The 258,449-nt window shown below is 40.0% G+C and overlaps 1 protein-coding gene across 2 annotated transcripts; it reads left to right on the plus strand.

The window, feature by feature from the left end:
• The first annotated feature begins 32,623 nt into the window (after positions 1 to 32,623).
• GLRA2 (glycine receptor alpha 2) lies at positions 32,624 to 202,441 on the plus strand. Of its 2 annotated transcripts, none has more exons than XM_054581183.1 (9): positions 32,624 to 32,691; positions 34,903 to 35,036; positions 74,372 to 74,439; positions 82,155 to 82,378; positions 102,418 to 102,500; positions 105,146 to 105,283; positions 106,955 to 107,169; positions 167,297 to 167,446; positions 202,163 to 202,441. In XM_054581183.1, exons 1-9 carry the CDS (start codon positions 32,624 to 32,626, stop codon positions 202,439 to 202,441), a joined length of 1,359 nt encoding a protein of 452 aa, XP_054437158.1. The 2 variants fall into 2 exon arrangements, with proteins under 2 accessions (XP_054437158.1, XP_054437159.1); XM_054581184.1 differs by lacking the exon at positions 74,372 to 74,439 and adding an exon at positions 74,535 to 74,602.
• Positions 202,442 to 258,449: the final 56,008 nt, after the last annotated feature.

Below are 258,449 nucleotides of genomic sequence, written 5' to 3' on the forward strand. Positions count from 1 at the left end.
AAAGATTTAAAGGCACACAAAAAAAACTGAAACTAAAAGAAATATGGGAAAACAGTGCCACAACCTCTTGGTGGGGGGGTTGCTTAAAAAAATGACAAATGCACAAACAAAGGAAATATATTCTAAATTGAAGTACATTAAAATTAACAATTCCTGTTCAATAAATAGACCATCAAAAGTAAAAGACAAGCCACAACTGGGGAGAAGATATTTGCAGTACATATGACTGGCAAAGGATTAATATCCAGAATATTTTTTAAAATCCCACAAATCAATTAAAAGAAAACACAAGCAGCCATTTCAAAAGAAAAGATATATGAATAAAAATATCCCTGATCCCATTAATGATCTGGGGATGCTAATTATGGGTACAGGGAGATGGCATTTTATGCCTTCCAGATAAACAAAAATTAAAAGATCTGACAAAGGTGATTACTGCCAGAGTGTGGAGAACCAAACATTTCTTGAACTATTTGTGGGTGTATAAATAGGTGCAACTACTTGGAAAACAACTTGGCATTACCTTGCTAAAGTAAAAATACGGATACTCTTTTTTTAGATTACATTTTGTACAAGATGGGTACATTGCATTGCCTATTTATTTAATTCAAACAAATGCCTAGTGGACATTTTGTATTTAAAAATAATTTCCCAGTGGAGAGTTGTAGAATAGGAGCTGCCGGCTCCACAGTGGGCAGCACTCCCGTAGGTTGCTCAGTTATCTGGCTGTGCACACACAGATTTAGGCACAGATCATTTTTAATCAACACTTTTGTTCCAAGTATTTCTTGAGTATTTACTTTGTTCAAATGCTGTTCTAGTGCCTGAAAATATATGGCAAATGAAGTCAAGCACTGTTCCTTTCTCATGAAGTTTGCAGATATCAGATAATCATAGGAACCCAGGGAAAAAACTCAGTTGTGACAAGCGCTCCAAACAAGAGGTGAACTTGCTAGAAGAGCCTGTGACGGAGGCATTTGATCTATACACAGAAGTCGGAGGTGGCTCCTCTCAGAAAGTGATTATGCTGAGAAAGGAAGAACAAATGGAAATTAGGAAAAAGAGGAGGGAAAAACATTCCAGGCCAAAGAAACAGGGGTGCCAATGTGTGTCAAGAAGGAGTATGGCGAGTAAGGGTGATCAAAGGAAGGCCAGTATGCCTGTAGGAATGCAACAGAGGAGAGTGATGGTAATAAAAGAAGCCTCTGAAAAAGAAATAAAGAACAAGCCTTTCTCTTCATTGTAAAAACAAAGCAAGCCTTTCACTGAAGGGTTGCTGAAGTATGGAGAGTGGATTGGGTGGGAGGAAGTACAATAGGAGTTAATAATTAGTTGTGAGGCTACTGTTATCATCTAGATGAGAGAGAATTGAATTTTCAAAGAGCCTGGTGGTAGTAGAGAAGGTGAGAAGAATGGATTAGAAATTAATTGAAGAAGTCAAGTGGCCGGGATAATGGTTTCGATAGGGTGGGGACTACAAGATTTTGGGCTTGGGTAACTAGAGAAATGATGTTTTATTTACTGAGATATCAAATGCTCAAAACTGTGATTAGTGAACCTGGGATGATGATTAGGAATTCCAAACCTCAGATACCGCAGGAGGCCTGCATTTTAGTAAGATATCCAGGTGATCTGAATGTATACTAAAGTTTGAGAAGTGCTACTCTGTAACGCTCTGCTATGGAGTAAGGAATTTATGGTTAACTCATTTCACTTCCTACAAGAACCTGAGCTAGTTAAAATGAGACTGACTTTAAACTTGGTATTCCTGGAGTTAAGTACAGTGCCTGATGTATATCAAACTCTGAATAATTGTGTAATGAATTAATCAACAAAAAAGTGGGAGAAAATGAAAAGTGATTAGGAGCATCTTTTTCTATCCACTTTTTTTTCCTGTACTCCTCTCCCGAAATTCTAATTGATTTTCCTTTTATTTTTTTAATTTATTTATTTTTCGAGAGGAGAAGAGAGGGGGAAAGAGAGGGAGAGAAACACCCACGTGTGGTTGCCTCTCATGTGTCCCCCTTACTGGGGACCTGACCCCGCAACCCAGGCCTGTGCCCCGACTGGGAGTCAAACTGGTGACCCTTTGGTTTGCAGGCCATCATTCAATCCACTGAACCACAGCAGCCAGGGCTACATCTTCATTTTTAAAAAATTCATTGAATTTATTGGGGTGACGCTGGTTAACAAAATTATACAGGTTTCAGGTGCTCAATTCCAGAACACATCATCTGTACACTGTATTGTGTGTTCACCACCCCAAGAAAATATGTGCACTCCTAATACCTAGCAGTTTGACTCCCAGGCATGCGCCCTAGAGAGCATCTTTCTTATCTGACCCTAGAAACATGTGAAAAACATTCTGAGTGTGTGTAATAGCAAGGAAAGAGAAACAACACTATTACCATTGACTGGAGAATGGATTAAAAAACTATAGTATATTAATACACTGGAGCAGAGCACAAAAGAATGCCAAATCTGTCATTCCATTTAAATAAGGTACGTCAGCATATTAATAAGATCAGTGAAAATGAAATGCAGCCCTATCCATCAATAATGGGTGACCGTTAAACATAATATGGAGTAAAAATCAAGGTGCAAAAGAATACACACAGTACAATTCTGGTTTTCAAATGTCCAAAAACATGAAGTAAAATAAAATTTTGTTTAGGGATGAATAAAATTTTTGAGAAAAACATACAACAAAAGAGAGAATAATAAACACAAAATTCAGGATAGTGTTTTCCTCTGAGGGAGGGGAAGGAATACAAAGGGACCAGGCAGGAACACTTGCGACACTTCAGAGATTTGGGTACTATTCTCTTTTAAGAAGAGTTAAAAGTCTATGTGGATTATTTTATGATTATTTAAGGAGTATATATTATATACTCTTTTGTGCCTATGGTATATTTAATAAAAATATAGCACCCATGAGTGGAACAGTTCTTAAAGAACTGTGCTTTCCAATGATACTTCCTAGACATGTGCACCTAATTAAAATCAAATTATTTAAAATGAAACAAGATTAAACATTCAGTTCCTCAGTCATACTGTCACACTACAAATGCTCAATAACCATATGTGGCTTCTGGCTACCCTACAGGACAGTGCAGACTATTGAGTAGCACTGTTCTAGAACATTCTTAGCTAAGAGTTTTTATCTACTTTTTATAAATTCAAGCAATTCATTGGCTTTCTGCAAAAAAAAAAAAAAGTCTCCAAAATGCTATCAATAACAGTAGGAGGTGAAGCAAAAATTTGCTTCCTATGGATTTGTTGATCCTCTTGGTTAAAGGGAATTCCATTAACAAATTTCAGGCTTCGCATTTCGGCTCACTTAACTCATCAGATGCCAGCATGAGCCTGATTACTCTGCTGCTTCAGGAAGTCAAAGATTGTTCCCATGCAGCTCCTTGTGCCAACAAGGTTGTGAACAGAGTTTCATCTGCCAAAAAATTTCATCGTGTAAAGATCGGCAAAGTTATATACGTTCCAAGGTAGAATTCATAAGTGGACTTCCTGAACGAGGCACTACAGAGAAGGGAATGGATCTCACCTCTTCCCTGCCTACCTTATCTCCAAAGCAGACACTGCTCATCAGAGCGGTTCAGATTCTAGTACTCAACTGTTTGTTTGACCCTGTGTGTTAGAGGGTCAAATACATGGGTGGATTTCTCTTTTTTCCCTGCCCCCATGGACCCGAATCCAATCTTGGGCTCTGACTGCCTTCCCTTCTTTTCTATCCCATATACATTTGGATGTTCTAAACCCTGACTTCATATTTCTAATACAGCTTCCATTAAGTTGGTAAAATTTTAAAGGTGGGGTTTGGGATGAAGGGAGGGATGGACTCTCCCTCCCCACTTGGGTTTAAGCCATGGATTCTTGTCCAGTTGCCTAGAAAGTCCCGCATGGGAGTTTCAGGCATAGACTCATTGAAGAGAGATGATGCCTCTCTTCCCTGCCACTGTATACTGCGGGCACAGTGACTCTGGGGACTTCAAGGAGAAGAGAGGGGCTGAACCAACATAAGATCCAGTTGCCACCTTGTCCTTTGCTCAAACTTCCACTTAATTGCACTTGAAGCCCCATCATCACCACCAGAGGTCATAGACGGGATTTCAAGGCTCAGAGTAGGATGGGAAGTTAGAGAAATAGCAGTCATGGGCCAGCTCTTAGCTGTAGCATGGCTCTGCTAGGAGCCGACATACCTCTTTCGGCAAGTGTTTCCCTCACCTATGGGTTGTCATCACTTCATCAATAGTAGAGGTGGCATGGCAGGGGGCATCCAGTGAGCTCCCATCCTTCTCAGGGCACTTAGGCCATGCCTGTCCATCTGACAATGTTACATCTCAAAGCCACGAATCTTCACATGGTCTGTAGTCCTGGATCCCTGAAGAGGAAAAAAAAAATTACAGCTAAAAATTACCTATGAGAAGGCTTACCATAGTTTGCCGTGTATAATGCGCACCTATGTTTTTGTGCGCATTATACATGGAATTATTATACCCATGGTATGTAATCCTCATACCCATGTATAATGCACATCCTTATATTTCTCTCAAAAATTTGGACAAAAGAGTACACATTATACATGGCAAAATACAGTATTTCATCTGATTGCTCTACTGACACAGTTTCTCAATCCAAAAGCAACAAATGGCCCTAAATTCATCACAGATGTTCATAACAGTAGCATCAATTATCACAAAATAATTTCCCATTTACCAACTGAAGTTATTGTAATTTCAGACTGAGCAAGGAGGTCTACTTTCTTCTCTTTTACTAATAAGTCCAGGTTTGGTTTTTTCCCATTTATTTATTTTGCATTCATTCATTTATTCATTCATTTATTTGATAGCATTCATTGTCTACGTCACTGGCTTTAAATCTGTGCATTGTGGACCCTCAGGAACTCTAAGCACTATACAAAAGGACCCTCCTGTGTTCACCAAGAATTGGCTGCATAATGAATAAAAACAGGTCTTCCTATATGTGGACTGCTATTTCCAAATGTCAGCAGGTGTTATGATCAATCACATATAAAACCATTTAAAATTGTTTTTGAAACCTAGTCACTTTTTGTTCTAGTATAAATATTTTCTCAATCAACTACTACTAGAAACAAGGAAAATTATATGGTGATTTGGAGATTTTTCTTTCTTACTGAATTTATTGGGGTGACAATGGTTACTAAAATTACATAAGTTTCGGGTATACAATTCTATGATACATCATCTATATATTGTACTGTGTGATCAGCACCAGAAGATTTTTCTGATGGTATAAAGGGGTCCTCAAACTCAAGGGCAAGAAAATTCTCGTCTAAGTCATGGCAAGTCAGGTCCTCTCCCACTGTGGATTAATGCCTGCCTACGGACCTTCCAAATTCTCAAGCAACAGGAGCCACTGCCGATCAGTGACTACATTAGACTATTCCTGGAGCAGAATCAGAGACAGATACTTGGGATGCTAACAAAGGAAAACGAGCAAAGCTCTCTCACAACCAAAGGAAAAACCCTTTTGCTTATCGAAGGTGATCTTTCCTCCTCCTTTCTGGAAAATCCAATAACACCAAAATGTCTTTCCAAACATAAGGAAATAATCAGAAGAAGAATAATGAGGAGCCAAGGGATCCCCGGCGTCTGGCCACCCAGTCCTTCACCCGAGCATTCCCTTGTTTTGCTTTTGCCTTTCCTAGGTGATCCCAGATGGAGGCAGTGCCCAGTTAATGCATTAGTCAGTACCCTCACTTTCGGTCATCCGCCTCTCCTAATGCTACTAATCTGCCTGAGCTGCAAGCTGTAGGAAGATGGGTAGTCAGCTATGAACCCTCCAGGGGCTGCAGGCGCAATGTGTCCAATATCCCTGCAGCTCTGCTTCCAGGGCCAACGTTATCTGTTCTTCTTCAGTAAGCGGCGATTGAAGTCTGGGAGAGGGGCGGTGCACAGAGTGGGGTCTAAAGCTGGTGATGCTCCTGGGCTCCCGGCCCAAGATCAATATAAGATATGATGACTAATTCACTTCTGATGAATTTTTCATAGAGAAATTAATTGGAAAAACAGTTAAAATATGATATGCATCTTTTGCTTAAAGTTTGAACAGCAGGGACAGACAATTCTCCAGAAAATAAATTCCTTCTGTAGAATAATCCTCTTTAGCTCAGTTTCGTGTCCACACTTTGCACCTCAGATTTCAGGTCATCAGCTTGTAAGGTGCATGTTCCTGGTAACAACTGGGAGTGACGAAGGTGAAGCAGAGAATCCCCATGGCTGGATGAAACAAAGAAGCAATGGAAATTCGGAGTCCCTGATGCTACATCAGCAGTATTAGCTTCCTGTGGAAGAGAACGCACCTTGATGAGGGTTGGGGAGATTGTGGCGATGAGGGTGGGGCAGGGGAAGGAGAGAGCCGAGGGAAGGAATGAAGCTTCATCGCCTTCTGTTGCCTACATGGGTTTTGGCGGACATTTTACAAGGCTAGCTGATCATACTTCCAGATTGGTATAACGATGGCCAGCTTCAGCACGACGCAAACACTCTGCACATAATAAGTACCGCATAAATATTTATTAACAGCATCTGACCAATTTGAGACCAATTTAGAAGACTGCTTCTGTCTTTTTGGCCAGTTTTCCAGTTTACTTGATTTCAGCAATTAGAATTCCTTTAACTAGGCTCAAGACTGATGATACTCAGAATTACTATTAAAATCTCCGCACTTTAGCCTGGTATTATGCTCAGAAAACAATATCTTTACTGAGGGAAATGCACCACAAATAGCTCTGCTCATTTTTTTCCTCATGTTTTCTGAATATTATTTTTTAAAACATTAATTATAACAAAAATAAGAAACTGTCATCATTTAAAAATGACTTTATTGTACGCATTCCTTCAATAGTTCAAAACAGAGCTTGCATTTTTACCTATACTTCACAAAAACATTGTAGTACCTATGATTGTAAAAGGAGAACCGCACGCCGCCCTGAAAGCTGGCAGTCTTGTCCACCACTATTATTGAAGCCATTGTAGCTCTTTCGGTTTTAGGTTTAGGGTTAGGATTAGAGGAAGAGGGTCATAAAAAGAGTAAGAGATCAATACTCAGTAGAAATTTTAAAATATTGAGAAAGTCATCTCCTTTCCTTTTCCTAACTTTTAAGTTTAGCTTCAGGATAAGTGTAAGTTATTAGTTGGTGATTCTTTTTTTCTTATCCAAAACTTATAAAGAGCTCAGACAATTCAATGCCAGGAAAAACAAACAACCCAATTAAAAAGTGGGCAGAGGACCTGGATAAACACTTCTGCAAAGAGGACATACAGATGGCCCATAGACATTTGAAAAGATGCTCAGTGTCACATTATCAGAGAGATGCAAAGTAAAACCACACTGAAATATCACCTCACACCTGTCAGAATGGCCATCATTAAGAAATCAACAAACAACAAGTGCTGGCGAGAATGTGGGGGAAAGGGAACTGTCGGGCATTGTTGGTGGGAATGCAGACTGGTGCAGCCACTGTGGAAAACAGCGTGAAGATTCCTCAAAAAATTAAAAATGGAACTGCCTTAGGACCCAGTCATACCACTTCTGGGGATATATCTGAAGAAACTTGAAACACTAATTAGAAAGAAGACGGGCACCCCTATGCTCACTGCACCACTATTTACGATAGCCAAGATTTGGAAGTAGCCTAAGGGCCCCTCAATAGTCGAGTGGATAAAAAACCTGTGGTACATTTATAAAATGGAATACTACTCAGCCATAAAAAAGAATGAAATTTTTCCTTTTGCAACAGCATGGACGGAACTGGAGAGTACTATGTTAAATGAAATAAGCCAGTCAGTAAAAGACAAATACCATCTGATCTCACTTATATGTGGAATCAAATGAAGAAAATAAACTAACAAAATAGAAACAGACTCACGGATGCACAGAACAGACTGACAGTCTACAGAGGGAAGAGGGTTGGAGGATTGGGCAAAAAGGTGAAGGAATTGAGGAGTACCCTACAGATTGGTGGCTACAGAAAAGTCACAGAGATGTAAATTACAGCATAGGGAACACAGACAGTGGTCCTTGAACTTCACAACACACGAGAATGCCCTGGGAAGCTTGGCGAGATACAGGTTCCTGGGTCCACCACTAGAGGTCTGATTCAGAGCGCTGCCTGAGCACTGGGGTTTCTAACAAGCACCCCAGTGATGCTGATGCTGCTGGTCTGCAGGCCGTACTTTAAGTAGCACTGTTTAAATGCCCTGGATCAGTTAATGGAGCCATTCAAAATACTGGACATCCTCTGAGAGGATTATGTGTGGGTTCAAGTAATCCTGCCTAATGAGTGAGGATGGATGTCAATACTTACGCATCTTAAGACTTAAGCTCTTGCTACACCAGAGATGGTATGTTTTGATACCAGCTCCAGTTTGACAAATGTATTGTCATAGCCAGTCATCATGGCCCATGCCTCCCAACTCCGTTGTTAAGGCAGCCTAACTGAGGAGCGTGTGGGCTTCCGGGGAAAGCCTGCTTCCTTACCCTGAGAACTACTAAGCCGGATCACTTCAGTAGGACTGTGCCAAAGGGAGAACGCACCATAGCAGATCCAGTTACTTTCTATGGTAGCAGATTAAAACGCCATAACCTAAGGGGAATGGGTGAACTTATGTCCTTAGAAAGCGAAATGGGTTGACAGTCAGAAAAAAAGCGTGGGGTGCATTTTCAGTGAACTCACACAAGTTCTTATGCCCACCTGACTTGTGTAGGAGCCTGTGATACAGAACAGCATGCTCTCAACAAACTGGGAGACATGATTTGAAGCAGAACGGGTGTCTCTGAGTGTCACTGGGATGCATCCATGTCATCTTCATGCCTGGTGAGACCTTGGGGGCTTTGTGATCACCGTGCACCTGAGAGATAAAGCAGTCCTTTTTACAAAGAAGGACTTGAGCAGAGAGTTTTCAGTATAATTTTGTTTCACATCATGCAAGAGAGCTATGTAAAAAAAAATTTTAAGGCAGAAGTTTGAGAGCCTTCATGTTTGCAGGTGTGAAGAGGTTCATGTGTTTGGGAAAGAAGAAATGAACCAGCACGAGGGCAATGCATTGGATGCACAGGGTGGGGGGGCGGGTGGTCAGGGGCCAAAAGCAAGCTCACATTGCAGGGCTGAGACAGGGGCTTGTGCCTTGGGCCAGGCATGCTGGCTTGAGTGCTCCAAATTTCCACCCCAGCATCAGCAGAAGCGACAGAAACACAAATGAAGCCATTTTTATGTTATTTATGGCACGTGCACCTTGCATCTGTAGTCTCTACTCCTTGAAGTGATAAACTTCTCTAAGAAAGATTTGCCAAATGAGTGCTGAGTGAATTCCACATATGCTGGAGTGGCCTCAGACGCAGCTTGGATTGTTTTGAATGTCTCAATATGTTTTTGTTTAGTTTTCTTTGCAGAACTACTTTATCATTACTTTATGTCCCTGAGATCACTGTATAAACACAGTCATCTCATCTATAAGACAAATGGAGAGGCTGCTTTCACTGCATTTGCCTTACCATCTTGGAAACAGGAGGTTTAGCTGATCCCACTTTCCAACGTTTTTTCTTCGTGCTAGCACTAAATTTTTATAAATCTATTTCCCAAGTGCATTTATTCTGAAAGATTCACGCTTTTCTCTGTATTCTTTATTAATTCTCACAATACGTGCCAGAGGGACCCATCGTCAAATAAATGGCAGGCCCATTTTACAGATGGAGGATTTCAGCAGCTTAACAAGACACGTGTCAGTCCCATTCTCAAAAGAGTAAAGATCCAGCCCAACCATGACCCCAGATCTGCTGGTCCCAGGCGGCCGCTCTGTTTATTAAGGAACATGGCTTCTCTAGGTTCCCCTCTGGTGCTGGTCTTTGGCTGGTTACTAGGCAACTTAAGCTATCACAGCCAGGCTAGTTCAAAGTACCAGAGCATCAAAGTCCTAAACGTGAGACAAAAATCTTCTCTTTATACACACATTAAACTGAGTGTAGTACCATGCCATTCCAGCCAGGATCCGCCAGGAAAAAACAAAAAGCTTTCAAGGGTGACCTAACACTGTGCATCTGATGGATTGGGTTAATTTTAGGCTGATAATTATTACAGGTGCCTTAGAGCCCAGAAGAAGAAAAAATAAAGTACAGCTGCTTGCTCTACAAGCTCAGAGCCCAAGGCACTCAGACAAACACTTGTACCACATGGGAAGATGATGCAAAGGAGATAATGTGGGGTCAGGGTAGAAGAGAGAACACGTCTGATAATCAGGATGACTTGAGCTTAGCATCACAAGCTCACATGGTCATTGCAAAACAGGAGAGCAAGAAGGTAAAGGCAGAGGGAGCAAATTACCCCAGCTACTTATTGCTAAAGTATAAAAAGGAAGCCGTCATAAGAGTCAGAGCAGGAAAATAAGTTCTGTGCTGTCATTTATAGTCCTCAGAGTGTGAAGCCATGTGGTCCTGGTTATGTGGCGTAGGTTGTCACTGAGGACAGAGAAGGGTGTGAGATGTGGTTCAGGGCTTTACAAACAACAGTAGAGCCACCAATCTAAAGCACAGTCCCTAGGCACAGGAAGGGAGGGACAGATTGAGCCTCCGGCCTCCCATGGAGCACAGGAAATATTGTGGGGGACGTTTCACTCCATTTTGATTAATGAGTGGGGGGGGGGCATTTTGACCAGACCTAAAAACTAAGGAATTTTAAAATTTAAAATTTTAAAATTCCTTAGTTTTTAAAAATGTCCCTACAATTACTAAAAATTTGTGTCAGGCAATTGACAGAGAAGCATGTCACACTCTGCTGAACCAACCTCACAGCAAGGCTGAACAACTCCGTCAAACTGTGTCCCTTAAAAACTCTCTCATTGTTCGTTTTTTCTTGTTTGGTAACTTGTTTTCGGTTTTATATCCCACATATGAGTGAAATCATGTGGTTCTTAACTTTCTTATCTGACTTATTTCACTTGGCATAGTCTCAAGATCCTATATATTTTTATGAACGACCGTCAATACAATAAATTAAATTTGGGAAAAAAAGGAGAGAAAAAAACCTGATTACACATGGTCCTGCTCAGTGAAGTGCTCTGCCCCAGCAATATCATCCTGAATAAGACAAACGGAACGAGAGATCTCATGCAAAGCAACTGCCTGCCGACCCAACTACAGCTCTGATGTAAACGCTAGGCAACAGCTTAAACTCTCTCAAGGAAGAGGTGCTACTACTTTCATTCTTCAGAGTTCTAGCCAATGCAATAATCCTAAAAAACAAAGATGAATGTGAATATTGGAACACAGTCATATTATCCTGATTTGCAAATGATATGATGATTTCCTAGAGAACCTAACAGGCAAAATTAGATTACTGGATTATAAGGGAAATAATTTAGTAAGGTACTGGTTCCAAGAAAAAATATTTTTAAAAATCTATTCATTTACTAGTATAAACCACATAGAAATGAATATGGGGGGGATCACACATGCACATCCTACTAACAATAAAGACAAAAATTACAAACCATGTAAGAAAAATTTTGAACAAAGAAAGCTTAAGATTTATTTGAGAGAGTTATAAATTTTGAGGGACAGAAAACCAGACCATAATAAATGTAGAGACATAACGTGCTCCTGGATTGAAACTCTTAATATAATAAAAATGTTCATCAATTTCAATCAGACATACAACAGCCTTTCTTTTTAAATTGATTTAAAAAGAAAATAATGATTTAAGAATATGTATATGAGTCCTGGCTGGTGTGGCTCAGTGGACTGAGTGCCAGCCTGTGAACCAAAGGGTCACTGGTTTGATTCCCAGTCAGGGCACATGCTTGGGTTGTGGGCCAGGTCCCCAGAAGAGGGGCACATGACAGGCAACAACACACTGATGTTTCTCTCCCTCTGTTTCTCCCTCCCTCCCCCTCTCTCTAAAAATAAATAAATAAATCTTTATAACAATAATATATATATGGAAACAAAGTATGTAAAATGGCCAAGAATGCTTTTGAAAACATAGAAAATAAGGAGAGATTTATCCTCTCTGATATTAAAATTAAAAATGACTATATTCCAAAATCTTCCTCTCAGTACCTGCTCCTGGGGGACTCCACATGACACAGTTGTGATCAGTTTGTCACTCAGCCATATTTCAGTGGGGTTGTCAATTTCAACGCTGTGGTTTTTATCCAGCTAAATTAGAATATGAAAAGAAAAGTGGGTTTAAGATTTTTAAAACTCAGCCTTACTGCCACTTGGGTCTCAGGTGGGCTGTGGACCCAGAAAGCATTCTTCTTGATGCCTTTCCCAATGCCTTATGCCTTTGGGCTTTACTTTTTAAACCTTGGTTTCTGTGACCTGGCCCTGCTTCTTGACTGGGTCATTTGGCTCATATCTCATTCAGCACAACTCCTCCCTGTTTCGCTTGTAGCTCTGTGACTTGGCACCCCTCCTGGTGCTTTGTTCTGGCTTGGCCACCTTTATGCTCCACTTGGCTTTGGCCCAACATCCAGCACATTTTCTCCTTGCTCCATCCGTGCAGGCGGTTCCAGAATTCCAGATTTAGTCATAGCCTCATTCACAATTGTACTGCTCTCTCCCTGAAGAAAGTTGCCTCCAGAGGATTATGACAAGTGGCTAGACCTTGGGTGACTTGGAGTCTTGGACCATGTCTTACTTATCAGCCAGGCAGTAAGATTATAGTTGTATCCACTTGCTAGGGCTTCCATAACAAAGCACCGCAGTCTAAGTGGCTGACATAACAGAGTTTATTTCCTCACAGTTCTAAAAACTTGAGGTCTAAGATCAAGGTGTTGGCTGGTTGCTTTCTTCTCCTTGGCTTGTAAATGGTCATCTTCTCCCTGTGTCTTCACGTCATCTCTCCTCTGTGCATGTCAGTGTCCTAATCTCTTATAAGGACACGTCATATTAGACTGGAGCCAACCCCAGTGACCTTATTTAACCCAATTACCTCTTTTTAAGACCTATCTCTAATCACATTTTGAGGAACTGAGGAGTAGAACTTCAACATATGAACTTGGGGGAACATGATTCAGCCCATAACTGTGGTCAAACTACCTGGATTCAAATATATATTCATCTGTTTCTAGTGGAGGGACTTTCAGCAAGTTTTTTTCATTTGGGGGGGCCTCAGTCATCCTCTCTGTGGAATGAAGAAGATAAGAGTTTGCCTCCTAGCACTGTCATAAGGATTAAATTATATCTATCTATCTATCTATCTACCTACCTACCTACCTACCTACCTATCCAGATTCATAGTGAGCACTCAGTAAGGGTTAGCGATTTTTGGTACCTTTGAGGCACCAGCACCAATGCCGAATCCAATACGAATACAGATAAAAATATTTATACACATTAAAATATGCAATGTGAGATTTTTATTTAGTTTCTCATTTGCCTAACAAGTATCTATTAAGCACATCTCATATACAGTCAATTTTCATTATATTTGCAGTGGTCATGTTTTATGAGTCACCATGAACATTGAATTAGTGAATACCAACACACTTCTCCTAGGGAATATACAGTGTTAGGTTCCTCACAGTCTCTGGTCACCAAGTTTTCATCAACTGATCAATACATAACCTCATTTTATGTAGCTTCTATAGGAAATATGTTAACAGATTTTTTTCCCATAATATGTTCACAACATAATTTATGTCTGTCTTCTTATTTATAAAATTGGAAGGAAGCAAAGTAATTTCGTCCCTCCAAAAAACCAAAACACAAAAGGAGCAAAAATCTAACTCAACATTCCCTGAGTGGGAAGACAAGCACCATGACCTTTCACATGCTGGCTGAACTTGAACTATTTCTTGTCCCTAATGGCATCCATTTCTTGAGCACTGGGGTCTGAGGGCCATCGCCACAGCTGGAGGGAGCAGGAGAGACCCAGAGCTGAGCCAAATCAGTTTTTTGTTTTTGCAAAAGATCATGTCTGGGACTCAGAAAAACAGCTCCGAGCAGAATCTACGAAGTAAACCTAGAATTGATGGGAGTGGGCCAATGAACTGAGCAGAGGCCACGGGGCTCTCCCCATGGGCCAAATGCTGAGGGAAGTAATGGCAGCACTTGGGCAGAGTTCTCATGAGCAGAGACACTAAAACTCTATGCTTGAGTTATTTAACAAAGCCCTCCTTGGATATGTAGCAAGTCTTCTTAAAGCAGAACCAAGTGGTGAGAATAATTTAGATATACTGATCAGCAGCGGTCCAAAGACACTCTTTCTAGCTGTTAGATACATGGACCTTAAAAAATTATCCCCTACTAATCTGGTAGGTCCATGCACTTCGTTCAGGGACTGCGTAGGGGAATGAAATATATAGTTGGCCTCCACTAGCCAAGATACAATGTTTTTCAAAACTGTCAGCAGTGAAGTAAAAAGGTGATGGAAAGAAGCTGTGTAAAAGTCTGAATTAGGGTCTAGGAGTTTCCAGAATGTCCCAGAAGTTTGGCAGTTACTGCAATTCACATGGACAGCAAGCGACACTCAGTGCTATCTCCTTCAATGACTACATACAGTCAATTCCTAGAGGGGGAAAGCATCAAGGCTGGCTAGAGAGTGTGGTCCATGACAGAGAGAAAGTGAGCAGAAAACGGCTGTTACCTACACAGGTACGGATCAGAAAACAGAACTGAGGAAGCCAGGCTCAAAGGCTGGCCTCTGAAGGTTCCGTGACTGGGAACCTAAAGTGAGATGGACACTTACTTAGACTTTCAACAACAAAACCAGGGTAGTTAGCAAGGGAAGATCTTGGAATGAGGGGCTTCCTGATGGGATGACCAGCCATCCTGGTTTGTATGGTACTTTCTCTGTCTCTGCACTCCAAGTCCTGTACCCAGTCTTGCTGACCTGGGAAAGCAGGGACAGCAGCTTATCCCGTTGCTGTGGAATCCAGAACCAATACCATACGTTTTCTGAGCAAGAGAAGGCCAACTGAAAAGAAGACTATAAATGGGGACAGCTGATTGGAGGGGAGTTGTCAGAGAAGGGCTAGGGAATCAAGAATGCTCCTTATAATAGTATTCTAATTGGTTAAGTAGCTTAATGATTACACAAAGTAGTTGAAAAGATTAGGGGCTGCTACGCTGCATAGATGATACATGTATAAGCATACATGTATGCACACACAGATGCGGGGTACAGCACACACATGTGGGGTGCACTAAACACAAAGCCCAAAGGAACAGGAATGTTTTCTGGCTAGCAGAAAAGAAACTGTTGTTTCTCGTGCTTGCTTTATTTGAGACTATACAGTAAAAGGGACTTTTTCAAATTATTTTTATATTATTTTAGCTTTAATTGTGCTCTCAGTCATGAAAGAGCTGCTCTGCTTTGCTGTCAGCGATGACAAAGGCTTTTTCAGCATCTCATTTATGTGTGGAGTTTAAAGAGCAAAGTTTCCCTCCCCTCTGCGTGAAAAAGTGTTCCTTATAGCCACCATATAAGGCCACTTGCCATATATGAAGTCCTTGCACCTCTTGGCACTTCAATTTCCTTAATTGGTATTAGAACAATGGCTTCTAATCATTTTTATTTTCCTCTTTTAAAAGCAGCAGAATCCTTTCTTCAAATAAATCTTACGCAGAAGGGAATATATCCGTGAGATAAAGCAGAGCCGCTGTGTTGAAGGCAGGTTGGGAGACCTATAACCTTGACCGCTTTGCTATAAACTCCACCATCCCCTATCTTGCCCCCAGACAGCCCCCCGAGGTATCTGTGCCAAACCTACACAGCTCTAAAGAAGAGATTTTTAAAATCACCAACTGGACGATCTTCAAGTTCTCTCAGGGTCAGAAATCTCACAATGCTTTGGCCATCTGCAACATTATCGCTCTTTTTCAGAACTGGATTAGCTGACCCTATTTTCAGAGCCCTGGCCTCAATATCTCTCCCTCTCTCCAACACACACATACACAGCTCAGATTACAGTCAGGGAATCGGCTTGGCTGGGTTTTGCTTACTCTCAAAGTCAAACAATGTAAAGAAAACATACTGAATGATCATGTCTGGGTTGTGGAAATATGGGCGACTGATTTCTCGCAGTGTGTGTGTGTGTGTCTGTTAGCGCTTTTCTGTATTTTCTACAACTTAGATGAAATACTTATTTGCTCCTGTGCCAAACCCTGGGGCTTAGACATGGCTTTGTCTGCTACGTTCGACCTACTACCTGCTCTGCTCAGGCTCTTTTTTCTTGGCTCCTCCCTCTCACCTTGCACCCCTGCTTTGACAATGTACTCTTTTTCCGTTTCTCCTATATCACTTTCCACCTTGTGTTTCTTCCTCCTACTGTAGCTTTCGACATGAGTTTCTAATGTTAGCTTTAATGTCCCCTGCTCCCAAGAGATTGATCTGGCCCTAAGACACCACACTGTGTTTCCAATGGGCCTCCCTGGGAGCTAATTCCCTGGTAAAGTCCGCTTCTCTCCCTGCAAACAGCTTTAACTGCCCTCTGCCCACCTCCCAGCCTTAGAGGGTGAGCTACTCTCCCAGCTCTGCTGGCCTCGTAGAATATGCTGCCTTGTGAAGAAGATGTTCTGTTAAAGGGGAGACAAGTCCTTGAGTTTGAAGACACTGGATGGTTTACCGCTTGGTCTCAGACAGGGCCAAAGGGTGTGCCCCTCCCTTTGCCACACACAGTAAAGCTTTACAGATCAATACTGATGAACCTTTCACCTTAAAGGGATCAGGACCACTGAGTTAAAATGACTGGCAGACGGTAGGTTGGAAAGTGATGGAAGAATCAGGTGCTTGCTTGCTTTGGGGGAAAGGCTGATTAAGAGAAGCAAAATCCTTTATTCTATTTTTTTTCATTGGAGTAGTTGCTTGCAAGGCACACTCAACAATCTGGCGCAGACCCTCCTTATCCTCAGTTACCTAGTAGCCGACTGAAGCCAGGCCGGGTTCCCCTGGCCTTTTGCTTCCAGCATTAATTGACGGCTGTGGGCTATCACATCTGATTCTGCCTGATGCCATTCTTCTGTCAACAACCATGCATATTACAAGCTATCCAACCTTGCCACTTGTCGATTCTTAAAAAAAGATGGTGGTGGATAGGTATGAATGAGGAAGAAGAACATTTTCCACCACTGATTGATTTTTGTGGCTTTCAGTATATTAGCTGAACTCTCTAAATCTCATTTTTCCATCTGTAAAACAGAAAACAAAAGTTGCCTCACAGGATTGTTGTGAAGACTCAAGTATGACATTTACAGAATACTTGGCATAATATCTGTGCCTGAAAAGGTGATGACTTCATTTATATAAGCTGGGGCTACTCAAAGGGCAGTACATGGACCAGCGCTGGTTGTCCATTACTGGTCTAAGATGAAAAAAAGTACAGAAATTGAAAGTTTGCACTTAGAAACTTTTATACTGGGAATTTTCTTCAAAAAGCTAGTCCTTTCCCACAGATATGTAGAGAAGCACGGATATAAATGAGACCTCAGTTGAGGACGCGTCTGAGGGACAGCTTAGCATATATCACCTGGAAAAGCTTTCTTAAGAATATTCCATGTGGTTACCAGAGGGGAAGGGGGTGGACGGAGGACAAAGAGGGAAAAGGAAGTCAAATACATGGTGACAGAAAGAGGCTATACTTCGGCTGGGGAGCACAAAATAGAGCATACAGATGTTCTATATTTGTATTACACATAGTTCTGGTGTATTACAAAGTTGTACACCAGAAATTTACATATGTTATTAACCAGTGACCCCAGTCATTATAAAAGGGAAACAAATACTGCAGGACCTCTCCCTTCTCTGGTGGCCAATGACGGCCGTGGCATCGTCCACCCTTGAAAGCCCCCCCGCCACAGCAGCACAGTCACAAGGGGCCTCTTTCCCTTTTCTGCTGATCTGTTGGTGTCTGCTAAGGAGACACAAATTAACATTACCATTTGTTCAAAACATAACTCAGAAAATCTGTTTCGAAAGCACGCAGGACGCATTCCAAAGCCAACTGGCATTTTTGATTTGTGTTACCCGTGCCATTTCCCAAAGCTGTCAGGGGATAATTAAAAGTCAGAGGGGAAAATTTAATTCTCCTCATGTTAAGGTGTAGTGGCTGTAGTAGAAAGAAAGCATTAACATTTTCAGGGGACGAGGGAGGCGTGCTTGATTAAATCTAAAGGAAACAATCAATTGTAGCCATACACTGGTCACTGTATCCATTCGCTTCAGGACGCAAGTGGCATTTGGAGCACAGTCTTTTCAAGGCCTTGGCACGGGGCCATTCCTGAAGCACGTAGTCATTATGGAGACATTTAATTAGTGCATTTTGCTTGATTGACTGTGGACACAGGAGGGGCAATATGCCATTTAGCCTTTTTAGGGTCCAGTGATGGTTAGAGGGAAGGCTAGCGTGATGTCATGCTAACTTCTAAGAGGTTAGAGACTACATACTACTTCCATTTTTAATGTCCTCCATACTCGGAATGGAACATAGTAGGTGCTCAATAAAATATCTGTTGGCTGAATAAATGATTCCAAGGTCACCAAAGCCGGACTCCCTCCAGAAACCTGGCTCCATCACTGTTTCAGTCCAGTGTGCTCTGGTCCTAGTAAACGACAGAACCGGGATTCAAACACAGACCTGTGCAACTTCAGAGGTCAGTGCTCAGTCAACAACGGCAGGCTTCAGAGACGACGCCAGAAATAGACACCATGCCCTGCACAGTTGCGGTGGCCCCACAATGCCTGATCTGGGCCGCCCTTCCCCACACCCCATGGGGCTGAGTTACCGCTCGCTTGTCTCACTCCTCTCTCAAAAGGGACAGGGATATATAGTGCCACTTTATTATCAGGACAATAAAATTGAAATCTTCTGTGGGCAAAGAAGTCCTCCCTTTCTCTATTATCATCTGTGGAATGTGTTCTGACCATGTCTTGAAGAACCCAAGCTGGCCCTTGGGTGTACAAAAGGAGACTGTAATAGATCAAAGTATAAAGGCAAAATGAAGTCTGGTTCTCAAAATCCATTCTGGTCTCATCTTTATTTATCCTCCCTCCTCCAACAGACTCATGACAAAAGACTATGTTGAATTTCACTTGAGTTTTTTAACACACTAAAAGAGTTTACAACAGTGTTCAGTTTAAGTAAACATGATAGCACTTTGCAAGTAAATTGACCTCCTTTCTTTGATGGGCCAAAAAAAAATTTAAGATGAACTCTGTATTGTGCCCTGAAGGGTAGAAAATTCAGACTTTGTTATACTGAGAGTGCCAAGGACTTTCAGACTCACAAACTCAGAGTCCTTTGATTTGTCACGAATATTCTAAATTAGTGGCTTTATAAAAGGGGAGCTTAGAAATCATAGGGTTAAAATAATTGGGTCCAGGAAAAAAATAGGGATGAAGGCATGGGCTAAGATTAAAAGACAATAAAGAAGGCTAGAAAGGAAGAGGAAGCAAACAATAATAAATGAAAATTTCATACCCAACTCCCAACTGCTGCCTCTGTCCAGACTGAAAGCTATGAGAGGTATGAAGAGTGGATTTCTGTGTCATCTTCAGGTAAAAAAAAGTCTTACACTTAACTAAATAATCATACGTGAATTTAAAACAAAGTACAAAGTCAAAATAGTTAGAGCACTGACAACATGCACTAGAGGTGATTCAGAAGAAGAGAAAATATTCTGAATCACAGCTTGCAAAACAGGGAGCTGGAGAAGAGTAAAAAAGAAAGTTAAAGGTCAGAGAGAAGGGTTTGGGCAGGATCTCATGGGCAGTAGTGGCTTTTATGGGAAAGGGTCCTGGCTGAGGACAGATGCATTCAGGTGGGTTAACTGAAGAGGGTTTACTAAAAGGATTATTTACAAAGGTCTGTGGTCAGGATTAAAGGAAGCCAACTAGGGATGGTGAAAGAGCCAGGAGCCAACAACAGCAGGGAGCTGTTACCTCCCTGGGCTTGAAGGCACAAGAGTGGAGCTATTCCTGGAGACTGGAAAGAGCTGTAGATTTAAGAGAGAGCCACTTTCTAGGAACTGTGGCACTTTCTTCCTACCACCTTCCCTCCCTCCCTCTTTCCATTCCTTCCTTGCTTGTTTATTTACTTTAATTAATATAAATGACACATTTTTCATGGCTTGTATTTTTATGAGATGATTTCACTTTGTTTCTTTTTTATTTATCTATATTTTCTTTGGTTTGTGCTACAAAGGTTTGGTTTGAAACTTTTCTTCCCATGTTTGTATCGAGGCATAACTGATATATACCATTAGATTAGTTTTGGGTATACAACATAATGATTTCATACCTTTATATACTGCAAAATGATCATCACAACAAGTCTAGTTAACATCCACCACCACATAGAGCTACAATTTTTTCCTGTGATGACAATTTCAAAGATTAACTGTTAGCAACTTTCAAATATACATTACTATTGACTATAGTCACCATGCTGTACATTGTATCTCCAGAACTTGCTTTATATCTGGAAGTTTGTACCTTTTGACTCCTTTCATCCATCTCCCCCATAGAACATAGGATGAATTATGTTCTATGGGGGAACATAATTCCTTGTTCCTCCTCTGGCAACCAGTAATTTGTTCTATCTCTGAGCTTGGGTTTTTTCTTTAATTCTACATGGAAGTGAAATCATAAGGTATTTGTCCTTCTCTGTCTGACTTATTTAACTTACCATAATGCCCTCAAAGTCCAATCATGTTGTTGCAACAAGAGTTCATTCTTTTTTATGGTTGAATGATATTCTATTGTATATTTCCTATTTTTAATTGAGATATTATTCACACATCATATAGTTCACCTATTTAATATGCACAAATAAATGGTCTTAGTGCATTTGCAAAGTTTTGCAACTCCTGCCACTATCTAACTCAAGAACATTCTTATCATCCGCCAAAACCCCATGTCCATTAACAATCACTCCCTATTTTTCTCTCCCCCCAAGTCGCTGGAAACCACCAATCTCTTTTCTGTCTTTGAATTTGGCTTTCAACAGAAGAGCAAAGCCTCTACCAGATGTCTGTTTAGCTAGGAGAGAGCTCTGGAATAAATATTCCAACTTCTCTTCCCTTCCCAGCCTCTGATCTCCTGCTGATGCCTCCTATTGGCTGAAGTCACCTTGAGGCCAGAGGTCAACACAGCCTGGTTTGTGCAGTCCATTGCTGTCAGCCTCCAGAGGCACCGAGCAGGAGGCAGGGTGGGAGAGATCTGCAGGGACAGGGAAATGTGGGTGCCCAAGGGCCCTACACTTCTCAATAGAAGATGCTAGGAAGAGAATGCATTGCCAGACAGAACTGGAAAGTAGAAAGGGTATGCAGTGCTGGTGCAAGGAGCTGGGACTCCATGATGAAAGGACGTGCCCCTTGGGTAATGGGTCTGCTCAACGCAGCGGCATCAGGGGACTGATGACCGCGGTAAGATTGTTTTCAGTGTCCTATGTAACAAAAGATTAATCCTGGCATCCTTTCATTTTAATTTTTAAGTAGATTCTGGAGACCCAAGGAAATGATTCATTATCCATTATTCATATTTCGTTTCCATTCTTATCTGTATCAGTGTGATTTTGTATACATGACAGAAAATCACATTTATCATTTCTTTATGGTACCCTAAAACTAAATAGAAAAGCTTATTTTTCTAATTATGTGATGGGAGCCTGTACAACTAGACTTGTCTAGTATGTTTACTTAGAAACTGATTTCATTTTGCAATGTAAGTGGGCCTTATCGTCAAAGCACTGCAAGCCATAAGAAAAATAGTTGTCCTTAAAAGGAGAAAAATGAATGATTACTCAATGATTTCAGTCTCTTTAGCTGATTATATTTCTTGGTATCCTGATCAGAAAGCAAACGCAACTCAATATTTTCCACAGAGTTGGTCTTATGGTTACATTAAATTACCTCCAGCTCCATTAAATTTTTTTCTCGGAGAAGAAGACCTTTCTTTTGTGTCAATTGAATTCTCCCCCTATTCATATTTAGCAATTTATCCAAGTAATTTGGCATGACTATTATACACGCTTTTTATTATTAAAGCTAGTGACTTAAAAGTTGAATTAGGTTTTCTTTCCAGAAGCTCATATAACTATTGCCCATCTGAAAAATAATATGATCTTGTTTTTTCCATCCACATATATTGTGCATTTACAATTCATCATCATTGAAAAATACATCTTTTTTCTATTTTCCTAAATTAATGTGAAATGTTGACTATAAATTTTAACCCTCTCCTTAGAACTGAGGAAATGATTAAGAAGGGTACTATATAAATAGCCTCATATGACTGTGATAATGAAAGCATTTATTCAAGAATAATGACAACTTACATTTATTGGCATCCTTGAAAGTTATATAGGTCTGCAACCCATGTCATTGGAGCCTTGTTACAACCAGGGATGACAGACAAGGAAGGTGACATTATCTCCCGTTTTACTGAAGGGGAAACTAGAGTGTGGAGAGATAGTAATTTGTCTGAGTTTGTAGAGCTAGTAAGCAAGGAAGCTAGAACTTGGGTATACATTTTCTAACATCTCAATTAATATCATGTGCCATAGAGGCATAAGCCTGGAGTGGCGGAAGTGGGTTGATAACAGATGCACATATTTTTTAAAGCTCTATTGGTGGATATTCTACCCATTTCTTCCTCGCCTGATCCAAGGGTCAACCAAGAGGCAAGAATTCCCATCATTTATGTATTCTACATGCATGGCTCCTATGTAGCTATCCTGGCAGAGGATGGAGATATGCCTGTTTGGTGTATTTTAGAAAACAGACTTAAAAAAGGACTTGGTATTATTGAAGGCAGACATTACATTGTCCTTTAACATTCTAATATAAAGTGAACTAATTCCAGCATCTTGGTCTCTGAGAAGGGGCAGGGGTGCCGGGGGGAGGGTGTGCACATCTGCTCTAGCCTTTGATTCTCCAGTTGGAAATGTTAATCGTATCTAACTTTTTTTTTAGCATTTAAAAACTTATCAGTTACAGGTTTTTTTCCTCGTGACAAGAACTTTTTTTTAAAAGATTTTATTTATTTTTAGACAGGGGAAGGGAGGGAGAGAAACATCAATGCATGGTTGCCTCTCACATGCTCTGTACTGGGGGGGACCTGGCCCGCAACCCAGGCATGTGCCCTGACTGGGAATCGAACGGGCGACCCTGAGGTTCGCAGGCCGGTGATCAATCCACTGAGCCACACCAGCCAGGGCATGAGAAGAAATTTTAAGATTTATCTTTCTTAACAACTTTCTCTCTATTTGTTTTTCAGTTACAGTTCACATTCAATATTGATCATTTTGCAATATATACATATGCTAAATCATTATAGTGTTCACCTTTGCTATTATTTTTTAAAATTACAGTTGACATACAGTAAAACACTTATCAGGATGCCCCTCTGGCCTTCTACTTCTTCTATTATTCTCTCTGCTCATCTTCATCCCTCTTCCCTGAATTTTCCTTTTGTTCTATTCCACTGTGGTAGCACAGTAAACCTTTAATTAGATTGATCTGGGTACTATTCCTAGCTTTACCTAGCATAAATTTTTTTTTGTCTTAAAACGTGCTTTTGTCTGAAATTAATATATACTGTTATTATTTATTTATATCTACCCATTTGTGGAGCAATTTCTATGTTCAGTGCTTTTTCTTGCATCTTCTCCCTTCCTTCAGGAGTCTTTTTCCCTTTTTCTGAAAATAGTCTTTCACTCTGAGTCGTATTTTTCTTTTCTTTCTTTCCTGGTGTTCTATCATTAGTAAACACTTCCAGTTTTGTTTGCCTGAGAATATCTTTATCTTACTCTTGTTTTCTTTTAAAGAACTTTGCAGATATATTATCCTAGGTTGAGTTATAGTCCCTCAGTACATTGAATAGTAATCCGTGTCACTGTTTTGTCCCTTTATTATTACTGAGAATTCAGCTGTCCATCTAACAGTTGTCACTCATAATTTTTTAAAAAATTGATTTCTGACTGATCTCAAGGTCTTTTCCTTGTCTTTAGTTTTTTTAGCTTCACTTTCAGTACAATATATTTAGGTATGGTGATTATTATTTATTCTGTTTTTCATTGTAATTTCTTTGAATTTCATTGGAATTTCTGATTCTGATGATTCAAATTTTTTATCAATTCTAAAAAATTTTAGCCATTGCTTCTTCAAGAATTTCTGCTCCTAAAATGTTTTATTTCTTTGAAACTTGTACTTGACACGTGTTAGATCTTCTCTATCCTCCATGTTTCCTGACTTCTCTTTCATGTTTTCAAAATGTTTGTCTCTGTGTGATGTTTTCTTGATAATACTTTTATTCTTTCTTCCAGTTCGATACGTATAAGTTATATCTAGTATAAAATTTAAATAGCTTTGCATTTACAGGAAAATAAATATAGAAGTGGGGCTCTAAGTCAGGCTATCATCTGGGAAGATCAGCTTACTGACACCCAAGAGCTTCAAAAGGTGGCATTCACCTATGTACTCTATGTATTCACAGTCTAAGCTTGGGTTCTTAGCTTGGCAGGTTCACAAAATTAATGTCATCAGTGCCCTAAATATGTTATGACTCAGTGATGTGACATACTAACTCTATAATACCTAAGAGAAACATTGATTCATTGCTCCACTCATTCATGCACTCATTGGTTGATTCCTGTATGTGCCCTCACCAGGGATTGAACCTGTCACCTTGACACATCAGGACGATGCTCAAACCAACCAACTGAGCTATATCTATCTTAATACATAGATCATAAGCCCTAAAGGGAAGAAATAATATTTTGCCTCATGTTATTTTGCCTCATCTTCAGAGAAATACATAGTACTTTGTATATAGTAAATGTTCAATTAATATTCGTTGACTGGCTGATTGGCCAGACTGTTGATTAAATATACACTATCTTGTCAGCATCTATACTATGCTTTAGAACAATAATAGAAATGTTGTCATTGAATATAATGACTGGAACTCCATTCCAACTACCAAGTGCTAGGCTACTTGCAAATGTAAAACTGTTGCTATTGTTCAAGTTAAAATAATTCTACTTTTTTTCCAAAATCAGTCTCTTTTCAGACTTCTGTGAACCAAGGAAAGGCATTTTAGGGGGAGGGAGAATGCACATTATTTAGGTCAATAATAAAACTTTAAAATCTGAGAACTCTCCAAGGGAAATTTTCGGCAAGAGTTATCAGGATAATGAAGGTGATGTCAAGGCAATTTTCACGTCAGTTGCAGAACCAAACCTAGGAGACTCTGAGACAAATCATACACAATGATCAATCTTTTTGTTATTTGTTATTTTCATCTTTAGAATTGTAGCAGAGGAAGCTTTCTAATACATTCAAGTGGTATTACACTTGCTTTACCCCCTCCAAAGTGATGTTTACTACCTGATGTTTATGAAAAGAAATGCTTCATTTCTTCCATTAGCCAAAAAGAGAAGCAATCACTTCTATGAATCATCTCTGGAAATAGAAACTTTTTCAAATACTGGACACATGCATGCTCTGTGAACATTGAACACTCCTAGGCAGAAGGGTTCCAATCCTAAAATGAGTTTTCTGACTTGTAAGTAATTTATTCCAGGAATGCTTTGGACAGACCTTCAATTGGCTGCATGAAACCTGGAAGAGCAGTGATTTCACAGTTTAGACTTCATGGCCTTGAAGCTTTCCTCTCTGCATGCTGAGCCTCTTTATTCATTCCATGAGATAAAGAAGAGAGAGGCAAACTGGATTTCAAACAATGGCAGGGAATAAATGCAGGGTGACATCAGCTCTTTAGGCTTCCTTGCTCTGTAGACAATGCTGGCCATTGAAACAGCTTTAAACTCATTAGTACTAGCACTTGTAGCTGTCTGCTACAAGTCATCACACAGGAGCTATGCTTCATTTTCATTCTTTCATTTTGAATTCCTGTCCTCCTGGCAACTTGTTTAATCCAGCAGAGTGGGCTCCATAGTGTGCCTTTCATTTCCAGAACAATCATTGCGAGGAGATAAAGGACATATGGATCAGTAGGTGGCCAAGGAAGTTGAGAGCCATTTGTTGACTCTGCAGTGGTAGCTTAGAGATCGTGGATTTAAGAAATAGACTCTCTACCTGATCCCTAAGCTATGATATATAGTCAAAAATGGCAATCACTAACTATTATTAATCGCACAAGACACATGTTTTAACAAATGTCATAATGACAGCATATGTTCATGTCAGAGGGTTTTGTCAACCAGAAATCGATTCTAAGCATGAGCCCTACAGCAAGAGGAGTATCTGTTTGAGGCAGGAGACTCCTAAAATTCAGATGGTGCATTTCATCACGGTGAAATTGCCTTTATTGTTCTCTGTGAGGAAGCATCTTCAAGCAACCAAAGAGTTGGTAAAACAACTTCTGGCCCTCTCTGATTTCCCTCAAAACTCTCTTCTTGGTTTATGTCAATTGTACATTAATAATTCCCTTCTTAACCTCTATATCATCTTTTCAAGTGGGGCAAGAATGTGTGTATTCCAGGACGACCTTCTCTGCAGGAAGACCCATAAGAGTTCACAAGGAGACCTGCTACAGGATGTTGATGTATCAGACATCTTTCAATTCGTTCCGTAAGGAAATTGACTTTGATACTCTTAGTAATGGTCTTTTCCATTTGTGGTGTGAGTATGTAAAACTCAATATAAATGCCATGAAGAAAGGGGCACTTACTGCAAAGTAACACATAAACACAGCTATTCTAAAAATAGTTGTAGGGTTTTTTTGGTTTGTTTTGCTTAATCCCTTCACTTTTTTCACCCAGCCCTGGAATCCCCCTCCCCCCGACAGCTACCAGTCTGTTTCTATTTTGTTTGTTAGTTTATATTGTTATCAGAACCCCCCCCCCCGAAAAACCCAACAACAACATGGTGATTACCAGAGCGGAGGGGGTGGGGGAGATGGTAGAGGGTAAAGGGGGGAATAAATGGTGATGGAAGGAGACTTGACTTTGGGTAGTGAACACACAGTACAATATGTAGATGATGTATTATAGAATTGTATACCTGAAACCTGTATAATTTTATTAACCAATGTCACCCTTATAAATTCAATTAAAAATAAAAATAAATAGTTGTGGGTATATAGTAGGTTTTCAGTGACTTGAAAAATAACATCAATCATACATAGGATGAGAAATAAGTCTATTTACTGGTAATAAATATAAAAAGTATGACTCTGTCAGTTGATAAACATGTGCACTTGGGATAATTGATCAACTTACACTAACTTGAGATTCCTCATTGGAAAAAATACGGCAATCAATCATTGTTCTGCCTACCACATAGTGTGGGTATTTTGAAAACTGTAAAGTATTATGTATATGTTTATCAGTGTCAGTAAATAATACTGATTTCAAATGATACTTAGGAACATGAGAAATGTCTGTATTTGTTTCTGTTTATTTAGATTTTTTTAAACATTAGCATCATAGAGACCAAATATTATGTATTGATCCTTATGACATTATAGGATGGGTCAGAATATTCTCACTTCTCTCATAAGAATACAGAACAAGGGCACCATATGCCTAAATCAGTTGTAATTTGGTGAATTAGAAGCATAGGTGGGTTTGACTTCAAGATTCTATTGCATTGCAAATAAGACCTTTCTAAGTTTCAAGACATACTGTACTTGCAAGTATAATTGTCCGAAGGACAAAATCCAAAACATACATTTTAGCAAGTCAATAGATGCTAAGAAGTGAGATTAAGAACTTAAAACACATCCTCAGCTATGATTTAATAGGACTTTCAAGAGTATTCCACATGGAAGTGTTTTATGAAGCACCATTACCATCTCTATTTTACATATTACAAAAGTGAGGCTTAGTGGGAGTAAATGCCTTGCCAAAGATCACATATGTGGTCGGCATTAGAGGTGGGATCTGAATGAAGGACATCGGATGCAGAGTATCCTACCTGTATTGCCATCTCATGCTACAGATGCCTGAGCCACCGAGCCTGCTTTTCCTTTCAAATAATCATAGTTCTTAAATTGTGAATGTCCCTAAAAAATAATTTTTGACAGAACTACACATATTTAAGTACATTGTTTTGTTTAAGCAGCACTGCTGGGTACATTTTAAATATCATATCCTAATCAGCATCAGTACCATTATGATTATTGTCATTATCACTGAATGTATGGGGATACAGTGGTGGACCAAAACAGATGCTGTTCCTGTCTGCTACAAAGCTCACTGTCTAAGCAATTAATCATACACATGTATACATGCAGTGATGACAAGCTCTTTGAATCAGAGCTGCTGAGTACTAAGGGAGCAGTTAGGGAGAGTTACTAGAGTCATGCAGGTCATGAAAGGCCTTCTTGAGGAAGTAACCCTTGAGCAGAGAATTGAAAAATAAGCTAATGTTAAGATAAAATCTGAGGCATGAACATGCCATGGGATTAAGTGACATGGCAAGCACCAAGATGACGAGAGGGGAAGGAATGAGACGAGTGGGGGATGAGATGAAGGACAATGGAGGCATACGCCAGACCTCAAGGAGCTTTAAGGTCACGTTGAGTAGTTTTATTTTCTACGCAAAGGTCACTGGAGCATCACATTGTTCATCAGGGGGTGTGACATACTCAGGTTTGCATTTTTTAAACAATCATTCTGGTTGCAGTGTAGAGAATAAGGTGGAGGACGATCAGCTGTTGGTCCTGGTAGATCAGTAAGGTAACTATTGCTGTGATACAAGTAAGAAATACAGATAGCTCAGCGGGGGTCATGGAGGTTGAGATGGAGAGAGTGGTTAGGTTTGGGAAATATTTGAGATCAAATCAATAGGGTGTGGTGAAGTACTGAATATGGTGGTTGGTGGAGAGGGAGTCTTAGAGAGGATGCCTTGGCTTTTGGTTGACGGCAATGAACAGGGACAGTAGAATAGAAACAGGATTTGGAGGAGGTATTAAAGGTTTGGCTTTGACATGTGGAGTTTGAGGAGCCTTCAAGACATCCAACAGGAATTGTTAAGGAAGCAGCTGGATGTACAGGCCTGGGTAGAAACACATATGTGTGTTTCATCTGCATAAAAGGGTATTGATAGTTATGGATGTGCATAATATTGTATTAAGTGAGTGCAGCATAAGAAGAGAGGGCCTAGAGAGGGCCTTTAGGAAATCAACTGTCATAGACCAGGTAGAAGAGAGTATGTCTGTCAATGAGACAGAGTAGGAGGCAAGCCAGAGTGCACTGTGTGCAGGGTCGAAGAAGGAAAGTGCTTCAAGAGCAAAATGGTGATTGCTAGGGACAGAGGAGAGAGGGAAATGTGGAGCTTCAGTCAATGGGTATAAAGTTTCTCATTGGATAAGCTTTAGAGACCCACTGCATGATGCTGTGCCCACAGTTAACAAGACTGAACATGTAAAAATCTGTTGAGAAACTAGATCTCAGGTTAAGTGTCCTTAGCCACAATAAATAAAAATAAAACTTTAAAAAGGGGAAAAGAGCCCTGGCTGGTGTGGCTCAGTGGACTGAGTGCTGGCCTGCGAACCAAAGGGTCGCTGGTTCGATCTGTAGTCAGGGCATGTGCCTGGGTTGCAGGCCAGGTCCCCAGTAGGGGGCGCGTGAGAGGCAACCACACATGGCTGTTTCTCTCCCTCTCTTTCTCCCTCCTTTCCTCTCTGTCTAAAAATAAATAAATAAAACCTGTGAAAAAAATTAAAAAGGGGAAAGAAACCGATGGTGTTCAGTGTCATGGAACTGTCAGGCAAGATAACAACAAAAAAATATCCTTTAGTCTTAGTTACATGGAGTTCACTGGCAGACTTAGTGAGAGCTATTTCTGTGGACTGACAGAGCTGGGATCCAAATTGAGGAGAGCTGAGAAGTAAAATGAGGAGGCTAGACTAGATCCTCTAAAAGTCCCTTCAAACTCTAAAATAATAAATTTCATGCTGTTAGCCAGAGCGTCCCTTTTTTGCAGGTATCCGTGCTCATCCTACTCCTGGTTAATAACGTCTGCTGTTGAAAGAAATTGTTTCCCAATACTATATTATTTTGAGCAGCATTACAACCTCAAACAAATTCAGGACAAATCATTTTCATATGTATTATTCTTAGAAAAGAATCTTGAGCACAAAAAAATCTTGTATGATTTTTCTACAGTACCAATTGAAGAAATATATTTCCAGGAATTGATTTTTATTTTTGGGGGGTCAGGGCTGCAGGGATGAAACCAGGTCTAGAATTTCCACATGGATGAATTTGGAAGAGAACAGATTTGAAGCTGCAGTGTAAGCATGTCTCACACTACACTACGCTGTCTTCCTTTTAAACTGAATCACTTTTTCTGGGTTTTGAGAGTTAAGAGAACACATCCGAAAAATTGATTTTGTATGTAAGCAGAATGCTTGGGCACTGCTGCTTTTCATGAAGGACAAATTCCTATATTCTCACTGTCTTGGTGGGATAGAAATCCAATAAAAGGGTGTATAAACCGTTGCCACTCAAAGTGTGATCAGCGAACCAGCGGCATGAACCTCAGCTAGAGCTTGTTAGAAAGGGAGAACTTCACTAACCATCCCAGACCTACTAGGCCAGAAAGTGCATTTCAACAAGATTCTTGGGTGATTCATATTACCATTAAAAGATGACAAGAACTCACAATTTTTTCTCAGAATTTTTTCTACTTTTTAAAAACATAAATTCTTTGTTATTCTGCTATGATATGTAAACTGATCCAGGGGCACATTTGTCGTTTATGGACCACAAATTAATCACATTTTATTTTAACATTAAGACCCGTGGTGGAGCGCCAAGGTGACTAACAAGGTGTATTTTATAGACAGAAAGTAGCTTCCTCACCCAGCTAGTGGTTAACACGTAATTTTCATTTCTCTTTACGGGGTACTAATTACTTGCGTTGCACTATTTACTCTTCCTCTTTTACTATTAATAATATTTATAAATTAATACTATTTATAAATTTAATTTGAAATAGAAAGGTTACCTTCATGTTTTTGTACAGGGTTTATAAACTTTAGCTCTTGTCTGTCTCTTTAGCTAATTTAGAAGAGTTTCACTTTATTGCATGACCCTTCCCAGTGATTAACACTTGGAAAGGGCAGATAATGGTGGAAAGAAAGGGAAGGGACTAGTCGAAGAACATGTGTGAATGACCCATGGGCATGGGCAACAGAGTGGGAATTGACCGTGGGAGTCGGGGTGGGATGTGCGGCGGAGGGCAAAGGGGCAAAAATGGGACAACTGTAGTAGAACAACAATAAAATATTTAAACTTCCCGCGGGGCGGGGGGGAACCTCAACCCAGAGTCTCACCCTACCTTGCTCCCTTTCTTATGTGGAGCCCTACTCTAACCTTTAACCAGGGCAGGAAAAGATTGCTACTGCCCCCTTCTGGCCCATTGTATTTTTCCTCCTTTACAAGTCGGTGACTTCAAGAGGATGCCCATGGATTTTGAGCCGCTGAAGAAAACTCAACAGAAGGGGTTTTCCCTAGTGAAGAGGTAAAGAGATCCTTTGGGAAGAGGCGACTAAAGTCAAACAAAACACTCAAGGGGTGAGGTATGCACAAAGGATTTCTAAATGGATTTCTGTAGCCCCATGAACCTTTTCCCGCACGCAGGCTTCTCCATCCCAGGAAATAACCCCTCCTCTTCAGCACAGGACTCCCCTCTGCCTCCAGGTTCCACCGGCAAGGAGTGGGCTACCCAGTCCCCTATTATAATTTCAGCACTCCACGTCCTGTGCTCTGCTTTCCCCAATTGCCTTTCCGCACGCCTAGACCTTATTCCCTTCTCTGTTCTGCTTCAAACTCCTGTCCCGCCCACCCACCGACAGACTTCGCATTTCCAGGAGCTCAGACCCTAGCCTCCTTCACCCTCTCCGTCTGCCCTGACCTCTGCTCTTCCCCGGGTGCCATCACACCCCCTTCAGCGCCCCTAAGCCGAACGGCCAGTCACTCTTTGCCTTTGAACGGCAGGCATGTCCCCTCTTGCACGCCTCTCCCCGACCCCCGCCCCAAGCGACTGAAAAAGGAAACATGCGCACTTCAGAGCTAGAAGCTGTCCTAGTGCTGAAATTTATAGGCTGGGTAAGATCACGTCTCCGTCTCTTTCCGTAGCCCTCATTCCAGCACAGGATCACAGCATTTTTGCCCTCTTCTCCCTACCCACTCCGGCTCGCGGAGTCCTTTTTTCTCCCTCCTTTACAACTTCTTTTAGAAAGAGAACATTTTCTAGAGAAAGGGGATTTGCTAAACAGAGAGGACTTAAAAGCCACAGCCGCCCGACCTCCAGCATGGCATTGTCACCAGCCCCCTTTGCATGGTGATGTGCTTTCGGTAGCAGCGTTTTTTTGTTCTTTAGGAAGAGCAGCTAGGGGACCCGTCAGCTCCAAGGCTTTGTCTCTCCTGGGTTCGCTGATGGTCCTGAGCCCTGGTTTGACCTGACCATGATGCCTGGAACTGGCACTTTTTGTTTTTTCTCAGCAAACTGTACGGACCCAAATCTCTTTTTGATTTTCAAGGAAACTAGATTCCTGCCAGATTTTGAATCTGGACAATAGACAGATACTTTATCCTAGCTTCTTTCTGGAATCATTTCGGGGATATTTTCCACAAGCATCACAGAAACAGGAATGAACCGGCAGCTAGTGAACATTTTGACAGCCTTGTTTGCATTTTCCTTAGAGACAGGCCACTTCAGGTAGGTGCAAAGACTTTGCATGCTGATATTTTCCACCTGAAAACTGTTTGAAAGATAACATGTCATGCAATTTGTATCAATTTCCTATGCCCTGGACCATGTTATTTTAATTTTATGGAGGACACTTGGATTTCTTTTGTTCTTTTAAAAAGCTTAATTATGGTGGGAGAGTGGTGAATTTTCACAAAGGCAAGTTTTATGATGCATAAACCCACTCTGCATTTCAACACATTTTCACAGCCAATGCGATATTCAAGTAGTCTCACGAGTTGCATGCTCTTTACATTTCTATATAATGATGAATTTATTTATTTATTTATTTATTTATTGCTTTCGAATTCTTTTGGAAGTCATTTAAAGGGATTATTGGATGCAATACTTTTGATATGGTCAAAGCGACTGGATTAATTTGCCAAGATCATGCTCATTTTACATACGATATTAAAAACCCCTAATTCTTAGCCAACTTGGGACTTCTATTGTATTTCAGCAACTACATGCATACTATGAGGACTAAAACTCAAGAAATTTCTTGAAACATCAGAAACACTTCAGATCTCATTTTGCCACTATAGCCTACTGTTCAGTATATATGAAATCGATTGCCTACCAAAATGTAATTACAATGACATCTTTGTATTGATGTATGCATGAGAAGTAGATTATGAATAATTAAAATAAGTGAGAAATCATTATTTGTATGCTTGCATTTTCTAACTAATTTACAAACTGTCAAATCAATTGATACTTCAAAATATCAGATTAGTAGCAGTGAAATAGCCACCCTAATGAAAGAGGTTCTAAGACAGGATAAATGGGAGATGCTCATACAACAAAGTGTAGAACTCTTCATTTAATTTTCACCATATTTTATGGTATTTTTTCACAGAACCAAGAGAAATGAAGCATATAGCAGCAACGCTATGAGTACTAAGAAAACCCACTATGTTCCTTTCAGGTTTCTCACCTCCTGCTATGATTAAGAAAACTTGCAGGCTGGGTTTTATTAGAATCATCATCATCATCATCATCATCATCATCATCACCACCATCACCATCATCATCAACCTTCATCTTCACTACCACCACCATCAGCATAAACAAATAGTTCTTGATCAATGTGATCAATCAGATGATTCTGCATATAGGAATGTGAGTATTTCTAGATTACTGTATCATTTTTTAACTCTTACAAAATGTTTATATCATCTTTGTATTTATGTTTAATACTACTTCTTTGAAAAACTGGAAAGAAGGTGGCATTTTCATAGTTATAGAATTAACAAGATTATTTATTAAACTATTGAAAACAAAGCTTGTAAAATACATACTTCAGAGTAGAAATCAACATTTGGTCACCACTATATATTGTGATAGAATTAATTTTCACGATAAACTAAAGATGCTCTTCCTATAAACCCTTTCAGGAAAATAAAATTCCAAAAGTGTTTCCAATCCAAAACATTCAGTATTTTTGATCACTCAAAAGGTAAAATAATTTAGAAGTTCTTTTCTATGAATACTTTATTAGAGTCAACTATTTAAATGGTATTACATAAATAACAACTGATAAAATAATAGTACAGACATGCTCATTGTTGACCTATTTTAGAATGAAGTTAAATTTCCAAGTGAAGATTTTCTTTCAGACATCACAGAAAAGTATTAATAGTTGATAGCTAGAATAAAGTCTAGCAGGTGAGAAAATGAGTAATAGGATAATTAGTTCATGGTTACTTTGTTCTGCCCATCTCATTACATATTTCTTAGAAACACTAGAGGACTTACAATAAGGACTAAAATGCTAGAAGTATTTTTTTTTTGAAATTTATGGGCAAATAATTTTAACACAATCACCTAGATTTTGGAAATTATCATCTTCATTTCTCTGATGACTCTAGAAATAGCTTTAACTATACAGCCATGAAGTCTACAATGTAAAACTATGCACATTGTTTCATTTTAAACATCTTGTGCATGGCTAAAGTTTGAAAACTTAAGAGATATGACTCAGGATTTATACCTCGCATCATTTAAAGTTAACTCTGGGTCATGTATAATTTCAGAAGTTGACCAAAAGAGTTTGTAATTTTCTTTTACTTCTTAGCAACATATCTAATATATTTACGAAACACGTCAAACATTCTGTGAGCATTGATTCTCAGGCAAGGAGAATGGAATTACTGCTAAAAGATTTAATGATGTGTTTAGGACGGCTTTCGGCAAAGACCATGACTCCAGGTCTGGAAAACAACCTTCGCAGACCCTATCTCCTTCAGATTTCTTGGACAAATTAATGGGAAGGACATCGGGATATGATGCAAGAATCAGACCAAACTTTAAAGGTAGGTTTTACTTAAACTTAGGTTATGCCTGTGGGAAATCTTCGAGACATTTAAATAATCTGAAAAAAAGTTTTCAGTGCTTTTTATTATAAAATGAAGACAAGTATAGTATTCATTTCATTTTGGCATTCTTTTGAACTAGTCGATTTAATAGCTTACATTTTACATGTTGCTTGCCACTTTTAAGAACTTTCCTTATTTGTGTTCTATTCCACAAAGAAAACTACTGTCAGAGGTTATTGCCACATTCCCTATTTTATCTTAAGTGAGAGTGTGACTGCAAGTAAATACGAGAGCAAATGATAGGCTTAGCTTGTACGAATGCCTATCAGGGCTCATACAAGATCCAATGGTTACACCAAAATCCTCGGTTTGGGTTTTAAATACTTACTCCCAAAGTGAAAATTAAATCTCAATATAAAACACGCCATTTTACACATTTTCAGGCCTCTTTCATCTTTAAATAGTGTTGTGAAGAGGCTCTAATAAGACATCAGAAAATTTTGGTTTCCTCTTATTTAAACATTGTAATTGTTTATTTGATATTACTTATCTGAAAGTCACAAAAAATATAATAGAAATGTAATGTGCATGTGTCAAAGATAGTAGATGCTTTCTTTGTTCAATTAGAAACAAACCAAAATATTTAGTGTTTTCGTTGAACATTACAAAAATGGAATTGATAGTCTATAGGAATTACTTTTTAACTATTTGGTTTATTTTTATTCTGAATCAGAAAAATACTGTAATAAGAACTAATTATTAATTATTGAATTATTAATGCTTTAATTTTTAAATATGTATTTTAAATGACAATTGCATTTTATCTTATAACTTATTTTACTATAATGCATTGTGAAGTGTTTATAATATTTTATAAGAGGAGAAACCTTTAATATTCTAGATGTTATGTCATAATTCATGCATTGCTTTGGTTTTGCTTATTAGCAATTTAGTTGGATTGGTTTCCTTGAGTATTGATTAGTTTTTATTATTGGCAAATATAAGCCTGAAAACTAAATTCTAAATTCATTTCTTCTTAAATGCTACGCCTCTGAATATACCCAGCTAAGGACACATTTCATAAAGAAATACATAAGAACTTTGATAAAAATAAATGTTTTTGATTTATAGAGTATTTCCAAAAGAGACAACAGAACTAAGTTTGAAGCTTGATTTTCCTGAAAACAATTTTCATGTTCATCCCATTTCATATTAATTTTGTGATCACTGCTTTGGAAGTCAATATTTGAAACAAAATCCTATGAGTACCCAATCGAGAATCAGCTTTCAATGGGACTGCTCAATTATACACTTTTTCATTTAGGACATTCAAAAACTTTGGAGTCTGAACTATATGCCAAATAGTAACTGCTATATGCTTTGACAAGTTGAAAGATGAAACAGGTTTCAGTGCTACATCAGAAATTTCAGTGAGGAGAGTAGATATTGCATGAATAGTTATAAAATATAATAATATGAAATATATATTATATAGAAACGAAGTCATTAGTAGTTAAGTAACATTAGGGAGTACAGATAGAATACTACAGGATTCCAACAAATGAAGAGATGATTCCCTATTAAGCTAGCCATGGAAAGCTGCAGAGATAAGGTCCAGAGATGAGAAACTGTTTGAAGTTCATGGACATCCTGTTTAATAGCAGTAATTATCCATTATTTTCTAGGAAAAGCTATTCAATAGGATGCAAAAGTACAAAGAGTAATAAAACATCCATGTTGCCATTGCTACTTTAAGTGACCATTTAAAATGGGCCATCAGTGCCACACACAGCTTTTTTCCTGGTTATTTTGGGGATAGCACCCTTTGGGGATAACATTTCTCATGAGTTCAAACAATAAATAAATGAAAAGAATAAAGTATAGCAAACCAGGGCCATGTTATAAGATTTGTCAATTACTTGAACACCTGAGCCTAGCATGTTTCAAAGACATATAAAAGGGAAATTGGGTGGATATCATTTAAGATTCTAATATTAATGGACTTCACTGAGTTCTGTCTCCTTCCCATATATATATATATATATATGCATATATAATATTATTTATATATTTTATATAGTATAGGGAAAGGAAGACATCTTTTTCTCCAGAATGAGGAAATAAGAACCGAAACAGGAAAATTCAGATCAATTATGAAGATTAGCATGCCCAATTAGCTGTAGTAATTGGGTGGGAACTTTTGAGGGACCACCAGTAGTCACAGTGGATAGCGAACATGATCTTGTTGAGCTGAGGAGAAAGAGATAATAAGGAACTTGTAACAGTCAGGAAGCTAGAAAGAACACTACAGTACTTACTACAGTTGACTAGCAATGTAGCGGGGAGAGATTTTATATAGCAGGTAGAAATGAAAGGTGATTAGGAAATGTGATTGTATCTGGAATAGTGACAGGTTCCTTGTAAATGCCAAAAAAATAAACTATGATAACAATAAACATGATGATGATGATGATGATGATGATGATGATGATGATGCTTAAAATGGCAATGATAATGATTAATAAGAAGGCAGAAGGGCAAGATTTGGCCACAAGAATAAAAGCAAGAGCCAGATATTGGCTGCTGAAGCAAAGGGAATGACTTTTCTAGAAGTTTTACTAAATAATAGCACATTTCTCTGTTTTCTTGCTGCCATGCATTGGCAAGGGAGAAAGAAATGCCTATGCATTATTCTCCTTATTTGAAGGCATTTTTCCTGCATGCTTTCAAGTCAGGAAAATATTTCATGTCTGTTTCATGTCCCTGATAGGCTCTGAAAGATGTCGTAATGGGGATATACACAAGAAGGAAGATGGATGTAAGCTCGAAAAGGGAACCAGAAATGATTCAGACTTGGGTCTGTAATTGAGAGCCATTCTGAGAAACTATAGGAAAAAAATAGCTTTTCTGATGTGCAGCACAAGTGTATAAACAAAGTCATGAGTCAGAGTTGCCAATTGCATTACATCTATAAGATCCATAGAGACCTGGGTTAGATCTTGTCAAAACATAAATTTTCAAAATCCTCAGTTCAGATAAAAACACAAGCTATGTCCATTCATGATTACCTGGTTTTGAAACTATGGTCAATGTTGACTTTATGTCAACAGGGGAGTCTCACTCCCCGCTTGGGTGTTTTGTCTCATTGTCAGTTAATTTGTCACATTGTTATTCCATCATTTTATTAGATACTACTTTGTCAGTACAATTGTATCTTGAAAATGCCACTTTAAACATTAAGCTTTTAAAGAAGCCAAATGAAATGCTCAAACCTGGGCAAAATGAATTAGTTCTAATTCTCTGTCTTTGAAACAAAGCCTTTATCTAGTGTAATGAAATTTTCTTTGAAAATGAAATTAACTTAGAGTTATATCCTAAGTTTCATTCCAATGTGAATAAATACATTTCACCATAACACTCATTTTGGGTTAGGATCTAGAAGAGATAATGCCAGGAGATAATTATTCACTCCACTTCTTTGTGCATGCCATGCACACTAATTTTTTTCCATGTCTGGAGACCTAAATTTGAAAGTGTGATGTGTGACATTAAAACCTAAATTTGCATGCAATATGGCTTCCTTCATTTCCCAGGGAGCTATCAGCTCAAGAGGTGTTTGAGATATAAGTAGAAATAGATCCCCTTCCTAAAAACTAGAGGTCTTCAGGTTTTTCCCCTTAGAAATTCTCTTGTCTGTAGCCTCATAAAGCTCAAGCTCAAATGTTGTCCTTACCAGTCCCTGCAGAGGGTGGCTTGGGCACAAAGGTCCATCAGCAGGGACACTTGGAAAGGGTGATTTTCTCAGTGATGACGCAGTCCCGGTGTGATCGCTCCTTTGATCACCCCGGTGGATGTGGGCATCACAGATCACTAGGGAGAGCAGAATGCTCTCAAGTATCAGAAGTATTTGATCTGAGTACAGAAAGTAGCAGAAGCCTTCAGGCACCTGAAAGGTAAAGCCATTTTAGAACAAGACAATCAGAGATAAAGGGGCGGGGGGAAAGAGTATTGAAAGGAAAGGCTTCGGGCAACAAAGGGAAACTTATATATGACAGTTTTATTCAGGGATGATATTAATGGAGATTTTTGAACATCTGAAATCCACTGTATCACAGTTTATTTTAGCTTTTGTGTGTTGTATGGACACTGACTAACACATTTGTATATACTAGGCTACTACTCTGGGCCTTCTAACACTCTAGTAAAGAATATCCCAGGAAGTTCACCTTACTGGAATATTTCACCCATTCCCTGGTGACAGAGTAGTAGAGTGGAAACAGCCCTGGACTGAGATTCAGGAAACCCAGGTTCATGTCCTCATTCAGTCTTTTTTCAAAAAAGTGTCCTCACCTCTCCACGTCTCAGGTTTTCTTCTGCCTTTGTTACCTCATTTCAGTTATCCTGAGCATCAAAGATCATGTATCTGAATGATCTGTTTTGAACTAGAAAGATTATTACAAATAATTTGAATTATCATTACTAGTCCTCCATTTCTCTTTTATAACCAACACTAACTATATGTTATCAAAGCTTACGCTTCGTGGTGATTGGGTATTTATAAATGATTATTTTAATGGAAAAAAAACACATGTTGAAGAAGTTCTAGCATTTTAGAGTTCAACTGCAGTACAAGAACAGAGCTGATATGTGTCTCAGCTGGTTCTCCTTTTATTGGTTCAGTAAGAAAATTTCCAACCTGAAAGGGCTATTTCTATTCCTAATCATGAAACAGACAGGGAGGCATTTGTAAGAAGGAATTATCTTTATCTATTCAAATCCCATCCCTGATTATTTTCTTGGACTCTTTAAATGAACAAAGTAAAAGACCTGGAACTAATTTCACTTGGTCCTAGAAAGACTCTTGAACTTAACTGGAGACATACGATCGTCACTTCTGATGTATTTTCTTGTCCGGTTACTGCAGTTGCAAGGGTCACCGCACAGACGTGCTGCATTTATTTCCTATTTTAGAATAAGTATTTTTAAAAGGACATTTGGTCTTTACAGCATGGCAGGTTAAGAGCACTGGAAATGGAAGTCCATAATTTAGTTTTTGAGAATGCATTGCTTTGCTCCTTAGTTGATTCTGGGAGGCTTCATATTTTCAGCTGTCATTATTGAAAGAGCTTAAACATTTTATCCTGAATTCTGTAGTGCTTGCTGTTCCTCCCCACCCTGAAAGACAATTCAGCCCATTTTGCTAATAATCTGAGACTTCATTTTTTTTTTAAAAAAAGGTAATCTCATAGATATCAGGGTGTCTTGGCACTTAATAACTGAATATTATAATGTGTCCAGTTGGGACAATCCGGTTTTAGAGTGACAAAAACTAGTCATTAGCTTTTTTCTTGGTGGTGTTGGATGTTTTTCTTGGTGCGTTAAATAAGACACATTTGGAATAGGGTCTTAAAAATGAAATACAGTTGATTGAGCCTCGTAACAACAGGATCTTAAGAAGCATTGTGGGTGCTTCTTGGAGTTACACCCAAGAGGCCATCCTGGCTGTGGCATGCAGCATTTACTCATTGACTTCTTTTATGAGAGGGCTACTCTGGGCACTTGTGACTGATTGCAGACACTTTGAGCCACATAAAACCCACTAAAGGAAGGACATGAGTGAAAGGGATAGGTCTCTAAGTGCTATTCTTAAGTATGTAAGACGTTTAAGAATAAAGTCATTAGGTCGCCCTCTTAAAGTCTAGCCTGGCTAGGCAACATAGTGTGGTCATGGGGCCAATACAAGAGGGAAGCGTGACACTCTCTCTGACTCATGCCCTGGCTTATGCAGTCACCATTCCCTTATGAACATGAATATGCCAAGTGGTGATTCTGTTTTATTAACACATTCATCCAAGAGGGTGAGAGAGAATCTTGAATTGAGTCAAAATATGGAAACTCAATAGGCAATTATTATGAATGTGACTGGGTAAGTCTTGTTTTCTATTTCTTCTTTTTCTATGATGGGAGGGGCGTTCATATTTTCTTGAGGAAAAATAAACTACATTTGCCATTGCATTGTCAAAGAAATCGAATGAATTTGCTTCAAGGAACACACATGTGGGTACAAAAATTATATGCAAAGGTTGACATCTTTATATTTGAGTCTAAAGACACAAATCATTTTTTATTCCTTTAATAATTAGTGAACAATTACTATGTGCCAGGTGCCATGTTACTTGCTAATTATGTGGTAATAAACAGAAATTTAAGCTTTTTTTTTAAACTTGGCAAAATCAAAAACTCACTTTATTATTTAGTGTGTCCATAAAACAAGCACTTTACAGTGATCTGCTTTATTACTCATGTAACCAGAACAAAATTTACTATAGAGACACCGAACCTAAGACTTGTCATCATGTGATTTGACAGTTATTGTGGATTTAAAATTTCAAGAACCTGAGTATTCATGAGCTTTGTTTTATTTTGTTTTTAAGTTTATTTTCAGCTACAGTTTACATTCAATATTATTTTGTATTAATTTCAGGTGTAAGATGTACAGTACAGTGGTTAGACAATCATATACTTTACAAAGTGATCCCCCTGCCCCCAATGTTTCAGTACCCACCTGGCACCCTTCATATCTATTATAATATTATTGACTGTATTCCCTGTGCTGTACTTCACATCCCATGACTATTTTGTAACTACCAGTTGGTACTTCTTAATCCTTTCATGTTTTCATCCAGTCCCCCAAACCCCTTCCCCTCTGGCAATAATCAATCTCTTCTTTGTATCTATGAGTCTGTTTCTATTTTGTTTGTTCATGTACTTTTTCCTTTTGATTCTACATATAAGTATAATTAGATGGTATTTGTTTTCTTTTACTTATTTCACTTAGCATAATACCCTCTAAGTCCATCCATGTGGTTGCAAATGGTAAGGTTTCATTCTTTTTATGTCCAAGTAATATTCTATTGTGTAAATGCACCACAGCTTTTTTATCCTCTAAGCTACTGATGAGCACTGGGGTTGCTTCCATATCTTGGCCATTGTAAATAACACTGCAATGAACACAGGGGTGCATATATTCTTTCAAACTAGTGTTTTGGGTTTCTTTGGATATATACTCAGAAGTGGAATCACTGGGTCATAAGGCAGGTCCATTTAGAATCTTTTTAAGAAACCCTATACTGTTTTCCACAGTGACTGCGCCAGTCTGCATTCCTACAAACAGTGCATGAGAGTTTCCTTTTCTCCACATCCTCACCAACACTTGTTTGTTGATTTATTGATGATAGCCATTCTGACAGGTATGAGGTGATATCTCACTGTGGCTTTCATTTGCATTTCTCTGTTGATTAGTGACTTTGAGCATCTTTTCATGTGTATATTGACCATCTTTCTGTCCTCTTAGGAGACTTGTCTATTCAAGTCCTCTGCCCATTTTCTAATTGGATTATTTGGGGGAGGGATGGTATTGAGTTGTATGAGTTCTTTTCAAATTTTTTTTTTATTTTTTATTTTATACAGAGAGAGAGGAAAAGGGAGAGAGGGAGAGAAAGGGGGAGAAAGGGAGAGGGAGAGGGGAAAAGAGGGAAGAAGAGAGAGAGGGAGGGAGTCAGGGGGAGAGAGAAAGGATCCTCAATTTGTTGTTGACTTGTTTATGCATTCATTGATTCTTGTATGTGCCCCAACTTGGGATCAAACATGCAACCATGGAATATCAGGAGAACACTATTATGAACTAAGCTGCCCAGCCAGGGCATGCGTGAGTTCTTTATAAATTTTATATACTAACACTTATTGGATGTGTCATTGGCAAATACATTCTCCCATTCAGTAGGCTGTCTTTTCATTTTGTTGATGGCTTCCTTCACTGTGCAAAAACTTTTCAGTTTGATGTGGTCCCATTTGTTTTCTTTTGTCTCCCTTGCCCAAGTACATATATCAGAAAAAAAATATTGCTAAGAGAAATGTCAGAAATTTTACTGCCTATGTTTTCTTCTAGGAGTTTCATGGTTTCAAGTCTTACATTTAAGTCTTTAATCTATTTTGAGTCTATTCTTATATATGGTGTAAAAGGGTGGTCTAGTTTCATTTTTTTTGCATGTATCTGTCAAATTTTTTCAATACCATTTATTGAATAGACTGTCTTTATCCCATTGTTTGTTTTTGCCTCCTTTGTCAAATATTAATTGGTTATAAAGGTGCGGGTTTGTTTCTGAGCTCTCTATTTTGTTCCATTAATCTATGTGTCTGTTTTTTTGCCAATGCCATTCTGATTTGATTACCATATCCTTATAGTATAGTTTGATATCAGGTAGTGTGATACTTCCAACTTTGTTCTATCAAGATTGCTGTGGCTATTCGGAGTTTTTGTGGTTCCATATAAGTTTTTGGATTATTTGTTCTAATTCTATGAAAAACACCTTTGATATTTTGATAGGAATTGTGTTGAATCTATAGATTGCTTTGGGTAGTATAGGCATTTTAATGATGTTAATTCTTCCTATCAATGAGCACGATATATGCTTCCATTTATTTATATCTTCCTCAAAGAAATCTAAGCTTTTAAATGTTAGTTCTCACTTTACTATAAAGCAGAAAATAATTTCTAAGTTGAATGCTATATCATCTAAGATCTTTGCAAAAGGGAAATGGCATACTCCAGTGGGGTATAGCAGGGTTTGGAAAACCAATCCCTAGAGGGAGAGTATAGTATTTTGGCACTATCAACAGTATACCTGAAGAGGCAAGGGAGAGAATGGCTACCAGAGCCCAGAGAAGGTGGCTATATAGAAAGGCCACCTAATGAGATCCGAGGAGCAATGTAGTTAATCTGTACTGTCCTAGCAGGGAAGAAGCTAGGGAATCGTCTGACCTCACTCTCCTCCTGCTTTCCATTTTCTTGTGGGAGACTCTTGTTGGCCAAATATGCTAGAAGTCAGGGGGCAAGCTCAATGATGCAAATGCAGAATGTTAGCCTCCCAGGGTACAGCAAAGGACAGGACAGAAATCAGAGTGTCTCTGGGAGGAATGGGAGATAATCAGCACAAAGGCAATTTATGAGCAAAGCCACCCCTCAGCCTTCAGGTGGTCAGGCAGACAGCTCCAAAACTCATGGACAGTTCAGCAAGCCTTCTGTTATCATTCTTGAAAAAGAATGGCAGTGAGAAAAGGGTATCAGGTGGATATATTACCCCAACAGATATATGATACCTCCAAAAGCAGAGAGAGGAAGATAATAGAACATGATGGTCCTGTCTCCTGAACAGACCACTGGAAGAGGCACAACCAATGGACTGGTGCAGGGACGGGAGGTCTTCCTGTGGAATATATGAACATTTTTAGTAGAGCTCCCTTTCTCTCTGATTTAACATGTTTATATCATTGTGTGTGCCCCAGTCATCCCCTCCAGGATCCACATACTGAGATGACTTGTGGGCTTGGATTTGAGCGCCAGATGTAATGCCAAGTCTCCTTAGGGCAGGACAGCTGAGGCACACTCTCTCCCTCTGTGCTCTGCTGTTCTACGCAGAACTGAAGAGTACGTTAGAGGGAAAGATTGCGGGGGCGGGGCGGTGGGGGTTAGAAGAGCAAGAAGACATGTGCAGAGTGGTGTGTGTGTTTCCAGGACAGGGCGCATCTGAGGAGCAGGGGCTTGTTTTCCATTCTTTGGCTGGTTTGATGGCTGCACCTGGAATACAGCTCCTTAAGGCAATTCTGCTATTTTAGGAAAACCTGAGAACCAAGTGACCACATAATTTTATTTCATTTTTAAAGCCCAAGTGTTCATAGAAGATGGTATAGTTTATCTTCTGATTACTTTCCATTTAAAGATTGGGTTGGCCAAAAAGTTTGTTTATTTTTTTTCTGTACTGTGGCCCTAGTAGTGCTTAGTTGTCTTAGTTAACTTCATTCAAAAGAATCTTGTTAGATTGTATTGTGACAGCTGTCATATCACTGTGCATTTAAAAAAACATCAAAATTGGTGAATTTTTGTGCAGCCACTTTAATATTGATGATGAAAGAAGATATACAACATTTTCAGTGTGTTATGCTTTATGATTTCAAGAAAGGTAAAAACACCACTGAAACACACAATAAAAGGATTTATGCAGTGTATGGAGAAGGTGCTGTGACTGATCGAACATGTCAAAAGTGGCTTGTGAAGTTTCTTGGTAATACTGACATTTTGTCCAAATAATTATTTGCTGTGGGGCTGTCTTTGGCATTGGAAGATGTTTAGCAGCGCCCCTGGCCTCTACCCACTAGAAGCCAATAGTGGGAGAGAGCTGACATACTCAAAATATCCAAATCAATAAAGTTATTTGTAAAAATGAAAAATGTGCCTTTTATTTTATGGAAAAAAACTAAACAGACTTTTTAGCCAACCCAATACTTCAAGATGTTGATTCCTAAAAACCACTTCATGTCCAACAAGGTAGTTTAGATTCCTTTTATTAGGCTTTCTCTTAGGAAAAGCATTCTTTGTCCGCAAGAAGAAAGTTTTCAGAAAACAAAGGGTCTGTTTATTTAGCTTTGAACCTTGAAGTCTCTCAATAGTGAATAATACATTTGGCAAAACACACTGTAACAAATCAAGTTAAATGATGTGATTCAGAATAACTTATGAATATACTGCGCAATGTTCACAATGGATTTCTTATATTCTAATTTTTCCTTTTAATTAACTGATTTTAGTACTTGAGCACTATACAGAGCATGCCAAATCAAAGGAGTTAGGATTTAATACTAAACCAAATTAGCAACCAACCAGATGTATTTCTCAAACCACTTTCTTCAGAACACCTGCATCAGAGCCCTCTGAGAGTTCTGTTAAAAGGCATATACCTAGGTCCTACGCTTCTCCAGAATCGCTGCATGATGGGACCTTGAAATAATCACTAACAAATTCATGACTCCCTGCAGTTTGAGAACAACAGGACTAGAATGAGAAATTCTGTCCCCTGTACCTGAAGGATAGTACCTTCCTTATAGCATTTTCCTGATGATACCATGTGCTGGTATTGCCTTACATAAAAAAAAGAGGGAAAAATGCTAAATAATATAAATAAATCTAAACTGAGGCTCATGAAACCTGGTTCCAACTGCAGTTCTGCCAGCAGTTTCGCCAGCTGTGACCTGGAGCACGCCCTGCGCCTCTCTGGGATTCATTCTTGTCCTTTCCAAAATGAAGGACTTGTACCTAGATGTCTCTCTCTTTTGCCTCCAACTTTGATAGTCCCTATCTTTATAGTCAATATCTTTGGATATTTTTTGGTAAGTTATCAATTCACCCACAGAAGAACTTGAGTGCATCCAATATTCCTAGAGAATTGGTCTCTCAGAGAAATGCAGAATTCTGTCCAGAAGTTTTGTTGTGGTTGCTCATAATTTACTTCAACTCCCAATATTTCAAGGATGATCACCCTACTCTGGGAAGATTCTGGAAACTTATGAGGGGATTACGAAAGAAAGTAGCCATTTAAAATGTTTGCCTTGCATGTACAGATGCTGCCTGGGGAAAGCAGCTGCCACGCTTTCGTAGCTTAGCATCTGGCCGAAGCTGTTTCTCAAAACACCAGTCCCATGAAAAGTTCTCAGATATAAGGTTAAAATGTAAAATACGAATGGAAAATTTGACACAACATCCTCTGAGGGAGTCCCATATTCATTAGCATATTAAAAGGTTTTCAGAAAATCTGCAGTGAAAATACACTGGAATCTAATGAACAAAATGAATTGATGAACAACATAGAAACAGAGTCATGGATACATGGGACAGACTGACAGCTGTCAGAGAGGAGGGAGAGGGAGGGGAACAGATGAGAGAAGGTGAAGGGATGAGCCAAAGAACATAAACACATAACCCACAGGCACAGACAACAGTGTGGTGAAGGCCTGAGGGAATGGAGCGGGGTGGGGGGGGCGGCTGGGGAGATTGGGGGATAGGCGGGGAGGGCTGGGTGGAGGTGGGCAAAGTAGGGGGCAATGGGGACATCTGTAAGCATCTCAATGATAAAAATAAAGTTTTACAAATATTTTAAAAACTTTCTTTACACAGGGGTTTATCCTGTACTTATTTGATCATAGATTATTAAATGAGTAACATTTTGGAGAACTGGTATTTTATGGAATACACTTTAGAAAATGTGGTGTTCGTAAAACCCATAAATCTAAAAAGTTTTCCCATGAAAAAAATGATAATGATGGGAAACCTAACTATACATAAAATATGATGATCTAGAAAGATAATAATCGTAAGAGACAGAAGGCCCATGCATTCAGTAGATGTGGCTTTCTTATTGATACATGATCAACATTACCATTCCAATGCCACAGGAGAATTACTCTACAAGTTATTTTTGCAGGCAATTTATCTCATGCTTCATTTACATGAATACATAACCAAACAGTGGCATTTTGAAAAAACAAATATTGGAGACAAAAGAAAAAGCATTAGTCAATACAGCAAAATACTTTGATCTGATAATCACCTTCTGTTTTAGTCTTTCTGATTTTTGAAGGCTGAATGACAAATACACACTTAAACAAGTAACCTTTGACAAACTAAAGACATTTATTCAGCAGAATATGACAAAGTTTCATGCCTGTATGAAGAATTTCCTTTTAGATGGCAATCTTCTCTTTCATAGATAAATCTCATGGTTGTACAATTTCTACTCAACTGTTTGTTATTTTTTTACCATCACTTCCTTGAAATGAAATTTTAAAACTCTGAATCCATACTATAAAAAACCTCATTTAAAATTGAAATTATGCGATATTTATCTTAAGTAACTTGTGTAGATTTAAGATTACGTCTTTATTTATGAGTATTAAAATATATTCTAACTTAGTCTGCTCAAAATTGATTATGTTTCATATACTTAGATATATCAATTCCCAGGAAAAACTACTGAAATTGTTTTCAATGGATGGATACAGAACGAGAAATATCTTTGAAATAACATTAATATCTTGGGAAATGGTACACACACACACACACACACACACACACACACAAACTCCTACATATGTGTGTGTCTGTATATACCTATACTCATGTGTGTGTGTGTATGAGTGTGTGTGTACGTGTGTGTGTGTGTGTATAAATTGCTTTATTACTAGTTCTTTCCTCATGCTGTCTCTGAGAGAGTTTGTCAAATGAGCAAGTACAATTTTTTTCTTCCTGTTTCTTACTCCAGGGTCTTAGGAAAATAGGACAAAGTAGGGGGTGAGGAAATAAGAAAGCTACCTTAGACTTAATCAATGGCTCATGAGCCATGTCATTTATTTCATACAATTATTGAAGACACGTGGAAGATGAAGCAACTACACATTATCTATGAAACTAGTCCTTCATTTGCACCATTGCTTCATGCTATCCACAGAGATGGCATAAACGTGCTGATATTTCACTGTACAAAACAGATAATGGAATACCAATTTGTAAGCTTTTGTGGTGATTGAAGGTTGGCAATCTCAGATACAGTGGACCTTGAAAGAGATCTGGGTGAAGATTAACTATAAAGAAGTTACCAGTACTTAGCATGCACATAGTTTGCTTGGTTTATCTTCACTTTCTCTTTTATATAGTCTGGGAGTCTGACTCAGGTTCCTTGTTACATTTCCTTCCTTTTCAAATTAATTGTTTTTATTTTTCAGTTATAGTTCATGTCACTTCTGTTTCCCCATGTCTGGAGGCAGACAGCAACATTAGGGATTGGGGGATAGGGAAATGGTTCTGCTGAATCCTTCATTATAAAAATCATGGAATACGACAAAATGATAACATTTTCTCCAGGATTCCAAGATTTACTTTCAAAATGAAGTAAATAGTATCTTCCAAAAATATCTACATTTAAGAAGAGGTCATCCCTGTTTGAAAGGGAGCACCACATAGGCTCAATGCCATGCCTTGTGAATAGGAAGGCTTGGCACCAAAACTTGCATTTTTAGGAGGATTATTTTATAGATAAAATGCCATTCCACTTGTTCGAAAACTTGAGGTTAGCCACAAAGTTGCTATACTCTTCACTATCTATGTTCCCTGGAATACCCCTATTTCATTTTCAGGAGTCAGTGACCACTCTGTGACCAGTGGCATACTTGACATGATCCTTTCCAAACTAATCCCATGTTATCAGACATATTCTCTCTAGCTGTCCAAAAATAGGAGGAATTACCTAGCGTCTTGGCTATGTGTTCCTTTTATTTCCCCCAAGCACCTACATTTCCAATATTCACACTTGTTTATCGTGCACATAGGCCTCGTTTAAGCTCATCCTTTATTCAAATATGAGCGAATATTCCCCCTTAAAACCCAGCAGGAGGTTTCCTGTTCTATGGATCTCTTGGTACCAACCAACTTTATAACAAGCAGGGCTTTCTGCAAAGTGTATAAATTTGTGACTTGGGGTAAATATCCCAAAGCCCATTTAAAAAAAACACACAAAAAAACAGGATTTCCTCAGCAAGAGAATACACTTATGTCAAAGAAAAAAATCCCACACTTCCACCTGTCAACCAGACTTTGCAAATAGCACGCTCTCACCCACACACTTCATTTCCTGCCTCTTTTTGAAACTGGGTTTGCATAGGACCCCTCGGTAACGAACCTTTCATAGTACCCACTCTCCCCGATTGCATTTATTTGAAAGATGTCATCATATAGCCAGCAAAAATCTATAACTTGGGTGAAGGAATTTTTGTGGAGCTCAGTGGAAGTGCACTGACACGTGGAGCTTCCATGATTGAGTTATGAGTCCTTGACCATGGGAACTTTCTCATCCCTCCATATAGCAAAAGAACAAATTCTATAAGAATCTGGAACAAGGTACTAACAATATGTGCCATAATAAATTGCGTATACGTAAAGCCCCAAGTGAAGAGGTATCCCCTCGGTGTCTAACTTTTCATGTAAATGTCAGAATAAATTACGTGCTTCAGAGGTAGGGCAAAGCAGTGGAGGGTGTTAACAAAAAGTGTCTATCAGAGACGTCATGCAATATGCCATATACATCACAGAATGACACCGTTGAAAAAAGTTATTGACTTCTCAGAGGTGACGTGGCGGGTACAAAGAAGGCAAAGAAATATAGAATGGATAATAAATAGATCCCAAAGGAAAGCTAAGATCAGAAATAAACTCCCATACTTTTTTTAGAAAATCCATACTGCAGCTGCTCTGGGGTGCCTGATTGGTTTCATCTTTATTGAGTGCACAGGAAGAGCAAGCTGAGCTGTCCCCCAAGGGAATGCAGTGCTCAAAATACTAGTATCCTTGCTGTTCTAGGCCTCTCATGACTCTTGAAACTCTCTTGGGACTTCTCATCACTTTCCGATAAAGTTCATACACCTGCAAATAGCTCACAAGGGTCTTGGTGAATAGGTTTTTTTCACTATATCTGTCTGAGTTTGGGTTTCTGAGAAGCAGATCCTGTGTGCAAGTGATTGATTAAAGATGAGTGAGCAGACGAGGCATGAGAGAGCGATAGACAAGGACGGGAAAGCCCAGGAAGGGTGTGATCTCAGGCAAAATCCAACAGAGGGTGGGTTCGACCAAAGCCCTCAGGGGAACTCTGGAGTGTAAGCCATCCCAGAACTGTCCTGACTAGAAGCAAGAAAGCTGGCTTTTCATATTGTCTGTCAGTTAATAGGAAAGACTACCCTCAGGGTGCGTTTGGGAAGGTGGATAGATGCTCTCTCGCTCTGTGTAGTCAAAGTGAGCTCCAATAGCCCCAGAACAGTCCTCTGTGAAAGGCCACAGGTGATGGCTACTGGAAGCAAAAGCACCCTGAGGTGAGAGGCACAACCTGGTAAATGGATCCCAAGAATCTGGGTGGAGCTTCAATATAGTCCACATGAATATCACCATTCCAGTTCTGTAGACATGCTCTCCCACTCTGTTCCAGCCTCAATGCCCTGTTTCCTGTTTCTCAAACCATTTAATTCCTGTGCTTTGAATTCTCCTTTCCCTTCCCCATATCTGCCTTTTTTACCAACTTAATGTGTATTCATCCTACAGACCTCAGCATCAATACTGTTTTGTCTAGAAAGCCTCCCTTAAACTACTAAGTCCATCCTCTCCTATATGCTCAGTCGACAATCTCTTTTGTGATTGGCTGCTTCCCTGTCTCTTTCTCTTCTAGACCAGTTCAAGGAGGCCAGAGACCGGGTTTATCTCATTATCCATTGTATCTCCAACATCTGACAGTAGGTAGCCAATAAACACTTACCAAGTGAATAGGAAAATGTGTAATACTAAGCCTTTTTCACTTTCATTGAGAAATAATTTATATATATCACTGTATACATTGAGGTGTACAGCATGATGGTTTGAATTATATATATCATGCAATGCTTACCACAGTAACTTTAGCTAACATCCATCTTCTCATAAAATATAGAAAGAAAAAAAAGGAACATTTCCTTGTGATGAGAATTCTTACCTTACTCCCTTAACAACTTTTCCATATAGCATACAGCAGTGTTAGCTATAGTCATCATATTATATATTACATCCCCAGTACTTACTTATTTTATAACTGGAAGTTTATACCTTTTGACCCTTCATCCAATGCCTCTCCCCCCCATTCCTCCACCTCTGGTAACCACAAGTCTAATCTCTTTTCACATGAGTTTGAGGGTTTTTAAAAAATATTCCACATATAAGTAAGATCATACAGTATTTTTCTTTTTCTGTCTATTTCAGTTAGCATAACTCCTTCAAAGTTCATCCATGATATCACAATTTTTATGGCTGAATAATAATAAATATAACTTTATGCCTATGTTTTCTGTTAGAAGTTTTGTTTTCAGTTCTTATATTTAAATCTATAATCCCTTCTGAGTTAAGTTTTGTGAATGGTGAGATATTGGTCCAGTGTCATTCTTTTACATGTGGATATCCAATTATCCCAGCACCATTTATTGAAAAAACTGCCTTTCTCCATTAAGTATTCTTAGCTCCCTTGTCAAATATTTGTTGACTGTACATGCATGGGTTTATTTCTGGCCTCTTGACCCTGTTCCATTGGTCTATTTGTCTGTTTTTATGCTGGTAACATTGTTTTTGATGACTGTGGCTTTATAGCATAGGTAAAATCAGGAAGCGCGATGCCTCCAGCTCCGTCCTCCTTTCTCAGGATTTCTTTGACTATTTGTGGCCTTTTGTGGCTCCATTTAAAATCGGGAGTGTCCAACATTTTGGCATCTCTGGGCCACACTGGAAGAAGAGTTGTCTTGGGCCACACATTGAATACACAAACACTAATGGAAACTGATGAGCAAAAAAAGGTTTTAAGTAAATTTACAGTTTTGTGTTGGGCCGCATTCATAGCCATCCTGAGCCACACGCGACCCTTAGGCTGCAGGTTGGACACCACTGATAAATTTTAGAAGTGTTTTTTCCACTTCTGAAAAAAATGCCATTGGAATCTTGTTAGGGATTGCATTGAATCCATAGGTGAAATTTCATAGTATTGATATTTTAACAATATTAATTCTTCCAATCCATAAAATGGGATAACTTTCCATTTATCTGTGTCCTCTTTGATTTCTTTCATCAATGTCATAGTTTTCAGAGTTTAGCTCCTTCGTTAAAATTTGTTCCTAAGTGTTTTGTTGTTTTTGATGCTATTTTAAATGGGATCAATTTCTTTATTTCTCACTAAAGAAGTTCATTGTTAGTGTGTAAAAGAAATGCTACTGATTCTTGTATGTTAATTTTGCACAACACTAACATTTAAATCCCAGAATCTGTACTAACACAAAGTTGGATGTGAGCAACCGAATTAAAATATATTATTTGCTAATACTTGCTACTCTTTTAAAATGCCTAAAGTCTTTTCCTATGTGCTATGGCATTTGACTCCTTATGCATTTCTGAGGATGGAAAACAGCTGCAATTTTCTTTATCATTCTTGTCATTTAGAGGAAAGAAAAAGTTATTTTTCTGCCTGACAAGGCTTAGACCAACACTACCTTTCTGTTTAGAGACTGATGACAAGGACACTCATTCCCAATCTCCAATACTTCAGTGATGCATTAAAAAAATGTAGCCATCCCCCCTTTCTATGACAGGGTGATTCTAGATGATCTTTGGAGTCCCAGGTTTTTGTGCACTCCTTCTCTTTGTAGGAGCTTAATAAATACTTAGCACTAACTGAGTGGATTCATTCACCTATAGACATATAGCAACCATTTAATAAGCACGTGGCACTGTAACAGGCACAAAGTAAGGAGACTTTTTTTAAAACTGTTAACATACCATCATTCTAACCTCCAACCTCTCTATCCCTCTCCTTCTGCTTTACTGCTATTCTAGGGCCACCACCTCATATATAAAACGCTTTATTTTCCAAGCCCAATACCAAGCAGGGATGTGTGGTGGTGGCAAGTTTACCCCAATAGAATCCACTGGTAAATGGTGCTGGGATCATTGGATAGTCACATGTAAAAGAATAAAACTGGACCGGTATCTCACACCACTCAACAAAGCTTAACTCAAAATGGATTATAGATTTAAATGTAAGACCTGAAAACATAAATCTCCTTGCAGAAACCATAGGCATGAAGTTATGTTTATTTGGTTATTATTCAGCCATAAAATTGAGGAAATCATACCATTTGCAACAGTATGGATGAATTTGTTGAAGCAACTCCCCTACTCAGTACCTGCAGGGTTTAGTCAATAAAAACAGTGCACACAAATGATACTTATTGTTAATATTGAATATAACTGAGTTACCAGTAAGTTCCAACTGCTAAAGTAACATCAGATTTACTTCAGGGTTATTGCCCTTAAAGCCTTCTAACCAATGAGTCTGAGGCTGATTCTCTCCTAAAATTCTCCTTTTAAGCCTCAGCTTCCAGGTTCACCAAGAAGTAAAGAGTGACTCTCAAGATGCAGGATTCTCCCAGATTATAAGGCAGGGGACCACAAATATTTTCAAAGCCTTGGAGGCCCAACTAAGGAACCTACTAATAATCATCTTTATATTTCTCTCGAGAGCCCTTTATATGTGAAAACTCAATCTACAGAGGAGAAAAAAAAGTAACGCTAATTTTCTAAAAGAGGTAGTGTTTGAATTGGGCCTTGAGAGATGAGTAGATGTCCAATGAATGGAAAAGGGAATTTCTGGTAGAGAACTCTCCATGTCTGGAAAGAACATACCTAGTTTGGGGGATAACATGAGTTGAGTATACCTAGAGGAAGGAAATGGACGGAGGGCATAGACGATGAGGCTAGCAAATAAAGTTAGTTGGGGCCAGAGTGTTAAGGAAATTATTGAGGCATTAATATTTAACCATAGGTATCAGGAAAGCAATCAAGGATTTTAATCAGAGAAGAGGCATGTTTACATATGGTTTCTAAGAAGATTACTCAAGATTTCTTTCAAAGTATATACTAGAAAAGTGGGGGATTATGGTACCATGACAATTACCTACATGACAGAAATGATGAAATTTTAGGTTTAGGCAGTGGCAATGGGATTAGAAAGCAGGGGCTAGACCAAGCTATGGAAGAGGCAATAGAAAGGGCAATGTTTGACTCAAGGTTCCAGTTTAGGCAATGAAACAGATGGTGATTTTGTTTACTCAAAGAGGAGCTATAAGAGGAAGATGATGCTGAGAAAGCAAGATAATGAGTTCAGCTTTGGACGTATTTTTTAAGTGACTGCCACAAATCCGCATAGAAATGTCTAATCTGCAGCTGAAAATGTTAATATGGAACCAAGAAGAGATGTTGGCGTTAGAAATGTAGAAATGGGAGTCATCAGATTATGACAATATTAACTAAGATCACTGAGTGCAAATGTGTAGAATGAATACAGAAGAGAAATGAGGATGAGACTTCCATGAATATGAACATGGATGGAAGGAGGCTGGGAAGAGAAGGATTCAACAGGAATATGGAGAAGGAGTGGGCAAAAAACCTGGAAGAGAAACCAAAAAAGATGTAGTCATTGATGTTAAGGGCAGAGAGTTTTGCAGAAGAGGAAGTCAACCATGCCAAGTGCAGCAGGGATGTTGAGTAGAAAGAGACAAAGAAATAGTCCATTGGATTTGGTCATTGGGACATTTTTGACCTTATCAAGGGCAATTTCTCTAGAGTTGTGAGCCAAAAACCCAGGTTGTAGCTGGTTGTAGAGTGAATGAGATTTGAGACAGCACATACCTGGGTTGCGGGCCAGGTCCCCAGTTGGGGGGCATGTGAGAGGCAACCACACATTGATGTTTCTCTCTCTCCTCCCTTCTCCTCTCTCTAAAAATAAATAAAGTCTTTGAAGGGAAAAAAAAAACTTGTTTATGTTACTGCAGTCCTTGCCATGGCTCACGCATTCTTCTAAGCACTTTACATATGAGTTCATTTAATCCTAGCAACCTTATAATAAAGTACATGCATGCTATCATTATCCCTATTCTACAGATAAGGAAACGGGGCGGTGGTGGGGGGGGGAGCTAATCTGATTGCTCGTGTCCACATGGCTAGTAAGGGTGCAGAGCTAGCTTTCATCCCAGGCTGATTTGAGTCTACCCTGTCAGCATTAGTAGGACAGTAAAGGCCTAGAAGGTTTGTATTGTTCTATACTGAGTTTGTAAGGTAGACTTGCATCCATTTCTTAATTACAGAGCCAGGTTAGGGGCTGTGAGTCTGGAGGCCAGCAGAGCCTTTGTGGCTTTTTGCCTCAGAATCTGTTTATTATTCAACTTTTCATCCATAGATTAGAGCAAATTAATCTTCCATAAATATTTGGTGAATAATTAAATGAATGAGCCTAGCTGATTTCTCTCCAATCACCCAATGGCTTTCTTCTTGGAATGTACTGGAACAAGCCTGTAGATCTTGGGGGCAAGCAGTTAGTAGCTGAGGATACAGTGTCTGCTGCCTTTGTGGGTTACACCGTCTGTGATTATGTCTCTGACTAGTGGTGTTTTGTAGTCTTTTATTTTTTTTACATCTTCTTGAAGTACAAAGTTGTGATGTGTTTAAATATATTCCAGGAAAATGCTGATTATGACATACCAAAAGCATGCCCTTCCATCTGGCACTTTCTCTAATCCTACAGTCTACTTGCTAGTGCAGTTTACTCTCTGGGCTCTGGAATGTTTTCATCCAACAATTTCAGTTATTTGGCCATAGTGGGAGAAAATGCCAAGTCTGAGGCCTGAAGTCTGCGGTTTCATTCTCTTTCTGATTACTTTACAACATATATGAAAAAGCCCAAGCTTGAAAAGTGAACAGGGGAGGGAGGGCTTTGAGTGCTGCTTGCTGGGGTAGGGTTCTCTAAGAACCAGGGAGACTGCTCTCTCAAATACTGTATGTGGTCTCTTCATTAGCAAAGGAAGCACTTGCTGCCTATGTACAAAGTCAAGTTTACTTTCTAGCAAGGTACAAATTAATCACAAAATATTTGGTAGAAACACTTATGATGTGCCTAACTCATAGGGACTTAGGGAGCTTCCTGAAAGCAGTGACAGACAACCCTGCTTTCTACCAAAGCGTCCTCTTTCTGAGCATATGAAATAACAGACATAAAACAAGTCTGAGCAACACAAGCTGATTCTTGTCTATAAAACATGCAGTTGTGTGTGAAATTATGTCACAGAGGCTAAAAGTGCTCTGTGTAAGAGCTGAGCAAGAGAAATTGATAATGGCTGAAGTAGAAGCAAGTGGTAGAAAATGAGCGAGGACCCGAAATATAAGTGGGTTTTACAGAGATGATGCATGCCTCATGTCGTGCCAGGCAACATGTTAAATGTTACATGCATGACCTCACTTATTCCCTATAATATTGATAAGTACTATTGTTACTGATTCCCCTTTTCAGATCCAGAAACTAATGCTCAGAATCCTTGCAGCTGGCACAGCTGTGAGGGGCAGAGCAGCTGATCAATCCAGGGTACCTGGTGCCTGAGCCCACACGCCCACTGCACTGGTCCTTGTCGAGGCCTAGGCGGATGATGGGAGCCCGTGCTTGCAAATGCCCAGCACATCTGACTGGAAGGGGCTTTTTGGAGAGTTAGTTGTCAGCCCAGGTTAATCCCCAGAAAGAAGATTCTCTTAGGAAGATTCTTGTCTTATTTTAGCTTGGGGGACAGGAGATAATCAACTTGCTAAAGCAACTTTTCTTGGTTTCCTTCCTGCCCCATCTCCTTCCCCCTCTTTCCAACTTGTGTATTGTTCACTTCCCTAATGTACTACTTCTACTTGAATCTGTGACCCAAACGTTTCTGCCTCCAGTACCCGAGAGTTTGGGAATGGGGCCATTTCTCATCAAAGGACTTTCTTTTCTATGATAAACTCTATCATGACTGTTACAACACACAAAATTAGAGGCTTCTTACTCTACCAGGGGTGTCCAACCTTTTGGCGTCTCGGGGCCACCATGGAAGGAGGGCTGTCTTGGGCCACGCATTAAATACATTGTGACATGTAGTCACACACACAAAAAACCTCATAATGTTGTAAGTAAATTTATGATTTTGCGTCAGGACACATTCACAGCCATCCTGGGCCGTGCATTGGACACCTGCTAAGAGGAACAGCCCTGCTCAGCTCAGCATCAAAAATTGTCACAGAGAGATGGAGGTGGAGATACATATTAAAATCCAGACAGTTCTTCCTCCACTTCAAAAAATCTCAAACAATGCGCAATTGAGGGGCCTTTGAATTTCAGGGAGGATATGGAATAAAAAGAGCAATCATGCAGGTTCAACCTTCAGTTGCTGATTACCCTTTGGCTAGTGCTGCGCACTTTTTATAAAACACAGCCCTATCTCCCCCCTGCTCTGAATATAAAGAAATACGTCAACCTCTTCACACAGAATCCCTCTTCTCCTTTCCTCCTTTTCCTGAGCATGATCTGTTGCCATCTCTGCTCTATTCCCTTAAAGCGTTAGGCCTCCCATCACATTACATTACAGTTAGTCTAATGTATGTCTGTCTACCATGACAGATTTTGAATGTGCTGAATGCAAGGACCGTATCCACTTTGGTATTCCCAGCATCTGAAAGGCACCACCGTCAGTGCCCACCCCACACGCCCAGCCCTTCATCACGTTGGTACATCACCTGACTTTCAAATGCCAGCAGTTGCATTTCTCTGCTTGAAGGCTTTCTCTGACCCAAGCCACCTTACCCACCCTTGTGGCAGCCCAGAAGTGAAGATGAACTAGTGTCCCCCTAAGAAGACTCTCGTCTAGCGACTGATGGGAGTTGATGTAAAATGTCCCAGCTCCTTCTGCCCTTAGGCAGAATAGCTCAGAAGAGGGTGTCTCCCAAAGTCACTCAAAATAGAGCTTCATTTGCCCCCAGGAGATAATGAACTTGCTAAAGCACCTTTTCTTGGTTTCCTTCCTGCCCTGTCTCCTTCCCCCTCTTTCCAACTTGCGCATTGTTCACTTCCCTAATGTACTACTTCTACTTCAATCTGTGACCCAAACGAAGTAAGCAGCCAATATACAGAAGTCCAATAAATGTCCTTTTAATTAAACTGAATTACAAAGATGCATAATATAGCATGAGATAAAATACATGAAAACGCTATGCCACACAAGAGCTAGAGGCCCATCAGACAAATGTGAGTACATGTAAACACAAGCATCATGATTTCAGGACTTCCCTCTGCAGTAGGGACGCGGCTGTCCTAGTTGTTGGTAGAGAAGAGTGCATGTCAGGAACTCTAGCTTCTATTTTTAGATCTCTTGCTGACATAGAAAACCTCTGTTTGCTAACAGTACAGTAGTGACCTTCCTACCCTCAGAGAAATGGTGCAGAATGGCTAATGAGGAAACAAGTCCCCTTTTGTGGAAGCCACAGAGGAACAGAAGAGGGAAGTGAGAGCCTAGGTACTATTCATTGGAAGACATGGTGCTCTAAGGTCTCTTTTGTCAGCAAAACAGCAAGTGCTGAGTTGCCCAGCAGTTCAATGGCCTTCAACAGGATTTAGGTCTCTGAGCTTCCAAAGTCTGGCTCTAAGTCTAACACTTCCAAAGGGTAAGAATTTCTTTTTTTTTAATTCACATTAAAAGAATTTTTCAAAAAGGGGGTAAAATCATGACTCTCATGCAGATATAAAATAAGTACGTGTTAAAGATTTTTATTTACCTCATTAGTTAATGAGGGAACCAGGCAGATGGCATAACAAGTTCAAAAGAAAGGCTGAAAAAAAAGGCACATTTATAGATCAAGAATATTGAAATGAATGCGCAAATGGAGGCAAAACAAGTCTCTTCCACAGTGTGGGAGGGGAGGTCACTTGAACCTCGACAGGAGACGACAGAATTTGCAATAGGTATTTTACAGTTCTATCAGTTATACAATATATAGAGTTGTAAAATAGCTCTGATAGAACCAGTGTCAGATAACATGGAAAAGTGTACTATAGACAATGCATAGCTTTCCACTGAAATAAGTTATTCTCTACACTCATGATTGTTAGATTTAATAACACAATCCTTTGCCAATAAGAAGATAATTTTTTTTTCTTGAGCCTATTTATACTTTTAAAATCCAGGTCTTTCTCTTAACACTGTGAGCAGAGGTGAGCCTAATAAAATGTAGGGCAGAGATGTGGTGCTTGAGAAAAGTACATCTGATTGTTAAATAAAGGGGGAATATCTCCAGGTTTAGGAGGAAGATCCTTCCTTGAAAGGGGAAGGAGATGGGAAGAGAAAAGAAGTAGATGGCATTTCACACGCACTATCAAATCCAGTCCTCCCAATGAACCTGAGAGTTAGGTAAAGATATTTCTTCTTTTATAGATGAAAAAACTGGAGCCTAGAGTGATTCAATAACCTACAAAGGGTCACACAAAGAGTACACAGTGGATCCAGGATTTAAATCCAGTTCATCTAGCTCTGAAGTTTCAGGCTTTTGTCCATTATCCCATGCTTCACTGGTCAGGGATGATGTCGGGAGGGAGGGTAACAGGTGAGATGTTGTCCAACCCCCTCCTCAAAGAGAACAATTCAGTAGTAGTTTCAAGCAGCCATGTTGCAATGCTGCTCATTGGTGACTATCATGTTTTTGTTATAATTTTATCATTCTTTTGAGTGCTCTGGAAAGGTAAACAGAACTCATTTCTGATTTTGCAGGCTCAGATGAGACAATTGAGTTATATGAACGACCCTTTGAAAGAACTATCCCTTGAACCTGAAGGGTGGAAACTACCTGATGGGGTTAGAACTCCTGGTATTGCAAGTTGCTGTGGAATAAAATGGAAATGCACAGATTTCTGTAGATACCACTGGCACTTCCTTACCCAAGGAGGCTTATATTCTGATCAATAGGATTCATTGAACCTTTATTGAATGTAATGTCTACTATGTGCTCATTAGTATGCTGAAATGCCTTGGGAAATATTACAGTGAATAAGACCTGAACCATACCCTACCTCTAGAGCACACTTGAAAATATTAAACACATTTGAAAAATTTAGTGTAATACAACATGATAGGGGTTAAGGGATAATGAAAGTGCCAAGAAAGATGATATTCAAATGGGAGAATCATGGAAAAATTCACTGAGTAGGTATCACTTGAACTGGACTTGGAAGGATGAGAATATTTGAACATGGACACATGTATTGATTTGTGGGTTACACTCAATTTCATTATTCTAACCCCAAATATAGCATAGTTCCTCCTTTCAAAATTATTACTGCAAAAAATATGTTTTTCAATTTGTCAAAATCTAACAAGGTGATGAACTTGCTATTCATTTTGCAATGTAGTAGAGGACTCAGTTAACATGAGAAAAAGTTGTCTTCGATTCTATTTTTTGTTACTTCCTAAAATGAAAGAAAATATCATTTGGGTTCATGAGATACTCTTGGATCTCTTCATTTCAAAACTAGTTCCAAATGTAATATAAAACTGTCTTCTTCAAAAGTTAAAGGGGCCTGTATTTATTATCCATCCCAAACCCAAGATAGCAAAAATCTCATGTTTTCCAGCATTTCTCCCTCTGATGACATTTTATTTTAGCATAAATAGAAATATATGTATATTACAATTACAAATTACAACACGAAGGTTTCCATTTGGTCTGAGATCTCTAAAATGGGAAATGAACCTTGTCACCACAAGCCAAGTGCCCTAAATCTCCCAGAACATACACTGCACATTTTAAGGTTACTATGATCCTACAATGAATAAAAAAAGGACCAGTTCACTTCTATTAGAAAGAAGCTTAACAAAAATACTCTCTGTGATGCTTGGTTGGGTCCACACTTTCTGTCTCATTTGACAATTCCTGCAGAATGACTCAAGGGCTCTTAAGCAAATTGTCCTTAATGCTTGATTTTCTTATACTGTATTTAGTCCCTCAATTCACTCTCATTATAAGTAATAATTAGAAGACCAAGAATGTACCAGACACATCCTGGATACTCCATAATCATTTGTTGATATAATGCTGACTAAAGATTTATAAATGATAGAAATGCACAGAATTTAGCAAATACCTGCAAAGAGGAAGCAAATTAAATTTTCTAATGAGCAAACCCACAAAGGAATATGAGTTCAATAATATTGCCATGTTTTCTCTCAAAGTATGTTTAAATATTTTTAAAATCTACATTCTTTATTAAACTATATGAGAGATGTGACTTTCTTCTGAGAAAGTCATATGACCCAAAATATTTTTATATAATATTTAATATGATATTAATGATTTGTTTGGCTGAGCATAAGAATAATCTAAGGCTTGTTTAATTATTACATAACATGTAATCCATGTTAAATATGTTTCCACTCATCCTGCTATTTCTACCTTCTTTTTATAAATTAGTGTTCTCAACCAGGGTGATATTGTGTCCCCCAGGGAACATTTGGTAATGTCTGGATGCATTTTTCGTTGTCACAATAGAAGCCATGGGAGGTGGGGAGCTACTGGCATCTAGTGAGAAGAGACCAAGGAAGCTGCTCAACATTCTACAATGCACAGGGCAAGCTTCCACAACAAAGAATGATCTAGACCAAAATGCCAATAGTTCCAAGGTTGAGAAGTGCTATTTTAAATAAAGAATCTAGCAGCAATTGTCTCAAACCCATGACACTACATGGTTGTTCTGACACAAAGGATGTTTATGCATCATTCGTGGAAGCAAGAAAGTTATACAAGGTAGTTCGATCCTTCTAAAACATTCTATAGAGCTGAGAACAAAAGAGATTACAGAGAGAAGAGAAAGGAAATGGGATGAGATGGGCATTATTTCAGAAAAGATCAGCGTAGAAAATGCTAGGAGATCTAATTTATAATCTCACCATTTCAGTTTACTCCATATTAAAATATGTTTAATGACATACCTCCTGCATAGGCATATTTTGATAATCCAACGAACTTGTAATAATGATTGAAATACTACCACTATTTCTATAAATAAACCACAATTTATTGAGCAACAATTTGGGTTTGCCATACAGTAATACTGATTCTCACAATTAGCATCAAAGTATGTATCACTATTGTCATTCTACAGAAGAATTAAGAGACTCAGAGAGTGTAAAGTTCACATGTGGTAACAGGCAGAACTAGTGGCAAAACCAAGACAGACTGGTAGCTTCCCTAGGTCAAATGCATCTTTGAATAGTGTGACCCATGTCCAGGTTTTCTCAGGACAGTCCTGGTTTATGCCTGGTGTTCCTGTGTAATTATTAATAGCACCCACTTGCTCTCATAAAAGTGATTCTCCCATGTGAGATAAAGGCCCCTGCATTATTCCTTCTCTTTAAATCATGAAGAAATCTATAGCATGCAAAGACAGAAACCTGCCAGCATTCCCAAAGCCCTCTGATATGGGTCTGAGCTGTGTACACCTGTCCATTCACTCATCATCGTGCGAGAGCAGCTGACAACTAGTAGCCATTAGTAGGAAGGACTCACAGAGCTGGCTAGTGGGTTCTCTGTGTTTAAGGTACCTTTCGTGCTAATTAATCTCCTTCCCTGGCAACTTCATCATTTTATCAACATGGCTGGTCCAAAGCATATGGTTTGCTGGAGAATCTCACCAGGCTGCGGTAATCAGTAAATGTCCAATTTCATTATTTTTCTGAATATTTTGGTCCTTGTGTAAACCTGGAAGTCAACAACCAAACTGAATGTTGTAGGGCTGGTAACACCATTTTGACCTTGCTCTGGGGAGGAAGAATCAATGATATATAACTCATTTGTGGTGAATTTTCAAGATTATAATAATGCAATGGGGTAGTTTGTGTGACTGTTCCTAGTATTACAATCATGACATATTTAAACAGTTCCTTCATTCTTTCAGATTAGTTGCCTCAAATCACCCCTCACAAAGGGAGTATCACCATGAAAAACCATTCCTTCCCCTTACAATCCTGCCATCCTCCAAGGCTCTCTCTTTCATGAGCATCAAAACCATCTTAAGAAACAGTGCTTCCCTGTGTTCAAATAGTAGGGCTCTGACCCTTAAGTATGTTATCTTCTCGCTTACTGTATATGTTTTATTTCCCCCCTGTATCTCTTCAGTTAATGACAAGAATCTTTCTGCTAGACAAAAATCTTACTATGCCAAAGGAATTTAATTTCTGTATAAATGAAGCACATATATTTAATATTCCATTCCCATGCAAGGGCCCCATATGAAAGCAATTCTACTAGTTGAGGACACATTAAATTATTTACAAGGAATAAAATGCAAAATGAAAATGCCATTCTTGTCTATTTGTGACACAGGAGGGAAAAATAACATTTTCATCTTGGAACTGAAAGAATGCCCTCTGCTCTCATCTTTTACCTTAAAATGATGTGGGAAAATAACATTAACTGAGACAAAACTAATGAATAGTGACTAGTTGTTTTCATATTATACAAGATCCTCTATTTTCCCCTAATGTTTATTTTTTAATCTTTTCTGCAGCCCTAATTTAAATTGTTTTCCAGCTATTGAGATATAATAGACACATAACAAAGTGTAAGTTTAAGGTGTACAATGTGTTGATTAATACACTTATATATTACAAAATAATTACCACCATAGTGTTAATATTGCAAAATGATTACCACTGTAACACCTCCATCATGTCCCATAGTTACAGTTTCTTTTTGTGGTGGGAACATTTAAGATCTACTCACTTAGCAACTTTCCAGTACACAGTATAGTATTGTTAACTACAGTCACCATAACTTACTCTTCTTAGAACTGGAACTTTGTACCCTTTGGCCAACATCTCCCCATTTCCCTCACCCCTCACCACTCTCTGTTTCTACCAGTTTGGCTATTTTAGATTCCACAAATAAGTGTTATCATGCAATATTTGTCTCTGATGCTTACATTTAAATTGAATCCATCATGAAGCTTTTAAAAATAATATTTATTGTAAACTTAGAAGCTTTGGTATATACATGTGTATATCAATATATGCTTATTTTAAGATAGACACTACGAATAATCGATAAAATTTTCATTATCATGGTAGAAGCTATAAAAATTGGTGGTTTTAAATATGCGAGATACTGAATGCTCTGCCCTGACCCATGTGGCTCAGTTGGTTGAGCATTGTCCCATAAAGCAAAGGGTCACTGGTTCAATTCACGGTCAGGGCACATGCCTGGGTTGCAGGCCAGGTCCCCAGTTGGGGTGTATGCAAGGGGAAACCAATTGATATTTCCCTCTCACATTGATGTTTCTCTCCTTCTCTTTCTCCCTCCCTTCCCCTCTCTCTAAAAGCAAATAAATAAAATCTTTTTTAAAAAAGACACTGAATGCTCTTACCATTCATTCATTTTATGAGCAATGACTGAATCATATTAATTATAATGACTGAGTCAAATACATTAAGTATTTATTGTGCACATTATTTGGCCTGGTCCCATTTCACTTACATACTGCCTCCTTGCTCTTGTGATAACACAGTTGTCAGATTCAAACTTGATGATTTTCACCTGGGCCCACTATGGTGCAGCTGGCCCAAAGGACATCATTTAACACCCAAACTTTGTACTAAAGTGTATTTTGTTTATTCCATAAAGCACAATGTCAAACTCATTTTAGATAATCCATCCTCCTCCTCCATGTCCATGGCTGGTCCTCACTTCCAGGTTTAGAGAAATCATGGAATTCCAAAATGATTCTGTTGCTCTCCGACCTCCTATTCTGAGAGTCAATAGCAGGGCTCAGCAAACGTGTTCCATGGGCCAAATCTAGTCCACCAGCTGTTCTGTGAATGATTTTTTTTTTTTTTTTACTGGGATGCACTCATTTGTTTGCATACTTTCTATGGCTCCTTTCACTACAAAGACAGAATTGCATAGTTGTGACAGAGACCTTGTGGCCCTTTACAAAAAAAGTTGCTGACCCATCATTTAGGGCACTAGCTTTTTAAGAGAACACATCCAGGAATTAATACATTTGTCAAATCTGATTACTAGCAGAGCTTTTCATTTGCATCCCAGAGCGATATCTTTATACTATGAGATCATTACATAAATTTAGTCTTAGACAAATACATCAGAAAGGTTAAACTGACTTTTACTGATTCGTTGTTCCTCTTCCATTACTTCTCACCTACCCTGAAGCCTCCAATAAAACATGCCTTCCTTGACAGGAGCACAGGGTTTTATAATAACCCTCTGATTGCCTTCAGTCCTATTCATAGTTCTATTATTTTCATCTAACAAATTTATTGTCCAAAAACAATCTGTTAATTGATTAATGTGGATCAGCATTTTCAAAACCATGTTTTGCAGAATGCCTACCATCTTTGTAATGTGCTCCATAGAAAGGATGGTCCATGAAAAAGTCTCTCATAGCCCAATGAGTTAGGGAAAGAACAACATATACTATGTTCTCTTCTTCAGGAGTACCATAGTTCACATAAGTGTATTAAAGTTTTGGGGAGGAGAAGGTTGACATCAACAAAACAGCAGAGTAGACAGCTCCAAGCTCTTGTTTCCCCCCACAGAAACATCAAAAATTAAGTACAAGTAGTCAGAACTAACTTGGTTAGAACTCTGGAAAATAGTCAAAAGCTTATAGCAACCAAGAGACTACTGAATCAAGAAAAAGCCAACTTCCAAATGGTAGGAAAGTTTTGTGGTGTTTTTACTTGCCCTTGTCCCTCCCACCTCCTCTCAGCAGTGGTTTTAGTTTTGAATCAGTGACAGCCTACATTCTCAGTGTGAAACCCTGGTCCTTGGTTCTGAAGAGGGCAAAAAACAATTATTCACAAATTATTTTGCTTGTCTATTCTAACATCTGTGTGCTACCAGAAGGACTGATGCAAGGCACTTGTATTACTTTGCTCAGCTGCCATAAGAATATACCACAGACTGGGTGGCTTAAATAACAGGAATGTACTTTCTCACAGTTCTGGAGACTAGGAGTCCAAGATCCAGGTGCCAGATCCAGTCCTCCTGAGAACTATCTCCCTGGCCTGCAGATTGCCACCTTTTCTTTTCTTATTTTTTTTAGAGATTTTTAAATTGATTTTAGAGAGAAGGAGAGAGAGAGAGAGAGAGAGAGAGAGAGAGAGAGAGAGAGAGAGAAACATCGATTTAAGAGAGAATTGATTAGCTGCCTTCCACATGCGCCCAACTGGAGATAAAACACGCAACCTAGGTATGTGCCTTGACCAGGAATCGAACCATCGAACCTACATCCCTTTGGTGCATGGGACAATGCTCCAACCAACTAAGCCACCTGGCCAGGGCAGACTGCCATCTTTTCACTGTGTCCTCACATGGTCTTCCCCCTGGGCACACATATCCCCGGTGATTAGGACATCATTTGTATCAGATTAGAGCCTACCCCCCCATGACATCATTTAATTTTAGTTAGCTCTTTAAAAACCTCCTCTCCAAATATGGTTACATTTTGAGTTGGTGGGGGTTGGGACATCAGTATATGAATTTGGGGGACACAATTCAGCCCATAACAGTGCTCCTCTCTAACTTAAAACTCAGTATGGGAAAACAGCAGGTATTAATCAGAAATACTGCAAAAACATACTAAAAACCTTCACGTGCTGGAGGCAAAAGACTAGTTGAAATATACAACAGACCATCTAAGTCCTGAGAGAAAAAGCTGAGGAGAGTTTCTTAGGGAAATTAGGTAAATCAAAATCAGCCATGTATGCAGGGGAATTTAGAAAGCCATATTCATTCTCAAGGCAAGAGGCATGCTCAGAAAATATCTGAGCAGATCCTAGGATTTCATCTTAGGTTGATCCCTAGGTAAGTTCAAGACTGGCTAAGTATTGAAGAAATGCTCCAGCATAGAAACAATCTGAAAACACTGGGAAAAGTGTGCTTTGTTTGTGTGTTTGTTTGGTTTGTTGGTTGATATTTTAGCTCTTGGTGTTCAAGAAAATCTCTGTGTAAACCCTAGGCCAACATAAGCTGAGAAATGCAGGCTACAATCGCCACACATAAGAAGGAATATAGCCTTTGCAAAAATTGTTTGGGAGAGTCACTAAACCAATGACCTAGTATAGCCTACAACAATCAAAACCCATCCAGAAAACTCTGGGGAAGGGGGAGAATCTGATTTCCAGAGCTAGCACATTATAATATTCAAATATCCAATTACTAACAGAATTCGCCAACATACAAAGAAACAGGAAAGTATGTCCATTCTAAGGAAGCAAATAAATTGGCAGAAATCGTCCTTGAGGAAGCCCAGATATTAGATTTACTAGGCAAAGACTTGGAAACAACTGTCTTAAATACACTTAAAGATATAAAGGGAAACAAGGACAAAGAATAAGAGGAAATCAGTAATGTATGAATAAAGTGAGAATATCAACAAAGAGATAGAAATTATCTAAAAGAACCCAAAAGAAATTCTGGAGCTGGAAATTACAGTAACAGAAATGGAAAATTCCCTAGAAGAGTTCAACAATGGATTTGAAGTAGGCAGAAGAAATCAGTGAACTTGAAGATGGGACAATTGAGTTACTGAGTCTGGGGAATGTAATCTAAAAATAAAGAAAGCTAAACAGAGCCTAAATGACCAATGCTACACCATCAAATGGACCATGATACACATTCTGGGAATCCTGGAAAGAGAAGAGAGAAAGAGGCGGAAAGAATATTTGAATAGGATATTTGCAGACATAACTGCTTCCCAAATTTGATTAAACCCATACAACCACAAGTCTAATAACATCAATGAACTCCAGTTAGGCAAACCCATGGAGATTCACATTGAGAAACTTTATAATCACAGTGTTGAAAGCCAATGACAATGAGAGAATTTTTAAAACAATAAAAGAATGGTGACCCGTTATTTACAGGGGATCGTCAGGAAGATCATTAGCTGATTTCTCAGTAGAAACCTTGGAGGCCAGATGGCAGTAGGTTATCTTTAAAGTGCTGAAAAATATTTTTTAAAAACCTGTAACTGAGAGCTTATATCCAACAAAACTGTCTTTCACAAATGAAGGAGAAATTAATACATTCCCAGGTGAAAAAAGCTGAGAGAGTTCACTACAACTAGATCTGCCCTACAAGAAATGATAAAAGGAGTCCTTGAGGTTGAACTAAAAGTGTGCTAGACAGTAACTCAAAGCCTAATGAAGAAAAAAAGATCTCTGGTCAAAGTAAATACATTGGCAAATATAAAAATAATATCATTGTATTTTTGGTTTATAACTCAATTTTTTATCTCCTACAGAATATAAAAGAATATTAAAAAATTAATCTATGCTATCGAGCACACAATGAAAAAAATATATAATTTGTAAAACCAACATAACAAAAGAAGACTGTAGCTATTGAGGAGTGGAGTTTCTGTATGTAGTTGGTATCAATTCAAAGTAGACGGTTACTAATTTAAGGTGTTAAATGTAATCCCCATTGTAACTACAAAGAAAACAAATCATACAATAAAGGAAATTACCAAGAATCAAAATGGTTTACGGCAAAAAAGTCAACTAAACACAAAAGAAGATAGTGATAGAAAAAATGAGAGGCAAAAAAAGCTGTAAGATATACAGAGATCAAATACCAAATGGCAGAAGTAAGTCATTCTGTATCAGCAATTACTTTAAATGTAAATGGACTGAGTTCCCTGATCAAAAGACGTAGATTAGAAGAATGGATAAAACAAACTATGATTTAACTATACACTATCTAAGAGAGACTCCATTTAGATCCAAAGACACAAGTAGAGTGACAGTGAAAAGATAGAAACACATATTCTATATATGTAAATAGTAACCAAAAGAGAGCTGAGATGGCTATACTAACATCAGACAAAACAGACTTTAAGTCAGAATCTTTTAAAAGATCCGTTAGGTGTCTCTATCTAAGTACAACTACAGACTTTCCAGAGAGATGTGGTTGGACACTTATTCTGATAGATTTTGCTTTCTGTAATCCTTTGCTATGTCTGTGCCTATGTCTTTGTATCTGTCTTCAACACAAGCGAGGGCAGATGGATGTATACTATGGGTCAATCACCCACATTAACTGAAAAAGCAAACCAGATAGTATGTGTCCACTTTTCAATAAAGGAAAATATCTAAAAGGCAGAAATCTCTTAAAAGAGACAAAGAATGATATATATTGATAAAATGGTCAAATCACCAAGATGATATAACCATTCTAAAAGTATATACACCAAACAACAAAGGCCCAAGATACATGAAGCAAACCTTGACAGAATTGATGGGAGAAATAACACTTCAACAATAATAGCTGAAAACTTTAATACACCATTTTCAATAATGAATAATAGAACATCTATAGAGATCATTAAGAAAACAGAGGGCATGAACAATAATATAAATCACCAGACCTAACAAACCATATATAGAATCTTCTGCCCAACAACAGCAGAATACACATTCTTCTCAAGTGCACATGGAACAGACTAGACCATCTATTGGGCTACAAGCCAAATATTAATAAATTTTAAAAGATTAAAATCATAAAAAGTATCTTTTCCAAGCACAGTAGAAAGAAGGTAAAAATCAACAATAAAAGGAAAACCAGAAAATTCAAATATTTGGAAATTAACACACTCTTAAATAACCAATTGGTCAAAGAAGAAATTACAAGGGAATTAGAGATGAATAAAAACAAAAATACAACATACTTATGGGATGCAGTAAATGCAGTGTTCAGAGCAAAATTTAAACTGTAAATGTCTGCATTAAAAAAAAAGAAAGATCTCAAATCAATAAACTACTATTACAATTTGAGGCACTAGTAAAATAAGAGAAAACTAAATCCAAAGTTCTCAGAGAAAGTAAATAATAAAGGTTAAAGTGGAGAAAAATAAAAATAGAAAGGTAATTAGAGAATCAACAAAACCAAAAGTTGATTCTTTTAGAGGATGAAAGAATTACAAACCTTTAGCTAGACTAACAGAGAAAAAAAGACTCAACTGAAATCAGGAATGAAAGTGGAGGCATTACTACTGATCTTACAGAAAATAAAAAGAATTATAAAATAAGACTATAAACAAATTAGATAACCTAGATGAAATTAACAAATACCTAGACACACACAAATTACCTAAATTGACAAAACAAGAAATAGGAAATTTCAACAGACCTGGAGCAAGAGATGGAATGAGTAATCAAAAACCCTGGAACAAAGAAAAGTTCAGGACCCGATGGCTTCACTGGTGAATTTTTCCAAACACTGAAATGAAAATTACCACAAATCCTTCTCAAACTTTTCCAAGAAATAAAAGAGGAAAGAATAGTTCCTAACTCATTCAATGAGGCCAACATTATTCTGATATCAAAGCCAGACAAAAACATCACAGGAAAAATCACAGGCCAATATCCTTTATAAATATAGATGCAAAAGTCCTCAACAAAATGTTAGCAAAACAAATCCAGCAGCACAATAAAAGAATTACACACTGTGACCAAATGGAATTTATCCCAGGAATGCAAAGGCAGTTCAATATAATAAAATCAAAGTAACACCCAACAGTAATAGAATGAAGGAAAGATAGCACATGATCATCTCAACAGATGCAGGAAAGCAGTTGATAAAATCCAATACCCTTTCACAATAGAAAAAATAAAACTAGAAATAGTAGAAAACTTCTTTAACATGATAAAGAGCATTTATGAAAAATTCAAAGCTAATAACATGATCCAACTATATGCCATCTACAGAGAGCATACTCAATGACAAAAGACTAAAGCTTTCTTCCTAAGAACAGAAACAAGATAAGGATGCCTGCTTTCACTACTGCTACTCAACATTGTTATCGGAAGTTTTATCCAGAGCAATTATACAAGAAAAAGAAAAAGCATCCAAATTTGAAAGGAAGAAGTAAAACTATATTTACAGATGACATGGTCCTCTGTATTTTACACCCCAAATAATCCAAAAGAAAAATACTACAGCTAATAAGTGAATTTAGCAAAATAGCAGCATACATCAACACACAAAAATCAGTTGTGTTTCTACACAACTGCAATGAACAATCTGAAAAAGAGATTAAGAAAAATTCCATTTACAATAGCATCTAAAAGTATAAAATACCTAAGAATAAACTAAAGAGGTGAAAGATTTGTAGCTTCCATCTTTGGGATACCATATTTCGCCATGTATAATGTGCACTTTTTTGCCCAAATTTTTGAGGGAAAATAAGGATGTGCATTATACATGGGTAGTACCTGAAATTACCTTGTATCTGTTCTTGTGTTTTGTAATTATTTGTTACATAAAATTTCTTGTACAATAATAAACTCAAAAGTGAATGCGAAAATTCCTTTATAATACAAAAAAAACAACTATGTAAATATAAATAAGCAAATAATTGAATTAAAAAATTTAAACAAAAGATTTTTTCCTGAAAGTTTGGGCCCAAAACGAGGCTGCATATTATACACAGGAGCACATTGTACACAGCAAAATATGGTCATTTTATTGGCTTCAGATGTTTCATCCCTGTAGTTAAAAAAAAAAGTGTCCCTAACATTAGGCAATTTCTGCCTCTTTCAAACTCTGTGACCTCCTTTGTGCCTCATTTTCCTTATCTATTAGGTGGGAGGCATGGTAGCATCAAAATACTGAAGAATGAAATAAGGCACTTACTGGCACACAGTGAGGTTTTCATACGTCAGCTCTTATTACATGCATGTGCTAATACCTCATCAAAAAAACTTAATTTTTTCTCTTGGTTTTATATCTAAATGCAAATTAACCTTAAAACAATGCCCAAGATTGAAGAGGTAAGATGTTAAGAATAATATTATCCCAGGAATGTACAGACCAATGGGAAAATACCATGGTTGGTGGTTCAGAGGGGAGAGAAGATACTGTGTAATGAATGCAGTGCAGCAAAGCAGTTGAAAGTTTAAGTCTAGGGGATCAGAATGATGAGACACTGAGTTTCTGCTTTTCTAATTACTGTGGCATCAGTTTAAACAAGTTACTTAACCCCTCTAACCCACTGTTCCCTCATTTGAAAACATTCACTGGAGCAGTAAAACAATTCCTCTTTTATAAGTATTAAACTAGATAATTTTTTAATATGCTTAGTACAGTGCATCAATACATGGTAGCTTTAAAAATATTTTGAGTTCCAGCAATATACTCACACTGCCATTTACTGGGAAGGATAAAAATGAATGTATGATGGTATGACCCAACATTCTAGATGCTTCGAAGTCATTTGGGGAGGTCAGATAAACAGATACTGTATGGTACAAGACGACCCTCTTGTTATTTCTCTTTTCCCTGTTCCTTTTCTCCATCATTCATTTTCTGTATATCTGCATATAAAAATTCACGAAAGTTTTCCATCCTGAATTGGACTATCTAAAAGAAAGTATTTTATTGTAAAAAGAACAAAAAAACCCATAAACAATTTCTCATAATTTGATTCCACCTTGTATAATTTTTTTCTTACTAGCAGAGAAAATAATGGTTATAGAATAGAATTTTATGGCAAAGAAAGAGACTCATTTTTTTGTTTTGAGTAACCAAAAAAACCCAAATGAAATCAGGCAGAGTAGGAAGTGACCATGGAGAAGTCAGATGCGGAAATGAGAGGCATTACAGGACTTGGAGGCTGAAACATCTTTCAGTAACATGGTCATGCCGTGATGCCATGTCTGCACACATTTTTTTTCTAAATAAACACATTTATCATAAAAGTTAATGATACTAAAAAGAAAAACAGCATAACACATCTCTTTTACCGAAACTCTTTACTCCTTCTTTCACCAAAAGTCATTGCCTGGAGATTTAAATGAGCTGTTTAGGCCCAGTCTCCTTTCCTCATCTTGAGAACCCAATGCGGACTTGTAGAGTTGAAAGACACGGTGCTCAAGTGCTGCTATAGCTGTGTTTTCCTGCTGACTTCCGAGGGAAGCCTCGAGCCAAACTCCTCCTCATTCAGATCCTACCAGCTTGCCAGGCACAGAGACTCAACTGGGTGTAGCTTATACCAAGTTGCTGAGCCTTTTTTGGGTGAAGGTAGACAAACTTCCACTGGGTAAAGCAAAGATCATTCATAGTATATTCTTATCTCAGAAAACATCCAGGGGAAACTACATGAGGGTGATGAACATATTCCCCAGCACAACATGAAACTGAAAATCATCAGAGAGTGATTTATCTACCATCAAAGAGCAAAGAATCTGCAGCCACACGCCCCTGAACACACCTCATCTCATCTGATCCCTGAAGCTAAGCAGAATCTGGCCTGGTTAGTGCTTGAATGGAAGCCAAAGGGCAAGGAGAAAAACAGCTAGTCCCTGGTGTCTGGAGAAAAAAATAGGCTTTCTGTTCAAAGCAAATCTACGTTAATAGCTCTTGCTTTACATTATATTTACTGAGGCAACACTCTGGACATTAATTAAACATCTGTGTTTTCTTCTTAAAATGAGCTAATTTTTTGTTTTTGTATTTCTGTACATCATTTTTCATTGTCAAAAAATTATAGGGTAAATTCAGAGGTATGAAGAGAATCAAACTAGACTATTGATTTAAAGGGTGTTATGAGATAGGAGGTGAATGTCCCTGACTCACCCACAGCTCAAACTTCAGCTCCATTTAAATTCATGACCTAGGCTATTTTATCACCATGGGTGCACACTGTTGGCATCTACAGTGTTGTTGAGCCTACAGTCAAAGAAATCCACCCACTCAAAGGACTATTTTGATAGCAACTATTGACAATGAATTCAGTTGACTAGTCTTCAGCTTATATTTTCCAAGTTCAAAACTCGTCAGGGTAAGTTATCATTGCTTAACTGTTATTATTTGAAATACCAGTGGGCATATCATCACTATAAGCCTCTGGGTAAAAAGTATTTTTTGCAATCTCACCATCATTTTAATTTTACTTACATCTCTCATCATTTGCACAGATGTTGATGAAGCTGTATTTTTGCTTCAATGTCTATTGCAATATTCTTATTGCATTCTGCAGGTCCTCCAGTAAACGTTACTTGCAATATTTTTATCAACAGTTTTGGATCAGTCACAGAAACCACCATGGTAAGTGCTACTATGCCACTGGCAAGAGAAAAACTTGACTTGATTATGCCATGAACACAACCTGTCAAATTTTCTATTTATTGTTCAACTTGCAGGGCCTCCTGTAAATGTTACCTGCAACATATTTATCAACAGCTTTGGGTCAATAGCAGAAACTACAATGGTGAGTGGGACTGAGCATTGAAGCCATGGTGTGAAGGACTGGGATATGGGATTCAAGAGCACTGTTGTATATTTGTGGGACATTTACTGAGTGCCAATTTCCAAGTTCACTCACCTCTAGAAGGCAATTATTGTAACTTTATCACTTTAGAAAGCCATTAGTCAAGTGTGCATGGCTTAAAATTCAATAATCTTTTATCTATCATGCCAGAGAAATTTTGGACTCGCTTGATGTTTGGTTAGATTTAGGTAAAATTATCAATAATAAGCACAGTGTATAGTTAAATATATTTAAATATTTGCATCACCAATGTTTCAGAAATATTCGAAGTTCAGGAAATATTTTTTATAGCCAGTCTTTTTCATATAATGTAGGTTTTTAACATAGTCAAGCCTCATATATGTATCCTTTAAGATATATGCCAAGGGGCTGACTTTACAATAAACATGCACATGTGCACACACACAATTTTGTTGGCAATAGAAAGTAGTCCTGAGTCCATAGCAATTACATCACACTCATCACTTTAAAAAACATAAAACTATTAAAAGTGCATAACAATGTACATGTAAACATGTTTCATGTACATGAAAAAGATTTTAGACACTATAAAATTCACCAGATTCCTTACAGATTTCATGGTTATAACGTTGCCTTAACACAGCCTATTGGATTAGTAGCCTTGTAGTGCTAGAGTGTCGAAATTCATTTGGTTGAAATATTTTCTTTGTCCCCATACAACTTATTTTATGTCCTAAGTCAATTGGTTGGTTTTAATTTTCATGACTATTAAACTACACACCCATATTATTAGATGAGGTCAAAATAAAATATTGTTGAGCTTGACCAAGTACTATGATGGCTGATGGCCTAAAAATACTCAAGAAGTGAAATAATGAGCATAATGCCACCGAGATGTAAAAAATAGTGTTGCCTTGTCTTTATGAATCTTCTTTTTCAGGATGCTAGAATCATGTCTAACAAATTACTGTGCTTTTTGGTATCCTTGATGCCAGAAAGAAATGATTTATCTTTCACCACTCCTTTCCACTGGCAAAATCGGGTATCATGCAACCCCACTACCCATTGTAATATTACCCTGGCACAGCACTGTCCAGAAATGAGACCCTCCTGGGGCCTGGACAGAATGCAGTATATTAATAATTTTACCCAAATAAAATAGTTTTGATAGGGTTATTAAATGACTCATAAGAAAAGCTAAACATGCAAAGAATAATGAAACTCTGAGGTTGGCATTCAGTTTCTGTCTCTTCTCTCTTGGTTTTATCCTGATAAATCTTCCAACTGCCCAAATCACTGTCACCAGCTTTACACGATGGCATTCAATGACAATATTTGCACGACCTAATGCTGATTGCATTAATTAGTCTCCTAAGTTGTTTTGATTAAATGTCCTCATTGCATTTTACCCTCAATCAGAAATGCAAATGTGCACCTTTGTGATGCTCATTAATGCAAGAAAAAGCTTAATATGTAAGGAGATGAAAATGGAAACTGGGGATATCCTTCTTTTCCAGTGTCTTTAACAGCTACTGAAGGTGCTTAATAAATGGGCTGCTTTGGTGGTTCCCGGTCACTTACTAAGGTGTTCTTTGGTGTGTTTCCTAGGAGAAAATTTGGTAATCATTGCTCAAGTGTAATATCAATGGCGTGTCTATGCTGCTGTATGAGATATATTGAATTGCATGGTCAAAAGAGTGATGTGTCTCATGGTTCTATTTCTTAGCCCTTGATGTAATGACAAACTTCACTTGGTGTTTTAAAAGTTCCTTTATTTTCTTCAATATGGATTTTGTGTGAAGCTAGAATATAGTTTTTGAAAGTCTGTCATGCTTAAATCAAAGACTAAATCCTCATATCACGTAGGGTAGGGACCGGCAAAATTTTGTCTATAAAAGGCCATTCTGTAAATAGTTAAGACTTTGAGGGCCAGGCAGTCTCTGCCACAACTCAATTCAGCCCTTTTGGCAAGAAAATGATTGTTTAGTCCTAAAAAATACTAAGCAAATGGGTGTGACTGTACTCCAAAAATTTTTTTTAGTTACAAAAACAGGCTGTGGCCACATTTGGCCTACAGGTTATAGGATGCCAACCCGGGATCTAAGAGCATCAATATTTAAATATTCAGATGCTCATAAGAACATAAGAACTGCTACACCTTGAAAGAGTATTATCTTCCCACATCCCTAAGGCCCTGCCGGGTACCTGCAGGTACCTGATATCCCTGCAGAGTGTCATGGCAGCCCAAGCTTCCTTTGGCAAGAGCCTGAATTCTATCACCTCTTTCATAAAACTCGACTCAAAAAAAAATGGTTAAAAATGTGAGACAGAGCTAGAATTTTTCCTGAACTGTCTTCAGTTGGAGTGAGAACATCAATCCCTTATCCTTCAAAGTAAGAACATCGGTCCCTTATCTTTTGAGCCCTGTAATGTATGCCATCACTGAGGACACTGACTAGTGCTCTCGGGGGGATCATAGTTTTGCTTTCTCTAAATTGTCTGTAATAAATTTTTTCCAAGAATATCTCAGAATTTTGAATTTCTAAACATGATTTCCTCTCTTCCCATGTGCCACTCTCACCTTACAACTCCAATAACACTATTGACAGATTTAGTTCAGGTATTTGTTTCTAAATAAGAGGCAATGATTATCTAAGAATTCAACATGACTTTCTTTTTGTGCTCTCCAGTCTGTCCGTCTTATGTTTGATGAAATCCCATGCAATAAGTGTTGGTACTACCTCCACACAAAGTATAGGCTTGCTTACAGACGCAATATGGCCTCTAGTTCACACCTCTGATATGTTAGTGTTGGAGATGTGTGCTCACAGGACAATATATTTGTGCTACTCTCAGGAATATTTTTAGGGGTCATTATGATGACATACATTATTCCAAATACAGATCTTTGTTCACTAAAGCCACAGGGATCTGTGGATGGCCATTGCTAATTGACCCCCCATTCAGAGTATTCAAGGGAACAATTTTTTCTTTGTGAGGTTCCAAAAGACTAGTAAGGGATGTATAATGAGACAGGTTAAATGTTGTTTTTGTAACATCAGTTTACCACTTCCTTTTCTTTCTTCCTCCCTTTTCTTTAGCTGCTGATAGCAAGTGAATTTACATGATGGGCATATTTAAAGGCATAGTTTGGGAATAGTAATACTGTCAGTAAAGGTCCAAAGTATCTGCATGATACCTGCATGCAACTCTCTCCAGGGATAGGCCATCAGAAAATGGAGAAGAGTCTCCTCAAAGCTTCCTGATGACTGCCCAGAAGGCTGTGGGCAGATAGAGTGTAATTTGGGTCTGTGGGTGTTGGAATGCCACACATGCCACAGCATCAGATCCTCACACCCTCCTCATTTAACAGATTGGGGGGAAGGGGGAGCAAGATCTAAAAATGTGCAAAATGCGTCCATTCAGCAAGCATCTTCAGGACAAAACCTTGGCCCCTCAAAACTCTGCCCCAGAGGATAAATTCCCCATGCTCTGCTGATTACGGCTGCAGAGTAAAGAGTTGTTTTATCTCTGATCTGAAATCACACTCCTGAAGAACAGGATACAGGTAGACAGCTCCTTAGAAGGACACATACTGTGCTGTAACTGCTGAAGTGACACTATGGACTCCCTTTCATTCTCCAGCTGCATAAGCAGTTCATACGGAGATGCTAACTTATCAGGAACAGCAGGTAGTTACATTTCTTATTTCCGATTTTTAAAAGAAGAACTAACAATCTACCACAAGCATGGCATTTTGTTGAACTGAGATATAAGGTGACCTTAGCCTCTAAATTAACAACGAGATGTTAAAGCCTGAATTCATCATAAAGTAACTGCTGTATCATAATTTCAAATTCAAGGCTAACTTCCTATAGCGAAGCTAGCGAAGACTCAAGATGATGGAAACTGTACTGCTGTACAGTCAGAGGTCAAAACCAAAGTGACACATAGGCACTGAGGGGAATCAACAGAGCATTCTCTTGCCTTTGATAACATTATAATATAATTGGATTAAAATGTATGCACATAAAAATAATAAGAGTAACAGTATGTATGCGTGGCAGAGTGGCACTCTCTACATACAAATGCCAGACTAAATATAATAGTACAATCCAATTTAAGGAAAAAAATCTTTCTGACATGCGCATAGTATTAGAAGTTACCAGAAAAAGTGAAACTGTTGAAATTCTCGATTTTATAGGAAATAGTAGTATGGAATGAAGGTAGCTGTATTGCCTATGTTAATAACATAGGTAATAAAGATTATATGACTTACACACAGCTTTTGAAAAATAAGATATGTGTGTTTGTCTTTATAAATACACACATATATACATATATATTTTTTAATATGAATGTTTCCATTACCTAACCCAATACACAGATAATCAATCATAAGAAAACAAATTTTAATATAAGGAAGTATTTGAAGTAGAATCTGTCTCCGGGGAGAGATGACAGAGCAAAAGAAAATTAAGCATGTCTCTCAATATTTACTTCCCCCTTAGTATCTCATTAAACCTAGAAGCAAAAATAAAAACAAAGAAAGGCTACAGAACAATAGAACTACCTCCTGTGGTTTGGGACATCATGAGAGAATAAGCCTATCTGTAAATAAACAGAGATGATGGACGGATAAATCACACATGTCATTTTCTCCCCTACACTGAAAATGAGAGCGAACTGCAAACATTGCAGAGGCACAGCCTCAGGAAGTCTTGACTTGGGCTGTCTACTTCTCCAGACCCTTCAGTGTCCTCTTCTATTCCCATAGGTTTTAAGGGTCGTTTTTATTTGAGAATAATGTATGTCATAATAAACAAAATTATGGACAATTCAATTCTGATATATTACAAATACTTCCAAAAGATCGAATAAAGACCTTGCTTAATATCATTCCTGTAATTGTGGCATAAAATATATTTTCTCCTCTTAGTTTCCCACTTATCTTTACTTACAAATAGGAGGATTAATTTATTTCAAATGAACTCTTGGACATTTAATGGTTCTACTGTGATATGATAGAGTCGATGATCTTTTTAAAGTTCTAATACTGAGAAAATATATTTTATTGTTTTCTCTCTATATAAAATTATAAAATAAGAAAACCAGGAAAGACTTCAAAAACATGTCATTAGCTGGGAAAATGTATATTGAGATATTTTTAAAAGGTCAAATGGTTTCATATCATATGTCACTAATGTTATATTGTCCAGAGCCTCTCAATATGCATCTTTAAATAGTTCTCAGGTTCAGGGGAGGATTGCAATGACTTCTCTTAGTGGTTTTGCCACCCAGTACTCTCCAGATGGCTTGTTATGGCCTCCCTCAACCTATGATTACTTCCTGGGGGCACCTTGCTGGCCTCCTGACAGCCTAAAATATCTAACCCATTCACTTCTGTTATCTCCAGCTGTCGCTATGTTCCTGTACGCAGAGTTCCTCTACCTCCAGGATTGGTTAAGGGATGAGGTCCCCTTCTCTCCTACTTCCTACTGAAACAAGCTCATATACCCCGCATCGCCAAAAAATTGTTACAGAAAACTGGTTCTCACTCTAGGGGAAATAAAAGGAGTGGATGCCAAACAGTGGAGAAACTGCATTCCCCCACCCCCAAGGAAACCTTAAAAAATCTCACAGCTGATGTATCTAGTGCATACTTATATTGAATTATTATGTTTTCAATAGCCCTGTTCTTGATTTTCCACAAATCATACCTTCCACTCTTTACTTACACAAAACTCCAAAGCTTCCAGTAACTCTTGTTGCCAAGGAAACATAGACCTGGTAATCTCTTTCTAGTTACAACCTTCTAGTCCCTTTGGACAATTCCGAAGTACATGATGGGGAAAACATTGAAGTTTTGCCTGTCCTTTGGCTCATCTGCTGTGGGCGGTGTGCGCACAGGATGGGATGGAAGAAGGGCTGGGCCCACAATAGTGCCCTCTTCCATCTGAGAATTTGCTGTGCAAGTCCTGGTATAATCTCAAATAAAAGTCAGCTAATAACATTTTCCAAGTCAGAAAGTTCTTAGGTTGTACAATTGAGAACCTTAAGTATATTTTTAAAAATATTTCAGCCTTTCTTAATGAGCTGGGTTTGAGGACTGATTTTCAGAAGTTAGTAACTATTTGATTATTATCATTCTTTAGGCCAACTTCATAGGACACTCTCTGCAAAAACTACCACCTTCAAAATACTCTATCAGCCTAATCATCAGGATGGCTGTATTTGAAAAGAAGTCATGGGAATTTAGATAGTTTAGTGATATATAGAAGGAACTGGATTGAAACTCTTCCATATACCCTGATCTTTATAACTTAGTCATTTTTTTTCCTTTTGTCCTTAACAGTAATTAGCCAAAATTGACCATCTTGAGGTGGTTTCCATTATACCTGGTAGAGTAACTAGACATCCCAATTTTGTCTGGGACTGAGTGGGTTCCCTGAATGTGGAAATTTGGGGGCTGAAACTGGGAAGTTCTCAGGCAAAGTAGGGCAAACTGCTCACCATTAGAGGAATGTAAACAATTACAAAAAATCCAGGTGCCAAAGATATGGAAAAAGAGCAAATAAGAGTAAAAAAAGTAAAGGAAAAAGTGGAAGAAGGAATGAGTATGTGTTACACTAAATGGCCACAAGTGGCAGGAATGGACAACCATTAGCTCTAAACTATAGTCCCACTTGACTAGGAAATGCTGTTGAAACCCCTGCTGGGATCCACTCTGTCAAGTGAAGCAACAGTTTTCATGAACCTAAAGACCTTTGCATAGAAATCCCCAGGAGACCAGCCACTTCCCCAAGCTGATTCATTAGCACAGAAGGAAATTACCAGACCAAGTGGGAATACAGTGTACCTGAGGCTCCCACAGGGAGGACCACCTCTGTCAGAAGGTGCTCAGATTAGCAGATCATGAAAAAGATCTCTATTTTGATGAAGCATCAAGTTGACTACTGTAGATACAACCCCTTCAGAGAAATGATAAAATATTTAAGAATTTCAAAAATAAGTAGCTGTGAGGGAATTATCTTGTCAACACGAAGCAGTTTAATATTTACATCGATGAATTTAATAATATTACCCCATTATGTAAGAGTCTTACAATAAGATTTTCACTACCAAAAGTACAAAATGGGTTTGCTTCTGCGCAGAGAATCTGAGCACAATGAGGAAAGAGATCATGTCATTTTTGATTTGGAAAATGAATCACCTTTATTTGACAATCTGTCATCACAGACTGACTTCTGTACTCATCATTAAAATCAGCTTGAGTTGGTATTACTTCCTCCCAGAATGAATAATTTAAACATAAAAATTCAACCAAGTCAACCTGGTTTGGTCGAGCCTTCTTTTTTTCTCCCCTCTGTTCACACTCTGAACAGAGCTGAGTGGTTTGTTTTTGACCAAGGTGTACATGGCCTGGTTTACTCAGACATCACCGAATCAGGGAAGAATGAGGGAGAAATGTAAGTGGACCTCGTAGGCCAGAATGGGTGATAAGTAACTCTTGTGCATGGCATTTCTGTAGGATTACCGAGTGAACATTTTTCTGAGACAACAGTGGAATGACTCTCGGTTGGCATATAGCGAGTACCCCGATGATTCCCTGGACTTAGACCCATCGATGCTGGACTCCATTTGGAAACCAGATTTGTTCTTTGCCAATGAGAAGGGTGCCAACTTCCATGATGTCACCACCGACAACAAATTGCTTCGGATTTCAAAAAATGGCAAAGTGCTTTACAGTATCAGGTAAGCTTCCTTTGGCTGCACCTGTTCGCTTCTCCATTTTTCTCCTGGCCTATAAATGCCTAATCCCACATGGCAAGATGTATCTGAATATTTGACTTTTGGGGTCTTTTGTTTAGCACTTGAATCTCAAAGCTGGTGAGAGTGTCAGAGGTTGCCATGGTCTCAGAAGTATGATTCTCTACAACAAAAATGTATTTGGTAGGATGGTGGATGGGTTATGGTATTGTGTAAATACCTGCACAAATGTGTTTTTGATTGAGTCAGTAAAGGAAGTAGAGGCCCTTAATTCAATGATCATTGAACATAATGTACAAAGTCTCATTTCAAATGATTCTGCCATTCCATAACATTTAACACCCACACACAGAAATTCAACTGATCAGCATGGTCACTGACAGCATATTTTCAGCTGGGTGAGTGGAAAACTGGTTCTAATCCCAGCTCTCTTTCTAACTAAACATGTGAACTTGATCTCTGAACTTTCCTTGGGCTCGAGCTTGTGATACACAACTCCTAAGATTAATTTTTGCTTTTATATTCGAATATGACCTCCAGAATCTTTATCACTCCAGGCTAAAAATAATCTCTCTTTCCTGAATTCTAGTAACAGTTCCTCTGTGAAGCTATAAAGCTCTTATTTCTTCCTATCTCAGAGTTTGGCTATTTCTGTACATAAAAACACAGATTTCTGGAATAAAACAAATCTAAAACCAAATCCAAACTTCACTGCTTACTAAGTAACATAACTTATAACCCTCAGCTACCTTAACTGTAAAATGGGGAACACCATATTTATCTCTGACTATCCATGTGAGAATGGATGCTATAGAGCAAATACTTTTTTGTGTAAAGGACTAGATACTAAGTGTTTTAGCTTTGAAGGCCAGACAGTCCCAACTCTCACAACCACTCAACTGTGCCACTGTAGCACAAAAGCAGCCAGGGACAAGAGTGAAACAACTGGGTGTGGCTGCATCTCAGTAAGACTTTATGTACAAGAACAGGCAGTGGACTGCATATGACCCTTTAGCCATGGTTTGCTGACCCCCGAAATAGAGTACCTAAAAATGCTTCACAGTATATCGCACAAGGGATGTTATCAATAAATAAAATAATGGCTGTCTGTATTTTTAAATTAACATTCTTTCTAATTAGTGAGTTCTTTAAAGCCAAAATATCTGGACTTTGCATCTTTTGTAACCCCTCCCAAATGCCCTAGGCAATGTATTGTATATTAGAGATATCTAATACATTGAATAAATATTGACATTTTTTAACATCTTATTTACCTTTATTTTTCTTATTTTATTTTAATTTTTTTCAAATACATTTGTCTCTGCCTCCCCCCACCACTTTCCCTTGCCCCCTCCCTCCTTCCCTCCCTAATACTGACATTTTTAAGATCATTTATACAATTCTTCCTTGCTCTCCAATATTATTACCACAAAAAGTGGACAGCTAGTATCTTCGCAAATAATTTTCACAAGTTTAGAGAGTCACCACCGTTAGAACCTCATTTCACAACCCTATATACCATTTAGGTCTGTGCTGTACACTCCATTCTTAACCTAGTCACTTCACAGCTTGCTGATGGCTAACGGCACTGAGGTTTTGTGGAACAAAAGAGGCTGCCTATCTGTAAAAAGTAGCAAAGTCACTGCTTGCACAAAGAATCAGGAAATTCCTCTATTTTGTTTTTTAAAAATTTCACTTTTATTTTTATAAAAGTTTTTAAGGAAACAAAATATTTCACACAGTGATGTGTTTGGTGTGAGATGCAGTAGTGGGCACAGCCTAAACTGACGTGACCTGATGAAATGGGACATATGTAGAGCGTGGTACAGGGAAGTAGAGTTATAAAAAGCAGCTCAGGGCATCAGCTGCTCCAGCTAACCCTCTGGGCTTTGAGTGGCATTTACCATAGTATATACCTGGCATTTCTCACTGATGAAATAAAACCAGTTTTTTCTCTTGTTCCATGAAGGCCTTTCTGTTCTACAACCATGAAGAATATAATGTTCCCCATGCCTACATCCAGAGGCAATTCCTCTATCTCTGGTTCCAACTGTAGCATATTACAGGCTCTGAAATTCTCTTAACAATTTTTTGGATTGAGTGGAGTTTGTCCTATGGCAGGCTGGGTTAGCTTTTCCTTTACTGTTGGTATTCTATGAGATTAGAGGGAAAGATCCTTGCGGTAGGAGAAACGGGCATGTCATCTTAGGGAAATGCAGCTCTTGGAAGATTTGAACTCCAGGAATCTGATTTGCTTGGAACTGTTTTCAATAAGCCAGACACTATGTTGGGCCTAGAGATCCAGAATTGCGTGAGATGTGGTACCTGTCCTGGAAGAGCTGCAGTCTAATACGGCAGGCAGACATCAGAGAAATTAACTAACAGGAATAAATAGAAAACAAGGAAAAGTGACTCTAACTTTGCACATGAACTGCGTTACTCAAATATTGTTAGAATTTGGGTGTTGGCACCCACACTCCCATTTACTTGAGTCACCGGACTCAATTTAAACTAGAGGGTATGGAGCACTGAATGCTAATATATGCCAAGGTGAATATGCCCAGGTCCAACCCAAGTTTAAGGCCAAGTGGGCTATAGTTTCTGATGTGTGAAATGTACTGGAAAGTCCCTGTTGACTTTCCATTAGGAAGGATTTTCCCTCTACTTGCAGGTTTACAGTGCATATACCCCTGGGATAGGAAATCCACTGGACTAAATTCACACTAAGCTGTAAAGAGCTGATATGAAATTTTCTTTTTGACAGTAGGTTTGATGCCCATGAAGAACAGTGAGAACTAGCATGCTGGATGCCTAAGAGGAGAAATCCAAAAGGACAAAGAGAGTTAAGAAAAATACAAGGAAGGGATATGACAGAAGTACCAAACATAAACTCATGAATTGCCTCCATCCTACACATTTAAATAATTTCTTAAACATTGGTCCACATTAAAAAAATATTCTGTAGTGGTTTTATATTTGCACATTCCTGAAACCTAAAGCAAATGGATAACGACATTTCATCCAGGAATGATTCCATGCTTTTTTAGCTTTGTAAGAGCAGAGGTAGAATGAACTCTGCATGGAAATCAAAGCCCAAGGGCTTGATGGCCAAACAAAAGTCCATTGACTTCATAATAAGCGAGAACACATTTCATAAGATTTTATATATCTTTTTCCCAAAAGGCAGGAGTTTAAAAAAAAACGAGGGGAGAGGAGAACAGAACGCTGTAACTGTTCAGTGGGTTCAGTCCACTTCTCCTCTGGTTTCTCCTTTAATATTCACTTCCTTATTATCTTTGATCTTACACTCTGTTTTTTTAAAAGTCTTGGTTGACCCATCTCATTAAGCATTGATCATCCCTGACCAAAGTGTAAACAGGGTCACACATCTTGCTTTGTACACCCTCCTCAGAGATAAATTCTAAATTCACGTTAGTTAACAAGGCCTGAATCCATAGTGGAATAATGAGGTGAGCCTCAAATCTTGTACATATCATTGCTCAAACAATATTTGTTGAATTGAGCATAACAAATTGCAGAAGAAGTCAGTGCATTGTGGGGTATGGTATGCAATACGAAAGAAAAAAGAGAAGATGAGTATTTTTGGAAAGAAACAGCTCATCTCACATGTCCACAATGTCTTTGCTAATACTTGTTTTTCCTTTACTTCCCAATGCTTCTGAAATTTTCTGCCAGACTCCTGACTTTTATAGATGCATCAGATTTTTTTAATGTGAAGGTATTACCTTGCAAAATATCTAATCTGACACCCTTGTTTTATTGATGAGGAAGTGACTCCTCTTGGAAATTAGGAGAGCTAAAGTAAAGGGAGCCCATAAATAGGAAAGCTAGGGCAAGAAGCAATGTTCTAGACTTCTATTTCAGTACTGTCATCTCCTACCCACATCAGTCTTTTATTGACTTCAACTCAAGTCTTCAGCTCAAGTCTGAAGACACAAAGACACAAACTGTTACAATTCCAAAGACGTGTCATTTTGGAACCAACCTTTTGGAAATTATTTTTTTAAAGGGTTATTGGAGGAAGAAGGTAAGATTTAGGATGAGAACACAGAGTATCTTCAAATTTTGCAAATGTCTGAAAAGACGTTAACTTCAAGATGCAACAATTGATTTTCAATAGGAAAATCTGTTGATAGTTTTATATAGCATATGTAGCTTATATAGCATATCTGCTTTCTGAAAAATTTCATTATCCCAGGGATCAAAGGGCTGATGAGCCTCATTAAGCCAACTCCTTACCTTTGGGCAACCTGTTGAAAACATCCTATTTTTACAGACCTTCAGCGAAGGAGATTTTATTTTCTTTCTTTGGACCCTACAATAATAATGTTACTCTAACACTGTAAAGAAATTCTTCCTTATCTTAAGTCACACTTGCTATAACTTAAATTAGTTACTTTTTATAGCATTTGTTTAACAAATGGCTATCATTTTTGGAAGAATGGAGGGATTATGTCATTGTTTTGCTTTCACACATTTTTGTCCCACAAGAGTTAGTGGATGTTTGGTCACCAACATTATGTTGCTGATCTAATTTGACTGTGTGTGCCACTTCAGCACCAAAATGTTCTTCATCTCACAATTGTCAGTTTGTACTATATTTGGGGCCTACATTTGAGGCCCCTACTCTGAACCGTATGATGTTGAATGTTATCCTGGTTACTTCTGATACTATAGTAGACATAATATAGGGTTTTAGACTCAAATATATTTGGGCTTGAGTCACTGGCCCCAGAACTAGCTGTGTGACCTAGGAAAATTTAACATCACTCTGAACCTCTATTTCCTCAGTTTTGAAAAAGAGATGGTTTTGTTAAGAGCATTAGTAAAATAAAATATATGTTATATGAATAGACAGTCAAAAGTGGCTTTGTAGTATCCTCTAGGGCCCTTTGGGATTTTTACATCATTTTTTTATTTTTCAGTTACAGTTGATGTACAATATTATATTAGTTTCAGGTATACACCCCAGTGGATAGATATTATATAACTTACTAAATGATCCTCCCAATAAATCTAGTACCCATCTGACACCATACATAGTTATTAGAATATTATTAACTATATTCCCTATCCTGTACTTTACATCTCCATAACTATTCTGTAACAATCAATTTATACTTCTTAATCCTTCAACCTTTTTTACCCGTCCCTTCCACCAGCCTCATATTTGGCAACTGTCAAAATGTTCCCTGTAATTATGAGTCTGTTTCTGTTCTGCTTCTTTGTTTATTTTGTTTTATTTTAGATTCAATTGTTGATAGATATGTATTTATTGCAATTTTATTGTTCACATTTTTATTATTTTCTTCTTCTTCTTAAAGAAGACCCTTTAACATTTCATGCAATACTGGTTTGGTAGTGATGAACCCCTTTACCTTTTTCTTTTCTGGGAAGCTCTTTATCTGTCCTTCTATTATAAATGATAGCTTTGCTGGGTAGAGTAATCTTGGTTGTAGGTCCTTGCTTTTGGCACTTTGAATGTTTATTGCCATTCCCTCTGGCCTGGAAAATTTCTGTTGCGAAACCAGCTGACACTCTTATGGGAGCTCCCTTGTAATTAACTACTTTTCTCTTGCTGTTTTTAAGGTTCTTTGTCGTTAACCTTTTGCATTTTAATTATGACATGTCTTAGTGTGGGCCTCTTTGGGTTCATTTTGTTTGGGACTGTAAGCACTTCCTGGACTTATATGTCTATTTCATTCACCAGATTAGGGAAGTTTTCTGTAATTATTTTTTTCAAATAGGTTTTCAATTTCTGGCTCGCTCTCATCTTCTTCTGGCACCCCCATGAAGCAAATGTTGGTATGTTTGAAGTTGTCGCAGAGGTTCCTTACACTATCTTCATTTTTTTTATTGTTTTTTCTTTTTGCTATTCTGATTGGGTGCTTTTTGCTTCCTTATAGTCCAAATTTGTGATCCGATTCTCAGATTCATCTACTTTACTATTGATTCCCTATAAATCAGCCTTCATTTCAGTTAGTATATCCTTCATATCTGACAGGTTCTTTTTTATGTTTTCTGTGTCCTTTTTTATGCTGTTGAAGTTCTAAGTTCAATACTCTTCCCCTAAATTCGTTGAGTATCCTTATAATCAGTGTTTTGAATTCTGCATAGTAGCTTGCTTGTCTTCATTTTGTTTAGTTCTTTTGCTGGAGTTTTATTCTATTCTTTCATTTGGGCCCTGTTCCTTTGTCTCCTCATTTTGGCTGCCTCCCTGTGTTTGTTTCTGTGAATTAGGTACAGCTTCTATATCTCCCAGGCTTGATAGATCAGCCTTGTGTAGTAGGTGTCCTAAGGGGCCCAGTGGCACAGCCTCCTCTATCACCCAAGTTGGGGACTCTAGCTGTGCGCTCCTCCCCCAAGGTTCTGAGACAATGAGTAAACTGACCAAGATAGATCCCTACAAACTCCTGACATTAAGAATGGGACTGACTCACTCCTTAAGGAGTATTTAATCCAAGGGCTACATGAAAACTGCAAGGGTCCTTAAATCCCCCTAAAACTGTATGCATATTTTGTATATTAGGTTATTTAAACTCATTTTGTTTGTTTAAAGGAAAAGGTCCTTATCTTTCTTAAGGGAGCTATAGCCTTCCAACTGATAACAACTGATTCAAGGTTTACTGCATGCTTCCAGTATGAATATGACCATAGCAATGTTGTTAAGGAAATACTATATACCTTCAGTATCTTCTTATTTGACTGACAAGGTACCTGGGGGCTTTTACTACCCTCCAACTGCAGAAAGCCCTCCAAATCATAAAGAATTATAGGATTGTCCCTCTACAACAGCACCTCAGGTCACCAAGGTGTCTGCCACCCTCATTATAATACCTTATCTGAACTGAAACTTATTCCTTTTTGGTGCCGGAGATGGTTTGCTTGTTAATCCCTTTTGATTCCATTCATAGTTCCAGGTATTGATGATTTAGTGCTCCACCTTCCCAGTAGTACTTGAGTTGTATAAAGAACTCTTGGGGATTGACAGATATTACAGGCACCACTGAGAGTACGTGGAGTGTAGATTTCTAGACAGATATGGAATGGTACTATCCCAACAATCCTATCTAATGACCGACTCTACCTACACACATGAAAGGGCAACTTTTCTCACATAGCCTCCCTTTCCTGACTCATCCTAAGGTCTGAGGCAAGAACTTCAAAAGATTCTAACTTTAGTTATAGAATGATTTCCATGGCATAGGAAAAAAGAACATTCTCTATTTAGATGTCAGAGCCAAAAATAAAATGTACAGTGAACTAAACCCTGTTTGAATGTTACCAATGGTGATACTTTGATTATCTTACTCTCAGTTTTGATGAGACACGTAAGCCCATATTTTCTGTTCGAAAGCAGCTATAAAAAGCTGTGATTTCTTCTCTCCGTGCTTATTTGGACCATGTTTATCTTTATATCCTATAATCCAGGCAAAATTACACTCTCATTTTCCAACTCTATGTCCAAATCCTCATTAGTTTTGTGACTTGATTTAATGCAGTAATTAATGAGTGTAACATAAGCACCCACATCAGAATTAAGCAGTGAGGCTTCAGAGAAGTGCTGGGCAATGCCATGGAAAGAACAATGATTCCATTCTTCCTAGAGGCAAGCAAGGCTGGGAGGGTGGGAGGTGCTGGCATGCATGTACACTGGTGGATTCGGCAAAGCCGAGTTAAGTCATGTGGAGGGGGTATTTTTGGACAGTGGTTTTCAAAAAGGTATGGCTAAGAGTAGAAGTATTGAAGGCTAGGAAGTGTGTTCTGTGCATGACAGACTCTCATAAAGTGCTATAAAGCTCTACTGAGCTCCTGATCTGGTCCAGAAATACACATACACTTAAGGACATAATATTGGTTCAAACACAACAGAGAAAGGGAAAAGAGGAAATTATACAAAGAAATACATGGCAGCTGGCATGACCACTTGTTCTTGACTGTTTACCTGGTTGACCTAGTAATAGCAACGAGTAGGCTTTCCTCCTTTTGAAGGTAACTTCCCGTTACATTAACATTCATCATAGTTTGCTTTGAAACCAATGGTGCAAAGAACAGAATATCGAGAGGGTAGCTCAGGGCATCAGGAGCTCCACACTTACATCATTTACTGTATCCTCCATACTTCCAGAACAGCCTCTCTAACCACATAAGTTCATCATTCTACATCTTAGTTTCCTTATCTATAAAATGAGTTTGAACCAGGAGACTAGATGAAGTCTGAGGCTCCTTCTAGCTCTATCATACTGATCTCCTCCTTCCCAAACCACAAAATTCCTTCTGGATGAGGAAATAACAGTGGGACCTTTATGTCCCTTGGATCTTGGTAGTCAGCAATAGGAGCTTTTAAATTTAAGGTGCCTGGACATTATTATCCTAGGTAAAAGAAGCCAGTCAATGAAAGACAAATACCATATGACCTCACTTATATGTGGAATCTAATGAACAGGATAAATTGATTAACAAAATAGAAACAGAGGCATGGACACATGGAACAGACTGACAGCTCTCAGAGGGAAGGTGGGAGGGGACTGGATGAAAGAAGATTGAAGGGGTTAGACAAAGAACATATATACATATGACCCATATACACAGACAACAGTGTGGTGATGGCCTGAGGGAGGGAGGATCAAGGGCTGGGTAGAGGTGGGCAAAGGGGAAAAACAGGAACAGGTATAATAGTGTCAATGATAAATTTAAGGTGCCTATCTCATACTCTTTTGGGGTATTTGAACCTTGCTCTTCCAAACTGAGTATCTAACTCCTGAGAAGAGGAACCTGATTTTGGAGTGGATAAGATTGGACTACCTGTAGTTGAAGAGGCAGCCTAACATTCAACATATAGTTTACACAATGACAAGTACTTAATACTGAACTCCCTATGGAGAAATTTCCCGATCACTTATTAGGTTATTCATACCCTGTGATTCAATCAGCAGCAGTATCCATGAGATATTATTTTAGAATGTTGTCATGAATTATAGCTTTATATACTTTTAGACAGTTATACAAAAATGGTTTGCTGGGACAATTATTACTTGGATATGTAGACTAATGGAAATCACATGGCAGATTTGAGTCAGCAGAGTTGAAGGGCTAATCTGTTATTAATCATTACCTGAGATTTCTTGTGGCAGGAAGCCAAAGAAAATTCAGAGGTCCTGGTGAGCCTGCTCAACTTATGTTGACATAGGCTTCTCCCTGGTCCATAGTGCTGCTTTTGAAAGTCTCCCTAGATGGCATTAATCTCAAAATAAACATGCATAGCATCCATGGTTCTTATGAGACCCATGAATTACCTTAGCACATTCTCATAGCACATAACCCAAAGAAAAGGTGCTCCACTTTAAAATGGAAAAAAAAAACCCTGTCCATCCTTTAAAGCCCAGCTATCCTTGCTTGTGGTATTTAAAATTATGAACCAACATCTGTTCTGAAGAGGATACATTTATCATTGGACAGTCACTTAAGACAATTAAGGACACATATAATTGTGTGAGGTTCCACACGCACCACGCACTCAGAGTCAGCCCATCCTGTATCTGATTGATCATTCCTTTCAAAGGACAAAAGAACAAATGATTTGATGTTTCATTTTAGTAGGGATATTTTTTAAAACATAAGCTGTTAGATGAAGGATATAAAACACCAAGTGAGCTGGGAGATTAAAGACAGAATTTTATGAGACTGTGGTGGGTGTCAGTTCTGAGGTTTAGGGAGAGTTGGATTCCAATCTAGTCTCACTAAGTGACCGGGAGAAGTCACTTAACCTTGCTTTGATCTGCAGTTATTCTCAGTTTCAGATGTACACTAAATGTTCAGTGAATGTGGTCCTTACCCGGGCGTGGCTGTAGGATAAAGGGGCAGGAAGAAGGAGCGACAGATCTCCCTAGCCTCCCTAACCCATGCATTTGGACGCTTCCTTATTTGGTGCCTGGTACACTCAGGATCCACTCCCCGTCGATGCTTAGTCCCAGGCAGATGGGTTCCTTGCCTTGGGTTTCCTCCCTTTGGGAGGCGTGTAGCTCATAGCAGAAGTGATCGTTTCATCTTCTTTCAGACAATGTCTTGGCCTCCCCCTTTAGCTGCTTGTTAAGAGTAGATGGAGGCATTGTGCCTAGTTTCAATGTGTTATCTAATCAAGGATGGATCATCCTACCATCTGACCAGCACTCTGTTCTCTCTCCAGCCTTTGCTACCAGGAGCATGGCCACCAACCCTCTGCCAGTTACCACAATGAAAGTCTTCATGTAGCAAAACACCAGCAAAGTAACACAATCTTCCTCTCCCCCTGTCAGCAGACACAAAGTTTAGTTTCCTTAAACCCAAATTTCCAGTGTACAAGTGCTTGTTCTCTCTCTGTTTTGCCAAAAGTAAATCAGTCCCAAACAAAATGTTAAGAAAATTGCTATAAGGTGCTTTTCTCTTTTCTTCACCTCAATGCTGCCATGAAATATCTGTGGACTTAGACATATAGCGACCATGGGACGCACAAGTCAGTCCTCATTATTTTAATGCACAGGCTAATAACATTTTAGCTTCATGAATGGGTATATAAATAATACTAGAAGTAAAATGACTTTGAAATTTAAAATGTAACTAAAATGTGGGCAGTATCAGTTATTTGAATCTTGGGTAATTTGAGCCCTTCGTTCTGGTGGTGCTCCACGTAGCCCTCTCCAATTCAACACCTTCAAAACATTTTCATTCAGGAGCTATCAAAGCATTTGGAAAAGTCATAGCTGCAGATTTATCAGTTGTGCTCCAAGTTGAATCCTATCCATATTTGGACTTAATTAACATGGGCCAACCATATGGGTGCACGTTTTCTGAAGAAACCAGGCACAGATGGGAGGAGATATTGTATTTTTGTCCTTCTCAGCTAGTATCGCTCCATGCACATGGGTATTTTCTGGAGTGCCTTTATAATGTTTGGTAAACATGGACCTTCCTAGTCACTCCCTGGCATTTTAGTCCGGGGAGAGGAGTAGGACAGCTGATGAATCAGCAGTGTCGCCATTCATTTCCTTCAAACTCCAAGGTCAACAGAGCAAAACGGGTCTTACATTTTCTTATTTGGAATTCACTAAGAGGATAGAGTCTAATCATACAGCTTAGGACCAACCTGCGGTTTAGGTTCAGCCCTGGACAGCACGAAAAAAAAGTCATTTATCTCTGGTGTCATTGCCACACTCTCCTGAAGCCTGTTTTCCATCCAGTATCACCCTTCTGTTTGCTACTCTCAGTATCAAAGTCTGCCCTTGGGGATATCAGTGGGGAATCTGGAAATCTATCAACTCATATATGCAAAGGAGGAAATGACTAACAGTACTTGAAACACAATTCTCTCCCTAGATTTGCATCTTAATAGTCATGGGAGCTTTTAGTTAATCATACATATATGCAGCTAACAGTTGACAGGTGTTTGATGCATTGGGCTCTTTCTGGAACTCCTAATAATTTACATGGCATGAATTTTCAAGCTTTACTTATGTGGAAAGCCTCCCCAGGGGCAGCCCCATATGCGCCTGCCGATGGGCCAGGTGAACAGCTCAGGGCTGCAATGAGCAGGACCTGCTCTATGCTTTATGCGATGAGTGATTCCAAAGCAGTCGTTTAATTACAGAGCTTTCAGATGAGTTTAAAATTTTCATATCTTGCCTGGGCTTTTGCTCACCATGGATCAAGATCATTTTGTGGGTGCCTTGGGTTTTGATTTGAGGACATCAAACGATTATTGAAAGTCATACTTCCCTGATAAACCCAAAGGGCTCCCTCAGGATCTAGGTCTGCAAGGGTCGATTATCTACTTACCCAATCAGTGCAAGCACTTATATAGACACCAAGGGATTAATTAAATGTCCTTTTCTTGATTCACTTCATGTGTGTCTGATTTACATAATCTGGAAGGATTCTTTAAAGGAGTATTTAGAAACAACTTTTAGAAGTTGAAAAACAAATGTACAAGTATTGAGATACAGTCCATTAAAATAACATATAAACATATAATATATATTAATAATATACTAATGATATCAAACTATGGTGTCCTTCAAGAGAGAAACCGTTCTTTCAAGTCTCTGATATGCATGGCACCCAATAAATGCTTGCTGGAAACTGCTGAGTGGTTTGTCTAGATTAGAACCCAGGCGGAGTTCTGTTTCACACTAATCCCTCCTCACTAAGAACCTGGCACTGGTCCTCCTGTGTGTTCCGCCCTCCTCCCTGACCAGCACCATGAGCTTCTGTACATTTTTACTTGAGGTCAATCCAATGCACGTCGCAGCCACCTCCCCAGCGTCCTCTGGAATTTCTCCACAGCTGACTTCTAGTCAGAGACCAGAGACAGTGCGCTGATACACTGCTGCCACCCTGAGCACTTCCATTGCCTACCTTTGCACATTCATGTGTGTTAATAAGCATGCTGGTTGGGTCCTTTCTGTGGCACCTGGAAAGTGTCCTCCCACCTCTCTTTGTAGCTGTCCCAGTTTTCTAGCCCCACCCACCATATTCTTGGTTGCCAGTGGACTAACCCCGTGCTCATGGGCCTGACTACCGGCATGCCTCTCCAGTGCGAACAAGGCTCTTGATTAGCCAAGCCCTCGTACCACCGGCCCTGCTCCAGCCCCTTAGAAGCCTCCTTGAGCCTAATGGTCTTGCCCCGGTTTCGAATAGAAAGTAATTATTTCCCAAAGAAAATGCTAGAGCTACTGAAAAATTGCAGGGCCCTTTCTCAATCCTCCTTCCTATTTCCCTGTCCAGATTTTCTTCTTTCAGTCTATATGTAGACCAATGATCTTCAGTCAATGTGCCACAAGAATTTTTAAAACATACAATGCCTGACTATTTAGTCAGGGGCACTGACCATTCTTCCCTTAGTGTGTGAAATTTAGAAAAATGACAATGGCCAACACAACAATAGCCATCCCATGTGAAAGGATCAAAATTATATCTACATTTTGTCAGATTCGCAAAAAGTGTATTTTTTGGTGTGCTGCAGAATTTTAGTAATTAGTCTGTGTGCACCATGAGATGATAAAGGTTGAATGCCGCTGATGTAAACAGTAATTAAAGTCATCCCTTAGAACATGCTGAAACAGTGCTTCTTAAAATGAGCTCCAGGACACCAGCGTCAGTATTGCCTGGGCTGCTTGCCAAGAGGGCCTGGGAATCTGCATTCCTACCCCACCTCCTCGGGTGGCACTTATGTCCACCAGAGTTTAAAACCTACTCTGCTAAAGGACATCTTGATCAGACAGATAGCCTGGCAGTATCTTTTAATCCAGGGGTTCCCAATCCCTGGGCTGCCGACAGGTACCAGTCCATGGCCAGTTAGGAACGGAGCCACACAGCACGAGGTGAGCAGACGGCGAGGGAGTGAAGCTTCACTCGCATTACTTCCTGAGCTCTGCCCCCTGCTCCCCCTGCCCCTGTGGAAAAACTGTCTTCCACAAAACTGGTCCCTGGTGCCAAAAAAGGTGGCAGCTGACTCCCTAACTCCTCCACCCCTCTTCCCATATGTGGGTTATATTAATGATGCACTTTTTAACTTGACTCCTAACTTGCCCCCAGTCTAATTTCACTTAAAGTCTAGATGGATTAAGATGACGCTCTTGTTTGATATTTGATGCATCCTATTAAATCTCTCTGACATTAGCATGTCATGTGGCTCAGAAATTTCAAGGTACAACTAGGAGGATTCAACAACCTTACTTTGTAAAGAAAGGCTGTCCTTATGTTCTTGGGGAAGAGTGGGTTGTGTCCTAGGATGTTGGATGACAAACCCATATGGGGACAAAAAATATCTCTCCTATATACTCAGATTGCCAGAAGGTTCCTACCTTAGGGGGGCTGGGTAGGAAAGGTGAAGGGATTAAGGGAAAAAAAAGCCCTCATAGACAGGCAACAGTATGGGGCTGACCAGAGGGAAAGGGGGTGGGGAGGTGAGAGAGGGCAGAGGGGGAATAAATGGTGATGGAAAGAGATTTGACTTGAGGCGGTGACCACAAAATACAATATACAGATGATGTATTTCAGAATTGTGCCCCTGAAACCCATATAATTTTATTAACCATTGTCACTCCAATCAATTCAATTTTTTTTAAAAAAAAAAAGCATTATAACTTGCACCTAAGGCTTTATCATATTCAGGAGTGCAAATTCACCTATAAGAGGAAATCCTTTAAGCTGTTCACCTTCACTCACAGTTTAGAATCAGAGAGATTTTGATCAGCATAGGGATTTGGGTGGAGAATGAGGCCCAGAGATGTAGCCAAGGTCAAATAGCTCTTTATAGGTGAGCCAGGTCAACCAGCCAGTTCCCTGGGTCCACAGTCAATGATGCTTCCACTGTGTGAGGCTGCTGGGGAAGGCTGGAGGGGGTTTGAAACAGGACAGGTCAGGAGAAGTCTGGAGGCCCAAAGAAAAATAAAAGGGACACAGGGCATCTAAGGTGTCTGCAACCTGCTCTGCTGGCTTCACAGACAAAAGAGACTAAGTTAGTAACCGATTCTTTTTCTCAGGAGGAAATGTGGTAGAGTAGAAAATAATAAATGAACTTTGACTGTTGAAGTTGGGCTCAAATCTAATTCCGGTTACTCACTGGTTTTGTGACTTAGGGACAATGGCTTAATCTCTTCAATTTGCTTATCTCAAACACAGTGAGAATGCTGTCTGACTCCTGCGATGGTACTCCAAGACTATAAAATAATGAGAGTGCTTGTCCTTCAGCAGGTGCTCAGAGAATTGTGACTCTTAATACTATTGTCGCCATCACTTTCTAATTTTTTCCTTATTATTTTAATCCTAAAAGAACACCGTAGGTTCCACCCCCTTTGACACATCCACAAAGTGCTGAGGGTTTGGAACATTCTGTATAGTGTCCAAAATGTGGTCCCCAAACAAAGAAATAGCAAGATCCTTGAGAGTCTTTTGCTTCTCCCGAAAAACACAGAAGCATCCTCTTATGCTTAGTTTTTAAACAAGACAGACCACTGTATCTATTAGAATTCACTCTCTGAGAGTTACCTACAAAGAAGTTACCATAAGACTATCAGCTGATTTCTCCAAAGAAACCTTGCAGGCACGAAAGGGCTGGAGAGAAGTATTCAAAGTCATGAAAGGCAAGGACCTCCATCCACGATGACTCTATCCAGCAAAGCTATCATTTAGAATGGAAGGGCAGAGAAAGCACTTCCCAGATAAGGTCAAGGTCAAGGAGTTCATCATCATTCACCAAGCCCTTATTACATGAAATGTTAAAGGGACTTATCTAAGAAAAAGAACAAGATCAAAACTATGAACAGTAAAATGACAACAAACTCACAGCTATTAACAACTGCACCTAAAAACAAGAACAAAAACAAGCTAAGCAAACAACTAGAACAGGAACAGAATCACAGAAATGGAGATCACATGGAGGGTTATCAGCAGGGAGCGGGGAGATTGGGTGAAAAGGTATAGCGAATAAGAAGCATAAATGGTAGGTACAAAATAGACAGGGGAAGGTTAAAAATAGTATAGGAAATGGAGAAGCCAAAGAACTTATATGTATAACCCACGGGCATGAACTAAGGAGGTGGGAAATACTGGTGGGAGGGATGAAGGGTGGAGGGGGATATTGGGGAGAAGAAAATGGGACAACTATAATGGCATCATCAATAAAATGTATTTTTTTTTAAAAAAGAATTCACTCTCCCAAAATAGTACATTGGCAATCTTTGCCTTAGGCAAGCAGGTCACTCATTAAAATTTGTATTTCTATCTGAAAATTTGTTTTCTCCTCAAATGGTTTTCTTTTACCTGAGAATCTTTCACTGGAAATAAACTCCCAGTCCTAATACTACCGAGTTCCTTATGAACCAGTATGAATCAAGGTGCTTCTGTCCGCCACAATGTTGAAAAGTTAAATAATGAATTTGAATCTTCTAGCAATGTGAAAACAGTCCTAAACCATGGACCCAGCTACCTGTCCAAGGTTCAAAGGCACGTGGAGGAGCTTCCTGGCTTTCCTTCATCATGGTTCACTTTATTCCTGGTGAGAACCTGCTAGCAACTTACACAAGGGGCCAGGCAAGTTTTGCTGGCTTACTTAGCCTGTCTTGTAGTTTGGCAACACCATACAGGCTCTGATGAGCAGGCTCTTCTCTTCTAAATCCTTTATGTTTTCCCATTTCTGCAGAATAACAGCTTGACACTCTCCCACAGAACTTTAGGACATTCATTCATTTGTTCAACAAATATTTGCAGACTACTTGCTCTGCGCCAGGCACTGTTTTAGACGGCAAAGAACAGAGTCCCAGCCTACGCGGTTCTTGCATTGCAACAGGGGACGAATAAAGAAGTAAAAATATAACATTTGATTAAAAAACTAAAAGGAACTGAGACAAGTTACAAGGTCTGCATCTATTAGTCACTGAAATTTTAAGTAAGGTATAAACCCAAGAGCTGGTTGGATGAGCAAGGTGAGCTAAATAGGAGAGTAGTAAGGAAGGGAGGTGAGATTTTTGGGAGCCTGACTTCCTATGCTTTGTTTTCTTCTCTTGCCTTTAAAATTGAAATGTTTGCTCAGCCTCCTACTCTCAGTAAAGAAGCAGGGCCTCTGTGTAAGGAAACTCTATTCCTTCCCTTGTGCAAACAGGAGCTTGAATGCCGGCCACAGTGACAGCGGGGGAATGTGCGACAATGCTCCAGGAAATGAATTCTTTAACAAAAATCAAACGGAAGACGGGCAGCCACAGCTCGCTGCCTTCAGGTGCAGGGGCCTTCATATTTTAGATTACGGAAAAAAGGAGAGAGCAAATCTGACGTGCTGTAGACAGTGTCTGCCGGCAAACAGTCTGAGTTCCAGTGAAAAGACTTTCTGTGAGACCCACCCAAAACAGATGGCGTTCCAGAGAAAAGGAGCCTGGATGTGTCAGTCTTATTCCATACAATTTCTGCATCTGTACAAAAGATTAAGCTCATTTTTCCCCAAAATAGTTTTAAATTAAAAAATAGCTTTTCAAAAAATAAAAGCAGTGGGGGTTACTTTTGAAGGTCCTTGACTGGGAAGAGAACACAGGGGAACATCCTGGGATGATGGGAATATTCTCAACCTGGATCTGGGTGCTTGTTAAATGGGTGGATATATTAAAAAAGTGTAAACTCAATAAAACTTCACCTGCACCCTGAAAAAAAAGTCATCACAATACAACAATATTTGTCATTTTACTGTGTTTTATAGTAACTTCAATGAAAAAGGAAAAAAATAAGTAAAGGGCAAGTCCACATTTTAGGCTGCGGATGTGTAGTAAACTGAACACCATAAACTATGTGCTCTGCAGCTTACGAAGGGACCGATTCAGACCTTTACAGCTGCTTCCCATCTGCTCAGCATGAGTGAGCAAACCAAAGAGTTAACTTTCTCCTAGCCACTGGCATGCATCGCATTTCAATGCTAAACCTATCTAGAAAGGAAATTAGAAAACAAATAAGGAAGAAGGGAAATACCCACTGAGTTCTCAGCTCAGACAGAATTCAGAGACCTTTGCATGCTGGTTGCGAACTTCTCTTAGTGGAGTTTTCCATGCTGGTAATAGTTTGATCCCAAGAATTCCTGGTCCCCTTAGGAATGGTAGATCTGCCACAAAGGCAGAAATAATTGTGTAAGGCCTCTGCTCCCTAAATAAATGTAAAAAGGTCACTTCACAGAAGAGTTGTATTTAGAAAACCTATGATTAAGACTATTAAAATTGGGTTGTTTCCAACAACAAACAAAATACAGCTGAATTCCACGTTGCATGCTTTTTAAACTGTATTTGTCCACTACTATTACTTTCTAATTTCTCCTAAGTAAGAAGCTTCCAGATTTTCTGGTTTTGATTCGCTTAAATTCTGTACATGCCCACTGATTATTTTTGTATGATGAACATATTTTTGTTTGATGAAAATATTTTCTCTTTAAAAACAGAAAAGAACAGACTCGCCTTGTGTTAATGACAATTTTAAACCCATAGATTCTTTTGAGGTTTTTATCCCTTAATAAAGTGTCAGATTTTTAAAAATTGATTACTAAAGATTTTCCTTTTGCTCCTTTTACTCTGCTTTTATTTTAAAGCGTTCATGTCATTAATCTCAATAAAACTGTGTTTTCGAAAATATAAAGTCTAGTATGCTGGGAAAAAATCTAAATATCTATATCATATCTGTATCTCTAAATGAACTCCATGATTGACAAAAATTATTTTTTCTAAAATGTTATTAAGTCAGCTGTTGAGAACTCAAAAATCTATTTTTTCCCTCTAGAAACATGGTATTTGTGTTCTCAGAATAGCCCACAAAAACTAGGTAACTTATTTAGCAATGAAAGTAAAATATTGTATGTCTATGGGAAAATTTAAATAACAATAAAAATATTATAATAATAGCAGTAGCAGAAGATTACTGAATAAAACAGAATTTTATAATTTTACCTTTTAGCTATTGTTTGAAGACGTGCTTAATTACATGAAAGACATCTTCAAATAAACTATGTTTGTCAATACAGATAATGCAGAATAAATAGTAAAAGCAGAATATGAATCATCCTACCAACCAAAACTGTCTACTCTTATAGTGTTATGCTTATCTCCAAGAATGGAAATACATTTTTTTACATAATTGAGATTACACTGCACTGTTTTGTATCTTGCTTTTCCCAATCGCTGTTTAGTTTAACTAGTTTGAAGAGCATCAGCATAGACTTTTTTGTCTAATCACACTTCAAACCTCAAATCTCTTCCTTCTTTCAAGTAAATGCCACTAGTTTTTGTTTCATCTTGGCTGCGATAGGATGTGTACAATGAGGCGAAGGAAGAAAAGAGAAGAACAAGCATGCCAGCAAGGCAGAGTTTTGGTCACAGTGCCCGAGTCAGAGGGGTCTATGGATACAAAGGACTTTTCAGAGGAAAGAAACAGAAACTGGAGCAGTGAACTTGAGAATAACAGGAATTCTAGTATGGAAGCTCAATGGGAATAAGCATCATTTTATCCTACCCCATCATCTGGAAAAGAGATGAATGTTGACCAAGTTTAAGGTGTTGCTTTGGGGACAGAGTTAGTTTGAGGCAATAATGGGAAGGGAACCCAGGTATGCTAATTCTCAACCTTAATCTATATCTTGACTCTCAGAAGTATAGAAACATTGAAGAGCAATAGGTATGCACCATCTCCTTGAGGTCTAACAAAAGGAAATGGTGGAAAAGAGATCGCAGCTCAAACAGTAGCCCAGTGACATGAGGCTTGATCAGAGCTGGCTGAAGCTCAGGAAAAGTCAAGGATAAAAGAAAAAGAGAGCAGAGGAGCCCTCTTAGGTGCCGAGAAGTGAAGACTATGTACAAGCCACTATCCTTAAATGCTTTTCTTTCAGCTCAAGGATTACATGCTCCAGATTTGTCAAAATTCTAGAATGAATGCTGCAATATATTGTTAACTCACCCACACAGATTAGCAAATGGAATGACACTGGAGTTAGTTAACATTCACTCATTTAAGGAAAATAGAACCGATGCTCAATCACAACCAAATACCTGTATCACAACCTTTCCGGTCATTGAAGCAAAGGCCACCTGCCCAAAGCATAAATCTTAAACACTATAAACTTTCTGTCTTTTGGACAGCAGCATGGGTAAGAGTCCACTGTCCTTGTTACACTATTTCTCAGTGCCCTTGTTGATTTCAGCATAAACTTATGACCGGTGACTACTGGGAAGGTAGAAAGGAGTCAGAGGTTGGAAGATGGGAGATAGAGAATAAGGGGTTATAGTGAAATTCTACCAATGATGGTGAATTTTAAAAATAAAAAGCCTTGAAAAATACAAAGCATCTCCCTGAGTGAGGGCTTGGATTCCATTATATGAGTCAGTGTTACTTAGCTTTAATACCAAATGTATTTTTGGTTTGCTTCTTAAGAATCACATCTTACAGATGAAGAACTTGCTTGCTCATTCATTCATTCATTCATTCATTCATTTCTTTATTTTGCTAAGGCTCACTTTGACCTTATCCTGTCCCATGGACTTGAAGAACTTCCCCATGGACGTCCAGACTTGCACAATGCAGCTGGAGAGTTGTAAGTCACCATTGCTGAAATGATTGCCTGCTTGTTTGAATCAATAACCTGCTTCTTCTAGTGTGTAATTAAGGAGAAAAGGCCCAGCAGTCTTATTCTCTACCTACTTACCAATTTCCAGGGTCCTAATAAAAGGGCAAGCAAAAGTGTGTGTGCATGTCTCATGCCTAATAGACTATTTTTCCAAGTAAAATGTCAAATAACTCATCTTTCTCAAAAAAACAATCCTGATTGAATAAGCTTTTCTTTGAAATGAAAATATCTCTTGGGAAAATTAAGTTTATTAGTCATTCAAGCTCTATAATGAATTGCCCTCTAATCAGAAAAGTGTATTTCTTTCTCACTCATGGTCATATAGACCATCAGCCCAAAGGGATTTTGGCAGGAAAGGATAACTGATTTGAGGCCAAGGTACAGGAGCTTTAGTGAGGAGAGGATGCAAACCTGAGGGGCAGGAGATGATATGCGATGAAAGGCATCTCCTTTAGATGGGCAGTGGGTACATTAAGGCCTGGTGAAGACAGTAGAGAAATGCTGTCTACTTTGTCCCCTTTATTCCTTAGCCCTGATACCACTAAAATCTTTGACACATGCCATACGCTGCTAATGCCTTCAAGGTAATGGGATTTTCAGTCAAGAGACATGAAATTTTTTTGGCTTACTCTGTCAGTTTCTCTATTTGTGAAATGTAGAGACTAGTACGTCCTACTGACCTACAGGTATGTTAAGAGATTTATTGAGGAAATACTTGTAACTTCTTGATTTAGAAAAATAATAAATAATATATATTAAAAGACATATCGACTATTATTTAAAAAGGGGCAGTGACAGGGATTCCTATCAATCATTTAAAATCACCATAGAATTCCGCTGAACCTTCCTACAGAAACAAAGAACATAATGAAATGTCTTTGTTTTAAGAAGTTGTCAGGGACAAAAAGAGAATTTCTGATTAACGATAAACTTTATGTATTCTTTTTGTCCCCTATCTCCCCTTCTCTTGAGCAAAAAAACTAAGAAACACATTTTCTTACACAACGATTCCTTCTCTGTCTTCTCTACTGCTCCAAACTCACCCCTGCCTCAACCCAACACGGATGTTCTCTGTAAAACAACAATCATAGCTGTCATCTGAGGCTCCTTCAAGGCTTAAAGAACTCCAAATAGTAAATATGGTTGGTACTTGCAGGACCTACAAGTAGGAAAATCAAAGAAGCAGTGATGTGTTTACCACTTTGAATGTGAAGGGTAAAAATTACTCTTCACTTTTCTACCCTCATATTACCTCCTCCTTCCCCACCTCCTCACCTCTTCTGCCAGGTTGGACCTTCAGGCTGGCTGACAAGGACTATTACTGTGGTGGCCAGCAAGAAGTTTACCAGACAAGCATATGGGGTATTGGATGAGCTTCTAGTATTTGCTGTAGTTACCCGAGTACTCATACAGCATGGCAATAGGTTTGGCCATTCTCTCTGTAGACCATCAATGCTTGTACAGCATCCTCTTTGTAGTTCCTTTTTTTCCAGATTAATTTTTGGCTTTGAATGGAAAAGGTGGTCCAAACAAAGAAGAAAGTAGATTCCAATTGACTTTGCCATTAAATCCTGGGTAGCTTTAGAGAGTCACTAAGTTGCAGTAAACAATTATAACAACCTATAAACTTAAGAAACATGTACTGGCCAATCAAAACCTCACATAATATTCATTGCCCTCCTTACTCTGATTTTAGTGTTCAAATATCACAAACAAAGGGAGAGGATAGATAAATGGAGTCTGAAGGAAGAGTAGCCTTCTTTTCTGGGGTGTAGAAAGATCCAGAAGCACTTTATAGATAATGACATAGTTAACAGGAACTTGGAGACTAAGAGCTAACTTTGGTTTAGTAAACTGATAGCAATCTTACTTTGGATGGTTCAAAAGTCATGTAACAATATGACCTTATATATAAAGAATGTTTTATTTCATATTAATCGTTGTGATGAGTGGACCCATTTAGCAAGACACTAGCACAAATAAAGATGTTTGAATTGCATATTCTGCAACTTCCTCTTAGGCTAACTGCCTCTAGTCTTCCCACTTACTAAAGGCAACTAAAGATTAACCATGAGGACCGTAATGTAAGTTTTCTGAAAACAAAGCTAATAGACCCTAGAAGAGGGGCCAAGTTGCAATGGGAATGTTTTAGGCCTGTGATGAATTCATTCTCATTAAACATAAAAAAAAAAAGAATGTCTTTCATTTGAAATACTAAGGCTAGCATCATGAATTGTATTGTCTTATTGGATTACCACAGACAAGAGCTCTTTCAAATAAAGACAATCTCCAAGGGGTTATGTTTGTTTACTTGTTTGTTCTTCAGAAAGATTTAGTGAAGAAAGCAGAAGAAAATGGACTTGAGAGATTCCATTTTCTCATTAAACAGGAAAAAAAAGCCATTCAGAAATAGCTTGCTGTCTTCAATTTCTTTGGCTCCAATAACATGTAGTTGCCATGATGATTGCAGCTATTTTATTGAAAAGTCTCTTGAACTGATTGAGCATGTGTCTACTTTAGATGATTTTCTTACTAGTTTCTTTATACGGCTAGTCTTCCAAGGTTTCATGGACAGACGCATTCACTTGTTCACTGTGCTTTGTTTACCCCAGTTGGGTACACGATGAATGACCTGATATTTGAATGGTTAAGCGATGGTCCAGTTCAAGTTGCCGAAGGATTGACTCTGCCTCAGTTTATTTTGAAAGAAGAGAAGGAACTTGGCTACTGCACAAAACACTACAATACCGGTAAGTGTTCTTTCAGCTGCTAAACCCAAGTGGGCTCCAGCTGCAGCTTGGGTTGTATAGCCCGTTGCTTTACTTGCTGGATATTTACCAAGAAAATAGAGCTACACGGCAAGGACCTGGGCTGGGCCCCAACCCCCCTCCGCAGATAAGATGTCTATACCCTCTGGAATAGGTCAGTGAGCACAATAGAGACTTTTTGCAAACCTGAGAGAAAAGGAAAAAGATTTGGGAATCTTCTGCTGTTCTCTTGCTGACCATCTGCGGTCGATGAAGTCTGAGAAAAGGTATATGAGACCTTGTAAGTGGTGCAGGAAGTGTATACATTCTGGCCAGCTTCCCCGGCATCCCCTTTTGACATGGAATCCTCAGGGCAATTTGCACTCTCTGTCCTAGTGGAAGAGAGGGATAATAACATAGATCATTGCAAACCCAGGAACACAGCTGTTGTGCTCTCCAGGACTGGACAATAATAGGAGTTCGGTTGAATTTCAGCTGGCGGGGATTCAGCGGGCCCTGAAGACAAGCATTGTCAGTGGTGCTGAGGGATACATGGGGCGGCGGGACAATAGGAGTTGGTAGCAACGGCGGGCGTCTGTTGTTACCTGGAAGATTATGCCCACTCAGGAAAATTGATGGCTTTTCATACGAATGTCCCAGTTTTGATAGCACAGAAGCTGATCATAGATGGGCAATTGTGACAGGATGGTTTGTGCAGTGACTGCTCCAGGTCCCTTGCTGAGGAGAATGGCCTGTGCACACGTGTTTCAGCAGTCAGCGGTGCCTCCTGTGAAGTAACTGAAACCCGATTCCCAGTGCGCCGCCCGACCAAGAAGAATGCAACCCTATCTCTTATCATTTGTGTGTGCTAAGCCCAATTACCTTCTGGGGCTCTAGCTCCCAGCCAGTTAAAGACAGAAGAAGTGGCAAGGAGCAGGGTCATCTCTCTCACAGCGGTGTGTTAACAGTTTTCACATCTTTATGTGCACCCTGTTTTACAGGCAGTGTAACATTGTAAACAGAGTCTAGAAATATTCTAAATGTCCTCAAGAATATCTGTCTTGGGTACAAATACTCTAAATGTACCCAAAAGGCTAGGATATTTTTATAATAACTAGATTATATGCATCGATGACACAAATATATATTTTTCTCTTGCTATTGATAACACAATAATAGATATACTATTATTCAAATACTTTGGGAGACCCATATGAGCTTTACCACTTTGGAGGGAATGGTTTCAAATATTACTTATTGCATGTTATATATTTTATGCTGTATATTCTGCTATACATATATGTGATGGATTATATATTATATGCTATATTTTATAACCCCACAAAATATGAGTATTTTCTTTCCCTAGGTCAGTTTACGACAGTCTTGCAAATTTTACAGTTCTGTCTAAATAGTCAAGCTGCAAAAATCACAGATTTTTGAAAATTAAACATCCCACATTGTTTTGGTCCAGTGGCTCCTTAGCTCGCTCATTCTCACACTGTCATTTCTATTACTGGTTAAGTTACAAAAGAGTTCCATTGCTTATGCAGGGTGAGCTTTTTGTAAAATCTTCCAAATCCATCATAATGCTCTTATTTTTTTAAAGTGGCAGTCTATAATAGAAAAGATAACTTCACATTGGATTTTAAATCAACATTTCTTGCCTTCCAGGAAAGTTCACCTGTATCGAGGTTAAGTTTCACCTGGAACGCCAGATGGGATATTACTTGATTCAGATGTACATCCCCAGTCTCTTGATAGTCATTTTGTCCTGGGTCTCCTTTTGGATAAACATGGATGCAGCCCCTGCCAGGGTCGCACTGGGCATCACCACGGTTTTGACGATGACCACTCAGAGCTCAGGCTCCAGGGCATCTCTGCCAAAGGTAAGCGATCTCCTCACTTGACAATGTGTGACCTGAGAAGTTTGTCAATGGTTTTGTCGGCTGGAGGATTCTGGGAAGACAGAAATATTTATCACCCTGTGACCCTGTTCGAGATGCAAATGCAGTAAGAGAACGTAGAGTTGAGTTTGAGATCATGTGAGCTCTGAGGACGTGGGGTAACTGTGTAATCGCATCCATTGGGAGAAATGGGAGTCAGGGCTAAGAGAGGGGAAGAATGAGCGGAGGCACAAACATGGTTTAGGAATTCTGTCTAAGGAGCCCTGTGAGTGCTTTTGACCTCATGTTGTTTATGAGCCATTCAGCTTGCAGGAATTGGCATAAGATTGATATGACTCAGGCGGTACTGTCAACTTTTTATTGGTGAAACTATTGTGATTCATATGCTCAGTAAAGTCACTTACAGTAATAAATGTTTGAATTAAAGCTCCTGGATGTTTGCACAGAAAAGTCATCTCAATGAGTGTGTGTGTACATAACATATAATATTAGGGTGCAGCAAATCACATACATGAATCTTTGTTATGCCTTAATTTACCATAATGGCAGATACACTACTATTTTTGAGCAACCTAGTTGCCTAGAGAAAGATCAGTGGCATTGTCTAAGGTGGTGGATATTCTGGTAACTGTGAGAGGTTGACAGAGAAGTGTGGGATGGATATCAGAGACACATAGACATTTTGTGGCAAGTCAAGGAACAATCCATACGGGCTGCATAATCTATTTTTATGTAAGGCAAGTCCTCTGCATTTGTAAATATTCCTTAAGCAAGCAATATACCCCACTTGTGAAATGCCCCAACTCCCCACAAGTGTGTCTGTGTGTGTTTCCTCCTTTTGCTGAGTACCTTGAGGCATTGGCTTCAAATCTACAGGAATCTGGGTTCAACTTAGTATTCAGTATATACTGTCTCATACTGGTTCAGCCGTCTCTCCAAAACCCAGTTCCAGAGAGTAATTGAGATGTAATCCCGTATCTTTGCTGGCTTGAGCTTAGGTTCAGTTGTGCTGCATTTCACATGATGAGAAATGTTAGACCGTGCCCCGCGTTACTTCCTATGTTGGAAGATAAGGTGACATATGAAAGAGGCCTGCAGCTTTAATGGAGATGGACTGGATACTGGGAAAACAGTTATCCAAACTTTTCAAGTGCCTGGCCTCCGAAGATAAATATTAGACACTGCATGCTAAAAGAGAAAGGAAGAGATCTGTCTCTGATACTTTTATTTTCTAGAACAAATAGTACAAAATACCTGTGTCATATTTCTACAGGAATACAGATGTCAAAAATACTAACAGCCTTTTTTTTCAGCTACATAATCACAAATAAATTTTACCTAATAGAAATCTTAATCCACACTGTGCCCCATCTTAAACAGGTCCACTTGCTTATTTCTCTGTAGTTATTAGTTACTGCCATCACTGCATGCCATGTTGTTAAACCCAAGGATGCACAAGCCTGTATTTTACAGTTTAATAGGTAGCTGAAGTATTGGTGACAAATCGTATGCAGATAATGTCAAAAAATAAGACATTTAGCCTCCAACCACTTATTGCTATAAAAATAGTAGTCATTTATTTTCAAAATGGGAGCTTGGGTTTTTATAAATCTGTTACTCATTCTTATTAGCTATTATTATTCTACAACAATGGTCAAAACTATTGCTAAATAAATGGTCACTGCTCAGTGATCTTTGTCTGCAGAGACAATCAGGAACCAAACGAGGGGATAATCGAAAATCCTTTTATTCTGGGCTCTGAACTCATAGTGGTTATCCGTTTGCCATCAGCAGGTTTATCTTCCTACGTGTATTTTTCTTGGGCTATTATTAAACATGGTTGGCTCTCAGCTCACGGTGGAGAGATGTGACTCATATGGATGACAGTGAGAAAGAAAAATGGGATGAAAAGTGAGTCATGGAAAATAAAGACTTGACCATGCACTCGCGCGCATGCACACGCACACACACATCCACATCCACATACTCATTTTAACGTATAAATATTGCAGCCCCCAAGCAGATACTCCGCTCTGCCGACTGGAAAGATGTTCCAGGGCCTATGGCAACTCACTTTACAAGCAGGCATGCACACTGCATTTTAAAAGTAAGAATGCTCGTTATAGAAAAGATAGAAAACAAAGAAAATATCATTAATGTTAGCCATCCAGTTAATAACTGTTGTTAAGATTTTGGTGTATTTCCTTCCAGCCTTTTTTTTTTTCCTATTCATACTTGTAAGTAAATCCACACAGCTGCACACACATAAAATTGAGATCTAATTTTTATACAGTTGTACACTATTTCCCATGGCATTAAAAATCTATCATAAACATAATTTTCACTGGCTTAATAGTCTATCCGATGTGTTAATCATCATTTATTTTACCATCTTGGGTATTTAGGATTTCTTTTTTGCTTTTATAAGTATGATCATTGTAACATATTTGTACATGAGTGTTTGTGTCTCACTGTGTTGTAGAAGACATATGCATATATTTTTTAAATCTTATTTTGTAATGTGAAAAAGAAGGCACTGAAGATGCTTAGAGTAAGGTTTGCTGTGCAGGGGTGTCCAACCTTTTGGCATCTCTGTGCCACACTGGAAGAAGAAGAGTTGTCTTGGGCCACACATTAAACACATTGTGACATGTAATCACAAAAAAATCTCATAATGTTTTAAGCAAATTTACGATTTTGTGTTGGGCCACATTCATAGTCCTCCTGGGCCACATGTGGCCCACGAGCCGCAGGTTGGAGACCCCCTGATGGTAAGATGCCCGATGAGATGTAGGTTCCACTCAGGCAAAAACTTGGTTTTGTTCATCATGTAAACTTCAGTACCTGAAACAGTGTGTGACTTAGACTACATGATTGATATATCTTCATTGAATGGATAAAGAAATAAATTAATGAACAGCCATCTTCTCCCATGTGAGACCATGTAGCAAATAGAGTAGACTTGAAGTAGAATCCACGAGTAAAAGTGTTACAGAAAAATATTAGAGTTTTAATACATGGAAGAATCTCATAATTTTATAACAGATACGGTCGAGGGATGGAATTTCTCTAAAGAAGTATGACTATGTCTTTCTTTCCCGAAGTTCTCAAGTTGACTTTGGAAAGTTAAGACTATAGCTACAAAGGTCTATTTTGAAATATGGGGAGGCCTGGATCAAAAACTCAGAACCTTCACTTCACTCATCTTCTCTAAGCCCATTCACTTATTTCTAAAATGAGAATAATATTATCTGTCTATTTCAAAAATTAAATGAGGATGAGATGCAGCATTACCAGTATAAAGTGTTTAGCCCACTCAATTCATTCTGGTTATTTTTGTTGTTATTGTTCCAGGTCCATAGCATAATAGAAAAGACTGTACCATGTGATGGGAGGTTATATTAGAAGACTCATAAAGGGCCTTAGGAATAGAAGACAGCATGTTCTTTGGATGGCTCATTATTTGGTTATAGTCATCCTGCCAATGAGAGGAGCCCAAGTTTATCACATGATTGTGTGTATATGCATGTGAGCACCTTTCATAGGCAGGCAGTTTACTGAACGAGTTAAGTTCCAGAGGGCCTGAATAAATAACGGCTTTGTTTTTTCCCCAATCACTGCCATTAAACATCCTCCATTTGTTCTGTTTTCCCTGCCCCTGGAGGACACTTCAGTAAGGTTCCATAGATTCTCAGTTATTACATGGCAGGCCATTAGACTCAGAATGAACAACCGTGTATTTTACCATTTAATAGACAGCTCAAATATTGGGGGTACTATAGGACAGTCCATTATCAGATCTTTATCTATCCTGAAACAAACTTCAGACTCACACCCAATTCAGTGGCCTTCCCCTCCCTTGCCCCCAGCTCAGACCTGACCTTTGCCTTGAACATGTGCAGGGAGGCGGGCACACTGCCTGTTCCTCCCCCTTGCTTTCCCAATTCTCTGCGCAATCCTGTTACTGACTTCACTACTGTTGACAGCTGAGGGTGAAAGGGTGGATGGAAAAAAAGTTGTATGTGACTGACACTGTTGTATTTTAAGTCTTGCTTTCTCTAATGGCAAGCCTCCAAATTCCCACCTTCTTGTGCGTGGAACTTGCATTCTTTAAAGATTTCTAGGGGTCCCACACACTATACCATTCATAGATGAACAATGCACTCTCCGGCCGATGTCTTAGAATCACATCGAAGCTATCACCTCCTAGGATCATATCCCATGCAACTTCTTACTCCTGGATTCTCCTTACCCAAGTAGACAGCCCTCCCTGTTGATATGCTTCCAAGATGATTTACATCTGGCTACCTTCCACAGCATCTAGAACATGCATTCTTGCCTTACTAACAAGTGGAAATGCAACTTAAATAACTGGTAACCCTTCTACCTTCACCTCCCCACCTTGGACCTTCCAGCCAGCCTACATCCTTCACAATTTATCCAGGTAAGAAACAAGTTCCTGTGTTCATGTTTTCATACAGAACCTAAACCACTGAGGACACATTGCAGGTTCTCCTAAGACCTCTTTTACTCTCTGATACAGGGCAACTTGTTGGAATTTGAGCAGCTCAGCAGATAGATGACACATGGAAAAAATGCCAATTTCTTCTCTTACAGGGGTGGGGGTAAATAAATCACCTTCTCCCCATCTTCAGGAGAGTAGGGAAAATGCCACAGCACTGTCAACATCCACAAATTCCATTACTTCCATTAATTCTTTTTGAATGTCTAGTCTTCAGCAACAGGCTATACAACATAGCCTAGGTGTGTAGTAAGCTGTACCATCTAGGTTCATATAAGTGTGCTCTGATGTTTGCTCAATGACAACATCACCTAATGACACAAGTAACAGAATGTATCCCTGTCATTAAGTAACAACTGTGTAAGTACAACAAGAAAGATGCCTAACCTATTAAAAGGAGGAAGGTGAAATGGAGGGGGAGAGAGAGAGGGAGGAAGCAAAGAGGAAAGGCGTCCGAGGAGGGAGGGATGGAGCAATGTTAGGGAAAAGCCTGAAGGAGGGAGTTTGAGCTGCATTTATCAAGCAGACTAAACAGGTGAAGAAGGAGGAAGTACAGGTCGTTCCAGGCAATGATGACTTCCTACTCCTATTTGGGCTACACTTATAAAACAAGCTTTTCTAGAAGACAACCTGGGCAGGTTTCCAACATGCTTCACAAAATTTAAACACATTTAAAGCAAGAAACTTGTGTTTATTGATTCCAAGTTAATTTCCTGCCTTCCTGCCAACCAAAGCCTTTTGTGGCTTTTGCTTTGTTTGGTCTGGTTTTGTTTGGTTTGGTTTTCAAAAAGTTCAATCTCTTCTCTAAATACAGAACAATGAAATACCAGCAAAATATCTGTTCCACAGATACCATACCATTTGAAGCTGTAAAACTAGTTTTAAAATGTATATCTCTGCCAACCTCCAAGAAACTGTTCAGCTGATAATGTTCTAACCATTTGGAGCATAAAACCCCTAGTGGCAAACTAAAGGCTGGGTGTATTGTTGTCTTTCTGACATGCAGGAAAATGTCAGGATGAATTGAACAGAAGACTCTGAGGCATCAGGCCAGCTTTGAGTGTCACCAAACAGAGTTAAACAATTATTTTCCTTTAATTTATGTTTGTTTCTAGAGCTGAACATGTTGTGGACACTCCTAAGTATGTCTTTGAGTCCTTATTTGTGTCTGCAGCCCAGAGACTCTAGAGGTGTGAGCAAGCATTGGTAGGGGACAGTTGGGATGGCGTAAGTGCACAGGTGACTCTGACAGGTCCATAATTATCTCCTTGGAAAAAGGATCCAGAGGCATCTATAGGCATTATTAACTGAGATGCTCTATTTCCTATAGAAGGAAAGTGCCCCTTACTTTTCAGCCATCTGGTCAACTAAGACCAGCTGGCCCATTTCAAGCAACTGTCAAATCCAGGACAGCTTGGAGTTTAAAACAAAAGAGGCCGTAGTTCTGCTACATTTGGTTTTGTTTTATTCCTCACGAGAATGTTTCTGTCCAGAGACTGCAGTAAGAGAAAATATGAAGGCAGGAAGACTGGTAGCTATAGACATTCTAAAATAAAGATCTGATTGGATGTTTGTTTTAAATCTAAAAGATAAAGATAATTGCTTCTTGGATCAGGTACATCTTGGGCTAATTGGAGTGAATTTCCTAGGTATTTCTGAAGGATGTGGGGAAATTTTTTTGTTTTGTAAAATCAGGATCCAATAAGTTCTTTGATAAAAGATTAAAAAGTCAGAAAGCCCAAGCTTTGGCAAGTTGATCTGCAGGCCGGCTTGCCAGATGTCTGAATATGTGGGAGACTTCATCATAAACTTTCCCTCTGATACTTCCCAAGCCACAACGAAGTGAAGAGTCATTGATGTAGCAAGCATGTGATAGAAATATGCAAAGAGATAACTGGATGAATTCTCTCCGGACCGAGCCAGTGCACCACTAGCTCTTTGGTTCAAACATGTTATTGGCAGCCTATACAGGGAAGCTGACAGTCAGAGAAGCTACCCAGGCTATGCTTCTGCTCAAGGCCTGGTGAGGCTCCTAAGTTTTGGGGAAAATAGCATTTTGTGGTCCAGGATAATTTTGAACTCTCTTCCCATTTCATTAAAATGGATATAACTCTATCTGGGTCACACAGCTTAAGTGTCTTCAGTTCTTATAACTGCCACATGACACGTAGACATGAAGAAACAAAACTTCTGACCTTAAGAAGTCTTGCGTATACATAAAATAGGAGATTTTAATTTAGTAAAGTAAGGACAATGTAGTAGGTTTGGTTTGGTTTGTTTGTTTTACCAAAATGGCTGTAAAAATTCTCCTCTCTGTACCCATACCCTTTGGGTAATAGCCCCCTCCCACATTGACTGTCAACTTGATCATAAGACTTGCCTTGCTTGGCCAATGAGACAATGACAAATATCACATCAACAGAGACTTGCAAAATGCTTTCTGTATTGTACTTAGCTTTGTCTTGCTGTTCTTGGGGCTCCTATGAACACCACCATGTGAATTAATGTCACACTAGCCTGTTAAATGATGAGAGACCCATAGTCCAGTTATTTCAATTACCAAGATGACAGCCAGTCAACCACCAGTCCCTTGCTCACTGGTCTCCTTGCTGTTTCCCAAATATGCCAGGCATAGGGTGTCATTTCTGGGCCTTTGCAACGACTGCTCTCTGTATCTGGAAAGCTCTGCCCCCAGATAGTCACATGACTAACTTCTCCACCATTTCCAAGTCTTTGTTCAAATCTTACTTATCACCTCATCATGCCTCATCAACACTTTGACCAGACTCAACTTTTCAATTTTTTTTTGTTTCCTTGCTGAATTTACCTCCTTAGAGCAATACCACATTTATATAAAACTCTATTATGGATTATGTTTATTGTATATTGTCTGTTTCCCTTAATTTGGCTATGAGCTTCATAAAGGCAAAGATCTTTATCTGGCATGAGCCCTATAACAGCACCTAGCCTATAGTATGTTCTCAATAAATGTTTGTTGATTGAGTGAATGAATGAATATATACATCTCTAAAACCTAGTCACTGAGAAAAACCCTTCTAACCTTTCTCTAGGATACCTTAACTGGCTATTCTGTGCCACAGAGAACCCTGGTTGCCTACATTATGTTACTCTAACATAATAACACTTTTATAAAGTCTCACTTCTCTGACTGATTATATCAAGTAGTGTTACATTCATTTTTCTTTGAAAGCTATTTCTTATAGGCAATCTAACCAAAGACATAATAATAAAACAGCAATGGTTCAGATGAGAGGGCATCTGCACATGCTATTTCTATCTCCGTTTTGCTTCCTCATCACTGTTGCAACTTATTCGGGGGTTTCTCACTGTCCCAGGGCAAGTGTCTATCTCCCCTCCTTGTGCCCGTAGTGTGCTTGAAGGCAAGTGTGTTTTAAAATTCTGCCCTGGCTGGTGTGGCTCAGTGAACTGAGCACCGGCCTGCAAAGCAAAGAGTCACAGGTTCCATTCCCAGAAGGGGCTCATGCCTGGGTTGTGGGCCAGGTCCCCAGTAGGAGGTGCATGAGGGGCAACCACACCTTGATGTTTCTCTCCCTCTTTCTTCCTCCCTTCCCCACTCTCTAAAAATAAATAAAATCTTTTAAAAAATAAAAAATAATGAAATTCTGATAAAGGCGTCCAGGGGTCCCCTCATCTGAGCTCTCCACAGCCACTCTTGGCCAGGGGTGCAGCCCCATCCTCCTTCATGGGGGCCCAAACATCAGAAAATATTCCATTTTCTTTACCTAACGAAAACCAAGAGTTTTTTTGTGTTTCTCTGATTTTAATGTGTCATCCAAGACTATCTGTACATTTGAACCTTAGAATTCCTTTGGACCTGAGAAGCCACAAGCTCCAAACTGAAGTAAACTCATGATATGCCTGAAGCAAACCTTTTCCCATCCCTCGCAAAAAAAGGAAGGTGCTCCAGTTTGCTTTCCAAAATGGACCATGCTTTAACGAAACTAGAACATCAAAATATTTTCCAAACTACACATGAGCTGATCTTTTAAAATCTTAAATTTTGTGTTATGAGCAGAAGAGGGGGCCTCAGTAAATCCTGTTAGGGATGGAAAAGTTGATGATCCTGAAGGTGAGTTTACTTCCTGTTTTTGAAGATCTGTTTGAAGTGGATACCACTTCTTATAGGAAGCCCTCATGACTCTCCATGAAATGTAAATGGCCTCTCTCCCTTCCTTGCCCCCACGGCATTCCTTTTCTCATATCCATCACTGCATTCTGACACGTGGCTTACTGATCAAGGCCTTCGTGTAGCTGCCCTAATGTATGGTAAACTCCTTGCAGAGGGGACCAAGCATTGCTTAACTCTGCATGTGACTTGCATAGAAGAAATTGTTGAAGTTGTATAAGGGGACCACATTCAACAGTTCCCGATGTTCTAGGATCAGAGCAAGTATTAGTGCTGGAGCTCACTTGGGCTCACAAGGAAGTGTCACTAAAGCAGGACTCTCATCCTTTGCTGTGCATTACAATCAGCTGAGAAATTTTATCACTTTCCTAGACTCTACCACACACAAATCAAGTCAACTATCTGGCAGCAGGGGCCCGGCATGAGAATATTTTCAAAAAGTGGCCCAGGTTATTTTAATGGGTAGCGAGGGCTGAGAACTGTGGCTCTAATCTTGTTGTTGTCTAGATACTATTATTATCCTCAGTTTGTAGATGAGGATACTAAGGCCCAGAGGTGTTCAACAATGCACTCAAGTTCCCACAGAGCTAGGCCTTGATGCAGTCTACTCTGAGTTGGTGTGATTCATCACTCTGCCACACCAGCTTTGGTAGTTAACAGTTCCTGATTCCTGAGTTCCTTCTCCATGTCTGGCACTGTGTTTAACCCTTTACATAGGTTGTCTCACAGCACACAGATGAGGTAAATACTATTTTGCATCACCAGTTTACAGGTAGGAAAACTGAAACCTAAAGAGGTTAAAAAATTTGCCCACAGTGATCAAGTGGAGAATAAAGATTCAAACCACTGGTCAATTCAAATCCTCCCAAAGGAGGAACAAAGAAATTTCAGTTCCTGCACATTGTCCACTGTGCTTATAGGTAGAAGCTTTTGACTGTGAGAGACGCTATTTTCCAGCCTCTGAGATCCCTGTCTTTTGTCTACGCATATTGCATTCACTGTGGGTCATATGTGATTGGCATCTCTGTTCATCGTTTTGATGAAAAGACAATGCTTGCCTGATTGCCCGTTCTTCTTTCCTATTAAGAATAAGTTATAATGGTTCCTGAGGCTTCCATTACACGTTCCCCCTCAGCAGACTTTCTAACTTAACTCAGTTGCTGTTTATTGCCTCCATCAGCTGTAGCCTTTCTAACCATCATTTTCATCAACTCACAGTATGATTATGTTAAAAGCTCAATCAGATATAAGCCATTATGAATCATTTAATGGCTAAAAGGTTCTAACAAAAGCAGATTGGGTGGCCATCAACAACAAAATGGTTAAACTGTGGGTGTGCGTACAATGAAATATTAGATGGATACCAAAATGTAAGAACTACAGTAACACATAACAGAGATGAATCTCTAAATCAAATGTTGAGGAAAAGTTAACAAGCACAAAACATTCACAAAGTGAATCTATGGTGTTAAACTAGGATGATGGCTGAATTTGACAAGGATAGAGGCACTAGCAACTGGGAGCAACTTTGAGGTATGGAACTTTGGGGGAAAGAAATGTCTTGCTGTGGTTATACAGGTAGGTTCATTTTGTGGTGGCTCATGAAACTGTGCACTTGTGAGCCTGGGACCTTTTTATTGCAATATGAATGGGGTATTTTGTTTATAAAAGCATGGATAAGGTTGGCTTGGTAAAGCAAAGAAATACAGGTTTCCCAATTAAGGGTACAGGAACATTTTGGTCCTGGTACTTTTAAATATTTTAATAAAGAAGTTTTAAAAAATCTAGATTGCACTGATAACGAATAAACAATAGAGACGACTCGTACACTTTAGGCAGTTTCCTCTTCTTCCTTTTTCGGAACAAATGTAACAAAAACTAGTATTTATTGACTGCAGATTCCAGACCTATACTAAGTGCTCGTCATTCACACTCATATATTATTTAATCTTCTCCACAACCAAATGAGCTAGGTATTGTTGGTCCCATTTTCTAAACAAATAAATCAAAGCTCAAGCTTATACAACTAATAACTGTCAAAGCTGGAGTTCAAACTTAATTGGACGCAAAACTCTACTCCTCTCTTACTATGCTACTCTCCTTCACATTTTATAGTCATTAATGTCCCTTCAGCCTTTAAAATGGATGTCTTTTTATGCCTGTCAGGAGTGTCCAACCTTTTGGCGTCTCTGGGCCACACTGGAAGAAAAGTTGTCTCAGGCCACACATTAGATACATTGCAACACGTAATCACAAAAACATCTCATAATGTTTTAAGTAAATTTATGATTTTGTGTTGGGCTGCATTCACAGCCATCGTGGGCTGCATGTGGCCCGCGGGCCACAGGTTGGACACCCCTGGATAAGCTTGACGATTGATTGATGGCACTCAAAGGATTCTGTAACGTAAAGAATCTTTCCACATTCTTAAGTTACAGTTCACACTTTTGAGTACTAATGACTCTCCATCCAGTTCCGGCTTCTCCTGGAATAGCCCCACCCTTTATCTTGCTCCCCATTGCTGTTTCTAGCTGACTTCCTAAACAATCCTTTTTTTTATGGAACTGGAAATTAACAGCTCTCTTGTCGTTAGTAAGAATCTGAAAGTATAAGATAAGAAACAGAACTTGGTACTTAATAATAGTTCTTGCTCTATATAACCCTAATTAAAAGACCCCCTTTCAAAAGGAATTGACATTTTGTAACTGGCTCAAATAGAAGACCATTCTCCATTACTCTAAATTGTGTTATTGGTTCCAAACCACAGTCATGGATTTCTCTTTTGGTAGGACTCCACAGAAAGTATGCTCTGCAAATCTGGAAATAGATGTTATAGGATTAGTCCTTTTTAATTCATTCAGTTTAATTAATATTCACAGTATATCCTATATTCTAAAACATACTCTTTCCTATTTTCACAGGCTCTGAGTTTGGGTTGCAGCTTAAAACTGAAGACAAATCAGGGTTTAATTGAAGGTGCTTGTTGTACTTAGTGGTGTGTAAAATCATGGTGCATCTCACAATCACTGACATCTTAGATTTAATGAACTACTATACTGAACTTCTTTTAGAACCAGCCATTATGCTCGATGCTGGTCATACAGAGTGAGTCAAATAGACATGCTCCCAGACCTCAGAGAGCTCACATCCCACTGGAGTGACAAATATTAAGCATGTCATTGGCTGATAATACTTATTAAGAAGTACTCTGGGTGTCAAGGAAGCATGTAACAAGCATCAAAGAAGGCTCTTCCCAAGGAACTGAAGTCTGAGTGAGACTTGAAATATAAGACGTGCCTAGGCAAAGGTGGCAGAGGATGATCCCAGAGGAGGAAGATGCTAGTATGTAGGATTCGAGGTTGGAAATAGCCCAACAACAAGGGAGAGATGCCTTGGGTAGGGTATTGAGTACGGGAATGAAAAGAAATTGATACATTTGAGATAAATTTTGAAGATAAAAATGAAGCCAAAGTCAAATACTGGGGGAGCACTCATCTTAAGGGAATTGAAAATGACAATTCACAAGCTTAAGCAAAGGACAACATCATGATTGGGAGACTTAGGTGTTTTAAGTATAATCTAGGACTTGAGTACTAGGAGAGGAAAGCTGTGAGGAGCAGTGGAAAAGCATCCTCCACAAAGCACTGGGAACACAAGAAGCAGTGATCTGTAGCCTACATATCAAAGAATAGCATCACTGGATGCTAAAGTATCCTTCCCTATTTGGGGTTACTATCAGAGCACAAAGGATCAGGTAGTGCTCATCTGAACCAGAGAAGTAGTGGGAGAGTCCACTGACCTCAACAGGAAACAGTAATGGCAGCCCCACTGTTGTAACCCCTGAACCTGTAGGTTCATGACCATTGTCCCTTAGCAGAAAACCCCACCTACAGGTTTCTTAATTAGATGTTGAGACCATTGACATTTAATATGACTACTGATGTGGTTAGGTTTAAATTTACCATTTTACTATTTTATTTGTCCCATCTGTTCTTTAAGCTTTCCCCTCTTTTCAACCTTCTCCTTAATTCCCTGAAGTTTACTGGCTCTTTCCAGCCTCAGCTCCTACCCTGTGAACTCTGGCTTCTGTGGTCTCTCCAGACCCTCAGTTCTTTCTCTTCAATGTTGGGAGTTCGTTGAGCTCTGCTTAGGTTCCTCCTGAGGAAATCACGATCTGAAGACTCTCTAAAGACAGCAAGCTGGAGCAAGAGCAGGACTGACCTCATTTGTTTTCCATGTTTCAGGGAAGCATTGTCTTTTGCCTAATGTGTGATGTCTTGAAAAACACTTGTTCAAGTTTTGTCCAGATTTTTGTAGTTAATTCAAGATGGAGGGTAAATCTGGTCCCTATTACCTCATCTTGGCCTTAAGTGGAAGTTAATGCCATGGTTTTGAATCTGTGATTTTTTAAAAACATTTGACATGGGATGTAAATAAATTGAATGTGACAATTTAGATAATTGAAATAATTATCAGAACTAGTATTAGGTTGTAAATGCTAAGAGCACAGTTGTTCTAATCAATGAAGACCACATTTATTAAATAAATGGTGTATGAACTCTAAGACTGAGAACAAATGTTTTGTAAAAAAAATTAATACTTGGTCTGTATGGGCACAAATAATATCTTAGTGGGAACATCAGTTTTGCTCTACAAAATGTATTATCAAAAGATTTGCTTCCAAGTGTTATATTCCAACATATTTAGGCTTATAATTGACTAATTATTCTTAATTCTTTTTCTATAACACACTTGGGACTGCTTTTGGGAGAGGGGACCTTATCTCCTGTTCAACAACTCCTCTTCACATGTTAATTTCTCTCAATAGTTCCTGCTTGCCCCCCTGGATGCACTCACTTAAATCACAGTTATTTATGTAGTTTAAACAGGTTTGACTCAATGCAATAAATACTCAAGGTGCACCTATTATATTAGATATTAAGTAGGTGGAAAAGATAGTAAAATAGCCCCTGTCCTTGAGTAATTTATGACCTAGAACAACAGAAATACTGTCCACAGAGGGCCAGAGAGAGAACCGTGTTAGGTGCTGTGGGTCACACGGTCTCCATCACAGCTGCTCAATGCTGCGGTTGTGGTGTAAAGGCAGCCACAAACAAATACATACACACACGAGTGTGGCTGTGTTCCAATCAAGCCCCTGATGTAATAGGAAGAAGCAGAGAAGTACATAGAACAATAGAGGGTGGGGTGAAAGTAGTTTTATAGAGGTGAGTACATGAAGTAGTTTATTCTTGTATTATTATTTATTAATTATTATATTATCATCCATATGAACAACTGTAGACCTACTTTTTCTTCCCCTGTATATGTATGTCAAAGATGACCAGAAGCAAATGCTATGAGATGTCAGTGAAGGGAGATTTCATATCTTAATACCTGGTTTATAGAAACAATGAATGGTTTAATGGAAGCAGAGATATTTGAGTTAGTGTATTAAAACTTGGTAGAATTAAAATAAGCAGAAATGACAAGGGAAGACCTGAAATAAATACCAGAGATGAGTAAGCACTGAAGATGTGGGGATAAAAGAGTCCTACTTAGCTGGAACGTTGATTATACACAAGTGAGATGGGAAGTGAGAAAATGGAAGCCCTTTGGATTGTCCCAGACAGAAATATCTTCCTTTTCTAGAGTGGCTAAGCTGCTTTCTTCCATCCTTTATCTCATTCTATCTTATATTATGGTTATTTCTACACTTCCCTTTGTTCCTCTACTAGACAATCTTGACATTTAGGGCAATGATTATATATTGTTCACTTTTGAATCTCTACTGTTTCTAGCACAGATATGAAACTCAGCAGTAGAGCAAAATTATTTGTGGAATTAATAAATGAAACCATCCACTTTGGCCCAAACCATCTGGGCTTGCTAACTAGACCCTGAGGCCCTGCAGAAAAACTTTAAAGACTAGCTGACAGACAAGGAGTGGAAATGTTCACTCGTTACAACAGTAGCACCTTTATTTTCAACAAGAGTTTTGGTAAGAGATTTTGCAATGGATTAATTCCTTTGATTCCTTCATCATGTAGATTTGACCACAATTAGTAGCCACCTGAAATACAGCTTCTAAGTTGTAATTCTCCACAGTGTATTTCAAGGGGAAAATCCATACAGATAAGTACTGGGGTTTTATTTTTTAATCAAAAGGTTAATTAAGTGAATTAATCTTTATGTTTGAATACATTTTTGCATGGGATTTCAAATAAATAATTTAAATGGGTTAAAATTAAGTCAGTATAGTATTAAAATGAATAATAAAGCTTAGGAAATCAGTAAAAATCTTATGTGTCCTATTAATTATGTAACAGCAGACAAAATTGCCTATGGCAAGTTTAACCTGACAAGACAGGAAAGCTGAAAAAGATGCTCAAATCCTCCTGCAATTGTGAGTATCTCCATAGAAATCATTTTGTAAAATGTATAGTGTTCCGCAAAGACATAGCGTTAAGTAGTTTTTTCAAGAAAAGAATTAAGCAGTTAACATTTAAATGAACCTTCTGAATTGCAATGAGAGTAAATAACTGTAGGACCATAAATCAACTTTGCTGTGTCCACTGAGGAAATGAAGATAGACAGCAAAAATGGAGTCTGAGTACACATGTGTGGCTGAGGGAAGAGGCCCAGATCATTTAATGAAGATTTCTAGGTGCAAATAGTGACACCATCCATCAGCAGTATCTGTTTATATAACACCTGTGTGTCTGTGAGACTATGTAGGTGGTGGCTTGTGAGTAGGAACCTTTCTTTTGTTAGTAAATGTCACAATAAACACATAAGAGAAATATGAGGGCCAGAGTCTATGTTACTATTCAGAAGAAAATGGACTGTAAAAGGCCACTTCAGAATACAAGAATGCAAGACAAGTTCCATCATGGTCTTTGACAGTCTCCAGGGAAGTGTTAGTTTCTTCTTTATGTGAAATTAATCAGGTCATGTGAAATGTGTGTCTCACATTATCTCTATTGGAAACAATTCCTAGGGAGGAGTTTTGAATATGCCTTCCATCTAGAAATCATGGGGATCAAACATTGCAGTTTGATGTGAAAGCAAAGACATACCTTCCTTAGTGCCCGTATAGAATCACTACTCCTGGTCTTTCCTGGCCATACTGAGACTAGGTTTAGGGGGGAAAAAAAAAAGAAAACCATAATGCAAGGGATATGTCAAAGAGACATAAAAGCCATTGAATGAGTTCCCAGTGGCCAAAGCTAGAACAATTTAAGCAACAAAATAAATAACGTAGTTTTGGATTATGACACATATCATAAAATAAATAACCGTGAGCCCAAACGGATATAAACAAATGATTAATAACAAGAGTTAAGGGCAGTAGATAAATTTCTCATGCAGAAGTATTCTAAATGATTTATGTAGATATTTAACCTTCAAGGAGGTAGAAAATAATTCCCCACTTGAACACAGGTTAAGTCTAGTGACTTCCTTCCAAAGACAGCATGGAAAGCAGGGAAAAGAATGACTTCACAGTGAAGAATCCTGATAATCACTTCCTCTGTCAGAAGATCAACAGCGTGGTCGACAGTGATAAGTTACGTTGATGGTATACAGCCTTGATAATAGGATGAGAAGGAAACTTTAACTCTGTAGTCTTCCTCCCCCAAACCCAGAACCCTGCTAATCTCAAGAACATCAGACAGTTTCCAGCTGAGGCGCATTCTACAAAATGCCTAACCAATAAGCCTCAAAACTGCCAAGGTCGTAAAAAACAAGTCTGAGAAACTATCACAGCTCATTGAAGCCTGAGGAGAGACAATAATTTAATGTAATATGGTTTCCTGGATGGGAGAATTGGACGACAACAACAAAAATTAGGTAAAAACAAAAGTATCACAATTGGTTCATTAGGTGCAACAAATGTACCGCACCAGCTAGATGTTAACATCATGGAAAACTGACTGTAGGGTGTATGGAAATTATCTGTGTTATCTTTACAACTTTCTATAAATCCAACACCATTCTAAACTTTTAAAAATATTTAAAAAGTGATATCTATTTTTAAATAACTGAAAGGTCTTACAGAATCTAAGAACAGATGTGTGCCTGGGCATCCAGCGTGGATTAGAGATGGAAAAGGCTATGGGAATCCTCTCTCTCTGTCTCTAAATAAGAGGCTGAATTTGTTCTATTCTCTCACTCTTCTTTATCTCCTACCCACACAGGGTAAAAAGCCTGGCCATCAACAATGCCCAGATGTTCATGTTGCATGATCCCAGACACCTGAAGAGGGACTGCACTCTCTTTCTTTCTGGCTTATTTCCAAATTCCCAGAGGAAAGGCACTCAGAACAGGAGTCCACCTCTCTTCCCCTTAGTTGTCACAAGCCCATTCAAGGAGAGGATTCCTAGCATAGGCAGCCCCGTTCACCCGGGACAAATCAATTTCCATCAAAGAAACAGAGCTACATGCCCAGAGACCCACCCCCGTGGGTGACAGGGAGCTCTGAGGAGGTGGGGGCAAAGGAGAATAGGAGTTTCTCACAGGCTGGGGAGCGGAAAGGAGGGCAGGGCAGCTCCCACCCAATAAAAGAATGGCCATAAAGCATCTAAGATTGAGGGGGGACCACGGACTTAATATGAAGCAGCAATATTCAGCACTTCTGAAAATGCACAGGTCCAGAATCCCTTCCCCACACTTGGGAAATCCCCAAAGCTCTGAAAACCAAAGGTTTTCCGCAGCTCATTTGGCAGCAAACCTGTACTGAACTGACAGGGGCTAATTACAGGCTCTACATATTTAGTGCGAATATTCATAGCGTTTGCCAAAGAAATGTTAATGTGTTTGATTATAGGGTCTTCCCTAAGCCCCACTAGGAGTAAGTAATATGTAATAAATTGCATATGTTACTGTATTACCTTAATAAAACCTGAAAAAGTCTGAATTACAGTGCTCAACTGCTCCCACGAGTTTCATATACGGGATACATATATAATAGTACACATATCGAAGAACATAAATATCAGTTTCTATGTAGCTCTGAAAACAAGGGCCACAAAAATCAAAATCATACAAGAAAGGAACAAAACTTGAAAACACTGAAAGGAAAATATGCAACACCTGTGCTAGTTCTAGAGGCTAGGCTAACTCTATTAATAATAATACTTTATTTTCACATGCTTAGTGTTCAAATCTCTTTTATGTTAGTTTTTAATTATCAAAACAATTCTCGGATATAAACAGGTCAAATACTATTACTGCCATTTATGGGTAAAAGAGGGGTACCCAGAAAAGATTTCACCAGAGGAAGTGTAAGGTCTCAGTCGCATGTCTCCTAACCACCGTGCCCTTGAACTCTAGCACTCTGTGTCAGAGGGAAAGAGATGACTGTATTGGCACTTTCAGCATGTAGGTAAAAGCTGACCACAGCTGCTTCCTATGTGGTTTCTTTGAGGTTTTGAGGACGATGAAAAGGAAGATTGGCCAAGGATCCTTGGGAAGGGTGTTGGTGAGGCAGACTTCCGCAGCAGGACACAATAGCCAGGGTTCAGATTTCCTTGGCTCTGAACCCCTTATGAGCTGTAGGTGCCCTTGGTCAAGCCAATATTAGGATAGTAGCCTCTTAAGGCTGCCGTGGGGTCTTTCATAATGTAGTCTGTAAGTCAAGTCTTGCATGGTGTATTCCATAAAAGATAGTTCTCTTCTTTTCTCCTTCAAACTCCAGTCCATCTTTCTCAGGAAGTCACCCAAACTTTCCTTCGCAGGTGACTCTTAATAGGAATCACATGCCCGATGCTGAGAAACATGGTCCTTTAGACCATGCAGCTCATGAAGACAGAGACCCGCTGGACCCAGCACAGACAGAGCTTGATACGAAGCAGCTGTTCAATACGTATTTGTCGACTGAATAACTAGAGCAACATTGGGATCTTCCCATTGGAAGAAATCCCACATCTGAGGCAAGGGAATCCTCAACGTTTAGTTAAATTAGGCGATTTAACAGTCTTAGAAAAAATTCCCTCCCGCACTGAAATTATTTATGGTTGCCGCTATTCAGTGACAGTGCTTTCTCTATGCCAGTGTCAGTATGGGAACCGCAGGGACAATCGCTAATGCCAGCTCTTCAGTTCTGAGCCCTGTGCTCCTGTTTTCTACCCGCTCGAGGCTGCCCTTCATCAGCAATTCTGACAGAAAGCCCACAAAGAGACTGAAATCTGTCTAAACTTGAGGAGAATTCAACCCTATTTTAAAAAGTCCCCATGGGTTTGTTTGCTATATTTGCTCTTTTTATCTTTAATGTGACTGTTTCTATATAACTTTTAAAAAACTTGTATGCTTGTATTACTTTCCAGAGTACTTATAAAAAGAATGGCTGATGCTGAAATAGATGTCAAAATAGTCATAAAAAATTTTGCATGATGTATAGAACAAGTATATTTTATATGTGATTTTCCCGTATCTGGTGAACCTACCGGTATTTTAATATTGAAATTCAAGTGTAGCTCCTAATTGGAAGAATATTTTGCATCTCTGTTTCCATGCCACTGCATGGTTTCTTCCTCTTCGCATGGTCACAGTATAGTAGCACCTGGCCCAAAGCACAGCATGTAGATACCCATTTTAAATGGATATATATTTTAATGCTTGCTGCAGTTAGAGATTTGTGTTTGTGGTAAGGAGGAGGAGAAGGTGGAGGAGGAGGGGAAGGGGAGGAGAAGGAGATCTCAAATTGCCCATTGTTTTGCCAAGAGATAGGCAATATATAGCAGGCATTTTTAAGGAAGGAAATGTGCAATGCCTCCATAGCTTGGAAGATACCTACAATTATGTGGTAAACTCATCATAAGAAAAATAACAAGTGTATTGTTTGCACCATAAGGAAAAGAATATCATGTAAATGAAAAGGAAATGAAAAAATCTAAAATGTCCTGTTCAATCACAAGTAAGACTCAAACGTTCCTTTCCTTTTCATTGGAGTAAAAAGGGGAAAAAAAAGCATACATTAAAATGCTTAAAATACCCTAGTGTTAAGTGAATATTTCCAGCACCCCAAAAAGTTTATTTTCCCTTTACAGTCAACACTTCCCCCGAGAAATAACTAGTGTTCTGACTTATTTAACTATAGATTAGCTTTTGCTTCTTGAATTTCATATCAATAAAATTTTACATTATATATTCTTTTATGACTGGCTTCTTTCACAGAACATAATTTCTGTGGGATGTATCCATGTTGTTTGTATAGCTATAATTTGTTCCTTTTTGTCCATTCTCATGTTGATGGGCATCACTTCCAGGTCTCAGTCTACTATGTTTTAAATCTGTTACCACATTTGATACATAACTCCTGTGGACATATACACTCATTTATCTTGAGAATATATCAATGAGAGGAATTGCTAGGCCACAGTAAGAATATGCTTGGCTCCAGTATATATTAACAGTTTTCCCAACTGATTGACACAAAGTATGAGAGTTCCAGTTGCTCCACATTGGTGTCAACGCTCAGTATTGTCAGGCTTCTTCATTTTTGCCATTCAGATGTTATTCAGAGGTAGCTCATCGTGGTTTTAACTTGCATACCCTAATGGTTAAGGATGATGGGGCACCTTTTCATGTGCTCATTGGCCATTAGTTATCTTCTCTTGTTAAGTGCTTTTTCCATTATATTATTACCCAAGCACAGTTTTTAAAATTACTTAAAGATTTTATTTATTTATTTCTAGAGAGGGGGAAGGGAGAGAGAAAGAGAGGGAGGGAAACATCAATGTGTGGTTGCCTCTCATGCTCCCCACACTGGGGACCTGGCCCACAACCCAGGCGTGTGCCCCTGACTGGGAATTGAACCAATGACCCTTTGGTTCTCAGGCCGGCACTCAATCCACTGAGCCACACCAGCCAGGGCCCAAACACAATTTTTAACTTGAACTCTATTATCCAAGTACTTATGTTGAGTTCTACATGGTCTTAATAAACTGATCTAATGAGATTTTTCAGGGGTAATCATTTTTGCCTTTTTAGAAGTTCTGTGTGGTGTTTTCAATAACAGTGATTTCAAAATGGCCATTTTTTTCAAGTGTAGAATTCTATGTGGTAGGATTCCTATCCTGCATATATTTTCAGACATGAGACAAAATCCCTTATAGTTTAGTGGTTCAGAGCATAGACTGGGTTCAAGTCATATGATGTTGGCTGTATTTACATGCATGTGATATCTCATTTGTACAACGGGGATCACAAAATGACTTGCCTCATAGCGTTGTGGCGATCATTGGGTTAACCTGCATAAAGCTCTCAGAGTGGTGGGTCGTGTACGCCAAGGCCTCAGTAAGTAGTCATTATTGATAATGTTACTTGGGGTGCCAGATTAAGCCCTCATTGTGTCAGTTCAATCAAGACAAGGTTAGAACATTATCCATTGAATTGGGGAAAACATTTGCATGGGGATCTGGACCTCTCAGTAAAAAAGTGGGAGATTGGATGTGAACCTCCAGAACTCACCATATGAAATGACCACTGAAATGATCACCAAAGCTTGGTGAAATGTTCTTTCTGGTCCATTTGGCTTTGAGGACCCAGCATATGCCTAATGGCTCCTTTGGTCTATGAAGTTGGAGGGCCCAGGCCAAATTATACATATTCATGACTTGTAAACTGTTCAGTCTGGCTCTGAATGGGAACGAAAAGATTTAGGATAAAAAGAGCAGCTCCCCTTCCAGGCAGCCCAGGATGCTGGAACCCTTTAATGAAATGGGAACGTGGTTTCCACAAGAATCATTGTATAAAATCTGTAAATGCACTCTTATAAAGGTTATATATTCAAGGACATCTAAGTAGACAGAAAGCACAAGTCAAATGTGGCAGGAAAGAGATTGCCTAAGTCAGAGCACTTCCTCTCTGTCAGTAGCTTAAAAGGGGCAATGGAGTTTTTCTCTCATTAAGTCCATCTGCCTAGGCTCGGTGTCTGGCAGTTCTTCTGCTAATGAGAATCTGCTCTTCCTAATACTGGAAGAAATAAGTCTTTATCTCCACCCCTTTGCATGTGCCAATGCCATGTCAAAAACAATTTTTCAGGAGAGAGACATTTCAAGGCACAAGCAGGTAAGATCATTCAATCACCCAGCCCTTCAGTCATTTGATGTGATGAGAACAGGGAACAGTGCTGACTGAGTGCGCCCGCTGACTCATTAGATTCAGGAGGGAATCACGTCCTTTTATCATCCGCTGCCATCAGGATGTTAGCTTCCCATAAATGCTTGGATAACAATGTACAATGATTTGCACTTGGTCATGATTTTTTGTACAATTCATTAAGTTATGGCTACATGGATTTCTTGCTATGAATATGTCCATTGAGCAGATAATTATTTTTATTTTGCTAAGGTCTTTTTTTTTTTTTTACATTTTGTACTTCTTGCATTTTAAGAAAAGGATTCTTGAGAATTATTTGGCTCAAAGGAAAGACAGTTCTGGGATCCTTTTTCATATGCTTATTGACCTGGTGTGGTGGGCAGAATTCTCAAAATGCCCTTGCACATCAGGCTGCCAGCCTACAGAATGAGCTAATAAAATGGGTGTTGTTTTAAGCCACTAAATTCATGGCAATATGTTAGCGGGCAATAGAAAGCTAATACAGTTGGTTTCTTCTCTTTGCATTCTATTAAATAGCCAAGCAATGAAGGTAGACTGGGTAAAGAAAATTAAAAGGCATGAGAAACACCCAGGGATTAACTCAGGTTGTCACAGATCATGAGGTCATCTCCAAAAGAGCAGGCTCCAATTGATTCCATCTTGATAGCAATTATCATAATATAATTGGGGCAAGGAAAAGAATATTGAGTCTTCCAGTGGAAGCGTAAGAGACTTCACCAGGTGATGGGCTCGACAATCATTTTTCCTCAAATTCGAATCATACTGGGAATGTCATTTCACTTTTTGTACTTCCCTTTTCTCCTTGGCTTAGAAGAGCTCTTTTTCATCCCTGTAACAATATGGCCAAGGTCAAGAGGGCCGCAACAACTCCATGAATGAATTGGGATCATGCATCATTGTCACAAAACACAACATAGATGTCACAAGGTATCAGAAAAGTGGAAGGTAGGAAGTGGTGATAAGAAATATTTTGAGATTTCTAGAATTACAAGAAAGTATAATATGTGGATTCGTGAATCTTGGAAGAGAAAGAGGATAGAAGTATGGGTCCCCTTAAAGCAGGAGACCTCCAAGAGGGGGACACACTGCTCCAGTCTCTCCAGAGACTAGGGACAGCTCTGCAGGCCCTCTCCTCAGGCATGGGCTGCGCCCCTGGGCTCTGCTTCCCAGGTGTGCTTCCAGTCTTGCAGGGTTTTCTCCATACTCCTGACCTCCCTGGACCTTCTCCTCTGTGGCCAGGAGGACAGCCCTTCTAGCTCTTAGGGCAGATGTCGTTTCAGAGGTATTCCCCATGAAAGTGCCTTAACGGCACTCTTCTTTCTGATGTCCAGAGTCCTCTCCTCACTAAAGCTCATACCTCTTGCTCTGTTTAATGTAAAACGGGAGTTTTGATAGACTAATGGGATAATGACAGAAATGAAGTGGATGCTTTTAGGAATAGGGAAATTAAGGGTCATGAATTTTAATAAACTAATGGGGGCAATTGAGATATTTGGAAAATGTCTCTTTCAAATAATATTCCAAGCTTTCTTTAAAAAAAAATGGAGAGTTCTTTATAGGGAAAAAATGTGGATTCAAAGCCTGTTAGTTCAAGCAAGGTAAAGAAGTATGGCATTCCCTGCTGCCAAAATCTCAAAAGGAAAAGCCCGGGGCATTGAACCAATGTAATGTATTTTATTATCATAACTTACAGTGTTTCTTTTGCTGATACAGAGCATTGGAGGATGGATTTTATGTATCTTTTTAATTAGTACACTTTAAAAAAAAAACCCTAAGAGTCTCCTTGGTCTACCAAGCAATCAATTTTATTTCCTACCTAAGTGAGTGGTTCTAAATTGTTTAAAATATTGCTCTATCCTTAAACATTCTAACCAGTCATATTAAATGCTGATTTGAGGGACAGAATGAACAGGAGAAGATAATTCAGTTCAGTGTTTGCTTTTGTCTTTATAGTTTGATAAAAGCAATTTCTTTCTTGCTTGTTTATCCCGTACCTTTCTAGTGCTAACCTCTAGTACTAATCACAACACTTTAATGAGCCATGTAAATAGTGTTCATTGTTCAATCTCTGAAAACATATCAGTGCTTAAACCTTCATCTTCATGTAAAGAATTTTAATGGTGGCATAAATAAAAGTGACCTGAACACTTTTCCTATATGGGCTTTAATGAGAAATATTGATTCAAAACAACTGATATGACTTTCATGATCCATAGCAATAGCATAGAAAGGTAAAAGTGCACAGCAAATTTCATGCTTGCTCTGCCCATGGTTTGGTTCTCGACTTGGGTAGATGAAAGATAACTGCAAGGTGGAGGGTGTATATTTTCTTTGATTTGAGCCATAGATCCTCTTCACCTACAGATCAAAGTATTTAATAACCATTCTTCCTTTTCTTGCACTAGTAAAGATGACCACTTAATTGATGCCTCCATTTTTCTCTTCTCCATTTCTGATGTCTATATGTGCTTCATATTCTCACTGGGTTATATTTCCCAAGCTCCTTCTCTGGAGGGCAATTAAGTAATAGTTTTAGCAATAAAAACAGGAAAAAATAGGGAGAAATGACTGGGAACTCTATTTTTGTCTTTTCTTCTTTAAGTCCATAATTAGACACATGTGTGTGCAAATAGCAGTAATTTTTCAAAACAAAATTCTTTAAACATAGACCCAAACAGAACACAGCTCTCAATCTATTACCTCACCTCTTTGTAATTAACCTAAAGGAAAGATTAGAACAAGAACTCATCACAACTTTTGGAACAAAGTCCACCTGGGGCTTGCCCAATTTGGTGCAATGTTAGATGGCTGCTTTTCCCCTAGAATGAGATAGACGTGTTTTTGGAAAAACAGCTCCTCTACCTTCCAAACTAACTTGAAGAATAAACCATTAAAGCCATCCCTCTGGAATAAGTAGAGGCTATTGGAAGTGCTCCAGGAGACCATGATTAAAGAATTCAAAAATGGAATTCCAATAACCTAAGAAATAAAAACAGCCAATTCCATTGCATGCTTATTATGCACCAGAGACTGTGCTAAAAGTGCTTTATACATATCATGTCATCAAATGCTTAACACAACCCTACATGGTGAAGGCACTATTATTAGAGTTGAAGAAATTTGGCTTATACATATTATCACCTAGACTTAGATTGTGTGGCCAGTAAGTGGCAGAAACAGGACTAGAACCTAGGCAGTTAAGAGTCTGAAGCCATGTGCTTTCTGGCTATGTTCTAGGTTGCTTTAATTCAACTGTACCTGTACTGTCTGCTTACTTGATACTGGGCAATGTAATGAATCCTTTGTGAGTAAATCATTAAACCCTTTGGTTCACTCATTTAATCAAGCAACAAATGAGGTAAGAACTCTCGGTAGTCCATTTTACAGTTTTATAAACTGAGGCCAAGAGAAGTTCAGTAAGTTGCAGTCAGCACAAAGGGAGCATGGGAGAGCCTAAAACTGAACTCAGAAAATCTCGCGCCAGAGGCTGTGCTGTTAACCATGGCCTCTCCCTGTGTCATCAAATAACTAATGCGAAGCTTCCCTGTGAGAGGGGGTTGGGAAAGTAAACTGAATTTGGGGAGCCAGACTCAGTCTCAGGCCAACCCAGAGGGCTTGGAGAGGATAATCTGGATGTTCAGCTGCACACGTGACAGAGAAGACTGGGGGCGACAGAGCCCAGAAGGGAAGGTTTAACAAAGGCGTGGAGGGTTCATTAGCAAAGGCAGGTGGGCAGCCATGCTGCCATAGCCTCGTGGTTTTGCCTAGGGAGGCAAGGCCGTTGGATGGGTTGCAAATAGGAAGTGACTGCTTGCTTGGCTTCAGCTTCCCTTTTCTGCCATCTGTATCCTGGATGGACTTCAGTAAAAAACAGTGACAGCCACTTTCTGGCCAGGTTTTCACAACTGCAAAAACCTGAGTAAACTGGGCAAAAGAAGTCATCATTTTCCTTCCTGTCAGCTTTAGAAAGCCTCACATGAGGATGGGTGAACAGATGTTGGGCATTGCATGCAGGGATCCAAAAGCGCCTAATTAAACATGAAGCAAAATGCAAGGAGGAACAAGAGGTGGTGTGCGGGGCTTGCTTTGGTTACAAGGAGACTCAAGGATCAAGAGCCACTTTGAGGAAATGTCAAAAATATGCCTGCCTTAAAACGTTCCTCCCAAACACGTTTGCCTTTAGCAGTGGGGTTGAGAGATACATGGATTCAAGCTTAAGATTGATTTCAATAATGATCATAATAGTTTAATAATGAACATAATGTTGAATTTACAGCATGTTGAATTTACAACTGTACTATTTAATTTCCAGAGCAGCCTTCAAAAGCAGGCAGGATGAGATCTCCTTTGCCAAGGAGTCAGGGGCCCAAGCCCAGCTGCTACCAGTGCCTGACAGCTAAAGCTGGAATCCAGACCTCGTGACTCCTCCTCTGAGGTTATGTGAGGCTGAACAGGGCAATCTGGAGGGAGGAGCGACAGGCGAGCGAGGGTGAAGCTACTGATAGAGGAGACCATGCCACAGCCAGGAGATGGGTATCAAGAAAAGGATGGCAGGAAGCAAAGGGCAGACACAAAGTATTTCATTGGGTTGGCCAGAAAGTTCATTTGGTTTTCTCCATAAGATGGCTCCAGCAGCGCTTAGTTGTCTTTCATTTCATTCAAAACAATTTTGTTAGACTGTATTGTAACTGGGTGCATTTAAAAAAATAAAATAAAATTGGTGAATTTCTGTGTAGCCATTTTAATATTGAGGATGGAAGAAAATAAGCAACATTTTCAGCATATTATGCTTTACTATTTCAAGAAAGGTAAAAATGCAACTGAAATGCAAAAAAAGATTTGTGCTGTGTGTGGAGAAGGTGCTGTGACTGATTGAACATGTCAAAAGTGGTTTCCGAAGTTTTGTGCTGGAGATTTCTTGAGGGGGCGATGCTCCACAGCCGGGTAGACCAGTTGAAGTTGACAGCAGTCAAATCAAGACACTAATTAAGAACAATCAACATTATACCATGCGGGAGATAACCAACATACTCAAAATATCCAAATCAATAAAGTTTTTAGTGAAAATGAAAAATGTGTCTTTTCTTTTTCAGAAAAAAACTAAATGAACTTTTCAGCCAACCCAATACTTAAAATAAGATAGATGGAGGTTTGTGTTTGTATAAATAAAGAAGCACTCATATTGACCTGGTTAGTTATCCAGTCAGCTCACAAAGTTACATAAAAGTATTAGCTTTTGAGATGGGTAGGATAAGCTCAAGCAGAAATGGGATGGAGAGAATTTTAAGGTGGATGAGACAATCTGAGTGAATGTGAAGAGGCAGAAACCAAGGACAGAGACGAAGAACAATGCATTATCCAGTGTAATTGTTGCATTGGATATGCGAAAGGGAGTAGCAGAAAATAAAGCTGGAAGGGGGAGATGATGTCACAGCCACTTAAAGTCAAGCTAAGTAGTTTGATCTTAATTCATTAGGTTTTGAAGAACCAATAACAGTTTATAAACCTGGTGGTAACACAAGATCTACTTCATGGGTTTCTTGTGATATTTTAATAAAATGTTGATGCACAAGTGCCTTGTGAAAATATGATTTAAGGAATTAATAATATAATTGTATTCATTCATTCATTTCACAAGTATTATTTGAGGGCCTGTTACTTATCAGGCATGGTATGTCTAGGCATTTCATATTCATAAATGAACAAGACTTATCACTATGCACTGAAGCTTGCAGCCTGCTGGGGAAAATGAACATTTCAATAATTACAATTAAGTACTCTGAGGTAAAAGTACACATGGTGCTGGGAAAGTACAGAAGGAAGGTTTGATGAACACTTCCTGAAACAGTCACAGAGGAAATGATATTAAACTGAATCTTGAATAACCATAGACCTAAATATAGGAGCTAACACTATTAAACTTTGAGAAGAACATAAAAGAAAATATTTGAGACACTGGACTAGACAAAGTTTTCTCAGACAAATCACAAAAAGCACAAACCGTAAAAGAAAAAATGCTAACATGGACCTTGTTAAATTTTAAGTTTACTTTAAATAAAAGAAAAAGCCACCCATGGACTGGGGCAGAAGTATTTTCAAGACACATATTTGACAGAAATCTTATATCTAAAATATAAAAAGAGCTCTTACAAGTCAGTAACAAGAGAACAACCCAATAAAACAATGAGTCAAAAAGTTTCAACACAGACTACAAGGAAGATACACAAGTAGCCAATAACCACAAGGGAAGATGTTCAACATCTTCAGTCATTAGGATAATGCAAAATAAAATCACAATGAGATACCATTATACAGCCAAAATTGAAAAAATCAAAAACCCTGATTATAACCTAATAAGTGAAAATGTAGAGCAACTGAAATCCTCATGTATTGCTGATAGGAATACAAAATGTTAAATCCCATTTTTAAAAAATATGTAACTGCTTTATAACACTAAAAAGACAGTATATGAGGCCTGTCCAGAAAGTGTCCATCCATGTACTATGAAAAATAGAGACATTTATTGAAGAAGATACAAGAAACATTGTACATAGGACAATGATGCCTCAGTCCCCTTCAAAGTAGGCACCTTGGGACCTCACCCAGTTCTCCCAGTCACCATCAGCTGCCCCGTCATATTTTCCTGGATCTTATTAAGGGTCTAAAATCTCTACCCTTTCAAAGATGATTTTAGATTTGGGAAAAGCCAGAAGTCACAGGGTGCCAAATCTGGGCTGTAGGGGAGCTGAGTCACCTGGGTTTTTTGGTGATGTTTCACCAAGAAACTCTGCACGACATGTGATACGTGATCAGATGTGTTGTCATGAAAAAGCTGCCAATCACCAGTTGCCCAGAGCTGTGGTTGTTTTAATTGCATTGCATCTCTAAACCAATGAAGAACACTGAGGTAGTACTCCTTATTAATTGTTTGTCCTGGAGGGGAGTATTTGTGATGGACAGCACCTCCCCAATCAAAAAACACAATTAACATCGTCTTGAGCTAGCTGTGACTTTGCCACACCTTCTTCAGGCGTGGAGAACCAGGCAACTTCCATTGGGAGGACTGATTCTTCATTTCCAGATCATAACCATAGACAAGCAATTCATCTCCAGTTATGACCTTCTTGAGGAAATCTGGTTCATTGGCAGTGGTTTGAATCAAGTCATTAGTGACTACAGCACGATGTTCCTTCTGCTCTGGTACCAGAAGCTGTGGAACAAATTTTGCCACAACACGTTTCATGCCAAAATCCTGCATCAAAATCTGGGACACAGTAGTTTTTGGAACCCCCAGATCAGCTCCTAGTTCTTGCACTGTCAGGCGCTGATCTTTGTTGATTGTGGCCTGTACACATTCAACATTCTGAGGTGTTCTGCTTGTTGCAGGCCTTCCAGAATGGGGATCACTTTCAACAGATTCTCAACCATCTTCGAAGCATTTGTGCCACAATTTTATTTGCACTTTTTGCCACACTTTTATTTGCACTGCACTCATTGCATCACCCCTGAAAGCCTTCTGAATCATCCAAATAGTTTCCAAAGAGGAATGTTCAAGCCTAATGCAAAGTTTGATGTAGATTTGTTACTCTACTTGCTCAGTCATTTTGCATGTGATGACCACACAGTGCACAGGCTCACTCAATGGCGTCTACAGCCCCCACAGTGTAGTACAGTGAAGTCATCATTGTTTATGCATGTGCATTCCAGTCCACTCTCCTTGGCTGCCAGTTTACACCAATGTTGTGCAAACTGTTCTCGTTATATTAACAATGGCTGGACTTTTCCCAGACAGGTCTCGTATAACACAACACTCCCACACATAGATATTTACCCAAGAGAAATTTAAAAATATGTCCACACAGAGACTCAGTAGTATTATTCAATATATCCTAAAACTGAACACAACCCAAATGTCCACCAGTAGTTGAATAAATAAGCACACTGTAGTATATGTATACTATAAATAAGAGTATAAGGACTGGTGATACTTATTTATATGTAGAATTAAAACTAATTTAAAGCTATAAAGGAGAAAACAGTACATAATTGCTTTATACTTTGACAATGTAGATACAGCACAGCTAGCAAAAACTAGAGGACAATGAGAAGAATAGGTTCACTGCTCAGTCAGCATCACTAGCCATCAGAGAAATGCAGATCAAAACCACCATGAGGTACCACCTCACACCGGTCAGAATGGCCATCATAAACAGATCCACAAACAGCAGGTGCCGGTGAGGCTGTGGAGAAAAGGGAACCCTAGTCCACTGTTGGTGGGAATGCAGACTGGTGCAGCCACTGTGGAAAGCAGTGTGGAATTTCCTCAAAAAGCTGAACATGGAACTGCCTTAGGATCCACTGATTCCCCTGCTGGGACTATACCCTAAGAACACCAAAACACCAATACAAAAGAACCTATGCACCCCAATGTTCATCGCAGCCCAATTTACAATAGCCAAGTGTTGGAAGCAACCTAAATGCCCATCAGTAGATGACTGGATCAAAAAGTTATGGTACATATACACAATGGAATACTATGCAGCAGAAAGAAAAAAAGAACTACTACACTTCGAGACAGCATGGATGGAACTGGAGAGCATTATGCTAAGCGAAATAAGCCAGGGGGCGAAGGACAAATACCATATGATCTCACCTATAAGCGGAATCTAACCAAAAATACAAAGAGGCAAGGAAAATAAGACCAGCAACACTAAAAGGAAAAGAAACCAACAGAGACAAGAGGGAAGGAGGGAGGGGGGCAGGGACAAGGAAGGGAAGGGGAAAGTCAAGAAACATATAGCAAGGACTCATGGACAAAACCAAAGGGGAAGAGCTGAGGGTGGAAGGAGGGAGGGGGCAAGGGAAAGTGGTGGGGGGTAGGCAGAGACAAATGTATTTGAAAAAATAAATTAAAATAAAATTTTAAAAAAATTCTTAAGCAACGGTAAGTAAACTTTATTTTTAATACTTAGAGATTAAAATAATTGTATAAAGAAATGTTTAAGGTAAATAAAGTGCAAGATGCAACATGTCATCTTTCTCCTTAATATTTAAGTTTTCTCTGACCTGCCTAATCTTATTCCAAATACATATTCTTAAGTCTTCTTCTCTATTTCATCAGGGATATATGAATTTTGGTCACCTACTCTAAAAAAAAAGTAGAGCTAAAAATATTAAGCAGATAAAAAAGGTGATATCCTAAAAGTTGATCTTTAAAACTCTTCATTGTTTTGAATAAGTTAGTTGACAATTATATAATGATTGTTCAATGCAAGATTTCTGAATATGCTAAATAAAACACCAAGTTATAGATTCATATGAAATATGATATTCCAACCCAGGTAATATTGTATTTCATATATTAAAGCATAATAAGAATATTTTAGTTTCTGATTATCACAGGACTACTGTACTAATCACCTTCAAGAACTAATAAAATATCAGTTCAAGGAAAACAAAAATCTAAACACACCATAATTACCACAGGGATATCTCTGATGAAATATTATTATATATAATAAATGACAATTTTTAAAGCTTTCTTAAATTGTGTTTTAATCATGTTTGTCTCCATTAAGCCTCTAAGTTAATTAAATAGGCAAGCCAACCTGAGAAAAAGAAATTGATTTTCTGCATAGGATACTCTCAATAGAGTAGCAGACATTAAAAAAAAAGGATCAATTTTTCTTCATGGTGTGCAAATTAAGCCCTATTCAGGAAAAAAATTAACAAAATCCCTGTTCCCTTGGGTTCTTTTGTTCTTTCGGGATATGTTAATCAAGTAAATATGGCAGGAAGAGAAAATACATCTGAATGTACCTTGTTCCTTTCACCTTTGGGAAAACAAAGTAGTCTCCTGTTTCATTAGAGAGAACCTCTAACCACTCCTTCCAGCCTCCTCTGCAATGGAGCCTGGGCATGAGACCTAAGGAGTGGATCCCAGCTCCTTTCTACCCAAGGGATCCTAGTAGCAATCTATTCAGCACAGACCAACGTGCACTGCATTTTTTTAAAAATTCAAATAAAGATAGCCTCTTCCTTTGCCTTCCATTTCATCATCATCTCCTCATCTCCGCCCAAGCACACAAGGGTCTCATTTTTATTTACTTCCCCAAAAGATAAATCAGGAGGATCCATATCTGCTGGTATTTGTAAGGCTAGAGAAAGCTTAGATGTGGCATTCCTACTTTGATCTCTTTGATATGGGACTTTATTGTTTTAGTGACTTATTCTAGAATTAGTGAATGGAGGATTCTCTGGTATGTTACTTCATTAAAAATTGAAAGAATATCCTTCTGTGAATGTTGATGTGGATAATATGTTTTTGGATAGAAGGTGAAGAAAGGATTTTTCCTATACCCTTTTGTTTATTATCTACATAATGATATCAGTAAAGCTCTCCACATTTCAGAAGGCACATGTCAACAGTTTAAATATCATAGTGTAGTATTCACTGTAGAGCATGCCATCTCTGAGATAATTACATGGAAAGGTGAATATATTCTTTATACTTCTTCTGTTTAAATTGAATAACATCAAGACCTTAATCATTTGTGAAAGTAGTATTACTGTTTCATGACGGAAGAATTTGCTAATAAGTGAAGTTCAAGCAGAAGCTTTTCAATCATCTCAGAAAACTCTTTTTCCCACACTTTGTAATTCTAAACCTGTGGATAGGGAGCAATGTGCTTTTTCAGATGCAAGGATCAGACTGTTGAGAGATTTGAAAGTAAAGTTATGCCTGATATAATTACTTTATATTATAATATGAAATTATATCATATAATTAAAAATATATTAAAATATAAATTTACATTTTACATAATAATGTATCACTCCACTATAGCTTAACTGCATGTTATTGTATTCCAATATCCCACTGTAAAATTGTGGGGTGATTAAAACGTAAGGCTCCAAAGAACATACCTAACTCGCAACATACATGACCGGCTTGGCTTAGCATGCTTTCTCAAGGCTGTCATCTAGTCACTGCTTCGCTTGCCCTAGCAGAACTCAAATACGGATGGCTGCACGTACATGAGGGCAGACTCATTCTGATGTCCTTGAGGTAGAAGCAACACATTGCTCCATTCTCCCTCTTTGAGTTTGCTCTCCACACATAGTTAGCATGTGGACCTTTCTACCCCTAATCCCGTTTTACTCTTTGAAATCAGAATCCACCCCTGGGAAACTTACACTCACACTCAGTGCCCGAAGCATACTAGATACTGAAAATATTTGGAGATGAAGAACATGGTGCCCAGGATTCTCAAGGTATTCCAAAATGGAGGAGAGTGAGAGCTATTTGGGTAGAAACAATAAGCCAGGTGTGATAGCCACGCTGAGCAGGGGCAACCTGAACAGTGGGAATTCTCTAAAAATGGAAGTAAGAGCTTACTTGGGTAAATCCCAGAGCCTTTAAGTTTCATTTTGGCCATGAGAGAAGCTGGTAACAACAAGGCAGGTGAAATCAGAGCCGCCTCGGGTTGCTGGGAGCCTCTGTGCGGCTTCTCCGTCCCCCTCCTATACTCTGTGAAAGGGCTCCTGCGACGGGCCTCGCTTCATTTGCTCTCAGCCACTCATGGGGAAAGGGTGAGATCGGATCAGATCCCCATGAGAAGTCCGTTATGCTTGGTGAAAATAATCCAAACTTGAAACTATCAAAGCTTAAGTGCATTTATAGAACATGTAATTTACCTGAAGGAAAAAATGTCTTCATTTGGGGAAGCAGAAAAGTAACAAAAAGCCAGAGCATCATCATCACTGGGTCAACGTCTCTACTTTTCAATACAGTGATTTACTTTGGAATCTGCAGGACTGTGCTTCCAAGCCGTATGGAGAGAGTACTTACTACTCTAGGCAGTGCCTTGAGTTCAGCAGATTCCCTCCTGCTCTCTGGTGGGGTGAAAAGGTCCATTTAGGTGCTCTTTTGCTTTTGTCTCTTCCCCTATGACTTATCAAAGCTCTGTGAACTGCTCACAAAACCAGGACGAGGAGAAAGCCAGCCCTCTATGCCTGGTGCTCAGAATGCTAAGCACGGCTCTGGTTCCCGGCTGTATGAGTCTCTAGTTCCATCTAAGAAGCAGAACATTATTTTGTTGCTGTCTTCCTTCTTGAACCACTTTTTCAGATGTCATGGTTTCATTTAGAAAATTCAACTGCTGAGGTGCAATCAGGGTACAGAGATTTGGGTCCCAATTTTAAGAGTCCTCACTGCAAAATCTTGAAGTGAGAATATAAGCCCCCAAAGAAACAATGTTTGATGAAGATGACTGGTGATGGTCATGGTGCTGGAAATATCCACGACAGGGCCCCTCTTTTTCACATGCTATTCGGCACCAGTGGCGCGGGTTAAATACTCAGAATAACAACATTGACTAACACAACATAAATTTAATGACATTTAATCTCTCTTCTGAATACCTTACATAGGTTATCAAATTTGATTCCCACAATCTCCTTATACATTAGTTACTGTCATCTTCGTTCCCAGGAACCTGAATCATACAGATTTGGGGCAGCTTCTCCAAAGGCATGCAAGAGGTGACCACACCGGGCTTCAAAGTCCAGCCTTTCTGGTTCCATAGCCTGACCTTATAGTCATATTGTTTACCTACTTGACAAACACCTACTCGTTTTTATAAAATTCAACTTAAGAGTTTACTCTCTATGCAGCTTTCCCTTCTCTCTCCTCATCAGGTAGGAACGCCACAGCGAAAACTATTTAATCCCCATTTTAAGGTCTATGTCAGGCTCTATGCTTAGCGCTGTACTTACGTAACCCTTTCAAACTTAGATTGCCTCCAGGCCAGGCAATAAAGTGGTTTTTCTCCAAGTCCTACACTATAAAATTAAATTGTAGTTTCAGTCTTTATTGCATTCTCTCTAAAATCTCCAGAAGGAGAATTACATTCATAGCACAGAGCAGCACTTCTTAGAACCCCTCTCTCGCTCCCTCCCCATCCGTCCATGCATCCTCTGGCATCCCTCAGGTCTACAGAGCAGTGCGTGAGAGCTGCCTCCAATCCTAGTTCTTCCCAACTTCTGAAACGCTTCCTGAAACCCATCCCAGGATGGCTCCTGTGCTCTCTCTCCCCCTCCCTCCCTCCTCCTCCTCCTTTCCAAATCCATTTTTTTTCCACTATAGTAGCTTTCTATTCTTTACCGTGTAAATCAGGCTACTATGTCTTAGGCTTCTTTTGCCTTGACCTTGGTTTTACATAGCCAATAGGATGAGCGCTGAATTAACAGACCTCTTCATAAAGGTGGCAGCCCTGGCAACAAAGCAGCCTTCTTCTTAGATGAAAAGGAGAAAAGACAAGACAATGGCCACCCATGTGTTTATATTTTGCCCTTTTCATATGTACTTTCTCAATTTATTATTACTACTCTCAGATGGGTTTCAATTTGTGCCATTTTAAGAGTTTAAAAAATGAGGGTTAACTCATTCACCCAGTAGGAGAGGGTAAGTTCATGCAGATCTAGAATTGAATACAGTCTGAATAGATATAAGTCCTTGAGTTTAACCAGACCTGACACTCAGTATGTGACCTAATCCCTTCAGTCTCCCTTAATGGCTCCAGTGTCCTCTAGAACAGGGGTAACCAAGCTATGGCCCAGGGGCCAAATCCAGCCCACTATCTATTTTTATGAATTAGGCTGTATTAGAATGCAGTCACAGTCATTCATTTACAGAGTGTGTATGGCTGCTTCTGCACCACAAAAGCAGAAGTGAGTAGTTGTGACAGAGAATGTACAGTGCAAACCTAGAATAATCAGTATGTGGCCCTTTACAGCAAAAGTCTGCTGATTCTTGCTCTAAGAAAAAGACTCATACCATGTCTAACAGTTAACTGGAAACAGGCCAATTCACCACAAATAATTTTAAAATACTTCAGTAATTTGATAAGTTGTAAATGTGGTAACTTGGTCATTTAATGAATTTATTTGTTGTAAACTAGATTCTAGAAAATTTTCTCAGGCAACAAATAAGTTCAAGAAATATTTATGTATAATTTACTCTGTGCCAAGTTATCTTGGAATATATGAATGAAAAATACCCACATTCTCTTAAAGGTTACATTCCAGTAGAGAGAAACAGATAATAAACAATACCCACAATTTAAAAATTATATGGTACTTTGGAATAAACATGTACCATGCAGTTAAAAAAAAAGTTGCCATTGAGAGCACAAATACAGGGATACAATTTTAAACAGTGAGATCAGAATAAACCTCACTGAGATGACATTCAGCAAAGACTGAATGGAGTAGGGTGAAAGGCACACAGATATCTAGGAAAGAACATTCCTAGGCAGAGGGAACAGTCAGTACGAAGACTCTAAGTTGGGAGCAACAAAGAGGGCAGTGTATCTGAAGCAGAGAGTGAAGGGGAAATTAGTACGTGAGGTCAAGGTTATTAGGGTGGATGGACCATGTAGGTCCTTGTTGACCATCGGAAGGATTCCAGCTTATCTTCTAACTGAAATGTAGGCCATGGAAGGTTTTGAACAGAGAAGTGACATGATATGATTTATATTTTAAAAGGTTACCTCAGCTGCTTTGTTGATGATAGGCTCTGAAAGAGCGAGAGAGGAAGCAAGGATACGAGTTAGGAGGCTATTGTAGTCATTTGAGTGACAGATGATGGAGCGGGGGACCAGTGGCTGGCAGTGGGGAGATGAGAAATGGCCACATTCTGCTGGATGTATATTAAGTAAAGCCAAGAGAATTTCCTGGTAGATTGAATGTGAAAGTTGAATGAAAATGTAATTAAACTTTTTAGCATAGCATCTAGAATGATGGAGTTACTAACCATGGGGAAAGATTGCAAGATGGAGCAGGTTAGTATAGATGTCCATTAGACATCAGAGTTATACAAGAGCGGAGCTGATATAAGATTCTGGCTAGAGATGCAAATTTTGCTGATTGAAATACAGCTCACAGCAGCTCTTTGTTTCTTTTACTAGACTGTAAATTCTTTGATGGTAGGACCCTGTCTCACATATCTTTTTATTTCTAGCCCTTAATATGGTGCCAGGAGCAAAATAGATAACACTGTACTTTACTGATATTCAAAAATCCTGCACATGAAAGAATAAATAGATGGAAGGAAGGGAGGGAGGGAGGGAGGACGAAAAGATACTTTCATGAGACCAATTTACACAATTTGAGAAATGAATATTTTCTTCTCCGGAAGACAGAAGATCTCAAATTGTTTCATTTACCTTTAATGATATTTAGGAAGCCATGTTCAAGTAGGTGCCATGGTAAAGGATCAAATATGACCTTCAAGCTGGATAGTGTGCTATCTTTCCTATAAGTTCAGTTGTATGAAGAGATAATAAATACATTCGTGGTCTTAGTTCTTGTTATTCTTGATATAACAGAATGACTCATATTGATCAAAGAAGACTGTCAATTTTTGGATAAGCTGAAAGATCAGAGAAATTAAATTCCAAAGAAAAAAGCCAGGAAAATTCTCCCATCTGGAAAAAACTCTATAGTTGAAACTATGCCAAGAGAAAAAAATTCTAAGAAGTAGATAGCTTGGCTAAAACTTAATTTTAAAACAGAAAAGACTTGTCCAGAAAAGATTTGGCAATATCATACAGTCTGAATTAAGTACATTTTCACAAATTACTAATAATTTTTTAGCTGAAGCTTAAGATTTATTAAAATATGCAACTCTGTCAAAATAAATAGAATATGAATACATATTGCATCACTTTTAATTTCCATATCACGTTTGAGAAAGGGAGTAGAATAGTTAGATGGATAGAACTGAAGTGCCAGGACATCTGGGATTTATTATTTTCCTGAATACTTCCAAGTTTGCCACTCTAATTCCTTTTGTTAACTTGTGATAATAAATCAGGATGAATTACACATTCTAAGATCTCTGTCTCTGTAGAATTCATGAAGCAGAATACACACCTACACACACTCACACACAAAGACTTATTAATGAAAATTCACAATCAACAACACAATATTACTTAAAGGGGCAGATATTAACTTGAATTCAGAGTTCCAGAAGGCTCAGCTCATGTGTTTTTCACATTAATTTATGTTATATATTACTTCACAGAAAGATGAGCAACACAAGTCACTTAAGCTGTGTTTTAAAACTTGATTTCAGATGTGAATGATGACAAAAAATACAGAAATTATTCTGATAAGAATTTCTGGCCCTAAACAAAATGTATATGAATGCTCAGGCTTTAGAGGTTTAGTTGCACCTGATTTATAATAATTTTTTTTAATTTTCTGAACAGGTAACACATATATGCGAATGTCCATATACGGCAATTTTTTAAAGTCTCTTTGACTCCATCTTCCACAGGCCAAGTTCCTAACTTTGTATCCTTCTCAACAGGAAAACATCTCATACATTTATCAGGAACACATTACAGTTACAAATTTAACATATAAAAGGATTAAAACTTATAAGATATTGAACCTTCCTATGCAAGTATATGGAATATCTTTTCATTTGTTCAAATTAATTTTTGTGTTCTTGCATATTTCCTGTTAATTTCACTCAAATATTTTACTGTTTTATATTGTTACTGTGAAATATTTTTATATTTTCATATGAATAAAAGTTTTGATTTCTATATATTAATTTTGTCCTTTGTTACCTTAATGACTTATCTTCATGTGTAGATTTTTCAGTGGATTCTCTTGAAGTTTTCCAGATTGATTGCTACATCATTCACAAGTAGTTACAATATTACCATCTCTTTTCTAAATTTTTATACCTCTAGTTACATACCTGTCTTGTTCTTAGCATTAGTTGTCATTATACTTGTGTTTCCCATTAAACATAGTTTTTGCCTTTGCATACATAGTCCATAAGTTAATATTATTTAATATTTTATCAAGAATTTATGTGGACTTTTAGAAGCATCTGTTTAACATATCAGTAGACAGCCTCATAATTTTTCACATTAGAGTTCCAGGCCTAGGCAATGTCACAGAGGACTTCTGGTATACCTTCTAATAATTCTAATCTGTTTTTTCTACTTCAGAACCTAATGCATGAAAGGAAAACTTCTGTAAGGCAAATGTAACAGTGATACCAAAATTCCCCAAAAAGATTACACACACACACACACAAAAGATAACTATGTGGAAGTCTTACTCAGGAAAATTGATGCAATGATTCTATATGATAAACAACTCATCAAGGCATTAAAAAAATAGTGTTATGACCAACTAAGGTGTATTCAAGAATGCAATGATAATTTGCTGTAAGAAAATCTATTGCTAAAATACTTGATATTAATTTATCTAAGAAGAGAAAATATATGGTTATCTATATGCTGAAGAAGGTAGCCCTTGAAGAAATGCCTCTATTTCTTCTAGGGAAATGGTATACTTAAATTTTTAAGAAGTTCTTCTGGGATCAATTTGAGTAAATCATATTTCTCTATAACATTGTCTATTTCATCCAGGTTTTAAAATATATATGTTTAGGTTGAACAAAGTAGTCTCTTATTATTTTTAATTTACTTTTTCTGTTTTAGTCCCCATTATCATTTCTTATTTTATATAGTTATATTTTCTTTCTTGATTAGTCTATCTAGTGATTTGTCTTGTTTAATATAAAAACATAGCTTTTCATTGTATTTATTTTTCAAATAATTTAGTTTCCTGATTTTATCTTTACCATCCCTTCCCTCTATTTTTTCTAAGTCTATTTTGTTGTTTACTGATAAAAATATGAAATATAAACATCATTCTGAGTATTACTCTAGATATGCCTTATAATTACAATTCATAGTTTTATTACTATTTCCTAGACACTGCACAATTTCAGTTAATTTAAGGATTAAGAGAAATTTATTTTCCCCCCAGAATGTAAGAACTTTTTATTCTCTGGGTTTTGTTCTCTTTTTTGTTATTTCCAGTTTTGTCATATTATCATAAGAAAATGCTGTGCAATTTCCAAGTTTTGAAATTTACTGAGATTTTCTTGACAGTGTAGTACATGGTTGATTTCCTGAATATTCTATAGGCATTTGCAACAAAGGCATATTCTTTATTTACAGAGTTCAGAAAATATCAGTTAGATCTTTCTCATTAATTATATTAATAGGTCTTCCATCTGTGCTCACTTCAGGTCTCAGCTCACTGGACACTTCCTCTGATACATGTTTTCAAACTATGCACAAGCTAGGCCATATTGGATCTTTTTCTTTCTGCCCCTGTACCACCTGTACTTCTTGTTATTTTAACAATTCTTGCATTGTAATACTTCTTAGCACGTTCAAGATCCTTAAAAACAGGGATTGTGTCTTGTATGCTATTGTATTCTCAGGACCTGGCAGCTCTTGGCACATAGAATGTTCTCAGAATCATTCGTTGAATGAATGGATGGATATCTCTGTAACTTTCTCTCCTTTAGAATTTCTCTTAGGGAAAATGTGAGAAACAGGGAGAAAATATTAAGGATAGTTTGGAGGTGTCTGGCAAGTAGGTAGTCTTCTAAACAAGTCCTATGATTCCCATCCAGGCATTGGCAGCCTACCATATTGGTCCTCAGATGTGGCCAATAGCATGCCATCAGTCCAGGTATACCAGGAAAAATGGCAAAGTGGCAAGTGTTTATTACCAGCATTTTCTACTTCCTTTATTCTGTAGCCTGTCCCTGAAGAAGCTACTAATCTCATATGACCACTCTGGTCCCACAGTTCAAAACCCTCCTCAGTCTTTTGTTCCCTTCTGCCATGGATATTCCAGCCAATTAAAGCCAGTCTCACTTGAGTATTGGTTTTATTAAAGTAAATTAGCAGTGAGTTGTGACAGACTCTTTCAACTTAATTTTTCAGGACATATATTCATCCCCAAATGGGAGCATGCTGATGCAAATAAATTTTTAGTTAGTTGTTACTTACATTTTCTAAAGAGTCCACTCTACCTCTATGTTTAATTATGCTTTCAGAATTCATGGAATCATCATAGTTTAAAGCAGGCAGCCATATAAAGTCTTGCCCTTTTGTTTTCCTTTCCTAATCTAAAAAAAAAATCAGGGAATTTGATTAGCTGACCTAGAAAATTGTTTCAGCTTTAAAATTCTGTGATTGGTATTCTGTTATCTAGCCTGTGCAAATTACTCTAAATAACCTCAATCACCATTGGAGAATTATTACAAACAAGCAAGGCAAATTTTGAAATATATATTGAATAATAAATCTTCAAATTAAGGAAGAGGATCATATAGTCAGCCTTTGATCATGCATAGCACTGAGGCATGATGCAAATCATCTTAATACTGAACAACAAAAATCTGTTATCAATGGGCTAATATCAAAACTACATAAAGAACTCAACAACATACAACTCAACAATAATAAAACAAAAAATCTGATAAAAAAAATGGGCATAGGATCTAAATAGAAACTTTTCCAAGGAAGACAAACAGATGGCCAACAGATATATGAAAATATTCTCAATATCATTAGTTATAAGAGATATGCAAATCAAAACCAATATGAAATACAACCTCACACCTGTTAGAATAGCTACTATTAAGACAAAAAATAACTGGTACAGCCGGTATGGAAAATAGTATGGAGGTTCCTCAAATAATTAAGAATAGAGCTGCCTATTACCCAGCAATCCCTCTTCTGGGTATCTACCCCCAAATTTTGAAAATACTTGTGAAGATATATGTACCCCTATGTTCACTGCAGTATTATTCACAATAGCTGAGGCATGGAAACAATCTAAGTGTCCTTCAATAGATGACTAAATAAAGAAGATGCCATGCATATATACAATGGAATATTACTCAGCCATAAAAAGATAAAATAATGCTATTTGTGACAACATGGATGAATCTTGAGAGTATTATGCTAAGTGAAATAAGTTGGACAGAAAAGGACAAGGACTGTATGATTCATTCGTATGTGGGATATAAAACAAAGAGCAAGAAATGAACAAATAAAATAAACATACACATAAAAAACAAACTTAGAGAGGTGTGCACAGAGGCAGCTCCCAAGTGGTACACCGAGGTAGCAGTTGACCTGTCCTTATGTGAATGGGAGCCAGAAAACCTTGAGAACTTAGAACTAAGTGGTAGCTTCTTCCTCAGCACAGATGTGACACAGGAGAAAATAGAACTAGACATGGAGCTGCTGCCCAGTCCAATCACCACAGATGGCAACATCCTGAGAAGATCCAACAGCACCCTCTTGATCAATGAGCTTGGTGATAACTCACAGGTGTTCCAAGCTGACACATTAAGAACTAGAAGAAACAGTACAACATTTATGATGTAACACTCACTGTGTTTTTGACACCTTCTCCTATGCATACTTCTATCAGTCACCTTTATCAAATGAAACAGAAAGAAAGCATGGATTTCATAAAGAAACAATGCATGAATGGGCAGCACAAACTACAATACCGGTAAGTTGATCTTGGGAAGAAAGTATGAACTTGAGTGACAACAATTTAGAAAAAAAAAATCTTGCCCAAATTGTATTGTCTTAATTCCTGCACCCTCAGCAGCTTCTCTCACAAGCAGCTTCTCCATCATTACAAAATTGTTTGAGTTGCACCAGTTTGTTTGCAGGTCCTATTCCCAGTCCTACACAACAATTTACAATAAGAAGTCAAAGTTCCACCAACACTATAAACTATAAGATCAAGTATCTGTGAAATCATTAAAAAGAAAAGGTGAAATGGTATTTGAAGATCAGCTAAAGAGATTTTTCCAAAGCCCAACCAATGTGTTTTCTTCTGATATGAAGGTCTGTCTGTATCATCCGTTCAGATGCTCTTAATAGAAACAACAGCAGTGTAGCATCTCCTTGTAATTCACCGGCTTAAATTAGCAGTCACAAACTCTCCCATGTCACCTGCTGATTTTGGGTCTCCATTTATTATAGTAGATGAGCTTTCAACTGAGAGAGTCACCTATCCCAAGACTTCCTCACCAATGGAGTAACACGTCGGTATTCTCTCGCTTCACTCATGTACCCCGTCTCCTCCTCTCTCTCTCACTCACCTACTCACTCAACTCATACCACACACACACACACACACACACACACACACAAGTTGGAGCAATAACAGAATTGTATGGTATAACTTAGACTATTTCCTACTTATCTTTTTTCCTAAAATTCTGTTTATCTATACAACTTGAATGTCTAATTCCTGTGTATCCCCTTAAAATATAGTAATATTTTCAAAGATGTTTTCCAAATGAGAACTATATTGAAGATACAATTATACATCTTCAAGCTGCTAATATACAGAAACATGCTATAGCTGGACTTCAGAAAAAAAAATAGAGAACACTATTTATTTATATAAATAAATAAAGTTATAAATTTTGATGGAAAAAAACAAACTCACAGACACAAACAACAGAATAGTAGTTACCAGAGAGTAAGGGGGGTGGGAGGAAAACAAACAGGGTAAAGGAGGTCAAATACATGGTGACAGAGGGTGGACATCGGGAGAAAGTACACAATAGGGTACACAGATGTTGTATTATAAAGTTGTACACCTGTAATGTATATAATGTTATTAATCAATGTTACTCCAATAAAATTATTAATTTTATTTTAAAAATTCCATTACCAATGATCAAAGACAAATAAAAGAATGGGGAAGCATGTAAGAGATCATCTGGTCCAAAGCCACAGGCATAAATCACCTAGAAAGAGGAATTATAGGTATTATAGGAAGCATTCTGGTTAATCAAATATTCCAATTAATTGTTACATCCAAGATGCTAGGAAATTTAATGCTGAAAGAATTGTAGTACAATAAAAAATATTCCAAGTGTTAAAAATGGAATGAATATACGATGCCATAGTGGAAATAAAATTGGATCAAGATCCTGTTCCAGGCACGGCTTTGGTCTTTGGTTTTAAAGATTTTACGTATTTATTTTTAAAAGAAGGGAAGGGAAGGAGAAAGAGAGGGAGAGGAACATCGATCAGGTGCCTCTTGCATGCTCCCAACTGGAGACCTGGCACACAACCCAGGCATGTGCCCTAACCACGAATCGAACCGATGACTTTTCGGTTGGCAGGCCAGTGCTCAACCCACTGAGCCATACCAGCCAGGGCTATATTGAAATATTTTGGAAAGATCAATGTATCCTACACACCATATGTAATACTAATTGTTGATGGTGACAATATGCTTCTGAATGTTAGAGAAAATTAGGTGAAATTACGCAAATGTAGTATTTTCATGTTACCCATAAACAGAATGCCTTCAATATTACCACCATGAGTCATATTGGATAAAGCTCAACAAAAGCTTATGGAAAAGATCAAATTCAATTATGAATTATAAAAGCATAAATGAACCTCTAAGTAGCATTTGAGAGGATACAATTTGCATCCTGTTTATCTAAAATTCCACAGGAATAATTTCTTCCAGTTTTCTGAAATTAACATGTTTAGATTTAAAAGTAAAACTGAGCCATTTCAGGACAAAGGATAATTTATTTATTTTTAAATCATTTTTTATTTTTCAGTTACAGTTGATATACAATACTATATTAGCCTCAGATGTACATCCTAGTGATTAGACATTATATAACTTATTAAGTGATCACCCTGATAAAGCTATTATCCATCTAACACCATACATAGTTATTAGGATATTATTGACTATATTCCCTATGCTGTACTTTACTTCCCTATGGCTATTCTGTAACAACCAATTTGTTACTTCTTAATCCCTTCACCTTTTTCACCAATCCCCTCCTATCTGACAACTATCAAAATGTTCTCTATAACTATGAGTCTGTTTCTGTTCTGCTCTTTCATTTGTGGGTTTTTTTAGATTCAATTGCTAATAGATATGTATTTATTGCAATTTTATTCTTCATATTTTTTATATGTTTTCCTCTTCTTAAAGAAGACCCTTTTAACAATTTTTGTAATACTGGTTTGGTGGTGATGAACTCCTTTAGCTTTTTCTTATATGGGAAACTCTTTACCTGTCTTCCCATTCTAAATGATAGCTTTGTTGGGTAGAGTTATCTTGGTTGTAGGTCCTTGCTTTTCATGACTTTGAATATTTCTTGCCACTGCTTTCGGGCCTGCAAAGTTTCTGTTGAGAAATCAGCTGACAGTCTTATGGGAGCTCCCTTGTAGGTAACTGCTTTTCTCTGCTGTTTCTAAGATTGTCTCTTTGTCTTTAACCTTTTGCATTTTAATTATGGTGTGCCTTGCTGTGGGTCTCTTTAGGTTTATCTTGTTTGGGACCATCTGCATTTTCTGGACTTATATGTCTATTTCCTTTACCAGGTTCGGGAAGTTTTCTGTCATTTTTTTCAAATAGGTTTTCAATTTCTTGCTCTCTCTATTCTCTTTCCAGCACCCCTATGAAGTTTATATTGGTATGCTTGAAGTTATCCCAGAGGCTCCTTATACTATCTTCATTTCTTTGGATTCTTTTTTCTTTCTGCTGTTTTGATTGGGGTTTTCTTTTGCTTCCTTATATTCCAAATTGGAGATTTGAGTCTCAGATTCATCTACTCTACTGTTGATTCCCTATATTCTTCATTTACGTTAGTGCATCCTCCATTTCAAACTGCTTCTTTTTTTATGGTTTCTATGTCCTTTTTCAGGTTGTTGAAGTTCTCACTAAGTTCCTTGAGTATGTATTTATAAACAATGTTTTGAACTCTGTTATCTGGTAGTTTGTTTTCCTCCATTTCATTTAGTTATTTTCCTGAATATTTCCCCTATTCTCTTCTTGGCTTTGGAACCCTGGGCTGGGAAGCCTGGCGTAGGGCTGGGACACTTCACTTCTCAAGGGGGGCCTCCATAGTTGTGATAGTCCTCCTAGTTTTTGTCCATTACACACGGATTTATGACCAGCCCATTCCTCATTTCCACCCCTCCTATCAGTCTCGATATAGCTTCTTCTTTAAATCCCTAGTCGCAGGACTTTCCTTCAGTTGGATTTCAGATGGTTATGAATTATCATTGTTCTGCAGTATACTTGTAATTTTGATGTGGTTGCGAGAGGATGCAAGTATAGCATTTACCTATGCCACCATCTTGACCAGAAGTCTGAAGGATAATTTTAAAACAAGAATAGCAGCAAGAAAACTAGCCCCTTACTGATAGCTTTGATTTCAAATACAACAGTTGCCTCAACTTTTCTCTACTGCTTCCATCTAGGAAAAAAAAAATCACACGAGCCTGACTCCCACATTTAACTTTAATAAAGATCCTAAATTGGATGAAAGCATTAATTAATCTAACTAATTTGCAGTAGTCAAGGCAGCAATTCTAATAGCAGGATGGGAGTACAAGAGGTCAACTCTACTGTGATGATGAGACTTAATATGTTTGAGCATTGACAAGGTATCAGGCCAAGTTCTAGGCACTACCCATTTATTTCATGTCGCTCTCAATCCTTGTAGCAAACCTATGAAATGGACTCTTAATGTATCAGTTTTTCAGCTGAGGAATCTGAGACACAGAGTGATTAAGTATCTTGGCCAAGCTAGGAAGAGCCAAGGCCTAATTGGATCCTCAAAGTTGGATACTGGTGCTAATGGTTTTGCCACCACACCAACCCAGCACTGAGAGTGCATGGCTGTTATCTACTTTCTCTTCTTTTCTTTATCTCTATAAAACAGGTTTCTCCAGGCAGGAACCAAATATTATCTCTCAGTATCTCACATGAGGAATAGTTTACAGTGAGTTGTTGACTGACTGCTAAAAATATGCAATTTATTTTGGGACCCTATATCTGTATATACAATGGCAACAAGAAATTGAGATGAGAATTTAAGTGATTCCAGAAACAAACAAACAAACAAAAAAACACCTTAGAATGAAATGTTTTGGAGTAGAAATTATCCAGTTTTACATCCTATGTTGATCAAAATAAAGAGAAAATGTATTAATTCAGATTACCTTGGATGGTGATTAGCTTGAATTATAATATACTATTAGATCAGGAGTTCATAAAAAGTTTTCTATAAAGAGTTAGATAGTAACTATATTGGGCTTGCTGGGCTGTATGGTCTCTGTTGCAACTACTCAACTCTACCATACACAATATGTTAATGAATGGGTATGGTAGCAAACCAGATTTAACCCCTGGGCAGTAGTTTGCCAACCCTGGACTCCAGCATAAGTAAATTTATTTTTAATAGCTACTTTATACATGTTCAAGCAGGAAACTGAATAAGTAGAGTAAATATGAATATATTATGATTTCATATTCTGTTACACTATGAATTATTCTCACAGATATCTCTTATTTTTCTTAACCAAAATTCCTTCTTTAAAAAGTCCAAAAGTAAATCATCAAATCTCACCAAATTGTGGATTTGTGAGGCCCAAAATAAACAACTTCCCTCTCAGCTCTTCTCCTCCTCCTCTTAAAGACATCATATATTAGTTTTCTACTGCTGGATAACAAATTACTTCCCCCGAACTCAGTGGCTTAGAAAACAACATTTTAAGCTCCCAGTTTCTGTGGGCTACGAATCCGGGCACAACTTAACTGGGACCTCTGTTCCAAGGTTTCTCAGGAGGCTAAAATCAAGGTGTCAGCTGGGATTGCTGTCTCACATGAAGGTGCAAGTAGAGAAGGATCCACTTCCAAAATTGCTCCTGTGGTTGTTGACAGGATTCAGTTGCTTCTGAGCCATTGGATTGAGGTCTCAGTTCCTCAGTGACTATTACAGAATGCGACCCTCGGTTCCTTGCGAGGTAGGCTCTCTCCACTGAGAGAGCCAGGAAAGAGCCAGAGAGAGAACACCAGCCAGAAAGAAAGTGCAAGCAAGGAGGAAAGTCGGGGGTTTATAACATAATCATGAAAGTAACATGCCATCACTTTTGCCATATTGCATTTGTTAGAAGCAAGTTGCAAGGTCCAGCCCACAGTCAATGGAAGGGGGTTGCCCAAGGATATTGAATGACAGGAGGCAAGAATCATTGGGGGCCCTTGGAGAACACCAAGTCTGATTCATCTTTTAGTATAATACTCTTAACATTTTTAATTGATGTCCTGTCAACAGGTGTAATTTGCACCTTCAGAGTGTCTCTCTATATCCTTATAGGCTCAACATATAACTCGGTTTCCTTAACAAACCTCATACCTAGCAGGAACAGGTTATTTAGATGATGTTTCGGCAAACAAGGTGCCTTCATTATTTCTCCATCCCCAGGAAGGTTGGTATATGCTGAATAATGCTTGCATCATATTGGGAAATGTTAATTTTTATTACAGTTACATAATTTCAATTTCATCAATTTAAAACTAGCAGTGCAGAGCAAAAAGAGGGGTGAGGAATTTTAAATTATATGGGTAATATAGATCCCAAATTTATTTCATACCTACTTCTCCAAATTGATTTTTGAATAGTGTTGACACTCCATTCTTATTGATGACATGCAAACCAGCCAAATTACAGAGCTTTTGTCAATCAGAAAGGGCTCTTCCGGAGGATGTCTGCTTTGCTTGCCATCCTGGATTTAACGGCGCATGATGCAGCATCATTTCTGTGCCAGACTCCCCTGATCTATTTCAGGTACGGGTCATTTGTGTCAGTGAACTGCACATCCTATAACCAATGTTTGGATGCACACAGTTCAGTTGGGATGCTGTATCAGAAAGGACAAGAGAGTGTGTAGACTGCAAACAAGGACACGAGAAAAGCCAAGCAAGTCTATTACTCAGTTGGTTACCCTGGGGGACAACTAGCGGGTCAGTCCTGCTGGCGATTCTCTGGAAAACCTCACAGAATTCTCATCAGACCTATCCCACCAAGTAACCAGAAATCTGGGCTCTTTACCCACCAACTCCCATCCGTTTGTGGATAAGGGCTGTCCCTGTAGTGTAGCTTCCTTGCATGCAAGTTGGGGAAGTTATTGAAGTACCAGAAAAATCTCTTGGACAAAAAAGCTAAGGGGTTCAGGGGCTTGAGATGAGTTGCTGATGGTTTACCGGAGACTTCACCACTCAATTTGCAGGTGAACTCAGTGCATCTGCTACGCTTAGTCTTACACATGTGTTTTTCATGGATTCAATTTGTTTCTAAGCAAGGAATTCACCACCTGGGGCAAGTTTTGCCTGGCACACAGCAGTACTCCATGAATATGCATTACTGGGTGACACTCAAGCGGGGAGAAGGCAGAGCAGGGGGCCAGGAGGCTACTGCTGGGACTCGGGGCCCTGATCGCCTTTGGACCGGGCCCCGGCCTGCTACTGACTTCGCTTCTTCTCTCATCACTTTCTCCTTCCCATGAGTCACAGAATGATAGAATGGCAGATACCTTACAGATAATCATAGAAGCCTTTTATAGTTTCAAGAAGGAAGCTGAGGCCCAGAGGCGTGAAATGACATGGCCAATTCTGCCAAGTCAGCCAGTGGCAAAGCCAAGACCCACATCCATCTCTGGCACCTTCTCCCAGCTCCCTCCGTCACAGCACTGCTGCCTCCCCTCCGTTTACATAACCCTACAGGACTGATTCCCACTTGGGGACTGAGGCCCACCTCTCTGAAGCAGATATATGCAACCGATACATTAGAAACTGATATGCTCAGTGAGCTCAGCCAAAATCTTTTCCCATGTACAATTTATCTTTTTTAGCAGTCTGTACACTTCCATACTGCAATATAATAATGCCTCCTGATGGCATGGCCTTTCTAATGTCTTCAAAGAGCTTGCACATCTATTGGTATCATTTTATTCAAGAGGCTGTAGGATTTCTTTTTAATTATAATAGGCTTCTGCAGGCTAATATCTATTGCAAATAAGTAATCGCTAGTGGGTGGTTTGTGCTTCTGCTTTTTGAGGTGAGGAGAAAGGCACGGAGCTGACTTGCATCAAAATGCTGCTCAGCTACAGGAAATGGACACAGTGGAGGCCAGTTGTCTGGTAATTTACAGTAACAAAAAGTGAGGTCACCAGCCCAGTCAGGGGCTTTTGTGCCACATTAATTCCCAACCCTTGACTGACCCGCAGCTCCTCGTCCTGTGTTTCTCCTCCCCACGCGCAGCCTGCAACATGACGGGGGCCTGGAATTTTTCCCTTTCGCTTTCACTTTGGATGGCAGAAGCTAGTAGGTAGCTGATTAGCTTCAAGAGCTTTAGTGCACACCAGGCACGAGTGCCCAGGGTCTCATGCCAAGAATGGAAGGTTTCTCTCAAGGTGGCTCCCATGGAGACATCCTCACCAGCCTGCCGCCTCCGCTGTGAGCTCCCATTAAATTAAAGTACAGAGACGATGCTAAGCCAGGCCACAGGCCAGGGGCTGGGCAGTAAAACTTCTCGGCTTCCACCAACTGCCGTTCAATGAAATGAATATTTCATGCTACATTACAGCTGTGAAACACTCTCTGGCCCTACGCCAAAGAAATACCTGTCCTCGTCATCGGGATGTAGCATCCCAGTGCTCAGAGGCTTCAGGTGCGTACCAGGGAAACTCAATACTAAACTCCTTTGTACCCTGGAGTCACCACAAGGCTCTAGAAATTCTTGAAGGAATGCTTTTCTATCACTGCGGGCTGAATTGGGCTTCTAAAGGCTGCCAGCATTTTGCAGCCTAGAACCCCCATTCCACACCTTTCTTACCCATCTCAGGTCGGCATCAGGAGACACCATCGAGATTGCTGTCTGATGACAAAGAGCCTGCGTGTCCCCACTCGGCACTGGCCTTCCACTCACTCTCATAAGGTTCTGAGTTTCAGAAGTGGTTGGGGGTAAGAGGTTTGCTCCATGCTGCCTTCCTGATCTGGCCTCCTCATCCTACTCCAAAGAGCACAGTGAGCCGGAAAATCCCAGTCCAGAAGGCGTGTATGCCTCAGCTTTTCCAGACTTCCCCACCCTTCTCATCAAGTCCCCTCTCGAAGGAGCCCCAGATGGAAAGCAGGAGAAAGCCTTTGCCATTGCTATACACCCCATCCGCCACTCAAGGCCTTGCGCTCTGCCTTCGTCCAAAGAACAAGACCGGACTATTTATGTTAAACTTCCCTCCTCTCCTTCTTGCTCACAAATACAAAAACTGAACTTGGGGTGCGGTGGTTAGGGACATAAATAGACAAGTGAGGACAGCACTCGTTGCTGACTGGGAAAGCAAATGAAGTACGGTGTGCTTATCTGTCATCATGAAACATTTCTCTTCCAACTATCTCTCTGGCTGCTGTTTCTCATTCACCCACCCCACTGCATGCACTTTCTCGCCTCCTTCTCACATTAGATGTCATCTTCTGGTCAAAGCACAGTCTGTGAGTGATTCTCCTGACTCACTCCCCGAAAAGGGACGTTCCCACAGGGGTCAGTGAGCCAGAAAAGCACAAAGTGTGGCATTGAGCCAGAGGAGACGTGAACAGCAGTTCAAATACTCCTTCTCTGCGAGATCTTGGCAAAGTCCATGAGAGTAATCTCGGCGTTCTTATATTAATCATGGCGGTAACTCAGAGAGTTGCGCTGTCGCAAGCTTTCTGTTTATGATGGTGGTGGCAGTTTGGTTTTGTTTTTGTAACAGCGTATCTCATTCGCCCTGACATATGGCAGTGCTCGCTACATCGAGGTTCCATTTATGCAACCTTAGCTTATGTGAATTTGAAATAGGGCAATACAAAAATACTAATAAAGCCTTAATGCATGCACAGAACATGAAATACAACAAATTCTACTTTATGTTTTTCCTCTAGGGAAAACTGCCTTGAATTACGCAAGTTTTGAATTATGCAATGTCTTCAAGAGCTCATCCCTGGCAAGCCAATGTGACTAAGTCCCTACAATCTGCCAGATGAGTGTTAAGATTTACATAAAGTGTCTTATCCAATCCTTCAACAGCTCCACAACATTGGAATCCTTGGGCCCTACTTCGGTATGAGATTCCAAAAGGCTAAATAATTTTCCCAAGTTCACTGGCCATTCTGCTAGGATTTAAATCCAAGTTGGCCTGGTTCCAAAGCTGTTCATTTCCTTCCTTGCTCTCACATCCTTACATTCTCCCCAATTTCTCCCCCCTCCACATGCACGCACGCACACACACACTACCTAGACAAATCTCTATTAAGTGGAGCATCATCTCATTAGTCCCCAAAGCCTGGGTTGTCTTTCTAATACTGAGATGACCCAATTGACTCTCCTCTTCACTGGGGCTGTTTTTACACTAGTGGACAATTTGCTCCTGACTCCCACTCCATCCTCATTCCTGCTCTTGTTTGAGAAGCAATTTACTACACTTGTTTTGTCTTTGAAACTGCAGCCACAGGAAGCAGACTATGGAGGCATCAGTATACCTGTCTATCAGCTGAGCATGTGATGAGTCCTGTGGCAAATGTAGGGGAGAAGATGCCCTCTAGTCCTCCTTCATCCCCTTCTTCCCGATATCACTCCCCCAGATGCCTGCATTCGCATAAGGCTGACACTTGGGGGTCACTTTCTGTAAGTTTTCGCTGTGGTACCTCTAACAGTGGGTATCACCTAGTATTCCTTGGATATTCTGGGGCAGGTCGTTTTAACCTTCTCTTTCCTCTCTCCTCACCAAACTCACATGGATACTTGAAAGATTTCTAACCAACATAATGGAGAGAAACTTACTCCTCTTTGGAAGCAATATCAGTTAACTAGGCCAGTGCGTCAACCAAGAGCCAACAAAGTGGTCCCCGAAGGTTGTCCAGTTGCTGTCCTCATGAAACTTTCCTTAACGAGCACCATTTGTATCTCATTGGCTCCTGCAGACACCAGGCTTGGAGGCACTGCCACCCAGTGGCTGTTCGTGCAAACAGCACCTTTGCAGGAGCTGTGTTTACTCAATGCTCTACCCAGAACCCAACAAAAGCATAAGACAGAGAGAGAATGGAGTAGCAATGGTGACACGGGGATAGGCCAGGGACTCAGTGCTGCCACTACCCCTCTCTGCCAGAGAAATCCGATTTTCCTGGCATGAAATAGATGTCAGCTCTTTAATTAGGCAATAAAAATGGCAACTTGGCAGTGACACTGTAAGATAAAATCGTACACCACCATGAATCTTTGGCGTTACGATTAATTCGACGGTCTATATTTTTTCCGATGATATTTTTACAGTGACTGAATGTAGGTGAGAGACAAAACTGAAAAGCAGAGCCGGGATTCTCCTTTCCACCTTTGCTGATTACTTGCTTTAGACATGTATTTAATAAGCTTACTCTACTATCCCAGAAAATGAGGATGGAGAGGATGGTGATGTACTTCATAGCCCTCAACAAAACAGCTGCCTAGAGCTACCAAAGGCTTCTGTTCCAAGTCATAGAAGCACAAGTCCGGTTCCTGTGACCCACAGGCACTTTTCATGTCAAAAGCCACATTATCAGGGTTAATGACAATTTTTCTTCTGAGTTAGATAAAAGGGAATTGTACTGTAGAGAGTAGAAAAGCTTCTATTCTGCTTTAGCAGTGGTTTCCATGCATAGTGTGCGAATAATTAAACATTGACTCAAGCAGGTAGGTGTGACAGATCATTCCATTTAAAGAAAGAAAAATATCTTAGTATTTTGAGATTCCCCTACAAATTGCATTTTGTCTCTTTCCTATCAAAAATAATAATTGGTTGGTTATGGTCATTAGTAATTTTTCTCCACTGTAGAGAACTTCTCTATATTATGTTCATAACCACTCCTCCTTGACTGGCTGCTAGAGGGATGTCACAAACCCTCTGGGGTCAGCCTACAGGCTAGGACTGTGGGAATATTTTAGTTAGCAAATTGCTCAGTGGGAGCGCCTTGTCCATGAGGGATGGAGAGAGCACCTGAGATGTAAGGACAGATCCACTCTTCCGTGCTGGGGACAAATACCACGTAGAAAATGGCCCAACCCATGAACAACTGGCTTCATGACACAGGAAATGATGTAGTTTTTGAATACAGACAAAACAAATTATGGGACTAAAGTAAATAAATTCATGGCTTTGTTTTCCATTTTGAAACTGATCTGAATTATATAATTAATAAAAGGCTGACTCAAGAAAACTTGCCAAAGTTTTCAAAAATGCCAAGATACTGTTAAAAGAACAATACTGGAAATGTCAACATGATGCCAAAACTGAGCAATGAGCTAAATTCCATCATTTACCTGATCTGTTCAAATATCTGCTCTTTATTTAGTGCCACAGAAAACTAAACCACTTGACTGGCTCTACTTCTTCACGATGTAAAGTCATGAGAATAATAAGCATTTTTCTTGCCCTTAGTAAAAATAAACCAAGAACAATCTGGGTATCATCAGCTGTCAGCTTTAAAAAACATAAGCTATTTTTTTCCTTTTACTTCTCTCTCTCTCTCTCTCTCTCCTCCCCTCTGCCCTCTCTCCTCTTCTCTCTCTCGTCTCTGTGTTTTTCAGTATCCAAGCCTTTATATATAGCAGTGACTGTGAAAAGAATTTGAATTTATTTATGGCTTGAATAATGTGTCAATCCACAGAAACTATGGGGCAGTTACTATATGCACAAAGAAAGACTGTCACTGGTGGCATAGATACAAAAAACATTACTGAGTCTTTATTTGCTAAGTACCTAGTACACTTTAGCTGGGTGGATAAAACATGCATGCATGAAGCAAACACTACATTGTATTATCCTAACTGTAAGTACATTACAAATTCTAAAAATGGGTAAGACCACTGGGCTAGAAGCTAGCATAGATAGAGAAAGTATCACTCTGGAGATAGAACTTGAGCTGTTCCTTGAGGAATTATCTGGAAATAAAGATATAGAAAAGACAAGAAGAATTTCTACGCTGAGAGAAGAGTGTAAGGATTTCTCAACCTTAATACAATTAACATGTGGGGCTTGGAGAATTCTTTGTCATGGGGGCTGTCATATGCATTGTCGGGCATTCAGCAGTGGCAAAACCCCACTCCCCAGTTCGTACAATGAAAAACCTCTTCAGACATTGGGAATGGCTTCTCGGGGCAATGTGACCCCCAGCTGGGAACTACAGCAGTAGACACTGACACCTGGTTTTGGGAGGGTTGCTTTCTCGATCTCAGAATTTATCAGACTCAGAATTACTGACGTTTGGTGCTGGATAACATCATTGTGGCCACTGTCCTGTACATTATCAGATGTTTAGCCACATTCCCTTCCTCAGCCTACCAGCTTCCATTAGCACCTCCCACTGATTGTGACAACCCAAAATATCTCCAGACGCTGCTAAATGTCCCCTGGAGTGCAAACTCACATCTATTTGAGAACCACTGGGATTCTCAGTAGGAATGGACTTGGCTCCCTCAAGGGTAAGCAGAATTGCTTAAACAAAGTACAAGGTTTGTGTTAAAAAAGAGTGGAGTGAGACTGAATAACTAGGGTGAGCACATGCTGTGCAAGATCTTGGATACTAGAGCTTGTAATAGGCAGCCAGAGTCGTTCTTAAGCAGGTGTGTTGCAAAATAAAATTGGTGTTTTAAATTTAATCGTGCAGAAGCAAAAGGATAAAGTGCCATGGAGAGAAACTGAACACAGGGGGATCAGTTAGGAAATTGTTATCATAACCAGGTGTAAGTGTTGATGGTCCCAGGTGTAGTGACATCTTTGGAATGGAGACAAAAGGGTAAACTCAAGGGTGCTTTGCAGAAAGAAATGGTGAGCTTTTGCAATAGACTGAATGTTATTGATGGAGGCAAGGAAAGAACCAATGATGAAACTAAGGTTGCTAGTAGGAGGAAAGATTCAAATGAGATAAATGGGAAGGAGGGGCATTTCATGAATTTGATATTACAAATGCTAATTGCAGGCCTTTTAGAATTAACACAGGAATGCTGGTGGGAGGTCAGGTCTGAGTGATGAATTTGGGAGTGTTGGGAACACAAAACCCTGACATCTCTGTGGCTTAATACAATAAAAGTTTACTTCTCATTCACATTACACTCCACAGTGGAGTGGGTGGCTCAGGGCCTTTTTAAGAATCCCGACTTCTTCCATTTTGTGGCACTGCCATCTTAAATAGGTGACATACAAAGTGGCTGCAGAAGGGTTAAGCTCCAAGGATCCCGTGGGAGATTAGAGGCCTTGAAATGGTGTACATTACTTCTGCCCACTGGGGGTCCAACTGAAATGAAAATTTTAGTTTACTGGTGTCCCAGGAAGAAGAAATGGGATTCATGAGAACTTGGCCAGTCTCTTGCTGCAAGACGTGTGCACACGCACACGCACACACAAGAGTAAGAAGAAAACTATAGGAGTGAATGGATTCATTAAGGACATGAAGATTAAAAGTGAAAACTGAAAAGGAAAGAGCTCAAGGAACAGAATAAAAAATATTCCAGCAGAGGATTCAGAGATGTTGTTAGAAAGCTTGGAAGAGAACCAGACCTGTGTAGAGTTGAAAGCAGCAAGACAAGGGGAGGTAAATTTCTATAAGGAGTGAAAATGTCTGCTATGGCTAAGACTCTTGCTTTTGTAGACAGAGAAATTCACAAATATTAGAAAAGGACTTACACATCAGTACCCCACCTCAAAATCATCATTAGCCTATCATTATAAGCATTCTGAAACGCAAACCCCTCTGGCTGGCCTTCAATGCGCTGGCCCAGCGCATCTGTCCACGCTTCACTATGCCCTTCCCAGGTACCTGGCATACCCTGGTCACTGGACTGTTCACCATTCCCAAGCCCATCTCTCTCCCAGGTTCATGGCTTTGCCTTTCAAGCTTTTCCCACCCATCCAAGGTCTGGCTTTCCTCGAGCCTTAGGTCAAATGCCACACCATCCATCAATAAAGCCTTTCCTGATTTTCCCTGTCAACATCGACCTCCCTATACTCCATCGGCCTTTTGATCTTTCCTGTACTTTGGTACATGGGACCATCCATTCTGTCACATAACTTTCTCCCTCAATAGACCATGGGTTTCTCAAGTATCAAGCAGGGCCACTGGGATGTACAAACCCAGGACAAACCAAACAACACTATAATCTAGGTCAAGGGCTGGCAGTCTTCTGTAAAAGGCCACATAGTAAGTATTTTAGGCTTCGCAGGCCATATGGTCTCTGTCACAACTACTCAATTATGCCATTTTAGTTCAAAAGCATCTGTAGACAATATGTAAATTAATGAGTATGGCTGTATTCCAATAAAACTTTATTTATAAAACATATGGTGGACCAGATTTGATCCACAGGCCATAATTCGTGGCTCCCTGACCTATGTGAATGACACTTTCTGGAGCAGAGTGTGAATGGGATTTTCTGGGGTGTAGTCTGGGAAGTCCTACAAAGGGCTAATGTGAGCCTTCGTTATCCTTTTATCTTCTACCCCATCTCCCACCAGCACTTAGTGCAGTGCCTTCCATGTAGTAGGCTAGCAATGTTTATTTTTCTAAAGGAAATATGCCTGGAACTCAGTGAGTCATAATAGCATTTTGAGAGCTTAATTACCTTTGAAAACTATTTTGCAAGATTTTAGTAAAGTAGCTCAGGAAGGCATCGTGTCAGCCCAAGGATCATAAAAAAGAATGTGACGGGGAAGATGTGAGCTAAAAACATCTAAGGATTAGCAGCCCAAGAGAGAGAATCTGACATCAGAGCTGGGTAAAAGCAACAAAAAGGTATTTCAATCCTGAGAGACTAGCGCCAAGGGACATCACACCATATGTAATAGATGTCTCACAACACCCTCTAAATCCATGTGAATAATGCATTTAATACCAGCACTTCAATGCTGGAAAGAGTCAGAAACCAACCAAAATGATTAAGAGAGTGAAAGGATTCATTTATGAGCAGCTATAAAAGAAGCCAAATACGTGCTTGGCCTGCTGATGGCCAGAAAGAGATGGGGAAATGGTTTACAGATTACCGAATGTTGTAAACAAACACCAGGAAGGGGAGGAATGACGGTCAGCTCTACTGGACTCGGCTTTTGGTATGGACATGTCTCAAGCATTGACAAATTCCTTTCATTATTGGGTCTTAAAACATTTATGGGCCATCTGAATAATATATAACTGGGAACACTGTGATTGGAAATGCTCTATTATTACAAGAGAATAGGATTGCTCCAGAGGAGCAAATACAAAACAGATTATTGCTTATTAAGGAAGGAAACATTCCAGGAATGCTAGGTGTGCTGAGAGGATTGAAATACACTAACAGTTCACTCTTAAAAATATCAAACATACAAAATTGTGGATAATGTTATACAGTGTAGCGTTGTTGAAACTAAAGCACAGCAATGGGAAGGTGGCCAGATATTTCTCTCATTCCTTCCATCCTTCCTTTGTTCAATCATTTATGTATCCATCCATGCCACATGTCTAATGCTTACTCACTATTTGCCAGGTCCTGTGCTGCTGATACAAAGAGTAGCACCTCACAGGGCCTGTCCCGGAAAAAAAAAACAACAACTTCCAGAGCTAGTGGTGGAATCAGGGAAGTTTGTAGTCTAAAAAGGAACAGCAGATAGTTTCAATAAAACGTGATAAGGGAGGAAAGAAAAGCAGCCCCTAAAGTCCTGAAGGATTCTGAGGAGCCTGTCAATCAGAAAGAATGAGAACAGCGGCCCTGGTAGGAAGAGTGATCATTGACAGGGCTGAAGATGACGAAGTGCTGGATCACTTTGTCACCGCTTATGTGGGACCGACAAGTGGTTGAGATTGACTGAGACAAATACTGTAAGGAAGGTGGTGGCCTTAAAAGTAATTGGAATATATTAAGATGGTGAGTGATTTCTTTTTTCCTTGTTGGTTTTTCTATCTCTTCCAAAATTGTCTCCAATAAAATCCCACCAATATGCAGCCAAATCGTAAATATTTATATAGCACTTATTCTGTACCAGACACTATTTTAAGCACTTTGCATATATTAAGTGATTTTATCCATACAATTCTCTAAGACAGGTACTACTATTCCACATACAGAGGAGGAAGGGGCCACAGATAGGCTAACACTGGGCAAAGTTATGGAGCGTGTCAGGAACAGAGCAGTGTTTCTTATTGGGGCATCTCGCTGTGGAGTCTCTGCTTTTACATCCTCTGTGCTGCTACTAACTCTCTAAGTCAAGAACCTATTTTCACAGCATTTATTCCCATAATCCCAGTTTAAAAATTGATTTCACAAAGAAACATACAGTCAAATATTTGGGAGGAAGAATTTTCACAGCCCCCCAAAATAAAACTAAAATCACGTAAATGTCCTATCATACAGAATAATTAATCAAGGTATGGGCCATTATACAAACATTGGAAATGATGATTTAGAAGAAAGTTAAATGACATGGAAAATGCTCACTGTAAAGGTCAAAGGGAAATGCAAGATACAAACTGTATAATCCTACTAATGTGTTTGTGTGTGTCCAGAAAGGAAGTTCACTAGTCAGGCTGGGGTCCAATTCCAATCTTAGCTCTGCCACATATTAACTTTGTGATCTCGGGCAATAATTTAACCCCTCAGTAACCCCGTTTCCTCATCAGAAATTGGAGGCAATACAATTGCTGCGAAGGTTAGAAAACTAATACATATAGAATGTTTAAAATACTGATTGGCAAGAACTCAGTGTTACCTACCAAAAAAATAGGAAAACCGATTTAAAAATTAGAACTAGTTCACACACATTCAGGTGGCAGTTTGATAAGCATCCTTTGTGGTCTGGAATCTAATATATTACAACTTCCTCTAGTTATTTCCCCCCTTATATTTAGAGAAATAATTGGAAGTTAAGTGAGATGAGGCTTACTTTCCCTTGCAAGTAAGACGTATTTGCCTTGAAAATCTGCTTTATTAAACTGTAAGTTGTACTAAATACTCAACCAACCAGGTACCTTCCCCAAGGCTAGAGCCCTGATGCTTTATTTTGGTTCAATGTCCTTGAATTGTGATAGTTTCAAATCATTTAAGAAATGTGTTTCCATGCCAGGTAGGGTCAACAGATTGATGAAAATTAAAAAATTGGTTTTTGAAGGGCTGTAGGCCATACATAGTTTATTTCTCATCCATGTTTTGGAATGATCTTAATTATATCTGCTTTTAAATATTGGGGGGGGGACAAGAAAATCAGTAGTTCCGAGCATGGTGTCAACTCTATTTTACCTCAAAGCTTTGCTTTTATTTCTCTTTTCTTCATTAAGGAAATTCTTGCAGTCATCTGTGGAGCTGTTCTAGGGGAGGAGGTTGCCTGAGCGGGAGCGCTACACTGGGAGAGACGGGACAAGGCTCAGGGCTCAGGGGGGGCGGGGGAGGCGTGCGTGTAACATTCCCTGCTCTGCCCAGCATCTGCAAGGGAGGTCCTTCTGCTGCTCATGACATTAGGAACAGGGCTTCCGCACACGTTTTCATGGCGCCTCTCTCTGCCTGTCTCCCTTAGGTCTCCTATGTCAAAGCTATTGACATCTGGATGGCAGTGTGCCTTCTGTTTGTGTTCGCTGCCCTGCTGGAGTACGCAGCAGTGAACTTTGTTTCCCGGCAACACAAGGAGTTCCTGCGGCTCCGAAGAAGACAGAAGAGGCAGAATAAGGTACAGTTCAGCCTCAAGTGGACAGGTTGCACGTGAGGTGGTGAGCAAGCTAGCCAATGTAATTCAGGAAACAAAAGAACACATAATGGGCAAGAGGCTAAGGTTAATTTTCACCCTGACCTGTCCCGCCCTGTTGAATTACTGCTCAGGTTAGTCCTTTATAACAGGGGCACGGTTGTCACTTAGCAAATAAAAATACAGGGCACGCAGCTAAACTTGAATTTCAGATAAACACTAAACAGTATTTAGCATATGTATGTCCCCAAAATTGCATGGGACATACTTATATTAGTAAATTATTCATCATTTACCTGAAACTCAAATGTAACTGAGAGCCCTGTGTTTTATCTGACAACTCTAATTGGAGATTTTTACTCAATCTGACAAAATTACTTTAAAATCCTGTTGTTTTGAACATTGATGATTTATATGTGTGTGTATGTGCAACTTTGTGCACATAACTTACTTGATTAACCTTTTCATCAACTGCTCTGGCTTTATGTGAATAAGGTCCCTACCTATGTTGATTGCAATTTGACAAATCCAATCAGATGGATCTTATTGTCTTGACTTAAACTTTAATGCAGAAACCTGAACTTCACACTATCCAGAGGCTTGAGACTTGAAATGCATGGCTCAAAATCTCCAGTTTAGTGGTTCCCAAAAAACTTGCCTGAACATTCAATGAGCCTGGGAATCTTTCAAAAGTCCCAAACCTTGCCCATGCTCCAAACCAGTTCAGTCCCAGTCTTGGGACAGAGCACAGGAGTCAGTATTTCTGAACTTCCCTCCCACCAGGCCATTACAGTGTGTGGACACCTTTGAGAAGCACGGCTCTGGTTTACACCAGAAGGCTCGCACTTGTTTTCAGTTTCAGATTCTGGAACAGAAACATGCCCTGTGATATAGAGAATGTTAGTGCTGGTAATAATAGCGCTAGAGAACCGAAGTTAAAATTTTATATGCAAGAGATAAGAGATATTTTTCAAAATCCTCCCCTCCAAATTGATAAATTAAACCTGTTGGTAAAGCCATAGTTACACGCTACCCTGTCAGAGCAAAACCAAAAATGTTTCATTGTCAAGTTCAATGCTCCCAGCTCTCGATAGAAAACTGAGCATCTGTTGTGGTTTAGCTGATGCTTACACTAAGGAGCTTATACGTGTATGGGCTCACTGAGTCCCGATTACATCTACAAACTTTCCTGCACATACTCCGGACTGCTATCCTGCTGCTTGCCCTGTCTCTTTCTCTTCCTGACCCCTCAGGACGATGCTGTCCTGCCACAGCCTAAGGAAACATGCATGCCTGTGCACTCGCAAATACTGTCATTCTTAGAAACTGTGGAGCATCAAGCCTTTCTCAGTTCTCTCCTCCCCGCCTCCCTATCGGCGACAACCATTTCCTCAACCTCATCCCCAGGAATCTGGCATAAAGTGACACAAGTTTGAGGCCATTGTGCTACCCAGGAAATTTTACTAGAATGTGAGGGTATTGCGGCACACAGACTGTACTGCCAGAATTCTCTGGCATAGCATAGCAGGTGGCCACTGACGGCATGTTCTCCTAAACCAGAGACAGAAAATGAGTTTCATTTTGCTTCTCAAGTCTGAGTAATTGGAATGCTGTGGGGAGGATTCCTAGGCTGTAACTGTACCTAATCTTATCATAAGAATCACCTGGAGTGCTTGTTAAAAGTACGCATGCCCGTGTTCCACCCCAAACCTTATGAATCAGAGTCTACAGAGAGGTCACTGGGAATTACTCAAGTATTTTTCACAGGAGTCCCGGTGAGTCTTATTATGATAAAGTAAGTTTGGGGAAACCTAGGCAGTACTACAGCAGGTAGTAGCAAACGAGAAAGACAAAGTGGTAGAAAATGAGGTTGCAGCAATAGCTAAGCTCATGTTCATACAGGACCTTGCAGACCAGTGTAAAGGAATGAATTTTATTCTAAATGATAAAATCCACTGGTTAGTTTCACCATAGCAAGTGGCAGACCATTGTACGGATAGTCTGTGGAGTCAAGAATGGCAGCAGCAGATCAGTTAAGAGGCTACTGCAAAACTATAGGTGAGAGATGCTGGTGGCTTCGACTGTGGTACCGGTCAAGAGCGTGGAGCCAAGTGGTCAGGTTCAAGATTGATTGATTCATTCATTCATTCATTCATTCCACAAATATTTGCTTCCTGCTGTGAGCCAAGCACTGTCTATCGCCTTAGAATACACTGTTGGACAGGACACACAAAGAGCAATCCGATGATGAAACTTACATTCTAGTGGTTTATCCATTGGGCGTAAAACCAATAGGTCATGCTGATGCATTTCATGTGGGAAGGCGAGGAAAAGAAAAACATGGCTCAGATTTTGGGCTGAAGCAGCTGGGTGGGCAGTGTTACTATTTAAGATGGGGACTATTGTGACAGCAGCAGATTTGGGGTAGCACTCAAAATTTATATTTTGATGCTGTTAAATTTAGATGCTTATGAGACATGCCAGTAGAGTTGGCAAGTAATTAGATACACGTGGCATCCCTAAGGAGTCTCCCTGTAATGCCTGCCCGTATTAGGCATCTCAAGTATCCTCCTTGTTCCTCACTGCAATGCTTGAACTATCATTTCACTTTCCTCCTTCCTCACACCCAGCTCCCCTGAAGCCTCTGCAGCTGATTCAACTTCAGCACTGCTTTCCCCCCTCACTGCTGTTATCTCCCAGCCTACAGCCCCATTCCTTATTAGTTGATGACTTCAGCACATTCTCACTAGCAATCCAACACTCCGATTAACTTTATCTGTCCTGGAAGGGCTTCAATATCCATAGAAATAACTGACCCCATCCTCAGCTTCCCAATTCCCCGACCGCCTTGCTGTCAATTTTTCCTCTAGTCAACCTTAGTCATATACTCATATGGGTGTACTTACTGCTTCGTTTTCTGAAAGAAAAAAAATATTTGAGAAATCCAAGCTTACATGTTTTATTTAAAGATGTTCTTGCTTTTGACCGTGCGTCTCAAAATGGCTATTCAAAATACGAAGTTTAATTAACAAAAAGTTAAGGCTTGAGGGAGAGGTGGGGAGCAAAACAAATCAGCCGTGACCTTTGCAGTCAAGGCAGCTATTGTCATTGACGATTCCAGTTTGACAAAAAGAGCAGGAGACATTTCCAATTATTTGTCCCTTAGGCGTCTTTCTCTCTAAGGTAGCGCTTTTCAAGTTTTCTGACTGTGAACCATGGTAAGAAAAAAAAAAGGATACAAGAGCTAACAGAGCTTGAGTGCTTACCATGTAGCAGGCAGTGTTCTAGGCACTCCCCCTTAAATGATTTAATTCCCACAACTGTGTGAGCAGTGCGATCACCCAGCCTCGCCTACCATAAAGAGCCCTGGTTTTGCCTATTTTCCTGATGCTTTGTGTGATTCAGCATAAAATAACCTGAGATGGGTGTGGCCGCCCTCCACCTTGTACACCCGGTTTCTGCCATGGTGTGACCTTCCGGGGCGGGGAGACACCTGCACAGGGCACACATGCCCACTTTAGCACATGCCGTCATCTAGAAAATGACCATCATTATCCCTGCCCTCTTTTCTTGGCTCTTTCCGGAAGCAATGTTACAACAGACACTCTTTCCAGAATAGCTCAAAGGGGCTTGCTGATAAAACGCAGTGCGCTCAGGCACAAGAGGCTGGGGATAAATGAATCCTTTTGTCGGTCTCTGTCAGTGGTTGGACTCTCCTGTCCTGCCAGCCCCTTTGGGGTACCAGTTTTGGTCCATGACATGGCATGCAAAATCCATGAAGCCCAAAGGCCACCACTCAGTGGGGTCAGTGAAAAATAGAAAATTCCATGAACATGAAACAAAACAGAGGCAGAACATTCCTGCTGTTGAACATCTGAATGTTCATGATTGAATGATTGTTATTTTTACAGGATATAAATGTGTAACTGTTTCATTGTTTGGTAATGCCTTTTTAACTTTTGCAATAGTTAACATTATAAAGCTGCATTGCCTGTTAGTACCACTTTCCACTATCAAAATTGTCCTTGTTTGGCTACATTAAGTGGCCAACCTGCCAACAGTGAAGGCAGTGTTCTTATCTCCGTCTTACAGACGAGGAAAGGAAAGCAACAAAAGGTTAAGTAAGACACCCAAAAGCCAGACATGCAGGCAATCCGGCTCCAGCGTCCCTGACTTTAACTGCTGCTGCTCAGTTTACATTCTACATCTTACAGTAGGATCCATTCTCTCATTCACACACTCTCTCTCTCTCTCTCTCTCTCCCCCCTCCTTCTCTCTCTCTCTCTCTCTCTCTCTCACACACACACACACACACACACACACACACACAAACACACAAGACACCTCTAATATTTTATAATGCACTCACACTCTAATATTTTCTATTCTGATTTTTTAATGCTGGTCATCAGGGATGGGATTATGGTAAGGCAAATGAGATAAGTCACACAAAAGGGTCAGAACCTGTTTTTATTTAAGGTGATATTTTGTTCATCATGCGTTTTTGCATTAACAATGAAATTTTTAATGTTTGCTTTAAAATATTTATCTGGAGGAGTAGGGTTTTGGCATCTCCTTAAATTTTGTACCTGAGGCCTTACCTTGCCCTAGTTCCAGCCCAGCTGGTCATGGACAACTAAATTTTCACAGACCCTTATAGGTTGTGGTCACAGGTAAAAAAACACCACCACTTCCAATGAAAAAAGTTATCTCTTTGATTTTCCATGGAAGAACTGATCTCCACAATGCAATATAGGTTGATTCTTTAGAAGGTATTAGTAAAAACAGGAGCAGATTGTTTCCGTAAGTGACATTAGCATTAGGATTCAAGGAAGATATTCATTGAGAAAACATGTGAGGTTAAACTTACTGGCATGGGAAGAGTGCCTGGTGTTGACTGAACTATCAAGGTCTGAAATGGGGTCACTTTCAAGGCGGGGGCGGGGGGCGGGCAATTTGCAACTCGGTGTATTTGCTTTGATTATCTTTCCTACATCTCTAAAAGCAGTGACTGTCAGTTGTACCAAAGCAGAGTTTCTCAAAAACAATCAAGCCCAGATCATTGCTGACAGAATTTGCAAATCCCTATGGTTGAGCCAGCCCCCGTTTGGTAAGATACTATTTTTACGTTATCTCGTCAGCTCCAATAAGCAGTTCTCATACCGCGTGATGTTATGACAACTTCCCCGCAAGAACTTTGAAGACTCACACGCATTTCTCCCTTTCCTTTTATATCTGGCCATGCCCTATCTGACCTCTGGCACTGTGTCTGACTTCAGATGTTTCCAGCTGCCCACACAGCCCTTCTTCATGTTCAGTGACTAAACAGACATTGTGGCTTAAGAGCACAGTTAGGACTTCCAGGCTATCTAATGATAAGCCACCTTTTAAAAGGAATGATGTTAACACACTGTGTAGGCTTCAACCTCCCTCGGAAGAAAACAAACTAATTAGGCAACAGGGTAAGAAAGGGAGGCTGTGAGCAAAATGTCTCAGGTGATGTGAACCCGGGAAAGTAAGAATTCAGTACTCATTGTTTTCATCATTTTCTCTCCCCTCCCTCTCCTTCTCTGTCCTTTGAATCTTAGCTAAACTGTTCATTCCTCAAAGGAGAATTTCCTGATCCTACACGAGGCTGAAATAATCCCACTCTCAAGTACTCGCAGTCCCTGATTTGTTCCTTTTCATAACGTGTCACTTCTACCCGTTTGTTGTACATGAATAGAAAATTAAGATGGTAATGGGAGATATTCTTTACGACACTTTATTTATTAATACCTGACTCCTGCTTTCCACCGATCATCTTCCCATTGGCCTATTAGAGGGAAATAAACTTACAAAGACCACGAACTACCTTCTTTTTACCCAAGTGTCAGCCTCAAACCCCAATGCAATGTCCCAGGAGGGGACCAACTTAAAAGAAGCCCTTGTCCCTCCACTTTGCTGGTCCAGGAGCCCTGCACTATTTTCTTCCTTAAGTTCCAAGAGTCTGAGATCTTCTCTTTCCAAGAAAACACCAGGCCCCACTGATGAAGGGCAAAAGACAAGGACTCAAAGCAAATGGTCTCCTGGGAGAGGCTTATTTAAATCAATGGGGTCCTGGGAGGTTCCCAGTTAGATGGGCACTCCTCTTCCTTAGGGGAAAAAAACTCCTCTTTTCCTGTAGACATCCCCTCAAACATTTCAGGACAGTGAGCTAGCAGGTCTTTTCAAATCTTCTCAGATAAATAGATCTAGTCCTTCCTATGATATGGCTTACAGCCCCTCAGCACACTGGTGACCCTTTCTCTAGTTTGTAAATGAGCATCTTGAAGTCTGAGTCACGTAACCTGAAAAATAGTTATATGATCAACATGTAACACAGAAGAGCAGTAATATCCCCCCTCTTTATGTGCACTTTTTAATAGAGCATTAAATTACAGTAGTGCTTTTAAGTAGTCATAGTCCCCTATTGGCTCATTTTGACCTTGCTAATGCTTGTTAATTTCCCAAGTCTTTTTGTCCTATTATTAATACGAATAGCTATCAAGTTATCACCTCTTGATTATGTGCTTGGGTTTTTTCTAACCTAAAAAAGGACTATATTTCTTCCTGTAAAATTTCTCCTCATTGTATTTGGCCCATTTTCTAGGTTGTACTAATCTTTTTGATACTGATTTAGAAAATGACTAGCTTTTGTAACATTGACAAATAGGTGTCCACACCCTTCAGCCAAAGGCCACAAGAAACAAGCTTGTATGTAGTTAAACAAGTTGGGTTTACTACCCTTTGCACTGCGGGAGAATGCACACCATGAGGAGCCATGGAGCGGCGCCCCTGTTGGAGCGGCGCCCCTGTAAATTGGGTGATTTGAGAGGCAGCAGGGGTTTGCTCTAGATTGGGAGCTGTCAGAAGGCAGGGGAAATCCTATGACTGGGCATCTCAATAAATCTTATCTATAACAGGACAGACTAGATAAACTGAGGATAAAATTATAATTGGGCCTGGGTGGGGTGGTTCAGTTAGTTGGAGCATCGTCCCCACATACCAAAAGGTTATGGTTTGATTCCTAGTCAGGGCAAATATCTAGGTTGCGGGTTTGATCCCTGGTCGGGGTGCATGAAGGAGGCAAGCAATCCACGCTTCTCTCTCACATCGATGTTTCTCTCTCACATTGATGTGCCTCTCTCCCCCTCCCTCTCTTCCTCCCTCTTTAAAATCAATAAATATATCCTCGGGTGAGGATAAAAAAAACAAACCTAAAATTGGTAAGTAAGCAGCACTCATTTTAACCAAAAGAAGGCACAGTGACCTTCCTTTTGCCTGTGCTTAAGACAAAATTATGAAGTGGTCTAGTTGTCTTTCATTTTCTCGTGGTCTCAGATTAACCTTGTCTGAGGTTGGTATTCTGAGAGAGAGCTTGAAATTTTGGAGTTGTGGTGTTTGCTTCCTAAAATGGCAGGCTAAGCTGCAGACATTCCAATGGAGGCTCTATAATGTAACAGTTCTGCGTCCTTGGCAGGTTACTTTAAAAACAAAAAAATTTCTCTGTGCCTCACTTTTCTCATCTGTAAAACGGAGTTAACAGTATTCACCTCATAGGATTGTGGTGAGAATAAAATGTGTCCCGTGGGTAAGGCTCCTCAAATAGGCCAGGCACATGGAAATTTCTATGTTTAGTGATTGCTCATTTCAGTATCTACTCTTTCTACCACAAAGACACGTAGCAGACTTCAGGTCATAAAGCTTTTGCTCAGTTTATTGGGGAACATGTTCTACAAATTAAAATCAAATATCTTGGAATAGCTGCAAAAGGCTGCCTGCACACTCCCTCCCCTATTCTACTCCTCTTTCTTTCACAAAGAGAAATTAGATTGCACAACAAGATGTGACCCATGGACAGCTATTTTTATAATCATAGGATGGAAATAATGAGTTTGTGCTTTCACTCTACAGTGTTTAAACTAGTAAAGTGGAAAGAATTAGGGACTGAAATCTTCCATTTTACCTCCCACTGATCCTGGCTTTGGCTGATCTACATATTAAGTACAAGGGCACTTTCCCCAAAAGTGAGAACCCATTAAGACCCTTCCAAGTCGATTAGAATGTAAACTGACTGTGAAAGAAGGCTGTTGAAATGCAGATACTACTACCACTAAGCCTAATCGACCAAACAAATCTAAGCAAACGAGGAACCCACTGAACTGTAATCAAAGGAGGGTCAACCTTGGGGAATCTTGATTAAGATTTCGCACATTTTTCTCCTCTTCTCCCAAGGTTTAGAGCAGTGGTTCTCAACCTGGATGATTCTGCCCAACAAGGGACATGCAACAAGACACGTGTTTGGTTGTCACATCTAAGGGGAGGTGCTACTGCTCAACATCCTGCAATGCACAGCCCCCGTCACAAAGAATGATCCAGCCCTAAATGTTGATAGTGCTGCCATGGAGAAAAGCCTGGTTTAAAACATTGTTAGGCTACACTTCTCAATATGAAGTTATCTAATTATTTTGTTCCTTGCATGCAAATTGCATCTCCCTTGCAAACATCTGCCCACTAAGCCAGGAGCAGACTTTTTGTTCTGCTAACCTCAGTCAGTCACTCCCTGCGTGTCTCATCCAGGTAGGGCCACTGGGTGATGGCCAGTTGTCTTACCCTTACATTAGAACAAGGCAAATTCTATCCAGCAGGCTGTCTTTGAAAATTTGATTTGTTTATTCAAATTCATACTCAGTTGAGTACAAACAGAAACTAAATCTGACTGGCTTCCTTCAATAAGACATAAATCACGCGGATGCACACAGCACATGCCCTGCCTAAGATCTCTGATGCTATGTATACTTGCATAGTATACATGAAATAAGGCAGAGCCCACATCTGGGAAGTATTCGGATCACACTCTGAGTTAATATCCAGATTCTGGCCAATGAAGATGCTTGTGTATGGGTAGGAAAAAAAATAAGTTCTTTATCACACCTATTTAGGGAATGTACTGTGGTGTGAAGAGTTGCAATAAAAGCTTATTTTTAGGATTAGCACCTAAACATGGGTGTTGAACAGGCACACGCAATGATGTTTAGTGTTAAAAGAAAGTGGGAAGCCAGAAGGACAGTGTTAAACAAAGAGAACACCAATTTCATCCATTCCACAAAGAATCCAGGCAGAATTTTATATTGGGTTTGTTATCTATACTGGGAGGATGCATATAAGAATCCTTGTTAGTCTAGCAATAAGCACAGGAACTGAGAATAACCAATAAGAAAAGCACTTGTCCAGTTGCAGACTTCAACAGTTTACAGACTGGCATTGGCATATGGACTACATCTCGGTCTTTCTACTCTAGATCAGCACTTCCCAAGCTGGTGCACAGGAGAACCACGTGGAGGCCTAGGTAAAACACACATTCGTGGGTCCCAGCCCAACAAAGTCTGACTCAGTGAGTCAGCACCTGAGACTTCACTTTTCCTCCAAGCAGGTGCCAGGGGGATACACTTTGATTAGTGAGGGTCCAGAGGACTCCTAAAATGGCTTTCAGTAAAAACAAAGCTATGATTACTTCATACCTTTGCTACTACTGTGTCCATAGTCATGTCAAAGACATTAACCACAGTAATTCCATAGTAGGAAACTAACCATCGAAAGATTAACCAGCAGAAAAGAAGGTGCTCTATAAAGACTTTTTAGACTGGAAACCTCTACGGATCTTTCTCCTTGTCCTTGGAAGGGAATCCCTAGAATATCCATGAGTTTAGCTTTTTTTTCCCCCTCTCTCTTTCAAGAAGAATACAGTGAAATGGTATGTGTTCTCTTTTGTCATTTAGCATTTTTTCATATTGTGCCACATGTTTGCACAAGGTATTTAAAGAGGATTTCATAGAACGTTAATTAAGGTAACAATTGCTTCCTTAGCAAGCAGGATGTTAGAGAGCTTGTAACTCCTTCTCGAGGGAGGTGAAGGCATGTTTGCTTTTTGTCTTAAAGGTTGAGGGGTTTAGATGAGTCTTGAACAGGCTTGTGTGGATTAGGAATGTGGACTTAATTGTGAAAGCCAGTAAGAATAAATAAATGCCATGGTACTTTGTACTTTCCCTATACCACCAGGGCAGAGAGCGGGTGCTTGTCAGGCACATAGAGGCCTGGAATATTTTTAAGGTGTTTTTCTTCCCAGCTTGTTCCATTTTGCTGGGTGTTATGATAGCCTGTTATGTTAGGGCTTGCGATATGGAATTCTCTTTTTGCAAGATGCAAAGAGATTTGCAGAAGCAGCCTTGCAAATGAAATCCCTGTCTCTCTAGTGTCTCTCCCCAATTCTTCCTTTCATCTCAGGCTACTTTCCATTATCTCTATTTTCTTACTACCTTCTTTCCTACTAGATCATACTTTCCTGTCTCTAATTTTCCTCTTTTCATAATTTGCTCTTTCCTTTACCCCCAACCACATGTCTTCAGACGATCTCATTTTATTCACTCCTTCCTTCACAGACTTAGTGTAAACGTATTGCACACCTACTACAAGACCCCAGGAATAGCTTTGGCCCTTGGGATGCTCCCAGTCCAGGGAGAGGCAGACTAATAAGCAGACACATTTTCTATGTACATAAGACATGCATTGTGCTAGAGGCCATAGGAGCGCAATGGGAACACACTGGAGGACCCCTGCGGTGATCACTGTCGATGCCCCCCCTGTATCCCTGTGGCACCCACTGTTTCAGTACACAGTCACAGCTTCCTACTGTGAGCTGCAGTCTTCCTCGCTCTGGGGAGAAGGAGAGCGTCTTACCCAGGCCCCAGAAGCAAGCTCAGGTTTTGCAGGGCAAGCTGGAAATACTGAGGATTGCTCTGAGACCAGCCAAGTGCCAATAATAGCTGGGGATAAATATTCCAGCCTCCCTGTCCCTCTGAGGCATGTTCTGGAGTGACTCCCAGTGGTGCCCAGTGGGAATGGGACTGAGCCCCAGTCACCCACACCATAACCTGCTTACTAATGCACCTCGAATTGATGTTCTATCCTTGCCTCGCATTCCCACCCCTTTACCGGGGCCTTCCGAGACCACCTCCCAAGTAAAATATTTGCACTCAAATCCTTGCCTTGCAGCCTTTTAGAAAAGCCAACTAATACAAGCACTGGGCCATTACCTGAGCTCGCTCAGACTCGAATGACAAGACAGGAGAGCTAGGCAAGGAAAGGTCCTATAGAATGCTAAGAAGGCTGGACTTCCTTGTCAAGGCAATGGGAGACTAATAAAGGTCTTTGAATAGGGGGACTGGCATAGTCAAATTTGCATTATGGCAAAAAAAAAATCAATCCAGTTGGGCACTGTAAGGAATGATTCAAACAGAGCTGGACAGTAGGCAGGAAAAACAGGAGAAGGTTCTTGCTGAAATCAAAGCCAGAAGTGATGAGGGCTTGAGTGGTACCAAGAAATTAAATGATCTCCCAAAAATTAAGAAAACAAAATCAATAGGGTATGTACTAGTTGAATATAGAGAGTGTAAATGGGAAGAATCTTAAGATAACTTTCAGGTTTGGTCAAGAAGGGAAATGTCGTGCTGTGGGATGAAGCCTAGCTGGTCGAGGTGCAGATATTGAGTTCAGTGAGGGATAAACTGAAATGGGGACATAGAGGCGAAGATGTCCATGAGGTCACCTAGAGATCAGGAGAGGGGAGTGGCTGGGCAGACATATTAAGGATGCACCGGGATACAGAGAGAGGTTAAAGCTATGTATGTGGAGATTACCTGGGAGATATACTAAGGGTGAGAAGAGAGGGAAGAGGGGGCTGGGCCAAAGAAGGGGGCTGGGGACAAAGGCCTGTGAGCAGCAGCACATCAGAGACAGGCAGGGGACAGTAGGCGACCAGGAGTGTGTGATCACTTGGAAGCCAGAAGAAACAGCCAGGAGAAGTTCACAGGATGCGTAGTTCAAATAATGTCAAGGCCAACAGGCTGCCATGGCTTTTAAAAGCTCAGACGCTGGCGACCTCAACAACAGGGTCAGTGGAGAGACGGAGGCAGACACAAGGTATCATGGGGGATAGAGGTGAAAGGGGAAGTGAGGAAGTGAGGACACTGAGTATAGTCAACTTTCCCAAGAAAAAGGACAGAGGTGACTGAACAGGTACACAGACTGTGAGTTTGGTTTACGTTTGTTTTTAATGAGAGACTTGAGGAGCACTTAAATGTTGATGAGAGAGAAGGAAGGAAGAAATAAGGAGAGGGTGTATTTTGGGATGGGCAAGCAGGATGTTGAAGAAGTCCGCACTTGACGGCATCTAATTGTTTTCTGTGACAGAGGAAACACGTTCATTTTCAGAGAGTAAATAAGAAAGTGGCAGAGCAGAAAGGGTGAAAACAGCGGGAAAGGTTTGAAATATTGGTGAATTGGGAAATGCATTGCCAGGAGCCCACAGAAGTTTTCCTAGCAGCCTTAGGGTTGGGCTGAGGTGGAGGTTTAATCCGTTCAGGGCATCAATGTGGCAGATTGGGTGAGTTTTCCCAAAGGGGCTCAGCAACTTGAAACAAGAACAAAGTGGTGGCTTCCAGGACTGGTCCAGCAGGACCAAGTGAAATTAAAATGTGGAGCCCCTTGCTGAAAAAACAAGAATTTCAAGGCAACAACAGCAGACCACTACACTGAGAACAGGACCCTTCTGAGCACGAGCTGCTGTGTGTCTGTGCAGGTCACGTGCCCATGGAGGGTGAGGGTGTCGCCAGACAGAACGGACAAATGGACAAAAGTAAGGCTCATGTGATGGTCCAAGGGAGTGGGTTAGAGAAGTGAATAATGTAAAGAGGAGAAGAATGAGGATGAAAAGAGAACATTTTATATATAAAGGAAAATGTGACCAATAAAATACAGTCATTACCCCAACCCCGCTTATTTTTTTCAATAAAAGTTACCTTGGGCCTTTAACATCAATGAGCCCTCATTTCTATAATCAAACTTGGGTGAAGTTTAGTCTTGCATTGCACATAGACCATTTTTGCTATAAAGGGAATTCAGTGTTAAAAGGAAAAGAAAAACTTGCACCAACTAGTTTTCTGTGCTATTTTTTTATGCTACGACAGAGAGACTCACAGGCAAATGAGGCTTAAATGCAAGCTTCAGCGATGACCAAGAATGTTGCACCAGAGAACTGACCATTCACCTGGGTCTTGCAGCAGGACTAGGGATTTCACAGATGAAAACGGGGCGAGCAGGGCATTCAGGATGAGGGAACAGTGATACAAAGGTTCAGAGGCAAAAAACAATGGGATGCTTTCAGGGGGCAAGGTGCTGGGGAGTGTGCCAATGAGGTCCGAGAGGAAGAAAGACTTCCATTGTTCATGAAGGGGGAGCCACCGCAAGGCTTGAGAGACACTATAATCACAGTGAAACTGTAGAAATATTACTGTGTAGAAAGGGTCAGATTGAAATGCGGCACAAGATCAGAAAAATGCTGCTTCAAGCATTCCTATTTAAACACACTTTTAATTCTATAATTAGTCTACACTTACCTGCAAGCACCTCCCCCTCCCCGAGGCATAGCTCATGATGAATATGCGCTAGTTCATCTTTTTGTAATTTTGCTGGAATTACCTTTCCAAATCTGGGATACACACCAAGGCCTTCGCAAAGCTTGTCAAACAATCATAAATACAAAAATGCCTTTGTGGTTTGAATTAATTTGCAGTAACTAATGCTTCTCATCATTGCTAGAACATCACCACCACTTTGGTGCCTTGAAAGAAGACGAATTTATTACCTACAATTCTGAGGGTCAGAAATCCAAACTGGGCCTCCCTGGGCAAAAAATCAAGGTGTTGGCAAGGTGATATTGCTTCTGGAGGCTGGTGGGAGTTCCTGGGATTCGGGGCTGAGCAAGGAAAATGATACACTCACCAGAGGCAGCACCACACAACAAGCTGTACGGGATGGACTTCCCAGGGTTGGACGAGAGGGAAGTCTCTCGCAGCATGAGATGGCCCACAGGCTTACAGCAAGGACCTACCACCCAGAAGGGAAGAGAGTATCAAAGAGGGGACTTACTGTCTAGGTGACGTTGCTCAGCAGCACACAGGCAGTGTCTGTATCCGAGAGCTCCAAAGGGCAGCAGCAGCTTGAGGTCTTATAATCACCAATAGCAGATGCTGGGCATAGTTTCATAAGGTATGCCAAGTAGGCAGGCTGTAGATGGCTAAAATATGCTTGTTTTGGCCACTTTGAAAATTATCCAATGTGTAAAGTTTGCATTCAGTGCCAGCAGGCTTCTGAGCAAACAGGTCTCAGCCTGCAGTGAAGAAATAAACAACCAATATGCAGTGGTCACCTCGGTCTCATTTCCATAACAAGGTTCTAGGGGAGAATCTCATTTCTTGCCTTTTCCAGCTGCTAGAGATCACCCACAGTCCTTGACTTACAGCCTCCTTTCTCCCTCTTCGAAGCAGGCAACGTTGCCTCTCTCTGACCATTCCTCCATAGTCGAGTCTCCCTCTGACCACAGCTGCGAGACGGTCTCCACTTACAGAGCCATATGATTAAATGAGGGCTCACCTGGAAAATCCAGGGCCCTCTACTTAATTCCTTAACTTAATCATACCTGCAGCCTCCCTTTGCCCTGTTAAATAACACATTCCCAGGTTCCAGGAATTAGAACATGGACATCTTCGGTAGCCATTCTTCTGATGACCACACATGGCAATGGCTTCCTAGGACCATCTGAGGGAGTCTGCGGGCCACTCTAGTGTGTCCCACGCATACTCCAAGCAAGCTAGAAGTGCCAGCTGGTGAACACTCCAGGAGTGACCCGCAACCACGGAGAGCTGGGGGGTTGGTGGCCTAATACCCAGTGCCCTCACAGCCCTTGGTAGGTCAAGTCTGCGTTTCAGTGATTTGCGCCACACTTGCCAACAGTGGTGATCCGCCGTCATGACATCCTTTCCTGACCTTCCTCCTCTCCCTGTCCCGCTTCCTCTCTCCCTCCCAGCACTTCCCATACTGCCTTCCCAAGGAACTACTTGCACTCCCATCCTTATCTTGCGCTTTAGAAAGAACGAAAGCAAACTAAGGTGCCAGGCCCCCTGGGCCAAGGGCCTGATGTCAACCACAGTCCCATTTAACCCCATCCTCTGCCTCCTCGCCAAATACCAAACAGATCCAAGGTACCTTCTGTGCCCAAAGTGTGGAAAAAGAGGGCTAAGGATACAGAAGGAGCAGCAAGTGCCATCCCTGAAGGCGCAATAGTACTTTCTCCAAATTACAGGTAAACAATTGAATTTCAACTATGGCAACTTCCAGCTGGCATTACTAAAATTTTTTTTGTGCTACTGGCTTTTCCAAACAACTTGACAGGTTTCATAATACAATTCTATTTCTTTATGTCCCTAAAATCTAGCCTGTGCCATCAGCTCTATTAATATCTTAGAAAGTCTATGACGGCAGATATCGTAAACCTTCTCCTTTAACTGTCCAGCTCTTAATTGCTCTAGAATTCTTTATGGTGACACAAGCTATGCTGATTTCAACATAACTGGACTCATAAAAATATGAAACTGAATAAAAGAGAAGTCTGGTGCTTCCCTGATGTTACATTAAAGAGATGTCGGTTTGCCTAATCACGGTATTCATTTGTCTTCTATCAGTATCATAGTTTGTAACAAGCTCATTTGGGAACAAAACATTTAAGTAAAGCTGGAGTTATTTCCCACTTAATTGATGTATTATCATCAGAAGCAAGTGCAACCATTTAGAAAATAAATGACCCTGGCTCTGTTCAGAAGTATAAAGAAATGGCCCCTGTTTTCTTAGTTTTAACTCTAAGCTGCTGGACAATCCTAGAATTCATTTGTTCAACAAGTACTTTGTCGAATGCTTGCTTTGTACAGAGGTCTGTTTTAGACAAAGGAGAGTGAGCCCATGAAAACTGCCTGAAACCTGTTTTCAGGCAGCTTTAGAAATCAGTAAGAGGAGAAATTCAGTGCAAACCGTTTCTAATATGGGGTAAAGAACATTAATCCTAATAGTTATAGAGTATAGAGTATAGTTATAGTTATGGAGTCATGGCAATTTCTGGAAAGAGAAAGCCCCTCCAGCTGATGATGAAGGGCTATTCTCAAGGAGGAAGTGGCATTTGTAAATTCCATTTCATCTTGGAGTGCTAACTGTAGCGTAGTCTAACCTCATCTTGGTTTTGAGAATAAATGAAATAGAATAAAATAATTAAATAGGTAATGAACATTCCACTCCTAAAGGCTCACCAGAGAACGGCCTCATCCTACCTTGCTGATTGCCTGTCCTTTGCATCAGATAAACCTGCTTCCCACAGTGAGAGAGTCAAGATGAAAGTGGATATAAAGTGATATGGAAATCTCCCTTGGTCTAATGCCCTGGTTCTCAAGCAGGGGCTATTACGCCCCTGCCCCAGGGCACACTTGGCACTGTCTGAAGGCATTCTGAGTTCTCACAACTTGGGAAGGTGGGACACTCTGTGTCCCTGGCACAGAGTGGGTGGAGGCTGAGGAATGCTGCTAAACGTCCCACAATGCACAGGGTACCGAGGATGAGAAATCCTGATCTAAGGGCGAGAGACATGCTGTGCACACAGAGGACTGAGCTTTTTGACAGAAAATTTTTAAAAAGCTTAGTCTCATAATTACAACCTGCTTATGAACAAAGATATCACTCCTGTCAGGAGGAATTAATTAAAGCTAGTGTAACCCAAAAGGCGATACAGCCAGAAAAACCTTTAAATTAGAAATTTCTTCTTTAGCTAGTTAGGTTTTTACTCTAGACAAGCTTCTTTTATTTACTCTGGAAAGTAAAAAAGGGATCCAAAGCCTGGTTCTTTGCACTGGTAACAGAGATATGAATTTTGTTGGGAGTATGATTTAACTGCTTTTTACGAAGTTGACATGGGTGTAAACATTAGTAGGCTAAGGCATTGAACATTCCCACTTCATTTCACTTCACTGCTAGATTTTTTCAAGAGCAGGAAATGTCACACCGGATATGAGCCCTATTTTCTAGAGCTAAGCTAACCCACGAGAGCAAGGTTCTCAGTCCTGCCTGCACATTATAGTCCCTAGGGGCTTTTGAAGATTCCCTGCGTCCAGACCCCACCCCAGATCAATGGCATCAGAATATCTCTGGAAATAGAAAGAAAATCAAGGCACCTCGATTTTGTAAAGCTTCCCACTTGACCCCAGTGGGCAGCCAAGTTTGAGAATTATTGCTGTAGACTTTTGCTCCTTAAAGTGTCACTTGGTGACCAAGCAGCACCAGCGTCACCTGGAACTCGTTGGAGATAAGCTCTCGGGCGCCACCCCGGACCTAGGGAATTGGAATCTGCCTTTACAACAGGAACGCCACCCCCTCCCAACTCCCGGCAGGACACGCTGAAGCTTGAGAAGGGCTGCGCTAGAGCATAACGCAAATAGTCCATTGAAAAGTGTGCACATTTATACTGTGCAATATGCACAGTATAGAACAAGGCACACGCTATTGGGGCCCCAAAGCGCTAAATAAAATCAACTTTCGCTGAATGAAAAGTGCTAAGTTCATCACTATGGCTGCCTGTGTTTTTGCAGTCAATTTTATTTCTTTTTTTAAATATTTGTATTTATTTATTTTTAGAGAGGGGAAGGGAGGGAGAAAGAGAGGGAGAGAAACATCAGTGTGTAGTTGCCTCTCTCGCACCCCCTCCTGGGAACCTGGCCCAGAATCCAGGCCTGTGCCCTGACCGGGAATCAAACTGGCAACCCTTTGGTTCCCAGGTCAGCACTCAGTCCACTGAGCCACACCACCCGGGACTATTTCTTTTTAATGATGAAAGATTTCAACCATATAGAATAATGTATTCCCATGTTGCTTGTTGTGCTATTCTTCTTAAGGCGAGCAGCACTAGCTATTTAGTGGCCTGGATGATAACTAGCTATTCAGCACTAGTTATCATTCTGGTGCTGGGAGCCAAATGGGAAACCCACAGCACACCTCTTCCTGTAACTGAGAAGGCGCCCCCTCAGCCCTGGGTTCGCATGCGCAGGGGGAGAGGACCTGAGATGCCATCCGAAAGAATCCATGCCAGGGCGAGGGGCTTCACCTTAGTTAACAGGACTGAAGTGTGCACACGGGCACCATAGTAAAACAATTGTTCTAAGCAGTCATTCGGCTTTATTCTGGAAAGCACAAAACGCTTCAAATTAAGGTAGTTTGGCAGTAATATCTCCACAGGGAATTTATGAGGTTTGCTAAATGTCGTACAGCCAGTTTCTGGCTGCCAGACTTTAGATGCCTTAATTCATCATAGAATCATCGACTGCTCTTTCACACTTCCTGTGATTAAAAAAAAACAACATAAAAATCCCTGTCATAAAGCCAGCTTTCCTCATCCCAGCCAAGTACCCTATCAACATGTTTCATTATAGCAGCCTTTTCTAGAGTAATTCTGCCATGTGAATTTCTGTCCTCTTAAAAAATATGTACCTTTTCTCTTCAACTCCTACAAATAAAGAGATGGTAGAGAAGCACAACATGGTGAAATGAGTTTCAGCCAGCAGTATAGGCAATTGAATTCAAATCCTGGCTGGTATTATATTTGCTAGGTGACTTGGAGCCACGGTCTGATCACTCTGGATCTTAGTTTCTTCATCTGCAAAGGGGCCTCCTGAAACTCTTTCTCATGGATTGCTATGAGGAGTAAACAAGATTAAGCATGTGAACAACGGCGCCTTGCGCACAACCAACACTCATCAAATATTTCCTTTCCTTCCACCTGTTTTGTGAAAACCCTCAGGAAAATCTCAAGAACTCTTTTAAACAGCAGAGGCTATTATTCATCTTTCAATGTGAAGAGTCTGTCACATTGTCTGGTACATACTAGGTACTGTTTGCTCAATGAATTGCCTGGTTTCTACTGAGGGCACATAGTTCGGTGGTCCGAGAATGGAAAACCAGCCAGCACTACGCCATCAGAAGTCATGCCATTTCTTATGTGGGGCACTTTAAATATAGATAGCAATGTCTTCTTAAGAGGCCAGCCCACTAGCATCTAACTTCTAGCCCAATGCACAAATCTGTGAGAAAACAAATGCGCAGCTACCTGGAATAGTATAGTTGAGCTCTTTATGTAAATTTATCTTCTCGTTCTCGTATAAAATGTCCTCTGACTCTTTAAATGCTCCTGTGTATTATGTTGATTAATTCAATTTCTCACTGTTTAGTACACAAGACACTCACAATTATATTGTTAAAATCCAACCCAACAAATGCAGCCATTTAGGAGAGAATAGGAACAAAAGGTTTGGTTACCACTAAACAGAGTGGAAGGAACCAGGAGGAAAGAGCCTTCTAGAGCCTTCTAGAATTTAGGCTAAGATGCCGGAAGTCTCAGGTATCTATGCACGATGCCTGGTGCACAGTAGGCCATCTCGCAGACTCCCTGTGACATCCCAGCACTTTCTCAAGCATTACAGGTGAGGGCGGCAAGGAGCTGAAACAGGTCTGTCCCGTGCATTGGGAAGTCTCCCTTTCCGATTTCCCCAGGACTAGCACATGCCTGTCATTCAGTAAATGTTCAGTAAATACTTGAAAAATGAATACTGACAGCAAAGAAATCAATCAAGACCATTAAATGCAGGACTTGTCAAACTGCGCGCTATGATTGACTTGTGGGTCATGAAGTCAGTTCAGTGGCTCACCGCCAGCCTTTTTTGAGAAATAAAAGTTGGGGAAAAAATGAGAAAATACCTGAGTGTATTCTGCTTTGGAAAAGTAAGAACCACTTTGCGAAACTTTTGCTTCTGTCAGAGATATTCATGTGTGTGCATGTATGTGACCTGGTCGGTAACGGAAAATATTTTCTACTTTGGGTCATGGCAAAACAAAACAAAACAAAACAAAACAAAACAAAACAAAACAAAAAAAGCACTTTCAGAGTATATCGGAAAAGGTAAACAAGTTCACCCAAGTTTTTGTGGCTTAAACCGTCTCAGATATCCTTAAGAGTCAGTCACAGGTTCAGTAGCAGGGGGTCTTTTTTTGGTCACTACAAGGACAGGGACAGAAGGCACACCTTGTACCTCACTGAAAGTCACTGAGCGCCTCACCCTTGTTTTGTCAGCCCGCACCCACACTCCCCACCCCGCCGCAGGACTGGCAAGCCTGTGACCGGGGTTCATGGAACCGTGGAAGCTGTCCTTTTCAGCTGGGTGTGACAAGTGCCTTATAAGAAGGCACACATTGGGGGAGGGGGAGAGAAAAACACCTACCCAGGGCTTAAGTCTGTTTTCTAGGAAAATATATCTTCTTATCACCACATAAGGTTTCCTCTTGACCCTGATTACAACTATTACGTTGATACCCTTCAGAAGGAGGAGGCAGATTCCTCATTAGGTGCCAATGGTGCATACCTTTGCACATTTTCTAAACCAGAAGCTCAGTTGGTAAACAATTAGATCAACAGATACTGGTATTATTTTCGAATTGTGCCCAATTTCTGTCTTCTGTGTTTACTGCAATCAATCTTCCCTCTGGGTATACAGACAAGTTTCTGTCTGAAATCTTAAATCTGGTAACCATAGTAATGAAACAGAGAGAAGGTGAAATCTTGGAAATGTACTGCAGACACACTTTAAAAAAAAAAAAAAGCCCTCATTTTATCCATTATCTTCCATTTGCCTTTTCCTAATTATTTTTTGCAAGAGTTGCTTACAAGAACCTATAGTTGAAGTGCTACTGAAGAAACAGCTGCAGGGAAGGTAGGCGAGAGCTAGGGGATAGACAATCTGCACAGCTAAATAATAAGCCTGAATAATGAAGGACAGACTGTTTCTGGTTCACTTTGCTGCTTTGAACATCCTCAGGAGAAGCAGTAGGAAAGTGCCTCCTGATGGTGCAGTGTTCATCTGCTTCCATTCCTGCTCATTTTAAAACCGAACTAACAGTCCGTATTCACTAGAGAAGACCTAGCTTCCCAGGATCATTCAAATTCAGAAGAAGGAATTAAGCTTGGCCAGAGAAAGCAGGTCTCTAGTTTTCACTTGCAGAAAAACCTGCTTGTTCCGCAGCTGTGTAAATCAATGAACGATGGCCCACAGCCGCCTCTTTCCTTGGGCTACGTCTCACTGTCCCTCTTCCAACACCTCCGAATGCTTCTCCAAGTCACACATGGGTGGGGCCAAGGGCGTTGACCACACATGGATTCAACCCTATTGACTGGGTCCTCATCTTTTGAGTTTATTGAAATAAAGAGCTCACCGAAGTTTGGCAGCCAGGAGCATTGACTCCTCTCCCTCTGAGCTCCTCTCAGCAGGCACGGAGCAGTGGAAGGAAAGAGGAGAAAGAAAGAAGGGGCAATTTGGAAGGCTGACATTGATGCTTGGAGCCTCTAGGCTATCAAAACTGGATATAATAAAGACAGGCCTCTACAAACTTGGTGTGTTGACCTCTAAAATACATCCATTTACTGCCTCATTCTTTACACAATGTGAAGTTACAGAGTACTCTTTTATGATTTTTATTGTTCTATATTTTATATTAGAGTTTTCTTCAAAATTATAATAGCAGCAAGGGACTGACTGCTCAAATGGCGCCCTTAGAAATAATGAAATAAAATATTTTGCAAGTGAAGGATAAATGAAAGAGAAAATACACCTGAACCAGATTGTTGCTGTGGGTTTCTCAAAAGGGGATCACAAGGACTAGACATTTCTAGGCAGTCAAGGAGGAGCACAGTAGGACACAGCTTGCTGAATACATCTTTCCTGTACTCGGGTCGGCGCCTTCCGTGTGGTTCGCCTTTCTGGGTTTCTTCCCTTAGCAATTTCCATACACAAAGACTCCAACAATTAGAAAGCACATAAACGGTCATCTGCCTTGAACCCACATTTACATTAATACCCAACATCCCCAACAAGTGATGAGACACTTGATTATCTATAGTAACAAGGGATTCATTACCTTTCAAGGTGTCCTGTTCCATGTTCAGTCAGACCTGTTGAAAGTTCTTCCTCATATTGAGTTAAATCCTGTTTCCCTGTAATGTCAACCAAATGCTTCTCATTAGCACCCTTGAAGCCATTAATACAAATGCTCTTCACCCTTTTGAAAACATCTTCCACGTGAGCCAGGCTCGTCTGTTTTCAAGGCCGGCGTCCTTTGGTTCTTCTATGGTTCCTCTTGTGGCGCGCTTTCAGGAGCATTCACCACCCTGGGAGCAGCACCTCGCCCTGTCCCCGGGCTGTCCCCGATTGTGTATCTCCTACGCCTTTCTATCCAATGCCTCAAGGTCAACAGTCCATAAACCGGGATATCAATGAGAACCTCTCTTTCAAGAACTTGAAGGAAGAGTTTCTGTTGCTCCAATGAGATGATAGGAAGGACTGGAGTTGAAAAGGCTCCCACTGCATTGAGGCTGGGGTGGCCCGGCTGGAACACGCGTGAATAAAGGAAGATGAAAGGAGGAAAGCAGAACTGGGAGAGAATAGCAGCCCTGGGAGATTGAGGAGAATCTCATCTTCTGACTTGCTCATTGGAGTTTCCTGGGCTAGGTAGTCCTTCTTCCACCATCATCAATAACGCGATCATTGCGAACGTTTATTGAGCATACCTATGATACATCAGACACTGTCATAAGCCTTTCATGTGCATTATCTCACAGACTCCATTGAAAAGCCCTCTAAGGAAGGGGTTGTTATTTCCATTTTTCTGGCAGAGGAGACTGAGGACTGAGGCATGTAGCGGTTTGGGAGACTTACCCAGGTCCCACGCTGGCTAGAGGCAGAGCCAAGATTTAAAACCAGGAGTTCTGGATCCAGAAGCCAAGCTTCTTACATATAAGGGCACTGCTCCCCTAGCCTCAGAGACTCATGAGATTTTGTTACAACGATTTTAATAGTAATTTTAAAAGAAATCCCCCATGTATTGACGCTACCATGAGTAGGTTTCTGTCCTCTGTAACAAATCCTCCCTGATTAAGATACAGGAAGATTAAAAGATACTGACTGGCCAAATGGCACTGGCAGGAACCTTTGAGATGCTCTGCAGTTGCAGTAAAAAGCAAGCTCAGTTAACACAATGAAGCTGCCTTCACATGGGCTGCTTTTCTGTAACATACGTGTAATTCATATTCATGTGTATCTTCCAGAGTCCATTCCATGATGTTATTAGAGAAACAATGCCATCTAGCCTTCCTCTAACTACTCTAGCATAACATGATTTCTAACCTGTCTATTCTGTGGCCTGTGCATTCCCTTACCATAGCAGATATCCCATTACATTGGAATCATTTGTCTTTACTAGTGTTTCCCAACCGCAGTACTATTGACATTTGAAGCGAGATAATTCATGCTTTGTCGTGGGGGACTGTCCTGTGGATTGCAGGGCATTTAGCAGTATGCTGGCCTCTACCTACTAGATGCCAATAGGACCCTCTCCCCTGTAGTGACAACCAAAAATGTATCCTGATATTGCCTCATGTCTCCTCGGGGGCAAAATCAACCTTGCTTGAGAACAACTGGTCTACATGTTCTTGACCCGGACCCCAGCCCAAGCTGACTTCAAGGGCAGGACTCTATTTTTTAATCCCTACTTCTTTCTAATCCTTGGTACATTATGATGCCCAATAAATTTTAATTGAAGAAAACTACAGTAACTTGCCTTAAAATTATGTTTTGGGGTTAAGAGTCTGGAGTACATGCATTCCTGTATCTTTTTGGGTTTAGTCAGGAAAATAAACACCAAATCTACTACCAGAATGAGGCGTTTAATATAGAAACTAGGGTTCATATGAATATGAGAGTAACTGGGGGAATGGAAGGCTATAGTCAGAAGATGAGACTTCAACCTGAAGCCCTGGATGGAAAAATCAGGTGTTCACTGGGAAATCTGAGAAGCCACCATGCCTAGCTGCTGAAGTGAGGTCATAAAATGAGATCTCACAGAAAGGTCTGGAATGCTGTTGTGTCTAACAAAGCAGCCTAATCTGATCCCCACATAGTGCCCAAAACAATGGCCTCTGCTTCCCTTCCACCTTCCAAATCTCCTAAGTTCCTTTCACTGGCAAACCCTAACCAAGAACCAAGCAAGAAGGGAATTCTGGGAAATGTAGTTCTTCCCAAGATTACGTAGGTACTTCTACAGGAGTGGTGGTGCCAGGTAAACAATAGATAATTCCACACAGCAACCACTTTTTCACACCAAGCGCGCATGTGTGTGTTTGTCTGGAGAACTTGGCAGTCATGATCATCCAAGTTAGAAAGCAAATAAATGCCTGATGGGATTTGTTGGCGATGCCATCATTACTGTTGTTTTCACTTTGGCAGTGGCTCATCTCCCAATCACCTGTCTCCTTCAGTTTGTGCTATGGAGACAGCTTCAATGTTCACTTTGCACCCTGAACAGATGGCAAACAATGTTAATAATCGAACAGCTCATACTCCAGATGGGAGATGTTCACCTTCATGCTTCTTAGAATATAGTGTGTCTTCCGAGAATTCTAGATAGACTAGAATTGACAGAGATTACTAGAAAAAAATTTCCACGTGCAAGGTATTTGCTTCCCTCTTGAGGAATCAAAACATTACAACCACATAATCGATTTTGAAACTACTCCCTAAGACTACAGATGACATTAAGTGAAAACACTTCAGCTTTATAGATTTGGAGCCAAAACTCAAACAATTACTTTCAAATAATTACATCTAGTTCATTAAAAATATGGTGCTGTAGGTAAGGTATGGTCCAAAGGACAGTGAAGTGTCTCTTTCACTTTAGAAAATTTGTTTCAAAATATACATTGAAAGAAATGTATTCTTCAGAGATGGTATGGCCTATGAAGTCTAAGATATTTACTGTCTGGCAGTTTAAGGAAAATGTTTGCTGATACATGAGCAGGAAGGAGAGCAGCAGGAGGTGAGGTCTGAGAGGTAAAGGGGACATTACAAGGACTTGCTTTTTACTGAGGGAGTGGCTCATCTCCCGATCACCTGTCTCTTTCAGTTTGCGCTATGTCTCCAGTGGTGACAGCCACTGGAGAGTTTTGAGCTGAGGAAGATCTGACTTGACTCACATGTAACAGCATCCCTCTAGTTGCTGTGTTGAGAACAAACATTATTGTTGGGAGGGAGGGTCCAAAAGCCAGGAGACCAGGTAAAAAAGACTCTAATAATTCTGGTGGGAATGATTTGGTGAGTCACCATCGAGTGGCTCAGACCAGCATGTAGTGTTGGGGGTGGTAAGAAGTGACTAGACTCTGGTTTAGATCTTGAACTGATTGGATCCCCTGACACTAGTTGTGTGGACTAGTCTCACATAGGCGCAGGGAGGTTAGAAAACGAAGTCTCCCCATGCGCACACATGTGACCGGCTACAGCATGATTCTCAAGTAGTGGCCATTTTGTCCACCAGGAGACATTAGGCAGTGTCCGGAGACATTTTTCATTGTCACCACTTGGGGGTGCTACTGACATCTTGTGGGTAGAGGCCAGGAATGCTGCTAAACATCCTGAAATACATAGCACAGTTCCCTACAACAAATAATTGCCTGGTCCCAAATGTCAGTAGTGCTTCCATTAAGCAACCTGGAGCTAAATGAAGATCCTCCACTGGAAGAAGAAAGAAAGGTGGGTTTCAGTGGGTAACTGGAAATCTTAGCCAACTCGATTCCCTATGTCTCGACCCTTGCGACAACATCAGTCCTGGAACATCTGCTCGTACCACAGCTGAACTCTGTCTGTCCCTTATGTACATGTTTTCCCGTTATTGGGGGTGAGCTTTATCCTGAATGAGAGGCTCTGCTGGCTATTTTTTAACCAAAAATTTTAACTTCGTTTAACATGTGTAATCAAGGCAATGAAGGAGAATTTGTGTAATGATAGTTAAATAGTGAACAGCACCACAGTTAATTTCTTTTAAGGGATTTGTGAAGAAAAATGTTTCATTAATTAGAATTTCAAGAGTTAAAACTGACGTTTGGTGGTAACCATAGATTTACAGGAATTTTACTGTCTTTACCAAACCCAAATGGATGGTCTATGGTTCGAATGCCCGTAATGTTACGTAAAACTCCTTGGTCTTTTGTTATGGGTAAGAACTAATAAGGTCTAATTTATTTGGTGAAATACTTGCATATATCTAATACATACTGACTTTTCATTTACCTAGCTTTATTATTTTAATTTGCCCATATATACATAAATGACAAACAAATTCCTTTGTATTCTGGAGTGTTTGTCTATTCCATTTCTTTTCTTTGCAAAGAAGCATGCATTTTTCACCAAGACTGTTAATAAGGTAGATCTAATTTTACATATTTTCACACTATCTGAGCTGTTCATTAGCTTAACACTGGGCCAAAAAAAAATTGACAGTGCTTCATATGTAGATCATAAATACCACAGTTCCTGAGTGGCACTATTGAGTTTAGGTTTGCCTTTATATTATATAAATTCAATATGCAAAAATAAGCCACATAATAAATAAGCACAGAAAAGATTTTTCATACCACAAAACACTTTTTTCTAGCATTCATTGAAGAAGAATTCAATGTATATACATTCAGCATAGGAAGCTTCAGCCGAGTATTGTTCCCGGCACTGGTGGCTACCAGGACACGCAAAACTGGGTGCCTACACTGAGGGCTACATAAAAGAGGCTACCGTGTAAACAGTGGACTTTAACAGCAGGTTCCACTACGGAGGCCAGTACCAGGTGCTACAGGAGCTGAGGACAAACCCGTGGCCCAGGTTCAGGAGACAAGAAAAGGCATCTCAAACAGGATGATGGCTGAGTGGAGTCTTGCAGGACATGCAGGAGCTCGCCAGGTGACGAGAGAGGAGGAGCATTGTATGCAAAGGGATGAAGATGAGTGAAGTCACAGATCATGAAACCCCAAGAGAGACAGAGGCATCGGGCAGGACACAGGGGTCCCTGAATATCACACAAAGGAGCCTGGGAGTGGTCATTAAGGAGATGAGAAACTTCAAAAGCATTAAGGCCGGGAATAGAGCAATGGGCCAATGGCATTCCATCAATTCTGCTACAGCAGAAAGCACGGCCAGCTTCAAACTGCGTGCGGCCCACTACGGAATGAAGATTATGGGGCCCTTGTTCAAAAAGCACTATGAATTTCAAGATGGCTACAACAGAGCCTCGGAACAGTTATAGGGCCCTTCCAAGCCGCAGGCCTGATGCATGCCCTTGAAGCCAATCCCGGAGCAAGTGTCAGGGTAGGAGTAGCACAAAGACATTAAGACCCTTAGTTGTGGAGCATTTGAGATCTTGCTCCCTGGCATGTGTCATCAGTTTGGCTCAAACCGACTCTTATAAACAAAAAAAATTTTTTTAAAGACCCTTATTTGTATGCGGATTACTCTCTGGAAGAAAAGTCTTAAAACACATCAGTCAGCTCGAGATCAGTCTCAAGGCAATATACTAGCAAGCATTATAGTCCTATGCTCAAACTCAGAAAATGGCCGAATGGCTAATCTCTTCATTTTAAAGTAAGGGAATAGGAGAGCAGGAGAGCTGAGGGACTGTCCAAAACTATCCATCTGGAAGGTAGAAAACATGTGAATTCAACCCAAGCCTTTCAGACTCTATCCCTTTGGTTTACTTTTCTCCTCTACAGTGTCAAGGCTACTGAGTCTGTAGTGAGAGCAACAGGATCAAACTTCTTTGGGGAAGGCTGATCCAGAGGCTACGCAAGGACTACAATTGCCCCAAAAAAGGGAAATCAGCTAGGAGATCATTGCTGTCCCCTCCTCTCCCGCAGGGAGCACGACCTTTCTGAGCCCTTCCTCAGAATCAAGAGGATCTTTCCAAGCACAGCTATTGAATAAGTATGCTGGGCCCAGCGCTGTACTAGGAAATAGGGCTGCAGAGCTGACTCTGGCACATCCCTAGCAGCTCACCCTCTGGTGGGTGAAGAAAATAGTGGAAATCAGCTATCAAAATTCAGACTACGCATTCTTTAATAAGACTGGAAAGCAGGCATTTTAAAATAATAATAAGCAAAAATAGAAATGAATGCTGAAAACCAATAGGCAGCTACTGAGTCCTTTGCAGATTAGGGGAATCATAGATGATTTGTGGATCTCAGCACTGTTACCTCGCCAACTCTGGAGATTTCAGGATCATGTGACTGCCAATAAGCCTTTGTACTCATCTCAAAAATATCTCTCATATTAAACTCTATTTAGTTCTCTATGCCCCTGCTCCCCTAAAAACCCAAGGCCTTATTCATTTTTTTCTTCCCTTGGTTCTTAAAATAAAGCTCCTAATGGGCAGATGGTCTGCAAGGCCCTGCATGCTCTAGCCCCCGGTCATTTCTGAAATTCTGTCTCACCGCACCTTCCCCCTGCATTTCAGGAGCCACCCCCGCATCTCTCAGTTGTAGCAAACCCTCCGTCTCCGACAACTCCCAGCTCTGCTTTCGCCTCTTTAAGGCCTCTCCTTTTTCATAATCTCTAACGAAATATCCCTTCCTCAGGGAAAAGCTTCCCCTATTTGTCAGATTAGATGTGGACCCCCATTAATAAGCTCTCAGACCACCCCATAATTTTTCCTTCTGAGCCCTTATCATAGTTAATCATTATATATTCATGTGATCATTTTATATTTTTGTCTTCATCTCAAGGTTGAAAACTCCTTGAAGGCAAGGATCTGATCTAGGTTGCCCGCTCCTGGGTCCCAGCACAGGGCACGGTGCCTCGCATCTCCACAGGTCTTTTCTGACCACTCAGTGTAAAACATCCATCTTCCTGCCACTCACCTCTCTTAGTCTCTCACTTTGATTGCTTTTCTTCACTTTGATTGCTTTTCTTCAAAGCATCCATAATTATCTATGTGTGCATGTAAGTATGTGCAAGTGTCTTGTGTATACATATATACATATAGGTGTATATGTACGTTTGTGTGTGTTTGTGTATATTTTCTTTACTTGTTACTGTATGTTCCCCCCACTAGAATGTGACCTTCAAAGAAGCAGAGACTTTGTCCTCTTGTTCACTGCTGCATCTCCACCACACACCTGGCACATAATAGGTGCCCAATGAATATTTGTTGGAAATATAAATACATGAATGGCAAGTGCTCAAGAAGTGCATACCAGAACTTTCTTCTTCAAAACTCAAAATAATTCTTTCACTGAAAAAGAGATTAGCTATTGATATGCTTTTCTTTTAGAAAAACTGCCTTTCACTGTCTTCCCAAAATGATACTTTGACAGTTTTAATCATCTATATGTCATTAAGAACCAAGTGCTTATATTTGGTTTACTTTCTTTCAACTTTGTTGCTCTGCAAAGTTCAGTCAGACTCTTCATCCACAATCTTCAATGAAAGCCATTTGGGTGTTTATAGGGACAAGGACATAAAAATCAAAGACTTGCAGAGTCTTTGGAATCAGCCAGTCGTGGATTTGAAGCTCAGCTTCAATATTTATTAGCAATATAAGTTTGGGAAGCCACATAACTGGTCTCAGCCTCAGTTTCCCCAGGGTCAGTTTGGTGAAAGGACGGACTGCAGTTTTAAGGGCATGGCATAGAGTCACAATCACTAATGCTATCTATTCATTCTTCATATCTACCCCGGAGTAGCCGGCGATACAGAGAGGAAACTGCGGCCACAAGAATCGAGCACTTCTCAGGGCCATCCTTCTTCCCGGAGTCCCGGCAATAAGAGTCAGCAGGCCTACAATTAAGCATCATCCAGCCTTCATTTGCTCAGGGGACTTTTCTGGTGAAAACCTGCCATGTCTGGACTTGCACCGTTCCCTAAGGAGGGCTGGAGATCCCATTATGTCCTTGCATTGATTGAGGCTGACTACAACCTCAGTTCCAACCGAGAAATTTCCTATTCCAGCAAAAGCGCGACTCCATCCAATCAAAGAATCTGAGTGAGAAATCTGATGAAAAGAATTTTCCCCTACCCCAGTTTTTAGGAGTCCTTTTATTTCCACCTCTCTAGAGCATAAAAGAAAATTGAAAATATAGGCGCTGCTAAAATCTTTCATTGTATAAGTACCATGTTCTTTAATTATATGGAAATTATTTTCTTGAACAATTCACTACAATGCAGTTCTGGTAATGCTTTAAGTCTAATTTCACATCTAGACAAGAGTTAATCCAAACACAGGAATGAGTAAATTTTACAGTAAGTAAAATGGGTGCATAAAATAAAGGAAATAAGATACTAAGTCTCGCCCTGACGGATGTCGCTCAGTTGTTTGGGCATCATCCCGCAAAGTGAAAGGTTGCAGGTTTGGTCCCGAGTTGGGGGTGTGTGAGAGGCAACTGATTGATGTTTCCCTCTCCCATGGCTGTTTCTCCCTTTCTTTCTCCCTTCTTTCCCCCCTCTCTAAAAATAAATAAAATTTTTTTTAAAAAGATAGTCTCAAACTAATTGTATAGTGTCATGGCAGTGCTTCATACAGCAGACAAGATTTAAAATTTTATCAAAGTGGGATATAGAAATTGTATGTATTGATACTTGGACAGGTGCTTCATTTTCTGTGAGAATTTCATCAGTGAGTAACAAAACAGAGTGAGCTCGACGTGTCTTCTACTCAGTTACTGGAGATGGCTGGTGGGCAGCAATAATTAACTAATTGGTTTCCTGGCTTATTAGAAAAAATGAATACTATATGCCTAAAACTCTACTCTTACTAAGAGGATCTAACTGACTCTCTCTGTGAATACGTTCAACTAAGCTGTGCCTACAGACTGTTCTTTATTTTAGCTTCAGTTTATCCATGACTCAAGCTCATCTTCATTTTGTCCGCATATAGGAATCTTCCCATATTACTATGCCATTTTATTCTGAACCTGCTATAAAAGCAATTAGTCGTTCATTATAACACAAAAATTCAAAGTGCTTGCAATTATGTTTTCTGAAGAAAAACCACACTCTTTTATGTGGATAATTTAAGGTTCTATATTTAAAAAGCATTGATTGAGTCGTAATGGTAAATAAGAAGACCCTCAAAGTAGCATTCATATCTCCTGCATGTGAAACATTAAATGGATAATTTCTACCTAGGACAGATTTATTTTTATGGTGGAGAATTTTAAAGAATTGATTTAATTAGCTGTAACTATGCTAAAAAGCATAATTTCAAACACTGTTGAATGAAAGAGGAAAGTATTTTCAAGCATAGAGAAAACGCTCTTCAAGTTTCCTTTTGTTCGTTTTTCAGCAAACGTTTATTAGGCACCCACAGTTTGCACGGCAATGTACAACATAATTATAACCTAACCTGGCTCATTCTATTCTGGCTCTGGAAGTGAAGTGAGTTAACCTCTTCAGCTAACCATTCACAGTATGTGAGGAAAGACTAAAGAAATTAAATGAATGAGTCAGCCTGAAGAGAAATATGGATGTCTATTTAGGTTTCCCTTTCTTGTATGTGCTAAAAACAGGTGACCAGCTAACTACCCTTTCTATTTCTTCAGGGGCCTAAGGACTTTAAAACTATCTTATCTCAGTCAGGCAGTAAATTATATGCTTAATCATGAGTTTCTAAACATTTATAGAGGTGAGAACAGCAATTTGCAGGATTCTACAGACATGGTAAGAATAAACAGCACAGTGAATTTGGGCAGAAAAGGGGAAATATATTTAAGGGATCGTTTCCATTTGAAAAGTCATTTTAGACTCAGTAATATATAATAGGTTCAGCATATTAGAGCTGGACATTAGAGCTCATCTACCTTTTGTATTAGAGTCACTGGATTTTTAGAAACACGGACTCTCAGTTCTGTTCCCCAGAGATTCTGATTCAGCTGGTCTGGAAGGGGCTGAGAGGGGAGGCAGGCAAATGCACACTTATGAATGTTCCCCAGCAGCCACAGCTGAGACCCACAGAGCTAGTCCAGCCTCCACATTTTTGGCATGAGATCCCTGAGGCCTTGAAAGAATGAGTGTCTTGCCTGAGATCAACTTAGCCTATAACCCTTGGAGCCAGGCCTAGAATCCAATACCCAAATTTCTAGTCTGGATCTCTCTTTACTAGACCAGCTGACACCAGTTTTTCTTCTTCTCTCGTATACTGGTTGAGATGTAACATTCAGCTACATCTCAGATCTGAGATCTGGAGATCTGGAGATCTGATGCAGTAAAAAGGGGTCCAAGAGGGCCTATAACCTATGTGATAAGCAAAGCCGCTTCCCCAATGACCTCTATGCTTCCTTTCTTGCTAAGTACTGAATAGTGACACTGCAATGATTAATATATGTATTTATTTCATATTTTGAAGCGCTATACTTAATGGAAACTTTTCCAACCATAAAATATGATTCAGATTTTAAGGCAAAGAAAAATGATTTAATACTTGAATCTGAGTCCAATTTACATCTTCATTATTGAGCTTATATAGCTGAGTACATGGAAGTACTCGAATGTCAAGCTAGGTTTTCTTTGCCAGCTTCCTTTTAATATTTTTTATTGATTTTGAGAAAGAGAGAGACAGACAGACAGAGTGATTTGCTGTTCCACTTATTTATGCATGCACTGGTTGATTCTTGTATGTGCCCTGACTGGGGATCAAACCCACAACCTTCATTTATCGGGACAGCACTCAAAGCCACTTGCTACCCTGCCAGGGCTTTGCCAGCTGTCTTTTAGGATAATGCCTTTAGGTCAGCCTCTTCCACTGGGTTCTGAAAGCTTCATGCAGATAGTGCCCTTGTCCAACTTTGTCAACTGTCTCCCAGCGTCCAGCATGATGCTTACACTCAACAATTAATTGTTGAATGAAAAATCCCTTACTACATGTTGTTAAGAAATGAGACAGAGCATCTCGAACCAACTTGTACAGGACAATCCTATAACAATCAAAATACTGGGTAGATGGTTTCGTAGAGGAGTATTTTAAAGTTACTTAATTACAAGAGCTTAATCATGATTTTCCTGCCATAAATAGGCTGATTGCAGTTTATAATTCATGTCTTTTATTGGTAGTACTAGATGCATTCATTGATAAGAAATACTAAGGCATCAAGTAAACGAGCCTTCTGTTTTCTAGCCTGATTTTCCTGGAGATCTGATGCACGCAGTGAAGGGTGACATGGAGTGTTTGGCTATTATTCACATTGGCTGTCTCTCCAGCCCTAATTCCCTGGAGTGATTGTCAGGCTGCAATGCAACATGTAGCCATTTAGCCATGTTTAGGATTGGCCTTACCAGAGGTACTAGATTGAGGGTGGGGGGCAGTGCCGATAAGCCAAAGGCCGTAGGGACTCTGTTGGACTCTCCTCTTCATTTTTAGCCTACATACACCTCCTACAGAGGGAAGCGGCACCAGGGTCCTAATCAGTTAAGTGAGCCACGTGGAAGCCAATCGTTCTTTTCTTTCCAGGTTCTACAATCACCATCGGAGCACATACTATAATCTAATCTGAAGACCTTGTGCTTCTTTAAACCATGTGCTCTCTGACTCCCCATTTCATACAGGATAAAGTGAAATTAACTGAAATACTCTTCTTACTTTCCTTATTTATCCAGGGATCTCCTGTTAACCTTACAAAACTTATTTCAATACATAAGATACAATGTGCCTTTGCATACTATTGGATGAAAGTTGGGCTGGCTTTCATGTTATATTAATAGTCCTTCATTCAGTATATCTTTTATATGTGGCTGAAGGCACTACTGACATGCAATAAACGTTGATGAGATAAAATTAATACCAATTTTTCTTGTCTTTTGGGAAATACAACCGTTATTATTATTTGGTAAGATAAAGAGTGCAACGCCTCTGGTTACTTAAAGGGATTGCACTGTATTGTGGAAGGCAATAATCTAGTTTCGGAAGAAGGTTCAATCAACGGCTATTTAGAACTAAATTTTTATTAAGTTGGTCATTTCATTCCTGCCTTTTCAACCCACCATTTGTACCCACCTCACACCTAGATTCCACACATTTGTCTCTACTAAGGCTAGTTACTCTTTACAGTGAGGAATACACACAATTTTCTAGTCTTTTATCTAAATCATGTAGAAAATCAACACAAAATTCCACTGGCATCAACTAAAAGGACATATGTTTAAATATGGCAGAAATAAATAACTACCCAAAGAATCGACCTCAAAAACTGAGGCTAGAAAAATTAGCCATGATATAAATATCTAATACCAAATAATGAATGTTTAATTTCTGCCATATAACTGAAATGAACTAGAGGGGAACTAAGATTAACATTTAAATAGTGAATCTTAGATCTACCATTAACAGTAAATTCAACGTCAACAGAAGGAACTGGGCTGTGAATGAGCCACAACACTAGAAATTACTAGCTAAGGGCTAGGTACACAGCAGTAGTTAAGTAAATGCTTTTTTTAATTAATTAATTAATGAGTAAATGAACAAATGGTCCTCTTCACTGTTTTAGAGTCTTATATTGGGATTTAGAGACTTCACTTTATAACAGTCTATTCAAAGCTATGGGCTAATACACTAGATTTTGGGGAAGTTGGTGCTGAATATAATGTAGGCATTTCTGTTTGTTAATCAATTAAAATGACCACAAAGTCATTATTCTTACCCTTAATTTCTCAGCCTGAAAATTTAATGAACTGTTTATCTGTTTGATGGATAATTGAGTTACACTTGAAAGAGAGCCACCCATTCCAAAAGCCTCCCATGCTACCAGTTAACTGTGATTTAATCCTTTTACTTCGGAAGAATCGTAAGCATCTTCCACCTGATTTGACTGACAACAAATCTGTGCTTCCTCTGTCTTCATTCTCTCAGGAAGAAGATGTTACTCGCGAAAGCCGTTTTAATTTCAGTGGTTATGGGATGGGTCACTGCCTCCAAGTGAAGGATGGAACAGCTGTCAAGACCACGCCTGCCAACGTGATCCCACAACCCCCGAAAGATGCAGATGCCATCAAGAAGAAGTTTGTGGACCGGGCAAAAAGGATTGACACGATATCTCGAGCTGCCTTCCCGTTGGCTTTCCTCATTTTCAACATCTTTTACTGGATCACATACAAGATCATTCGGCATGAAGATGTCCACAAGAAATAGCCGTGCCCTTCAAACCCTGGGACCTTCTTGCCTAAGTGTTGTGCTTGTAAATACACAGTGCAATTGTCTTTATATCACTTTGACAGAGGCGAAGATTGGGGGAGGGGGGAGGGAGGATCATGGGGCGGGTTTCCTGGCACCTATGTGAATAAAGATAAGTTATATGGCGATGAAGGAAAATGCACAAAATTAAGTTGTTGCAGAATCATGTGAGTATAATTCCCTTCATAGTCTTTAGCATTGTTCTTTCAGATAATGCATCAACTAGACACGATATGCAAGGTCAAGTTCTCAAGGGCAATTTGCCTTTTGGTCTGGTTTTGACTAATTCTGGTACTGAAAAGTTAGCTTAAAACGCGCGTGCGCGCACACACACAGACACACGGAAAATGCTTACCATCTGACCATAGTGACTAGCCTATAGTGAGTCGAGGACCAAACTTTTTCAGGAAAGCGCTGCCTCATTTTTAAAACGAGCCTCCTGAGCTATGTTCTTTACAATGTCTGTAATTAGTGTTTCACCCGAGAAATCCTTTTGTGGGTCATAAATTCTTTCTACTTATCAAAAAAACAACAACAAAAAATAAACACCAATCACAAAGAACAGATTTCTACTTTACCGTCCGTGTGGGTGTGCATTTTAACATTATTTTTCTTTCCTAGATGTAATTTGGGGGTTTAAATTGTGTCTTGTGTAACTGATTTGATAGTATACCCTCTTAAAAACAAACGCCCATTTTATTTTAGATCCAAGTTAGCACACTATATACTTTTTTCGCTTTGGCTATGTTTCTGTGTGAAGTGCTCAAGTGTGACTTAGCCATTGCAACCTCTCAGCCACAGTATTTATGGAGATGGTGTGTCCTGAATGGTGTAGCTCATATTAGCTTGAACTTCCCATTTCTGCTCTCATTGTAGGTGTAACTACTAGTCCCAATGTCCACTCACCCATGATTTCTACTGTCAATCCAAGTGAATATCATTTTAAATATCCTTAACTAACTGAAAGAATTTTAAAATTGTACTGTGATTTTCATAACCCGTTGCCTTTTTGGTACCAGAGCTATGTGGTTTGAATCCTGGCTACATGTTTTAAGTAAGAAAAAAAATAATAAAAGACGTATTTTTGCTTACTCAGATAAAAGACAACCTGTAAAATATAATGAAAAAATTAAATTTTACATGTGCTGTAAAAGGGGTTATTTAAAAAAGTATTTGTTCAATTTCAATAAAGCTAAGTGTGCCACAGAACTCCTCTAAAAGTCTTTCTGTTTTTGCACTACAATGTGAATAATTTAGATGACAATGGTAACTTCGATTTTTGTTGCTGGTCTACTTCATAAGCTTGAAGCACTTATACAGCTATTACATCATTCTTATAATGGTAACTGTAGTATCCCCATGGAGAAAGAAAAAAAAATATGTTGTTCTCATTGGAGAAACAGGAAAATAGAGATGGGGAAGATTAGTAGTCACTGTGAGCAGAATCTAATACTAGATAATTCATATGAGATATGGAAATGGTTCAAGAACACTGAGGAGCTGTAAAATCTCGAAGTGAAAATAAATACAAAAGACCAACCTGTCTACCTACCCATCATGATTTTGTCAGGAATGGAGTCCCAAGATGACAAAAAAACTCGGAGAACCCCAGTGAAGTAGAATTAACTCATCTTGACTCTAGTAGATTTTCCTTAACCAAAGATCTACATCATAATATTCTCAAGAAGATGTGAATTCATAAACAGTGACTCATTTCCATGGAGAGGAATATTGCAGAATGGCTAAAAGCATGAATTTGGGCGATAGAAAGACTGGCTCAGCCACCTAGCAACAGTGTGATCTTGGGTAAGTTACCTGACTTTTCCGAGTGGTTTGCTCTTCATAGAGTTTTAAGAGGATAAACTCAGAAAAATGCAATTAAAGCCATTAGCTCCAAGTCTAATGAACAATAAATTTTCTATAACGAATAGATAATAATAAAAGTATTATTATTATTAATAACATTGGTTATGGCAGGGTAAAACGACTCACAGCGTCTAGCCTTGGCAAGATTAGTACCAGGCTTTTTGCATCATTTCTGAAATACTATTTCTGTCTTACTGCTCATTCCTTTCCAAATAAAGCAAAGTCTGACTGGTCTTGATTCTCTTCCTTCCCCTGCAAAACAGTAAAATTGAGACTAAATGCCTCCCAACATGGGCCTGACCCCATAAGTGACCTAGGAAGAGCCCCAACTCCGCATATGGCGCGATGAGGAGGTACCTTAGGGGAAATCCTCAGCTAAATGATCAGGTCTGATCAATGTGTGTACCACATAGTTTTCTGGGGGGCATGGTCTCCACATCAGAAAATTTTTAAAAGATTTACCTCTAAACATATCTGCCAGCCACTTAAGTAGGCAAAGGCATCCTGGATGGCAAGAGAGATTCTTGGCTTTTCTCTAATTCTAGTCCACATTCAGTGGAAAGAATTTCTGAGTGTACCAATTTGGGTTATATAAACAAGATATAATCTCAGGGAAAGAATTTTGAGTGCTACATAGTCTGATGAAACAGATCATTCCTCTAAAATTTTACTGCAGTTTTTGTTTAGGATATTTTCTTTCATAATAGTATTTGAAGAAAAAGAGTTATAGAGTAAAATCACAGCCCTGAGGAAGAGAACTTATTACTTGTTTTCATGAGATTGGAAGCTTCTGGAAGAAAGTGCCTTGTTCATGGACTCTGCAATGCCTACCAAAGCTCAAATGCCCAATGAACATTATTGGGTTGGCCAAAGTGTATGTTTACTTTTTTCCATAAAAGACACGTTTTTCATTTTCACAAGTAACTCTGTTGATCTGGATATTTTCAGTATGTTGGATATCTCCTGTATGGTATAACATTGATTGTTCTCAATTGATGTCTCGATTTGATCGCTATCGATGTCAACTGGTCTCCCCGACCGTGCATTGTCCAGCATGAAGTCTCTAACACGAAACTTCGCAAACCATTTTTGACACATTGGATCAGTCACAGCACCTTCTCCATACACTGCACAAATCCTTTTTTTGTGTTTCAGTTGTGTTTTTACCTTTCTTGAAATCATAAAGCATAATCCACAAAAAAAGTGTTGCTTATTTTCTTCCATCTTCAACATTAAAATGGCTACACAAGAATTCACCAATTTTGATAAGTTTTTTCAAATGCACGCTGCTATGACAGCTGTCATAATGCACTCTAACGAAATTGTTTCAACTGAAGTTAAAGAGAACCAAGCACTTGTACGGCCACCTTACAGAAAAAAAACAAAGGAACTTTTTGGCTCACCCTATGTTACTGTCACTAGGACAAAGCTGGTGAAGAAGGATATGCTGTGCCTGTTGACAAACGTATATAAGTTTTTCCCACCCAAGCAATGAGATATGAGGTAACCAAGTAATGCCACTATTTTTCAGATAATGGGTTACTAGGGGATTTGTCTTTCAAACATTTTTCAACTAAGCCTTAAGACTCTTTATGGCATTTTCAAACACGTTGACCCAAAACAGATACTACAATCCAGACTGACTAGATTTTTAAAAATCCACCCAAACAGTGTTAGCACTAAGCTCCTCATCTATGCTGTTGAACAGATCTGCCAAATTCTGAAAACAAAACTTCCAATAAAGATTAAATAAATGTCATTTTACATTTTTCTTACCTCATATTTGCTAAATATCAAGAAAGAAGGTCCACACCAAAACACAGTGCAAAATTCCATATCGTACAACCCACAGATTTGGAAAATAAAAATAATCATCTATTTGGAAATTTTTAAAAATTTATACATTTCCTAATTTAAACCTGAGGCCAATTTGTAGGATGAATGTAAGTTATATGTCTGCCAGATATTCCTTTTAGAATCTTTCAATCTTTGCTATAAAGTTTTCCTTATGTTCGCCAATTCGGTTTTTTCTTTTTTTAAGTTTAATTTGGATGATTCAAGTAATACATGCTCTTCATACATCACAAAGTAGAAAAACTAAAGCTAACACCACAACATCATATTATTATAGTGCTTTCCACATATCAACATGTTTTTATGTCCACAAGAGAATTCAATTCTAATTCGGGGTGGCCAGATCATAGAGTCGATATCCATCCTTTGAGCAATAGACAAACCGAAGCTCTATGAGTGTAAACGTCTCACCCAAAGTCCTATCATATTAGAGGCTGACCATTCAGCACAGTTTGTTTCTTATAGCCTTTCACTATATCCACACCATTGAGGAAAATAAAAGCCCGCAAAGTAAAAAGTCATGGTATCCCTAACCCAGCCTCATGAATGGCAAAACAAATTGGTAAAATATAATAGGATATTTCTGTTGAAAATGCCTAAGAGGAATTGCTCAAAATTGTGCATACACCTTTAAGAATTTCTTTACAAAGTCAATATTTTATGTGACTGAATAGCCAAAAAGATACTGGGGGTTGGAAAAAAAAAGACCAATGGAATTCAATTTAGAAAGTGTTAACTTCCATTTTGAAGGGGAGAAAATGACCGTCACGTTGTCACACATGCCCCCACCTAAAATGCAATATTCTTACTTCAGTGCAAATGCACTTTAAAAATAGGTAATATAGTTTCCTTCAGGCCGAGAGTGGTGTGTATGAGATGCTTTTAGACCACAAGCCAGCATTTAAAAGGACTTTATCGCTTTGGCACAAATGGTTTATAAGTAGGAGAGTGCATCTTCAGAGAGGAGAGCAGAGCCCTGGGGTGCTCCTTGGGAAGCGGCAATCACGCTGACCTCCTCGGAGGACCCGGGACTGGTCACAGAATGAGCAGCTTGGCCAGTCCTCATGCAGACTGAAGTCTCCCGAGAGGCTCCGGGTCCTCAGAAATGATAGAACCAGGGGCTAGAAGACCCTTCATGTACAAGTATCAGAACTAACGAAGACTTCCTCAAATTCTATGGATAATCATTTCTTAAGCTACCCCTGCTTTCTATGGAGAAAGATTTGGCGCTAGGGTAGTAGGGAAGAGAGACAGAGAAGAGAAAGACAGTAGACACAAAGCTCCTTTTGAGGCATAAATCAGATCCCGTCGCTTTGCTTTAAACCTCCAATGGCTTCCATCTTAGTTAGAGAATATGCCAGAGTCCTCATTGTGGCCACATGATCTTACCTCCCCTCCCCTCCCCTCACACCATCATCATCACCATCACCATCAGCAGCGACAGCATCATCGCCATCACCATCATAAACATCATGATCACTATTTTGTGGATAAGAAAACTGCAACAAAGCACAGTGAAAGCCACTGTCACCGAGGTACATCCAGCCATCGAGTACTAGCAATGGAATGCCAGGCAATGTCTGCAGAATGAGGATGATGATATTTGCCCCAGCTATCCACCTTTCAAAGCTGCTATCAGAATGAAATGAAACCACGAATGTCAAAGGCATCTGAACACTATTTTGTGGATGAGGACAGTAGGGCACAAGGAGCTCAAGCAACTTGCCAAGGTCACACAACCAAGATTCAAAGTCAGGGAGTCTTTTTGCTTGTAATTACCACATAATATTGCTCCTTCAATCAATCTACAAATGATCATGATGGACATATATTTATATACAATTGTATATATACAATTATCATGATGGTTATATAAAATATATATTTTGTATATTTACTTTTGTAGATTTTACCATATCATTTTTAATTATTTCCTTATCCATTTCCCTTACAAGTCTATGAGACTTTAAGGCTATTATAATAGTCTCCTAGGGCCACTGTAACAAATTATCACCAATTGGGTAGCTTGAAACAACAGAAACGTGTTCTGGCACAGTTCTGGAGGTTAGTAACATGAAAATCAAGGTGTCGACAGGGTCATGTTTCCTTTTAGAATCCTTCCTTGCCTCTTCTAGCACCTAGTGGTCACCGACAGTCCTTGGCGCTCCTTGGCTTGTAGCTGCGTTACTCCAGTTGCTGCCCCCAGCTTCACAGGGCCATCTTCCCTCTGTGCGTGCATCTCTTTCCAAATCTCCCTCTCCTTATAAGGACACTTTATAGGGCCCATGTTAATACAGTATTCCCTCATCTTATCTAATTTTATCTGCAAAGATCCTGTTTCCAAATGAAGTCACATTCCAAGGTTCCAAGTGAACATGAATTTTGGAGGAACACTGTTCAACCCAGTACAGGTACCCACGGTGTCTAATTTTTTACAGCCTTCCAGGGATAAGGTATGTACACTTTCAGCCGGACAGAGCTCAGCGGTTGAACATGCAATTGCTGTTCTGAGGTTGCCTGGGATCAAATTTCTGTTCTGCTTTACTAGTTGTGAGCCTATGGGCAAGGCTTCCAAAGTCTCTATGCACTGGAGTCCTAATGTGTAAGCAGTACCTATTTCACAGAATTCTAATGAAATTTAAATTAGTCAATTCATGCCAAGTGCTTAGAACAATCATTAGCCCATAACAAGTGTTCAACAGATATTATTAGCATTATATTATTTTAGCAAAGTATGATTTTTAGACAACAAACACAATGATACTTGTTAAATGAAATAATGAAAGCAAGGAGTGTCAGCAAGCTCGGAAAACAGCTTTTATTCAGGCTATTTAATATTATAAAATATTTTCACATCTGCCTTTTCTCTGTGCATATTCTTTTTAGAGCATCAATGAACATCCATTTAAGAGAGAGAAAGGTTGTGGGAGCAAAGGAGGTGAAAAGGAAAAAGCTTGCCTTTCTTTCTCCCTCAGGGGAAAAATTTCAAAAGAGCCATGGAGAAGCAGTATTATTTCTAAGAGACCATGCTAGGAAAATGGAATTGCTTTTCTGAAACAAAGCAAGATTAATACCTGGAGGGTCCAAAATATAATTATGGTATTGATCTCAGGAAAGTCTTGGATGAATCTGACCTTCTTTTTCTTTTTTGTTCTCCAGTATCATTAAAATGGGCTCACATGTAAGGGTGTGCAGACGGTAAATATCTAAACATCACACATCAAGATGGGCAAAAAGGTCCTGTTAGTGAATCCTGGGAAGTATCTCTCAGGGCAACATTCAATACATGCTCACGCTGGTTCCCTCTTATCAGGAATTTTCTTACTGGCTTCGGGGACAGATTTAACAAGCTGTTAATGAAGAGGCAAAGCAGCACTAGGCTGCCAATCACACGGAAAGCACTAAATCCTAGCTCCACCCAGTCTGCAGGTTGACAAAGGGAGCAAGAGGACCCCAAAGGTCAAATTACAAACGAAGGCTGATTTGATACTTTCCCTCTTTAGCCCCCCTGAGGAGATGACTCTTATTTCAGTCCCAGCCATACCCCCTCAGTTGCCTTCCCTTCCCAGATGCTCGGAATCCTGTGACAGCAGTCACCTATTCCAACTGATCGGACAAGCATGCAACCCAACGTTTTCGTGGGAACCTCTGCCTCTAAAGCCAATGGCAGCCTTAATTTAAGACTGATGGCTGGGGCCTCTGGATTTTTAAGAAACAGTCTTAACCACAACTCATGATGAATGTATTTGGAGTCCTTAGGGGCAGCTCAAGGGGGTGGGATGTACTTGAGGCCTTTTGGGGACCTCTGATTCTATGGTTATATGTTTACTAAATCATTCAGTGAGAAACAGAATGGACCCTAGAAACATGGATAGAACTTTCTACCAGTTAAATTTGTCAAAATTCACCAGATTAGTAACTAAAAATTCAGCAACATCCCACTTCAGGTTACAATTAAGAGTTAAGTATGCAAGCAGGAAGGCGTTATCACTCTTGGCGAGGAACACAGGCTTTAGCATCAGACGGGCCTGCATTCAAGTCTCAAACTAGGTTCAAGTCTCAAATGTATCGCTTTCTGTTACTGTTCCTTTGATGTGTTGTTCAATCTCTCAAAGTCTCAGTTTCTCCACCTGTAATGGCAATAATGAGAGCAGCACATGACCTGCAATGCCATTGTTAGATTCATGCATGTAAAGTGTGAGAAACTACATTCGAGGGTTGGTGGTGACGGTCATGTCTCCCAAACTCAACGTGTCACTTCTGGTCTCCCTCAGCCCCTTCCTGGAAAGGAAAAATAACTGAATCTCACTGGGAAGCCTGAAGGTGTTTTCCTGCCCCCTCCACAATGGCGTGTTGTGCTCTGGTCTTGCCACATGTTTTCAACAGAACGGAGATGTTTCCCATGGAGGAAGTGTTTTCAGTGTTTCCCTTCAGGGAAGACCCTCAATCCTCCCGCACAGTCTGTGACTCCGCAGAGAGGTCTGACCGATTCCACAGCTCAGAATGGTGCAGCCTGCTTGCTCACAGGTGGAAATCTCATTTTCTAATATGAGCACTATTTACAATAAAAGTGAAACAGGAATATCACACAGAATGCATCCTCCGCTGATGTTTGGCCAGGAAAATTTCTCTTGCTTTTTAATATCCAAACTTCACCTAAGTACTTTTTAGGCAAATCAATGTTGCATTCAGGACTTACATTTATGCCTTTAAAAGCAACACGTTTTTAACAAAAGACAGTGAGGGAAACATCTTACGTTTCCCTCCTAATACAAGTGACATTTAGAATCAATCAAGTTTAGATGGATCAGAAGTCCTCATGGATTTTTTTAGTACTCCAGTGTGTCAACAGAAGCAGGGAGGTTGCCGGCACTAAGAAAGGCTTGACTAGACAAAGCAACTGCTCATTAACAACCATTTTCATTATGTGGCCCCCAGGAAGCAATGTTTAAGAATTTAGCTCAGGATATGACAGTTTATTCTTTACATGTTGACATGTTAGTATGTTTTTGCTGGTTGGGGATTTGGGGTTGATTTGTAATGCATAGTAATTTTTCCCACATAAAATAGTTGGAAAAGGAATCCTTTAGCATTTTCATGCAGAATGACTGATTTCATTCACAGAAAACCAACACTAAGCAAGAGATGCTGCATTTTGGGCCTCCCATCTGCCTCATGTATTTGTCTGGTTTTTCAATGAGTTCACAACTCAATGGAGTAGGTAGAAAGCTATCTGTTCGCCTCCACTAATGAACAGAATATATCGCAAAAGAAACAGAATGTGACTACTGAGATGAGGTTACAAGAGGCTGTGACTTAGGTGTCTCTCTGTGTCTCTCTCTCTCCCTCGCGCGCGCGCGCGCGTTCCCTCGCTCTCGCTCTTGCTGTCTGCTTGCTCTGAGGAAGCAAACTATGGTATTTTGAACTGCCATGGGGCGATGCCTGTGTGTCAAAAGACTGCGGGAGTCCTCTGGCCTATGCCCAGCAAGGAAATGAGGCCATCAGACTACAAGCCCTATGAGGAACTGAATCTGCCAAGAGTCGCATAACTGAGCTTGGAACAAACCCTCTACCACTTAAGCCTTGAGTTGACTGCAGTCCAGGACGACACTGTGATTTCAGCCTAGTAAGATGCTCTGAGCCAGGGGACCCAGCTATGCCACCCACAGTTTCCTGACCGTGAAAAATGTGCGATAATATAGGTCTGTTGTGTTAAGCCACAAGATTCTAAGGCAATTTACTGTGCGGCAATAGGTAATTACTATATTCAGAAAATGTATGCTAATGAAAGAATAAAGGCAGGACTTAATTATTCACCAAAGATTTAAAATGATTAGGATCCTTGGATACTTACTGCCAGGAAATGGACCCAGACTTGCTGAACATGCACTGGTGTTTGTGGAAATCTAAACAGGGCATGCACCAAAAACTTGCCTGGATCCCATTGGTTTAAGTCAAGCTAAAATGTAGGGAATTGCTGTCTAGAAAGAAACTTTGAGGTCGTTAGCCAAATGCCCTCATTTTGCAGAAATAGAGGCTGAGGCTCAGAAGAGCTAAGTGACCTGCCCAGGGCCACAGGGTCCATACAAATGTCATGCTCGAACCCGGGACTCTCTGACTCCCACTCCAGGGCTCTTCCGTGGCAACCCACGGCAGTGTTGAGAGGCAAGAAAGATGAGAAGGTCTGGAGGAATGCGGAATGGAGAAAGCAAGGCTCAAGCAAGGCTCAGACGAGCAGGCAGGGCCAGGGAAGGCAATCCACACGAGACAGCCACATGACAGAAAAACAGGGGTGAGGCATGGCGTGTGGGGAGAGTACTGAGAATCAAAATCTCCATAGTCTGGGCAAGCATCTTGAAGCTCATACAAAAGATGAGAATGGAGAGGCCTTGGAAAGAAATGGTATCTACAAGGAGGAGAGATCAGCAGAGAAAGGAGGACAAGTCTTGTGAGAAAGGCAAATCAAGGAAGGAGCGCTTGCATAAGGCTTTGCAGCAGGCACCCAGATGGAACCTGGAAATAAGAAACATGGGTGGTGGGCATGAGAATTTGGGAAACTTGCTAGTGTCACAGTCTTGAAGCAGAAAGAAAGAGGAAGGCTTACACTTGCAGATACGAGGCTCGGATCTGTGCTTAGAATGCGCCAAAACCCTGACCTGGATCTTGTGGCATTTGTATCATCCATTACACGACTACTTGAGTCGCCCGATGTGGTTAGGCAGTGTTCACTCTACACAGACGTGCAGCGCAGCCCTGGAATAGGGTAAGAAGGCTTGGGGAACTAGTGTGTAAAATTAGTCCAGGAGAAAGCAACTCAAAAGAAATTATTGAGAAATCACTGGTTTCTTTTAATTACTGATTCCTCAGACCCAAAGTGAAGAATCCCAAATGTAAGTCTGCTATAATGTGGTTTGGCGAATTATGTGATAGTTCCCTGACTCCTGATACAGACACTGGGGTGTCAAAGAGGAGCAGAAAGGACAGTGGACTGGAGTCACAAGTCTGCTTTCCAGTCCAGGATGACTAAACCCCTGTTGCACTTCATTTTCTCCAGCTGCCCAATAGAGACAGTAAAGCTGCCAGTCCTGTGTTGCAAGGCTTCTGTGAGGCTTAAAGTTTGAAAAAAGCATGAAAAAAAAAAAAAAAGAGTTGTACAAGTGCATGGCCATATATAAAAAGAGGTTCCACTAAATTTCCCATTGTTGCCATGAAAAGGCCTTTTTCTGTTCTGTAATGGCTTCCTTCACAAGAACAAAGAGGTTCAAAAGCTAAATTGCATAAAATCACATCACATTGTCACAGCAGATGCAATAAATGACAGGGCCACAGGTGATTCACAAAGATAATCAGATCAAGGTCCTGCAAGGTAGAGCATCTAACTCCTATGATCCCAGCCAGTAAGGAGAGGCAAGGAGGTAAGTCTTCAAGGTTTCAGCCATGGAAGAAGTGCCAGAATCCAAATGATGGCAGCACAGGGAAATGGTGGCATAAGTGTGGCGATTTCCCTGGCATATTAGTTAAGGTAATATAAGTTGCTAAAACAAATAAGCTCCCAAATCTTAGAGGTGTAACACAACAGAAGTTTATCGTTCAGTCATGCCACATCCAAATGGACATTTCTGATTGGCAGGTAGCTCTCCTTTCTTCCAAGCCCTGATTTGGGACCCAGACCCCCTTGATGACTCCAGCATCACTATGGGCTCAAAGGTCCATGCTGAATCCTCTGTATCTTTCTGCTGTGCAAATATAGATATATAGATATAGATATAGATATAGATATAGATATAGATATAGATATAGATATATAAAAAGGCCCTGCTTCTAACTACTTATGCCTGGAGATGACACACATCACTATCACTCATGTTTCCCACGATGAGAACCTTCACATGGTCCCACTAGGTACAGGGGAAACAGTCCGAGTTTGCCAACGACAACTCAACACCATGAAAGGGGAGCTCAAACCTTTGGGAAAGAGGTAACCATCTCTGCCTCGCCCGGAAACAGAGACAATATAGATCTCTACCATTTGGCATCCTTTCCTTTGCCAGCATTTCTAGGTACACACATCGAAGGTTTTTATAGCTTGGAACATTATCAGTAAACAGACAACATTGCTTGGAAAGCCACTGTTATTAATCCTTAAAGCATATTAAAATCACCCAGCATGCTTCTAAATCAGAGATCAGAAGCTTATGGGAGAGCATTATAAAATAAAATATTAAATTAAAATAAAAACAGGCTTTGAAGTCAAGTCAGGTTAGGTTTTAATCTCTGCTCCCGCCCAAACAATAATGGACCTTGCACAATTTATTTAACCCTTCTAAACCTCAAAGTCTTCAGCAGAACCATAAGCTCTGTAAGATCCTGACAGGATTTTGTGAGACTCACTGAGGTGGCAATGGCAAGTACTTGGCCCATAAAAGGCACTCACAAAATAGTGCCCTAACGACATCTACTGAGGTGGAACACATACATCTCCCACAGGCCATAATTCTGCTCCAAGATATACCCAATGAATAGACAGATTTACTGAAAATCAGGTACCTTAATGTTCAGAGCGGCACTCTTCATAATAACCAAAATGCAAAAACAACACATTTGCCCACCAAGAACAGAATAGACAAATAGATTGTGGTAGGTCTTACGTGCAATACTACACAGTAATAAAAATGAACAAACTATAGCTATGTGTACCAATATGGATGAATCTCACACATACTGAGCAAAAGATAGAGAATACTTACTGCGTGATTCCATTTACTTAAAGGTCCAAACAAACAAAATCAATCTATGCTGTCAGAAGTCAGAATGGTGGTTACCCTTGGAGGGAGCTACTGAATGAGAATAGATGTGAGAACAGACTGTGTGATACAGGTCATACTGTCTTTTGGAATGTGGGCGCCGCTGACAGAGTGCATTTGGTTTGTGAGAATTCGTTAAGCTGAATACTTACACTGATAAAAAGTTTTCTTAAATGGTGATCTTCCCCTGGGTGACATTCCCAAAGTGCATAAATATCGGTCATGATGGCCACCAGCCTTCGGAAAGGAAAAAAATAAAATAAAATAAACGAGTAAAAGCAACAGAAGGGGAGAAATGTGAAAGTAAGCTATAAAGATGAGGAGAGAGGGTGAGGACACAGAATAAGGCTGCAGGGTATCAGGAGCCAGAGATATCTACCAGTTTTCTTATAGATGTCATTTTGTGTTTTATACCCCAAAACCTTGACAATAACAAAAGGGTCCAGGACACTTTTTCATAGTGACACTGACATTTTTATTTGGGCTAGATTTCAGTGCTGCTAAAAATACAAGTCTTCCCCATGGGCAATCCAGTACATGTCTTCCATAATGTGTCTTTCTGTTCCATATGCCACCCTGTCGTTTCTGTCATTGTGATTCTTCTTTCCTGTGTCATTTTCGGGAGCTATTGTTATGTATGTGTGGGGGTGATCTTTACCAATCCCAATCCTTGCAATCTGTATCACTTAGCCTGATCCCTAGTAAGAGCTTCGAACACCATAATCATTCTCCGCTAATAGCATCCCAATATAACCAGCTTCTACAGGGCCAGCCACGTAATAGCGCAAGCCTATGTTCACTATACTTCTACTATACTTCTGGTTAACAATGCGTCCACTTTTAGCCATGATAGTAACAAAGGATCACTAAGATTACAATAGTAGAACTCATTTATCAACCCATTTGGTTTCATTGTATAAGTATTTCATAAACGTTAGCACCAGTAGGAACCTTAAGGCGTTACCTTCTCATGTAATCTAGGGGGAAAAAAATTAAGGCCCGGAAAATAGAATGACTTGCTTTAACACATAAAGATAGTTGTGGCAGAACCAAAACAAAAATCCAGCTTGGTCTAGGATGGTCTAGGGTAACCTCGCTCACATGTCTCGTAGTTGGTTGACTATAAATTGGGGTCATAAGGATGACTTAGCCATGTGCCTCTCACCATCCAGCAGGCTGACTCAGGTGCATTCACATGGTAGTGGTCTGGCCATAGTTCTGAAGTCAGGCAAGAGCGCAAGCTGCAATGCACAAATGCTTTCCAAGCCTCTGTTGGCATCCTGTGTGTTAGTGTCCTGTCAGCCAAAGGAAGTCACAAGGCCAGTCCACACCAGTGTGGGAGAGTGTGCCCATAGGCCATGGGGAGAAAAAGTACAAATTTTACAATCTACCACAGCAGCTAAAGGCAGGGGGTAAAATATTTGTGCAAAGAAGAAAGAATACACTACTAATGGAAGAAATGAGAAGAAAATACAAAAGCGTCTAAAACAGTAAAGTAGGAATACTTAACATTATAGCCTTGAAAGAATCTGAAATCAAGATGCCACACAAGTGAGGAAAAGCAGCTTATAACACAAGCTCACTAGTAAGGGGTTTGTCATCCTCTTTCTTTTTATTGGTCAAAGAGGCCAAACTTAGAAGCCTGTAAGTGGCCCTGGCTGGGGTGGCTCAGTGGATTGTGCGTTGGCCTACAAACCAAAGGATCGCTCTTTTGATTCCCAGTCAAGGCATATGCCTGGGTTGCGGGTCAGGTCCCCAGTAGAGGGCGCACAAGAGGCAGCCAAACGTTGATGTTTCCCTCTCTTTCTCCTCTCTCTAGAAATAAATAAAACCTTTCAAAAAAAAAAAAGAAGCCTGTAAATGAACTGTAATGCCCACTCTCTGAAGCTATGGCGCAATCAAACAACTGAAGGATAGAGAATTCTGTGCAGAGTAATCGGTCCCTATTAGAAGAAAAACAACAAGAGAATAATGGTAAAGAGAAACTGATGATCTTTCTCCCTCTTGCAGCAATACCAGGAAACTGAGGTGGCGGTAAGGAAGAGAGCACCTCCCCTGGAAGGCAGCAGTAGCCACTCCTTCACTCCTGCTCCTCTGTTAATCTGCAACTATGTAAAATACACCTTCGTTTACGCTCAATAACTAAGAATTAAGATCATATACAAGAGCATGGATAGCTGTTTATGCTTGATAAGCTTCACCTTTAGCACCATATATCACATAGAGCACACATGATTAAACTCTGTAAAACTGGAATATGCAGACATTCTAGAGGTAATGGGAAACAGACAGAGGAAAAGACTGTCACAACATTTCTAAAATCAAAAGCCAGAATTTACTTCTTACTTAAGTAAAGGAAGTTTTGCCAGTCAGATAGAATCCATTTGAGCAAAGGAAAGCACTGATTTCAGGGGTGGGTTTCTTCTGAGGTTATATTTGTCTAAGAAACAATAGCACTCAGCCTTAGAAACATGTTCAAGTCAGCAGCTTCCCATCAGCTGACTGTTGAAGTGTGAGACTGACGCTGACTGGTGGACTTTCGGTGACAGTGACAGATAAAATAGCCTTAGATCCTGTTCTGGGGTTTGATTCTTACAGCGGCTAGAGGATGGGTTGTCTTTCCCTGGGAAGGTGGGGGCTTTTTGTGAATTCGCAGAAGTACTGAGGGACACTGCAAAGGTTACATTGTCATGGCCTCACATAGGCACAGATACTATTTCACAAAGGGCTGTGAGCTTATTTTCACATGGGGCGTGGCTTTTCTGTGAAGCCATGGCCACCCAAGTATAAAATCAGGACCATTTCTCATTTTGACCTAAGAAAGCCTCTGTGAGTGGAGATAGGGTGGATTTGGCTCCTCTGAAACATAATATTCCCAACACTCATGAACTACAAAATCCATAAGTACAAGAAATGGTATTTCATTGAACACGTACTCCCTCTGATTTCCCTAACACAAGGACAAAAGGGGAGAATAAGAGGAAGCAGGAGATAATGAAGAGACACAGAAGGGGAAAGAAAAAAGGAACCAAGTTAAAGGTCATCCTGTGTCCCACTGCAACGATGCTTAGAATCAGATAATAGATTAAAATCCAGGCAGCTGGATAGCATTCATTTTTTATATACTTCTGTGAAACAAGTCCTGACCGCCATGACCGCCATGTTTCCTTATTAGTAGCATGTCCCTAGTTTTAAATAAAATAGGATGTGGACTATCTTTTCCAAAATATAAAGCCCAAGTGAGGACTTGTATGAGACTCCCCTCTCCTGACTGATGCGAAGAAGGTCATGGTAGCCCTACAGAATTGGAAGGTCTCAACAGAAAAAAAAGAAAACAACAAAAGAAAAACAGGTAGTAAGTGAGACAAGAAGAACCTTGCTGGGTGTTCAGTACCAAATGACATCGCCATATGTTTCAATCAATCTTACACCTATATCTGACCCTTGCAGAGGGAAACCTGCCTCCCCTCTCCACATAAGTGATGGGATACAAGGAACGGCCTTGAAGTGATATGACAAGAGAAAGTGTCGTTTCTCATAGCTGCTAATTCATCTATGCATTCTACAAACATTGAGCATTTACTAAAGGCATAGCCTTTGGAGCAAAATAAAATTCATCCCTGTGCTCAAAGAACCACAGTCTTCAAAGGAAAGAAAGACAGAGAAATTTACAAACCAGGTGAGTATAGAGATAGGATCGGTGCCTGAAGGAGGGAGGTATTTGAGTAAGTCACACTCCCTGTGGATTTAGAGAATTTACTGAGATGACCTCTAACTTAGATCTGGAAGGAAAACAAGAGGTTTATTAGGTAAAGGAAATGGCTTGTGCTCTTTGGGTAAACCACACAATAAAGGTTCATGATGGGAAGTGGGAATTTGAAATTCGTTCTGGCCTTGGAATTGGCGAGAGATTCTTAGTTATGATACCAAAAGTGAAAGCAGAAAAAGAAAAAATAGATTAATTGCACTTGGTCATAATTTTAAAACTTTGTATCAAAGGGCACTGTTAAGTAAAAACAAAACAAAACAAAACAAGGAGTACAAAATGGGAAAACATATTTGCAAATCATATCTGATAAGTCTCATATCCAGAATATATAGCGAATTGTTATAATAAAATAATTTTTAAAAGACAAAAAACCCTATGGGCAAAGGGCTTGAAGGCTTCTATGGGCATTTCTCAACAAAAGAAAAAGACACACACAAATGGCCAATAAGCATATAAAAAGATTCTCAACATCATTAGTCATTAAGGAAACGCCAGTCAAAACCTCGAGAGTTGGGGAGACAGTGCTAGTAGGGTGACTATAATTTAAAAAAAAAAGAAAAAGAACAAGTGTGGATGAGGACGCAGAGACTGGACCCCTCACACATTACTGGGGGGAATGGGAAATGGTGCAGAATGGGAAATAGAGTAACTGTATGATCCAGCAGTTGCACTCCTACGTATGTAACAAAATAGTTGAAAGCCAGTATTCAAATAAAAACATGTGCATAAATGTCCAGAGCAGCACTAATCATTATCACCAAAAACTAGAAACTGAAATGTTCATTCCCTCATAAATGGATAAACAAAATGTCATGTACCCATATTATTGAATATTGTTAAATAGCCATTGAGGGGTCAATGCCCGGCTCTCCCACCACTTGTGATGAGGGCTGGCAGGGGCCCCCTGGCCCGCAGGACTGTGTACTGTTTGGGGAATGGATTGTCAGTCCTTTCTTATCTCCTTTTAGGAGCGGCTTTTCGCCATGTGGCTGCTTTGTGCTGCGCATACACACCGAGGTCATGTAGCTCCAGGCCAAAGGGAGGCTTGTGCAACCTGAACTCCTGCTGCCTTTCTCTGGGACCCCTTATAATGAGCCTCAGGCTGGAGGAGATGCAGCTTCTCTGGCACCGACCCGGCGCCATGGGTGTGCTCCCCTGCAAGGCGAGCAATAAACAGCATGTCAACATCTGCTAATCCACGGTGGGGGGGGGGGGGGGGGGGGGGCGTTTTTCAGAATATCACAAACACTTAAGCCGCTCCCCAGTTTGGGTTTGGAACTCCTGTGCTACAGCCCTAACAAATACAGTCTTATAGAGGTCATCTTAAAAAGTTTTTGAGTAATATAGAAGTTTAATATTTGAGGAAGAATCTGGATAATTGTAAATAAATTACAGAAGGGAGGATGGTGACAGGGAAGTCAGTTGCAAATGACTCCAGAGATGACAAGGGTTTGAATTAAGGCATGGCAGAGGCGGCAGAGAGAAAACGCTGGCACAATGGAACACAATGTCCGAAACACAATGGCCAGCAGTTCGTGACTGGGCACAGGGGCAAAAGATGACGCTGGTAGTGGAAGATGGTAGGATTGAGGGAAGCTCTAATCCTTAAGCATCTGCAGACTGGGGCAGGGTATATAGATAATAAATTAATGCGATTGTGAGATCTGGACAAAGACTAAGCTTTTAGAGGGCTAAGAAATAATGGACTCTTTTAAACATGCCCAAGGAATTCTGGGCCTGTTTATTTCATCACTCCCCAAGACAGCGATCCCTGGTTTTGCAGCATGGGCAACGACAGTCGCAGGAGCTCTAAGACTGAACCCTGACTGTGGCTACAGGGAGAAGAAAAGTGTCAAAAGGACACTACCTCCTGGACATGTGAAAAAAAAAACATGAAGTGCAGCAGACAGAATAAAGCAGGAGGTCAGTTGGGATCATTCCAGAGATGCTGAGTACCTGAACTAGGGGGAGAAAATCAGCAGTAGGTGTGGGAAGGAAAGATTGGTCATGAGAAGGTTTTCTAGATAGAAAGCATGAAATTTAGTGAATGCATATAGAGGGGTGAGAATGATTACGACAGGCTGGGAAAACAAGCAGCGGGTAGACGGCGGACACATGGGGAACAGACATGAAACAGGCTTCAGGCAGGTACACCCTTGCTGGAGAGGACCAGCACAGATCTATTTAGAGAGCCAGCTTTCTACAGGGTGAAGAAGGGGGCACTGTGAAGGTGTACGTGCTGGAGACACACAGGCTAAGCCCATGCGGGGATGCATAAAGAGAGCATGATGGAATGGCTTAGAAGCAGGAGTCAGTGAGGGGAAGCTGAGTCACAACACAAGAGGAGGGTCATTCTGGGTGGCGCTGCCTCAGCATGGGGAGGAAGGTATGTGGACGACAGGTCTGAGCAGAGAGAACGAATGATGCCTTCTTTCTGCAGGCATCGGTCTGCATCACTGCTACTAAAGCATTAAAATCACGCTGCTCTACACAGCTAACTATGTCACCATGGTCAAAGGTCAGTCACCATTACGACAATGGCCCTCATGCTTTGCTGGGGATTTTTACAGTGGCATTTGCAGAGTGCATGACTACTACAGGAACGCATTACAGCCAATGAAATCAAACCAGCAGTTCCACCACCCTCCCTACTCCTTCTGTGAAAAATGCCAGCTATACTATCCCTGTAGCCATTTGTCAAAAAAGAATTTTTAAAAGTATTTCCAAAATGGAAAAAAAAAAAGTGCCAGCTAAGTCCTCTGGCTTATCCAGAAAAAAACAATTCAAGTGTGGCTTCCAGGGCAGTGAGCGCTACAGCACTGACCTACCTTTTTGATCTGTTTAGACCACTCTCACCTCTGAACACCTGGATTTCAGGAGGTGGTTTAAATCAAGCCTGGAAAGGTAGGCTGGTGCTAGATTGCTTAGTGCCCTGTAAGCCACATTAGGTGTCCTTCTCCTTGACTTCAAAAGTCCAATGCCTTTATCCCAGCGTTCAATTCTATTCCCAGGTATGTATTACTTAACAGACGTTGTTCTTCACTAAGGCCACACACAAAGATGTTCATAGCAGCACTATATATAATAGCACCAAACAGGAAACAGCCCAGCCTTAGCAGGTATAAATATGATATTTTCTAAAGAGACAAAAGTAACTTCAGCTTTATGCAACATGAGTGAATCTCATAAACATAACATCAGGGACAAAAAGCCAGGTACAAAAGGGCACATACTATATCTGTCCTAGTATATAAAGTACAAAAAGAGTCAAAATTAACTATAGTGTTGCAAGTCAGGACAGAGAAGGGTGGGTTACTCTCTGGATGGGGCACAAGGAGCCTGTTGGGAGGTAAGTGATATTGATCTGAGCATTTAGTTGCATGGGTGTTCGCTTGCAAAAATTTGTCAAGCTGCACACTTAGAATTTATGCGCTTTTCTTTAGGTCATACCATGATAGTTTACACATTTAAAAATCCTGTGTTCTTCATACTCTGTACCTCTCCTTTTTGCTAAATAACTCTTGCTTTTCCAACTTTCAGTATCACTTCCTCCAGAGGCCCTTTCCTGAGTTCCTAGACTGTTTTAGCTCATCCTGCTGTGTGATCAAAGTCCCCTGTTGTTCCCCTACCTGGACAACTCTCCACATTTAATTACAACTACTTGTTGAGTCAAGTTTTACAAACTGGCTTTATTTATCTTTTCAGGCACATTTTGAAAGTGCACAAATCCTAATAGAGGGCATGTGAGGAGAGTAAGATTGAATAATATTCTCCCAAAGGTAGAATATCAGCCCCAGTGCAGTGTGAGATATAGAAGGGTGAACTAGTTATATATCGCTTTGTAACAAATTTGCTAATTCAGCAGCTTAAAACAACACACATTCCCCCACAGTTTCTGTGCATCCCAAGTCCAGGTACAGATGACCTGGTTCCTCTGCTTTAGAGTCTCACGAGACTATACTCAGTGTGTCACCAGGGTTGCAAGGTCCCCTCCGAAGCTCACATCGCTGTTGGTCAAATTTAGTTCCTTGCCACTATGGGACTGAGATGCCCACTTTCTTGTAGACCGTTGGTCTAGGGCCACTGTCTACTCCCAGAGCCCACCTACCTTCCTCGTCGCAGGTCCTCTAACAGACCTTTCAATGTGGCAGCTTCTTCCAGGCCAGCAAGAGAGAGTCTCTTGCTCTAGTAGGCTAAGAGGGATGCACATGATAGTCAATAATGTCAAGATAATGAGGTATGGGGCCAGGTGGGAGCTTGGGGCAGTGCGGGGACCGCTCTGTAGAGTGCATGGTTTTTCCAGTCACTTTGCTCTGCCTCTGAAACTGGTGTAGAATGTATTGAATGGAACCTGTGGTTGAAAAAAAAGAATTTTGAAAATTAAATCTCCTCACCTTTGACATACAACATAACCTAATCAAGAGGTGACATCTCATCACCTTTGTCATATTCTGTTGGCTAGAAGCAAGTCTCAGGTTCTGCCCACATTCAGGCAAAGGAGTGTACTATACAAGGATGTAACTCTTAGATTTCTGCCTACCAAAAAAGGTTATTACATGGGGACTGAGGAGGATTTTCCCAGCAGCCCTCAAATCCCACAATATAGATGTGGAACCAGCCTCCAAGATGGCGCCCTATGACACACCGTTGTGTGATCCTCTCCCGTACTGTACCAGAGTTGGTCTAGGTGACCAATAGAAATTGGCTGAAATGATGACATGTGACTTCTGAGGCTAGACCATTAAAGACAATGCAGTTAATGCAGTTTCCACTTCTCTGGCACTTGTTTTCAGGGAAGGTAGCCAGGATGCCATGAGGACACAGAAACAGCCCTTTGGAGAGGCCCATATAGCAGGGATCTGAGACCCACTGCCAATGAGGTAGTCAGATTAAAAAAAAAAAAAAACAAAACAGAATGCCCCTTAAATTTGAATTTCAGATAAACAATGCACAAGTTCAATATCAGTATGACACAAAATATTATATGTAACATAATACAAAAACCATTCATTATTCTCTGAAATTCAAGTTTTAACTGGGCATCCCAAGTTTTATGCGTGTCTGTTCATTTTCTGAAATCTGGTAACCCTACCTGCCAACACAGTCTCCCCAACCTAGTTCCAATCGAATCCTCGGGTGACTGCAGCCACGGTTGACACCTCAATTGCAACCTCAGGTTGAGCCCTGAACCAGAACCTTCTGACTGAGCTGCTCCTCACATCCTGACCCACAGAACCTGGGATCATATACGCTTGTTATTGAAAGCCACAAAGTTTGGGGAGTAATTTGTCACACAGTAAGCGATGACTAACACAATAGGTAACTGTCAACCCATTCTCCTGTCTCTTTTATGAGACACAATAATCAAGAACGGTTCCATCATTTAAGAAGCGAAGCCCCTTCTCTAGTTCAAGAGTAAGAAGATAGCTCAGAAACGGTGCTTACAATCATCATTTGTTCGTGAAATGCCTCGGTGTCTATTCGACTGAATTTAATCTATCAAACAGGACTCTTTATTAGGGAAGTCAGAAGGCATTTTTTGTTGTTCTGGCTTACTGAAGTTGGCAACAGCAGCTCCAATATAACAAAGCCTGACAGCTTGATTCAGCCCGAAAATGCTGGTGACAGGCAAGTGATATCTGTTGTAAACATAAGGTCCTGCAGTTCCTCAAACAAAGATAGGGAAGGCAAATGCACATCAGACAACCGAGAGATCTGCCAGAGTCCACTCCACTGGTGAAACAGAAAAGACGTTTAAAAATGATTTACACATTATTAAACATGTAGTTGGAGAGGAGAGAAGAAATGGGGAACCAAAAAATCTTAAGAGCTGTGGTTCTCAACTAAGGGTGACTTTGCTCCCCTCCCCAAGGGACACTTGGCAATGTCTGGAGACATTTTTGGTTATCGAAAAAAAGGCTGAGGCCTGGCAGCTAGTGGGTAGAGGCCAGGGATGCTGCCAAACACCCTACAGTGCACAGGACTCACATCAAACAATTATCTGACATAAACTATCGTAAGTGTTGAGAAATCCTGCTCAAGAGAGAGATAAATGAACTATTTCTTAAACTGACAAACCAGATTGCTATAATTCTCTGGTATTTGGAAAATGTTTACTTTGAAAACATTCAGTTCATTGATCCATTCAACACTCTTTTATTTATTCTTTCTACATCCATCCATTTCTGTTTGTTCAATAAGTATATTGAGTGCGCCACTATGCCAGGTGCTTTGGGGAAAACTAATGTGCATAAGAAATTCATTATTCATTCAGCCATTAAATAAATTAGTAAGCACCTGGAAGTGATACGGGGGATGAATCAAATGTGCCTTCTTCCTTGAAAAAACATAAAATCGTGAGTTAATACTGTATATAAATAGGAGAGGAAAACAGGGGGGGAAATGAAGACATACTGCTGATAACATAACAATCAAAGTTTTGGGCCATTTTAATAATGGTTAATTTTCTTCAGGCAAACATTTAAAGAGCAGTTGTCATGTGACCATTGGCTAGGTGAAAGGCGCATCATTGGGCTAATGCGTGGAATCAGCTGCTCATGTGTGTTTTCACTGATTCACCTTAACTTTTATTTAATCTAATACAGCATATAGAAATTTATGGAGAGATTTTTTAAAAGATGTTTGTGAGAAAGAGCAATCGAGTGAAAGCTAAAGCTTCGGTGATGATTAAAGAGCTAGCTGTAGGATATGCCTTGCACAACAGGGCCCTGAGCATACCTCTTATGAATGGGGAAGTGTCATAGCAGTGCTGTTTGAATCAGAAAATGGGAGGATCTGGGAGTCCTGGGAGAGGTTTTAAAGGCAAGGAAGGTAAAGCTGTAGTCATATGGCAGCCTGGCTGACCCACAGGATGCAGAAAGGATCAGGAGAAAGAAAACTAGTAGAAAGGCCATGCCTGCATTTTAGTGGACACTCAATACTCAATACGATTCTCACATCTAAATAAAGGTACAGAGGAAAGAAGAGAAAAAATCTTTTATGTTCTTCAGTACTACTTCAGTTAAAACTATCTTTCTATCACCTCACAGATGTTTTTGGTCATCACCAAAAAAATGAAATAACAAGTGTTGGCAAGAATGTGGAGAACGGGGAATGACCCCTTATGCACTTGTTGGTGGGAAAGTAAATTGTTGCAGCTGCTATGGAAAACAGTATGGAGGTTCCTCAAAAAGTTCAAAATAGAGCCCTGTGCTCAGTTGGGTGGAGCACAGTCCCATATGCCAAAATGTTGCGGGTTTGATTCCCAGTTAGGGCACATACCAAAGCTGTGGGTTCAATCCTTAGCTAGGGCGCATATGGGAGGCAACCAATCGATGTTTCTCTCTTTCTCACTCTCTTCCTCTCTCTCTCTAAAATGAATAAACACATATTTGGGTGAGGATTTTTTTTTAAGTTAAAAGTAGAGCTACCATGTGATCCAGCAATTGTACTTCTGGGTATGTTTCCAAAGGAAATGAAACAGGAACTCGCCGAGATAGCTGCACTCCCATGTTTATTACAGCATCACTCATGATAGCCAAAATATGGAGACAACCTAAGTGTCCATTGGTAAATGAATGAGTAAAGGACATGTGTTATGTATACCCAATGGATTATCTAGCCATAAAAGAAAAGAAAATCCCGCCACAACAATTTTGCAATAGCATGGGTGAACCCGAAGGACATTATTCTAAATGAGATAAGCAGACACAGGAAGGATACTGTATATTCTCACTTATATGTGGAATCTAAAAAAGTCAAGCTCATAGAAACAAGAGTAGACTGGTGGTTGCCAGGAGCTGGGGTGGGGGACATGGGGAGTTGTTGGTCAGAGGGTACAAACTTTTAGTTGTAAGATGTATAAGTTCTGGGGATCTAATAGAGCATGGTGATTAGAGTTAGTAATATTGTATTATATACTTGAAATTTGTTAAGATAGTAGATCTTACGTGCTCCCACCACACTCAAGAAAATAGTCGCAATATGAGGTGATGGACACATTAATTGATTGTGGTAATCATTTCACAATATATATGTATAGTAAATCATCATGTTATACATCTTAACTGTATATAATTTCTATTTGTCAATTATGCCTCAGTAAAGGGGGGGGGATCTATCTTTAGCAAAATTAGATCTTTTGGCTTCAAAACCAGCATGAGTGTGATTCTAGTTAGAGATACCTAAGGCTGGAGGTCCATGTCACCAGAACGCTCTATTAGTGTCAGCTCTCCTCATTCTTGCTGTTCTCCATGTACTGAAACTTCCCTTGATTACAACTCGAGGTTCACAACCTCACATCTCTACATCCAGTGAGATTCCCAATCCAAAGAGATCCCAGGGAAAGCGTCTGATTGACCTGGCCTGAGCCGTAGATCCATCTGTTGAACCAACTACTGGCACATGATGTGTTTCTTTGTTTAACAGCCCTCACCCAAATCATATAAATACATTGTAAAAGGAACAATTACCTAACAAAGGAGAGCAAATAAAGATCTGTCAAAATAAATGCCTTCAGTCTAAATGCCCAGACGATAGCATAATGGTTTGATAAATTATGGTATATAAACAAATATTAAGCAGCCATAAAAATTTCAATTATGCTTAATTAATGAGATTCCAATAATCTCCTATAATTTTTCCTATGAATCTCCAACAATTTCCTATGATTCATGGGAAGTATTTAACTCAGGAAAAGGACAAATGTTCCAATACATATTTTCTTTATTATCCTTTAGCAGGTTGGCCAAAAAGTTCATTTGGTTTTTTTCCATCAGATGGCTCTAGCAGTGCTTAATTGTTTTTAACTTCATCCAAAACACTTTTGTTAGACTGTATTGCAACAGCTTTCATATCAACTTGCATTTAAAAAAATCTTATCAAAATTGGTGAATTTCTGTACAGCCATTTTAATACTGAATATGAAAGAAACTATGCAACATTTTTGGCATATTATGCTTTATGATTTCAAGAAAGGTAAAAATGCAAATGGAATGCAAAAAAAAAGGTTTGTGCAGTGTATGGAGAAGGTGCTATGATAGATCAAACATGTCAAAGTGGTTTGCAAAGTTTTATGCTGGAGACTTCTTGCTGGATGATGCTCCACGGTCATGTAGACCATTTGGATGGCGATCAAATTGAGACATTAATTGAGAACAATCAATGTCATACTACACAGGAGATAGCTGACATACTCAAAATATCCAAATCAATAAAGTTACTGGTGAAAATGAAAAAATGTGTCTTTTATTTTACAGAAAAAACTAAATGGACTCTTTGGCCAACCCAATAGCTAAGGATCAGATTCCTAAAGTCCCAATCACATCTCTTTTTCGTTAACTAGAACTTTTCTTTTGGGGCCCTCTTCTATTTCCACTCTGTTATCTCCATTTCTCTAACCAAATTCTTTTTATTTTGGTATCATTATTATGACTTTTCATTTTTCTTTCAATATGGGGAATCCTTCCCTTTACTTCCCAACTCCCCTCCCTCTCTTTTTTTGCTTCCTCTATTTTCTCATGTGTGCTCTTTCAAAACATTTGAAGCAGATTATGAAAACCTAATCACTTGAGGCTGATGAAAAAGAAATAGAAAATCAGAACCAAAAAAAGGGAAAAAGCACACTAACTATAAAGGTTGGTTTCATAGTGATAAGTATTCATTATATTAGAACTTCAGGTCCCTAGAAGCCAGGGTATGAATGAAAAAATGAGGTTACATATATTTGGTTTTCATTAAGAAGAGTGAATATCAGTTCCTCTGAGGACGTATAGCATTTTCCTGACTGTATTTTCAAAGAAATTGAAACCTTATAGGGAAAACAATGTCCAACTCCCAAGGTTGTTATGTCTATTAAGTAAATAAAAAAATCCTTTATAAATTGCAAACTGTTACTTAACACTAATATATAACTCTCTTTTCTGTACTTGCAGGCTCTCCTACTGCCATTCCTTCTGCCACCCTCCTTACTTTATCTTTTAATACAATCAATGCTTGGCCCGGTCAGTGTGGAACAGGGGAACCTCAGAACTAGGCTGAGTCAGGAGATGGTGTTATGAGGACACTTGGAAATCCTGGCACTGATTGGAAGCATCAAGGAAAGAGAAATACCTATTCCAGGCCAGCTCAGTGGCAAGAAAAGAGTCCGACCTGTTGATGAATGCTAAGCTGTGGGAATTAGTTTTTATAGCACAGTGAAATCTCAGCTTGAGCTTCCACTGGGTCACCAAGAGGAATTGAGACTCTCTTGGCATATCTGTGGGTCCAGTGGACTGAACCTGTCAGAAACCTCTTTCTTTTTTTTAATTTGAGGAATTTGGGGCCTCTTGAGACAGAACTTATTAAAACAAAACAAAACAAAAATTTCCACACAACCAGCTTGATCCAGTTGGAGTACATCATGAAATTATTCAGTTATATAGAGTTATCTCTCTACCCAGCATCTAACGATTGGACAAATGTCTGTATGTTATGGAGGGTCCCTGGTCACATGCACTAAAAACTCTATAAAGCTCCAGAGCACAGGACACTGCTATCTAGAGGGTGACAGAAAAGACTCTCCGTTCAGTCCACACCAGATCTCCCAGCAAGGGCAGCAGTGCACAAGCAGACAGATCACCAATGGCCACAATCTCAGCTGGGAAAAGGCGGAACCTCAGTCTGGAGGGCCTGCTGGGGATCATCAGGAAAATGGGAATACAATCAGTGATTTGTGTTTGGGCACTTTTTATATCCCCTGATGGCGCTAAAAACCAGTGGGGGCGGGCAGAGAGGAGTCAAGAGCCCTGCGATCGCAGAAAACATAGAAATGAGAAAAAGAGAGGTTTCCCCTTAGAAACAACACATCATCTGCTTTGATGTGGTATCTTTTTGCTTCATCAACCGTGATGAAGCAAATATAGTTTAGACTGGTCCTAGGGGAAATGCCTACCTGCTCCATGTTGCTGAACATCTGGCCAGAATATTTGGGAGGACAACTGGGGAAAGAATGCTGGACAAGCAGAAATGTTGGCTTTGTCTAAAAGGAGCAATGAAACTTGGAACTTGCTGCCGTACTTCTCTGGACCTAAGCTCCTTGTTTGTAGAATAAGAAGGTCAGACTCCATCTGTCATTTGCAAATAGTATTAAATGGAATCCTCGGGTCTGCAGAGCACCTGAGCCGAGAAAAGAGCCGTGAGGATGGGCTGAGATAGCCTGGGGCCCACCAGCCCCGCTCCTCCTGGAGCAATGCCACATGCGACTTCCAGTGGCTGCTTCCCGACATGGGACTGAGCGAGGCAGTCTGCATTCAAATCCTGGCTCCTTCAGAGACTTGAGATGGGAGCTCTCTGCATCTGTGAAACCCACATGTTGCTAGAAGCATGATGCCTCAAATTCTTGAATTTGCATTATGTGAGGTTCCTCCCTTCACCTTCCCCAGTACAACAACCAACCAACCAAAGAAAGAAATGCAACACTGTGCATGAAACATTCTATTATTTAGAGTGGAAAAGGAGAAAAATATTTCCAGCATTTAAAAGGTGCTGCTGTTAACCAACCTACATGGTTTCCAAGATTAAAATGCACTCTGCATAGCTCTCAGGAATTTCTTTAATCCTGTGGTTCTCAACCAGGAGTGATTTTGCTCCCTAGGGGACATTTGGCAGTGTCTGGAGACATTTTTGTTTGTCACAACTTGGGGGAGTGCTACTAGGATGTGGTAAGTAGAGGTCAATGACGTTGCTAAACAACCCACAGCACACAGTACAGCACCTCATTGCAAAGAATTATCCAGTCCAAACTATCATTAGAGTTTGAGAAGTCCTGCTTAACCTAACTAGAGCAGGATGCATCCTTTGTAGTGGTGCCTAACTGTACTAAATAGAGAAGCTCATAATTCATTCCATTGTATCATATAATAGATTACGGCCAGGAGAGCAAGGTGTTTCCAGAGACGGTCAAAGAGGGAAAATTTCAGATCTGACATGTGTGGAAGACTCGCCTGCGCTAGTTTCCCAGGTATCTTGTTTAACCTGCAGGGTAATCCTCTGAGGGACATACAACTATTCTCATTTAAGGACGCACAATCTCAAAGACTTAGAGAAGTTTAGACATATGACCATGGTCCCTTGATTGTGTAGGAAGCCAAGATTCACTCCCAGGCTCTTTTCTTCCAAAGGTGTTTGGAAGGAGAAGGGGGTACATGCCACACGGTGAGCCTATGCCAGAGGAAATGATGCAACAGAAACTGGGATCCCTCTAACCACTTCTGTGCCTCGTCCCCAGCTTCAATGTGTTTCTGCTTGTAATGGCTTGTACATGGAACTTTGTTCAGAAGATGCCTTTAGATGCCCAGAGCCACTCTAATCGCATGCGCAGAAAGCCCGCTCGCCCCTCAGCAGCCCTTAGTCAGTGACTCAGGACCGCGACAGTACAAGAGTCCAGGTCCTGTTCTTCAAGGCAAGGCAAAGGCTGAAAAGCAACTTCCACTCCAGCGCTCCCCCATGAACATGGTCTCCCCTCTCCTTCTTCCCCCACTCCCTCGCCATGATCTCCTGCAAGCACTTCCTTAAGAAACCACTTGCACACCAATCCTTGTCTCCAAGTGTGCTTCTGGGGAACCTACTACATAAGAAGAGAGGCTAGAGAGGCTGGGTATGCCTCTCATAGTAAAAGGGCATTTAACTGGATGATAGTGGGAGACAATATCAGAGAGAGGCTGCACCCGGGATGAGTATGACTAAGGAGTTTGGATGGAGACTGTGAGCAATGGAAAACTATTAATGAATTTTTTCAGTAAGAGAGAGCATTCCACATGAATAGAATTAGATACATTAATAAACTTTAGTTGATACTAAACGTAATTTATTGCACATTTTCCAAGTACATTACTAAGTAATGAGGAACTTACAGGTATAGCAAAGTGTAATAAAGGAAAATGAAAAATTCTTAGGTGTTGATTACTTGCTGTTTGCAAAGGGGCTTCATGCTCTAGAAATACATGAATAGATCAAATCACTTAGAACCATAATTATAGCCAACTATAAAGAACAGGCTCGCTTCCCTGTGGCCTGGGACCACTTATTTTATAAAATGAAACACTTGTCTCTCTTTAACAAGCTAATTTTCTAACTTAAAACAGGAACACTACTTGGTATCAGAAAAGTACGGTCAGTTTTTGTTTATTATTAAATATTCCGTACCTGCCTACTATGTACCAAACACTAAATAGATTATTTAAGAGATGAATATTAAAGTTAAATATTGACATTATTTTCTGGGATTTTAAACTCTCCATTCTGTACATGTAACCAGAAGGGAGTTTACTATTTACAACATTAAATCTTAGTCTGAGGTCTAAAAAGTAAGTTATTACTGATAATCACATAGAAATTCTACTAAATTGCTTAAGTGTACAAAGTATATTGAAAGAAATGGTTTTGATATAACCATAGAAGGTTAGAATTTAGTCTATATGTGATAATGTTACAATTCAATTTTAATGTAATATTTATTGCCTAGATCATAGCTACGCAAGCTTTTACTATAGGCAGGTCATAATTATTTTAGGTTTAGTAGGCCAGATGGTTTCTGTTACAATTACTCAAGCTTGCATTGCAGTCCAAAAGCAGTGATAGATAATATATACAGTAATGAGTGTAGCCTATGTTCTAATAAAACTTTATAGACATTGAAATTTGATTTTCATATAATTCTCATATGTCACAAAATAGTCTTCTTTTGATTTTCTTCAACCATTTTAAAATGTGAAAATCACTCTTCACTTGCGAGCAGGCTATAGAAAAATGGGTGGCGGGGTGGATTTGGTCCAAGAACCAGGTGACCCAGGGCTTGAGGGTGCAGAGAGTTTACTTGGGAGGTGACCCCAAGAGGCAGGAGTGAAGAAGCATCGGCTCTATCCCCCTGGGGACTCTCTGAGGGACTGGGGGATTATGCCTCAGAAATGTCCCTCTGAAGCACGGAAAGTGAGCGCCATTATCTACTGACTATGTTCACTTTGCTTCAACTTGTTCTACCTGTGGGTCAACAAGGCTTCCACCGCTTTGGCAGAAGCTCTGAGGCAGAAGAGCAGAAGGTGGAGCAAGCACTCATGACGGGCTGCTGCTGGCATGCGGAGTGGCATGTATCGCCACAGCTAGGCCGAGGGACTGCGGCATAGGGACTACAGAGTGTTTGCGAAGATGGAAATAACCTTTATTTCTGTGAAAGCCGAAAAGGAGAAACATGAGGGGATTAATATTTTAAAAGCTAGGTCACTCCCAGGCTGCAAGGGAAAAACCCATCATCTTGGTGGTCTTATTCATTTGACTACATACCAAGAAATGTTGGTCGTCAATCAGAAAGCAAACCCTTGAAATGAAAAATTGCAACTGTAGGTGTAAGTAGACTAATGTAGAATGTTCCTGAGCAGTTCCTGCTTGTGTGTGAGCCTGCAGGTTTTTAGATGAGGTCACCAGCAGTTGAGAGGGGACTGTTCATGCAACAAAGGACGAGTCCCAACAACACAATTCTGGGAAGATAACAATAAGATAGTGTCGGCCACCCTTAACCCAGAAGAGGATGGGGGAGACACCACTGTCAAAACTGAGCTGGGCAGAAGGACACTCAATTCCGGGGCAGAGCCCACTAGGAAAGACAACTCACTCTCACTAGGCTCCATCTCAAAAACTCTCAAATGATATATCCAATAAGGGGCTAATATCCAAAATTTATGAAGAACCCATATAGCGTAACAACAAAAAAAGAAATGGTCCAATTAAAAAATGGGCAGAGGACCTGAATAGACACTCCTCCCGAGAGGACATACAGATGGCCAATAGACGTGTGAAAAGATGCTCAATGTCTGTAATCATCAGAGAGATGCAAATTAAAACCACAGTGAGTTATCACCTCACACATGTCAGAATGGCTGCCATCAATACGCCAACAAATAAATCAATAAATCAGAAAGTGTTGGCAAGGGTGGGGAGAAAAGGGAACCCTCATGCACTGTTGGTGGAATTGTAAGTCGGTGCAGCCGCTATGGATTACAGTGTAGAGGTTACTCAGAAAATTAAAAATAGAACTGCTTTTTGACCCAGCAGTTCCACCTCTGGGTATTTATCACAAGAAATCTAAAAGACTAATTCAAAAAGATATATGCACCCCTATGTTCATTGCAATGCTGTTTACAATAGCCAAGATATGAAAGCAACCAAAGTGCCCATGAATAGATGATAGGGTAAAGAAATGTGGCACATGCATACAAGGGAATGAACTTCTGCTCTTGGTGACAAGAGACCTAGAGTATTATCCTAAATGAAATATGTTGGACAGAGGAAGTACCGTATGATCTCATTTACATATGAAATAAACCTTACAAAAACCTCAATGGGAAATGCAGAGTAAACAACTGCTGTTTTTGTCAGCCCAAAATTTATTTGCCCATTCGGTAAAACAGTACTCATCAGGTCCCCAGATGCTCTCTTGGGATAGCCCATCAATAACTCTTAGACAATGTTTGTTGGGCATATGCGGATGGACCTCACCCCTTGCTATTGTCGTGAAGCCTCTGACCGCGGTCAGTATATCCATCTCCTTTCTCTGGCCCCAGTGATTGGTTCAGGAATAATGTGTGACCCAGTTGGAATTATAGAAAGACAATCTACTTTTTCTAGTGCTTCTTGGGGAGAGGACAGCACCCTTTCCTCCTCAGCCTAAATCCGAGGATAGAGAGATGTTGAGACTAGGGCCAGCACTTGAAGCTGCTAATTGGAAGCCACGGGGAATGTGCAGCTAGTAGATGTTGAGAAGCAAAACTCCAAATCCAGCCTTGTTCATCTGGCCAAGAGAGTATGTAAAGTGCTTCTCAGACTAACGGGCACATGGATCATCTGCTGGGTCTTGTTCAAATGTGAGCCTGATTCAGCATATATAGGACAGAGCCTGAGATTCTGCATTTGTAACAAGCTCCTGGGGGATGTTCATGCTGCTGGTGAGTACTAACGATGTAAAATGTGCTGACCCTATGTCCATAATCCGATGCAGGAAACCAGCAGCTCAAATGAAGCAGGGCTGAAGCAGCTAATTCAGTCGGATGGCTACGCCTGCTGGAAATGCTGAACTTAAAGTGTGGAGAAGAAAACCCTCATATGCTTAACCTTTCACCTCGAGGCACAGATTAAAATCAAAGATTTTTTTAATAACATGCTTTACATTTTTCTCTCTTACAGTAGTAAGAACAGTATTAGTAAAATACCCGAAAATCTAACTTGGCCTTTGAGTCTGATCAAATTCGAGTTTACTTGCTGAATTATAGCCTCAGTTGGATTTATAGCCATGCTGGGTCTTTGATGAGAGTGAAGGCAGTAACCCTGAAAGAGTGCATTTCCAGCAATTTGAATGGAAATATCTGAAATGTTTTTGAGGAGCAGCCTAAATCCCCACCCCCACATGAAGCGCCTCCCGCTGGGCCTTCCACGTCTGCAGAACAGTTGTCCCCGTGCTTACAGAAACTATTACTTCCTGGCCTGAGTGAGGGCCCTTGCAGGTCAAAGTTAATATTTCATAGCCCGCCGATCAGTGTCACCCAGTCAACAACCATAATCAGATCCCAGCATGCCCTGGGAGGGGGGCTGAGTGCGGACTCAAACTCGGGAAGAGAAGGCTCTTAGAATGGAAGACCTTTAGGAATTTGGGAAATGACAAGAGCAAAAATCAGGGAGGTATTTGTGCAAACGGATCTTCAGGATTTGGAACCCAGAGGGAAGAAATATAAAGGAAGAATAAAAGATAATTTAATTGATTATAAAACAACACATATATCAGTATGGAAATCCTGGGGAATAAATGTTGGAAAAGAGATTCTCAAGTGGTAGGATAGTTGCCCCTATTACCATGAATGCAATAGCTATAACTGCCCAAATACTAATGGATGCAGACGTGCTACGTTAGCAATGCATGCCTGTATTAGCACTAGCTTCCTATTGTTGCTATAACAAATTTTAAAACAACACAAATATATTCTTATAATTCTGGAGGTCAGAAGTCCAAAGTTGGTCTCACTGGGCTAATAATATCAAGGCGTCAGCACAGCTTGATTCCTTTCTAGAGGCTCTAGGAGAGAATCCATTTCCATGCCTTTTCCAGGTCCCAGCAGCTGACACATTCCTCAGCTCACATTCCCCTTCTCCATCTTCAAAGCTGGCAACTGTGTGGCTTGCACCTCTGCTTCTCTCATCACATCTCTAACTTTCCTGCATCCTGCTTTCCCTTATTAAGAAGCCCGTGATTAAATTAGGTCCACCAAGTAATCCAGGGTCATCTCCCCAGGACAAAATCCTGATTAATCACACCTGCAATCTCTCTTGTCACAGAAGGGAACATACTGACATGTTCTGGGGATTAGGGCTACAATCAACTTGTTGGGTTTTCCACTCTTACATGGTACTTCCAGGCTAGAATGACGATTTCTCAGAGCCTTCTGGATCCTTCTTTTACCATCTGCATGGCAAGTCTGCCATGTTACTTGTTTTCTCCAAGCCTCCAAGACCCGCCATAATTGTGTGTCAGCGTGGTCTCCTTGCGTCCTTGCCAGAGTGTCAAATCCTGTGTCACAGGACGCTGCTCCCCAGTCAATACACTCTCTTGGACGAAACCTTTTGCTCCCTCCCCCTTGATCCAGCACCCTCAAGATCCAGTACCAGAGCCGTCTCCTGGACCGTATCACCATACTGGAACTCTATCCCAGAGTTGCTGGCTAGATCCTGCAGCAACGCTGGGATAGAGTTCCCTCTCTCCTTCGGAGAGCCAGCACTTCTCTGACAGAGCTAGGTTGTGGCAGGCCCCCCCGTTTATCTCATAGCTGGCCACCCCATTTGAAAGCTTTAACAGTCCCAGGGCTTCGGTATGCCGGAGAATGTCTGCACTTCACCTCCCCACTGAGATGGCATCCTGGCTGCCACTAACTGGTCATTGATCTGCCTCCCAAACCTCATTCTAAGGTGAGCTTCCTCAGATCGCTACTGGCACCAAATCTCTTAGGTGTAGGGATGCTCTTTAAGGATGTGAGAAAAGCAGGTTTGGCCACAGAGAGGACATTAATTGCAATGCAATCACAACAATGGCCTCTGCAGAGCCCCAGTGGAGAGCCCTGAAGCTGAGAAGGCCCCTTCAGTTGACCTGCCTCGAGGCAAAGGAGCGGGCTTTTCTACTGCAGCAGCTGGTTAGTAGCTGTGGCTGTACATGAGGAAGGGATATGACCCTTGCCAGGTGGCCTTCTTTAGTCAAGGGCAGTTCCCTAGGGCTCCCAGGGAGTTTGGCCTGCCAACACTTTGACCTCAAATTTGTATCCTCCAGAACCGTAACACCATAAAAGTGACACCATAAATTTCTGTCCTATAAGCCACTCCATTCCTGGTAATTTGTTGCCATAGCCTTAGCAAACTGATACACTCTTGTGCTGAATCTGAGCATGCAAGCAGCTGTGCAACACAGTTGTGGCTGAAATTACATGCATGCAAGCCAGGGGACATGGGCATTGAAGACATCTGCTACAGCATCCCTAGAAGGTGGACATGGGACTAAGAGATTATCCTGCTGTTTCTCAGCAACCCCGAAAGAAAGGGTGAGAAAGCTATAGTCTGCGATGGCTAAAACTGTCATAACCTAGACTGTCAAAAGGTGTGTTCTATGTGTTCATTACATTTGAAACAATGATAAACCCTCCTATCATCCTCTCAATCGTTAATATACCTTTCATTCCTAAAGCAGCCACTGAGACTCCAAGTCCTCTTCCATATGAACCCATTACATTTGTTAATACATTTTTGAAAATGGGCCATTTTGACAGCCTGATTTCCAGGGCAGCCTCCATTCCATTTAGGGTAAGAATGACAAAAACAAAAGAACGGATGATAACTGTGTTATACCTAAAAACCTTACATTTATATTCATAATATTTTATAGTGGAAAAGATTTAGAAATTGTTATAAATTCAATAAATAGGTGTCACAGAACTGCCGAGGAAAATGGGAACAGAGGTTTTTCCCTGAAATGAGATTCTTTAACTGGGTCAGGAATATCTTGCTAAAAGCACCACTCTCAGACACTGTCATTTGGTACTTTTCCTTCCAAAAGCATCAATCTCGAAAGAAATATGTGCACAAATTAGCAGGAGGACTTTTTCAAGACACTGAGTATGTTTGATCTGAAGACAAAGCAAGGCTTTCCATGGAAGCCAGTCACTTTACTTTGGTTAGAGCCTGATTCTCTCCCCCTACCTGGCTGAGCCGTCCTGGCTGAAGCTAAGCAATTTTCTGGGGTGAAAATATATGTGGCATGTGTATATACACATAAGTGTGCTCGCGCACACGCACGCGCGCGCGCGCACACACACACACACACACACACACACACACATTCCCGTTGGTTAACGGAAGTCAGGGGATCACAGGCTGGGTATCAATATCAATGTATCATGTAAAAATATTCGACATACAGCCCCGTTATAATAGGAGCTGTGATTTGCCAAGAGTTAAAAACACAAAAAGTAAGTTGAAAGTAATCTGGACACTTTGTGTTAAATAATATTTCCCTTTTTAATACCATAAATTAAAAAAGGAAATGTGCCATTTAGATTCTATGTTGTTGGATAAGGAATTTGAAGTGCAGACTTTTTCTAATCTGCATTCTCATTACTTTTTTTTCTACTTTATTGAGATATAATTGATATAGTGTATAAGTTTAAGGTATACAATGGATGATTTGATATACATGTATATTACAAAATGTTTCCCACAATCAGGTGACAACACCTTCTTCACCCCACATAATTACTTCACATAATCGCATAATTTGTTGTCATTGTTGTTATAGTGAGGACACTAAATCTCTACTCTCACAGCAACTTTCAAGTATACAACCCAGTATTGTTAATTGTCATCACCACGCAGTACATTACATCCCCAAAACTGACTCATTTTATAACTGAAAGTTTGAGCTTTGAACAACATCTCCCAATTTCCTCCATACCTCGGTGCCTGACAGCCACCATCCCACTGTTCCAATTAAGTCTGATTTTTTAGATTTTATTTATATGTGTGTGTGTGTGTGTGTGTGTGTGTGTGTGTGTGTGAGATCATATAGTCTTTATGACTTATTTCACTTAGCATAATGTCCTAAGTCTACCCATGCTGTCACAAAAAATTTGACAGGATTTCCTTCTATTTAATGACAGAATATTCCATTGTATATACACATACATTTTCTTTATCTATTCCTCTATCAATGGACATTTAGGTTGTTTTGAGGGAGTATTTAAGTCTCTTACTATTATTGTAGTCTATTACTCCCTTTAGAATTGTTATTTGCTTAATATATTCATGTGCTCCAATATCAGGTGGGTATATATTTAAAATTGTTATATCCTTTTGATGAATTGATGGCTGTATGATAATTATATAATGACCTTCTTTGTCTCTTATTACAGTACTTGACTTAAAGTCCATTTGGTCTAATATAAGTATAGCTACTCCTGCTCTGTTTCTATATGCATGGAATATTATTTTCTACTCCTCACATTCAGCCTGTGTCCACAAAGCTGAAATAACCCCTTGCAGGCAGAATATAGTTAGATCTTGGTTTTTTCCACCTATCCAGCTACTCTGTGCCTTTTGATTAAGTTCCACTTACATTTCAAGTAATTATTGATAGGTAAGGACTTCCTATTGCCATCTTGTTAGTTGTTTTCTGGCCGTTTTGTAGTTCCTTTGTTCCTTTCCTCCTCTCTTGCTGTCTTCCTTTGTGAGCTGATCATTTTCCCTAGTGGTATACTTTGATTCCTTTCTCTTAATCTTATGTGTAACAACTCTAGAATTTTGCCCCGAGGCTTCCTTGAAATATCTTTTAGATACAACAATCTACTTTAAACTAACGCAAACTTAACTTTTATCGAATACAAAACTCTTATTCTTTTACTCCTACTCCAATATTTGATGTTTTTGATGTCACAATTTACATCTTTTTGTATTGTGTATCTACTAACAAATTATTGTAGCTATAGCTACTTTTAATACTTTTGTTCTTTACCCTTTCTACTACAGTTAAATGGTTAACACCCCACCATATTATAGTATTAGAGTATTTGAATCTGACTATATTAGGTATCTTCACCAGTGCATTGTAGATTTTCATATGTACTCATATTACTAGTTAGTATACTTCCATCTCAGCTGGAAGAAGTCCTTTCAGCATTTCCTGAGAGGTGGTAGGTCTAGTGAAGACGAGCTCTCTCAGTTGTAAGGGAAAGTGTTTATCTTACATTCATTTCTGAATGACAACTTTGCTGGGTAAAATATTCTTGGCCAGCAGTTTTTTTTTTCTTTTAGCACTTTGAATATATCATCCCATTATCTCCTGGCCTGCAAGGTTTCTGCTGAGAAATCCTGTAATATCTTTATGGGGGTTCCCTTGTGTGAGAGAATTTTTTCTCTTGATGCTAAAAAAAAAACAAAAACAAAAACAACTCTCTTCGTTTGTTTTTGATTTGAGACAATTTAATTATAGAGTATGTTGGAGAAGACCGTTTTGGATTGAAATCTTGGGGTGCAAGTTAGATTCATGTACTTGAATTTCCAAGTCTTGCCTCAGGTTTCAGAAGTTCTCAGCCATTATTTTTTAAAATAAGCTTTCTAACACTTTCTCCACCTCTTTTTCTTCAGGGCCTCCAATGATACATACATTGTTTCTCTTAATGGTGTTGCTAAGAGCCATAGGCTTTCTCCATTTCTTTTCATTCCTTTTTTGTTGTTGTTGTTCCTTTGATTGGATAACCTCAGATGATCTATCTTTGAGCTGACTGATGCTTTCTTCTCTTTGGTCCTGTCTTCTGTGGAAGCTCTCTATTGAATTTCAGATTAGTCATTGTTTCTATCAGCTCCAAAATTTGTTTGATTTCTTTGTTTGCTTTTCATCTGGTTGTTGAACTTGTAATTTTGTCCTTCTATTGTTTTCTTGATTTCATTCAATTGGTTATCGGTGTTGTCTAGTAGTTCTCTGAGCATCCTTAGAACAATTATTTAGAATTATTTTGTTAGGCAATTTTTGTATCTGCACTTCTTTCAGGTCAGTTACTGGAAGTTTACTGAGTTTCTTCGGTGGAGTCAGGTTTCCCTGATTCTTCGTGATTCCTGCAGCATTCCATAGGTATCGGTACATTTGAATAAGCAGTCACCTCTTGCAGACTTTATTGGATGACTTTAGTAATGAAAGACCTTCATCTATGGGTGGGGGTGTGATGGAGTATGCTGTGACCCTGAGTGTAGTGTGTAAAGTGCCAAGTACAGGGATGTATGGTGACTCTGGGTCAGGGGACTCTGGCAACTCCTTGGCTCAGGCTACTGCGGTCCACAGCATTGACAACTGCATGATCCTTGGTAAGCATTGTGCACGGACTGCAGAGGATACAAGCTCTGTTGGGGTCCTCTAGGACACTGTTAAAATGTGTCTTGTGTATAAGCAGATGAATGATATGCTTCGGTTTACATGGAGCCAGGCAATGGTCCAGGTTAAAGGGTCAAGATGCAAAATAAGGCAGTGAAAGTGAGAAGAAAGAGGACAGGTTATATTTTTACAGTATTTTACAGGCATAATCAACAGTTTGTTGACTGGCAGACTCTGGGGATGAAAACTAAAGAAGAGGAAAATGAGAGATAGAAGATGACGCACAAGTTTTTAGGTTGGGCAACAGACTGTTGTTGCTGTTAATTAAACTAAAGAATGCCAGAAGATAAAAGATGAAAGGAAAGATAACGAATTATGTCACTGTGTTGAAGATTCCTTTATGAGATGCCTTTGGGATATGAAGTTGGAATCATTGATTTGGATCTAAAGAGAAAAGTAGGGCTACATATACTTAGTAATCATTTAAGAATATGGAAATCATTTGAGAATATAAAAACCATAAGGAATGTTTTTAAAATTATCTTATTTAATGTCCATAACAACTCTGAGCTGCACATTATTTTTTACTGATGAGGATGCTGAGATTCTGAAAGACCAAATAGCTCTCTAAAAGCCACACAGCTAATAAGCGAGAGAACCAGAATTCAGCTAACTCTCGCTAGATAGAAAATCCAGGTTCTTCCCTCTGTGTCGTGCTGACCCTTTCTAAGTCACAGCAGTGGATGGACTCATCCAGGAAAAGACTGTAGAGTGAGGAGAAAAAAAGGCACCATATTGGGTGTGATGGAAAAATCCAATGTAAATAGTTGTTTTGTAGTTTACATTCCAAAAGGAGAGTGTAATTAATCACACACCTTAATAAAGGGTGTGATTAATAGTAACAGTAGCTACCCTACTACAGTGATTCTCACACCTAACAGTATCTTGCTATAGAGATTCTCTTCCTTAGGAAACCTTCGTTAGGTTCTTAGAGAGCTTTTCTGACTTTACAAAATAAAGAGAAGTCAAGAACATTAAGATAGCAACAACAGAAAGGGTCCTTGGGTCTCTAGGTTCTCAGTGTTAGTAAGATGCTTTAAATGTTATTAAGTGATCATTGGGTTGCCAAATTAACAGCTGTCTACCAGCCAGATACATCATATTTTCAATGTAATACATTTGTAGCTTCTTTTACTATACCTTTGGAGAAGAGGCTCTAACTTTCATCTAAGTTTCCTTTTTCAACAAAGCAAAACACAAAATTTTGGATGGACACTGAAATAGACTAACTCTACTGTTCATTAAAAGTCTTAGTACTTTCAAAATTAATGGATTCTCTCATATATTCAATGAATCTTTATTAACAAGCTATTGCCCTTGCCTTCAAGGAGACTACAGTTCATCTGGGGAAAGAGTCCAGTCTTTAAGGGTCTTAAATCATGAGTAGTTTCAATGAGAAGGAGCCAGCAGAGAAGATGCAGAGCAGCCACTGAGGTTAGGAGGAGATACTGGGGTGCAGAGCACAGGTAGAAATACAGGGTCTGGCACAAATATAATGCCCGTTTTTAATTACAAAATATTTTATTACAAAATCATAACGAGTTGTGATCCATATGACGTTTTAGGTGAAATGTTCAAGTTGCTGCCCATGTCATGTGAGACATTCACATACCCTACCAACCACACACATGCGGGCATTACTTCTGCCGGGCCCTGTATTAGCCTATGGGGGAAAAAAATCACTCTTCAAGAATAATAGCTGGAGGAGGGAAAAGTTTGCATACAAAAGTAGTCTGATGACAAGAAAATTGAGGGAAAACATGTCTAGTGTCTTCTATTATTTTTCTTATGGAATTTTCCTCTGAAAACCAAGAGGAAAGGTTCAAACAAGCAGAGAAATTTAGAACAATATTATGCTTTCATAGGGCCTTTATTACCCTGTCCCAAACACAAAGATGTCTACACACAAACATGAGATAGTAGAATTATTGGAGCTGGGAATTACTGGACTGCAGAGTACATAAAGGAAAGAACCAGATCAATGTTATATGGTGTGGAGAAGAAGCTCACTAGAAGGTTTGACTGAATGTAAGGATGAACCTGGAAAATACAAAGAAACAGCTACAGATCTGTTCCTTCAGCTAGACATTTGACAGGTGCCTTACAATACAAGTAAATGGTCAGGATCCCTTTAATCTTTATGATTTTTACTCACAGAAGAGTAAGGCAGTGCTCCTTAAGTTTGGCTACATATTTGAATCACTGAGCGTGGCTGTAATCTATTGCTATATAAAAAATTAACACAAATCTTAGTACATTAAAACAACAAACACGCATTATGCCGCAGTTTCTATGAATGTGGAATTTTGGAGTAGCTTAGTCAGGCACTCTGACAGCATCTCGCATGAGGCTGCAGTTACCTGGGCTTCGCTGAGGTTTCCAAGAGAGTTCTCTTCCATGGCTATTGGCAGGAGGCCGTACTGGTAAGGGTTCTCCAGTGAGGAACCAATATAATATAAATATATATAAAATAAGAGGTTGTTTTCCATGCCTATGAAGTCTGAGAAGCCCCCAGATCTGCAGTCAGCAAGCCGAGGACCCATGAGAGTCAATGTTGTAGTCCCAGTCCAAGTTCAAAAGTGTGAGAGCCAGGAAAGCTGATGGAGTCAGTCCCAGTGCAAACGTTTGAGACCCAAGAAGAAAAGATGTTTCAATTCAAGTAGGAGAGCAGGAAAAAAACGGTGTTCCAGCTCCAGTACTTAGACAAGAGGAGTTTCCTCTTACTCGGTCTTGTTGTTCTGTTCAGGTCCTCAACGGATTGGATGGGGCTCATCCACATTAGGGAGGGCCACCTGCTGTACTCAGTCTGCCCGTTCAAATCAAGAATCAAATCAAGAAATTAATCTCATCAAGAGCAGCTTCACACACACCCCCCCCCCAGAATCATGTTCATCCAAAGGTCTGGGTACCCTGCAGCTTAGCCAAGTTGACATATAAAATTAAGCATCACGAAGGCCTCAGATCCTTGCTGGCTGTCATTAGGGGGCCTCAGTTCCTCACAATATGGGACCGACTCAACAGGGCTGCTTGAGTGTCCTCATGTCTATGGCAGCTGGCTTCTCCCAAAACACATGATTCACACGAGAAAGCCACGAGGAAGGCTCATGTATTTTGTGGGCTGGTTTGGAGGTCACTGCTGCCATATGTTCCTGCCAGAAGCAAGTCACTAAGTCCAACCCACTCTCCAGGAGGGAGGAAAATTTTACCTCTTGAGGAAAGGAATATCAAAGAATTTGTGGGTATATTTTTAAACCACAATATCTGGGGAACTTTACAAAATATTGATGCCTAGTTACCACGCCTAGACCTTCTGGTTTAATTGGTCTGGGATTTTTTTTTAAAGGTCTCCATATAATTCCAATGAGTTGGCAAGCATGTCCTCTATCATCTGCATCCACTCTTGTGTCCCTTAATACTGTAAGCCCTTAGCAAGCAGGCGCACAGCCCTGGGATTTGCATATGTCGCACCATATCGTGCAAGTGCGTACAAAAACTTCCTCTGATAAAGACCTCAATTTCATTAAAAAAATTTTTAAACTCCAAATACTTTTCTTAATGTAATAGTAAGCAATATGTTTTAGACAGAAGTATAATACTCAAGAGAAGAACACTTATTACTTAGCATTTTCAAAATCCTATTACATATTACAAAGCAAGGATATAAAATAAAACAAATACAGCAAGTCCTCACTTAACATCATTGATGGGTTCTGTGACATTAAGCAGAGTCGATATATAATGAAAGTAATTTGACAATAGGCTAATTAATATGAACAAGAGTTAAGTTCCAACAGCACCTCATCAACATTCTAATGAAATTGTATTATTTGAGGACCCGATGTACAAGAGATTTGTGGCTAAGTATGAAGCTTAAAATTTATAAAGAAAAGCATAAGTAAGCAATACTTTGAGCTTATAAGTGATTCTGCCTTGAGACTGTAACATAAATTCCTGCCTGAGTTTCCATGCTACCAGACTGCCCTACACACACTGCAGCTGCCAGGACTTACAAACATGTGAGCCAATTCCTCAAAATAAATCTTTTCATATATATGGGTATGGATATGAATATAGATACAGATAGGGATACAGATATATATAAATATATCTGTAGATATCATACTTGTTCTGTTTCTTTGGAGATCCCTGACTGGTACAGATTTTGGTACTTGGAAGCAGGGTGCTGCTGTATCAAATACCTGAAAATATGGCAATGGGTTTGGAATTGGGGAATGTTCAAGAGCTTGACAGAAAAAGCCTAGGTTGCCTTGAAGAGATATGTGGTTGGTAGGAATATGGGTATTGGAGGTGATCCTGGTAAAGGCTCAGATGGAAGTGAGGAACTCAGTAGAGGAAGATTCTATTATCTCAGAGAAGACCATACACCATCATGAACAGGATGAGGGTAGAAATACAAACATTAACGATGCTCCCAGTGAGGTCTCAGATGGAAATGAGGAAACTGTTACTGGACACTGGAGAAAACTCAATCTTTGTTATAAATTAGCAAAGAACATGGTTCAATTGTGTCTCATGACGCAAAGTAGAAATTGTAAGTGATAAAATTGGATATTTGAGGAGATTCCCAAAGAAAATGCAAAATGCAATGCCTGGTTTCTTCTTGCTGCTTACAATAAAATGTTAAAGGAAAGAAATAAATTGAGAAAGAATTGTTAAGCAAGCGGAAACCAGCACTTGATTTGAAAAATTCTCAGCCTACTTAGATGTGATTTATGCATCCGATCAGCCACCTCAGCATAAGCCGGGAACAGAGATGGGTTATCCAGAAAGGATCTGTGGAGAACCCTCATGTTTAATGGCTCAGAGTCCCGTGAATTTTGCCGGGACACTGACAAATTTTTGAGAGAATTTTATGCCAGCAAAAACACTATCAGCCTGGACTGAAAGGCACAGTGAGAAGAACACTGTGTAATAAAACATACATAGCTGTGAAGACAGAGGCAGAGGTTGGAGCGGTGCATCTACAAACTAACGAAAGCCAAAGATTGCTGGCGCACCACCAGAGGTTAGCAAGGGGCAAGGAACGGCCCTCCCCTCGGGGCTCCAAGAGAGCATGGCCTTGCTGACACCTTGACTTCAGACTCCTAGCCTCCAGAGCTGTGAGAAAATAAATCTCCATTGTTTTAAGCCACCCTGTTTGTGGTACTTTGTTACAACAGCACTAGGAAACAAATACAGGAAGTATCAAAAATAGATAATGACTGGCTGCAATCTCCTCTTGCACTGAACCTCTGTATACTCTGTATCTGCTTGGAGAACATGATATGAACGTTTTCATTTAATAAACAATTAGACAATTAACTAAATAAGTAAACAATCTCACTTAAACTGGGTTTAAGACACATTTGAAAGTTATAGTACTTGTCATTTTGGTCTGTTTGCATCCGCCTTGATCTCTAGTTTCTTCTTTTCCCCTCTCACATGGTTGTGAAAATACCCAGCAATATTTTTGCAAGTGAAATCCAATGGAACATAAACAGTGTTTTCTTAACAAACATCACCACACATTAGTCAGGGATTGAAATTCTGCATGGGTTTTGTTTCCATACTCAGCCACTAATTGTCAGTCAGTCTGATATGCACAGTGAACAGCCACAGCAGTGGAAATTACCAAAGCAGAAGCACCACACTGATTAGACTGATCCCTGGTGTGGCCGCCAGAAGCAGCTTCAAATGGTGGAGCCATAACCCGGGCTTCCAAATCTGTATGACCCAAGTTGCTAGGACTAAACAGTCAAAGGTCGTTCCAGTGTCTGAGTTCATGTTCTGTTAATTAGGCAGCTTTATTCAGCTCTTGGAAGAGTCAGAATTGAGCTGCATTGCTAGTGTTCATCTACGCAGAACCACATACAGCAGGTCCTCAAATGACATAATGTTTTTCATTCAACGTCAGTTCCTTCTAATGTTGATGGGGTGGGGGGGAAGTAATCCCAGGCAGCAGCCACTGTCTATGCGGAGTGTGCATGTTCTCGTCATGTTTGCCTGGGTTTTCCCTGGAGACTCTGGTTTCCAGTCATATCCCAGAGATGTGAATGTGAGGTGAACTGTCGTGTCCGCATTATTCCCAGTCTGAGAGAACACGCATGCGTGGGAGCGGCCCTGAGATGAGAGGCCGTCCTGTCAGGCCGGGTCCGGCCTGCAGCTCTGAGCTATCTCGAGCTCTGGCCGCCTCCATCCTACACTGGAATAAGCTAGTTGAAAAAGAATTCTCTTCCTTGGTTTTATCTTTCCTAAATGTATGTATGTCTCATATTGATGTCAATGTTTCATATTGGAAGTGTTTAGAGACTTTATTTAGAAGTTTGGTGATGTTTTCATGTGCCGAGCTATGCTCCAGGAACTCAGTGCTTATTGATATGAAACAGTCTATGGTCAAATTGGTTTTGCGTTAAGCTGCAGCTTCCAAATGCCTATCTATGACTGCAAGCGAAGACTTAACTGCGCCTGAACAAAAGGGAGGCAGCTTTGGCAACAAGATTCCTCAGGTCCATTGGTGAACTGTAAAATCATGTGATGCATTATGACTGCAACTTTTTAGAAAACAAAATAGAATGGGATAGACTCATTCCAATAGAAAATGAAACTGTATATCCTTTCTGGGGGTCATGTTTTTAAAACTTTGAGAAACATAGCTCTGGGGAACAATCATAATTTCCAAATTCTTTTCAGTCTAAAAATGACCACTGGCCCCTTGCACAGTTAATACAGTCACATCCTTCCTGCACTTTTTGATTAACGCCACGTGGCCAAGCCAGCAACTCTGGTACTTACTAGAGAAAAAAGTGAATTCCAAAGACTCCGGTCACGGCAAAACACAAAGAAAAGAGAACAAAGGACAATAAGTAGAAGAGCTTGTGGCTTACTCTTCTTTTAAGAGCTCTGTGATTCCCCCGAAGCCTTGGGGCTGTGGCCACAGGACTTGTCTCCCTCTCTATGTTGTGGCATATTCACGTGCTAGGCTCAAAAATAAATGGATCATGGCTGCCCCTTAAGGTGCTCCCAGATTGATAGCAAAGACAGACATTTAAGATACTATCATGGCAAGGCAATGCTTTAAGTGCTTTGGTGAAGAGTAACAAACAGGGTAGCTGCTACCGTGGATAAAATGTTCTCAGCGATAACTAAGAGTTTCCCAGCCAGAGGAGGGGAGGAAGGGCACTCCCAGCAGAGAGAACAGAATACTCACGGCGGTAAATGGCAACTCCCTGGAACCTGATGTGTGACAGGATGGCATGGCATCACACAGCTGAAATACTGGATCACACAGCAGAACGGCGAACCACGGGGTGAGGAGGGAAGGCAGAGAGCAGGGCTTAGACAGAGCGCCTTGGAGGTTACACTGAAGAGTTCAGATACCTGCCTTTAGTCAGGGGAAACCACTGAAGGATCTTAAGCTGTTATAAAATAAGGACATTTGCAACACAGAAGGGTCATTTTGTAAGGAGGATAGTCCAATTGTTGAGATCAAGAGTGGTGAGTCGCTTGGAGACTGGAAAGTTTGATAAAACACTATTATTGTAGACCAGGAGAGCCAGGGGGGCCTTAATTAGAGCAGTGGGAAAGCAGAGGAGAGAATTAAAATAACAGACTGAAGAGAAAGAAGCAAGAGAATTTGGAGACTGGTGAAGAAGCAGGAGAGGTCATAGATACCTCCCATCCTCCTCGATCGGGTGTCTGGGTGAGTGGTGGCTCTATCCATCAGGACAGGAATGTGGGAGAAGAAACCACACTGGGGGGAGCGATAAGTTCATTTGGGGCTGCACTGAGTTAATATGCCAATAGGACAGCCTGCTGAATAAAGATGTCAGATAACTGGCTGAGGTACTCTCTTTCTTTTGTTTTCTAAGCTGAAGTGCAGTCAAACAGCCCAAGAACTGTACAGGCCTTCAGTCAGTCAACCCTTTCCTTTCAAGTTACCAGGCAGTGCTTTCTCCCATAGTCCTTGGAAATGTATTTCAGAAGGAGAAGAGATTCAGTATGAACTGAATACAACAAATTCTACAAAAATTAGGGCACCTATGCTGGTATCTTCAGATCTAGGTCCTGCTGAGACTGGAATAAATTCTCTTTATTCCAGTATACGATGATGACAGCCACGCTTCGTTTTGAGAGCCAAGAGTTTGCATTTGTGGAAAAGGATCACTCGGCCCATTCCATGGTGCTGGTCTCATGAATTTGTCTCTGACTCCAAGAAACTTTTGTTTTGCATATGCCAAGAGGACTTGGTTATGACTGATTCAGGCTGGTGTTCTCCTAAAGGGAGTGACTTTTATTCCCAGGGACACAATGTATATGTAGATCAGCCAGGGATTTCGAGACCTGTTGATTAGCAACAGGCATGTATGGTGCTGAGGCAAAGTAGAGGTGCTACTTGGATTTCAGCAATAAATTTGGGGCCAGCCAATGCTACTGTAGAACAAAACTTCAGTTTAATCTATTGTCTTAAAGACGGCAGGAATCCTTTCGCCATTCGATATGTGTAAATGATCACCACGTGTTTCTTTACCAATAAAGAAATTCCATTTTGAAAAGGCTTTCTGAGTTAAATTACCTAGTAATTACGCTCTGGATGCGTGCATGTGGGGCGGGGGCAGTGGGTAGGGGCAGAAAAGTGTTAGGAGGAAGAAACTCCCTCCAAGTTTCTTTGAGAAGGGAGAGGAGCATCGCGTAGACATCAGTAAAGTCAAAATAAGAAAAAAATGAAAGTGTCAAAAGTGAAAATCAAGCACATTTCTGCCTACAAATACCAGGCTTGTTTTTCACCCACGGCATACAGAGAGTAGGATACAATTCTACTGAAATGGGTCAGATTCCATCCTCTTTCCCAAGTTCATTACTCACCTCCATTGCTTTGCAGACTGTTAAAGAGCTACCTGCCTCTGCAAATTTTGACAGGGTCCCTTGTAGAAAGTAGAGCAAACTCAACATGCTAGGGTCTACTTCTCAGCTCCATCCCACTTAACAGAGCTAAGAAATCAAAGGCTGCAGTTTGGCAAAATGAATGACACCTCCATTTCCCTGGAGTCCAGTTCCAGTCCTGATTCCACCCAAGGTCCAGTCCTGACATTTGAGTAGCTTTCACATGTCCCTCTATCTGCTCAAACTCCACATGCTTCAACTGTGATTACCGTCCCTCCTTCTCACTCTACTAACTGCTACTTCTCCCTTTGTCTCCCAGCCCACCCTTGCAGAATTCTAATGCTCCAAAAAGTTAGATGTATGCATCTCACTAATAGGCTACACGATTCATTCTTAAGCACGAACTTTTCACCTCTTGATTTACATTTGTACTGTAGCAACTTCACGCCCCTCGAGAACACTTCAGACCAAGCACGCTAAATCTGCGGGTGCCGGCCTCTGTGGGTCTACGGCTGTCTACTCAGTACCTTCATGAGGGTGCCGCTGATACCTCAAACTAACCATGGGCATGACTGCATCCCCGGGCTCCTCCACGCTCACCCCAAAGCGCCCCTCCTTCCTCGCTCCCTTATGCCAGGGACTGTATGATCGCCCCTAAACTTCTCAAGCCACACCCACCCTCTCACTGACACATATGCCCGTCCAGCTGCCAAGCCCCTTCGGTCCCGCCCACTCGGTAGCTCTCAAGTCCATTTCACTTCATGATTCCCTACCCTGCCTCAGTCCAGGACTTTACATTTCCTTTTGGAGCAAAAGTCTTACACCTGTGGCCCTCTGACCAAAGCCGGAGTGATCTTTCTAGAATGGAGTTTTGAGCATAACGTTCTGCTCCTTTGCATCTTTCAGTAGCTTCCTTCCAGCCACATAATTCCCAAGAGGCTGCATTACATCCTGAGCATTCTGATCCCATCAGCTACAGCTCAACAACTCTCCACTCTCACATGTCGCTCCTTCTGCCCACAAAGCTGCCTACTCCTTCTTATGCTCTTCAAATAACATAATACTTTCTATTGCTTCCTCCTCATTCTAGAAATTAGAAATTCCCATTCCTAAGAATGTGATTAGATTAAAAACCACTAATCTGAAAGCATATATTTCTAAAGGGTGTCTATCTAGGATACATGGCTTTCGTTGGGCCAAACGTCTAGCTGAAGTTTATAAAATGAAAAAACAAGACCGGGAATTAAACGCTGGGAAACTCAAACTGTGGTACACACTAGAGTGAAGGGAATTATGGGTTTCAAAGAAGTCGGCCGAAGATAGTTTGGTAGACAGGGAGCGAAGGCCCTGAGAAAAGAGGGGAGGGTATGTGCGAGGAGAGTGCGGGGCTGCGAGAGAGCCCAGAGTTATGGCGACGCGCGCTGGCCTGAAAAGAAAGATGTCCACTGAGTAATTCCCAGTGACAAGGATGGCCAAGGGGTTTTTTCATTCAATTTTATATGGCTTGTCTTGACTATTCTGAGTTGTGATGCACTTCAGTCACCTCTAAGCCTTCCACAAAAATCTATCACGATAGCATTTCATGCTTGTGCACAGCAGTGCCCCCAAGCAGAGGTGACGCAGGCCTGCAGAGAACACAGTTGGTGTGGAGAGAAGGCAGTAGCCGCCAGGGTTCCAGCGTGACAAGGACACAGGCCACGGTGTCAATGAAACACAAGAAATCAGGTGCATAGAATTGCACCGACATCTTGGTCAGCATGTTAGATTTTTCACCACCTGAGGGGCTGTGTCTCAGGGCAGTTTGCTTGATATCACGGGCAAAGGAGATGCAGTTCCCATTAGGCAGAAAGAACCAGGAACTTCCAGGCAGCTGATCCTTGGGTTACTGTTAGAACTCATGTAAAAAAGTTATAGGATTGCTATGAAGTAAAGAAATACCTTTAAGTAAATGAATGCAATAATAAAGATGTTAGTGAAAATGGATATACTGAGAGAAGGGGGCTGGTAATAATCACATTGGATTGCAGACATAAAGTAATGTTACAAGTGTACTGATGACAGCTTTGGGATTGTACCCTAAAAATCCTGAAACACCCATTCAAAAGAACCTATGCATCCTGATGTTCATAGCAGCACAATTTACAATAGTCAAGTTCTGGAAGCAACCTAAGTGCCCATCAGTAAATGAGTGGGTCAAAAAACCATGGGACACTTACACAATGGAATACTACACAGCAGAGAGAAAGAAGGAGCTCCTACCCTTTGCAGCAGCATGGATGGAACTGGAGAGCATTATGCTAAGTGCAATAAGCCAGGCGGTGAGTGACAAATACCATCTGATCTCACCTATAAGTGGCACCTAATCAACAAAACTAACAAGCGAGCAAAATAGAACGAGAGACATGGAAATAAAGAACAAACTGACAGTGACCAGAGGGGAGGGGGGAGGAGGGGGAGGGATAACAGGGGAAAGAAGGGGAAGGGTCGTCAAGGAACATGTATAAAGCACCCACGGACAAAGCCACAGGGGGCAGGATTGAGGGTGGGAGGTGGGGCGGGTGGGGTGACAGAGAGTGTTGGGAGGGAAATGGGGACAACTGTACTTGAACAACAATTAAAAAATAAAAAATAAAAGACTGGTCTTTAGTCTCTGGATCCCTAACTTACAAAAAAAAAGTGTATTGTTTCCAACTGGTCACAGAAATAATGACATGGTATTGACTCAAATTAGGGAGAAAGAGAGAGTGAAGCATGCGGAAGAGAAGAGGTCGCTCACCACTGTCCTAGAATTTTCACAATTTCTAATGTAGAAATCCAGAAAACTAAATAAAATTTACATTATATCTTACATAATAGAATTTATATAATAAGAAGGTAAAAGTCATCAAGCTTGGGATGTCACAATTCAGGACATATTTTAATGCCAACAGCAATCATTTCAGACATAAACTATATTTCCAAAACCTACAAAAATATTCCTTCACACGCAGCGCCAACAAGTATCTCTGGGAACATTCGGTGCTTACTGCAGTCATTGCAGTTTTATAGGGACACCCATCTCTCCAGGACTTCGGTGCTAATCAGCATTTGAGAAAGCAGTGTGAATGAATTTGCATGAGAAATACTAATATATCCTGATTCCCAAGGCAGAAGCAATACCCCAGGAATTTGGAGGTTCAAGAATTCCAAAGTCCTTGGTAATTAGCTTGGCTATATTAGACAGGATAAGTTAGACTGCATTATAGTAGTAATTCTAAAATTCTCAGTGGTGTAGCATAACAAAAGATGATTTCTTACTCATACAATGTCTTTAGCAGATCTGGGAGACTAGGCAGAATTGCTGATCTCCATGCACTGGTGCGACCTCCACATTGCTCAGATTTTACGGTTTCTCCAGAACAGTGCACACTCCCACGGTTGCTGTGGTCTGGGAAGAAACCGTGGAAAATCACGAACTGGCTTTCACCCATAACTTACATTTCAATCACATGACTACCCTTAACTTCAAGAGGGCACGTGCCCCCACCCCCAAAAAAGGAGACTCAGAAATCTTCATGGCAAACATTAATAATATCCACCATATATATGTAGCAAATCTTCAGATTTTATGTACTTGTATTCCCATAGGAAAGATAAAATGAGAAGTTTTCCATGTATTTTCAAGCCTCGGAAGCTTTTTTTTCAAGCTCCCTCCACTTGTTTCTTGCTTCAGTATGGTGTGACCAAGAAACAAAATGGACTTCAAATAAATTATTTATTTTAATCCAACCCACATTACTAGCGAAGGACTAAGAGCTTCCTTTTATCTATTTATAAGGTTTCTCAGTCTTGGTGCTGTTGACATTTAGGGTCAGGTCATTCTTGGGGACTGGTGCTACAGGCTATTTAGAAACCGTCCCTGGTCTCTACCCACTGAATGATGAAAGCATCCCTCCCACTCAGTTGTAAAAATGGAAAACAGCTCCAGATATTTTACTCTGGGGGCAAATTATCTGGGGGATAAAATTATTCCTGGTTGGGAACCATTTTTCTGTTTGCTTCCTTTGACCGCTAGGAAGGGTTCAGGTCACCTTATACATGAAATGACCAAGTATTGAAGACTGGTAGAAATAAAACGAAAATAACATTTTCTTTATCTGATCTCCAAAATGGGAAAAATAATGTTACTGGCTCACAGGCTTATTGTAAGAATACAATGGGACACTAAATAACCCACCTTTTTCTCTCTGTTTTGGGAAACGACTTCTGTATACACCCAAGCCCTACATGCACATGGACTCTATTTCTGGACTTTCTGTTCTATGTGACTTCTCCCTTTGCATAACCTGTGAGAATTCCTCTCTGCGTTGATTCACCACTATTATTATTAAGCCCTCTATTGTCTATAAGTGACTTGTCTGGGAAAGTCAGCCATCAGTAAAGGGACTGGAAACTAAGAAGTAGAGAAAGGGGCCTGAGGAAGCCCTACACTAAAGTTCACATACTTCCTAAATTGTGAAGTCCCCCAAGGTTATTAAGGTGGCTTATAAATTATTTCCTCATCAGCCCCCGCACTATTGTGTGCCTTACACACACATGCAGGCACCCAGTAAATGGCCGCCGAGGGACTAAATGACCAATTTCAGATGTAAGTCAAACAAGCCTGGGCCTCCCCAGATCACCTTAGGTTAGAAGTCCCAAACTAGGTGAAATGAAGACAAGGAAGCTATTAATATAGGCAGGACTGGCATCAGCAAAGTGACCAGTGACAGTCAGGCCTCAAAAGAGGAAGTTAAAGGGCAGACATTAATTAAAAAATAAACACCACATGCTTGGAAGAGTAAGCAGCCACGCACATCACGATAACCCCTTAGCTGCATTGCACTGTCAGTGCATAATAATTGACATCTCTAATAATGACTCTGACATTTTAAAAAATGCTAATTTCTGCTCAGCATGTTCTATTTTAAAACTCTGGAGTAGTGTGTAAGGCATTTGAGAAAGAGTCTCACCACAGACCAATAAAATATGTGATTTGCAATATACCTTAGAGATTAATCTAACTGTTTTCTAGATGCAGCAAGTCAGTCCCAGAAAAGGTGAAGTGCACTTGTCCAAGGTCAAGTGCCCAGGCGGGCAGAACTGGAACTAAAGCCTTAGTTTCCTGACTCCATGGCAAGTCCCTTTTCCACTACAGCACATCTTCCAAAATATAAATGTGTTTCTTTAATTAATTAAAACTGCCAAATTTAATATTTGGCAACTCCATAAGGGTACACTTCACCTTATGGAATTTTCCTACACTGAGCTATTTATCCACTGGTCCTTAGTGAGCCTTTGTGTTGCTCAAAAAGAAAAAAAGTGATTTAGATCTGGTAAATATGTCAAATGAGGGAGAGAGCATGATGCTTAATTCAAGTGACTAAACTTTCTAGAAGGAAAAGGAAAATTTATATGTTAAGCAGTCAGAAAATGCAAAACAGCGTGGAGTGTTACAATTCTGGGTGTGTACAAACTAACCCTGAGTGCTCTGGGAATTGAGAGACAGGAAACATCAACCCATGGCAAGTGGTCAAGGATGGCATGGGGTAGGGGGTAGGACAGGTCACCTGAGTTGAACTGAGAGGCTATGTACACTCTGGAAAAGAAAACAAGGATGTTTCAAATGTGAAGAACAACATTAGAAACACTGGTGGGGCAGGGGGGAGAATAGAAGCCTGGATCACATTTTTCTAATCTAAGTTCTTAGATTCAAACAGGTAATCTAACAAATATGAGTTATTAGTGAAGGTGGGGGGCAGTTTGCGTGAAATATTAAAAATGTAACCTTTCCTAGAAAAATCTAAGTTGAAGGGAGGAGGGAATAGGAAATTAGCTCAATTGTTCTAGAATAGCAGTCTGATGGAAATAGAATGAGGGCCATACATGTAATTTAAAATTTTCTAGGAGCCCCATTTAAAACACAGAAGCAACAGATTAAATTCATTTAAAAATACATTTTCCCTAACTCAATATATCCAAAATGTTATTATTTTAATACATGGTCAATATACAACAATTATTAATGAGATATTTTATACTCTTATACTAAGTCTCTGAACATGAATGTGCATCTCACACAGCATATCTTAATTTGAATGCTAATTTCATCAGAAATATCTGATGTGCATTTAGATATTACAAACTTACAACTGAAAAGATGAATTCACATACCCAAGTTGTTCCAAACATAGCCTAAATGTCTTCCAATAACTGAGTTAAATGCCCCAAATCATTTTCTGTTAATATTCACATCCACGTTGACAAAATTCCTTCAGTTTTTAAACTTGAATGCCAATCAATTAAAAATACATATATTAAAAATTCAATTCCTCGAGCCATCAGGACAAACTTCAAGGGTTCAATCACACATGCGGCTAGCAGCTGTGCATTAACTGGCTGCACAGGTCTAGAGGTGGGTTTTTAGACGTGGGAAGCAGCGTTGCCAGGTGACATAAGGCCTTTGGATGGCAGACTCAAGTGCCCGGAGGGAGACTGCATATGAGCTTGTACACAAAGTAGAGTCACTCCTTACTAGCCACCAAGAAAGAAGGACATATCGAGACAAAAAGAGATTTCTAGGAAGACTAATCTGCAACAAAAGAGAGAAAACAAACAAAAAAATCAGGGAGACCAATGGACACTTTTATTGCAGTAAATAAAATGTGAAATAATAAGGGCCAAAAGCGGGGTTGGGGAGGACAAATGAGGGGTAGTCAAGGATCCAAGAGGCTGTTGGTTAGATGGAAAAACTAACCAAACTGAAGGAGAGGACACCAAAGAAGAGCCCCTTGCTAAAGACCTCAGAGCAAACTGGCTTGTGTTTGCTTGTCTAGGGTTTTGTTTAGGGCTCTGTTTTGTATTTGTTTTTTCTCCGTTGTTTCTTCTACATGCATTTGACAGGGAAAGTGATAATCCGCAGTGGTTTTCAGGAGTTCAGGCATTGTTGAGGGAACCCTGGAATCCTTCTGGTAAAGGGTCTATTATGGAGCACAAGAGTAGAGCAGAGAAGTGGATGGGAAAAGAGAGGGGGGGAGAAGGAATTGGAGAAACAGCCTATAAATTTTAAACTTAGGATTTACCAACAAATAGAGGATAGGTTTGGGGGACTCCTGCCTGCGAAGTCCCCGGACTCGCCGCGGATGGCAGAAAGAGTCGTTCCAGACACCATTTGCCTGTCACAGAAAGGTAAGGCAATTCCCTCTAGTGGGGAATGCCCCCAGCCCCCGTGCTTAATGGCTTTTATTGAGAAGGTTACAAGCAGGGGACAGGTAGCAGGAATGTACAGGTAATCTAATTACATCAGTATCTTAAGCTTATAGAGAGTGGGTGATGTTTAAAGAAGACAACGGCAGGAACACAGCAAACTGCTTGGGTCCAAGATGAGTAAACATTATGGCGCCACATGGGACTTGGGTCAGGCTCCAGGAATTCTGTAAATTTCCTTCCCAGCCTTGAGCTGGTTATCTGGTATAAGATTAACAGAGCTTGAGGGAGAAACAAAGCCTGCTTCAAGGAGTAATAATTTACTTCCAGGCCTGATTTTCCCCCAGGGGCCCTCGGAGCTATTATAGGGGCCTGCCTATCAACCACATTACCAGTGTTCTGGCTAAGGCTTATGGGGCCTCTCCCAGTCCCCAGTACCACTCAAAGTGGCCCCTTACAATAGGTCAAACCATTTCAGTGAGTGAGATGGCCCAGGAAGAGATGTGCAGTGAGGAGACAGGCACCACCCCAGACACAACACATTTCTACAGACAGGGAAGCCTTCAAAGAAATGCGTCCAAGGTGCAAGGAGACTGAACCAGACTGCTTCTGTGTTTGCTCCATGGCTTCATTCACTCCACTAACATTTACTGAGACAAAGACCTAAGTGTTCGCATTCTAGATACGAGCAGCGTGGGCCACCCTGCAAGAGCTCACTGCTAGGGTCACAGCCAGGAGGGCCCCCAGGCAGCCTCTGCCTGCAGCAAGATCTCTGTCCTACCCCACAAGTGGGCAGGAGTCATGCACAGGGTCATTCGCAGGGTTCTGGCCTTTGAGACTAATCAGTCTAAATTAGATTCTATGCCCTTGAAGTCTCATGTGCCTTTCTAAAAAGACAGGGACAAGAAACTAATTCCACAAGTCTAGAAATGGTGTCATTATTGATTCATATCCCATAACAAAATCCTGAGAAACATCCTTGACTTCTCCTTCACTCCTCACACCCAATAAGAACCAGTGTCATCTGTTTCACCATCACTGAGGACAATAAAACACGAACAATTATACATTCAAGGCTCTACCCCTTCC

This window comes from Pteronotus mesoamericanus, unplaced genomic scaffold, assembly GCF_021234165.1.
Source record: "Pteronotus mesoamericanus isolate MK-2021 breed Mesoamerican mustached bat unplaced genomic scaffold, CSHL_Meso_final contig_65, whole genome shotgun sequence".
In the NCBI taxonomy this organism is placed as follows: Eukaryota; Metazoa; Chordata; class Mammalia; order Chiroptera; family Mormoopidae; genus Pteronotus; species Pteronotus mesoamericanus.

Excerpts from the sequence above, each read along its gene's own strand:
- GLRA2 (XM_054581183.1), top strand. The coding sequence starts at position 32,624 with ATGAACCGGCAGCTAGTGAACATTTTGACAGCCTTGTTTGCATTTTCC. Across the intron at positions 74,440-82,154 it reads CAGTCACAGAAACCACCATG|GATTACCGAGTGAACATTTT; the intron begins GTAAGTGCTACT and ends GCATTTCTGTAG. Across the intron at positions 107,170-167,296 it reads CCAGGGCATCTCTGCCAAAG|GTCTCCTATGTCAAAGCTAT; the intron begins GTAAGCGATCTC and ends TGTCTCCCTTAG.